This window comes from Aythya ferina (assembly GCF_964211825.1).
Source record: "Aythya ferina genome assembly, chromosome: 7".
Lineage (NCBI taxonomy): Eukaryota > Metazoa > Chordata > Aves > Anseriformes > Anatidae > Aythya > Aythya ferina.
The window spans coordinates 27498794-27737078 of record NC_140302.1 but is presented as its reverse complement, the minus strand read 5'-3'; the positions used below and the strand labels follow the sequence as shown (position 1 = coordinate 27737078).

The 238285-nt window shown below is 43.1% G+C and overlaps 5 protein-coding genes and 4 long non-coding RNA genes across 17 annotated transcripts; 2 read left to right on the top strand and 7 right to left on the bottom strand.

Annotated features, from left to right (window-relative positions):
* Positions 1 to 736: 736 nt before the first annotated feature.
* Positions 737 to 74712, bottom strand: LOC311439651 (uncharacterized protein). Of its 3 annotated transcripts, XM_084525582.1 has the most exons (6): positions 74666 to 74712; positions 54451 to 54517; positions 53160 to 53263; positions 45302 to 45418; positions 41818 to 41863; positions 35886 to 37114 (listed from the first exon to the last, which is right to left on the bottom strand). In XM_084525582.1, the coding sequence occupies exons 1-6, from the start codon at positions 74685 to 74687 to the stop codon at positions 36988 to 36990; spliced, it is 483 nt and encodes a 160-aa protein (XP_084381708.1). In that variant the 5' UTR covers positions 74688 to 74712; the 3' UTR covers positions 35886 to 36987. The 3 variants fall into 3 exon arrangements, 2 of the variants coding, with proteins under 2 accessions (XP_084381708.1, XP_084381707.1); XM_084525581.1 differs by lacking the exons at positions 35886 to 37114; positions 41818 to 41863 and adding an exon at positions 44597 to 44832; XR_014694880.1 differs by lacking the exons at positions 35886 to 37114; positions 41818 to 41863; positions 45302 to 45418; ... (1 more) ...; positions 54451 to 54517; positions 74666 to 74712 and adding exons at positions 737 to 2148; positions 6681 to 6792; positions 7905 to 8075.
* A 2389-nt stretch (positions 74713 to 77101) lies between these two features.
* Positions 77102 to 121468, bottom strand: LOC311439652. The gene is made up of 17 exons (XR_014694881.1): positions 121342 to 121468; positions 106774 to 106888; positions 106362 to 106460; positions 105035 to 105104; positions 104328 to 104418; positions 103044 to 103137; positions 102856 to 102948; positions 98964 to 99171; positions 97076 to 97182; positions 91683 to 91837; positions 89712 to 90743; positions 89527 to 89604; positions 82423 to 82473; positions 80680 to 80922; positions 79249 to 79419; positions 78826 to 78883; positions 77102 to 77480 (listed from the first exon to the last, which is right to left on the bottom strand). It is a non-coding gene; the product is annotated as an uncharacterized lncRNA (long non-coding RNA).
* Positions 115007 to 118910, bottom strand: LOC311439653. Of its 2 annotated transcripts, XR_014694882.1 has the most exons (4): positions 118651 to 118910; positions 118436 to 118538; positions 116386 to 116543; positions 115007 to 115128 (listed from the first exon to the last, which is right to left on the bottom strand). It is a non-coding gene; the product is annotated as an uncharacterized lncRNA (long non-coding RNA). The 2 variants fall into 2 exon arrangements; XR_014694883.1 differs by lacking the exons at positions 115007 to 115128; positions 116386 to 116543 and adding an exon at positions 117483 to 118359.
* Positions 121469 to 121509: 41 nt separating the features above from the next.
* Positions 121510 to 123015, top strand: LOC311439654. The gene is made up of 2 exons (XR_014694884.1): positions 121510 to 121753; positions 122516 to 123015. It is a non-coding gene; the product is annotated as an uncharacterized lncRNA (long non-coding RNA).
* A 10622-nt stretch (positions 123016 to 133637) lies between these two features.
* Positions 133638 to 139130, bottom strand: ADRA2A (adrenoceptor alpha 2A). Of its 2 annotated transcripts, XR_014695267.1 has the most exons (3): positions 138643 to 139130; positions 135429 to 136906; positions 133638 to 135323 (listed from the first exon to the last, which is right to left on the bottom strand). XR_014695267.1 is itself a non-coding variant. In XM_084526802.1 (2 exons), the coding sequence occupies exons 1-2, from the start codon at positions 138679 to 138681 to the stop codon at positions 135602 to 135604; spliced, it is 1344 nt and encodes a 447-aa protein (XP_084382928.1). In that variant the 5' UTR covers positions 138682 to 139130; the 3' UTR covers positions 133638 to 135601. The 2 variants fall into 2 exon arrangements, 1 of the variants encoding a protein (XP_084382928.1); XM_084526802.1 differs by having other exon boundaries at positions 133638 to 136906.
* Positions 139131 to 148491: 9361 nt separating this feature from the next.
* On the bottom strand, positions 148492 to 210144 carry SHOC2 (SHOC2 leucine rich repeat scaffold protein). 2 transcript variants are annotated; one of them, XM_084525950.1, is made up of 9 exons: positions 210004 to 210144; positions 185358 to 186296; positions 172283 to 172420; positions 160729 to 160859; positions 157139 to 157327; positions 155743 to 155865; positions 153796 to 153933; positions 153192 to 153309; positions 148492 to 152008 (listed from the first exon to the last, which is right to left on the bottom strand). In XM_084525950.1, exons 2-9 carry the CDS (start codon positions 186058 to 186060, stop codon positions 151800 to 151802), a joined length of 1749 nt encoding a protein of 582 aa, XP_084382076.1. In that variant the 5' UTR covers positions 186061 to 186296; positions 210004 to 210144; the 3' UTR covers positions 148492 to 151799. The 2 variants fall into 2 exon arrangements, with proteins under 2 accessions (XP_084382076.1, XP_084382077.1); XM_084525951.1 differs by lacking the exon at positions 210004 to 210144 and adding an exon at positions 207330 to 207441.
* Positions 210145 to 216188: 6044 nt separating this feature from the next.
* On the bottom strand, positions 216189 to 218812 carry LOC311439807. The gene is made up of 3 exons (XR_014695017.1): positions 218580 to 218812; positions 217147 to 218451; positions 216189 to 216812 (listed from the first exon to the last, which is right to left on the bottom strand). It is a non-coding gene; the product is annotated as an uncharacterized lncRNA (long non-coding RNA).
* A 716-nt stretch (positions 218813 to 219528) lies between these two features.
* BBIP1 (BBSome interacting protein 1) lies at positions 219529 to 222048 on the top strand. Of its 2 annotated transcripts, XR_014695016.1 has the most exons (4): positions 219529 to 219669; positions 219749 to 219929; positions 221569 to 221686; positions 221814 to 222048. XR_014695016.1 is itself a non-coding variant. In XM_084525955.1 (3 exons), exons 1-2 carry the CDS (start codon positions 219624 to 219626, stop codon positions 219904 to 219906), a joined length of 204 nt encoding a protein of 67 aa, XP_084382081.1. In that variant the 5' UTR covers positions 219529 to 219623; the 3' UTR covers positions 219907 to 219929; positions 221814 to 222048. The 2 variants fall into 2 exon arrangements, 1 of the variants encoding a protein (XP_084382081.1); XM_084525955.1 differs by lacking the exon at positions 221569 to 221686.
* Positions 220135 to 236770, bottom strand: PDCD4 (programmed cell death 4). 3 transcript variants are annotated; one of them, XM_084525952.1, is made up of 13 exons: positions 236502 to 236770; positions 234349 to 234454; positions 232986 to 233082; positions 229511 to 229810; positions 228840 to 228934; positions 227224 to 227337; positions 226767 to 226988; positions 226387 to 226484; positions 225062 to 225176; positions 224173 to 224280; positions 223036 to 223146; positions 222173 to 222312; positions 220135 to 220902 (listed from the first exon to the last, which is right to left on the bottom strand). In XM_084525952.1, exons 3-13 carry the CDS (start codon positions 233023 to 233025, stop codon positions 220842 to 220844), a joined length of 1404 nt encoding a protein of 467 aa, XP_084382078.1. In that variant the 5' UTR covers positions 233026 to 233082; positions 234349 to 234454; positions 236502 to 236770; the 3' UTR covers positions 220135 to 220841. The 3 variants fall into 3 exon arrangements, with proteins under 3 accessions (XP_084382078.1, XP_084382079.1, XP_084382080.1); XM_084525953.1 differs by lacking the exon at positions 236502 to 236770 and adding an exon at positions 234599 to 234709; XM_084525954.1 differs by lacking the exons at positions 234349 to 234454; positions 236502 to 236770 and adding an exon at positions 233389 to 233412.
* Positions 236771 to 238285: the final 1515 nt, after the last annotated feature.

Below are 238285 nucleotides of genomic sequence, written 5' to 3'. Positions count from 1 at the left end.
TCTGCATCCTCATCACCTCCCTGCTTCTGTTGGGATTCAGCTTTGATGCTCAGTATCCACCTCACCCCGTCTTCTGACAGCAGTCTAAGTAAGGTATCTAACCAAGTTCACAGTTCAGGGCTTTATGTAACACAAACCAAAGTATTCAGTTATCCTAATAATCATATTAAGACCATTATGAGTCAGAGGTCCATATCTACAACAGATGAATGCTATAAATGGAAAGTTCTTTGACAAATTGATGGATATTATTGAAAAAGAAGGAATAAACAATGAATGCTCACCAGCTTTTTAAGTCAGGGCTCATATACCACGTTGAACTTCTGTAACTATTCTTCCTGGGGCAGCTAGTATGGTTCACTTGTTTATTTTTTTATTTCATTTTATTTTATTTCCCCACCCCCCTAAATTAAAAATATTTAGTAAAATGTCTTGTGAGGGTATACGGGGGGCAGTATTAGAACTGAACACACAGTGTCAAGTATGTTTAACAGGTTTATGATACACACTTTCAAATATCATTAATCATCATTAGATTTTCTTTATTATTTAGAGATAAATGTAATTTGTAATTTGGTAATAATTTGGTAATTATTTTATTTGTAATAAAATGGAAGATAATGGTATATTTTTGCTACCTGATAGACATGGAAGGAGAAGAAGTTATTCCCTGATGAGTTTGAGAGAAGGAAGTGAGTAAGAAATGTTTCCAACATACACATACACTGATACACGTTCACCCACCAGCAATCCAACTAATCCCACAGGGTATTAAGAGAGTTTCAATTCCTGAACATTAATATATGCACTCTGATTCACAGGGTATTAAGAGCAAGCATGCAATAGATCCTCTGCCAGGCAGCTGCTTTTTTTGTGTGTTTAATATCTCACATTTTCAATGCAAATTATACAAGCAACGATATAACACATAATTCGCTAGTTCCCTTTTAACTTCTTACTGCTGGGACCTTGTCCTCTTTCCTTTGAAATCAGTGCTGGATATCCGTTTATTTCACCCACGTCATCAAGAAAGATAGACTATATTCCGGAAACCTGATGACACAGTCTTGACAAAAGCAAAGAGTGTGGCTGAAAGGAAGTCACAATTACAATATCATCAGAACTGAAGAAAAAAATCAACAGATAAGTAGTCCAGACACCTTTTTTTTTTTTTTTTTAGTAGCTTAGGAGGATGTGTTGAAGCACAACTTGTGGTGGTGATTAGGTGTGGTGGGGTTGTTTTTATTTTGGGGGGTTGCTTGTTTTGTGACAATACTATGTGAAGTGAAATTTCAAGTAACTTGATGTGTTCTAATTGACAGACCAACAAACTGATTTCTGGAACAGTCCACTGGCCTTTTTTCCTTGACCTATTAGACGATAGATTAATGCAGTCTTATTAGACTGGAGGCCACACCAGCAAAGACAGTCACTGAGCTTGGACTGTTAGGAAAGTACTAACTGGAAGCTCTTGAGCTATTTTCTGAACTAAAGGTTTACATTTTCCTGCCTGCACCTGGAAATTTGAGTTGTTCTTCTAATTACAGTTCTTATTGAGTTATTTAATAAATTAAATGCAGACATAACTAAATGCAATCTGTAGTCCATCTGTTACTTATTTAGTTACTAAATTTCCAAGTAGAGAGGTATACATGTAAGAGGCAGCTTGGAATTTGTCAGGTAAAAGGAGATGTATTAGTTTTCATCTTCAGTCACGAGCTTACAGAATCACAGAGTTAGTTAAGAAGCTAGGTAAGAAGTTTAGTTAGGTAAGAAGTTGTTACTTTACAACTGCTTGTTGACCACTCTCAATCACCTTCTAATTAACATGTTTGAAAATAGCTTTCTCTAATCATTTTTGCCTGTCACATTTCCAGAGGTACCTGTCACCTTTCCAGCCTGTAGTTCCTTGCATCTTCCTTCCTTTCCTTCTTTATAAGAGTGACTTTTGCTTTCTTCCAGTCCTCACGAACCTCCGCTGATTACCGTGATCTCTTAATGATAATGAAGGGTGTCTTCACAATGACTTTAGTCAGATCCTTCCATGCAATCATGTCAGAATAAATCAAGAGCAACTCTGCTGAAAGTTGTGAGCAATTGTGCGTGTGGGGGGGGTGGGGAATCCGTCCCAAATGCTGAGCACCTGAGCTGAAAAGAATTGAAGAACAAAGGACAGTTATCTTTTAAATTCTTCAAGGCAAGAAGACCCAAACATAGGCCTTCTCTCTGACGTACATAAGGCTTGTGAATGGGGGGTGCCTAATGCTCTTAATGTGACTGAAAAATGTCATCCTGAATAGTGAATTAGGAATGTTCTACCAATTTTTATTCCAAGAATTAAAATCATTTCTAAGTTTCCAACATGAACCATTTAAGAGATGAGACAAGTATATTTCATCCACTAAAACCTACCCATAGAAATAGCTTTTGTTTAAAGGCAGAAATGCTGCTTACAAACACCCTCTCACTCTCCTGCACCCCTCAAAAAATAACTTTATTTAACCAAAAAATACATAGTGATATATTTCAATAAGTACAAATCAAAACTTAGACCAACTTAGATATTGATTTTTATTCCTGACATAACTGGAACAGAGTCTAAGGGAGGGAAATTTCATGGCCATTCTGAGTGCTGTATATACTGATTCTGATTTCCCTGACCCACAGAATGCCTCCAGATACTTTGGTATTTGCAGTTACCATGGTATGTCCTGTATCCTCCTTCCGTTAGTAAATAGATCAAACTTCACATTTGCCCAGAGTTGTGTTGTAAGAGGTGGTCACTAACTGTAAAACCCAATCTCAGTTGGGATAATCACAACCTGGGTTTAGATTTTACATTACAGGTTGAACTCTAGTTCTAACTCAACTTTTTTCTCAGTGACAGGAGTTATCTGCAGTGAGGCCAAAACTATCTTTGCCAAGAAATTGAGTTGTTTATGAACAGATGTCCTGTGTTGGCAGGAGCACCCAAACTAGGGTGGTCACTTGAGACTATGTGATACGCTTTTCTTAAGAAGCGAAGTGGTGTTGCTGTTTTAAAGTTTGTCATCCTAGGCAAATTCTATATTAGGTGATGAATACTATGTGCATTCAACCCCTTAAAACAGCAAAAAAAGTCTGTTCCTCTTTCTCCCAAGTGCTGCTCTTCTAACATGTCCATGGGTTGTTGAGTAGTGTCCTTTCTGTACCAGAGAACCAACTGTTCCTTGTACTTCAGTGCAGTAGCTCCCAAGTAAAGATTAGTCTCTTTAGTCTTTAAATGCATGGCTTTAACATAAATAGTGTCTATAATCCACACCTTGCAGATGGGAATGTTATCTCTTTATAGATGGCTCTCAGGGCATCTATAGCAGATGTTTTGGTGGCTACAGGCAGTTTGTTGACTAGTTAAATTCTATAACAAAACACTTCTATAAAAATATTAACCTTTGGGGAACATTTTCAAACTTATTTTGCAACATAAGGTGAACACTTAAAATACCATGGCTTTTGTTGATTGATGTGATACTAAGTACTGTAAGAAATGCACAGAAAATCATTGTGCATTGTATTTTGGTTATATTGGAATTTTCCTCAATAAATATAATAGAAATTCCCTGGCTGCTGTTTAGGGGAACTAGGAAAAATATGAGATACATGTGTCCAATTTCTGGCTATCAAGCCAAGTGCAAAAGCCGAATATTTGAACTGTGTGGGTCTCAAACTGGAAACAGGGCTGTGCTGGCATGGGAAACACTGATTAATTGAAATCCCTGACGACAGGATGAAATGAAGCAGCAAGTACTACTGAAGCTGACATTGCTTCCTGGGACCAATCTGTACATCCAACCTCTGCAGCTTCTTGGAGCATGGCGAGTTGATGCTCTGAGACTCTCCATTTCTCGTCTCTAAGTGTTCAGCTCTTCTTGGCCAAGCAAAGATTGTGTTATGGAGCTCATAGCTGCAGGACATTGAGTCATCTGTGCTTGGCATATGTCTATTGTAAGGCAGGAGACTGTTTGCTTTTACCTTTACAAGACGGTCAATGAGGAGTATCACCCAGCACATATGTTCCACTGTATCCTGTGCTGTGACCTCTCCGAGGCATCGTTCTCTTTTATGGCAGAGAGCTGTGACCCTTGCAGGGATGGCACATAGTGCGTGCTGGCAGCACAAACTGAATAGCATTCGCAGCCAATCCATCCTCATTTACAGGTTGATTTTTCATATTTAATAGCCTACTCAGATGAGCTGCACAGGGCTGTGTATGAGAGAGGCTAGAAGCTGCTGTGTGCCTGCCAACCAGCTTCCAGCTGGAAAGAGACCTGAGTAATTCCACAAACTACATGAAATGAGTTTAGAATATATTTCCTGCTGCTGTGCCTCTGAAAAGGCAAATAGTTGTTTCATTACTCAGGAGCATTGAATGCCATTCAAGGGGTGTGGAATGGCATGCATATTCAGTTAAAATTGCATGGGGCAGTGAAAAAAAATTATGCAGATGTGCATAAAATCCACATACACTCCTACAGGCAATTCAGTTGCAGCAAATTAACCAAATAAGCTGTTTCTTAACAGTAACTTACTGTGCTGGCTGATCTTTCAGGCTTTTTATCAACAAATACTGTCAATTTCTGAAGTCCCAAAAGCATAAGATCTATGAGATCTGGGCTAATGGGCTCATTCACATTCCTTTCCTCTTCTCAGATTTGTACTGCTCAAAGAAAATGCCAAATGTTGGTAGGCCAGAAGCTGAATTTAAAGTGGAGCCTAGAAACCTGGTGTAAATACCTCCATTGGCATTTGCAATCTCTTCATACAGCTCCATTTTCCATTATGATTTCAAAGCCATTTAATGAAATGCAGAAGCTTTTCTCCCAGTAGCTGAGGTGCTCTATGTTTCAACTGTCAAAGGCCTGTGACACTGTCCCACCTAAAACCTTCAATCAGAAGCAGGAACTAGAACGTTGTCAAATTAATGGCTGTGATGAGTTCATCACTGGAACAAAATCAAGGTCAATTTATTGACCCTAGGTTTTTATTCTCGTTGTCTCAGGTGAGCAACACTACAGCTGACACAGCAAAGGTCTTCCCATATACCAGCTTTCCTTCCATCACGTTAGAAACCTTAGTAGCTTTTTTTCCACATTTTACAAGCATTCACAATCATAAATTAAAAGAAAAAAAAATACAGTGCTCATTGCACAAAGCTTCTTTCCTTTCTTGTCACTTTTCTGTAAAGATCTGAACACTCAATAAAAAAGAATGTCTGTCATAAACATCATAAAATAGCCCATTCTGTAATCTGTATAAACTCCACTTTTGGGACACTTTTAAACATCTCAAATACAAGATTCTAAATTTAAGGTCATCAGTAAAGGCAAAATACAAAATGGTCTTAATGTACTTCTATGTAGAGTAGCTTTTTGGAAAATTTTCCTGTCAAACATAAGTTGAAGGTGACACTGTAGGAGGTTCCTACAGAACACAGGCATGGTGATGAAAGAGTTTCTTCTGACCCTTTATATTGTAAGGATTCCTTACAATATAAATTTGTATATATGTAAAAATCATAAATCACCATAACAGATCACTGTCACTAGCTACTGAATGGACCTTTCTCCCATCTTTGGATACCACTGTTTCTGTGAAGTCTTCATGTCCCACAGTCTTTATGTTACGGGGTTACTAAACAAGTTGTTCGTTTAGATAATCCAGTGCTCTGGGAATCTCTACCCAGCTCCCCTAGCAAGTGATTTTCTGAATACTCTTTATGCCCCTTTATCCCAGCTGAATAATGCAGTCTGTATAAAGCTTTTTTCTTGCAATACCATTGCTAGACTGAGCACTAAAAATACCTTATATAATCACAACAGGGTTCATACGATAATGTAAGCAAGAACAATAGGGATGATCTCTGTTTTGAATTGCATGAAATCATTTGGCATCTAAACCGCTCAGTTTTGAACTATGTGAAAATATAATTTGACTTTATTTTTTCAACAAAGCATGCTGCACACAAGAACCATCTCTGCTATGAATTAAGGAAAAAACTTGCTTACATTTCAATAAACATCACAAAGATCCCACTACAAAAGTTTTCACTTAAGTGCTGCCTTGTAATACTAGGTCATCCATCCCACCACGAAGTTCAAAATGTATTCTTATAATTGTGTGCATATATTTTCACTTATGAAGACTGCTGCTGCAGAAAGCCCTCTAATGTTGAAAATTTCTCATGCTGAGCTGAAACCACAGAACTTTGTTTCCTCTGTTTTGTGGGAAGCCATGTCATACAATGGCCTTTCATATTGTCATCCAGGCAGAACCCTTTCCATGACAATGAGATAACAATGCCCTTGAAGCTTTTCTTGTTTGTCTAAGTGAAACATTGAATATTTAAGAAAATGTCAGACGTATCCACAGCTTGCGGAAAGGAACAACAAAGGAGTGTTTATCATTTATTACAGTAGGACACAATTGTGATGCCAGGACTTTGTTGTTGTAGATGCTCGTAAAACACTGACAGAGGAAGTTTGGAGGGATAGAGCTGTTAGTGACCTAACAGGCAGCACTGGGGGTGCTAACCCAGAGACAGGAAAACAGTAGAAGGGAAGCTAAAGAGAAGCTTTAAAAGGTGCATAAGCTATGTAAAATGCAAAGGGGAGTTCAAAGTTTTGTGGGGTGCAGTACTCCACCTGAAATCTGTGCTGCATGTTTATCACACAAGGGAACTGCATTAATGTTGTAGCTCATCTGATGGGTCAGAACCAGGCACAGCCGGATCTTCGTACAGAGGTGACAGAAATACTAAATGGAAAAAAAAAAAAAAAAAATAGGGTCTCAGTGAAGAATGAACTCCAGTGAAGAAAGCATCTTAGGAAACTCTGTTTTGCTTTATAGCATTGCATGAGCAGAAAAGCAAGTTAAATTTATTGCATATATTATCTGTGTGTAATGACTCATTCTCTTCTGGAGGAATGCAATCAGACTTGCAATGCACTTAAACATTACACTAAAAATATCTCTTTACCATCTAAGCTCTGTCATACAGAAATATTTCTTGAAACTTTTTTTAAAACAATGACACATATTCCTACTCAGTTCATCAGATCAATAGGCTCTGACTGCTTCTAAAGCTAAACAGCTGCATAGTGGCCTTAATGATTAAGCCTTAAAATATTAGGTGGCCACATGTTCTTGCTAATTTGATTTAAATATTGTTTTGTGCATCACACTGAACTTGATGCTTCCAGCTAACTACAGAAGAGCAGCATGAGGAGGAAGGAAAGTAAATGGGGAGGGAAGTATGTATTGGTAAATGTCTGTATGGTAGACTCTATAACCAAAGGCTGCCTGATTTGGTAATATGCTGGGCTGCACTTTGTGTCTTTGTGAATCTCAGCCTGACCGTCTTTCCACAGTTACACTGGATTGAAACAGTCTATTGATTTTAAAGAAAGACAGTTGTCTCAAAGGTCGAAGCATAGCCCAAGGAAAGGTAAGAAAGAGGTTCCAACCACCAGCATATTCCTTACTTTAAATGATTAAGGTCACAAAGGTGATCATTTGTGAGACACAAATTGGTAAGAAGCCAGACCCTCTTAAATCTACTGCTTGTGGCACTGTTTTAAACTGTGACAGATACTGATTTGATAAGGACTTGTCCTTTGAAAACCTTTTCCGTTCTGCTGTGTTTTCTTGTTTGTTTGTTTTTGTCAAAGAAATGCCAAGTTAATCAAAATGTAAACCTTTTCCAAAGCCTATGTAGTTCATCTGTCTGAATGTTAACTGACCTTTAGCATTTTCTTTTAACCAGCTTGGCACGCTTATTTCAAGAAAGTCTACATAGCCAAAGTCTGTGTCTGCTCCTTTATGGGGATTGCTTTGGGTCAGATCAGTCAAGGAACCCAGAGTCTCACCTCTGAGCCTGACAGCCGTAAATTCTCAAGAGATCTGAAGGCTCCCAGGCTACAGGAGGTTTCTTCCTTGGTGGTAGAGCCCCATATTCAGTTCAGGCAACCTGAACAATGCTCTCCAGGAGTTAGTTATGGTCAATAAGGAAGAAGAAGGCTTAAAGCCTTGAGAGTGAAATGGCCTAGATGTTTTGGGATTGCCTTTAAAGAAAAAAAAAAAAATGATTAGAAAGCATGATTAAAAAATATATATAATGTTTTAATGATCTTTCATGACTATTTGTGAGGATCAGAATTTTCAATTTACATTCCTACATTACTTTTCCCTTCAAAATTCAAAATAATGGACTTGCTGTACACAAGTTATGATTAACCAGGCACTGGAATAGGATCCCCAGGGAAGTGGTCATAGTACAAAGCCTGTGAGAGTTCAAGAAGCATCAGCCAATGTTCTTAGACATAAGGTTTGATTTCTGGGTGGTTCTATGTGGAGCCAGGTGTTTGACTTCATGTTCCTTATGGGTTCCTTCCAAACTGGGATATTCTATGATTCTATGGATCCTTTCAGGGAATTAAAACCATTATTGTTTGAACAATGCTGGGAGAAGGCTGTGTGCTCAGACTCTATTTCAAAAAAACACAAAATTCTGTTCATGGTGTTTTGCAAACAGGAAGTACAGGATATGTTTATAATTTTGATGTGTTTTAATTTTAAAATCATCATTACACTATAGAAGAAGCCAAAGGGCTGATATGAACCCCTTTATGCAACCATATTTGGTCATATCATGTTTATATGCATATTATATGTGGATATCAAAAACTTATTTTTAGATGACAAGTGAGACTTAGGTAGTTTAAAAATAGCTAGGGGTAAGGACTATACTGTCTTTTTAAAAGACAAAGTACAGCTGTTGCATGAGCAAACATAAACAAGTCTCTCCCTCAGAAAAACTGAGTTCTATAAATATGTAAGCAAGGTCATAAAAACAAACATACGGCAAAGAAAAATTATTCTGATTTAAGTATATGTGTCAGCAAACTCACTGCTTATTCTGTATTCAGATTGGTACCATAAGAAAAGAAAGACATTTGGCAGCAATGCTAGACAGTTGCAGTTCTGCAAATTTTAAGAATTTCTCCTCTGCTTTGCAGAAATGAAGTGCGAAAGCAGACATACAGAAAAGCACTGTAACAAGGGCAGGTCCTGAAGCCAGGCAGCCACTAGCAGCAGAGTTGATCAGCACTGAAAGATCTAGTAGAGAATGGATGGTTTGGTTTGGGTCCTCTAATGAATGAACAGATGGTGACATGAACCAAATGTTGTTTTCTGTGGAAAGGTTTTCATTTTAGCAAATATACTTGCATTAGTTAAAGAATCTATATTTAGAAAGGTGGTGGCCCCAAAAAAAATAACATATCTGGAGGTTTCTAGGGTATTAAGATATCTGAATGGCCTACGTTTTCTATAAAAGTTACATGTGATTTGGTAATCAGATAGTAGGGTACCTTCCACTCAGTTTGTTACTATATGTTTTGACTAACTGAATGAAAGTCACTTTGATGGGCAAAACTGTTGTTTCAAGAGAGAAGCCCTATGACTTTTAAATTACTTGCAATTACAATTTCATGCCATTGTGATGTAAATGCATGGGAGGTCATGCTGACTAATGGGAGATGGCACCTGAGTCACGGAGTCATGAACTAATAAGCAAGTAATTATATGGGTTGTTATTAGCTCTTTTGGGGTATGAAAAGGGCTAAAAAGAGGACAGGATGCTTTTTAGAGCCATTCCACAAGAGATCATCTTCATATTCTTTATTTCTGAAATCCCAGAGTTTTGAGTGAGAGAGAAATCATTCCTTGTTGAAAATATTTTTTTGATTTTAGCACTAAGGTTAGTTAGCTTACTGGAGGAGGGGGGATTGCTAGGGAAACACAGCTCTATAGTAATTTAATGTGAGGCTTTTTAGAAGAACACAAGATATTTTACTGAAACCAGAACATTCATTAGAAATTTAGCTAATCTATTATAAAGAATGAAGGAAATGGTGATCAGAAAAGCAGTATAGAAAGGAACTTAAGAGTAGTGGGATTTTAAATAGAAATTATAGGATTTATAGGTTTCTGACATAAGGTTATCACTACAAAATCTAATTGCTAAGACACCTCCATCTAACCAAAAGGAATCCATTCCCAAGCAAACTATAAACCCCACAGCCAGCTGAAGTTTGATGCCCAAAGAACTTATTTCTCTGAAACATTGGCTGCTGCAGCGCTAGCCTCTAGCTTAAAATCCAAAGATGTCACGGCACACATTGCTAATCCACATCTTTTCTTGTCTCAAAACCAAAAATACTGGGTTTTTAGCCTGTGAGAGGCTCTTTTGAAAATATAAGTAAACCATTTTTCACTTCCAGACTGCAGAGTTTCATGTAGCCCATGAAGCTGTCAGTGACCAAAACAGTTACTTCTGACAGATGCCCATTCATAACCACCTTTATTGTACCTCTTGACTACAAAAAGTTATTGTGAGGCTCACTGACAGATTTAGTGAGAAACTCTAGGCCAAGCCCAACTGAGGAGAGAAACCCACAGACTTGAGTTTTTTGGATCAAACAAAAGACAAATGCTTATTTACACTTGCCTACATGAAAGAGAGAGAGAGAGAAATGAACTTCAAGTCTAACAAGCTGATATTTTTCATAAACTATTCAACTCAGTGTGGATATGAAAGAGTTTTCAATACTAAGTGATTCTTTTGGTATTAAGAGTGCCTCAGTGCCTTTTCTCCTGGGAATACTGCATTTTTAATAAATAGCCTTTTCTGGAAGCAAGATGAGTAGTACCATTTGTAATTCCGAGCAAATAGTAGTTTTAATTAAGAGCACAATCCCCCCATGCCTTAATTTGATAGTCCACAACACTGGTTTCACTGCATTTGTCATGTTCATTATTAATCTGCAAAATGAGCACTCACAAGACAAATGAGAGGAAAATACTCATAGGGTACATGTAATTAGCACACAACTTATTATGAATTGTGATGATCTCCTTGATAATTAATCAGGCTTACAGTTGATGTTTGGAGACAGTCCAGCCATGAGATATTTCAACAAATAAGACCAAATTCCTCTGGGAACATACAAAGACATACTGACAAATGGGTAGGCAAAAACTGCAGGTCTAAAAGAAACATTGTCTAATATTCGTTAACTTGGGCTTTAGCCTCAACTAATCAAAGCTCTAATTGTTTTATCTCAGGCTTCTGCAGAGAGGACAGCCTTGTGCCTCTTGGCAGCTGAGGCACTTGAAGGACTCAGTGGGGCAGCTCTCCTACTGCATTGATTTGTCTTCAGGCGAAAATGCAATAGACCACCTGCAGAGGGACAGAGTGCAGTTACCTGTGAAGGGATGCTAGAGCTGTGCAATAGTAAGGACTTGGATCTTAACTCCATAGCACAAAGTAGGAGCAGGACCCAGAGCCCAGTTTGTAGGGATACAGCCATGCTACAGAAAGAGGTCCCAGAGAACCAGGCTGCCAAGAGGCCTGGTATCACCTGTCTGTAAATAGGAAGAAGGGGTTGAAAGCAAAGTTCAGTATTAACATGTCCCCATCCATCTTAGCCTGGACTATTTTGCAAGCCCTTGATTTCTCCCAAGTAGAAGTGCTTACCTTTCTTGGGTTGTTTTTGGTCTTTGTTTTTGTTACTTTAATTTGTTTTTCCTCTCTCTCTCTCAATTAAAATGCAGCTGAAGAAGTGTTAAGTAGACTTCTCAGCAACAAGCTGGAGCCACCAGCCAAGATAAAGGGGCTGAGACCAGTGTGGATGCAGCCCCACGAGTACCCTGCTACCAGAGTGCCCTTGGTGGGGTGCACGCCTCTTGGAGCTAAACCATTATGAGGAGAGAACTCCAGTCACCTTCAGTCACCTCCAGCCTCTTGCAACATCTGGTCTGGGCATCAGAACAATGTAAGACTGGTCTGAAGGGTATTTCAGCTCATAATTATTTTTCTGGTATTCAATGCATGTTGTGCCTTCCCACTGGCATCCACAGAGGAGGGAATTTGGCCATACATGGTTTGATGTCGGTGTGTTCCTTTATTTGGCCTCTGCATGCAATCACTTAACACCACAATTGTCGTCAGCTCCAACGGTAACACAAGACCCAGGCCATTAAAGAGCAGTTAAGTGATGTCAGTCTGTGCCTTTGCTGGGATTAAGAGTAACTGGAACTGACTTTAATTTATTTGTTTTATCTTCCCTCCTACCACACTCTTAAGCACCTGCCTCATAAAATCCCTGCATAAATGATTAAACACATAAGGCCCTCAAAGCTGTAAGAATGCTGCAAGATGACAAAGAAGAGAGTGACAGTAACTGTTCGTGTGTCATCAAACAATCCTCCATCCAGGGCACACAGATACGGATGAAAAAGCCTACCATCTGTCACTAACAAATACCCAAACATTATCCAGTGGTGCAGCAAAGCTCTCTGTGTCTCCGTTTTGTGATATTCATCAGCTATTCCCACTCCATTTATTATGTACAATACATTTCGAGTGTGTAGGTTGCAATGCAATGCTGAGCCCGTAGAAGCCAGCCAACCTTTGCCTTATCTCTCACAAAATAGATTAACATTTCTCTGTATTATGGCTTATTTACCATAATTGCTTTATACATGTGTGGCCAACATTGAATTGCTTTTCTCAGGCTTCCCTTTAGAAAAGTAGACTTCTGATGACTTGTTTCTCCCACTTTGCAAAGTCATTAAGACAAAATGTCCTCTTCAGTATTTCACTGGTAAATTTGCAATCTGTCTCTATTACCACACCAGTGCTGCTAAAGACATGCTACAATTTATATTCAACCTGCATGAAAAAAATGAATGTGAGGTATTACAGGTTGTTGCATTCATGAAGTTTTTATACCTGGAGAGAGAACAATGCTCGGATTTGATTAAAATTGTATTTTCTGGCCTTGCCACATCAAACTGTTAAGCACTTTAGACATGTCCAAAGCACATTAACCTGCTAAAGCTTGGCACAGCTGCACCAAGCTGCTTCTGCTGAAATGATGCTAATGTTTAGTTTGCACAGCACATACCATAAGTGACTGTGGCAGGACACCTCTGCTTGCTTGAGGAGATTTTCATTTTACCACTGTAGGAAAGAAGTGGGGAGGACCTTTGGACTTGACTCTAGACTGGAGGTCATGTCTCTACGTCTGGCTGCTGCAAAAGCGCCTGATGGAGCTGTTGGACAGCCAGTAAATGAATTCAATAAAGCATAAGCCAGCTTACCAAACAAATTATTGTCAGAGCTGTTCATGTGCTTAATGTACTTGTAGTGGAGTGATTTCTTTTCAGTTCTACTGGGTACAAACAGCCTTTCAGGGCAGCAGAGGTTTGGCAGCAAGCACAGTCTGTGAATTATAATGCTCCGGTACTGAGAGTAGGACATTGGTCCATGCAAAGCAGCCAGGGGCAGCCAGGAGGAGGGAGCCCTGATGGTCTAGTTGTCTAGAAATGCAGGTCCAGCTCTCTGCCCTTCCACACAGTGCCTCTTGCTTCTTACCTGGGAAAGTCATGCAGCTGTCTGTGTTTCAGGCTCTTACAGAGGACATCCACTGAGAGAGCGTGGGTCTCACTGAGACCCTGGAGTGAGGCCCAACTGTTCTCACATTTGTGATGCTCCACCTTAGCAAATGCTGCCTCTGCAATGTGCTTGCTGAATAGCTGAGGCTAGCAGGCACCTCCGGAAATCATGTACTCCAGCCCCAGTCAGAGCAGCGTCAGCTACAGCAGGCTGCTCAGGACTCTGTCCTGTCAGTCCTTGAGTGTCTCCAAAGATAGAGACTTCATGTGTCTCCAGACAACCCACTCCAGTGTTAAACAGGAACCCTGCTAGAAAGAACCGGTATTAACAGAAGTGCCTGAGATGAACTGTGAGACAGGCCTGGGCTTCTGCCCCCTGGGTTTTCTTCTCCAAGGCTGGTATACTATCAGGCTAATGGGAGTAGTATATTTTATATTTTGGTCACTCCTCCTATGAAAGGAAAAAGAAAGAAAGAGAGAGAGAGAGAAACTGTTGGTTTTAGTGAAGATTGCAGAAAGATGAAAGTTAGATTTGGTAAATAGATTTTTTAGAAATGAGTAAATGATTTATTTTTCCTTAAAACTGATTACTAATATTTATTCCATCCAGTTTTGGTTGGAAATAATTATTTCAGCATTTTGATTTTTTCTTTGTCATTTTTCTCAACTCGTAAGAGCAGAATGCATAGTTGAAATAGAAATACTGTCCTCTGCACAATTTGTAAATTCAAAAAATTTAGCTAGTTATGAAAGGCCAAACATAAGGTGCAATTAGTGGTTCTGTTTGAAAAATACAAAGGCTCTGAAAAGCCACAGATCAACAGAAGGACTAGAAAACATGCAGGGGCAAAATGGGGAGGAAAAAAAAAAAAAAAAAGTCACAGGAAAAGCAATTTGGTTAATTTCTTGGTGATTTCTTTGTAATATTTTGAAAAGGCTGAGCAATTCTTCCTTTGGAAAATGAAAAATTATGTCCACAGTGTCTGTCTCCCTGCAAAATCCTTAAGATAAACTCATGCACACATTTTCATTGAGCACCAGCAGTAGGCAATGGTGTTTTTCTTCCACATACTGTCTGTGGGAAAAGGTGAGAAAAGTCATCTCGGTTCCTGGGACAGCAAAGGAGGCAAACAGGGCCTTTGAATCCCATGGAATATGTAATGATTATATCTGAGAGGTGATTATGCAGCAAGCAAGGTAGAGAGTGTCAACTGAATCACTGAAGTAATGGCAAAATAAATAAATAAAGGTAAAAGGTTACACAGACAGAACAGGACTTATTTCCTCCTTGAATGTGAAGGAACAGGCAGTAAAGTTAATTAACTGCTTCTGAGATGGATGGGCTCCACAGTGTAGTCTCCCAGCCATCAGGGAAGTCACCCTGCTCAGCGTTTGTTCAACTAATTGCAATTAGCAAACAAGTGATCTTTCTCATCAATTGATTAGGCTTCCTTAGTGTCACGGTAGTGATGGCTACCTGACTTTCCCTGTGTTTTTTTCCCATGCTTTGTTAATAGTTGCCTCATTATCAATAATCACTGAGCTATACTCCCATCCCTTCGGTCAGCAAAGGAGCCTCCTTGGGCTTTGCCACACTCCAGGCAACAATTAGCAGGTATGAAGTTGCTGTCCAACCTGGAAGTGATGATGAGTGAGATTATCTTGCCTCAGAGGCTGTCGTGGTTTAACCCGACCGGCAGCTAAACACCACGCAGCCGTTCGCTCACCCTCCCCCCTCCCTCTCTGGGACGGGGGAGAGAAATGGAAAGTGAAGCCCGTGAGTTGAGATAAAGACAGTTTAATAAGACAAAAAAAAAAAATAACAAAATAATAATAACAATAATAATAATGATGATACAATGGTGATAATACGAAAGTAATAATAGTATGTACAAACAAGTGATGCACAATGCAATTGCTCACCACCCGCTGACCGATGCCCAGCCTAACCCCGAGCAGTCCGGCCCCCTCCCCCCGGCTAGCCACCCCTATATATTGTTTAGCATGACGTCAGATGGTATGGAATACCCCTTTGGCTAGTTTGGGTCACCTGTCCTGGGTCTGTCCCCTCCCAGCTCTTACTGCACCCCCCAGCCTGCCCGTTGGCAGGACAGAGCAAAGGCTGAGATGTCCTTGGCTTAGTATAAGCACTGCTCTGCAACAATTAAAGCATCGGGGTGTTATCAGCACTCTTCTCATTCTAAGCCAAAACACAGCATTCCACCAGCTACTAGGAAGAAAATTAATTCTGTGCTAACTGAAACCAGGACAGAGGCCTTCGTAGGAATGCCTGGATCATTTACACTGAGAGACTGTGAACCCCATATATTGACTGAGGATATTTTCTATTAACTACTAGAAATAGTGGAGAAGACACAGTAGAAGAAAGCCAAAAATTATGCTGCTGCTCTGAAGAGTTTAAGAGCTCATCTGTCAGTGCCATGCCAGATCTCCAGCTCCTCTGTGTCAGTGCTGTTCCATGGACTTAGCCTGCACACTCTCACCTCAGTGAAGCATTTGACACCATGACAGCTTGTATTCTCTCTTCTGAGCACATTTTTGTCCATTAAAACTGATAACGGATTATAGATTGAGCTCAAAATTCCTTCTCAGCATTAACAGCTCCCTTAATTACAAGCTGATAATCCAAAATCAGATCCCACCACTAACATCAAGTATTATACTGAACAAACTGTCCTTTCTAGGGAGAACTGAGGAGGATCTATTTCCAAACATTGCTCTTTATGACTGTAAGTAAACATGTGAAGACAGCTTTGATGAAGGGCTTTATCATATACCCTAAAACAGTTTGTCACATCAACTGTAAATACAAGGATATTGTATTTTATGGTACCAGGAGCTTTATACTTAAAAAGGTAAAAAGTTGTCTGACTGTAGATGCTCTAAAACCTTCTGTAAAACTTAGTCTCTGAATTTTGTTGTGAAGCAGATTTCATCCTTACTGAAGTGGCTGTTTTTAGTCAAATTCCAAGAAAATGTAAGGTCTGAGTCAGAAATCAAAAGAGATTTTTTTTTTCTCATTTGTTACATGCAATCACCACATTCATCGGCTTTATATTATTGTCATACACAAAGTCATCATGTCTCATCTGTCTATATTTACTCATTTATCACGTACTTAAAATCATAAGTATGATTTTTACTGTTATTTCAGGAGCCTACGCTCTCTGGCACAAGTTCCCCAAATTCTCATGATTGCCAGCTGATGTCTGGCGATCTCAGTACAAGACAGCAGGTAAGTGTAAAACAAAACACTGTCACGCCCTATACAACTATCTGTGTATTCCACTGCACACTTTAAACATCAGTTCTTAGCACAGAAATTAGGTAATCCCTTTCCACTTCAACAAAGATCTATAGTGAATTCTATGGACTGTCAAATTTGTTTCACTACAACACTTTTCATTTAAGAAAAAAATGCCTTTGCTCATTTCAAGTCTCAAAGCAGATTATCTTCACTCAATGTGGAAAGCAGTAATGATGGACTAGGAGAGAAATCAGGACTGGGTTCTGTATTTCAGAACAAATGTTCTCTCTTTATTCCTGTCCTGCTCCTCAGCCAGTCCATTCACCACGCTGCTATCGAATGTGTCTCAGCCCAGAGACTCTCATTTACTGTAGCAAATGAGGCAATAAATCTAACATGTCATAACCCAAAGCCAAGCAAAAAACAGAGGCCTGAATCTTCCACCAGAGTAAATCTGCACAGCTGGAGTATATCTTCTATTCAGTTTTCATTAATATCAGCTGAGGATATGACCAAAGTAGTATAGATCCTATCACTAAAGCTGTATTGTGGAATTTTTATATGGGTTATATTCATGTGTGTTGGTAGGTTAGAAGAGCTGGTCATAATGCATATCAAAACTTGGACCTCTTCATAATGACACCCTCTTTTCTTCTTCCTGTAAACACCACATGGGATCTTGTGTGCCTCTCCTATTAACATGTCTCCTGTCCTTGTAAACATCTAAGAATAAATTCCAGAGAGTTCACAAGGCTCCGAGGACCTACTGCTTCAGCCTGGACCAGAGTTCAGTTATTTGGTGGGGGGAGACTGCATATGAATGAAAATGTGTCTTGGGAAGTAATTTTTTTGCTTTGAGTAAGCAGGGAAATAAAATTTTCTAGATAAAAGCAGATCTACCTGCCATATCCCTTCCCAATGTCATGTTCCCAATCATCTGGGACTGGTGTCCCAGGCCATCTGCTTCCTTCTGCTAGCTTCTCCACCTGAAGGTAGGAGAAACACAGCACAAGCCATCACAGCAGAATAAATGACTGCACAGACTCTTTATGTCTGCTTATAATCAAACTCTAATTGCAACAGCCAAGGGAATGAGAAAAATATTGAAGTAAATAGGTCAGGGAGAAAGTAATTTCTTCTGAAGATTTCCTACTCTGTTTGAGTAAAGCCTAAATCATGATGATCCTGTCATTCTTCATGCAATTTAGCTTCTGGAAGTTCTTTACATCCTGGAGCTACAATGTCAGCACATCCACATATGTTCACGTTTTCTCTGCAAAACTTTGCTGCAGTTGCTGCTTGCCTTCATGCCGGCTACCATACGCAATCAGGCTGCATTGAGGATGAAAGGTATTTTTAAAAAGGGAGAACCTAAAAATCCATTGAAAGTCTCTACTAATCTCCTCTACACTTGTGTTACAGCTGTGCAATAATTTCCTGGACTCATTATTATGGAAGCATTTTGTGGCCATATTATGCAGTCCAGCAGTTACCAACACTGTGTCTTCATTCACTTGTAAATGATACATCATCTCCATTTCCACATGCATAAGAAAATGATTCTATTAATACGATTACACTTCTGACGTTTCCTAACTAAGGCAGCCTGTCACAGCATCTGCAAATCCCAGAGAAATGTGCTGTTTCCCTTCATTTTCACACATGTAATCTGCTTTAACTCCATTGTTTGTGTTCTAACTTCCAGAGAGTGGTGTTGCATGGAGGAGGAATGTGGGTGAGATGAAAAGTTGAGGACTGTAACAGCACCTGTACCCTATCAGATCAAGAGTCACTCCAGTCAGAGTCCTGTAGGTGTGGTAGGTAGCAGAAACCTAGGGAGGAAGCAGACAAGAAATGTGTAGGGACATCTTTCCAATAGTATATTTTTTCAGTTTCCTATGTAGACTTGGAGACTTTCTGTTTTGGAAGATTCATTTGTTCTGTCATGTTTAATAGTTGTAGTTAAAACTTTCTTCCACCAAACCTGTTCAATTTACATCAAGACTGTCTCTCCTTTTGCCTTGCCTTCAGCCTGGAGTAAAAGTAGCTTTTTTCTCCAGCTGAAGAGATCAAGTCTATTTAATATCTCTGTATACAGAAACCATTTGATATCTGTGATCATCCTTCTCTTTTTCTTTGTACTGTTCCATATATCCTCTTTCAGGATTTTATTGAAATATTTTCTTTTCAATTTATCTTGGCTTTTACTAATTATCTTTAAAAAGTAAAAATAGTATTTTAAAACATTTTTAATATCAAAATATCCCATTACATAATGGGAAATAAGTGGCACATTCACCGCACTTGAAGGATACATATAAGATAGTATTAGAAATTCATTGATATCTCCTGGCACAACAATGAGAAACCTTTCTATCTGCCATTCAGTTTAACCAATATTTACACAAATGAAAGTCAAATAGAGAGGAAAAAGAAAATAAGAGGAGGAAACATCTACACTTTCTTTCTTCTTTTTTTTTTTTTTTTTCTGAACAGTTCCAATCCTAACCTATCTTCTGTTCCCATATAAGAATCCCTTACCACTGTAGAGAATGGCGAAGGTTATTATTAACTAGGAAAATGTGCAATGCTCTAGAAAGTTTCTTGGAAAGGGACCTATTCCCAAGTTCCTTTCTGTCTTTTAAACTTTTACTTTTTTTACTTTTGGAACAGCGCATTGTGATGTCCTTGAAATGACAAATCTATCAGGCATTGGAAACTATTTAGAAACCATCTTTACTAGCTATGTAAACAGAAAGTTGATTCCTTTTGCTCAAAGCTATGTAATGAGGAAGTGGGCAAGGAAAGCAAGAGCATTTCACAGGACTACAGCAGAAGTCTCAAGACTCATGAACGCTGGAGTGTTACACAGTGCTACATAAGGTCTTTTTACATTGTCCTGTGCCTTGGGATGCTGCAGGCACTGAGGGGATGCAGTGTCACTCTCCTTTACACATAGTGTTGGTCTGAGGCAACCACTTCATTTTCCTGATTTGTCTGCAATAAGAGAAGGGCAAAAATGTTTTAGGTGACGGCAAGGTGAATTTCAATACTGCTTTGTTTCAGAACTGCTTGCTTGCTTGTCCTTTATACTCCCCTGCTCTGTTGATATTTTTTCCTCAGTCATAGCATGAATATCTCATTTTGACTGCTTATTCCCTGAAGCTAAAATTCAAACCCAGGCTTCTTGCCCTTGTTCACCTCCCAGCCTTCCTGGCATTTCTCTCTTTTTGCACAAATCTGTACCAACAATAGCTGCTCCATCCTCATATTCCTTCATGTCTACCTCAATACCTCTCACTCAATCTCTCCACCACTGAATGTCAATAATGACATTCTTTTGGCATTCCTCTTCTTTTACATTCTTTCTGCTGCTTCTGTCCCTCAAGAACTCACTAGTCTCTTCTCCTTTCCTACCCACTGCTGTTACATTTTATATATATTTATATATAAATTATATTTTTTGCGGTCTGTCAGTTACACCAGTTTCAATGAATTGTTTGTTTGCTATACCAAGAAACACTATTTTCTTCCCTGTGCCCTATATGAAACCTGTAATTACCACAGAGAACTGACAGTCAGCAATTCCTGAAAACCCCACAAACCATAAAGTAGGAAGATTTAAACAGTCAATAATAGCCAGAGTTTTTAAAATATGTATTGAATTATTCATTATGAAGATGGAGTCATGAGGACTGGGGGTGGCAAAAGCCAAATAGTTGAGGATAAAGACAGAGACTGATTTATTAGGCTGTGAATGAGGTAATGAATGCCATATTTGACTTTCTTTCTCCACCAGCAATCATGCACCAGCTCTATATAACGTGCCTAACACTGATATGCACTCTGTTCATTCCTGCCTTCATGTTCTGCCGTGACACTGGTGGGCCACACACAAAAACAGGGCTGGAGATATTTTTTTTAGTTATTATTTTTGTGGCTGAAAGTAGTAAAGTAGTATTTGAAACTTCCTTGTGTAAAGACATGCTGCTTAGGATGGATCATGTTGCCCAAAATCCTACTAAATTCTGGTTTGTAAGCTTAATTCTTGATTAGAAGAAAGAGAGAAATACAAACACTTGCATGATGTGCAATAGTAATCCTGATAAAGGAAGTCTGGATGAGGAACTAGTCCAAAGATCATTTTATCTAATGGGCTCCAGAGCAAGCCATCAAATGGGCATTGTGGTTACATTCATTCCTCTTCTTGCAGCATAATTTCTTATGGTATGGAATCACTGTGACTCTCAGTCTGGGACTGTCCTCCGTGCAGTCTTGAGGGACTTGGACCTCTAGAGACCTTAAATACAGGCAGCATGACTCCCCAGAGCTTGCCACACAAAAAACACTCTCTTAAATCTTCAGGGACTTTTTCCCTTAGAGAAGACAGCAGTTGATAAAATCAACACTAATACTACATTGCTCCACTTTGTTCTTAAAAGAGAAGTCCTAATGAATTGTAGTGTGAAGCCATCTTCATTTTATCATGTCTTAATATCTGTTAGGAAGTTGTAAAGATTAAACTTTTTTATGTAGAAAAAAGAGTTAATAATTTATAGGAATGTAATAGAGACCATTCCACCCGGCATATTAAATAAGACAAGAAGAGGCATTCTAACCATCTCAGTATTATTCTTTCTTTACTACTCTGTAAGTGAAGAACGATGCCTACAGATAGTGGCACAGGGACATTTCCGAACCCGTATCTAGAAATTTCTATATATGAATATGAGATAGATATAAGAATACATACTGCAAACATCTGTATTGACTGCTGCCTCCTCTATAAATTGGCAACAGAGCTCTGAGGGGTGCTGGACAGCCCCAGAGATGACTGCAGAGCAGCCTAGGAGTTAAATGGGTTGTTCAAGGTGATTTTTCAGAGATTACCTTCTCCTTTTCACTCCCACACCATGCAGCCAAACAATGAAGTTGCTCCAAGACACTCAATGCCAAGAAAGAGACACTGTTTTATCTGAAGCAAAAATATATATATAGCTCTCCTCTTGCAACACTCTCCCTAGTTTCAGGCACAGCTGCTAATAATAAACTCAGCAAAGCAAGTATTGGGGTTTGAAAGAAAAATGGCAAGAAAGGGAATGAAAGGAATGGAGCCTTTGATGGTTACTTGTCCCCAGAGTGATTTACATTTGTTTTCTGTGCTGGGAACAAGCAGAAAAGTCCAGTAAAGTCACAAAATACATTGCAACCCCTGTGTCAAGTTTCTGTGGAGATTAAAGTGAGCATTGTTGTTTTTTCAACTTCCTAGACCTAGAAAGATGTTTTCATCAGTGTCTTTTTTTTTCTGAGGCTGGATTTTTTTGGTTTTGGTTTCCTAGATGACCTTTAATTTCTAACCATTTCCCTGAATAACAGTTATAATTACTGTAGGATCCTGGTTTCCCATTTCACAGGTGGTACATAACAAAGCTGGACACATGGAGATCAGCACATTGACCAGCACACTGATTACTCTTGAGACTTTAATCTCAGAAACTCTCAACAGCCTTTGTTAATATACAGTCACTGTGTGACCCCCACAGCTCTCAGTCTCTGTAGCAAATCCACAGCCTACAGACAAAGAAGTACACATCCATTAAATAAAGCATAGTTACCAGCTTTCACACTTAAAACATGACTGCAAGGGCCTCATTTCTTTTAAAGAGATTTTAAAAGAGAGAGGAATCTATGTCTTTTAGGAATAAAAACTAATTTGGCTAAAAGGGAACAAAGAACAAACTTTCCCTTGGGCAAGGTACCCTGTAATATGTCAGCCTCTTGCAGTTTGCCTGCTTCCAGACCAGTCGCAGGGAAAGACTGCTCCTGCTGCTCCAGCTGCTCCTGCTCTCCTGACTTCCAGAGGATCACACATTGGTAATAGGTCTTGATCTCATGGTGGAGGGAAAGGAAAGCATGCAAATACTGACAGCAGTGCAGGGAGCACATAAACTCTCTGGCTTTTGCTGCTGGGCTTCTTGAGGAGAACTGGGGTGAGAAGGACCCCCCTGCCCCTTGTGTTCTCTAGGAACTACTTTCTGACACACTCTGGGACACTGGGGGCTTTCCACATTTGAATGCAGGGCGGTTTTTCCTCCCTGTCTGTCTGTTCAAAGCCTGTCATGGCAGCTGAAACAGAAAGCTTCAGCTTCTCCCCCTTGGCTCCCTGAGAGTAACCCTGGGGAGGCTGCCGCATCCTCCTTGCCTCAACCCTGGGCTCCACCACAGCTCTCTAGAGGGGCTCTCGTAGCCCAAGTTCACGACTACCTTGTTCACCAGAAGGTGAATGCTGTCATTCTGTTCCCTCTCCCTCTTCACTCTGGTCCAGCCTGCTCATCTTTCAGGATGTTGCATTATAAAAGCAAATACCTGGAAGCTCAGCATGAAACACATCACCTTTCTGGTATACGTGATCACTAGCACAAGCCCCGAGCTGGCTGTTGAAATAGAGATTTTCTCAGACAGATCTCCCAGTCTGTTTCATGTTTTGTTTTTTTTTCTAAAGAACAATAGCCTCATGCATTAGGTTTTAATTGTTCCCCAAAACAACACCATTGTTTCCTGCTCCAGACTTTTTCTTTCTGTGCTCATTTTTTTCTCCTCCCTACAGTTGCAAATGATACCCACTGAGCTCAACAGAGAGAAGCATAATGGATTACTGTTCAGCTTCATTCTAGAGATAAGCAAAGAGCACAGAATATGCCAAAAGGAACAACCTTGAATTGGCCACATTACCTAAGAGTCATTTTTAGGAAAGTCTGTCACTCAGGGTCAAGCTGAGTTCACACGCTGCAATTCGCAGAACTGGTGTCATTAAAGGAAAGAATTCCTGCTCTGCCTGTGCTGCAGAGTGAGCAAGCCGATTGCCATCCTGGCGAGGCTCCCAAGGGACAGGCTTCAAGCAACCACTTTGGGTAGTTTATTAGACTTTTACTCTGAAATAAAATGACAGAGTGATAAAGAATGTACAGTTATCTCTTGCTGCTGCTGTATCATTGGAAGTGTTTCTTTGCCTGTACCTTACACAGAATAAAATGTTGTTTCAGAAACCTCTTGTAACTGATGTAGGATACCAACATTGAAATTTGATTTGTTTAAAGAAAAAAGAAATCCCAGTGTGTGACCTCCAGAAATACTACATAAAGATTTCTCTTCTCGATTTTCATAGTTTCAATATGACTCTAAGTTCCAGGGTGATCAATTGTAATGCAGAAACCTCTCTATGTGATTACGTTAGCTCCACCAAGCAAAATTGCAATTTAGGAGGTCACAGACAAAAGTATAGGGAATGAAATTTAAAAATATTTTCCTATTAGAATTCATACTTTTTAAATCTAGGAAAGTTTTGTGTATGTGCTTTGTGTGTGTGTGTGTGTGTTGTTTTGTTGTGTTTTTTTTTTTTTATAGCATTGAGTCGTGATTTTGTTAAAGTTCAAATTCAGGAGAAAATTCAGGTTAGATCTTCGAAGATGCGTGACAAGATAGAAAACAGCTGTTCACTGAAGCTCAGTTTTCTGCCAAAATTCTGCCTTATGACAAATGCGTCGTCTTTCAAAATCATTAACCTGTCTTATATAAAAATATTCTATAACACTTCCTTATAGGCTCAGACACCAACTTCAGTGTTTTTTTGGGGGGGAGAACATTTAGGAACTGCAAGGAAGCCATGACATAAGGCAATCAAGATCCAGATTCTAAAAGCTAGAAAAATATAAAACAAAAATTGTTTTCAAGACCGGAAAGCTTCTGAAATAATAGAGGACATGCAGGAGAAAAAAATATATATAATAATAATAAAAAAAAAAAAGCTCTAGGAGCAAAAAGGCAAAGGACTAGAAAACAAAGGCTCCTTTGGCCTCCCCTGTTCACCCTTCCTGTTCTTCTGGAGAGCTGTTGCTTGAGCGGAGACAAGGGACAGATCTGGATCCAGCTGAGTAGAGGCTGGCTGTGCCAGAAATCCCAGCTAAATTCCTCTCCCAGCCCCATGCCGAGTCAGCAGCAAGACCCTGCCATACATCCTCTTCCCCCCCCCAAAAAAAACAGCTTCATAATGGGATATGAACATATTACTCCAGTTAACTGTTACAATGCAAAGATCTTTAGGATATTCTAGTGAAGGTCCCATCTCCCTTCTATGCATTCAGGACTGACACTTCTTCCTTTCTATGAAGTTATTTATCAGAAAAGTAGACTCTTAGTTTTAAAAAGGTTTAAACCTTAAAACTACCTTAAACCTTTTTTTTTTTTTTTTTTTTTTTTTTTTTTTTGAAATGGGCCTGCCACTGATCTGCTGAAGGCAGTAAATCAACTAAGCCACAGACTCAGTCATGTGCTTGACTCTGAATTGTGGTGGGATTTGATCTTCTCAGTCCATATGAAGACATTAAACAACACCCACTAGAAAACCCATCATTTGCAACCTGGAACGGGTCCTGGAAAAAATATTCCTCCTCATACTTGGAAGTGATTCCTCCCATCCAGCACATGCTTTGAGGCACATCTGAGGTATGATGTATGTTTTCCATGCTATCAGTCCTGTCCCTGAAAGGAAGCTTCTGTGGAACAGGTGTCCCAAAGGAAACTGAGACAAGAGACAATGACCCTAAACTTGCATTCTTCTCTGTCTTGGTAAAAGGCAATGTTAGAGCACAGTCTTGCTCAGAACTAATCTTGTAAACATGGACAGCCTTTGAGCAGCTTTGCAAATGACTTGGCTAGCTTGAGCAAGTCTATTGCTAATGTCAAGAGGAGCCCAGCCACACACTTGTTCATGCTACACCTCAAGGCACGTGACTTCATGAACTGCTTCTGCCAGATGAAATATCAGTGTCTGCTCTGAATCAGACACTCTCCTGTACATCACTGCCAACAGTGGATTGCTCATTTCATCTTCCTCTGATTTCCCCACTACTGATAGCAATAGATCGCAGAAAATTAGGTGTGATTTAGACAGTGAGCCTAGAAATAGTAGGTCTTCAGCCATCTCAGCTACCGAGTTGTTTGGAACAGCTTGAGCTGTAAATAAGTGTTCAATGCTTTTGCATTTTTTATGATATGTTGATGCAGTTTTTCTGTGTCCTTGCTAATTTGCCAATGAAACATGGCACGTAGAATTCATGTATTGTGCTGGGGACAAACTGTTTAGAAGACACTGTCAGAAAACTACAAATTAAAATGCTTCCCAGTGGAAAAAGCATAAGAATTTGAAGCAAAACTACTCTATATAATCTGTGGTCCTGAGGGATTCTTCTGATAAAATAGGCTTGATTTTAGCTGTGTCAAAGCCATTTAAAGGGAAAGTGTTTATTATTTTATAATGTCATGATTAAGAGCAATTTGTATATTTCAAAAGGAAACTTGACTCTCTATACGTTCAGATTGTTAGTTTGGGTTTTCAACAACAGAATAGCAAATTGGTCATTGCTTTTGGTATAATACCATCTGTCAGTATATGCATACACATCTAAAACAGCTTGTGTATTTCACCCTTCATATGTTCTTCAGAGCTGTGCATTTTCATTCTAAGGACTTCAAAGGATTGGGTAAAAGCTACCTCATTTGTAATGCCCAAGGAAGGATGCAACAGGCATATGAGTAGTAGTTGACCCACCTAGGTCTGCTCTGGCTCATCTTTATATTTCCTTCTGCTTTTGTACCTCATCCAAAGGATTATTTTATGTCACAGTAAATGTAATTCTTGCTGTGGGAATGTATGGTCAATGAGAACTCTTCCTCTTTCCCCACCCCAGTGATGTCTTTGGTGAATGAAGTTTACTTGTAGATGTAATATAAAAATAATATTTTTGGTGATTTTTTTTCCCAATGTAATGTAACATAATTCTGCTTTCAATCAACTGCTGTTGGTTCTTTTGGGATATTTCCCAGAAACCCTATGCCAAGTCCCAAAAATGTCTCAAGGCAGGAGTTAATATTCTCCCATTTGTTTGACAAACAACAGTCAGAAGTTGTTGAACAAACCTTCCAAAGTAGTTTACCAAACCAAGAGAACTGAAAACAACTCATTCCCAAGAGGATTTTGATTTTGGCTTTAAAAATGTAACAAGAGATTTTTGTTTTCAGTTTTTCCAGGGCAAGGATATTCAGTCCAAAAAAATAGATAAGAAACTGAAACACAACTAATGTCCTTAAGAAGTCAATAGTCACATCAAAATGTATGGCTAACTCAGCTCTTGATTAACACCACATGAAACTCATGGCTCCGTAACTAAGAGCTCTGGGCAAAAGCAGAAAACTTTCTAGAGGTGTTGCCAGCTGTTTTGTAAATGCCAGAAAAAGTGTACTTTTCCCAGATGAGGCAGCAGCATGTCTGCTAGTCACAGAAGTGCTTACAATTCAGAAGTGTCTATTTATGTTGCGCTGTGACTAATTGCATTATACATACCTTGCAGGGACCAGGCAGCAGCTCCACACCCTGTCATCTCTCTTGTAAATCACAGTGCTCAAAACTGAAAAACCCTTTTCTTACTGTTTCTTTCTTTAAATGAAGTTATTATTTTTTTTTTTTAAGTAAGAATAAATACTTTTTTTGAGTAAGAACAAAATACAAAGTGAGAGAGAATTGAAGTGAAGATCTATAGGTCTGGAGCCACAGGCTCAGACAGTTTAGAGCAAAATTAAGCTGCTGGATATAGAGGATAAAATTTCAGTTTGCAATGGGCAAAAGAATCTGGTTCACTGAGGTCACCCAAAGTGTCCTTGTGCTAATGGCCATGAAAGTCCTCACTCAAAGCTGAGGTTAGGGATGGCTGTTCCAGGACTCTCTTCCCTTCTCCCCATTGCCAAGCAGCTTGTCTGAGGCTTGAGCCAGCCTACCTTTACAAAATACTACAATTTTGGAAAAGGTCCAGGAAGACAATGAGAAAAACTGCTGAAGAGGATAAAAGTAGGTTTTACTTTTTTCTCAGGCTGTTATTTACGTTAGCCATTCATAGCACTATGTCAGTGCTATGGAAATACACAGGATTTCATGTGTGAATGCCTTTTCTGGGCTCTGTTCTGGAAGCCTCTTATTTCCTGAAAATAGTCCAATGGACCTCTTTTTGTTTCGCGTAGTAAGGATGATGCCCAGGCCACACTTTCAACTAAATTCACCTATCCTGAGTGCTGTGCTCCTGGAGCCCTCATGGCAGGGAAAGCCAGGGCTGTTCCACTGTGATAGGAAGGCAAAGAGTCCAAGCAGGGACCCTCCATGGGTGCCAGCACTCCTCAGAGCCACACAGAGCCCAGGTGAGTCCATGAGCTTGTTTCCCTGAAGGAAAACTAGAGCAGTTCAGCTACAGAAGTGAGCCATGTAAGCACGCTTCCCAGAGCCACCAGCAGCAGAAGTCCATGACTATTTCAGCTGATTCACAGCCTGATGCCTCTGACCCCAGCCTACTAGCATTGTGAATGCTCTCAGTAACACACAAAAAAAATTTCAGAGTATGGGGAGAGACCACTGTGTTATTTCTTATACCGAAAGCCAACAGCTAGCTTTGGCATAAAGAAAAACTGGTTGCTTCCTCCCAGATGTCCTACCTCATTTTTTTCGGTGTTTATGGTCTTTTTCTTTCCCCCCCATGGGTAAAAAGGACCTTGTTTCTTTGCACTTAGCATTAATGATTCATGTCTCCAAGGGCTGAACTGGAAAATTTCCTAGATTATACACCTGCCTGTTCTAGGAGGACTAAATGTACCAGCAGTGGGTGGACTTACTCAGACTCCTATTAAGCAACATCTGTGGGCGGTTTTTAGTCCAGCTGTTAGCACGTGACTTATTCTGCAGTTAGATCAGCCATGCCAATGGAAAGAGTGGGCTTCAAACCTCCTACCGAAGGGACAGATTACAGTAATTGCTGCCACCATGAAATATCTTGCAAATGACAATGGATAGGCTCAGGGCCCCACATGCCAGCTAAATAAATGAGATCTTGCTACTCAGAGGCTGGCAGGTCAAATGCTGCAAGGAGTTTTAGGGCAGGCATTCATGGCCTGGAAACACCTACCAAGATATTGAACACAATCACAAAACACAGCTGGCAGAGCTGCCACACCAAGTCGGGCTACACACACACACTCCTCTCTAAATGGTAATAAAAATAAACTGGCTTAATGTGACCAAGAATTAATTAAATGAAAAATTTTGAAAGTTTGCACTTATGAGGCAAGACAGAGGAATGAACAACAACAAAAATCAGTGAGAGCAAACTCACCAAGACCTAAAATTTGATTATGTTTTAACAAATAGATGTTGTTTCTAATTAATCAATTAATCTAATTATAGTGCACGCAAATTATGTAACTATTTATCAATCAATTAATCTTTAATTAACTTGTTTTTAATTACTCCCATTTTAATTAATCGATCTGTACTGTGCTTGCCTATCTCAGCAGTGTATTCCATGACCCAGGAGATCCCTTCTTATCTCCCTCCTCCAATCTCATTTTCCCTGCCCTGCTTTCCATTAACTTCACATTAACTGATCTTCTTTCCCTCTGCCTTCCCAGCTCCTCCTCCCAGCGTGCAGCAGCCAAGGACAACACATCGCAAGCAGCAGGAGAGCCCTTAGAAAGCATGGCCATTAGGCAGCCCGCTCTTTCTTCAAGCCCGGAAGGATGCCAGGCACATTTGCTTTGTCAGCTTCTCTGTTGGAAAAGCAAAAAGCCTTCTCTGGGTCTGTGGCAGCAAGGTTGAAGGAGCCAGGCAGCCTGCTGAGCTGAGGCCAGGGGTGCACAGCTCCTGGGCACAGAGCAGCTCCAGCCTCAGCACAGCCTCAGCACAGCAGGCAAAGGACTCGTGCCAAGCCATACCCCTTCTTCTGTTTTGTTTTGTGTTTGTTTTTTGTTGTTGTTTTTTGTTTTTTTTTTTAGGGGAGGTCTGCCACTGTGATGTGCAAGGTGGAGGCAGTGCTGGAAGGATCCCATGTTTCCCTGCAAGGTGGGGAGATGATGGACTGAGCTGATGGACCTAGTGTGTGGCTGCTCAGGGTCAGCATCAGAGTAGGAGCAGAAATGCTTCTCAAAAATGCACTCAGAAATGCTAAGTCTCCATCTCAGGCCCCTTACAGAAGCAAACAGAGTGGCACAGCCCAAGTAAAAATCTCTTCTCACCTCTTAGCTCTGTTAGCTCCTCCAGCAGAAGGCCCTCTGCTTCTCACACTGCTCAGCATTGACACCAGGCTTCCTGCTTTCCTGCTGCTCATCTGCTCGTTAGGCAAAGTACTTACCTGCAGCTCAGGAGGCAGGTGCAGGTTTGGGAATGGTTCTTTGTCATGCTCACTGATTTTTGCTTTTTCAAAACAAAGTACTGCACTTGTCCATGAAATGGATCTGATCGGATGTTGCCTTCGCTCCCCAGACTCCTGGCTGGCTTTTGAGTGCTCACAGAGGGCAACAGGCACTAGAAAAGGCCGTAAGGATGTTTGCAATTTCTGTGTTTCTGATGCTTTGTTAACAGCCATCTCAATAAACATAACGACACCCACACTTTGAACACACAAGTGTACTCTGAAGAGCTTTCCCTTCATCATTTCTGCTCTAATACTGTTTTAATCCTTTCTACCCCTATGGAGTTGCCAGACTTGCAAGTCCCTTTAAAAAAAAAAAAAAATGTAATGATATCACAGTTTAAACATCTACTTAAAGCTAACAGAAGGGTGATATGTATAAACAACTCATTTACTGAAAAGACCAGCATAAAAATCTGACAAGCAAGGAAAAGCAATTGAAAAGATTAATTTGCCAAGAAGCAAGTCTGAAGATAAGTCCTTGAGATGCAGCATCTTGTCTTCAAGGATGTCTCAAAAAGTGATATGGCTCCAGGAACTTTTTTCAAATTACACAGATTTTGTATTATCTGTGTTACTTTTTCAATCAATACTCATACTTTTGTATTCAGTTGCAGACTCTGCAATGTAGGGACAGTCAGAAGCACCGAACTGAATTAGTATTTCAAGTGCAGTTGTTAAAGTCTAGTGCAACTCTAAATGGATACAGTTACCTAGAATGAGTGGCTGAATTTCATTTGAAAAAACTTCACATTAAAAAAAAAAGTATTTTGTTTGGTGAATATTTTGGAGTAGCTAGTCCCAAAATGTCAAAAGGAAACTTTTCAGAGGTAAACTTTTCACAGTGCTAAAGCCAGTGGCACAGAGAGTAGTGTCAGTAATGATGCCAAGTGGGCAGGAGCCCTGGACATGGCTAATGCAGGCATATGACTAACTCCACATGTCTAATGTACCATGGCACATAACCCATGAATTCACCCGCCTTGTCTGTAGGACATTTTTGCACAGCATACAACAGAAGGAACAATGATGAACAGAACCTAACTACAAGGTTTTTCAGCTGAAAAATATGATGGGTTGAACAAACAGTGACATTCCACTGCCAACCAGTTTCATATAGATTGAGAAATTCCTGATGGAAACTGAACATGTAATAACACAGTCTTATAGTTTCTAAGTCTTACCGTTATAGTCATTTTTTGTGATAATAATCACTCCTTCCAGAAGCACTAAAGGAAATTAAGTACTGCAGCAAATGAACCATATAAAATTATTATACCACCACCAGTGATAGCAGAAAGCATTTAAAACAGTTTTAAATGGTTTATTGTATGGGTGTAATGACACATGGGGCAGTTGTTCCAATCTGAGCACTCCACTGTGGCAGTATTATTTATTATTATTTAAAGATTTGGGGAGCATCTCTTGCCACAGCAGTTAGGTGCTTATTTATTCATTAAAGTTGGTAAATTACATGAATGCAGAAATACTAACCCACAATGCTTGCAATTATGAATACTGTAATTTCATCAAATTGGGTAGAAAATCATAAAAATGCAATAAGCAGACAAAACCCAGACCTCACCATCTTATCCACTGCTTAAAATCCTGATAGTTTCAATGGCACGGAACTTCAGCGATTCCAGTTCACTGGAAGCTGTACTCAGCCTTCCATGCCAGCTCAGATAACAACCTTGGAGATGCACAAATAGGGACTGCAGTGTACTTAAATAACAAGGGATACAGTCAAAGAGGCTTTTTCTTACCACATGAAGGTGACTTCCACATGCAGGGACCTCCACTGAGTTTAACAAGGTTACAGGCAGGAAAGCAGGTGTCTTCCCATTTGAAGCTCATTATATAACATGATCTTCACTTTATAAGAGCCGGATTAACTCATAGGGTACCCTTAACTTCTGATATTTCCAGCGCCAAAGGCCTTGGCAAGGATGTTGGGGCCCTTTAGAGAGCACTTTGAGCCACTTTATCCACTCACAAGAAATTCAGATTTAAGACACAAGGGAGTTAAGCACAGAGTTGCTGGGGCACTTCTATGAGGCAAAGGCTCCTTTGAGAACATCATAAAGGATAAGCTATATTCAAAGTTTTTACCCATGGAGAAACAATTGAGTACCTCCAGGACCAGCCCAGAAGGCCATGCCGAAGACGAGTGATGAATTTGGCCTCAAGCCACACAACCACTCTCGCATGACAGGCTGTGCAGAGATGTTATCTCCTCCTCTCCTTTTGAACTGGTTCCACTCAGAAGAAAAGCTTTTAAAGATTCATTAAGCTATAAAGTGAATAGAAGAGACAAGCTAGAGATCAGGAAACTCACCTGGGATTGAAAAATCCTCAGTAGCACACCGTGTTTTAAGGTCTTTGGAAAGCAAAGTGTTTAACAGAAGTCCTTAAGCAACTCAGTCCAAGGCTATCCAGGGTCTGTGGGTGTACAAAAGGTTTATTAATGCAAAAGCTGTCAAAATGTGATGATGAAAATGAACACCAACTAAATAATTCAACACATATATTTTCCTGCTAATTAAAGATTATAATCAAAAGTGGTAATGATTTTTGCAATCATGAGTTAAGTGTGTGGAAGGAAAAAGAACCCGCAAAGGGATTTTATTAGAATCAGTTCTGGGTTGTTGAAACAAGCCTGAAAGAACCAGCATATAAACAAGTGTTAATTAATCAAGCATGCTGATAGCTCAGTATCTGCATTTTCATAAACTTCCAGGCAACTCTGTCATTCCCTGTGCAAAACCTCCATCATACACTGTGTCTCCCCTGTAAACATTGTCTCATTTGATGAAAATTTCCTAAGATGAGTAAGGATCTGTTCCTAAATCAAATGTTCAAGGCAAGTGATTTTTTTTTCCACAGAAATCCAGTTTAACAACAAGATAAATAAAAGATTTCTTTGATTGTCTAGATTGGGTGTCTAGCTAGAAAAGCAAAGCACTTCTGTTTTGGTTTTTAGACATAACATCACCATGCAAAACAGCTTTGTAAGGGAAGGATAGGTTCAGAGAAAGCCTGAAAAGAAAGGGCAGGTTTCTCCCTATCTTTGGCAGGTTTTATGCAGGGTAATTGCTGCACAGTGGCCATGAAGAAAACAAAAGAGTAGATAATAATATCAATCATTCAGCCCTTGAGTTCTTCCTAGGCTATAACATGGCAACATGCAATTACCCAGAGTGCAATTACACAATTTGTGCTTGGAGTATAATCCTGAACGGTGGTTTCAGCTACCAGTGTTTGCTAACAACTTCTTGCACCTTCATACCTGAGGGAGTAAGTCTGTATGTCCCTATACTGTTGTGACAGCCTCCATACTCAACAGCAAAGTTTCACAAACACACTCAGACCCACAGCTCAATTAATCTGTTCTTGGGAAACCTTTTCCTACTATCCAATCTATTTCTGAAAATCTAACAGCTTGTACTTCATGTCACTGATTCTATTTAGAAAAACACTTTCTAATGAATTTGAAAACCACTTCTTAGTCCACATGAGTGCTATGAGCAGTTCTGAGGTCATGCTGTTTATTCATTCTTGGCTGGATTATGGGTTTTTTCTAGATGAAGGTCCAAGGTGACAATACTAAGACCTTGTAAACAGAGAAGAAAAATGCCACACAAATTAAAACAAAAACTAAACTAGCTAGCCAGCTTGTTCTGAGTCATTACTACTGTTTGCTATTATTCTGTGTACCATTATTTTTTCTAATGTTCACAGGTAGAGATGTTTTAAAGAATTTTTAAGGTCAGCATGTAAATGATTAATAGCTTCTGAAGAATTTATATATGATGTTTTTTTTTTCTGTTTATGTAAAAGCTTAATGAAAGTTAATCCTAAAATATCCTAAAATCTCATCAGACAGAATACAGGAAAAATAACAAAGGTCTTTGTTAGGCTTGTGTTTGCTCAAGAAGAGAAAAAATATTTTACACCAAGGAAATGACAATTTAGTTTTCCGTGAAAGCATTTCCTTCTTAGCTATTCAAGATGAACTGTAATTGAAATGCTAAGAAAGATGGAAGAAGAAAGAATTTAAATGGGCAGAATCAAAATAACACTGAGCTACAGGAAGAATATTTTAGTGACTGTTTTAAGCTTACTCATCAATTAGTTTCTAGATCCAGAATATATCAAATATGAGATTTTCTCATTAAAAATCTGCAAAGCAGCATGCGTGACATCAAAGTCAGATAGTTTTCAGGTGTTTGAATATCTTGAGTCCTAGTAGCTAAAAATGGGCCTTATCTGTATGCAATAGGGACTGACTCCTCTATTGCAAGAAGCTGGTGTATTCATTTCCACCCGTGCAAAATGAATGCAAATCACTGCTGATCTGAGAGAGCAGATTTTCAGAATGTTTTAGAAGACAAACTAGTCTGGAAAGGATCTCAAGATGTCACCTGGTCCTTCTTACTACCCCAAGGCAAGATCAACTCTACATGAATTATTTCTTGCTGACATTTGTCCCACTTAAAAAATGTTCTTAATAATATTGCAGTGATGGAGTCAGCCAGCAGTAATGGCAAAAGAATTGGGAAAGGTTACCAATTTTCACGATAACTTAATGGATTTGAAACATTAATAATTTTCTTGTCTTTTCTCCCTTTTTCACAGTCTTCACATATAATGCTTTGTCAATGTGTTAACAACCTATTATCTTGAAGAAAAAGATGCACCTGGAGAACTGCTAGAGGATGTTAACTGTGTTTTCATTGCATGGTTGCACTGTCTTGCAGTGATGAAGCAGTCCCACAGTTACAACACTGAAAACCTACCTGATCTATTTTCTGGTTACTCATGATGCCTCTTGGTGAAATTAAAAGCACAGCATGGTGGTTGACAGGCCACTACCTCCCAAGGCACAGTCACTCCTGAAATCATCTTCAACTCAAGGTAGAGACAGGGGAACCAAAATCACCCACAAAGGTTTGAGCTATAAGAACCTGCAATAACGACAGCTGCAAATTCTACAAAAGACATTAACACCAATTCCTCCCTGCAAAGCCTGTGCTGACCCAGTAGTCCTTGCACACATTGGCAGTCCCAATGACATCGATTAGGGTATAGTATCAGTGCCTCAACAAAATAGCTTTTAAGGTATTCTGTCAGCAAGGGAGTGTTGTTAACCCTTCTCTCATACCACAGGGTATACAGCAAGTATTTTCTTTCCTGTGGTTAACTGAGGCATCAAACGTGAACTTTCCACTGTCAGGTTATTTTATCTCAACCAAGGATCGGTATTTACAAATAAAAATTATTCACCATCAACTACTGAGAATGGAAGACTGGAAAAATAAATAAATTGGCTCAGAGGCTGATTGCACTGGTTTAGCTGGTATTTATATAGACTTCTTCACAAAGGTCTACAGTGATGTTTGCTTCTTGTGAGGTTTCATGGGTCCCTAAAGCTTCACGTGTGGATAACAAAGCACATGTTAAGGACAGAAATAATAATTCATGGTAGAGTGAAACACAGCCCAGTTCCAAGTCACTGTTCTAGTTAGCACATGCTATAAAATGGTAAAGCAGGATGCAGTGTGAAATCAGCCATAAGGGTCAAAACTGTATGCTGTAAATGAAGCTAGTATGAGTACTGCTCACCTCAACTCAGACTAGAAACCCATTGTTCAGGGACAATGTTGGGTAAGCAAGGACGTGTTCAAACCCACAATGGAGAGATGTAGTTAGACACCCCCCATAAATTTTAATAATACCATAGTGGTGGGTGCACTGATGTGTGCACAGATATAGTTATGCTGCTATTTATCACCACCTTGGTAAATTTACTTAAAGTGGTTTTGGATATTTTGAATTGTTATTTTTTTCCTGAGAAACCGCTTTTAGGATCTTATAAAATGCACAGTTCCTTGACTGAATAGCAAATGTTGTTCCACTTCAATTCAGAGAAGCAATTTACTACCTGCTCTGTTGTTATCGTTAGAGAACTGTCCATTAGTGCCTGGGACATACTCTTCTTGAAGTTGGTAATATTTTTTGCTTTCTCAAAAGCAAGGTGCTAATCAAATTCCCTTTTCAAAGGCTCTCCTTGTATGACCCTTTTCCACCCTCTTTGTCCTCCCAGCACTCCACAGATCTTTTAACCAGGGTAATCCACTTCCTTCAGGCAAGAGCTATCATATCTAAACCACAATTTCAGCCTTTTTTTTTTTACCACTGTTTTTACAGAAGAAAGTCTAGGGCAGGTATTTCAGAATGGCATAGCAGAAAAGGTGAGCAAAGCTGGGAGGACTGCTGCTTGCAATCAGGGAGTAATGTTGGCGGAGAGGAGAGAGTGCCACCTCCCTGATTTTTCTACATGTTAACTCAGGTCTGCTCCTCCTCAGGCATCTGGGACAAGCAGACTGTGGTGGGACCTTCAGAAAGATGCCTCATTCCCTGCTCTGGAAGCAGGCAGCCATAGTGATGCACAGACAGGCACGGAGCTCGCTTTCACTGCCTGAAAGGAATTTCTCTAAAATGCTTTTGCTCTAATGAATAATGTTTTACTTAAGGTAGTTGTCCAGTCTTTAATTACCTCTTTCATTACTTCCTAGGGAACTAACTGCAAGCCAAATCACATTCATTGAATTTAAATTGCTTGGATCAGAGAGGTTTTTTCTCTGGGCTGTTTTGAGGTCTGGTACTTGCAGTGGAAGGTATCCTGTAAGCACAGAACGGGCGCACTTCCCAGAAAGCATATCTTCTGATTAGCACAGCTCTTTTCCAATTGATCATTACATGAGGAAAACAGTATTGAATGCAGAATTACTTGAAACTTACCGTGTGAGAGCAAGGTCTTCTTCACTGAATGCATTCCACATTTTGTAACTAGATGTTCTCTTTTCCTTCTGTGAAATCTGGATCTTCACTTTCTCATCAACTGTAGTCTCTACTCTAAATTGCTGTCATTTCAAATCACATCAATGTGAATATTTCCCCCCTTCTGAATGTCAAGTGCTTGAGCAGTGTTTGGATCTTGGCTTCGAATTCAGTGATTCCAAAAAATAGAGCGAGATCAGGGTTCAAACCTAGAGAGAGAAGCCTGGAAAGTAGTTCAGTCTCATGGTATTGAAATGCTGAAACAGAGAGAGTATAGAAATGTAGCAGGCTCTCAACTCTCCCACCCCTCCACGTGCCTAAGTATTGCATCTTGTGTCAAAAGAAAACTATAAGCTCTCTGGCACAAGGACTGTTTTTAAATTACTTATTTGTACAGTAATTAGCATGATTGGCCCTTGATGGGACACCACAACAATCCATCTGTCTTTTCACTATGAAAGCTCTGTGTAACAACACTGATGCACTCCAGTCTTAGGTACTGCACAAAGGGAGACCATGGCTCAGGAAAGAGGGACAATTTCTAATTTCCATCATTCCCTTTATTTTGCTCCAATTTCCCTATACACAAGTCAAGTGTGACCAGTTTCTCTTGCCTGGCTGAACAGAACAGTTCAGTCTGACCCCAGAGTTGAAAACAATTAGGCAGCACACTCTGCAAACACAGCATTGCTGATAGAAATGCATGTTTCCTCAGAAGGCCTCTGTTACTACCCACTGCCACAGGCAGTGCTTAACCAGCCAAAAACCTCAGTGGGGAGACGGTATAGCATTTCCAATTGCTTTGCACAGGTATAACTCTCCAGTACTTGATGGGCACATTTACACCAGTAATAGACACACATACACATGAGCAAACATTTCTCAGGGTTACTTCCACTTTAGCAAGATGAAGACAGGTTTATCATAGGCTTACCCTCTCGATTCTAACTATATTAGGTGTATTCTTAAATATCTTTATACCTCTGCTTTGGAGACTAGGTTTAGTGCTAATTCTGTCCTTACGTGCCATGCCAACCATAAACCACTGCTTCGGTTCCAGGTTTCCCTTCAGCTCTAAGATGGGAGAAATAGTGTCTCAGCTCAGTGAAATTTCAGTTCTGCCAGGGGCAGGGAGAATGACACACTGAAGCTGTTTAATGCACAGGTAGTGAAAAAAAAAAAAAAGGTGCCTGAAGGGAATAACTTGTCCCCCAGGGATGTGACCACAGTATGGGGCAGAGGAGGCAGCAGGAGGTACCAACTCCTCCTTCAAAATAGAAAGCAAAGCTATGTCTCCTGGGACCTGTGAATACATCCCTGATGATCTTACAACAAAAACAGGTAAAAAATAAATAAGTAAAAGTGCTGGTGTCTTGAAAGGTTCTCAGGCAGCAGCCCCTGCTGCTTAGCCTCATGTTATGCCATTAATATGGAAAGCTTGCAACATACCCTGTGGCACTCCGCTAGCAGAAGGCAGCCTCTCAGCGGCGGCCTCGTGCAGCCGAGGATGAGCTCTGTGATTTTGGTGAGCTAACAAACATCACCAGCCCAGCAGGAGTCCTTTTTGAAGGAAGGGAGAGCAGCAGGGACTCCAGGCTGCAGCGAGCCTAACATCAGAAAGCACAAGTCATCAGCTGCTGGCATGCGATCTGTCTGTCGGTGGGCTGAGATGCCGGCAATTTGGGTTTCTGTATTTCACAGCCAGCGAAACAGCAGTGAGCTCTGGAGCAGAGCTGATTCTCCTTGCTTGAGGTGCACAGGTCACCTTTGGTTTGATTTAATTTTTTGAGGTGTCCTGCTCACAAGCAAAATTTGGGTCCTAAATCCAGTTTAACTCTCAGCTGCACCCAGTTGTTGCTGATTTCAGGACTGCATTTCTGACTGCTGGCCAAAAAAAAATAAAAATTTAGGAGGTTGTCTTGCAGAACGATAACACTGCCTCCGATCAGTGGTAAATCATTACAAGAAGCTGATATGACCCTGGTTCATTGGGACTGAAATAGTATGTTGAACATTTCAGTAATCTGCTTGCTTGGATTAACAAAAGAAAGTGAGAATGGGGAGGCTGGAAGTCAACAGCTAAAATCTTTCTTAGCTGTATGGATCCAGACCCACAATTGTTTAGGAATTTAACATCAATGAAAACTCTGTGATATAAGCATGGATCTATAGGGTCATGTTAGCGTGTTTGACATGGATTCTTACACCTTCCCATGTGCAAAGTTAAAGACATGATAGGGCAATGAAATGTGCCACAGTGGTGTAAAATTATAGTAAAGAAGATGAGCCCTGAGGCAACATCCCCTCTGAAAAACTGCTTATTTAAAGTGGAGCCATAACAAAGGACTTCCCTCATTTTCTCTGTAGAAAGCACAGATCAGATATTATTTTAAAAGGACTTCTGGCTGAATTAGAGTTTATTTTTAAAATTGTGTTCTGAGGTGTCTTTATTTCCTGAAGTCTGAGATTACCTCTGTTTCAAACACCGCTGCCATGCTTTCTCAAGCAGAGACAGCTCTCAGAACTCAAGGTCTGGTTCCCCAAAGTATAATGTGGTTGGTTTCCCTGAATGCAAGCCAAGACAGAAATCTAAACCACCACTGAGAGAAGAAACTGCTTTAGTGGAATTAGAAGTATTAGAAGATCCTTTTCTGACTATCAAGAAATATGATGGGGGAAACAAGGACTGAGGGGAAAATAAAAAATCATGAAGTTTCCTCGTGTACAATGCCACCAGAAGAAAGATGTCCAACTTCTGGCTCTGTGACCCAAGGAAGCATTTACCTGTCTTTATGTGATCTGCACACACAGACACACACATGAACATACACATATTCTGCTTTCTGTCTCTTCATCATCTGAACCCCAGACTCCACCTCAGATAATTTAACTGAATAAATATCTCATCACCCATTCTGCAGCCAGGAAAGGCCTGTCCCAATTCCCAGGGGAACTGAGATGATGAATGAAATGAAAGACGACACTAATCTGGGCTAGGTTGTTCTCAAGAAGTTGGGGTGGGAGAGAAGACTGGTGGACAGATTTAGAACCTCATCAACTCCTTCTTCAGAAATGTACTCCCTCTGAGCAACTTACAGGGATAAAAGCACCCTCAGAAGTTGCTTTTTAAGTCACTTAAAGGAAGAAGCTGCAAGGGAAAAGCGAGACTGAAAGTTCTGTATTATTCTGAAGGAATACTGGTTAGTTTTGATGAAAGCAAATTCATTAATGCCTTTTATTTTGGAGGACTGCTAATCTCTTTTAAAGTTTAACTGTACTCTGTGAACAAGGATCTTTTCACCTGCCAACCAAACACAGAAGTTTAATTGCATTCATCTACTACAAATGAGGCTTCAGGGCTAAAAGCAGAAGAAACTATTAGCCATGGTGAAAACTGGAGAATAAATATAGCATAGACTGTCACGTAAAACTGCAGGCTTAAGAACTGAGCTGATCTATCAGATGAAAAATCCGGAGAGTAAAAATCATATGAAATTTACAGATTGGCAAGTGCTTATAACCATTAATTGACATTAACCAGACAAACACGTATGCTCCAGAGAAAGGTGGGAGTGCAAATATATCCCCTTTAAGCTTCTCTCCACTGACTTCCTCTAAGCCTACACAGATCCTTGTACCAGACCAAGGTCCTGAATCATGACAGAGCAGGAAGCCTTAACTTTTTTTCGAATCATGCCCAAGAGCCAGCACTTAATTTCTCACCTTACAAGACTCAAAAGTGTCACCATGTTCTCTTCCTGGTCTTGCCCTTTGTAGGAAACAAGAACTCAGAAAGACCTAGGAATATTATGTAACTGAATGATCATTGTGTATTATTTACCTTCTGGTAGCAGCCAGACATGTATCTGTTTCAGCTCTCTTCTGGCAGGGCACAGGATTTGCAAGCTGGAGTCTGTGGACTTAGTCCCCTGTGTTGATGGCTCTTATAGCAAGCCATGGGCACCTAGCTGTGAGACATTATTGTTCTATGTTCCAAAATTATTAAGAAACTGTAGGATCTACCAAACAAAAGAGATGTTGTTTGCTGAACCATAACAACTCAGGCTGTTTAACTTCCATCCTGAACTCTTCTTGGAGGTTTTCCAGCAGCTCTTTATATCACAGTTGCTCAAAATGTTTGCATAGGAAAAAAAAAAAAAAAAAGAAAAAAAAAAGAATACTGGAGCACAAAACACATAGTTTTTGCTTACAATACAAAATATATATGTTTTGTAAGCAAGAAGAGTTTCCTCATGATGTTTAAATGATAAAATTAGAAGAAGGAGCAGATGCTGCAAATTTAGACACTAAGACATTCTGAATTCACCCTGCTTCATACACTCAGGTCTCTGTGACAAGAGTGAAGGTTTTCTTCTGCAACACCCTGATCCAAAAAACAAGGAAGGCAGAGGTTGCTGTAGCATTTACCATAGTTCAAGGGTTAGTAGATTGGCTGTTGCATGGCAGATTGCCCCATCCTTTCAAGTGGAGATTTTCACACAGTCCTTTCTCTCTACCTGCATTGTCCCTGTCAGTCTTGACCAGTAGCTGCTGAATTAGTTACCTTTAAGCAATTACCTTTAACTTTGAGCAATTCCTCTTAAAACAGTTCCTCTTGTTTTAAGAGGAATTGCTCAAACATTGCCCTTATTCTACCCTCCAGCTGTGCTTCTTGGTGCTGTGGTAACTTGGTCCTCCTGACTCTTATAGTCAGTTTTGCATAGAACACACTTCTCATGTTGGTAAACAAGGTTTTTCACAGGTCTGAAAAAAGTTAGACATTCAAAATCCTTATCGCCCATGTCTGCTTTCTTGAACTGTGTCTTGGATATTTAGTCATATACCTTGCACACGTATGCATTGATACCTTTACAGTCTCTATCCAATTATGATCAATTATTTCCTGATTCTGCTGCATGAACCTACCATGCAATACAACAAACATGCTGTGTGGCAGAAGCAGCTCTCTCTGCTGGAGGAAAGGAATGATGCAAAAAACAGAGAAGGATATTACCAAACATGATGTTTAATTTGCAAACACTTTCAGCCTATTCATACAGTACAGTATGGACACCTGATTATTGTTGCAGAGAACATGAAGCTAGATTTTCAGTGGACTTGGCTTATCTGGTTCACCCAGAACCCAGTGGTCTGTGCAGGCTAACATTGCTTTGTTGGGTTTGGAATCTGGCCTTCACACTACAAAATCCACCAAAATTCATTGGCAACTCTGTCTATACAAGGAATGCAGAGCAACAGACCCTGTCCCTGGTTCTAGATCCTCTGGGATGACTTTGGAAACATAGTTGTTGACGTCTGTGGGAGAAGGTTCATGTCTTCTGACCTTACCAAGTTTCCTATGCTCCTCATTCTCGCCTCCCTTAAAAGCTGCTTATGAGATTTTACTCAAACTTTCCAAATAATTTTGCTCTTGGATATAACCAAGCCTGGGAAATTTTCATAATGCTAAGTTTGGGAACATTTAATGTGTGTGAAAAAAAAAAAAAAAAAAAAAAAAAAACGCACCATCACCACCACCAAAACCCAAGAAGGTATAATGCAAGCTCTTACAACATTTAACTCTAGTGGTTTCTATTGGTTATAATATCAAAATAACACAAACAAGGAAATATTGAAAGGAGATACTTGCAGGTATGAAACAGGATTGCAGGTACGAAACAGGAACTTAACAAGGATGTTGTCCGCACTGTTTTTTGTGTAGCAAGGAGCATAGACTTGTTAGACTGTGAGGAATCATTGTGACAGGAAGTGAGGCACAGATAGATGTACAGAAAATGGCTATCTGAAACAGGAGCAACTGAAATCAGCAGCATGAGAGTTTTCTTCCAGTGCAGTACAACCTGAAGGCAGCTGTTATCATGCTGGGTAACTTAATACCATTGGTTAGACACAAGGCAAAATTAAGGCCCTACATTTGATCTCCAAATGCTAAGATGTTCAGGTTCTTAGGGATCAACACAAGGAGTAATACAAATAGCCTTGGAGAGAACAGGCAGTGTTTTATCTCCACATGGGGAAACTCGATGGTTATTTGAAGAATCTTTTTTTTTTTTTTCAGTTTTGTTTTGCTTTTCTTTTGGGAGAAGGACTTAATCCTGCTGCAGCATTTATTTAATATAACTCTTTTTAAGGTGGATTCTTGCAGTTTGCAGGTTTGCTTGAGATTTAAGATGTTAAAGAAAACAGTGTAGTCCTTTATTCTCTTTGTCAGCATGAGGGAAAAAAAATCATTAGTTTTAGAGTTCTAAATGAGAAGATATATCAAGGAGAAAATAGGCCCTGAGTCTAAAGAAAAAGAATGCTTACATTATTGAAAGAACTGTGGGAAAGACATTCCTCATACACAAATATTTCAAGGCATTATAAACTGATCTTTAACAGTTCATCTGAGATGAATCCAGGTTCTCAGATTCCAACCCAAGGTGACTTGGATTTCTTAGTTAATTACACTTAAAAATATTTTTTTTAATATTCTCTTAATCTAACAAGAATGGGAAAAAATAGAAATGTGAAATTATAAATTATTTTGACCCAGAGGTCTTCAATCCTATTCTTACAAAAAAATCTAATAAATCCTTTTCCCCAAAAGTGGTGGAATGTACCATGAAGAGAATGCCAGTAGCACCAGGAAGAGTATTTTTTAATAAATAAATGACTTTTCTGTCATGAGTTTTTTATTGCCAACTCAGACTTTCTTTTCCACCAGTACCGAATGGAGTGAAAGAAGCTGAAGTTGTTATTCTGACCCTGCAAGCCCTCTTTCCCAAGGTCCCCATGGTGCCTGTAGAGGAGCTTGCATGATGAATGCAGACCGTGGCAAAGCCAAGTGGACAAGAAATCAGGAGCCCCTGCCTGGGCTCTCCTGCTCCCCAGCCAAGGCAGCTGCAGTGGGGCTGGGTGTGTACAAATAAGTACAAGTACAAATTCTTCCACTCACATAGGCAATGAAGGCAGTGTGATCCCATTCACAAACTGTCAGTGTAGGGCCTGAGGTCTGCTCCATCCATCCACTCAAAGCTTCTAACCTTCACCTCTCAAAATAACTAGCATAATACTTTGGTGTGTTGCAGCAATGTGTCTAACCTCTAAAGGTTAGAAAGGGCCTGTTCATCACCTCAAAATTTGTGAGATTGCTTCAGTCTAATCTTAGCCTGCATAATTCTCCCCAGGATGAAAGATTTAGGGTGGGATTTCCTGGCCAGAGATTCTACACCACCTGAATTTTGACTGCTAGAGTTCTTATTGCTTCAGTCCTGTACTTCTTTGTCATTGCCAAAATCAAGAACTAGGTGACAGGGAAAGAAGACAAAGTGTCTGAAGAAGGTATTCTCAAATCTCACTCTGCAAACAGCTCTTCATCAGTTTCTAGATCATATCCGCAAACAGTCCTCATAGGATTCAGAACTAAACCTTAACTTAAGGCCCAAGTTAAGACTACACAGTGAGACCCAAGTCTTGCACTGAACCTACGCAAAAGGCTAGAGCAATTCAGAGCTTTATCTGCTAGTGAAAAGCAGAAAAACATGAAAGTAAAATAATGTCGGATTGCTTCCTGTTTCCAGCACAATTTAGAGCAGTTAAATGAACAGACAACTTTTCCCGTGGAAGAAGCCAACTAAAAAAATTAATCGTGAGTCTCTATAGAGCACATTCCCAGAGGGAGCTGCAAACCAGCAGCTATTGGCCTTTGGTTTGGACCCAGAAGGAATGGTGATTTTGACAGGGTTATAGCTGGATTCAATTAAAATGTTTTCTTCGATATTATCCTTCCATTTGCCACATACCAAGAGGTGCACTGAATCCCACTAGCCCTGGATCTTTTTTGGACACTTTTGCTCAGATGTAGGCAGGGCCAGGCAGTAGAAATGCAAGGGAATTTTTTTATGATTTTTGGCAGTATATTGCAACAAACAAGCCCAGCTGATTAAGAGAGAGAGAGAAAGTCATATCTCCCAATATTTTCTCTTTTATTTCAATGGATAGCATCAGTTTTGAATTGTGAACATTATTATTGTAAGAATTTGGGATATTTGCTGAAAATAATTGAAATTCAAGAACACAGTTGCTTAAAGGTTTTTTGAGTTCTTTTTTTATCTTTTTTTTTTTTTTTTTTTCCTTAAAAGCTTTCAAAGAACTTTGCTTTTGAAATGCCTTAAAACAAATTTCATTTTCTTCTCGTACCAGACATATGAAAAAAATCTTCCAGGATATAATAGCTACTTTACTTGATCCTTCCTTAATGTTTAATCATATTTTTTATTTTATTGATTAAAATAAAAAGGGTTTTTAAATACATATATACATCTCAATAGTCATGTAGGTGTGCTTTATTTTCATGGAGGTAGAACATAAAAACAAATACACTTTAACAAACCAAAATTTATTTTACCTGCTATTTTGTATGTGACAGCAACAAGTAGCAGATCCTTGGTGAAACAGCATAAGGATTTTTTTCTCTGTGATTCTGTCTCTGGCAACTCATCCCCAGAGTTTGGGTCACATCTCCCTGTAGAAATATACACAAAGAGATGGATGAGTCTTCATTTTTTGCTGTTTCCATCCACTGGGAAAGTTTTAATTAATTTAAATTCTCAGAAGGATTCAGAGAACTGAAAGGAATGCAACATCTTTGGAGGGCTTTTCTCAGAGGCAGGGCTTAGTTACTTCATCATGCCAGGATCTGCTTACTATCTCTTTGATAAGGTATTATTAAGTATGTCAGAGACATTATTTGTAAGGTACACATATTATAGGTAGTTTGTTTATAGATAGCAGTCTCTTACCTCCTATCCTGCATGTTCTGCATACTCGCAGATTTCCTCCCCCTTGAGCCTTCATCCTAGGGATCATTCAAATTCATTTTTTCAGAAGGAAGCCCTGGTTGTATATATAACATTTTAGCCATAGGCATGGATTGTGTTTATTACAACTTCTGTGATTCCATCATCTTTTCTCTAGAAAACCACTACGTCCTCTGTCAAGTAGAGGGTTTTTGCCCCAGCCTCATGAAGACTGTGATACTATTGTTTCTTTTTATATTTAACATAAAACATTTTTTAAAAGAAAATGTAGATGTGCTTTGTTTACAAGTAAAATCGATTTTCTTTTAAACATAAAGAACAAATTGAGGTGCAAAAGAGAAATTTTTAAAATACTGTTGAAGAAACAGGGCCAAAAAAATGGAAATCAGTCATTTTTAAATATATATATTATACATAAAAATTCAAAGACAAACTTTATTAAACAAAGAATTAATTCAAAATAGAGAACTGTTTGATCTTAAGGTGAAAATTAATATAGTAAGGATTACTGTGATATTCCTTCAATATGCAAGAGGCATAGTTTGAGCCAATCCATATTTATGGATGGACTAATTAAGGCACTGAAAGAAAATGTCTGACATAAAATAGAAAATAAGGAAATAAGTCAAGGAAAGTGCCTAAGAAAAAGACGTTGAATAATTAACTGGCCTGAGATTAACCCAAAATCCTTCTTATTTTGTCAGCTTTACTATTATTATTTTTAGCACTTCCCATTCAAATTGTGTTAAACTCATGTACAAAGTCTTCTGATGGGAAGTGCTACTCTTCTGTTTTAGGATGAGATGAACAAATCCATGGAGGTGTCATTGTTGAGAGGCTAGATGACTAGCTCAGAGCCTAGTATCAGAATACATCCAGTTTCCTATGCCTCCATAAATCCTGATGGGATTGTAGGTCTTCACTACTTTGTGAGCTGTCTGGAATACCAGTGGCCCAATTACATATACAAACACTGCACATTTAGGAAATAGGCATGGTAACTGCAAGCAAAGTAGCCATCTGGGCAACTCTGAATGCTTTGCAAGTGTGATAATGTTATTTGTCTGGGTAAGTGCAATGAGGAAATGCAGGTGTACTCTATGTTCATGACGTATATACACACAGCACTAGGGACACTATTTCGTTACTTTGGTTATTACATTTGAGAACAGCTGTTGAACAAAGTGCATGACATAAGGCTAGATATACAGAGAGACGTAAGCACCCAGGTCTTCCAAGACATGTCTGAGATGCTGCCTAGCCCAAGATTTCTTGTTCCCATGCATGCAAAGTTTGCATAAAAGAAGTTCTGCCACTTCTCTAAATACTGGTGCAGGTCACGTGAGCTGCTGAACAGGATCAACTAAACCAACAAATTCCTGTCCTGGCAACCTTCAGGGCCTAGGGAGTTACCTGAGAGCAGGACTCCTAGTTAGGACACCTCACCCAAGCTCTTCCATTCCTTACCACTCTCAGCAGGAGATAGGCACAAACCCTGTAATTACAGCAGGCAGGGCAAGACGTTGAAACCGAGCCTGGGTGACTTTGCATTCCTGGACATGGGTAGAGAATAGGAAGAGCTCTCCTCTGGTCACTGTGTTTCACCTGAGATGAGAAGAGGACAAGTTCAGACAATGCTCTTCAAGAAGCTACATATGCTGAGTAAGCTATAGCTCCTTCTTAGCCACACAGACACCTGAGCTACTGGGAAGTAACATTGACTCCACACATATCTGCTCAGTGTCTCTACCAGTATATGGTAGCTTCTCAAAAAGTGTTTTGATTTGTAACTCTCATTATTTTTTTTAATGCATGTTATAGACAATTATGTGCCTAATTCAGGAAACTAGAAGCACAAGAATAACACTAAACAAAAATCATGGAGCTCTACCTACAGATCCTTCACTGATTTCCCACCTGAAATGTTCTGGAGGCACCAGAAATAATCTGCCTGAGCTAGCTTTGGGGCAGGAAATTCTGGATTTCATCCAGATCCTGTCCCTAATCACAGCACATCCCTGTACTGATCCTGAGCTCACTGCTGGAACAAAGCAATGCGCTTAAGGTCCGCAGCCTGGAATTGTGAAGCCAAAATCTGTTCAGAGAGAGGTCGAGTAGTGGCCTCAGACAGAATCACAGTATTTTGAGATCTTTAATTCCTCCCCCATAAAACAGCAGTGTGCAACAGTACACAAGTTCTCCATGTTAATTTGCTCTTTGAAAAATGGACTTGATGAGAAAATCAAGTGTTCCTTCAGTGGAATTACGTTTGAAAATGGAAGCACAGCAAGGCAATTTGCCTCAGTAACTAATTTCTCATGTCCGTAGCTTAGAAGCATCAATACTTTAGCAGCCACTGGGTAAGATAATTGGAAATAAGGGTGAGTCTTTCACAGAAAGCTGATATGAAGGCTGACTCAGACTGGATTTCCACTCTGTGGGTTCATTTCCAATGTCAAACTGAAAAGGGACTGGAGGAAGTCTTCTCTACCCATGAATCAGAAGTCATTATTGTGACCAACCTGAGAGAGAAAAAAAAAATCTACTCAAAAAGTAAGAAGAGGGAGGGGACTGTGTTTAATCTGAGGAAAAGTTGCTTAAAATTTGTTTAAAAAAGAAAAGTCTAAACTGACTTTTCAACCATTAGAAGTTCATTAGTGTTGCCAAAGTAGTCAGAAATCTTAAGGGTGCTGTGTCTTAATTTGGTTATGCCTACACACTTCGGGCAAGCTATGTTATCTCTCCGTGACTTGCTCTGTTATCATTTATTACACAACAAGTGGAAAACATTACACAAGCCGGCTATGTGCAAAGCAGTGTGAGTCCAACAGTGTTGTTTTTCAGAGCACATATGAACTCATCCCTCAGATCTTAGCATGTGGAAGTTTAAATCCTTGTACTTTCAGAGGAATTTCACAGAGGGAGGCTGAGAGAGCTTGCAAACTGCAGAAGACTATTTGCATTTCTTTTCCTTTCTTAAAGCATAGAGAATCCCCTAACAGAATAAGTCATTAATATTAAATGGAGGTAATCAGCAACATAACTGCTAGGAAAACTGCATAGTCAGTTCATTAGTTAACACATTCAAAGTCCTATAAAACTGAAACACAATGCTTTTACAATTCTGTCTTTCCCATAGAGCAGAGCAGAAGTGTAAACACCAGGCTAGGTAGCTGTTACTCTATTGCAACCCTGAATACTCCTAGGACAAGAGAATTTTGCTCCCTAGTTGCATCTATTTTCCTTCAGGCTGTGGTTGTGACAATGTCAACATGTCTCCTGCATAGAGGCGGATGTGGAAGCTGGCTCCAGTGTGACCCTGTTCTCCAAAGATCAAGGCTGTGTTGCTGGCTGTTTCAGTGGGCACTTGCAGTAGCCTCAGCAAGGAGTAATGGGAACCATCAGTACCGTTCCCTCTGTTCTCCCTTTCTACAATTCATTAATCACCTCTATACTACACTGTGATTTGCAGATCTGCAGCTTGGCCCAGGGGACTCTCGTCTTACTGCTTTGTAAATTAATGAAATTTTGTACATTGAGAGTTTGCATCTTCTGGACCACTGAGTTCTGTGATATGCAAACGTAGATTTACCAGGAGAGAGGAGGCACGTTGAGGTCAGAGTCCTCCACACTAGCTCTCCTTCAGGCAGCTTGTGCTTCAAGTCACATCACAAGGAAGGGGCTGTACTAATGAACAATGTTCCCTATCAATAATGAAATTGGCCCCCCACCCCTGTACAGCTATTCTCATACATATAGACTCAGAACAAATCACCGTTCAAATACAAGTGATATAAAATTGAGTAAATTATGGCTGAAGAACAGGTTGCACTAAAAAATAATTTCTGCTCCTTTTTTCCTTTTTTTTTTTTTTTTCATGAGCATTATCTGCATGAATATCTCTAGGTATGTCTTCAAAGTAAATATTATTTAATGATTTCTCATTTATTTGTGCAGTACTATCTTTTATATCTTCAATGAAATCTTGGTGTGTTTTTCCCTTAATTATATCATGTTCAAGAAAGATCCAAGAGCATGTAAGAGAACTTACTTAATACTCATAGCTTTGACTCCAGCAATTTCTCAATCTGTCTGTCTCCATCTGAGTATTTACAATACTTTAATCAGCTCATGCATTTTTGGATCATGTGTTTTTCTAAATTTAAAACCACTTCAAGAATAAAGGAAACAGAAGTCACATTCTTTTAACTCTTTCTTGTTCCTGTAATCCCTGTGATTTTGCGAGCTATCACATAAGCAATCTTTGATGAAGCTGAGGTAGGAGAAAGAAGCCAAAATGCTTAACCAAGCATAATGCTTTGATAGGGAATGTTACCAGCAACAAGCAGAGCAGATACTCTTTGCAGAGAAATGTAACATCATTGGTGGTGACAGGGCTCTGGTTTGGTGGGGGTGAGAGCAGACCCTGCTGTAAAAAACTATTTTTTCCCCAAAAACAGTAAGATATCCTTCTGGTGTCCAAAGGCTGGATCCTCTGGTCTAATTGAGCATGTAATCCATGTGCATTGCAGCACTATATTAACCCAACAGGGTCACAACATGGACCAGATTCCACGTGAGAGCTAAAGAGATGATGAAGGGAAAACAGCATTATCCAGATTCAAACCAGTACTCAATAGCATACTCTTGTACATGCTATTCAAGCCTTGAAAAAGCAGCATTCAACCTTCTATTTTGCAAGGAAATTCTTAACAAAACCACACTTTTTGCTGAAAGTTTACACTGGGTGCATCATTGTTGCATCTTGATAGAACAGCTCTCATTAAGTGGAAGCATAAAGGGACAGATGCCCTAATAATAGCTTGTTTTGAAGTGCAAAATGGGCTTAAGTACTCAGCATGTCATCTTCTAATCAGGAATGAAGGTTTTAATGCAAGGCTTCCTGACAATCTCAATTTTGTAGTGCTTATATAAATGAATATGTAGATATGTGTAGGTTCTTTATTTATTTTTTTTTATTTTACTGCGTAGGTAAAGGAATGCATTTCCTGGTAATACAAAATACGATCTGACTACAAATGCAGCCAGGGCTATCTGGTCCAGTGAAAAAAACTGTTAGGTGATCACATCAGAAAGCTCCCCCAGTTACAGAAGTACATAGCACTCTTGGAATGATTTGTCCCACTAGAAGGACAGCTGAGGATCTGTTGCCTTGAATACTGCATACAATAATCTGTGCATATAGCAAGTCAGCACTCTGATTGCTTGAACCCTAAAGTAGCCTACATTAAGCTTGAACTCTTAGGAAGAGTTCATGTAAAGGCCCTTAGAGTTTAGGTTTCCATCGAGCTTGTCTCCCCCAGAGACAGAAGGGTTGGAAGGACTCATAGGCCTAGGAGATGGTCTTAGTTTCTCTCACCTTTGAACATGTCCACTCCAACTGCCTCACCATTCTGACATCTCTGTTTATTCACTACAATCTTTATAACTGCCACCAATGTCCTTTCCAGAGATCTATCAGGTTTAGCTGACTAATCTTCTGGAATTCCTCTAAGGATGGAGGAACACGCCGTACGGTCAGCCTGCTAAAGTAACTCCAGGAAAATCAATGGCAGCTCCACAATGTTCTTCCTGGTAAATGATTAGTCAGGGGGAGAAGTCTGGCTGCAGGGTCTTTGATCCATGAACATATCTGTAGTAATTGGGGTCATGGTACTTCCTGTAGTTAGTGCATTTTGAAAGGCCAAAGTCAGTAACCCCTGAGTAATTGGGACTGTTACTGAGCAAATGGCATGCTCTGAAGCAATCACTTTATGTTAATTACCTGGGGAGGCATCTAGAGGTGAAAGTTTGTAGCAACAAAACAGAGCTAGAAATAAAACTTGGGATAAACCATTGCAAATTCAGTCCAAAATCCTGTCTTTGGTCTGCTTATGGTTCACCATAATCTGGGCTCTGGAATGGGACCCTGAAGAAATTACTTCTGTCATCTCAAACTACCAACCAAACCCCTGTCATGGTGCTCCTAGACATGTATAGTGAAGTCCAGAAGGACAGCTTCTGGTCAGTGCCTCTACTGCTTCAAAAGAGCAGATGCTGGAGCAACTAGGATAAGGCATGCAGTACTAGTGGTTTACCTTCATCGTGCTGCTGGGGATATGCTACATGCCAGAGCAGGGAAATAATCCAGGCTTTAAAAACCAACACTCCAAAAGAACAACTGAATGTCCAAGTACATAGTATTATAAAGAAAATATGCATGTACTTTCATTTAGAAATTTAGTCAAACATACCAGGCCAGCACTGCAATATCAGTATGAACCAGCATACATTCCCATCCCCAGATCCTGTTTTCCTAAATTTTTGTAGAGTGAGAGATGACATGGTGCCAGAGCTACTTTGACAGCTGATAAAAAAAAAAAAAAATCTGGAATCACCTTTTTCAAGGCTTGATTATTCACTACAGCGAGGAGAAATTACAGCAGCCAAAGATTGTTTTATTCTCGTAAGTCCTATTCATAGTGAAGATGATACTGCATGGAAATTTAACATGTATAATAATAGGCACATACTCTCTCAAAGGGTTCCAATGCACTTTGGAAATAGCATAATATTGGCTCAGATATGGGCCAAGCCATGCCCCTTCTGCATCTGCACAATAGTCACAATGCCTTTATGGCACTATTCAGATATACCTCCATCTGAAAACTATTTGAAGCACTGGCAGTGCTACAAGGCAGTGCTTTGTACAGAGAACTGTTGTTCTGGAGCCTCATGCATTTTGGCCCTGCAGCACATTCTGTTGTGCTGTAGAAGGTGAGTGTACAATTTGACAAGCCATTCCCATCTCTCACCACATGAAAATCAACCATCGCTCTGTGGGTAGCTAATTTACAGAGATCATATCAGGCATGTGATATAAGTTACACAAGATTTCTTGTTTGAGGGCTCGAGTGGAGCTTTTTTCCTTCATCTTATATATTTCTCAGTTCACTGGAAACTATCAGGCAGATGCTAGAAGAAAGATCACTGCATGATGTGCAGTGAAAGGATAATGGAATATTATATATTTAAATACACAGAAACATAAGCACATGAACTAGGAGTAGTTTGCAGACAAATTTCTCTGTACAACATGGATTGTGAATATTTTGTTGGCTGGCAATAAATTATTGATTCATTATACTTTGAAAGAGTCTTTCTTACATTCATTGGTTGTCCTCTTTTGACTGAGACTGAACACTGCGTTCATCCTTCCCAGCAAATACAGAGCTAAGGATAAAAGCAGGGTGGACCATCCCAGCTCTGTCCTTGCACTGCCCTTTCCATGTCAGTGTGCTTTACAGTGTTTGCAGCAAAGCTGTGCTCTACTTTGGTCTTTGCCTCAACAAACACACGCTTTAGTGGGGTTGGTTCAGAGCAGACCAGATGTGCTTCTCCTCTTTCCCCTGCTCTTGGCTGAGAGACTGACCTGCTGACACTCACCTGAGAAGGAGTCAGCTACAGATTCCCCATGCTGCAAATGGGCTCGTCTTCCATTTCCACCTCCTTGGGCTTTGGCATCAGAGTTGAGAGAGCAAAGGTGATATCTGCTTTTACACATAAAAGGAATGGTTAGAGTAAGATCACTTTTTCCCCACTTTTCCTTACAAGAAATTGTTTGAAGGTAGTAAAATTATGTCTGAATACTTAATATTCAGATGAGGTTTAGTCCTTTTTCAACAACCTTGAATAAATGATAGAGAACATGATAACACCGTAGTGGCAGTTTATGCTAATGATCAAAGCAGTCTATCATTGGGGAATAAATGTTCTACCTAAGGAAAAAAAAATTGTTAAGCCCTAAAGAAATTTATTACCTAGAAGGAAAATTCACTTAAAATTGTCCCACTTAGTCTGTTAAAAAGAAAGAAGGCAGTTCATATCATATCATTGACTTTCTTCTACTTTTGCAGTACATTTGGCTGAAACAGCTCAAGTGAAAACTAGGAATCAACATTAGTGTATCTCAGTGTATCTCACTGTTTTCTATAGTGAGCTTTACGCCTTTTTTTTTTTTTCTCTCATAACCCATGTTTTGTGAAGGAGAAAGTTCTGCTACAGAAAAGAACAGAAAAATATATATCTACATATACATGTTATGTATTCTATACATTTATAATGTATGATGTATATATACATATATATATTTAGAAATGAAATATCTGAGATACCTGGTGCCAATCCCTAATCAAGTGCAAAAAAAATATTCAGTTTTGGATTTTAGGCCTTATTGATAGGGACTGAACTAGACCCAATTAATTTTATACAAACTGCAGAATAATCTGCAGATGATAAATACTTAAAGCTCTTTGATTTGAGTATGGTTGTAGGCAGAAATATTTTTAATTAGCAAGTGGATTGTTGGATAGATGGATGGATGAATAACATCATGCAAAAAGCTTCTGAAACTCCGCCTAAACAAACAAACAAATAAAAAGATAAGCAGATTTTTCTCTTGTTATGATAGCTTTCTAATCCGTGTTCAATGCAGCAGAAATACAAAGTAAAATCCATACATTCAGACCTTATTCTTTTGTTCTTGGTACACAGAACACATCTAACTACCCATAGCAAAATGCTATGCTACTGAGATATTGAGTGAATTAAGGACAAAGTGAATTTATACATAGTGCAATTGTACAGAATTTCCACAGCACAGAAGACACAATGCATGGTTCTTTACCACTTTTCCTAGTCTAACCAAGAAGCTGTCATTGTCATAATTTGTACTTACCTGGTACCTTCCAGTTGATTTTTATTGTTCTTATTGTTCCTGATGTTGATATAACTACTTGGTGTTTCTGTTGGAAGAAAATATGGAAAGAGAGGAGCTGATACCCAAGAGAACAAGATAAATTACTGGGAATAAATTATGCAGTTTAATGTATCAAAGTCTATTGGAAATAATAGAAAGAACATTTATCAGAAGGTCTGGAGAACACATGATCCTTGATTGTCAGCCTCTATTCATTTAAAGAAGATTTATCATTCTCAGGGACATTAATGCATTTTATGGGCACTTGACTAGCTAGTCATTTATCATCATACACATTTTAGATCCTAAATAGACCAGATATTTAAAAAGTAATAATTAAAAACTTTTAAATTATATACTTACACATATTGATTCATAGGGCACTCGGGGACATGCCATAGTTTGTTGGTTTAATAGGATTGCTTACCTACCTGATTAGAGTTAATCACCTCTCTGAAAATCAACTGTACCTTTCAATTTTATTATATAAAAGCAAGCCGGATCCAAAGACTAATTGAAGTCACTTGTTCCTTTTCACCAAGTTTAATTGACTCTCTGGTGCCTTTAGTACAGCAAGTGGTAGTACCACCCATCTCACAGACTGTGTAGTAGTCCTAGAAAATGAGCAGAAAAGGCTGAGAAGGTTGGATGATTATCGTACACAGAGAGGACAAATGACCCAGGGACTGTCCAGCTTGGAAAAGAAATGAGAATATACCTAGAGCTGCATCAGACTGTACAGGCGCTGTTGTTAAACTGCTTCCTAAGAATCCTTCCCCTGCTCTCATCAGAGACATGACATGGAGCTGGATGGACCTCACTGACCCTTGCTTGCATGTCTGTAACCAGCCTTCCTGCAGAAATCCACAGGTCTCCTTCTGTACTGACCCAGGCATTACACAAGAAGCTTTCTTTTTGGCAGCACGCTTCTCAATTGTTTTGTTTTGTAATAAATTTTTAAGAGCAACGGGAAGATGTCTTTTTTTTTTTTTTTTTTTTTTTTTTTTTTATGTATTTCCAGTATTATTTCTCTACCTTTATACACTTCTTCAAAATACCAGGAGTATTCCTCTGAAAGTCTGCCATCATTCTGTCATCATCTTCCCTGATGCTCAACCTTAGCAAACAGAAAAGAAATTAATACAAATTATAATCATTGCTAAAGACAAACAAGAAAACTGTTCAGTGTTACACATGGATAAAAAGTCACTACTCTGATTAGTTTGCAGTGCAGAGGAGAAGGAAAAACTAGCAAAAATACAGCAAAGGGACTCAGAAATGAACAAAACACAGCACATAATGATGTTTAGGCGCCAAGATCCTTGCAGAAGGGATCTTTCTGGGCAGAAAGAATTGGTGCACTCTTGCATTTTGTGTAGAGATGCCTGCAAAAAGTCAATCCATCTGTTCTTTTTCATTCTTACTGATAATATGAGGAGAAAAATACAGGCTTCATCAGAGTCCATCTCTTTTGGAAGATGCAGTAAGGAATCTGTGCACCCAACCAGCATTAAACCTGACATAAACTTTAAGCTTTCTACAAGCAGTTTTTTCATGTCAAAGCCAATTCTGGGTCAAGCAGCTTATAAATCTCCAAGGTTCATCTGAAATTCTGGATTTTGCATGCCTGTGCTCATCAAGCCAATGCAAATTAGAAGCACTTTATGCTATCTTTAAAAGCTGCTTCCCAGAAAACTTCTGATTGCCTGCTTGCCAAACTGCACCTGACAGAGTTGCATTCCTGAGCAATAAGGCAACACTGGGATAGGAATTCCTTACCTTTTGAGTATTTTCTAAAAATTTAATGTAAATGAAGTGATTTCCCTGAACCCATCATGCTCCTGTATCCTCCATCATGATCCTGTATGAAGGAGCATGGAAAATCAGTGAATTTCCATTTTGTACAAGTATTATTTTTGTGTGTAATTGCTCTGCTTGATTGTAATTGCTACACACACACAATTTAGTAGCCTTACTGGCACTACAAAGTGCCATCTTTTGGATTGCTTTTTGATTAATTACATGTTTTTTGCTGAAGTCTAAAGCTAGTTAGAGATCTAAGGAAACACATCTTTTTGTCATAGAATGTGCCAAATTAAATTTCTTTCATGGGAACACATTGATTTCAGTAAAACTGAACATCAGAAATGGAAATTGAGCATGGAGCATCTTGTACAATAATAAACCAAGTGATGCAAAATATAAATTTAAATGCAATATTGGAAAAGATGACATCTGAAGTAATAGATTTTCAGAAATACTGTACTTGATGAAATTTTGAAATCTGATAGTCTGCTGTGATTCAAGACACAACAGAAGCTGGAATTTTGGGGCTTCTCATGAAGTAGACATTAATTCTTTTTCTACTTCTCTTTTGCATAGTTTATCAAGTCTCAGTGTCATTAAAGTTCTTGCATTCAGTGCCATCTTCACATTGCTTGGGGCTGAAGGATAAGCAGATCCACTGCAGATAAAATGGTGGTACTCTGGAGTGAACCACATAAATGCACTGGACTCTGAAAAATCATTTAGCTTCAAGTCAGACTTGAAGGAAATGGCTTACATTTTGTAAACTATCTCTCCAGTATCTTCCCCGTATCTCCGTATCCTTCCTTTGGTCCATTTTGAGATTTAGATCCATGCTTAATAAGTATTTAAGCATGAGTTTTACTTTACCCACAAGTAATAGTGTGAACATCTAGTCATGGGCTAAAAGGGATACATATTATTTACCTAATTAAATCAGAAGGCCTTCACTAACTGCCTGTTTTCCAGTGTATTTATAAATTTCCCAGAAAATCCAAGTCTCCATCTCAACAGGAAGGAAGAAAGAACTACAGGTGATACACTGCAGTTTGCTTACAGGATCTCTGCACTAGGATTTTTTTAACCCCATAACACTCCTTTATGAAGATGAAAATGCAGATACAATTTTGTGTTTTCTTTAGGTTTTGTACTTTTCTTTTAGAGTCTGTATTTTACACTAACCTTGGGTTAAACAGGAATCGTTTCTGCCTAACCAAAGTCCTCACTGTGACAGCTTTGCTGCCTAAGTTTTGTTCCTATTCTCTCTGTGCTAAGCTGCTGACATCTACAGGGAAGGAAAAGGCTCAGATTTGCAAAAAACAACTATTTGAAATTCTTTACATTCTCTTTCTCACAACCCTATTACACTGCAGTCAATTTATACCCAGCCTTTACTATATTTTTGTTCCAAATAAATGTAATTTTCAGGGAATAAACCCAACTGACAAATATGGAAAATGAAACACTCTGTCCAAAGGACAAGGTTAATGGTGTTATGAGCATCATATATTTTCATTAATTAATAATGTGCCACCAGCCATAACGGGCTAATCACCCCAGGTCTGGGTGAACCTTAGGAGCTTGACCGTTCTTGACTTCCCTGCAAAGACCGACCAACGATGCTTTTTCCATTTCTATTGGATCCTTCTGCCATCTCGACAGATTTTTATCCACAGTAACCAGAAAACCAGTGCAAACCTCATTGCAAAATCACTCATGAAACAGGCAGTGGTGTCTAATGATCTTCTAGTCATTGAACTCTCAAGATTTTTGCCACTAAAAACACCATAAGAGAGCACTCAGTATTTTCCATGACCCAGTGAAACTGCTACATGACTGCACTGGAATTGAATTCACACGATACAGTACTGGGAGCGTTCATCACTTGTTTCTATACTCTTGAGCCAACCATGTCCTATATCTGATCGCTCTAAATATTTGGCAGTTCTTCCTCACAGTATGCTTAACAAAAAGGCCACAATGGTGCTAATCATCCTGCTGTGACTCTTGTTTGGCTACATAGCAGTTTTGCTTCCAGCTCAAGAAAAAGGAAATTAAAAAAGTAATGAAAAAAAAAAAAGTACTTAATGAGAAACAAAAATGTAAGCAGCACTACTCCAACTCATAAGAAAGTTATGGTTTTTTTTACTGGAATGATATCTTTTGCCTGCTTTTATCTACACACACTAGGATTCTAGGATTTTTTTATTTTTTTTCTCAGCAAGATTAGCGCTATACTTTCTGCTTCTTTAACCTCATTAATAACATTTTAAATAACATCTTTAACTTCATTAATAACCTCATTAATAACATGCCCTATTTTATACTGAACTATATACAACCTGACAGCTTCTTCCCACAGAAATCAGTCCTTCATGCATTAGGAGAAGCAGGAGCTGGCTTTCAGTATGTGTAGCAGTCTGTGTCACAGCTGTATTTCCATTTCACTTATTTCTTTCACTTAAAGTTAAGTACAAATGGAAAAATCCCCCATTTTCTGGCTGTAACTAATGCGCTGCTGTTGCATTTTTGCATTGCTAAAAGTGTTTACTGCGTACTGCCCCAAGTGCAATAAAATATTGTAGAACCTGAACTTTTAGTACAAACACATCCAGAACAAATACGCAGAGTTGGGAAAGGCCAGTTAGCAGCTCTCATCTGTCCCCTAGGCACTGGGGAATTTCCTAGGAGCAACGTCCTTCACTGCCAGCAAAATTAAGAGGGGCAGTACCCTGTTACAGCTAAACCAACCTAATGGCTTATCTTCTGAGCCATAAGCTGTGCTCGTTGTGCTTCCTGCTCACCACTCTGGCTCTGGTGTACATTTCACCTTGTGGCAAGTCAGTTTGGGCACAAAGCCGGCGTACAGCTACTGAGAAGAAGCAATCCAGACGTTAGGTGATATAATGCAGACTTTTAAAACTATATCTGACATTCTGTGGACCTAGGTAGTCTTCAACAGAGTTTGAATATCAGATATTAATATACAGCCTTTTCTTTTGAGATGAATGACAATTGTTAAAAGTGACATAAAGTGTTCTTGCAATGTCCTTCCTCCACAGAGCACAGCAGCTCCCGTTTCTGTTTGGTTCTTCACCTGAGGTGTGGAGTTTAGAGAGAAAGAAATCTGAGAACTCAAATGAGGTACCAAGGTTTCTCTGCAAACACATTCTTCCTCGTACCAATGACATTACAGCATGCAAACAGCACTAGGAAATACAGGACCATCAGCTGTCACAGTACACGGCCGACATTACCTCACAAATATGTTTGCTGTATTTGCTAAGAGTCATGTCCTAGAAGGATCTGAATTTCCCTGTTTTAAATGAGGAAAGCCAGCAGGAAGTGACAGGTGAGACTGAAGCAGCCTTGACTCTTTTTGTAGGACTGAGAGATTTCAGCCATCTGGGATCTAATTGTCCACCCACCCAGACAGAGGGGCATTATAGTTTTTTTTATTAACACCTCTGTTGTTAATTTTGCAACCTTTCAGGTAATCAGGAGAGACCCTGTAACTATTTACATCATAAAATCGGTGGGAAAGCTGAGCACAGAATGGAGGGGGAGAAACTTTTCTTTCTGGCCTTTGTGGTGCAATCTCCAGAGGTTCTTGGCCTCTCCATGCAAACAGCCACCCCTGAGCTGCGAGGCTGTGGATCCGATTCCAATCCATATTGCTTACAAGGAGATGGACCCTGAGCAGTTGCTGATATATGCTCCTGAAGCCATCTACTGGGAAGATTTTGGTACAATTAAACCCACTGCAAGACAGGGAGCGCACTCAGAGACCTCTCAGCATCCTTTCAGTTCACCAGTCCTGACTGGTCTTTTGTACTTGAGGGCAATGCTGCCCAAAAATCAGTTTAAGATGCCCCTCAAAACCCTTCTGCCAAAGTAACAGAGAGACAGTTCAGCAGCAGACAAGAAAAGCCAAAGGCTGTAGATGTGGTATTGCTCCTGGGGAAGTGCTTGTGGCACTGCAGAAAACAAAAAATTATTTTCTTTAGTCAGGTAAGGATATGTAAGGAAAAAATCGTACCCCTATCCTGAGGGTATCTGTGAAGGGGAAATACCTAGCAGGTTCAGCCAGCTTCAGTCTGTAGACTGATCAGACTTCATACCTGGAATATTTTACCCCTTTAGGTAAGGGAGGAAATCATCTTCCTTCCCCTAGCCCTGTTCATGCTCTCCATTTTCTTTCAGACCTCTCACTAAGAAACACAAACCTTGCACATCAACAGCATATATCCCTTGGTAGATCTTACAATCACAACTCAGCAAACACCTTTTCCACTCTTTTCCACTTAAATGTATGATATTCTTTGTGCTTTATAAATTTATGTATCTTCCGATGTGCATGACTGTTATCATAAAGGTTTATTTCATCTATCGCACAAGAAGAATTTAAGAGACCAACAGTGAAGGAGCCTGCTAAGAAAACAAATGAAATGGGAAGAATCAAGGCTTTCCTGTGCCGGTAGAGCCCTGGTCCCCAGGACATGACTTAAGATCCTTGTTAAGTCCCTTAGCCTTGCATGTCCCCTTCCTATGCTATCAGTATCTTTCCAGATCAACCTACTCTGCATAGCAAAATATGAATCTTTCATCTAATATTCCTGGGGAAAAAATATTCTATGCCCTCTCTACCAAACCTGCTCAATAATTTACACACAACAGCCCCAGTTTCAAAGCAGGATCTTACATACTGTTCAGCCGCCAGAAACAGGTATTATATATTGAGTTTATTTTGGCTGCAGTTTTTGTCTGCTTTTGTGTATTCAAAGTAATAATCCTTGGCCAAGCCATTTCATCAAATATCTTAAGGATCTGACCCTTCTTTTACTGAATGGTGGCAGAACTCCCACTAACACCATGAAAACAGGATCAAGCTCTTAATCTTTTATGCAAAGTAGGAATGCATTTTTTCAACTCCTGAACCACAAACGCCACCCATGTCACTGCATTTTTCAGTTAAACACCTGTTTGTTGTTTAGTATTTTCCCAATGTTGGGTTTTCTATAGCTTGTATTTAACTCTTTAAGAAAGAAAAAATTAAACAAGAGGGAGAGGAGAGCAGAGGAGAGGATACAGGGAAAAAAAAAAAAAAAAAAAAAAAAAAAACACTTATTTTTACAAAGAAATTTGGAGGGCAGCATGAGAAGTTTCACAGAAAAGAAAGCAGGACAGCATCACATTAAAGGGAAAAATGTGCCAGATCTTCTCTAAAGTAAATTGGTGGAAGTGCAATTGACTTCAGTGAAGTTATTACACTTTACCTCAGTTTTGGCCCATCTACTAACTGTTCATCTTACCAATAGCAATGGGATTTGAACATATTATGTTTAAATGATGTTGTTTACACAAATATTGGCTGGATTTTGAAATCTAATAACAATTTAATTCATACCTACCCTATCCAAACTGTCAACAATTCAGTATAAATACTAAACTCTGTCTGGAATAAGGAAAGAAGCTGAAAAAAATTACATCTTTTTTAAAAGTCTCTTGGAAAGGCATATGCAAATTTGTCTTACAAGAAAATAGAAATTTAGTTTGGATTGTGAACTCAGTTATAAATCTGGAGTAATATCAGTAAAATTATTTTAGATTTTCAGATCAAAGTCTTTCTCTGGACTTTCCAATGTATTAAAAACAAAACCTTTTTTTTTTTTTATTTTAATCTACATTTATGAAAACTCGGGAAATTGGGACTGAAAGGAGCTGATCATTCATTTTAAAAGTAGTACATTTTATTATAGCTGATGTTCAAATTACTCACCAAATAGTATTTTATTTCCTTTGACAAATTTTGTTCTGAATGTTTAGTTTAACTAATCAAGCATCAATTGACATTTCCTGGCAAAGGATAGAAACCGTCATAGCATATAAGCAACCCATCCCAGCTGCCTTGGAGTGGTATCTGCTCGATAGCATATGGGCCCATCCTGTGGCAGTTACAGCCTTCTCACATCTATGGCTACAGAGACAGTCAGAAATACCCAAAGAAACAGAATTTGCCAGTTCGGTAACTTTAAAAAGTTGTCTGAGGACACTTGGAAGAGCAGCAAAATCAAAGAGGAAAATACCCAACAGATGGCTGTGGCTGGTGGTGTACTGGGAGTGCCCAGATATGGCACACCCCACCTCCATATCACATCATGCTGGAGCAGGAGCTCCATCCCCTTCAACAGCAAAGTTATCAGGTTTCATTCCTGTCCCCTGTGAAATGGGCTTTCCTATCTCCATCCCACTTCACAGCCTGGCTCTGATTTTCAGCGAGGATAACTGCCCACAGATCTTGCCCACAGTGCTGTCAGCACTGTGCAGAGGGTGATATAAGGCCTATGTGTTGTTATCATGCAGGAAGTACTCCACAAGCAGTACATCAGCACCATGAGTGCTGATAATGTTTTACCTGGGAAACTCAATCTGTGCAATTTCTCTCCAGCTGTCAGAGGTTTATTTTATCCACCGGAGAAATATATGACCCTAGGTATTTCAGGTACATCTGTGAAAACTCACATCAAAAGCCACTATCTCTGTGCAATCGTTCCTGGGTTCTGTGAAGTCTCAGGAATGGGACACAAGGTCACAGTCTGCTCCTGTCGTACCACCATCCACCTCACCTCTTCAGAGGACCTTTTCCCACAGCATTGTTGAAGCCATCATATCCACCTATTTTCTTGGCATTAAGGAAAAAAAGAAGTCACTCCCTGGGAGCTGTTCTTTCTTCTCCCTTTCACTGTATTTCATGGATAGGTCATGACTATTCTGTGGCCAGCTGCTGGGCTTTTAATCAAGCACCTGGCTCTTCTTAAATTGAAATCATAAAAATAGTTCTTGGACATCTCTTCTGTCTCTTACTAATTGATTCTTTATGTCTATGAATGCTCTTTCGAGGCTTTTTGTATCCAGACAGAAGGGAGCTCCCCTGGGCAGGCTGTGGATGCACAGTGAAACCTGGGGCATATTCGTGTGATGTCCGGTCACTGATGTTACTGCTGTGTCAACTCATTTCTGAAAAGAAAGTGAGAAAAAATACCAACCCAGTCCTAAAACATAGCTGTAGCCATTCTTTACATGGCAGCTTAGGTCAGTACTTGTCCCTTTTTTGTGTAAATTGACAGCATTTAGTGTCTGACTCTGTGAAGACAACAGGATATTCCCTGAAGTCACCTGTATTCCCTGAGAATAAAATTAGCAGGGAGGGTGAACAAGGCCTGCAGTGTGCTTTGAAAAAGGAAAGCACAGCTTTGTTTTCATTTGTGCTGATACAATAATTCATCCAACATCAGTAAACACCTCCTGCCCTTGTTTGTACAAAAATAGAGAAGAGCCATCCTGTGTAGGATTTGCACCTGCTCAGCTGCAGAGACGTCAGGTTGGGTGGCTCTCAGTCCAAACAGGCTTCTCTGCTCCCCTCCTCTCAGAGTGTTCCTAAAATGTCACAGGAGCCTGTATCCTCCTGGTGACAGCAGCATACCCTCCGAGAACAAAGACACCAGAGGCATGTGGCTGCCCTTGAATGGACAGCAGGGTTTGTTTCTTTCCTTGTTTGTCTTGTGGAAGCTGTTTCCAAAGTCTTGGATTTAATGCAGAGATCCAATGCCCTTAGGGCATTTACTTACTTACTGGAAAGGAAAGCTTATGTGTATTTTGGGAAAATGTGTTTTGATTTAGTTTGCTTGTTGTTTCTCTTTTAGGGTCTATTTTTTCCAAGTGTTAGAAAAATAAAATGTTGCATTTCAAAAGGTCCTACAACTGTACCAAACATGATCCAGATGCTAGAGTAAAGAAAACATCCACAGCATTAAGCATCCAGCTACGGTTCGCTCAGCCACAACTGCCTCAGCAGCCTTCTGAGCAGTTTCCTTTGTCCTGTGCTATAGGAAAATAAAATGCCTGTGGGAAATGATTTGCTGATAAGGTAATAGCAATTCTTCTTCCCAAAATATGCTTGGCAACACAGAAAGCTATTCTGACCACTGTACTCAGGTTGCTCCTGGCAGTTTAAAAAAAAAAAAAGTTGGGAGCGGGAACCTTTAAGAAGGTGGCACAGCAAACAGCGCCCACCCCAAACAGAAAGCAGCTGTGATGATGAAGTTATGGGTCATTACCCTTAGGAGCTGCCTGGCATGCTTCTGAGGGCCCTGCCCCAATGTCCCTCTGCTTAGTGATTAAAGAGAGCCAAGTAGGAGGTCATAACTTCAATCACCCTTAAACACAACCACAAGAAACTCGTGGCAAGCAGAGAGCTTGGGAATGAGGGAGACCGAGCTATGTCCCTGTAGAGGGCTGTTGTGTACTCTTCATCCATCTAGCGACATCCTAGAGTTATTTAATTTCATCCCACACTTCTGGAAAGCTGGAGCTTTGATAGCATCTACCCTGATTATTTTACAGAGACGGATAGATGAAAAGAGAAGTTCACTGTGTGCAACCTTCCCTGCCTGGCTCTGTAGCTCCCTGCCTCCAGCTGCAAGCTCAGCAACACGAAGTCCTCAAGCACAGCTAAGCGCTGCGCTGCAGCTGTGCCCAGCAACAGAGGAAAACACTTCCACTAACTTTTCCTGTCAGTCTCAGCACTTACGCTGCTGTTGCTCCCCTCCCCAGGAGAGCAGAACTCCCACTCAACCTACAGGAGCCACCTGCTTTCCCCTCAGCAAGCTGCCCATCTTCTGTAATGCATCTCCTTTATGGAGCAGGTTTGGTCCCTCAGCCCTTGCTCACCCAGGTTCAGTTTGCATTGTTAGGATAATGAGCTACATTTTAGAAGGATCTTCCCTCCAGATGGATCCAAAGCATTTTGTAAATTGTTACTTAATTAAGCAAGTCAAACTCAGCAGGGAAAGCTCTCCTTAACACTGTATAGCAAATCCCCTTTGGATGTTGGCAAGCAGATGTTCCCAACTTAGAGTGGGAAGGTGATATCTGAGTGTATCATAAGTACCAAGTCAGAAAATTTATGATTTCATCTAAACAAGGAGCACTTTAAAAGGGAGGACAGCTCTTTTCCCCCACTGCTCCTATGGAGCGGTTGCTCTCACTGAATCTCACTGAGCTGCTGGAGATGAATGTCTAGGTTCTTGCCTCCATGTATCTGCCACCACATGAGATCAGCCTTGCACACCACAGCAGTATGTCACTTATGAAATGCTGCTGAGACAGAAAAGTCAGTGGGGAGTAAGTTAAAATACATTAGTGAAATGATTTTCTTGATTTCCAATTTTTGATGCTCTTTGTGGTCTGTCTTTTCCCCATAGGTTGAAGACTCCTTCTTAAAGGTCCCCACCTCTAGACTTTGAGAAGGGGATAGCAGCCAAAACCCCTGAATCCTACATAAGATTTTGAGACTGAAGAATAAAATTATCAGGAGAAGAAAAAAGATATTTGCAGAGGTTAAACATTCTTGCCCCATTGGCTTTGGTCATGGCATGCAAGTTATGCAAATGCAGGATGTGTCCTCAGGTTATTTTCTGACTAATTCTTTGATTTTGCTGTTGGTGAATAAGGCCCAAGCTTACCAAATGCTGTTCCCTAATACAATTCCATGAACAAAGCCTGCCAGGATGCATGCCCTCATTCAGGCAAGTTTAGGAATCCACCAGATGGAAAAACATAGGCCAAAATGTCCATCTACTTCTTGCATGGTCACATCTACCAATCCCTATGGCACAATCACGTGGATATGTTAGCCAGGAAGAATGAATCAAGGTCATTCAGGTAATACCACACAGCAGAGGAGCAGCAAGAGTACTGCAAGGCAAAGCACAGACATCAGCTACCCATATAATGCTGAGGATGCCTTCATCCAAACTGTCCCTGACCCAAAAGCTGACAGCATGGAGACAGTCCAGGAGAAATAGAAGGATTTAACTGGTTTCGTAACCTTGCCACCAAAGTCCAGCCCTGGAGAAAACCAAACACGTTTTACCTGTGCCATGAGGTCAAGGACGAGTGGAAGTAGCTGCAATTTCCCTGTCTAGGAGGAGTTACAACACTGACAGTGCCGAACTGAACCAAGGATCCTTTCATGCCAGGATAGGGGTTAACTTATGATGTTCGTATCTTATTGTGTTTAACCTCGTGTTTCCAGGCACAATAAAAAGATATTTCTAAATAGGTAACTTCAGTGTGGAAATTTCCATTTTAAACTAGCATCCTTCCAAAAAAAAAGAAAAAATCTTTGCAAAATAGACAGCTGCCCAAAGGCTATCTTATTTGCATAACGAGTGTTCCCATCAAACAGAAAAATTAAAGCCCTCTGAGTTCAAATTTAACATTAGCAACATTCTTGAAAACTGCCCCAGGGTGCAGAAATACGCATAAGTGTTTTTACTCTGGTGCCAGAAGTGATTGTACCTTCAGGAAATGCTTTTTAAACCAGTTTCCGACTCTCACTCAAACTACTTAAATACCTTCTTACAGTTCCCATGCTGGGTTTTGTTACAGATTCCATCACAAATGCTGAGTCCCCAAAATTTCACAAACTACGTCCTTGGAAAAGCATAGGAAATCATACGGGGATAAGGGACACTCATTTCCAATAGGATCTGCTGCAAACCATAGACCCCAAACCCATACCCGATGGCTTTCTAAAGTTGCCTCTTTCATTCATATAATAGTAGCACTGTATATCAGATTCCTGGGATGCTTGAAAAATGGTTAGAATTTTTTTTTGTCTTCTTAAGTTTCTCGCTTTTGTACTGCTAAGCTTTGTATAAATGTAAGGTAAGAAAACTATTCTTCGTGTTTCATTATTGAGAATGCAGCCACCACTGTGAAGCCACAATAAGACTTTCTTCAGGCAACAGCCTACTAGATAAATGTAAGACTATTATTTCTACATACTTCCCATTCTTAAAGAATATTTTCAAATGGTCTTATAATCACCAACTTTTAGAACAAGGTTTTACAATATGAAAGAAAACAATGTGAAAATGTGACTCCTGTCTTATTTCCCTGCAGTATTGTTATTTTTTTCAATACAGAAGTGAATAATAATAATAATAAAGCTCTTATTCCTGCAAGGATGAAAAAGAAAAAGAAAACTAATAAAAAATAGTGGTTTGACTTGCAATTTACTCAGGATATTCTAAATATAAAGTATAGCCAGCATGAAGAGAAAACATTTTCTCGTGAACCTTGTTGATGAAAAACACATGGTCCTCTTCTTAAATTACATCCTTCACTGAAATGGTTCACAGAAATCTGGTCAGCTACAACAAAATCTAACCTGAATAGGGTCTTTTGCTAAAAACATGGATTCTTATCTTCCCACAAAATATCTGCTGAAGTAGGAAACAGTATCTTTTCCTCCCCGGGGAGAAAAAAAAAAAAAAAAAAAGTGTTTGTTTTTTTGTTTGTTTTTACAAACTATAAGTATGGATCAAATGTTGTTGTTTTCTAGTGGTTCTCCATTCTCTCATTAGTAAAGTATACTTATTTATTTAACAGTAAGGGTGACCTGGGATAAGAACAATTAACAAAGAGAATTGGTGGTCTATCTCTTGATGTCTTTTGGTTAAGCCAGTAGATCTAGAAGCTCTGTTTTGATGAAGACATGAGCTCCTGGTCTTCAGACAGATGTAATCAGAAGAAATTCTGTGGCTGATGTTATGAAGATATTAAAGCTCCATTTTGATCTTAAAATATGCCCTTGATGCCTACACTGTTGTGTTACCTCAGGACTTGTACCAAGCTCAAGCTCTAAACCTTTGGTTCGCTTGATGGCTCTAGTCTGAACCTGATGGTCACACAAACAGATGAAAGGGAGTACACAGTACAGAGGATTCATGGTGAAGATCACAGTTTAAGAAACCCAGAGGCTAGGAAAAGATTTGCCTGCACTTTATAATCAGCTCAACTAAATAAACAGATCTGCTCCAAACAGACTGTATTACTAATTGCTATTCCTTAACCCCCAGAGTTAACATTTCTATCACGTGGCTGAGGAGTAAACTTACTGTCCTGTGGTCTAGGTGGCCTGTCACATCCCATGAGGAACAGCTGGGAAATGGGAGCAGCTGAAGATCGGCAACTATTTCATGTTTATTTCCACAAGATGATTATATAATTATGTGCAGTGAAGGGACATGGAAAACAACCACAGCATGAGCATGCAGAATTTGTGGATAGGCAAAATGATTGCATTTACTAGGTATATTATTAGTGACACCTAATTTACTCTGTCAGAGTGGCACTAGGAGGGACTAATTAAAACAAAACCTTGTGCTCAGGAAAAGCATCAGGGACAGACTTTACCAATCTGCACAGAGCTCATGCCTGTCAGTGTGAAGTGTTTCTGCAGTGGTACATTTTACCTTCTTTAAAGCAGAGTCTTTTCCTCTAAGACAACTCTTAATTTCAAAAGACCAGATCACGATCACTGGCACTCACTAATTGCCCAGACTTGCTTCCTTGAACAAGTTTAAGATTTTGAGTTTTGAGCCTCTAATCACAATTTTTAATTTTTTTTTTCTGCTTTTCATGGTCCTGGAAATCTGTTTCACAAATCTGATAACAAACTAACAAACTAAAAATAGCAGGCAGGATGAGGAGAAGGAGTGGAAAGAGAGATACTGTGGTATTCCCAGCCATGACTGATTGTGGACCAACTAACTGCCTGCTTCTTGAATGAAATTAACTCACCACCCACACCCCACACTCCCCCAAAATAGGCATTTTGCAGGGCATTAAATTCATTCAGTGTAGGGCTGGTGCAAAGGGAGAAAGGATGTTCTCAGTATTTTCCAGTATGAATGTCCTTTTGTGGACATTCTTCAAAGTGTTTCTCTCGTTCTTATCCACACAACCCTACACCGCATAGCCTCTCTCTTGGTAATGATGGAGACAGCAGCCAGCACTGACCACATCTCCTGACTTCCCTTTGCTGAGAACTGGATGAAAACCCTGTAGCCACCTCATAGGAACAGTCTTGTATGCAAGGAAGAGAATACAAGAAATTCCTCAAGCTGAGTAAATTTAAAAGGACTTAAGCATAAATTAATATTTTTTTCATGTACTTTTGAGTCCTGCCCAAATTTTCATTTTTAGCACGTGTATTCACATGTTCTGGCAGGACAAAAGCAGTTGTATTGACCAGATCAGACAGGTCACATTGATGGGCACATAATGGAGAAAAGAATGCCTGCTGCACATCAGGCAAGGAGAGTTCTGCATTGCTGAGGCTGTCATATGCCAAGCACTGGATATTTCAGCAAATTAGTTGCTTCCTCACCACAGGCTTTTATTTTGAGGATGCACCGAAAGAGCCTGGTTTAAAATTCACTGAAGTTACAGAACTTCAATACCTCTCATTTCAGTGGGAGTTCATTTAGTGACTGGGCTTCTGTCCACAAATGCATTTCCGACCATTATCATGCTTGTCTTCACAGTTTCTGGCTGGAGCCAGGTACTGCAGGATGGCTGTTTAGTGTTCACAGTAATATGCAGAGAATAAGAATTTGCAGTTATTCGTTCTCAGGGGCTAAAATTACCTCAGTTTCTCTATCACTGGTTTGGCTGTGGAACCTACAAGACCTCAGGGAAGAGAAATTGTCTCTGCTTTATGCTCCTGAAGTTCAGGCAGGCTGCAAACCCAGGAGACAGTACACAAAGCTGCATCCCCAAGTCCACTACTTTGCTATATCTATCACACATCTCTCAATTTGTGATATTCAGTGATCACTGCCAGCATGGGCTTTGGCCACAGAGCAGTGCAGCGGTGCTGAAAGCTCCATATGAGAAGAGCAGCTGGGTTAGGCCCTGGCAGGGATAGCTCTGTCCTTTCCTGTGGGCAGACCACCTGGATGGCAGAAAATAGGCCATGTGTGGTGGTTCACGTTAGGGCAGCAACAAAGACTTTTAGAATTTTCACATAAATGTTTTCAGAATCGAAGTATGAAAGAAGTTACAATGAGACAGCTCGGAGCTTAAAGCAGCTGGTCAGCCCACTGCTGGCCTTTTCCTCAGCTCACCTGCAAAATATTTTTCAAAGTACATCCCCTTCAAATGATTCCTGCAGGCCCATGTATTCCTTTAGAAAGACAAAAGTTGTCTCCCCTGCTGTTTCATTCACACAGCAGTTCGGAATAATACTATTCCTTGGACAGTTAGAGGATCACATTCCTCCACCTTGTTCTGTGTGAGAGCTGCACCTAGCAATCTCTCTGGTCAGTTCAATCTGTTGCTTAGACTGCATCAGCCTTGGGTGGTATTGGTAAGGTTGCTCTAATGAGACTATCTTCCTCTCTCAGAAAGGCAATTCAGTGAAACCAGACAGCTCTCATAGTACAACCACTCATCTATTCGCCAGCCACACTGGCTCTGTAAGACCTGCCCATGCTTTCCCAATGCAGTTCATTCAGTGAAGCTTGTACCCAAACCCAAATGATTCACCATATTTCTGGCTCAAGGAACTTCCAAAGGGTGGGAGAAACTTAGTTTTAAAGCTGGAACAGAACAGGCTAAGATGAACATACATACATTCAATTTTGTCACTGCTCCTGGCATCCTGAGGCTTTTTGATTCCCTGGATCTCTCATTTTTGACATGACATGCAGTCAATATCTGAAAATGTGGGAAATGTCATCAGCAGATAGCAAAGTCCCTGGAGGTCAGTACAAGAGGTGGGTATACAACATGCGCATCCAGGTAACAAGCCTTCACTTTCAGCCTGATGGGGCAGTGGCTGTTTTCAGAGCAACACAGTTTTTATTCAACTTGAGATGGTTTTCACAGAAGCAGGAGGTGAGCTGTCTTAGAATAATTGTCAGAAGCTGCTGTACAATTGCACCACACCACCCTCAGTCAGATAAATTACTTTTGGGGGAAGAGGTTCATAACAATCCCAGACATGCCTAATGGTTCCACCACAAGTCTCTGGGCAAAGCCTAGGACCATAAATAAAATGAAATCATTACATAAAATTATTTGTGCTACTACAAGGCTTGAGATCCCCAGCTGAAATGAGACCCTACTTTCTAGCAGGTGCTGTGCAAAGTCAGCCAGGGCTAGCTCCTGCCTGAATTATTTGTCATCTCAGCAGAAAGGAGGAGAGTAGAGGGCAGAGAGGGCACTTGGTCCTTCTCTTGCCACAGGCTTGGGGCAGGAGGAGATTTGGGGCCAGCTGAGGCCAGCACACAGGGCAGCACAGAGCAGAGGTTTTACAATACCACATGAAGCAGGTAATTTGCTGAGCCTTATTTTTGTCATTGTCATTATTAAATACATTACCAGAGCCTCCTCAAGCAGAGCAAAGCAAGATAATCTCCTCAAGCTATGCTTCAAGAGGCATATTATACCCCCCACCAAACTTATTGATTTAAGTGAAATATGCATGCGATCTTTACTCTATGGTTTTCAAGGCTCATGAATGCTATTGTAATTGTTTTCATAACACAGATCAATAAGTACAGTCAAAACAGGCCTTGCCTGCCTCAGGGGACAGACATTAAGAATGACTGGGTAACAGCTATTTCAAGAGATCGTTCTGCACAACAAAAAAAGGGAGTTTGCTTTAAGCTCTCACCTTCCTGGGAAAAAATCTTATTTGTAACTCAGTCCTTGAACTGGTTTTGAATCAGAAGATGGCAAGAACTTTCACTTGTAATTAGGGAATTGTGTTAACCTGGCTTTAAAAAAAATGTTCTAAATCTGAAAGCATTTGAAAATTATTCATAAGAAAACCATCCATATTTAAAAACATCCTACCCCCTCGCTGGTGGTGAGTTTCATGTATCACTTGGATGCAGAGCTCTGCCCAATATTCCACAAAGCTCCTCGTGCAGGTAAAACTTGTATCCACTTCACTGCTGAACCATTTGCAGCACAAAAGATACCAAATATCAATAAAATAAATGAAAAATCCTCCCTTCTTGCTACATTGGAGAACTCTCTGAGTGTGTTTGTTGCTTGCTCCAAGATGAAATATACCTTGTTATTTATGCAGCAAACTAGCATACTTCTGAAGACATAAATAAAAATATCAAGGTGGAACACTAAGGAGTTTATTAGCTTAGTTTTTAAGACCTCTTTACATTTAACAACCTAAAGCATACACAAGGCAATTTGTAATCAGCACTTTTCAAGCTCTGAATAATCCCTTCCTTAAGCAAGCTCTCCTGCTTCCTTGAAAACATCTTTCATGTCTTCAATCCTTCTGCGAGGAAAGCCACATTCATTAAAACAATTTCTTAGCTGTGCTTTTCTCTCTTCCCCTCATTCCTTAATGTCTCCCATTCTTGACTGAGTTAATTAATTTGAAAGACATTTGGAGCTGCAGAGCCTCCTGGCAGGGCAAGGCTCAGCCCTGGGAGAACATTTCAGGCAGATGGGATCCAGCAGGGTAAAGGACCAGTGTGACACAGGGAGGTGACCACTAGCAGACCTTTTAGTGGGAGCCTGAGATGCCTGTTACTCTTTTCCAGTTGCACTTTCTGCTCTGATCAGAGATCTCCTCCCTCTCCAGGCACCTCCTCTCTCACCCAGGCTGCACTCCCCATCTCTGTCTAACGCAACATCTCTCACCTTCTCCCATCCCCTCGTGCTCTGCTGATCATTGTGGTACTTGAGTACCTTCTCCCTTACCACAAGTCTTTCCTTCTCTCTTTTCCTTAGTTTTACTGGCTTTCTATCCTTCCAACATAACGTTGAAAAATATTTCCGCTGCTAACTAACATTTATGAGATGGTGCCATGCTTATTGTAGCCTTGCACACACATCTGATAGTTTAGGTTAATACATTCTCTTTCCCACGCTGCTGAGGGGCTGCAATACATCATTCCAAAGCAAACTAATAGTATGCAGTGCACCTAAAGATATCTCATAGCATAGTTTTTTGCAATGACCATGCAAGTGAGACACCTTCTGGTAAGGGTAACATGGAACACAGAGAGAGTTTACAAATAACACTTCTTTTACGTAATCCTTGAAAACATACCCAAGACAAAGCTGACTGAGATCACAGAAACAAAATTAACGTTCAGGCATGAATCCTAAACATCTGTGCCATCTTTTCAGATCTACCTTTCCTCTGAAAATCATAATGTAGGCAATTCAAATTATTTCCCTGTCCATTTAAATGACAAGTCTCTCTTTTTCTGAATGTTCCTTAAGTTTATCTCAAATTCAAAAGGTAAAGAATATGTGTCTGAAATACCCACCTGATAGCTTTCAGGATAGCTACAACACCATCTGGCATGACAAGATGTTCTGTGACCTCTTCTGTAAGCTTTGCATTTGCTCTTTCTTGGTGTTGTTTCCATTAATCTCAAATAAATAATATTAGACTGAGAGCATATGGTGAATCTAAGAACCTAATACAGACAGCCAATTCAATTACTGTCAGTAGAAGGGGTGGCTTTGCAAGAAGACAATGAGAGAGGTAATCAGTAAACAGATGAGATATTAACTGTAGCTACTGTGGGCCAGACTAAGGATCTGTCTCTTACCAAAAGGCACAAACAGAGCTAAACCAGGGAATGCTCTGGGCAGCACTTTGTTTGCCTTGGCACAACAATGCAACACCAAAAGGTCATGCTGTAACACATAGCTACTTTGATTGTTTTTCAAAGCTGTAAGCTTGCCAGCCTTTTATGAGCACACATTCTGAAGACAGGGAAGAAAGAGACCCTGGAGTTTTGTTCAGCAAAAGAGACCCCAGAATTTGGTCAGGCAGTATTTCCTGAATTTGCCATGAGTAAAAATATTTTCATGAATTAACTTAGATTTTGAAGGAATTATCTTTAAAATAAAATAAAATAATTCCAATCCAAATATTTTGGTAGAGTGCTAATGCAAAAGCTCAGGTTAAGTGTCAACAGTATAAACTAAAAGGACTGCTAAAACAGATCCTCATTCTTACATTTCTATGCCAACACAGATCAAATAGAATCATGCTGTCAGCAGCGTGTAAAAAAAAAAAAAAAGTATTAAAAATCCAGTCCTAAGCAGCCAAAATACAGAATACATTATTCAAATAGAAGCTGACACATACATAGCATCACAATCAGAATCATTTTAATTCATTTGACGAGATCTTGAATTATTAGAAAAACTTGTTCAGGAGATAGGAAGTTCCAAAACACATACCAGCCTCCTAACCTCTCATAAACTCCTCCTAACTTCGTGCACATATTACACAGACTGGAAGAGTCTCTTCAACAGACTACAAACAGGAAAAGAACAGATTCTGACACACAGCTCACGTTTATGGACGTGACTGAAACGAGACCTCCCTTGCACTGTAGTTGGATGACTGAGTCATATGATCCCTATTTGTATTCTCAGGGTCTTGGAGACCACTGGACCTGAATGCAGGAAAGAATTTTATCCTTCTTCAGATTAATTGGAATTTTGTGCAGACAAAAGGAAGAACAACACTTACCTTTTTCTGCAGCACAGGACATTTTTCATAAGTATTTTCTACCCATTTTTTTCCCCCGCAGTAGTTTTAAAGCATTCTTAGCTTTGATATCATCTTTTTTCTTTGCTGGTGGTATCTGCTTGGAGATTACTGCCTAGATAATAGAATACTACACAAAACCATCAGCAAGCAAATTAAAATGATCTAATACTCCTTTCTGGCTTTATGCTTTTTGAAACCATTAAAAAAAAAAAAAAAAGGAGAGAGAGACAGAAGCATACCTGTACCATTGTAAAGAAAAATCCTCTGATCTTTAAGCTGGTTGTGATTCCTGGAGACTTATACAATGGTTGATGAATGTCAGGAGAAGATAGCATTGCATGCCTGGGGACTTCGCTGGAGCAAGACTCGCTGGAACTTCACTACAAAAAGCCCTGGTGTCTAAGGTGGCTTCCCTTAAAGGGAATAATGCAGTCCCTTAAAGGGATAATGCAGTGAGGGGGGTTATTTGCAGCCTTAAACTTAGGCAGATACTCCGGTGTTCTGCAGGAACAGGGGAAAAGCTTAGAGCACTACAGAAGGGATTAAAGATAACTCCTGCTTTATAAAAGAAAAAGGTGGCTGGTAAAACCTTCTCTGCTTTTCCTCTTCTGCACTAACAATTTTTCCTTTTGTAGCAAAGATCGTGAAGGTCAGAATACAAAATGTTGGGTGGAACAGGCTGTTGTGGGTCTCATGTTGCCCAGAGAAAGGGTGCCTGAACTTTTAGTCTTCAGAGATTTGGCAGGTCAGCCAAAGGGTGATTTTTTTTTCCCTTTCCTTTTAGAAAAAAAAAAAAAAAAAAAAAAAAAAAGTGTTTTTTTTCCACAGGAAAAATATGAACAAGATTTTTGTAAGAAAACCAATTCTTTATAGATTTCTTTTGGGTGAAGCAATAAGTTACTGAAGCTTGGGTTTCTGGCAAGAAGCCAAAATATTTTCTGGGAAATCAACCAATTAATAACAGGTAACACCATGGGAACAGCTCCAGTGCAAATCCCTCCTCCTGGTGTGCGGGTCTTTGGAAGATGGGCAGAGCACATTCCCCACTCCCACAAACGAGAGGAATTTGGATCGCTTCATTCCTGCCATTCTTGCCCTCTAAATACACTCACAGGCTGAAAACTTCACGGGAAAAGAGAAAACTGAAATGAAAGCTAAGCCAATAATTTTTTACCCTCCTTGGTGCTGTGAAAATAAGACTGCTCTTCTGGCTGGTCTGCAGCCCAGTAGACAACACAAGAGGGCTCTGTGGCTGCACTCAGGCAGCCCCACCACACACCAGCCCTCTCAGCCATGGATTTCTCCTGACCTCTCCTGACCTGGTCCTTCTGAACCAGCCACCACTGCTGGCTGCTTGCTGGTGGCACCCCTCCTCCCTGAAATCTCCCATCCCCAGCTGCCTCCACCTCTCCATGAGGCTTGGTTTGGGACCCAGGATGCCCCCTCACAGCATTAGCTGGAAAAATGAGTTGGTATGGGACAGTAAAACAGGCAGCAGACCTGCCCAGGGGATGATATGCTTCACAGACAGAGAAACATGCCATATATTAAGTGTTTGCCCTGGTTTTCAAGTTGTTTGCATTTTTCTAAAGAACCTCAGAGCAGACAAAGATTTCATTTTAGCTCCTCCTCTCCTGAGACCATTAAAGCTTTGGCTGCGGGCAGAGCCCACTACATGGCTGGCATCTGCAGTTCATGACCAGGAACAGTCCCTCCTGGGCCTGATCCTTGTCCCCATTCCCACCACTGCCCCCACCCTGTCACACCCTGGGGTTTCTCCCCCGTGCTGCAACCACTACTCTTGCTGCATGAGCCACAGCCCGAGCAGGAAGAGGGCAGGGCCTTCATCTTCATGCTTCTGCCACTATAGCTCAGCTGATTTTTCTGAGATCTTTCTGGACACCTTGGTTCTCAGGGATTTTTGCCTTTTTGCTATAATCATTCATGCCCTGCCCTGGCCAAGGAGGGACGCTGCATCTGGGATCTGGGAATATCCCTGAAAGGGGCTGGACAAGCAACTCAGCATATCTGCCATGTAGGACTGAACATTGGTGAGGGCCTTGTCTCATTTTTTGTGCTCCTGGCCAGTCTACTGTCCTTCCTGTAACCAGTTTTGGGGTTTCAAGAGTATACAAAGAGAGAAAATACCACACTGGGTTCATCCATCCCATCTGACTCCTTCAGGGCCTTCAGGAGATCTTGCCATACCTAGAGGTTCGGGTTAATTTCTGGCAGAGGTAACCTGGCTGGAAGGTCAGACAGCAGCAGGGAGGCTGCAGGGCACTTCCAGCGAAGATGTGCACTGAATTCTGCATGGGAAAAAAAAAAATTGCCCATTTCTCTCTGCCCAGCCTGGGACAGCACAGTGGTGAGTTTGCTCATTTCCACATTGACCGCTGGTGTATTGCACTTGAAGTGATTTTATTTCTAGGAAAGAAAAGAAAAGAAAAAAAAAGTAGTCCAGGGAAAATCTCGTCTCAGTGGGGTTTGTTCCAGTGAGAATGATCTTCCCCCCTCACTGAGGAGCTCTGACGTTCACCAAGGGACGTACACAGCCCCAGGTACGTCAGGCAGCTGCTGACAGCGTCACAGTTCTGTTGTTGATGGTTTTTTCCCTGTACCTTCGAAAGTGTCACAGACACCCAATAGTTTTGATGTGAATCCTCTCCTCAGAAAACCTGCTGCACAGCCATGTCTCTTGCCTTGCTAATCGGTCTCGCACATATAAAGCATTTTTTCAAAACTCTTTCCTTTACTGACTGCTCTTTTCTTTGGTGCCAAATAAAATACCAACCTGAAAAAAAATAATAATAAATAAAAAATATAAATAAAACACCCCAAGTAAAAGCCAAAAGTCCCTGGACCACCTCCTTGGAGTTCAGGTTAGAGAGCATCATTGCATTAACTGTCATAGTCTGTCAAAATCTCTTGGCCTGCCCCAGTGTAAGACTTTTAACCGTCCCATGTTGATAACTGAGCAACCCAAGCAGCATACAACAGCACCTTGACTCAGACCATGCATGTACATCTGGCCAGTCACACAAGAGCAGCATGAGCCTGCAGCAAGGAGAGTTAAAGCCCTAACATCCTCAAAGGACAGACAGACTGTAACCACAGGGCAGGGCATGCCTCTGTAAATACACTTCAACTTATGCACTGCACGTCTGGCAAGAGGGTCACTGGAACCTGCTGCACTGCTAGGATGTGTTCATCCTTCTTGCAGTCTACAGCATCCACTAAAACTGCCCAGCAGGTCCCTGAGGGTTGAGGTCAAGGGGTATGTTTGCCCTCTGCCAGAAGGTGACCAGTGCAGAGACTGGTGCAGCTGGAGGAAACAAAGGTCTGGCCCCTCTGCAGACACATTCCCAGTCAGCCAAGTCTCCAGGTGGCAGATCAGAGAAGCCAGCTGCACTGATGTAAATTAGACCTGTTTTCTCCCTCTTGCACACAAATAAGAGCTACAGATGACAGAAGACATGCTGGACGCTATTTATGAGGAGCAGCTTAACACCGATGAGTTATGGAGCAAATGGAAACCAAGGCTCAGACTGAGACCCCAAATAAGTGAGGCAGGGGGGCAGTCAGTGATTTCTGCATACATCTCGGTGCACGGTGATGAGAAAAATGCTGAGGCCAGCTCAGGGCTATCAGGAGCAGAGGCAGCATTGAACTGTCTGGAAACAGCCTGCTGTAGGACAGCAAGGGGAGATATGGGACTGCAATGGGATACAGGGAGGGACTGGGGAGCCTCCTATGGCTAACCTGCCAAGAAAAAGGCAAACATTTTGTCCTTGTCTAAGCTCCAGCCCAACCAAGATTCTCACAAATATTTCCAGACTGCAGGAGCACAAGCAATATCCTTAAACCTGAGGGAAAGAGCCTGGGGGATGGAGTAGGTTTGCTCAAAGCCCAGTGGGCAGAGCAAAAGGAGATTGTCCTTGTGAACATAGCCGAGTGCGCAGCCATTGCTGCCCCTGGGCCCAGCTGGTGTCCTTAGGCATGGAGGCGTTTGGACAGCAAAAGCCTGCAAGAAGCAGCAGGTCCTTGCACATGCATGGAGAACAGCAGTGGAGCTCCCTTTCCAGAGCAACAGCAGATAGGAAATCCCTGTCCCAAGGAACTGAGACCCCACAACCTACCCTCCCCACAGGCATGGCCCCCACAGTTCCCGACGCCACGTCCATGACAGAGCTCTGCCTGCAAGAGACAATTCCATTTCAGTGCAACAGATTCAAACTCTAATTGAGTTTTGCCTTTTAAACCAGGGCAGAAGCAGCTCTGCCAGCCTGCAGCCATGAGAGCTATTTTTGAAGAGAATTGTGAAACTGGCCAGGAAGTCAAATATGACATTTTTAAACCGTTTTTAAGTCTGTGTGTGTATGCGTGTGTGCATGCACGTGTGTGCATTGCCTTCTGCAGGCAAGAAACAATTACTCCCTGTGCACAGTAGGAGCCTTGGTTACTTTAAATGTGCAGCTGCTGAGACGGCTTCTTTGTGGCTGTTGAAAAACAAAGAAAAAAATCTTCAGCGTATGTGCGTTTCCCTGCTTTACATGACTCACCGCAATGGAAAAAACCTTTTGCTTCTTTTCTTTTCGCCCCGTCTCGTCCCAGACACCATCTATCTTCATGCCAGTCCACAGCTGCTTACATGGCGCTGCTCGCTCCTTTATGTTCTTTAATTCAAGTACATAGTCCAGAGGTTATTTGGAATATAGCTTATTCCCCTCTCTCTGTGTAGCACAAAGAAAGACTCCTTTAGCATGAAGACATCAGATTAGGACTCAGATCTGGCTTTTATAGTCAGTACCAATTCACATTTCTGGCATGACTCAGTTATTCCCTTCTATTTGGGCAAAAGTGCAATAAAACTTTGTCTTTCATCCTGTTCTCTCTCCAAAGTCCAAGATGTTTTCTCTTCAGCAGTATTTAGTACAATGAGCCCCCATTACACTTCCACCACAAATTACATCGTAAACCTGTATTTTCTATCATTTTCTTATATTTTATTCTAAGTACTCTATACTTTTACAGAGCTAAGTGAACTCCTTGGTAGATACTTTGATCTCTATTTTAACAGGCCTTTGCAGTTAAATCAGTGTAAGGAATAAAAGTCAATACACGCATACTGAGGTAGTTTCAATTTCATTGATTTTTTTCAGTAAGGAAATAGTCATAAGAGTATTTTGCTGTTTTTCACCTTCTTATAGATAGAATGACCGGCATGTTTTGAAGATTCAAATACTTTAATGAATACTTTTTATATAAAAGCTTCCATTTTGGTGAAGAAAAATTAATGTGCATCCAATCATAATTTTGTGTTGCAAACAAATATTCTTAGCTACTGTAGCGTCTTGCTTTGAATTTCTCTCAAAACAGTATTCAGGATTTGTCTTCCTAATGGCTTTGACAGTGCTTGATATTATGTGATATATTTCTGGGCCTGCCATCCTGTCAGTTTCTCAGCTACCTCAAGGAGAGAGGACTCCATGGCTGAGCCTCTGTTTTCATGAAGCACAGCATAAAAAACGGGCTCCTTGAGGTATCTGAGATGTGAAATTGGCCCATGTTTTATGCCAAATGCAGCTGATAGCTTTGCTAAAAATTGGATTGTTTTTAGAAGAGAAAGCAAAACGGGCAAAAGTCAATGGGAATACTCTTTTTGGCATCCCTGGGCCTTGGAGCAGTTCTTTGAAGACTGACTTTTCAAGAGGAGAGTTGTAATGTTGAACTAGGCCTTGAAATTACTTCCTTGGTCTAAACTCTTAAATATTTTACAGTCATGTTAAAGAGGAAGACTGTCTGCCACACTTAGCCCTTCAAAGCCAGTTTTCTGAAGAGATGTGAAAGAGCAGAGAACAGCTTATATTGATGTAGACTTATTTGGAGATCTGGAAAAAAAAATGATGCATGTTTCTGGATCTGGCCAACATTGCTCAGAGCTCAAACATATCACAGGTTATCAAAGATTACCAAACCCGTGTGTGTGTTACCTGGGCCAAAGTAAATGTCCACACTCATAGCTGATGGCACCAACAAGATGCAACATGATTTGCTGACATCCCAGGGAGAACTCAGCCAAAGGCCATCAGCATGATTGGGTGCTGAAGCACATGCTGCATGCAGAGATGCTGAAAGCACTGGGGAAGTTCAAACTGGGGGGTGAGAAAGCTAAAGAGGTGTTTGTTGTCTTCCACTGCCTGAAAGGAGATTATGGAAAAGGAGCCAAGCTCCTCCTGTAGGAACATAATGAAAGGATGCGGAACAGCAATCACAAAGACATGAGAAAAAAAAAATCATCACCAGGAGAGAGGTTTAACATGGAAATAAGGAACCAGTGAGTCTGTGGACTGTCCACCCTCAGCCCAAGCCCTGAGCAACTTGACCTGCATTTGGTGTTGATCCTGTTTTGGGTAGGAGGATGGACTGAATGACCTCCCCAGGTCCCTTCCATACTGAGCCATTCCTTGCATCTGTGGTTCACCAGGATTCAGCATACCTTGCATTACTTCAGTCTAAGACTGTATCCAGATGCTGAGGTTTAGAGATGCACGGGAACTCAGTGAGCTCAGAAAAGGGACTGAAAACTATGGTTGAAGATTCTTTCAGCTGGCACTGAAGTTTCAGCAACATTCTTGAATTAACTGTATAGCTAATTATCTCCATTGCTCTTACTAACAGTATTTGAACATTCTCAGATTATGAGCACTTTTAAACAAGCAGAAAATTTCAGAGTCTGTAGCTGACTTGACAGTTTCTCTGTTAGTAAAGCTATGCTTCCTAAATATGAAGGACTCTTTTCACAGAAGTATAGTCTGGATACATTGGTGTATTTTACTCTTGGGAGGTATTATTAACAGATGTGTATATTAGTTAAGGATATATTTTGAGACAAAATGCTAATTTTTCATAGTAGTTCGTTATATCACATGAAGCAACAAATGCTAGATAACGATGGATTTATTTCAGAAAAGTGAATATTAAAAGTGTATATATATGATATTACAAATGTATCTGCTTGAAAAGCCTCTCTTAGATATAAAGCACTCTTCCTTTGCATCTGCTTTGCCTCTGCTGCTGTTTTGTCAATAATTTATCTAGAATTAATTATTGAGATACTATTTTTTTTAAATTTAAGTAAAATCTTGACAGCACAAAGCATGGAATCATAAATTCGGTGTTGAACTGTTCAAGCAAAGACTAAGAAAAGAATTCTTATTAGCATACAAATAGATGAGATAATGTTAAAGGGAATATGCTGCTCAGGAAGCATTTTTACAAATGTTATTTTTTAAGTGTTCTGCAGGATGGAAGTCCCCTCTTAACAGTAGCATTTAAAAAATGTCATTAAGGTCTTAATCCTCTAATGTGCCACGTGTGGGTGGCTGCTGTCCATATGCTGACTGAGGTCAGGGAAGAGGTGGACTTCGTGAGGGATGGGAGTATCTCAGCTGAGCATCACACTGGTTTACAGGTTTACAGATCCTGTCTGCCTCAAACCCCAGAGACCACAGAGAAGGTTTTCAGAAAAGTGCAACATGAGGAATTCAGAAAAATGAATGGGAAGAAACATCTGAAGAGCATTACTTTCACCAACAAACTCCGATTTCTCAGGGTTCTGTATCACTGGTTAGCAAAGGTAGGGTCAGAGGTCTCAAGTAACTAACAAGCATTTTTTATATTAATGTATGTTGAATTTATGATGATACTAATACATATTTAAAGAACTTACCTACCTTTAGCTGAACTGAAGAAATTCAAAGCTACTGTGCTTCCAGCATCTTGCACTGCAAAATAAAAAGGTTTGTCTTAAACAACCTTTGCTGGAAATGGTCTGTGCAGGATGCTGTCTCCTCTCACATGGGAGATGATAATTTCATTGCTTGCAACTATCTGATCATAAATTTAAGGAAATCCTAGTGGACTTCAAAAGAAAGCTTGCATTGCACTTTTGTGCCAAGGCAGTGGGTAAAACCTGAAGAATGAAAATCCTCATTAAAACATTAATTAAAATGAAAGTGCTGCAAATTCCACCTGATACCCTACATCCTTGGCTCAGTCTAATCAAGCGTGGACAGTATCTAAGTCTCAGGAAACTAGAGATGGCTGAGGGTGAACGTCATGTTGGCAATAACAAAAAAGAGCTATTCACTTTGCAGACTATTAGTTGGTTTTTTTGTTTGTTTGTTTTGGTCTTTTCTCCACATACAAACAAAATGCTTGAAGTCAACCAATGAAATCATTGTAATGGAGTTCAGCAAGCTTTGTTTCAAACACAGAAACTTTACATTATAGCTAGGGCTCTCAGCATCAAACTGTACAAATAAATAAATAAAAGTATACTTGAAGGACCTAAGTGCTGTATAATCTTTGAAGAAGCATATTTTTGTCACTACATTATAAAGAATGAGTACTGGAAGACAAATAGCTGCACCAGTACAAGTCATTATTAGTTAAATTATCAGAATCCAGCTGACACCAAACTCAAGTCAAGCAAATAATGTAAGCTTCCTAGAGAATACATGTACATCTGCATATAGGGTTCATTCTAGCAGTCACTAGAGTAATTGGCTCATGGATATCCTGATGTCTGTTAGTTACCTCTTTTCCCAAAGAGCAGACAGACATTTGCAACTGGGATGCTCTATGCTTAAATTCTGGTTGGCAGATTAAAAGAAAATTGAGATGAATGGAAGGTTCAGCAAAATAAGTATTACATGTCACTGGCCTGCACATCTACCATTGCTCTACATCAGTGATTTAGTGGGTAAAGCCCACAAGAACTCAGGAATCCTTGATCCTAGCTCTAGTTTTAGCATTAACATCTTTGTTAGAGTTATCAGGCACTGTAATCTAGACGTATAAGTACTGACATTTGAAATTGTTGTTTCTGTTTTACCTGTCAATGTTACTTTACAGTTGATATCAATATAAGAAATGAAACCTGGTGTAGATAGACTGAGCTACTTGAAGAATTACAAAGAGAAGCTGGGAATGTGTTGGGAACCTGAGAGAGAAGTTATTTCTGTGTTTCTGGATAATGTGAGAACATTCAAAGTCACCTCTCTTCATATACAGATACATCATATTCACTCCTGCTCCAATTTCCACCTTCCTGTTGAAAGATTTCTTGAACTTGACTACTCCAAGAAATATGGGAAAAAAATCTGAAAATTATGTCTTGAAGTTAATCATCTATGCTTTCTCTTTTTGTCAATGGAGAGACATCCTTACTACTTCTCCCCATGGCAGTCTGGAGGCAAGCTGGCAACATGATGTTAAAAACCTCAATTTTTCACACATTTTCACCCATATCAAAGGTGGCACAAGCTATGCATTATACAGATTTGGGGTCTTTAATGAAGGAGGCCCCCAACTATATATCCCTGATGTGCTGCAAAACAACAGTGCAACACGATGTCCACCAAAATAACCTGAAACTAGTGTTGGACTGTAAAGCAGTAAATAGGAGAAAGCAACAATGGAAGCAGAAGAAAAAAATATATATATAAAGAAAAATAAAGAAAAAGAAGGAAAAAAAAAAAAAGGAAAGGAATGGAAAAAGAGAAAAGGAACTCAGCAGAAGAACTTCTGAGTCTGAGTCATTCTTTTAATAAAACTTTCTGTAAAGTTCAAAAACGCAACTGCATTTTTATCTCTGAGCCTGAAAAGATGAAAGGAGCAAGGAGCAGAAAGGTTGTAACTTTCATGTTTATACACAAATACTCCGAAAGAACCTGCCTCTGCCTCACACCTTCATTCAGTACTTAGAAGTGCAAACACAAATTAAGCAGACTCTTTGAAGTCCTCAGCTATGCAGAAGCCCTGGAAGAACAAGGAGTTCTGAGCTGAGGCAGAGGAAGAAAGGTACATACAATGTTGGAGAAGGACTGTGAGAAGGAAGGAGACACAGGCAGAAGAGACGTGTGTTTTAGTCCTCTGAGTTTTCTTTGTACCAGGAGCCACGTTGAATGCATGAGGGAATTCAGCATGGAAGGACAAGAGAGTCCCTGTCCTGGCTTGGCAGCACTTCACAGGCCTCTCTGACAGACACCATTTGCACCATGCTCGGATCAAATCCACCTGGTAAGAGCCCACTTCCCAGGGCTGAAGACTGTGGGAGGATGCAGCAGGCAGGTAAATGGCAAGAAGAGGAGCTTCTGCTCATCGTTATCAATGCTGCTGTGCATAGGAGGAAATCTAGCTGCAATCTAAATGCCAGCAGCATCAGTTGCTCAGCTGGAGGTACCAAACAACCTCAAGAGCAGCCCGTGCTGGGCAAGGTGCCAGAGGCTTAGCAATCCTCCCACAAACCCACACCTTCAGCAGCTGGGCCCCATGGTGTCCCAAAAGAGTCCTCTGAACAACAAAGCTCAGAATGTATGGGATTCAATGCACACGCTCCATTCCCCAACTGTTTCCATGGGCCACTGTCCATCCCATCCTTACTTCAGCCCCTCTGGCCATGCTGCTCTGTCTTCTTGAATTAGATGGTTTGACATCAGCAATACTACACCACTGCTGCAGTCCTGCACAGTCTAGACAGATTTCAACAAGAGTCCTACTGAGCTTTCAATGAGAGTCAATACAAGAGAACTAGAGGACAAGAAGTTAACCTCTGATCAGTGGAGAAATGCCACAAATACCCAATTTGATAGAAGAGAATGTCAAATTCCAGTAGTGCTACTGATGCAAGAATCAAAACACTATATCCCAGATGGAAAGCTAAAGCAGAATCCTTCAGAAAGTGAGTTCTTGTACTTGTTTTTGGAGCCTGAGGGTTCCTTGTTTTGTGTACAGAAAGGCAATATTGAGTTTGGCAGCACAGTGTACACCCTGCAGGGCTCTGAGTCTCTTGCTGCTGCCCCTAGTTTGCTTCTTCCATAAACTCCTCTTAGGAATGAAAGGTTTTTATTAAAAAAAATAAAACAAAATAAAAATCCACTTAATGCATTTTCTCACATATGTCCAAGAGCAAAAAGAAAATGCTTAACCTCTGACCTCAAGGCTAAATTACAGCATGGTAAGTGATGAGAAGCCACTGCTTATTGTTTGCTTTAAGAACAGCAATAATGTCACCATTTTAGATGACCTGCTGGGTTTAGCACTGAAGTGGTTTTTCTTGGTGGAATCAAATAGCTAGGGTTTTTCCCCTCAGGTTCCCCTGCAAATGCAAGTCTGCAGATTCCTGCTGATGTCCCAGATGTTACTATTAAAATATATGGTTGTATATACATATATATTTTATATTTTAATATATATATACATGCATATATAATCTATATTTATATAAGAATATATCTATGACTGTGTGTGTACAAACATATGGAAGAAAACTTGGATTGTGTTTTTCTACCCAAAAGCAATTATTTGTGCTTAAGTTGGCTGTCTTCTATTGGTACCCATCTCTGGAGTACATGGACAATTTAACACCATGTTTATCCAGTTCCTTAGGTCCCAGAAGGAGTCTTTCTTTGCGTTTCTTTGTTTTCCTTTTTGAGGCCTATTGTGAAAAATTCATTGCTTTACTGCTAATAAATCAATGAGCTTCAGACAGGAATACTATGCCCAATGACAAGTTAAATACCCTTGCAGTCAACAACTCTGTGGAAGACTTCAATCTCTAAAATGAAAGCCCTCTACCATTTTGCACATGATGACAGATTCTGCAAACAGATCTCATGAAAAGTTTTTCCTCCACTCAGTGGTGAGCTTTTGGTCATTATAACTGTCTCTAGGTCAAAATTAGGCAGAAGAGAAAACTTTCCTAAGCTTGGCATGGGAAATGTTGTGTCCCAAGTTACTGAGAAATATTAATGAATGTACTAATGGATAGAATAAGGAGCTTTAATGACTTATATCCAGTTGGCTGGAGCCTCACAATCTATGAAGGACTGAAGGAAGGTTCCCAGAGGGTCTCATGATGTGCTGATTCTCAAATAAATCCTTGGATGTGTTTCCTGGGAGTGCTCACAGACTTAGCAGTTTCAGGCACCAGTTCAAGAAAATTGTCTTATTCACTATTTGCCATTGCCAGATATTCAGAAGTTTTCAGCACCCAGCAGCTAGAAAAAGGGAACTCCCAAATCCTAACAAATTTGCAGCATACCTAACTGTAAACACAGGTTTTAAATCCTTGGATATTTTTTTTTTAAGTGCTTGAGTGTTTAACCATCTTCTAAACTGGGTTACCCAGTTGTAATCTGGTATAATTATACCACATAATCAAGCGTAATCTAGATTCTTTCTATTCCATCTAGGAAGAGATGATAGGTTGATTTGGGAACAACAAGGAGTTTTATCACACAAACTGCATTTTATGTCTGCACAAAGTCCATTTCAGTTTTAGTCTCTTTGTAGATGCCAAAGAAGATAAGCGACTGCTTTTATTTGCTATTGACTTCTTTAATTTTATTGCCCTCTGGCAATAAATGCATCTGCTTAACCACCACAGAAAAGAAAGTTGCCAGAAGTTTTCCAAAGCCCTAAAGACATAGACAACCCCAAAAGAGATCAAGTCCAGTAGACACAGGAAGGCCCTAAGGAAACACTTGTGTTACCATTACAAGATGATTCCAGCCATTGCTGGTTTCTTACACATAACGCTGTATGAAGACTCAAAGTTTCAAACTAAATGAGTCATCGTATTGCCGTAGATCTGCCATCGCATTGTTACATCGGTGTGCCACCAAATACAGTTTAATTATTTTTACTCATAATATTCTGCCAGAAAATGCAAGATGTATCACACCAAGTCTCCTAGGTTCTTAATACTGGATAAATGCTATGCTGGGGAAGTGTGGTCCTCTGAGGCAGCCTGCACAGTAGAGCAGCAGCGAACAGCAGAAAGCCCACTTCTCTCCCCACTACCTGCTCCAAGCAAATGGCTCCAGGGAAATGATGTGCTTATGTCCCTGCTGAGCCACTATTGACCCCAGCATTGTTGCAGGCAACTCTGCTGCTAGACCAATGAACACGCATCACCAGGAGCCTGCAGACTTTCCAACTCCAAGGAAATGGAGGAAATACCTCACTGTGGGGCCTGATGTGGCCACCACCTTAGGACAATATCATCATGATGTGAGAATACCTCCGAAAGCACATCTCTATAATTTTCCCATGTACTGGATGTGAAAATACACTGAGTATTAAGAGTTCTAAAAACCTTAGATGTTCATTAGCTCCTTTTTCCTCTCCATTCATGACTCAATGATCTTCTCTTGTTGGCTGGCTACTGCAAGCCACTGTGAGATCCAGATGGCTCAGCACAGTGGCTGAATATTTAAATGCCCATTGTGCATGAAGTCCATACCCCAATGCACACAGAAAAGCTGCACAAAGGTTGCAAAGTAAAGCCTTCTCATACTTATGCAAAGGTGGGTTTTTTTTTGTTTGTTTTGCAAAACCAGAACAGGGTCTAAAATATTCAACAGCTTGCCTCTTTAAATTAGGTCAGACCTGATCCCCTCTCGGGTTGTCTATCTCACTGGCTGTCTGTTATTAACATTTTTTAACTTGCCATATGTCTTGACAATTCCTGTTCATACATAGTATTAAATACAATGCACTCAATCAGGGAATAGATGTGATTAGTTATTTGGACCTCTCTGCAACACACTACAGCACTCGCAATGTGGCCACCTACCCATCAGGCAAATAGGGACAGCATCGCTCCTACCCTTGTCCTATCAGGCACAACAGTTATGATTTAAATCAGTTTGAACACATCATAAGCTTCACAAAAAAAAAAAAAAAAAAAAAAAAAGTCAATACTCAAAGGTAGAAAGACAGGTAGTCCCAAATGTGTTCTTGCAGTGAGTGGCAAAAAACAAATTACGCAGATGAAAGGAAACCAAGATAATCTTCATGTGGCTTAAAGGATCATAAGTCTGGCACCAACTGCTAGAGAACAATGCAATCAATGGCACCATTGGGCTATCCAAATGGAGAAAATATTTTCATAATGCTGCATAATGATAAAAGGCTGGCCAATAGTTGGATTTGCCATCACTTGTGGTTTCTTGTAATGAAGAACATAAGGAATATAACATTTTCAGCAGCAGCTTTCCAGGTTCTGGCAGATAACTGAGCTAATTATGAGAAAGGTCTGAAAGAACAAATCAGGCCCTTCCCAGCACGACAAAGTTTTTCTCAGTCAGGAGTTCTTTTGTCACGAAGTAGGAGAAACGAGGAAATTTTGCTACCTCATGTCCTTCTGCTGTCTAGTCCCTTTATGTCTCTAGCCTTAGTCTGCAGTTGTAGTAGAGGGTCAAGCCAACTCTCAGTTCCACTCTACAGCCTTCCTAAAGTAAAAGGCATCATTCACTATGAGAAAACTTCAGCATGCAGCCACTATTGCAGGTTTGCTGCAATTTCAGCACCTGGCTTGCTCGCCCATTTCTGGAGAACAGAGTTTTGCAGCCTCTGGGAGAGTCACCAGAAAGCTCGACCCCAGCACTTCCCTTATTTCTGCTTCTTACCCTCAGGGAGACCAGATGAGCTCCCCAGGCTTCACTCTGGTTTGTCTTTAAGCCCTTGGCTCCTTTGAAATCCACCCATGCTGGAAAAGGAGTTCTTAGCTCAATTTTCAATCAACAGTTGAAATCTCTCTGTGTTTTTCCCCATACCCTGAAGGATCTGATACTATTTACCTAGAAAGAACCAACTCTAATGGCTTGTACTGAGGTGAGAATATCTCTGAATTATTCTCTCTTGCCTAAGATGAGATATTAAATATTTTCCTTTTTCTCCCTGGGGGCAGTAGACTAAAGGATGAAGAAACAGCGACATGTGCAATGAAAATAAAATAATTAAATAAATGAACAGCAGAATGTACTTACCTTCATGAGGTGGAATCAGGTGTTTTTTTCAGTTTTGCACAGTACAGATTCAAAGGATCTTCAACTACGACTGAGCTCCTACATGGACAGATTATATAAATAAGAACAATTGCGGAAAGGCTGTAGCTGCTCACTGACCAACCCACCTCCCTGTCCACAGTTTAAGGACCGAGGATATGACTCACCATGCTAAGGCTGTGCTCCACTTCATTTCAGTGTTTTGTAGTGGTTTTTCCTCTACCTGGACTTAGTTTCTAATGTTACGTACATGTCTCCAGTGGAGACCGCTCTCCTGTTTTATGATTTTTTTTTTTTGTGATATCTCCATGGTTGTGATATTTTACCAGGAAGAATGTAGACAATACAGAAAAGTTTGGATTAAATCACCTTATAAGTAGCATTGCTACACCATCAAAGCACTCTAAAGCGACTTTTGCCCATATCAGAAAGCTAACACAGCTCTAAGCCTCCGGCATATCAGCTTAAAAGCATTTCCTGTGGTCTCCTCATTTCTTTTGAGAATATCCTGTAAGTGATGCACAACCAAGGAACAAATACAATTTCTCAGAGTGCTTAGTTTTCACTTTGGCACAATCTGTAGTTGTTGTGTTCCAAAAACCTCATGGGAATTGAATTATCCCAAGTCCTACAATCCTGGGCCCCTTCATCTGATTTAGCTGAAATTGGCTAATATACTCAGAAGACACACACACACACACACACGAACACAAACACACAATGTAACTGTATAAGCTATACTGAACCAAACAGCTGTGAGTTTTTAAATTTAATCATGCAAATTGATATTTACATTACCATGAATTCCCAGTGCTAGTTGTGATAGTTTTCTGCAAGTCTCCTGCAGAGATATATTTTTTTTTCTTTTTCTTATTTGGACTGCCCTATGATTTCCTAGGATTCCTTTCTGTTACTAAGATCTAAGACTAAGGAAGTCTGTTGTAGAAAAACAGCAACTTAGTGCTTCCTGAGTGGTACTTAACGCTTGTCACAGCCTTACCACCTGTGAAATGACCTGACACCCTGACTGACATGAAGGATGGGTAAGTATATCCTTTGGATCAAGGCATACTACAGGCTAAATGTGTTTATTCTAATTCTTAATGCTGTTTATTATTAGAGTTTATTAGTGAATGATCTTCAATCCTCTGAATCCTTGCCAAAGTGTCAACTCTCACTGAAAGGGCCCTGCATTATTCCTGTAGGAACAATCAGGAAACATAGAGTATGACTTCAAAAGGGTAAAACAACACACACACAAAATGGAATAACTTTCTGATAACTTCTGATGAGTCTGGAAAATGTTTGGGGTTGTTTGAAAAACCTCTGCCTATAACAGCAAGTTCAACCTTTCCCAGTCTGTCTTCTCCCATACTTCTCCTAGATTTGGTTAGTGTCTGGATATTACAAAATATAATGTTTGCACCACCATTGGTTTATCTTATACCTGCTGCAGGCATCTGAGTCTTTTTTTTTTCTTTTTCCTTTTTTTTTTTTTTTTTTTGTTAAGAATTGGCTGATTTAAACTTGTTTATTACTTATTCAATTAGGTGAATTCCATCACAGAAATAGAAAACAAATTGAATCTTGTATTTAATACTTCATCAATTGTAAGAAATAGACAAGAATTCTAAGACAGAGAAAACTCAATTTCATTAAGCAAAACTTCCCAGATTCCTTGCCCACTAAGCATTTTTTTCCTAGAGGAAAACAGAAAAACTTTTATTTGATCTCCCCTAATTGCACAGAATTGATGTGGATTACCGTAAAGTCTGGTCACTAGTGGAACTGGACTTCTGACAGTTCCGATTTTAACCCCAATAACACATACCTGGTGGGTCCCTTTGGATTCCACATAAACACTACTTTCAGTCTTCACGGACTGATGTCAAGATAAAGGCCTTATATTGACTTTTAACAGTTCTGAAGGCTCAGGGGACATGTGGGATTTTAAATGATAGATGTTTTTGTTAAGAAGGATGTCATCATCATTCATTTCACCAGCCTCAGGAAAAATGACAAATTTCATAGAAACCCAACATGACGATAGTTTAATGGTCTAGTAGGATGTGTACTAAGAGAAAGTGAAAACACAAGGATTATTTAAACATGGACTGATGAAAATGACCTTGACTTACTTGGGAAGAGTCAGTACAGCTGCATCCTGATGCCAAATGTAAATTACGGCAAGGCAAGATATGCAGTAAATGATTTGGTTTGGCTTCTCTGGAACCAGATGGTGAAAGTAAAGCAGAGCAGAGACTTCAGACAGTAAGGAGGCCCTGATCCATCTCTGGAACAAAAACAAAGGCATATTTTTTCTTTCCCAAAACTTTTTTTTTTTTTTTTTTTTTTTTTACTCTCAACAGCTTTGGATACACAGAGATTAATAGCTAGCTTCATGTTGTTCACTTCCTACTATTTAATTTCAGTGGTACACTTATAGCATTTGTAATTAACTGGCTATTCCAAAAGTAACTGCAAATGTTTATCAGAGGAAGTTCATATGCATTTACTTGTTTAACAAGTTTTGGTTTGGTTTGGCTTTGCTTTATTTCTTTTGCAGTAGAAGTCCATGGGATTTGGCTTGTTGGTTAAGAGACATGGGGAATTTTGTGCAGGTGATTGGAGCTATTAAAATAAACAATTTGCATCTTTAACATCTAAGGGACAGACAGAACCAATCTGAAAAAAATATCTCATCAAAGAAATAGAAGGAAAACATTTAAAATCCAGCTCAGTTTCCCTCCACTATTATATCTGTGTCACAGACTTAATATAGCACCCACACTTGCCTAAACAGTGAAACAAAAAAGTCTGAATTTGTAGGAAGATTAAGAGATGCATAAAGGGATACCCCAGGGAAAGAGGAGCTAATGCTCTTTTATGCTAAATTCCACAAAATGCCCAGCTTTACAGCTTCATTCATTTTTCATCAGCAGGAGGGTATAACTGAAGTAGATCCATAGATTTCAAAAGCACTATGACTGTCAAATCAAATCTCTCCATAGCTCCATCCACATCACAACTTCATCAGCATAGCTTAAAGCGTGGCTGAATTTTCTTTTTTGCTATTATTTTTTTTTAAAGGAGAGTCTTAGAGTCTTTAATCTTGGAAGATTCATAGTGACATTAGTATCTCCAGTGATTGGGTGAGTTCTATTACCAGGCAAAATACATGCTGACTCCACAAGTGAAGAAGAATAAGATGCGAATAAAAAGCTTCTTAAAACTGAGATTTGTTTGTGATTTGTGTATGGACATGAACTGCTTGGATTCTGTCCATCACTTCCCCAATGTCTTTCATGGTGTTCTTCAGCATGGTACAAGTATAAGGCTTAGGTTAGAGTTCCTATCCTGGGTGAATCTATTCTTACTAGTACTCAACTTCATCATTAAATGAAAACATCCTGGGGATTTCATAGGGAATGGCAGCTGCGATACAGAATGAAACAGAGTGATAGACATATGTAAAATGTCGCCATAAACCTGCACAGGGTGATCAATCTACAGGGTGACTGAGCTCTATGTGGATATAGATCAGCTTTACCTGTGGTCTGTTCGGGTTTCCTTACCTGGCAGGAGATATCACCAATGAGCCATACGTTCCTATCAGATCAAGGCTAAACAAGATTAAATCTTCCAGAGAGAAGGATGTGGGCCAGGAGAAGTCCATCCACTTACTGGCCTCTCTCATCAGTTAAAAGCACAGAGAATTGAGAGCTGCATTTAAATGACCTGACCTGTAAAAGAGCTCCCTCAAGAGCAGAGGTTCCCCACTGCCATTCCCACAGTGTCTTACCTAACAAGTCCTTTCCCCACCACAAACACAATTAAATGTTCCCTGCTTTTCTCTTATTTAATTGTTTATGAAAGAGTGAACTGGAAAGCAGGAAGAGCAGTGAGTGCAGAATCAAATTCAAAGCATTTTCAACATAATAAGGGCACCAAGAATGTGAGCCTTTTTAGGAAGGAGGAAAGCAGGAGGAGATAATTTAGGAGAATCTGAACATCCTAAGAAACCCTAGTGGAAGAAAAAGAAAATTAGGACATTCACCAAGGAACATGTTCAGATATCAGGGAACAAAAAAATTTCTTGGGGTCTAATGTCAGAGAAGGCTTCTGAGAGATCTCTGAATCAGACAGGAGACGTAATCATCATTTGAGAGACAAGTGCTCTAAAGAGCCTTGAATAGAAGAGATTTAGATACTGACAGGAGATGCACACAAAAATCCTACCAACAACAACAGCTCCAAGTCAGGAATATTTCCTAATCAAAATGTTCAGAATGATGCCATAAGCAAAGACTTATGGGGGAACAGAATGATAGACAGCACAGAGCCAAAGATAAATGATGAGTCTCTAACCACCTAATTGCAGCTGAATATCCGAGTGCAGCAAATCACACCAAATATAGTGAATATAATCAAATGTACTTCCTGGGCATTGATGTGCAGGAAAAATCTCTCTCCAGTGCTCCTACATGCCCAGTTCCCAGATGAATACAAGTCAAATGCCCATTTCACACTACTCAGTCACTCCAGACCCAGTCGAAGATGCAGCCTGTGTGAGGGTAATTATTCACAGAATAACAAAGTCTGTTCACCTAAAATGATCCTACACTGAAGGATACTTGTGGTCTTGCCTGATCCCTGGCAGAGGCCCATGTCCTCAGTGTGAGGCAGAAGGGGAAGCTGCAATGCAGGCCTTTTTAACCAAAGCTTTTCCTGCCCTGCATCCTGCCTCTGCACTGTTTCCTCCAGCAGTGTTATCACTACCATGAATCCACCTGTCCACTTGTGCCACCAATCCCTCCCCCGCCTCCCAAAAAGAAAAAAAAAAAAAAAAAAAAGAAAAGAAAGAAAAAAAAAAAAGAATAAGAATGGTCCTGTAAATAACCTGACCTCTGTAAATATTGTCCCTTATGCAGGAGTGAATGGCTTTCCTCTGGGGAGGGACAGGAGCTAGCAAAGCTCACACATTCTCATCACTAAGACACACACAGTGAAGCAAATTAAACCTGACATGGGCTCTAGTAAATCCAACCTGAAGTTCTTAGCTCAGGGTACCCAGCTGGGCAACTGATAGACCCAGAGCTGATCTTCAGCAAAATTTGGCTTCCTAGGGATCTGGTAGCTCACCTGGAGAAGCGGAAGGGCAGAAGAGATGCTGTGCAAAGTGCACATGTAATTTCCATTGCCTTGGGTCAGTACCGAAGTTTTAAGCACATGCTCCTAATCCAGAGAAAGGTCTGAGGCTACGTGGGTGCAAATACCTACCACAGGTTGAAGGAAGACTGTCTCAAATGCTCTCAGGTGCTGAAAGACATTTTAGTTACAGTACCTGTTTGCTGTTTTCTAGGGACCTAAGAAGGAAGCAAGAACAGATGTACTGGTGGATGTTTCTTTTAGTGCAAATATTCTTGCTTGCATTTTCCTCATCTTTAAAGCGTTTTAGAGACAGGAAATGATTAGATTCAGCCCAGAGTTATTCTATCTGGATTGGGTAGGCTCCTTAAGTGCTTCAACATAGTTTGTATTAGACGCAGATCTTCAGCTAAGACTCCTCATACCCTGGATGATCCAGAGAATATTATATTCCAGTTCACACTGCATATCTAAAGATACTGCTGACAGTAATCTGTGCTCTGCCCCATGTATGGCTACAAGGTAACTCTGATTTTTGAAGTCCTTAATTATTATAGCTCCTCTCTTATGAAAAACAAGAACCATTGAATTCCTCCAGGTTCCTCCCAGTTTCCCCTTGGCAGTATTTTAGACCACCCTCAAAAAAGTTACTGCAAGACTAATATATACAGATGCAAGGATTTTATTTGCTACTGCACAATTTTATGAGTGTGTACCACAGAGCCTAACTTCATGGCAAGAAGATTTATGGTGTAATTACCTTAGTATATTATTGTACAATTTGCAACTAATGGAAAAGAAATTTACTGGCTACACTTCAGCTGTCAGAAAGTCTGTCTGCAGAATGTTATGAGAGTGGAAGAAATAAGTGCTTCTCTCCATGAGTGGGAATGGTAAATGACAGGCATTGCTTAACCTGATCAAACATTTTAAACTTGATCAGCTACCCATATCATAATAAGTAAAGTTTGCTGCAAAGGAAATTAATTGTGCCTCATAAAAGAAATAGAAACATTTGATCTTAAGAGGCAAATAAAAAACTGGCCAGTACACCCACTCCCAGGAGAGTTAAGCCTAGTCAATCATCTTTTTAGACAAGTGTAAGAATTAAGAATTCCACATCCTCTTTTAATTGTTTTAATTGGCAGTTTTTCCCAGTGGACTTTCATGTTTCACTTGGCCTTCTTTTTTTTTTTTTTTTTCCAAGTTGAAAAAAATGCATCTGATTAATAATCCTGTAATTGTATTTCCAGTTCAATTATTAATGTCTAACATCCAGTACTTAAGAAGAGCAAAAGCAGAGAGCTGTCTTCACTTTTGACATAAGACCTTTTGATGGAGAAAACTTCATTCATATCAAATGTTTTGCAACTACATTTCTCAGCAACTTGCCAGATCAGTTCAAGTTAGATGTCTGGTAGTAAACATCCCTTTCATTAGAAGCATAGAAATTAGAAGCATGAAATTGAATGGAGGAGGATGGAAGAGTTCAGTAACAGTTTTCAGAGGCGCTAACACTCTAACAACTTAATTTAATAGGAAACCAAACTCAAGCTCCTTGGAAATCAAATGAAAGTTTCCCATTGCAGTGGAGATGCATAAACTGCTACAATCTGACAGACATCTAAGTGAATTTAACCTATATCAAAGCACCCTGGATGTGATTTTTTTATTTTTTGTTTTGTTTTATCCTTATATTTGGAAGGGACAAAGGGACTGAAGAAAAAGGTACAACTCTGGCTGTGTCAGTTCCTTTCATCAGTTTCTACCCATAGCTCACCGAGTTTGGGCAATCATAGTTAATAGCTCTGAAATCTTACCACACTATTGCTATATAAATGGTAATAAAATACAACTGCATCATAAAGCTCCCCCTCACACTAATAAAATTAGATCTATAAAAAATAAAAATACAGAATCACCTTTGTTACATATTGAAAATGCTATTAAACGAAGGCAGACTTGGAATGACGATATGTCAGGCTCCCCCCCCCCCCCAATCATGCACTAGTGGCATGCCTCAGTATCCTAAACTTCACTCTTCTTGCTCCATTTAAAGTACATAAGAGTGTATTAGACTAATATAGAGATGAGGCAAAACATGGAGCCCTGTATCCCTATCCGTATCAGTAGGAGCCAGTGGCAAATTTTTCAGTCCCATGCATCTCAGAAGAATTATTCATGTCACTTTAGATAATCAGTTATCATCTCATTATATGTTCAGCAAATAGGAGCTGAAAACTCTAAAGTACTGCCATGTTTTGAATTCAAGTGTAATGATGACTATCTGCTCCTTGATAAAATCCTCACCTTACACAATAGAAAGATTTGTATTGCCTTCAGTAAGTTTTCAATAAAGACCCTTCAAAAAGCAGCTGTTTACCTTGACTTCTTTTTGCTTTCCTACCAGTCTCCAAGCTTCTGATCTCTTCACACACACAGACTATCAAGCAGCAATCTTTTACACACACCCTGATATGATGGACACACCTGCATGGGAACACAAACAGTCCAGAAAGTCATTGAATTATTCAGCCACAAAATTCCTAAGCAAAATAAATTGTTATTAGATTATGATGATAATAGTAATAATACCCATAATAACAACATGACTTTTGATTGTCTCTAGGCTCAGATGTACTCCCTTAGTGTATCTTGTAGGCATATTTCGGTGGGATGTGCACAGGTAACTGCACTTCTACAACTTCTTGTCTCCTCCCACTGTAAGTGAATTCAATTTCATAGCATTTTTCTGGAGAGGGATCCTAACTAATACAGAAGAAACCAAGGCACTAAGAAGTTACCTTACCCTGTGAGCTGAGACATGCCGGGCACTGAAGCATATTTTAGCATACCCAGCAGATTGCAGGCATGTGGGAGCCTGTGACCCAAGGCAGTCCAAAGTTGTGTAAAACACAGCCTGTTCTCTCATGCTTGGTCCTACTCCTCTGCAGCCAGGCAACTCCGGGGTGCCCAGAACATCAGTGTCCGAGGTCACATCTGCCAGCATGCACATCTTTCATCACCACCCTGACAGAAACAAAAATAAATCATTTAACCTCTTCCTTGTCTGATTTTCCTCTGTGTAAAAAGGCAACGGCAGCAGTGTCTCTTCGAAAATAATGAAAAATCTTCCACTCAAATATTTATGCAGAAAAAGAAATGTCTTTTGTGGCAAAAATGGAAAATATTTTAGAGAGAAGGAGCTCTTCCTCTGTAAGCTTATTGATGATGATGATGGCAATTTTATATAACACTTATTTTATCTATCAAGGCACCAAAACATTACATAAGCCTAGTGGCTGAGGCCAAATTATTATAATTTGAAAAGCCAAATTATTTCCTAACTAATTAACATTTTAACAGTTACTTAAGGAAGACATTTATGGATCTGTTATAAATCCCCATGGCTCTATAAACTTAACTGTCACAAACAGTCCTTTCTTGGAAAGGACTGGATTATTAATGTGGGCACAGAGATAAAACCATACATTTCAGCTGTTAGACTTTTATGTGCTGCTTTTCTCTGAGTTAGTCTGCACATAAGTACTTGGGTTGGGTTTCAGGGAGGGAGTGGATCTTTTTCACGCTCCACTGAGCTGGAGGCAAAGAAATCATAAACAAGTTAGATCTCCCAAAGGGTTAATTTGATTTTAACTGCATATTGCTGTGAGGCAACCCTTCACATGAGCAGTCTTCTCTGCTTCCTATGAATTTAAATATGGCTCTTCAAAACAAAGTGTGTTTGGTGGTGAGTAGATCTAAATAAGCTTGCCCTGTTGAAAATATAACATTAGCCTATTCCCGAGCATGACACTAAGCAGCACTGTGCTGAGACAGGGAATATCTATGTATGGAATATTGACCTGAATGCCAAATATCCGAGCCTCCTACTTTAACAAGCTGTACCCAAAATTAGCGCTATTATAATAATTATGTCAAGTAAACCAAAGCTGACTTTGAAGGTCTGATTACAAAATGAAAGCACAGAACATGACTGATGAAGTTTGCTGCTGCGCAGAAGCTCGTTCTGTGTTAAGCCCTTGTTACCCTTTTCTTTCAATATGGCTTATGGCATATCTCAAATGCCAAAAAAAAATCTGTGCTTCTTCCACAACACAGAGCACTCTAGCTAGGAGAGGTCATCACAGACTGTAGAAATGGGGAGGCAAGTGAGAGGGCAGCTCTGCCCCATTTGCTTTTCATGCCGATGTGGTTTCTGACACAGATTTCAGGAAGACATTGAGGTCTCCCCATTTGCCCACACCTACCTTATTGTATTATTTATAGGGCTCCACATCTACTCAGTGAGCACAGAGCACTTTATTTGCTGCCTCTTGGGCTACCCGGAGCTGAATGACTCAGAGAGGGCATTTTCTTCCTCAGGACAGGAAATAACTTCCTTGTCTCCTTGAGTTCCTTCACGCAGACTGCTTGGGAAGTCAGTGCAGCCCTCGTACAAACTCCATGAGATGAAACCTGGAAAGATGAAGAGTTAATGTAACTCTTGACCAGAATGGCTCTCTCTCTTTTGGCTATCTATAACCCAGGAGACAATGCTGTGCTCCTTGGGGGCTTTATTCTGCCCCATCCCTGATCCATGCTGACTTACTAGGAAAGGAATAAATCTGACTCACATTCAGAAAGCGTTGCCCCTTTGAAGATCTCCTTTCTCACTGTATCCAACAGAAAGGCAGCCCCGTTTCCACCAATCGGCATTGACAATAACCTTTCACACGAACACTTCCAGATGCAACAGACCACCTGGAAAACTTTTTTGCTTACCATTATATAAACTAAGTCATGATCCAGATTATTGGTGTTGTGAAGGCCATGTCTTCACAGTAAACACTTTGTCCAGAAAAGACCCTAGTTCTCTTTCTTACTTATGGCTTGTGTCCCTCAATGTCTATGATGTACTACAGACTCCCATCTGCAGTACTCTCCTACTTCCTCTGCTCACTTCTACTGCTTCCTCTGATCACTCTTATGTCTCTAACATCTTACTTTAGAAGAGGATGACCACTTATTTACATCCCTAAAAGGATGATCATCAGCTTTCAGTCCTTCTCCTGCACTTCTCCAGGACCTCTCTGTGGCACAGCACCAATCATTTAGACCAGTGGCCCCCAGGCTATTTTAGTACGCGTAACTGAAGCTGAGGAATCACAGAATCACACACAGAATCACAGAATTTTCTAGGTTGGAAGAGACCTCAAGGTCATCGAGTCCAACCTCCAACCTAACGCTAACAGCCCTCTAACGCTAACAACCCCCCATATCCCTAAGCTCTACATCTAAATGTCTTTTAAAGACTTCCAGGGATGGTGACTCCACCACTTCCCTGGGCAGCCTGTTCCAGTGCCTCACAACCCTTTCAGTGAAGAAGTTCTTCCTAACATCTAACCTAAAACTCCCCTGGCTCAACTTAAGCCCTCCAAGAAGTCTGTCCTCCCCCCCACCAGCAGATGTGAAGCAGCATTATGTACCAGCCCGCTCCCCTCAGAATTGTGTTGGTGGGACTGGTTTAATTCAAGACAAAAAAAAAGAAGGGGGTGGGGTGGGGTGCCAGAGACAGACCATGTACTTTCTCATCCTACATGCACTTGTACTTTCATTTCACATCCATTATTTAATCAAGTGACTCCAGGGCAGCATATATATGCTATCCAGGAAATTCAGTTTCCCCATTAGATGGCTGTAGTTTACAAACAAAGGCTGTCAACTAAAAATTATCACTTTAATCCCCTTTTTATTTATTTCTTTCTTTTCCAGATTGCACTAAAGTCCCTTCTGTTGCCTTTCTATTTTATCTGCCCAGAGTGAGTCTGGTTCATTGCAGACAGCCTTCCTCCATCATCTCGCTCATGTTAGGCAGACGCCAATACGTAGCAAAGGAAATTCTCTCTCTGGACAAATGCAAACCAGATCTGACTGGCTGTCTTCCATGAAGTCCCCCATGCATATTTCTTTATTACCAGCTTGATAATGGGAAGATGACCTATGTCTCAGTGCATTGGGAATTTGCCAGTAGCTGCAGGGACAGCACCTCAGTAGTCTGAAATAGAAGATTAAAACCGTCCCAGACTTTTGTTACTTCCAATGCAAGAACCCATGAGGCCAGACTCCTCACCAAATTATATCTGTTACACTTTTGTTTGATGAGTATTCTCCTGGTCTTCCACTTGCTCTCAGCTGAGCATCTCCCATGTTGTCAGAGACCTGCCTGGCAAAGCGATCCATTGATTCCTACTCTCTGTTGAACTCACGCTGATCCATATGCCACACTAAACCAAAAGGTTTGTATTATTTGAAAGGAAATCCTGAAGCCATCCTTTTACACTTCCTTGGGGCTCGTGTAAACATCCAGAAACATTAATTTGGCTTATTTTTTTTAACGGAATAACAAAACCATACTAAAAATGTGTGCGCACATTTCTGTTCAGAATCAATACACATTTCATGCATTGAACGTGTAATATTGTTTTGGAAATGGTAGAAGTGAAATCAAATCCAGATCTGTGTAGCTCTAAATTTAACTGAATTTGCATTTGCAGTTCTTTGTTTCTGCTATAGATCAGGCTCTTGATTCCCCTTCAGCTATTTTGCTGCTATCCAAGAGAAATAGAGGCTGCATTATTGTCTGCATTACCTGTACTCAAGAGAATGTGATGCACTGAAATGTAAGTGAAAGTAAGGCAGGAGGAACTCTTGTCTGATACTTCATCCCTTCTCTTTTGTACATGAATTGCTTCCTTTGCAAGTCTGGATACTGCCCACTGCAGTGTTACCAGGATCCTTGCAGATTTTGCATACTTAATTGACTGAGACCAGATTTAAACTGGGAAAAAAAAAAATGTTAGCAGTATGCCATTTTTCCCTAGTCCACACTCAGAGAAGCTGTATACCAGAGCCAAAACTGACAATGAATTCCTCAAAATGTCATGGTCACTGGGTGTCTGACAGCCCTTTTGCAGGAGATGGCTAAGCCCTGGGGAGTGCTTGTACCCTCATTACATGCTCTCTGTCAACAACCCCCAACCAGCATCAAAGACAAGCTGCACTCTTCTAGCTCCAAATGGTTGTTTAGTTGGCTGTGCTCCATAAAACAGGTGTGGTCTTCCACCTACTGTATTCGGTGAGTAAAGTGATCCCCATTGATAAGCTGCAGTTCAGAAGAGCTTTGGGAAAGGAAGGTGCTATAGAGATATGGCTATATTTCCCAAATATTTAGGAAGACTTCATGATCTGCCACTTTATCTCATGTTTCTGAGTCACTCCCTTTCCTAAATCTCTTAACAACCATACAGAAGAGCTTTGTGATACCTCATGTGACAGAAGAAGCAATAGGAAGGGCTCAATTGCATTTAAATATTTTGCATCCCTGGTTGTTTTGATTTGTTTGTTGTAATTTTTTTTTTTAACCACTGGCTTTCCCTCTCCTTTTCACAATGTTAAAAGCATTCAATATTAACAGCACTGATTGCCATCTTAGATCATTCTGGGTTCATTGACCATTTCATTCCCATACACACAACCTGGCTCTTTTTCTATAGCAAAACCACTATCAGACACTATCCCATCTTCCCACAAGCATCCCCAAAACTCTCATCTCTCCATACCCAAGGAGAAATGTCATCTCTTCATGAAGTGACTTCTATTACTTATTCTTGACATGGTAAAAAGTGCCTTTGAGTCATCATTTGTTGCACGTCACCTCTTCCCACATCCCACCACATCATTCCTTCCAGTTATTTGAAAAGTCTGTCCCAGGAAAAAGGATCACAGAGCTGCCAGAGAGGCATGAAATTGGTTTACCAGGGAAAACGATGGCTCCATGACAACTTAGCTGAAGGTCTGCTCTGGTATGTTTGCACAGCACTCTGCACATGACCTATTTTAACACTAAACTCTAATGTGATCAAAAGAACAAATAACAGGAATCAAAATGTTCATTTGTTCATTGGTGTTGATCCATAAGTCTTCCAGCCTGGTAATATAACTATTATTACAGGAAATCCTTTTTCTTTCTATTGATTTCAAACAGCATACATGTGGTAAAGGTATCAACAATATTGATGATAGTATTGCTATGAAACATAAAGCAGGCCTTTGACATATTACACACTCACCAGAAAGCAGGAATGATAATTTGTCCAATACCTTTTTCTCCAGCCTAGGTCAGTTCACATTGCTCTCTCTGATTTCTTCATTACCTTCTCATGAAGCATCCCAACTGAAACTGAACTGCAGCTCCTCCAAGAAGAAAAAAATATAAAAAATAATAAGAAAAAGAAGGAACCTCTGGCTTTGTTCCTGTACCCACTCTACTTAATTCTACTATTACTTACCTACCCAAGACAGCTCCAAAAGAAGATGCTCCTGCACGTTTCCATGCCAATAGTCACTATAAGCCAAAGCCCTGTCTGCACTGAGTGGCCACCACTGGATGCCTCAGAAAAAGTTACAAAATTGCCATTAATTGTGTAATAATTCCCCTTACGGGAAGTCTGTTCCTAGTTGAAGGATGTTAATAGTCAGCTTAAGAATTCACGTACATTGCTAATGGAAGCACGGACAAGAACATCCACACTGTTTAGGAAGCAGCAGGCAATATGATGAAGAAGGAATTAAAGAGATGCTTAAAAAGCTTCTTGGATCACAGACACATTTTCTTGTTTTTAAGCATTTGTTCAGTTCCTCTCAATAATTCATGCCAAGGTGATCAGGGTCTTCAGAATATGCACAGCCAGAAGGCAGAAGAGCTGTAGCATGTACCATCTGAGCAGCATGATGCAAGTACATGTAACTGGGGCACTTATGTCCCCCATAAAATATGTTTTTCTCTTCCTGAAGACATAGTCTTCTTCTGAAGAGTGATTTTTGCATTGCCAGCACAGGCTTACCCAGATCCTTCACTTGGGAAAGTGCTCAGCCAGAGTGGGGCCAACTGCCCAGGGGTCCAGGCAGTCCTACTGTGCTCAGGCAAGGCAGAGGACAGCCAGGTAGGCTGTTTCTGGTGGTCCCTTCTCAAACCAGCAATATCTGATGAGATGGAACCAAGTTATATTTTTTAGCATGGGGTGCAGGTTTGTCAGCAAGCCCTCAAGGTATCTTAGATTAGCCTGGAGTCCTCTCCAACTGCCCTATGAAAAGTACAAAACAAAGCTGCTGCATACTGTCCTCTGGGCTGTCAGCTGTGAAACAACAAAGAAAAAAAGCACAGACAAAGTGGGCTGGACAAACAGCCCGTCTAAAACACTAGGCTGTCACCAACAACTGCAGTGATGCTTCCCCAGCACGCATTGACAGCCTCCAGCAGTTTGTGTCCTGCATGCACACAGACTTGTAGCCCAATGGCACCTTACAGCAGGGAGCCCAACAGCAAACATACCCTGAATTTCATGACCTTTGCTTAAGGTGATGGTAAGTAACTGAGCTAAGACTTCCAAGGGAAATTTGAAAGGCTCAAATTACACACAAACTACAAAATGAGTAATATGCACTTATGTATCTTAAAAGGACTGCCAATGGCCAATTTGGTGCACTTTAGAACCCTATTAATAGCTGGACTCCACAGGCAGATGAATAAAACACACTTCCCTGGAGAAATACAACAGCAAGAGAGGACTGACCAGGGATGAATCCTGCCCGTCTACGTTGCTCAGTAACGTGTGACTACTCCGTAAACATTGCTGCTGCTTCACCAGCTCCTTCTGGTTTTATCTGTGGCACAAAATGTTAAGCATATTGACCAGGTGATACGTTTATTTTATTAGTACATGTCCTTGAACTAACACTGTATTTCATGGGTACCTGCCAGGTTAGTGACTGAAGGAACACTGCATCAGGGAGCGAGGAGCCAGGAGAGGGAGGAAGGGAGGTTTCAGTGAGATAAGAAGGTGCAAACATTGTATGCAAACAACGGGGACAGAAGTGGTTCACCTTGAAGAGAACATGTTTGGACACATTTGACTCTTCAAAACCAATCTTGAAGTACCAGGCTGAAGCCAGGCTCTGTTTCAAAATCTTCCTGTTTGTTGTTGTTGTTTTCCTAATAGTGGTGCCACCTGCTTTAACATGTGAGGCTGTTACTGTTCAGTGAGGCAGTTTGGGATAAAACCTGAGCTATCTCCCCACAGTTTACCTCTAGCTCATAGTGGGCAGGTGAACAAACCTGGGGAATTTCTGCCTGTGAGCTGTCACTGATGGCACTAAGCCAGGCTGACTCTTTCAGACTGGTGGGTTGACCCTGGCGTGCCCTGGTGGCTTTCAGCATTTTGCAGCCATTTCCTAACGCATCCCTGCTGGAAGGGTGTGCAGGCTGCATATGCTGCCTTACCTGGATTTGTTGCTTCCAGAGAGAAAACAAGCCTTAGACTGATCTGGGCTTAAATGTGTACCTAGAGAAGCTTAGAGACAAAAGTTCAAGGGTTAATTTAAGTTCTCAACTACCAAATTGAAAGCTGCAAAAGAGAAACAGGTAACTTGAAAAGCCTGTGCCTGCAATGACCTCTCTGTCCTGTGGTCCTACTTTGGGAGTCTCAGAAATATTTCTCAGCTGCTGAGCAGTGAGGGTACCTCAGCATCCTCCTGCTGCTCACTGGCCTTCAGGCTCAACCCCACAGCTAAGGACCAGATGGGTCCAACCCCACTTCAAACACCTGTAAGGCTCCCTTAGAGTCAGCACTTTCTTCATCCTGCCTCTGCTCTTTCACACCTGACTTCTCCTTGATCTTTCTCCCTTGGGAACACAACCCCATAAGGCAATGGTGACTGCAATTCCCCTAGTCCTCCCTTCCCTTAGAGTGTGTTGCAAATGTAAGAGTAGCAAGGGAAACCTTGTGTGATCCCAGGGACATCTCCGAACTTATAGCAAATGCCTTTTATTAAAAAAATAAATAAAAAAAAAAACTTCTTAAACTTTTCTTAAACTTCTTTTCAGATACGTATTTCAGAGGTCACTACACCACATTGTAACTGTAAATTGTGCTCTCTGCCTGCACACTGCACAGAGAAGGCTAGCAGCCAGAGATTTTCCCCATCCATTTTCCTATTCCTCTTCTCAGCTGCCCCCAGCTAGCTTCCTCACTCACCTTCACCCCCATCTTTCATCAGCCTGAAAGCTTTGCATCACGTTTCTCCAGCAGAAATTAAAACTGAACTTGGAAATTAGCACACAGCAGCCATGCATACCTGTGACTCCTCAGCATCAATATCTCCTGAGCTTTTCTCTGGTTTCTCCCTTTTTTCGCCTCCTCTTCATCCTCCACACTATTTTCTTTTCTTTCCACTGTCTCTAGCCTTAGAAGATCCCCTCTTTTTGTTTTTCTTTACAAGGAATTTGCCCTCCTCCTCCCAATTCTTTTGGCCGTTCCCCATCTTCCACATGCTAGTCAAGAAACTCCTGACAGCTGCGCCTCCCATCTTGTGCTTTGCTGTCATCATCACTTTGTGTGCAGGCATGTACACGTGCGAGAGAGAAATCCAGACAAGTGACTTGAATCTTACACTAATTGGAGGCAGAGCAAAAGGCTCCATCCCCACTTGCAGCAGCTGCTCCCCCAAGGACAGGTGGCCATAGTACAGCAGCAGAGAGCAGGTTCACAGCCCAAGAGCACCTGGGAGAGCCCCAAGCTGTGCTGTGACACACACACACACACACTCACCCCTGGATTTAGCGATGCCGCACAGCTGCGCTTCTCCCTGCATGGTTCTGCCGTTGATCTGTGCCGGTTTCTCACTTTTATGGCAGACGGCTGTGCTCCCTGGGCAGGATTTAATCGACAAATGTTAAATTTTTTCCACTTTTGCCCTTATTCGCTCTCCAGACTCAACAGATCTTTTTCCCCTACACACACAGGCTGGTGTTACAGCCCATCTCCCTCTTGCCCAAAGACCTGCATCAGCAGCTGTACAGCTGGTGCCGGTGCTTTGCCAGGGTCAGAAGCTCTCCCACGTTGACCAGAAATTTTATCTGACAGTGATCTTGGGCAAGCAAGAGTCATCACCAACATAAATCACTGATTTTTAATAAAAAATAACTACTGAGTCCTACAGATGCTATCCATAATCCATTACCTCCGAAACATCCCTCTCCTTTATGACTCAGCATCTGGTAGCCAGCTGAATCCAAACTCCTATAGCATCACATTAAAGCTTTATCCAGCATGATTTCTTCACGTATTTCCTAGAACTGAACAAAACCACAAGAGCAGTTGAGTAAAAAATGCAATAATTCACAGTATCATAGCAACAATGATAAAATATGTGCTTCCTGCTTATTCATTTTGATTAAGAAAATTATTCACAAGACATCAGATGTTTGGAAAGAAATCTATCTTGTGGTTTGTTAATCAGAGGAACAATATACTCAAGACTGCTGAGGGAAGTAGCTTTCAAGGCTGCAAGGCACTGCCAATTGTTTTCTACAGGAAGCTGATAAGACCCTACACATACTTGTTGGCCCGACATTTGACACTACCTATCAGTTAATGTTCCCATCCAGAAAGGTGCTTAAGTATACACTTAGTTTTAAGCATGCAAACATTAAATCCAAGATGAGTACTTATGCCCTTCAAGTTGAGTGCATTTGTAATACTTTTAATATTTTTAATTGCTTTGTGGAAACCCAGCTTAGATAAGTAACAATGTGCCTACAGGCTTAGCAGCTGAAGGAGGCTCAGCGTCTCTCCTTTCACCACCACCTCTTTGTTCTTCATCCCACTCAGTCCATCCCTGGGACCACTGATGTTCCCTCCTTCCTTAGGATCCTGCATTCCCACCATTCGCTTTTCAGCACTTTCTAAGGTCCTACCTTCCCACTCTGTGGTCTCCCCATAGCACTGTGTCCTTGGGCTCGCTCCCACACATGAACACCATACCTCAGATTTTTTGCTGAGAAGTTTTACACTGAGTCCTTCTTTTTTCCCTACTCTCACATATTACACTGATATTTTGACTGTATCATAAGTGCATACATATGATGTCCTCAAGCACTATGATGTCTCAGTTGTGGAAAGGCTGCATTTCAGCTGTCTGAGCATAGCTTATCAGTTCGGTGTTACTCTGGGGTTCCTGGTAAAGTCATCCCATAAATGTTAACTGTTAATAATTTAATATAAATTATTCTTTGTTTGCACACAAGTAAACAAATGTAACACACATGAGATGTTCCTTCTGCACTAGCTGTTCATTTTAGTAGAACAACCAGCACAAAGTATTAAAGACAAGTATGGCTCTGTCCTACCACGTGGCTGGATCAGCATGAGGAAAATGTATATTTTAGGTATGCTGTTTGCATTGCAAAACAAGACAGTTAAGGACAGGATGCAGTCATAGAGGCATGGTGAGCAGATCAAATCTTTCTTTTTCATCACTCAGGAGACTGAATAACTTAAGTTCTTCTTCCATCTTCTGGGAGATCCACTGGAACAGAGTATCATCAGAAGGACACGTGTTTTATAAATAAGCAATGGCAGACAAAAAGCAATTGAATTAGATCCCCAAAGCTTTACTAAGATAGATGATCCTTGAAAGTACAGCTAGGATATTAAATGTAGCGAGAGTATAATTCTTAATTTCTAGGCATCTGTGAGAAGAGTTACCATCCTTCGGGGAGTATTGTAGTGACTGTAGCTGGTAGATCTCTAAATGAGACTATATTTCCTTTTGATATTGCATCATTAAGATAACTGATTCCTATACCCAGCCAAATGTTTCATATAACTCTTTTCTCCCTTTTCTTAATGTGTGCAATTGTGAAAGAGCAGCACTGGAGGGATTTAGTGGTTGTATCTCTTTATGAGTCTGAACTGTGACATGGAGGACTCGCTGAGTTTATTGATTTTAATTTCTTATATTCGGGATTTATCTTCTCAAATTTTATTTAATGGTTGAGAATACTTACAGTGTTGATATAGGAGGTTGGCTACCCAAGGGCAAATTTCAGATCCTCGTTTCTTCACCTGTGCATTTGTTTGTTTGCTTCTGGATACCAGCTGCCAGACTTTGATCCAGGCTTTGATCAAGAGTGGCCAAGGGGCGTACTCTGAGACAGCATTCCTCTCTGTCAGCCTCAATAGCCAGAGCTGAGAGTAGCAGGGCACTTAAGTGGATTTCTATGCCTATCAGAGTGAGAGATCAGGCATTCCTTTTGAAGATCCTTTGCTACTGCAATCTAGATTCTGATTCCTGATTTGGTCTGAAGACCCTAAGCCACAAGGCACACAGCAGGGTCTCCTAGAGGGTGGAGGAGTTTGAGAGACTAGGATCGTTATCTGGGTGGCTGGGTATTTTCTTTGCTTTTTCCCAGGAAGACAACTAGAAGAGCTGCGAATGCAAAGGGTGAAAAAGTGTGGTGAGAAAATCCACTTTTCAGGCTGTTACATAAATACCAGCATCCCTCTTTTCAGTAGTGAAAAAAATCTTATAGAGTTGTCAGACTAAACCAGACTCAGCATTTCTTGGGCTACTTCAGTGTAGTAGGGAGAGCTCAGCCAGGTTGATTCCCTTCCTGGAGCATTTAAGGACTAAGCTAATAAAGTACTTTATGGCAGTGAGTTCCTGTGGCACCACAGGGAAGATGAAGAGCTATGAAACAATAGATGGGGAGTATCTGTCATCCTTGGAAGAGGTGTTTTCTCCTGCGGATCCAGCACTGAACTTTGGTGCCAGGAGGAGTAATCTGCCAATGATTTGTTGTTTCACCTTTCCCACTTAACTGCTCTGTTTCCCATGGCACTGTTTTTATCTTCTTCAACTTCCTTAACACCTATAAGGCAAGTATTTGTGCCCTATTTTGTCTCCGCATTCCAGCATGCAGAGCTCCAGCCACAAGCTGGACGTTGCCATAAGCTTATGTATTGCTGCCAGGGAGAATTAATCACCATAGGTTGCCAGGGGTAATGAATGCTCATCGTGACTTTCACACTTGACTGTCTTGGTTCGGAAATACAGGGATTGATGTAAACTTCTCTTTAAGGAGTAGTGCTCTCCTTCTGCCCTTCCTTGTTTCTTTTTGTCCTTCCATCCTCTCTTTCTTTCTCTTCTTTCTTCCAGTACTGACAAGCCTGGCAGTTTGTTACAGCTTTCTCCTTCTTCTATTTTGAGACAGAATCAACAGCAGCCAGCTGAAGGGCAGGGCTATGTCTGGTGCCCATTTCCAGTTCCCCCACCCACAGGCAGGACCAGTATGCATTCATGCCCATTATGGGTGCTACAGTGGGCTCATTCATGGACTCATTTCTTTCTGCTGTGAGATTCCCTTGCCCGAGCACCCTGTTTTCCTTGGCGCAGGGCGTAAGACAAGAAGGAATCTTTACATGGAAATCTCTCCAGCTATGGGAAACATTTCCCCTTACACATGTCCTCACAAGAGATCTACGACATCCGTAATTGCAGACAGCACTTGGAATGTGGTGACGTCGCCACATTTCATGACCAAACACAGTCTTTGCCATTGCCCAAGGGTAGAGTAGACTCTAACAGCATTAACCTATGGTCCCTTATCTACTGCTTTCGTCACTCTGTCCATTTGTATCTATTTGGAGAAAAGTTGTGTTGTCTGATACCAAGTTGCCTTGCAAACTAGTTTTGTTGTACGGGTGGCATCTCTGCCCTTCTCCTTTCCACTTATACTTCAGGCAGCAGTGACTCAGTTTTCTGCTCTGGGGTTCTCACCTTGCTAACTCTTCCAGTCTTGGAGACTTTCCTAAAATCCACAGATGCCCATTGCAAGCTAATCTATAAGATGCTCAGTGCTTCAGCTTTGCTTTCTTCCAGGGACCATTTACATGAAGACAAGCCACCATTTCATCTCAAGACACAATAATGCACATGGAGACAGTTCCACAACATTGCCTTCCAGCCCAGATGTCACACCTAACTGAGAACCATGTCACATTAATCTTATTGTCAAAGGTGCCAGAATGTTCTCTTTGTACAGTAGCTTTGGATTAACCCTGCTGTTAACGAATACTGAAAACAACAACAGTGTATTTTAATTAAACAAAGCACAAGCAGTTCTCACTTAAAGTGGGAGGGGAAATGATAAGGGTGATTTCATCCCTCCATGTCTGATGCAGACTATGACAGATGGAGGAAGCATGGGGAATACTAATGAAACAGAAAAGGAAGAGACCAGTGCCTTCACTGCAGGGAACACTTGACCTCTCAGTTTTGTCCTTCACCCCAGGTAGCTCCCAGGCAGGTTAACACTGCTCATTTGCTTTTGCAGCCATGATCTCAAACAGCTCTTCCCACAAACGGGTTGTGAGCTGTCTCTTGTCCAGCTCAGCACTTCTCACACACACAGATTTCCTTGGGCAAAACTGTTTTTGGTCTGCCTGTCTCCCAAAACAGTACTCCTATTTCCATATCAGGCTGGGCATATTCATTGCCATTGGCCCTAACTACCACACCTGTATGCCCACAGTGAATAGCACCTGCTGATTAAACACAGGTGCAAAGTATCCTTTAGCTCTGAGGCTACAAAAAAATGCAATTACAAAACAAGAGCCTTTTTTTTTTTTTCCTTACTCTGTCGATTAATCCAGGCTGTTTCATTTGGTTTCTTCTCAAAAGTGTAACTCAGCTTGAGTTTTGGATGAACATAGGCTGCACTCACCAGATTAAGATTCATCTCTGCTGATCTGCTTCTAGAGGGGGTAAATTAGCCCTTTAGTAGCCCCATGGTAGCTTAGCTAAACTGCTTACTGTGCTGACTAAATTCATTTACAGTTAGTTTGATAGCTCTCCATTACATCATGCAATATAGATATAACTCAAGACAATGGAGCATCATTAGCCTTTAATAATTGCACTTGAATCAGATCATAGGTGGGTTCATGGGCTGAGATCCAAGAGAACCAATTTTTTCCAAGCATCTCCGCAGAGAAGCGGATCAGGCAGCTGAATATGGGGAAAGGGACATAACTCTGGGAGGGTTCTCAGAGGGCCTTCAGGCAGAAAGAAGGAAGAAGTTTGGTAGCAGAGAAGGTAACAGCTGAGGGATGAACAAAGAGAAGAAAACCACTGTCAGGAACATTTCCACCATGCAGAAGTCAGGCATCCTTCTAGTGTCAAGCCCCTGTCCCTTTCACCATGCTCTCAAGACACACTTGAGGGAAGGAGCTATAGATGTGCACCAAGACAGACATTTAACATTAACAGGGGTTAAATCCTGCAACAAATCCAGGGTAGCCCAGAGGATGGAGCAGAGCAGGGCCTTACAGGGAAGGCTTTTCCCTGCACAGACCAGCAGTCATGCGGCAGGTGTATTTAAAACACTGTGCAACAACAAATAATTGCTTAAAGAAAATAAACCAGCTCTGGGAGATACAAATCTAAGCAAAAACAAATAACCCATTGGTGCCCAACCTGACACACAGTCAGTCCCCTGCTGTCAATGCACATAAAAACAATTCCTTTATTTGTCCATGGTTTTGCCCCCCCCCAACACTTAGAGCTGTTCATTTCATGCACTTTCCAAGCAGCTGCAGCCCAGCCCCGCATGGTGCTGGGAAGGAAATGTTCAGTCCTGCATCCGTCTGCAGTGATAAAATACTCTCTCTAGACAGAGGAGGCAAAAGGCATGAGCTTCATTTTGCAAGTACCTACACTTGTCAAAAGGAGATCCGGGACAGAATGGGTCAGGAGATGAGATAAAACCGAATTTGAGAATTAGTCCCCACTAATGAGTTAAAAGGAGGTTTCCTACTCACCTATGGAAATAAAACCAGGAATGAAATCAACTCATGAATTCAGCTTAAAACAAAACACTTTTTTTTTTTCCTGATGTAGTAAATTTTCTGCCAGGTTAGTGAGTTAAATCAGCATAAAAAGGGCCCTACAGGCAGCAGAAGTTGCACAGATAACTGGTAAGTGCTTAACAGTTGGATTGGAGAGGATGGAGGATTAGTGAGCAGTAGTCAACAAGGAGATGATTTTCCCTCGTCTTATAGCACCCTCAGCCTGTAAATCTGGTGAGACTGGGACAATACTTCAGCACTTCTTGATCTGAACCTACAGATATAGAAAACAGAATTTATAACACACCCAGAATAAAATATAATCTATGATCTATAAAGTACAGTATCTACATATTGGAGTATAATATATATAACCAATATATTATATTGATTATATGTGAGTGTGAAAAGTGGTCAAAGGTATCTACAGGAGCACCTGGTTTCTATAGGACTCCCTGTGGACTGCACGTGGCTTCTCCCACGAGCAACCTGTGTAACACCAACCCCTGGTGGGTTGCCTTCTAGCTGAAGCACAAACTAAGACCATTTGCTGCTGCTTTGGTTAGAGCCAAGTCTGCTGGACACGGAGCCTCTCCAGCCTTCAGAGCACTCCGTGAGGACTCCTGTCCTCGCTGGGACACTCAGCACCTGGCTGAGCCTGGTGTGTGCAGGAGATGTGCTGGCAGAGCCCTCTGGAAGCACTCTCCCATACACCTCAAAGTTGCATGGGGAAGAAAAGTCTGGCTCTTCTACACCTGCTCTGCATGCTCAGGGCAGTGCTGGGCTGGCCCGTGGTGAATGACACGGCCACATGGCTGGTCACATCTGAAACCCAGCCAGCAGCTTCTGCAGCACCATTAGCCCTGCTAATTAGCGAGTGAGTCACAGCCTTGGCTGTGGCTTTCCCCTCTTACAGAGAACCTTAGCATGGACATTTCACACTTGCTGATGGCATGCTTTGAGATTTTCTCCCTTTCTCAATTTTTTCTTTTAACTAAACAGCGAACCATATGGTGCAGCGTTGTCTGATTAGCTAACAGCTTCCTCATGCCTGTGGGAATTACTGTATCCAAAGAAAGCTTTTAGAGCAGGTATTCGTACCACCTTTACCTGATCAATTCCTGCCTTCAGGATTTTATTTCTTCCAGATTACAAGGATCACTTTACATTAAATCCACTCTATCTTCTGGGTACACAACAGTAAGGGAAGCATGGGCTGTGCTGTGTTCTCTTTAACTTTTATTATAGATTAAAAGAAGATTGATAATAATGACTCTGCTTAAAATGCTGTGGTGCAGCAAGAGGACTTTCAGTTCCCTTAAGATAACATACTTACGGCTACTGCTGTTGTCTCCTGCATTTGCTGTTTTTCTTGTATTTTTTCCTTTCCGTAATATTTCTTTCTGAAGAACTCTGCTGGGTACCAACCCTGAGCCTGCAGACTGACGTCTGCAGACCAGCTCTCCCCCACTGGCTACTCAGAAAATGTCCCCTCAGAAGGGCACTGCCGACGGGTGCAGTTCCTAGAAAGAGGGCAAGCTGCTTCCTCTGGGTCCAGGACTGGGTCCCGACCCTGCCAGCAGAGCCAGGCTTGGGCAGAGATACACAGGCTATTCCACACAGGCAGGGACATTCAAACCAAGCCCTCTGACAGGTAAAAAATGATAACGAACAAGGAATGAAAAATCCTCTCTCAAATATAGTAAAGAATATTTGTGCATAATCTTATATCATACTGAAATAATACAATATATAGTCTTACACTTCATGATATGTAGGATATTTCAATTGGCTTTCAGTGTCCAGAAATAAAACTTCAACAGAAGTAGAACAATTTTCCAGTACTTTTCTATGAGTCACACTCTTGCCCTTACAATATCCCTCACACCTACTGTCCTAGGACACAACCAAAAAGGATGGTGACTTTACTCTGAGCCTGCTTCTCAATACTTTCTCATACTGAAATTTGTAAGCTTCTGTTCAACTTTAAAACACTAATAAAAATTCAAAAGTCTCATAAGCACAGCCATTATTGCTTGGCTGCTTGCCATTTTAGACAGAAAGTTGCTCAGGAGGGAAGACTTAAGCATTGCAATCACGCTAGTAGGAGATATTTGTCCAAGGTGTACACCTCCCTAAGTCAGGAATAAATCTAATCTTTAGGAAGAACTTGACAGTCCTAGCAGCCACTGGCTGGGAGCTCCCAAGGACTTATTGCTGACCTAATTCTTCTCCTGTTTGTATCAGTGGCATTTCTAGAATACCATGCTCCTCACAGATTGGAAAATGGAAAATTCCTGGCTTGGATTCATTTCAGAAGCTGTTCAAATATCTGATGTCAGAAAACATTCAAATTCTCATGAAAAGCAAAAAAATATTTTTAACTGATGTAAAAAAAAAAAAAAAAGTGATATATATTTATCTAAATATATATTTATATTTATTTTTAAATGGAAAAGTCCTGGAGATATAGTAGCTTCCAAGCCAGTTACTGCTAATAAAGTGAATGTTGTTGACTGCAGAGTATCCAGGATATGTTATTTTATTTGTTGATATTAAAGAAAAAAAAATCCAACAAATTGGGAGTATGGTGCAGAGAGAAACTTCCTGGGTCATAAAGTCCAGACTTCTAGTATCCCAGGCACCACATAATTGACTCCTTTTCATCTGAGTTATCTCCGGTCTTCTAGATGGATGCCAAAAAAATATAAAACAGGAGAAGGAAAGAGAAAATAAAAAATTACATGTTTTTTTTTCTGTATCATAAACAAAACCACATTAGCAGTAGGAGCAGCTGTAAACATAGCAATCTGCAAGGCTCCAGCAGATAAGGCAAAGACTAAAGTGTCATGAAGGATCTGATTAATTTTTAAATAAATGCGTTGTAGTCTTATTACACCTATATTACAGGAGCAGCTGAAGGTCCCTGGGAGAGAGGCACTGAAGGAGAGGGCTGCAGGCTGGGGACTGTTTGATGCCTCATTCCTGCCGTGCTTGAGGTTTTCTTCCACTCCTGCCTAATAGGATGCAAACATCCCTCACTCACAGAGCAGTGATCTTGGGTTCAGCCCATGGTGACAATAATCTAGATTATTTGTAATGAAGCCAGAGTTACAGTAACACAAATGGTAACACAGCTGTGTCCTGCAGGTTACCGTGTCTGGCAGAAGAGGTACAGAGCTAATAACTTACTAGTTTTATAAAGTGGTTTAACATCTATTTTACATCCATTTAACATCTATCAGCACCCATTGTCTCCTTCTTGGCATCAGTGCCATGTTTCCTTTCAGTCTTCTTGTGACAATCAGCATTTAACTGGTCTATGTGAACTGAGATCTGTAGGGTCAGCTCTACTTGGGCAGAGATGGCACTTAAAGTCTGGTCTCTCTTGATAATGAGCTGTTGGGTTTGGGAAGAAGAGTCCTGTATCCTACAGCAGAAGGTTCAAAGCTCCAAAACCAATAAAGTTTCCTAACTAGAGAAGGTGATAGGTGGTGGGTCTTACAATAGACTCTTCTGTCCATTTTCCAACAGCTTGGGATATTCCTGGAGGAGTATCTCAAGACTGGTTGTCTTGACTCTCCATATATACCAAATGAACCCCAAATAGGTGATGAGGTATTTATAAACTTCTGAAATATGGACCTTAAATATGTCATGGGCTGATGTTCACCACTAATAGCCAGATCATACTGTTATTCAAAAGCCTCAAGAAGAATCTCTCAAAAGATGGCCTCTGGATTTTTCTGTGAGCACACTGCTCAATAGCAATGAAAAACAGGTCCAGCAAAGCACAGAAGCAAGCAGCTAGCCACAAGCAGGTGATCAGTCCCACCCAAGCTCAAGACCTCCCCTCCTCACCAACAGCTGCAGTCACCAGTGTCTTGAATAACGGCCTTAATTTCCTAAAGAGACCTGCTAATGATAGTACCAGCCTCCGCACCTGATAATAGGGATTTGTCTTGGATTTTTTTTTTGACATGTTTAGAAGGAAAGGATGAAAAGGCTGATGAGGATATTCATAACCTTGATCTCTTCACCGGGGGAAGGAGAAGTTCACATAAAGCTTTCTGCCTTACAAAGCCTTTCCAGACCTATTCTCTGGACAAAAGAAAAAAAAATGTTTTAATATGCAGTATTCTTAAACAAGCATTTGCCTGAAAGAGACTGAGCTTTGGAAACCATTGTTTAATTGTAGCCTAATAGATAAAACATTGCTTTGGGCTTTATGAAAACTAGAGACTAGTGTCTCTGACACTATATATATATATATGGACTATTTTGGCAAGTAGAGTCATCGTCACTTTTTCTAATCCAAATATTCTGAAGCAGGCACATAAACAGATTACAGTAGAAAAACAGGGAAAGTCTCCAATCTCTCTGTTCTTTAACCTGAGCTTAGCTGCATCCTCCACACTGTTTGTGCACTGCTTGGGGCTCTTGATGAGAGTTCATTTCCAGAAGTTGTTCCTGTTCAGCTGGTGGGTCCATGTAGGGGCTGGCATTGTCTCCTTTCCAGCCCACAGGGAAGATGAGAATCAGCCCCGTTGTCTTTTACAGGAAGGGAAGGGAAAGGAGAAGCAGTAGCAAACCGTATGAGGCAGAGGGAATTGATTGCAACCAGCCAGATATAATTACATTGTGGAGGACATTTAATATTTCATCTTGATCTTTGCTGTATCAGGAGAGTAAAGAAAATCACAATATGAGGGAGAGAGAGGCTGCAACTGCTCTTGATTTGAATTGTAAATTCCCACAAGCAAAACCATGAGTTACTTTCAGACAATCTGCACTGAATATATCTGACCCAGATTGCAGGGAGAACCAGAGAGCTACTCCACCTGCTTGGAGACAACAGTGGCACTAAGCCATCATGGCAGGTCCCCAGCACAGCAGGTATTTAATCCAATCACACTAATGAATTTCTCTCCTCCCTTCACCCCTGGGTAGCTACAGACATGCTGGCACAGGGTTCTTTGGTTAACCACTGCAAGAAGGAAAGAGCTTTACATCCCACAATCCTAAATGGCTCTGTCCTCAAAGCCAGACCTTTAAAAAAAACACAGCATACATTTTGGTAATGACTGGTGTAATTAGTGTACACACACATACACACGTGTGAAGAGACAGTTAATGTTGAAAACCAGCTTTACAGTGTTGAAAGGAAATGGTGGTCCAGAGGCTCTGGGCCAAGGTCAAACAGAAAGACAAGAGGTGGACTAGAAACAAGGATGCCTGATATACATATATACACACACATGGAATGACCATCCCACGCAAATCCTCCAAGAAAACATACTAAATCCCAGTAGATCCACTCAAACTCCACTGTTTGCTACTCCTGGTGTCTGCTGCCCCCCCAAAACAAGCTACACATTTGTTGTGGTGGGAGAAAGCCCAGCAGCATCAGCTACCAGGCACCTCAAGAGTGGAAGGGAGGACGAGGCATTGCTGAGCATCCCTGTAACCGAAATATCCTCTTATGACTCTGACTGGCCCGATGTGTCTCTGGCAGTTCTGACACCCACCACTGAAATGCAGCACCCTGAGGTGGATCAGGGCCAGCTCAACCCAGAACTCACAGCAGGGAGAGAAAAGTTGCCCCAACAGCTCCGTGTGTTTGTCCTCCCGCAGCCTCAAGCTGCCAAACACATCTCGGTTTGCCATGATCACTTCCACACTCACTCAGACAACTGTGATCCAGCTCCACATATTAATTATCATAAAAGAGGAGGAAGATCCGCTCATTGCTCCAGATGATTAATCAGCTAGTCAGGCATAACACCACCCATGCTATTGTAATTGCAGTCAAATAATAACGCTACAACACGCTGCAATCATAAGCATCAAACACTGGAGGAGTCTGGTGATACAAGAAACTTGGTCTCTTCACAGTCCACACAAGATGATCTACGATCTGGAACAAGTTGTAAAAAACCTCTCATGAGGTGCAGCCTGCTCACCCGAGGTGAGGGAGGGAAGCAGACCCTTACCTCTGTTCAGAGGACAGACAGGGAGAGGAGGGATGGACTCAGTGCTCAGCACATCCGTGACCTCCTCTTGCAATCAACCACTGCATTGGGCTGCAGCAACAACCTGGGGAGAAAGATTTCTTGGCTGATGGCTCTCTTAAAATAAACCTCACTACCACTTTTATCTACTGCTCTGAAACCAGAGCAGATAAGAAAGAGAATTTAACAGAATTTACCTTCTTTGCAGCTCCTCCTGGCCAGTTGAACCTGTACCCCAAAGCTTAGGCAACTCTTTCCAGTTCCCTGGCCAGTAATTCTCCATACACTAGCCCTGGTTTCTCACTGAACTTGTCACTTAGCTTACCTCAGTGCAAGGTCTCTGCTAAACTTGCTGTTAGCCTTACTCAGAACTCAGACCAAGCACTGCAGAGCTGAGCCTTTACTCCCCAGTCCTACTCCCCAGCAGCCACAATGTGCTTTTCTCCTCATTCTTCATTTCATACAGGAGCAATTTTCTCCTCCAACTTTCTAAACTAGCAACTTCTGTCAAGGGCTTGGAGGACTGGAGCCTGAAGCTGGGCTACAGCAAGGAGCAATTTTCACTAGCTATAAATTCACAATTAACCAAATACATATTTATGGTGGAAGACAGGTGAGAATGCTCCCAGGCTGGGGGCTGATAGTGCTGCCCCCAAGGCCTTACACACAGGTAGGCAGAGGCACTGTCTGCCCAACAGCCCTCGCAGCCCCAAAGCTGCTTTAAAACACCCCGTGCAGTTGCAAAAAGATCTTAATCCCGCTCTAAGTTTGAGCTAAGCCTTTGAGACCAACCTCACCGCTCAAGACAGGCTATACAAAGACTACATAGCTCTTAGCCTCATAGCACTGAATCCCACATCCTAGCACTGAAGCCGAAAATGAAGTAGCCAGAGCCCAGAAGAAAGGGTATAACGTAGGAGCAGCATGAGAACTTACAGTCATTATACCAGCTGTAAAAAAAAGTGTTTTGCTGGGGGGTTGTTTTTTTTCCCCAGTGCCCATTTTGCCCAGCGCTGGTGGTGTTCACTTGTGGAGCAGCTCTTTTGGCAGCCTGCGGGAAGCTGATCGGTCTTCTCAGTGGGGCAGTTTTAGTTCAGAAGGGATAATTTAAGACAAAGGCTATCAACCTGTTGTCCATCTTAGGAAAAGTGGCTAAGCCCGCTCGGGGGCTGCCTTCCAGTGGAATGAGCAGCTGCTTGACACAGGGATCTTTTCTCAGCTAAGTAATGAGCTGTATTGATTTCCCTCAAAAAGAAAATTGGACTTTTACAAACAACGCAACAAGCTGCTTGAGTCAGGATGTTGCTGAAGTGATCTTGTGACCACCGCAGGCTCTTTGTTTGTCGTGAAAGAGAAGGAAAAAAAAAAAAAAAAGAAAAAAGTCAACCATTTATTCTGTAAGGGCAGGCTTCACCAATAAAAAAAAAAAAAAAAAAAAAAAAAACCAACCCTCTCCCTTCTGATATATTGGGCTAGTACCAGACCAACATGCCCTGCAGGGACAGCGAACATTCATCCATTTGGAAAACAGCTCCAGGAACAACCTCTGTACTTGTTCTTGTGTGCCGAGGCCCTAAGTCTGCAGCAAGAGCCCACATCTCTCTCTTCATGCTCTCTCCGTGGGGATAATATGAATGGTCTCACCGCTGGCCAGATGCCTCTCTGTTGAGGAGCTCTGAGATACATCCTCCAGGCTACCTGGTAGCTCATCCCTGTCAGCCTAGGCAAAACAACTCCAAGGGCAGAGCCCCTGGAAATGTTTCTCTCAGTCCCACATGTTTCAGAGCAGCTGAGGAAGGATGCAGGTCCTTTGCAGCCCCACCCTGCTCTGCAAGCAAGGGGAGCCTGCAGGAGCCAGGATTAACACCTTGTTTGGCAAGGATGGGTCAACAGCAAGTTTTCACCCTCTAGACAAAAGGGATCACTGCAGAACATCTGAAAGAAGAAATCTAACCATGCTGTGACTGACTGCTGCTCTCACATGCTCAGGCTGTCCCCAGAAACCCAACCCCAGTAGGGTTTGTGCTGTGCCCCAGCCTCCTGGGGCTGCCACCTCCCCATGGCAGCAGCGTCAGTGCCACATCCAAATCCCAGCTACGCACTTGAAATCCCCCTGGGAGCCCCACCAGCACCATGGCAGGCAGGACAGTGGTGGGGGTGTTCCCTTGATGTGCCACTCCCAAGGCTTTGCTGTGCCCCAAAAGGCTGCAGGACACCCACGCTACCTCCAGCTCTGGCAAAGCAAGAGCACCCCAGACCTTGCACTCAGCTGGGACAGGGAAATACCTCAGGGTCGGACTGTCAAGTGCCACAGCACCCAATTGCTCTCGGCAGCTTGATTCAGAGATCAAAAGATCCCTGTCTGTATTCCAAATGAGATCCCTGGACTCTGCAATTAAGCACTTTCGGACACTAATTTCTCTGATCAGATACAGGCACCCATAGAAGCATACCAGGCTAACGCTCTAGCCAGCGTTTGCAGAATTAGGAAGCTGAAGGGAATAGCAGTGAGCTCAGCAGGGACAAGAAGTGTTAATTTTGTGTTGGTAAATGGGAATTACAAGAAATGGAAAATAAATAAAAATGCAAATTCAAAGTAATAAAAAAGCACAATTAAAGGAAACAGCCAGCATACTTTCCTGTATCAGAAAGAATGCAATTATAATCACAGAATAGGCTTTTCTAATATTTTTCATATCAGTAATTTTTGTGTTTTATTTAGTGCATTATAAAATTTGGAGAAATATTACAATCTCTCCAGTAAGTCAATGTTTCATTAATTAAAGATATGAGGGGAAGAGAGAGATTTATGAAAACTCCAGCCCACAAAACAAGATTATGATTTCCTTTCTAACTGGAAAGATAGCACCAAGAAGCACTGAACTCACCAGCAACAGGAACCATCAGCAAAATGCTCACACCAAACACATGGACACAGCATAAGCAGCTAAACCCAACCTGGGTTTAAAGGAAATAGATTTGGTGATGAGTGTAAGGATGAGGGGCACCTGGGCACCCGGGGTTACCCAGCTGACCCCAGTACTTCAGCCTGTGATGAAGCAGCACTGACTGAGAGCAGGTGCATCCTGCTCTCTTTAATTTGGGGCTGGGATGCAAAATCAGCAGTGGCTGTGTGAAGGCCAGCATCGTTGTGATGTGCTCAGCTCCAGCAGTCTGCACGACCCGGCTCAGACACGGTGTGTTTTGCCCAGGAACCAGCAGTAATTTGCTGTGGTCACCCCCTTAATGGCTGAGCAGCACTTGGGAAGGGAAGGGCTGAGAGGTGATCACCAGCTCAGGGTAAGGCATAACAATCCCAGTTTCCAAAGCCCCTCTTCCTTTTAATATCGACTGTGATGGTTTAATGATGAATGTTCACACAACATCCGACCTCCTTCCTAAAAATGAAATAGAAAAAAAAAAAAAGAAAAATTAAAAGAAGAAACATCTCTCCTTTCACCTTCCTCTCATTCCTTTAATAATTTTGCAAAATTAAGCCAAATGTGCTGATTATTTTCCACGTGCGTTAATCATAGCCCAATCACGTTAGTGAAGGAAAATGCAGAGCCTGCTGTTTCCTCTCAGCACCCTCCTCTCACCCTGCACTCAGAATAGTCTCAGCCTGGAGGGCATCCTGCCGGTGCAATTAGCAGTGTGAAATGGGGAAGGGGAGGAGATGGGAAGGTGGAGGAAAAAGAACTTTTCTTAAAACTTAGGCACGGCTTTGGGCTTAGCAGAGCAAGCAAGCAAAACCCTAAGAACATCCTGTAGCTGAGACCTTTTTTCTCGGCTCATAAGTCCAAGCAGGTGCGTGAGCAACTGCTGTCATCTTCTGCACTCTTACTGTAGTCCCTGTCCAGAGCTGCACGCCAAACTTGCATATCCAAACACTAGGTGTGTGAGAAACACACCTGCCAAGCTTTGCTCTTTTTCAGATGTTGTTGTGCTTATTTAAATAGTCTGTAAAGGTTTAATATATTATAAAAAGCTGCAAATGATCAGCCTCTCGTGGTAAATTGGGATGGAGCCCACCAGGAAAGCAGGCTATTCCCTCCTTGACAGGGTTTCTCCCTGCCAGCTTGGCAGCTCTGCAGAACCAGCATCCCCCAGCAAGCTGGCCAGAAGGTTCCTTCACCACCAGCCAAGAGAAAGTGACTGCTCCAAGTGATTCAACTCACTTCGTGCCAGCGTCTGAGGCTGAACCCCTCCAGCCCTGGACTGACTGGTCACGTCACTAAAGAGGTTCCTTGTGGGAAGCCGTGAGAGAGCATCACCAGCTTGGACTGGATGCTGGAGACAAAGTGAAATTGCACGTGTCTCATTTAGTGCTCTGTCACATTTCAGGCTTGATTTGGCCATCACCACAGGGAGGCAGCTTGTGCTTCCAAGCAAAGAATGAAGCACAAACCTTGAGCCTACAAACTCCTCCAAAGTGCGGCCCTGCAAACTCTCCTCCCCAGCAGCTGCTGCATCAACCAGGAATGGTTCTGCCAAGAAGATTAAAAAAAAAAAAAAAATCAAAAGAAAACAGATATGAAGTGGCGATAACCTGGCAGGAAGGATTTGGTGACAAGGTTGGGAAGCAAGCAGTTAGTGCAGGGTTATTTCCAGATGCACTGTGGTTCTGCCATACATTAAAAAACTGTGACGTGCATAAAGATGAGCAAATGTTTGCCTCCAAAGTCAGCTGCTTTATGCATAGATACAGCCACTGTAGATAAACCCACTCTCAGGAGTGGGTTTCCAGTCCTTGCCTTTGCAGAACAGGGCTAGACAGTGGGGATCCAGAAGAGGGGAAACCTAGAGCTCAAATAAAAAGCCATCAAAGGCTCCTGATGCACCTGAGCATCCAGAAACACACACACATTTCACATGCCAGGGCAAAAAGGTTAAGATGTCAGTGAATGCCTGAGAAAAAACGTGGACACAACTTCTGTGTTCTTCCTAGGCAAATGCAAAAGTCTCTCCTCGTGCTGATGATGTCTGAGAAAGACAAAAACAGGGCCTCCCAGGTGCTTTTGATGAAGGATGTTCCTCTTCCTCCAGCCTGGAAATCCAGATTCTCATAAGAATCAGGCCAGCATTAGGTAAGCAACATGGCCTGAAAGCTCAGGCTTGCAATTGTTTTGTTCTCTGGGAATACAGAGACACACAGCAATCTGCTGTGACAGCAGGTGGTTTGAAGAGTATTTACTGAAAGATGGATTTTCCTCCCCACCATGCCCCAAGCAACACAGTTGGGCAAAACAAAGTGATCACAAAAATTACACATAGTGACAGAAGCAAAACATGTCACCAGAAAAATGCCTTCTGGTGCTGTTTTGTTGTTTTTGTGCGGGGCATCCCAGCTGGGTTCTGAGAAGCTCCCAGCACTCCCTTTGGTTATTTATCTGTTTTAAACAGCTTGAAGAAATATCACAGCTTTCTTCCTATGATAGTGATGTGGCATGTTTCTGAAAGGACTCTTCAGAAATGAGGATTTCTCTTGATGTCCAGCTCACAGGATATGGCATGTTCCAGCTCACGGTGTCTATTTAAGTCCCGTGAAGGTTAATATGTTCCTGGGCGAGTCAGATAGGAGACCACACTGCCAGTCAATGGCACAGGGGGTGCTCTGAGCTGCCAAGGCGAAGAGCTTGCCTTGCTCACCCCCCTCAACCCAAGGGACTCGATGGACTTGACCGCCTGGCCCTCCCCATGCCACCTTACCTCTCCCTTGCTCTTTTGCCATCATACCAAAGGATTTGTGAAGTGGTCTAACGAAGGTGAGACCCCTACAAAGCCCCTCGGGACGTGCAGCTGACACCCGCTGACCTCCTCTTAGATCACGCATTGCTGACTGCTGACGCAATCCGGACCTCTTGGTCCACCCGTGACATCGCCCACACTTCCACACAGCCAGAGGCAGATGAACTGAATCTCACCAGGCAGGTCCGAGACAGATTTTCCCCTGTGGAGCTGTACTGTGCGGCAGACAAGTCCTTTGGGGAAGCCCCCGGTGCCACATGATGTGCGAACTCTTCAGGCCGGTGGCCTCAGCACCCTCTTGTCGCTGTGCTCTGGTGGTAAAGGCAGCAGGCAGGACTTACCCTGATACACACCGAGAAGATGAGGTGAAACCATCAGACCGGGGTGGAAAAGCATGCAATCTGTATATTTCAAATAAAATACATGCTCATCAGCTCCAAAGGAAAAAAAAAAAAAAATCCCCTGTAAGATCTTAGGAGGAGGCCCAGAGGACTTTGTGATCACTGCTTGGAAAGGGCAAAGCTGGAGCAGAGATTAATATTATATTAGTGAGAGGTTTAGATGGAAAACACTCCAAGACTCCTTGCATGCTGTCTGAGTTACTACCAAGGAGTACCCTGCAGGTTTTCAATCATTCTCAGGGCTCTGGCACCAGCATCTCTGTTTACAACCTGGATTCGCTCTGAACACAGCGTTCGCAGAAGCTGTTGGAGCTGCTGGCTTAAGAAAGAAACTGCTTGGGAAGCTGAGGCAAAGAAACGTGAAAAGGAGGGAAAAGCCACCTTGTTGCTTCTGGGAGGCTCAGAAACTGCACACCAGAGAGGGGAGGATGGCGAAAAATTAGCTTAAGGGGTTGAACAGAAAGATGGCTCTGATCTGGCCTCTCTTGCAAGGATCCTTCCTTCTTCTCCTTCTGTGATGTCACTCCTGCTTTAACAAATAATACTAATAATTTAAAAAATATTAACAGCATGCAGCTCCTTTCCTTAGAAACCCTTGCACTCTCCCAAGATGGCTGCCAGCAATTCAGCTGATGAACCTGCAGTTCAGCTGCCCCTGGGCGAACCCTGCCCACGTGCATTTCTCTCCGAAGCTGACAGCTTTGGGTTGTGCCCACCCATGCCCCTGGGTGCCTGCCTGCAAGCACATCCCCTGCCACGGCGAGAGGTTGCCTTCCCGTCTCCTCTGAAGTGGCAGGCTGTGTTAGGCTGCTCGGAATCACATTTGGTTCTCATTTTCTAGCAGACATCCAAGATAATATTTTTAGAAGAAGCTATACTGGTATTTGCAAAAAATAGCCTTCTTTGCTTTTATCCCAAATGGGGTCTTTTCCAAGTTTCTTTTCCTACTTTAGTCATATTTTTAAAGCTGTTTGCATTAGACAATCCGATCCTGGAAGAGCATTAATCAGACTCTCCGTGGGCTCCAGTTGCATGTGTGTCAGATGGCAAAAATACAATCAGCTCAGCCGTAACCTAATTTTCTTAAAGAGTGGATGAAGCCCCAAGCTGAGGGCCATATAAGGCTGATGGCGAGATCAGCCAGCGGCCGCGTGGTGCCACGGACAGCCCTGCACCAAGACGAGCCCCTTCCCAAGGCCTTCCCACCACAGCGGGTACCTGTCCCTTGAAGCACAGCTTCATGTAGCCCGTGGGATGGGAAGGGGAGCCACCAGCAGGACTCTGGTATCTGGCAGCAATCTGCCTGGGGAGCCGTTTTCTCTGCTTGGCTACAAAGACAGGTTTGGTGTGTTGTTGTTTTTTTCTTTTTTTGTTTTTGTTTTTTTTTAAGAAGATTCCTGGGAAAAGGGCCTGGGTTAAGGAGGTGCTGCAGCAGCATCCGGTGGCAAGGCGAGCTGGGGGGGCTTGTGTCTGCCCTGAGCCTTGGCCAGCCTCCATCCACAGGAAGAGGAGAGCAGAAGGCAGGGAGCCACGGGGCTGGGCTCCTTCCCCATGCGTCTGCAGGTGCCCACACATGTCCTGCAGTGTGGGGAGGCCCATGGGTCCATCACTGCTCTGGCCATGCTGCAAGCTCTGGAGATGCCCCTGCCCCAGGCAAGGACCATTTCCGTGGGCCCCATGTCGGGGCTCCCTTCCTCATCATGGCAGATGCAGATGTGGATCCTGCTAGGATGTTGGGCATGGTTTTAAAGTAAGCCTAGTGTACCCAAACCCAGGAACATAACTAAATTCTGCTGTAGGATGGGCGAGTGGGAAAAGAAGGGAGCAACTCCTTCCATAGAGGGCCAAACACCAGCACTGAAAGCCTGGGCAGCAAAGGGAACATACCCCAGCCCACCCCCTTCCAGCACCCCGGGCTGTCTGCTCGGGGGCACCAGCTCTCCTGGGCACAGGACAAGCTCCTCTGAGGTCCCCAGTGAGGGAGGTGGCAGAGAGCCCCTGTGCCCGTGTCAAGGCCAGAAGCAGAGGAGCCAGGAGAGCAGAGCTTATGTCCCTGGGGCTCAGGATCTGCATCTCAGACCTAGATCGGTTTTATGCCACCAAAATTCCCTCCACATGGATATAGGCTCAAAAAAAACTCAGGCTGAGGAGGAGTTTGGGAATAATCTAATCCAGCCTCTTGCCCCAGCAGACCAGCTCTAAATCTTTGCCATCTGACCTTCTGCGAAATGGGGCCCAGCATGGGAGCTGGGCTTGAAGATCAGAGACTTCAACAGGGCTTTAACAATTTATTCCTGCTGGGGATGGGTCCCAGCCATTCAAAGTCCCCTGAAGAGCTCAGACAGCTCCCACAAGCTAAGCATATCCCATTCTGGCTATTCCTTGTGTGCCCTTTTCGCACCAACCTGTGTGGATCACCCGCTATGGCACGTAAAGGGACATTTCCATCTGAGGGGAGACAAATGAGACCTCACAGACCTGCTCCTGCCCCCATGTCAGCCATGTGGAGGTGACACGACCCTGAGCATGGTGCCAAGCACGGTCAGACACTACCCAGCAAAAGAGGGAGCAGACCTGGGAAAGGTGCCCTTAGGACAAAAACCCTATATATCCCCCTCCTGCTCTCCGTGCCTGGAGAGAGGCCCCGGCTGCCCAAGCCTGCTAACCCAACGTGCTTTAAGTCACTTGAAAAATTCTAAATAATTTAACTAAGTAAGTAGCCTTGTGCGAACAAGTGAAACCCTATCTGCTGCTGCAGGAGCAGAGTGGATTTGTCACTCTAGGTTATAAAGCAATGCCAGGCTCTTACAGATAAAGCAGCGCGCTGCAGTATTTATAAGATATCCGAACGTGGTTTATAAATGTGACACGAATTCCTCTCTCTTCTATAGGGAACCATTCTGAACTGCCAGCACACAGGCAAGCAGCACCATCAGCTCCTAAGGGACCTTTGGTTTGCCCAAACCACGAGCCCTTTTCTCAGTCTCTGCTCACTGGCAGGTGCATTTTGGCACAGGAGACTGCTTCTGGTTAATACCTACCCCCAAGGCCCAGCAGCTGATTTCTGACAGCTCCATGCAGAGGCCTGGGCAGGGTGAAGGTAGGGATCACAGTCCTAGTACCTCCAGAGGTGATAAACCACCTACAAAACGAGGCACGCCCTGACCAAAGGACAGCTGTGCAGAGCCACGGAGGGAGAGGCAAAGCTCACGTTCATCAAGAAAAATAGTCAATAAATAATCCAACCAGAACCAGCTGAGCAGCATGGAAGGTGCTGGGGCAGGCTTCAAGGGGCCCATGCCTAATTTACAAGACCATATTTGCAGTTCACAATGAATTTCTGGATATTCTGGTTTATCACTGGCCTGTTCAAAGAGTGCTGCAAGCAAAAATCGAGGGCTGAGAGCTCAGTTTTGCTGTGGTTTTTCTTCCTCTGGTCTGACAAAGAGGGAAATGCCAAGCGCATTAAGTTTTATTATGTTTTCTTCCCCAATTAAGCTACAACCACCCACACAGGAGGACCTTTCCTGGGGACCTGCTGGCTGGCAGCGATGCCACCAAGAGCAGCGCAGCCGTTCAAGTGACCACGTTGCAGTTCTGCTCTGAGATCACCAGCAGCCACAGGGGAAAAAAATGCCCAGTGCACGTCCCAGGATTTCTTAAGGTATGGAGAAAGCCCTTCCCCATGAAGCCTCCTTGCTGGCTCAAGACAGATACAGCAGGAGAGCAGAGTGACAAGCAGCGCTTTGGGGCTCAGCAGGCCCAGAAGGACTGCCACATTCCCATGCAGGCTGGTAGAAAGAGGGGCCCAGAATAATTTAATCCCCATCTGCAGATGATGCTCCCATGCAGCTTGGGTCTTTGAACACTCTGGTGTTCAGAAAATGTTTGTTGCATTACAGCCCACACAAACATCCACTGGGGCTGCTATCTGGGGGAAAGAGGGAGCTAAATATTTAATTCCAGTCTCTTTCATCAAATATTTAATCTATTTAATATTAATTAAATCTTGGTCTGTATAAACAACGGCTAAAAATTCACCTCTTCCTCCAAACATCTGATAATGTGAACATGACAGTTTATGCCATCCCAACTGGGATGGCAATTAATAAGGGTTTTTTCCATCCTTACAGTCCCAGTTGTCATAATCGCAATGTCAGGTTGCTGGCCTCAGGTTTACCCCAACCATTACCCCCCCAGACACACACTCCCAGACAATGCTGCATCCCCAGCCACAGGAATCCGTGAATCTAAGGTGATGGGAACAGGCCAGGAATGGGCATTTCTGGGGACAATGAGCGAGGGCTAAAATAGGAACAGATCATTTCCACCACAAAGGACTGGAGTCAATTAACACCGGGCCGTGAAGGCAGCTGCCACCGTTGCATCTGCAACAAGCACCTTACTTTATGGCAGGAAACCCTGCTTGGACCAAGCCCCACTCCGACCAGTCACACCAGCCAGAACTCATTTTCTAATTAGCCCCAGTAGAGCCAGCAGCGATGAAGGATTGCCCTGCACACAGCACTGCTTACCTTGCTTTCCTCAGTGCACGGCCGGTTTAGCAGGGCAGCACTGAGCACTTCTGTTCCTCTCTGCTGAGCTGTTTTAAAGGCATCTCACCCAGACGATGAGCGGCGGTGATGAAAGCAATTATGCTGCTCTTCAAAATGTATTGGAAGCATCTTCATCATCCTGAGGCAGCAGTGCCAAAGCCCTGATGGTACTAAATTCTTCAGTGTGAGCAAGTCAAGTTATTCAGTTTATACTGGTTATTTTAGCTCTTCTGGCCCCACAAAATCTGGGGCTTAAAAGCCAGTCTTTGAAAATAATAAGTGCAGGATTGCTTTTTAGTAACTTCTCCGAAAGTTAAGCTTTTGTGCTTAGGTTGCTGGTCAAACCCACAACCAAGGGGATCAGAAGCACCTGCTTCCCCCTGTTATCTGCAGTAGGCTCCTACCCCCCAGCACCTCTGCATTTAGGGTGTGAGGAAGCCCCAAAGCCCAGCAGCTTGATGGCTGAGGGGGAAGTACTGGGAGAGCGAGCAGCACCCCGCTCAAGCAGGACCCTGCATGGCCATGCCTGTACCAGCAGCAAGCTCCTTCTGGCAAACCCAGCTCCAAGAGCCATCCCAGGTCACATATCTGCTTCACACAGAGGTGCCCCATAACTCCTGTGGGATAACCATGAAGTGAGGGGCATGGATCAGCATCACTGCGGCCGACCCTGCATGCCTGGGTCTGGAACAGGAGTCATTTGTCTACATTTTCCTGATGGCAAAAGTCATCCCGGTGATAAAAGGCCAGAATTCAGCATTTCACTCTTTGAAGACATTTGGTCGATGCAGCAAAGCAGAAGGTTGGCTGCAGTGTTTTCAATATTGATCTGTACATTTATTTTATTTTTTTACTCAGGGAGTTTTTCAGTGGCACTTTAAGGTTGCAAGCTTCACACAAATGCTTTGCAGCAGCTCCAAGCATGCAGCTGAAGGCAAAGCAGCCTCCAGCTGGCATTACTTTGTCAGAAATGTCCAGTGGTGGCTTTCTTTTTTCTGTGGAGACCAATTGAAAAACAAATAGGAAAAAGGCCATAAAGTCACAGCCCAGCAAAGCACAAGTGTTTTGACCAGCAAAGGAGCAATCAATTTTCTCGTGTAGAATTTGATTTAAAATAAATGTTTCTCATCTCTGGGAGTAAACCCAACAGCAAGCAGGTCACACAGCTCTGGAGGACTGCAGGGCTACTCCTGCAAATGCAATGCCCCGGCTGGGCCTGAACTGATACAGGCCAAATGCTGCAAGAATGGCACACAGGGAAGCGGGGATGTTTAGATCAGCTCACCTCAACTCCTGGTGAACCTCATTTACCCCATAACTCTTGCATTCAACTCAAAACACATTTTTGAAAGCCATCCAGACCTCCTGACACGGAGCATTGCTGAAGGGAAACACATGTTAGTGGAATTTCTCTGTTCACAGAGGGCACCACTGGCCCCACGAAGTCCCTGAAGATCCATCGATCCCCAAGGCTCCCGGGAAGGGTCCTTGCTCTTCCATGTTCCCTAAAATCTGCTGCTGGACACTGTCAGAGCCATGGCAGGAGAGCAGAACCTCAGATCCATCCCAGCATGGAAGGTGCCTCCTAACCTGGTCAATATGGAGCTGACCACCACACTGACAGACTAAACCAGAGCCAGCTTAAGCAGTTTGAAGCCAGTTAAAGCCAGCAAGTTTATGCCTTTACTGGTAGACATCTATGCCTCTGCTCAAGTGAAGGAGGTGCCTTCTTGCTCTGTTTTTTGTTTTTTCCTCACATTGCTCTGTTGGATTTTGCATGCTGTGACCCACCTCACCTCCCTGTATGTCTGGTCGTGAGATGTTGGCATCACACATTGGTGGTCTCCTGGGGGAAATCAGCACTCATGTGAGATGGCTCAAATGCCAAGAAAGTCCCCTAAGAAGGAAGGAATATTGAACGACCAGCTGAAACACCAGCATCTCATTTCAACACCTCCCACCATCCCCTAGCCCACGGCAGCAGGTCTCCTCCTCTGCTTGAGACAAACCTCATGCTCAGGTCAAGGCAGTTCAGAAAAGCCAGGAATGGCACAAGGTAGGAGAAAAACCAAAAACTGGCTCTGTATCACCAGGGCACTGCACAGCAGAAGTAAAGTGCCTGGGCCCAGCTCCCTCCTCATGCAGAGAAGCCCAAAGCCATGGCTCTGCTGGGGCTTGCTGGGCTACGTGGCCATCCACCCCCTATGTGGGCCCACGCAGGGCACTCTCCCTGGGACTGGCCAGGCTCAGGAGCCACGGTACAACCCAAGGAAACATGATTTAAGGCACTCCCCCACAGCTGTAATTTCACCTTGTCTTCCAGGGGCTCAGACTACAGCCCTCGCAGTTCACAGAGGGGTCAGGATCTGCTCGTGGAGCATTTGTGAGCTGATCGATGCTCTCTGCTGACCCTGCTCTCTCATCACTCCATTTCTACCACCGCAAGGAAGGCACAGCGGCGGCAGCTACGGGTACCTGGCACATCACAGAGGCGTTACCACAGACCAGCTGCACAGCGAGGTCCACAGCAGAAGCAGTGCCACAGCTCCAGGCGGAGCTGTCTGCCAGGGCACTGGCTGTAATCAAGGAGCAATCTCTGCAGTCTTTGAACTTTTCCAGCAGTGAAAGAGCAGGGAATATTCAGAAATAAAGTAACATGAAGAGCCTCAGCTGAGGAGAGCCTCCAGGCTGCCCAACAACCAGGCCGGCCACCAAACCCAAGAGGAACATCATGGGGCACCAAGCCCTGGGGGCTTGGGTGGGGGGACACCCACAGCATGGCACGGCTGAGGGACATGGGGTGAAACCCAGAGGGGCTCCCCCAGGTCTGTGAGCAAAGTGCCTGGGGCCAAGCCCATCCCTCCTTGGACAACCCTGAAAAAGGCTCCTCGGCGTGACCAGTTCCTCGTGTCCCAGGGAATGGGGGCAAAACCCCATGGGAATAAATGTGAATGCCAGCAGGATGAGGGGTCAGGGACAAACCCTGGGCTGGCTCTCTTCAGGCTCTGCAAGGACAACCCTGCTGCTCCTGCAGATCGCCCATGGGGACATCTGGGGACACTTGCCATGCCAGGCTTCCTCCTCGTGGCCGCACATCCATGTCCCTGAGCTGGCACCTTCCCCGCCCCCGCACGGTTAACATTCCAGCCCTGACATAAAAGGTTATTAAAAAACAACCACAGCTCATTACATCCCATAATGTGGCATTTGCATGGGAATGAGCCGGAGCGCTGAGGCTGCTTTCTCCAAACTGAGGGAGGAATGTGGGAGAGGGAGAACGAAGGGCTGGGCACTGGGACCGGGCCTGGGCTGCAGAGCCGCAGCCCCAAAGCAAAATGTGGGGCAGGCATGGAAATTTACCTCAACATTTACCACCACACAGGGAGAAGAGCGTTGGTTTCACCCCATAACCAGCACAACACAGCCCAAAAGGCTCCTGCGTCTTGGACGTTCCCCCCCTCAGCAGGCAGAAAGGGCCCAGGATAGAGCTGAAACCAAAATGACCAACAGCTCAGGGAAATGAAACACAAAAATGAGTCAGAAGGTGGCAAAGGCAGCAGCACAGTGGAAATTCAAACACTGGCCACAGGGACGGGCAGGCAGCTCCGTGCCAGATGCAGGGAGTCACTGTCCCTGCCTAACATAGTCCCTGGGGTATTTTATTGGGTTGGGCTGAACTGTGAGGACACGGGGTATTGGGAGGGACACAACCCCAAAAGCACATTGCTTTGATCTTTGATGAAAAAATGTGAATAATCAGCCACATCTCAGTTGTGCACAGCTTCACTGACAGCCCGTCAAAAACCCAGCCCCCACCCCCAAACCCACCAAAATTTGCTTTTGTCTGCGCTAGAGACTCGGCCGCGAGGACAGCAGAGAGCCACAGGGATGAGGAAGGCACCAACCCCTACATCTCCCCTGGGTCTACTTTGGAAAACCCCCCAAGGCCACCAGAGGGGACAGCAGGACACCCTGCCTCCCTCCATCAAGCCCTCCTGGCCTGCAAAGGCCACCACGCTGGGCAGGTGGGCACTCCTGCATATAGGAACAAGCACTGCCTTCCACCCCAAGCACTTCTAATCCCATCTGTAACCTAATTATCACAAAAAATTTCAGCAAAAGAGCTTCAGAAACTGCACCAGCCTGGCTTTCCCAGCGAGGGGCAGGAACGGGGCCAGGCTGCATTTCCAAGGAGCAAATCACACCTAACCTCTTTCCTTTAAGAAGCACGTGAACGCTCTTACCGTGGCATGAAAGGGGGGGGAAAGAACAAGAAACATCAAGGACTCGTTTGTTATTCTGCCCTTGCACAATGAAGTGAGCCATTGTTCCCTACCTGGGGTAAAAACGCCTTTCAGAAACCTCCAGTGCTTTTTCCAACGCGCTCTTGAAAAAAAATGTCAAGACCAAAGCTGCCGGAGAATCGGTGAACGGCTGGAAAAAATTACAGCTAACAGATTATTCAGAGGGTTTTCACACTTGATCTGTAAACGCTCTTTTATTTAATAAAAATAATCATCCATTATAGCAACTTCTGCTTGTGTTTTCTGTTGGTTTGTTTTACAGTAAAGCACAGTTTGTTTATTTGCTTTCCTCACGTCTTGAGGATTCAACTCTGAAAATGCAAGTGAATGTAAACATTGCTCTCCAGGTCCCAGGATGCAGCCGGGCACCCTCAGAGTTAATTACAAAGCCAAAGAGAGAGCAAAATCAACAAAACACTTCCAAAAGTAAAAAGGTATTGTTTTAAAGTCTCTTCCTTGCACCACAAAATTCCAGAGAAGGCAAATTCATCCGATACAAGAGACTTAAACTTGGCTTTCTCAAACAATTTCTATGATTTGTCAGCACTTGATAAAGCTATTTTCATAACATTTAAACTCTTGCCAACACATTTACTGTGATATATCAAGATTTTTTTTTCCTTCAATATTCTCCATAAATTTCTTCATGGCACAAAGATGTTACATTTGTTCTGTTCATTTTGTTTTTTATTATTTTGTAGCAGAAAAAGCTGAAAGACATTTCAGGAAAGGAGTGTAAAAGCAGTAATAACTCTCTCCTGCTCCAATCTCACAATATTTACACATTTCTTTAAATAAAAAAAAAAATAGTAATACATTATAAAATACAGGGGAAAGTGTCTGTAAGCTTCCAATTTCAGGGTTTTGCCCTGTGTAAGACGGAAAGAGGGATGCTTCGGTATTTCCTACGAAAGGTGAGTCTGACAGATTAAAAACTTAACTCTCCTCCGTTAATTCAGAAAGTTGGAACCACCTCTGCAAACAAACCCCCTCTGCTTCTGCAGGAAACCCAGCAGGATTTAAAACATCCAAAAAAAAAATCAATACAAACAAGATAGCGTGATCTACAGAGCCCTGATATTTGCTATGAAATGTTATCTATTTACAGTTGGAGGTGGGGGAAGTATGTTAGTGCTGAACACGTTTCGTCACTGCACTGTGGTATAATATCAGGCGAGATTAACTCGCCGGGAGCTTGGCTGGGTCCCAAGCCTCGCACGGTGTGAGAAGGAGCCCACTGCACAGTGTGAGAAGGAGCCCACCTCGCAGCCCCCCCAGGACAGCACGGCAAAGCCACCACTCCTCGGCTCTGCTCTAGCTCGTAACAGCTGGGAAGTTCCCAGCTGAGCCGTATCATAGCACGGGCAACACAAAAATTAAATACAATCAGGTATGACTCCAAAAGAAAAAATAATAATAATAAAAAAAAGCCGGTCTGGCAAGATGTGTGATACTAAGCTCTGTAGTCAAAAAAAAAAAAAAAAAACAAACACAGGACGGACATTGGAAATTTTGGTAACGTTGTCAGGCTGATGGGCAGGGGAAATGGCTCTAATTTTTCAGTGGTTTTGAGTTTTTGGGGGGTGGAAAGAGAGGGACTTTTAAGGTATCAAAGATAATTAAAGCATTCACAGTTTCAAAGCTGCTTGCCTTACAAAAATTAAGACATTCAGATTCAGGGATACAATACTGTATTTTACACGGGGGGGGAATATTAATTACATATACAATACAACAAAATAAAAAAGCCGACACCTCTGAGGTGGCATACTCCCTCTTTGTTGTTCATCTCACGGAGCTGCACGGAGCTTGTCTTTAAAGAGTCAAACTGAGCAGTCATGAAAATATCCACTGAGAGACTCTGGCAAAAGAAAAAAAAAAAAAAAAAACTAGCAAAGTAAACCAAGCAAGTCAAAAGCCATCCTCCCCTGGAAAGCCAAATGCCACGGCTCAGACTTCCACTTGCCTGCTGCTCCTTGCTGCTGCTGCCTGGCGTGTCGATAGGCTCGTCTCGGGTTTTGAGGGTTTCCTGCTCACAGGCTGAAGGAAACCATCCCATGCAAGCACAGCCCAAGGGAGCCATGCGTTACTCTCCTACAAAGTCTTGAACGATTAGTCCTGCCCAAACCAGGGGGTCCTTCAAACAATCCTTTTCCTCTCTATCCTACAGAGGATCCTTTTGAAGGCCCGCCTGAAGTCGTGGTTGAAAATTGTATAGATGACGGGGTTCAAGGAGCTATTGCAGTAACCGAACCAGAAGAAGAACTTGAAGAGGGTGTCGGGCACGGAGCAGCTCGTGCAGACGGCAGTCAGTGTGTAGGTAAAGAAGAAGGGGAACCAGCAGATGACAAAGACACCGATCACCACCGCCAGCACAAAGGTGAAGCGCTTCTCCCGGTTCTGCCTGCCCCTCCACCGGGACCCTTTGGTGGTCCTCTCCTCCTCCACCTTCCTGGGCAAACTGTCCCCAGGCTTAATCTGGCTCAGCTTAGTCTTGGCCTTTCCCCTCGACGGTCTCTCTGACTTCTTGGACTGGTTGTTGTCCTGGTGCTCGGAGGAGGAGGTCTCCTCCATGTCGATGCCGTTGACCTCTCCCTCCTGCCCGTCGCCTCCTCCGGCTGCTTTCTCCCCGTTGAGCTGGGCTGTGGCCGGCAGGTCCTCCTTGTCGGCCAAGCCGTTCTGCTTCTTCTCGGGGCGCTCTGCCCGCTTGTTCGGCGGCACCCTGGTGCGCCTCTTGGCTATCTGATAGATGCGCACGTAGACCAGGATCATGATGAGGCAGGGGGCAAAGAAGGAGCCGATGCTAGAGGAGATGATGTACCACTTCTCGTTGTTGATCTTGCACAGCGCGACCCCCTGGTCTGCCTGCTGCCCGCTCTTCTTCTCGATGGAGATGAGCGGCGGGAAGGAGATGACGGCCGAGATGACCCAGACGATGAAGATGATGCACTTGATGCGGCGCGGGGTGCGCTTCAGGTTGTACTCGATGGCTTGCGTGATGGACCAGTAGCGGTCCAGGCTGATGGCGCACAAATGCACGATGGAGGAGGTGCAGAAGAGCACGTCCAAGGCCAGGTAGATCTCGCACCACACCTTGCCGAAGTACCAGTACCCCATCACCTCGTTCGCCAGGGAGAAGGGGATGACCAGTGTGGCCACCAGGATGTCGGCCGAGGCTAAGGACACCAGGAAGAGGTTCTGGGGCGCCTTGAGCGCCCGGCTGGTGAAGACGGCGATGATGACCAGGACGTTCCCGAAGACGGTGAAGAGCATGAGCAAGCCCGCCAGGCTGATGAGGGTGACGGTGGCGTGCAGGGGGTACACCGTGCCCCATCCCGGCCCGACCCCGCTGTCGTTGAAGCTCCCGTTGGCCGCGGGAGGCGGGTAGCCCTCCTCCTCCCCCAGCTGCCGCTGGTACTCCATGGAGGAGAAGAAGTGGCCCCTCTCCGTGAACGGGCGCTCCCGGTTAAACATCAACCCCGGCTGCGCGGCCGCCCTCGCCCTTCGCCCCCCAGCCCCAACCCAAAAGGGGGGCTCCGGGGAAGGGGGGGGGGGGGGGGGGCTCCGCGCTCCTTAGGGCGCCGCGCCCGGGGCCGGGGCTGCTCGGGGGGCGCCGTGGGGGCGCGGGGGGCCGCGGCTCATCCCGGGCGCTGCCGGCGGAGGGGAAGCGAAGCGAAGCGAAGCGAAGCGGAGCGGGGGCCGGGGCTGCAGCCGGCGGCGGCTGCCGTGCTTCGCCCGCCTGCCGGCCCCTTTATAGCCCCGGATCAGGCCGGGGCTGCCGCGTCAGCCCCACGTGGGGAGGGAGCTGCCCCCGGTGCGCGCACACGGACACGGACACGCCGCGCACACGCCTGCTCCGCCTCCCCCCCCCTCAGCCCCCCGTGCTCATCCCCATCCCCACCCACCGCCCCCCGACCCTATTGTCACCCCCCTCTCCATCCCCAAATCCTCCCCCCCCCCTCCGCATCTCTGCCCCCCACACACTCCCCGCAGCCCACCCCACGGGGGTCGCGCCCCGCTGCGGAGCCGCAGCCCCTCCCCGTGGGGTGAGGACACGGGAGGGGAGGGGACACATGGGGGGGCTGCTCCTGCCACCCCCTTTCCCCCCACGGGGCTTCGTGCGCCCCCACGGGGGGTGGGGGGGGCAGCAGCGGACCCGTCCCGCGTGGGATCCCCGCGGGGAGCCCCGGGGGGGCACCGCCGCCGCCCCTCCGTGCGCCCCCCGTGCCGTGGGGATGCTCCGGGTGGGGTGGGATGGGGGGGACCGGAGGGGACCAGGGGGGGACCAAGGGGGGCCGGGTGGTTGCGGGCAGCGCGGGGGGGCAGTGGCACCTGCTGGCCGCGGCGCCTCACTGCACGCTCCGGCCCCCGGGGCCGCGGCACCCACGGGAGCTCTCGGACCACGGCCGAGCCCCAAAAGCCTCACCCCGGGGCTCGTCCTCCTGCCCCTTTCCTTCCCAGCTCCCCGCTGTTTCTCCCCAGCCCCATTAAAAGGAGGATGGGAGGGGGGCTGTGGTGCCCACGCCTGCCCCATGGGGTGCCCAGGGGGTGTTTTTGGCCAGCTGCAGCAGCAAAAATGTCCAAAAACGGGATGTTTTCGATGGGAAAGCAGAGGTGACGTACCTGGTGGCCCCAAGGATGCCAGCTCCCCGCACACAGCTCGCTCACCCCTACAGCACACGGGCTGCAGCCCTGACCCTCACGGGCTCCTCGCTCTCATTTTCAGCCGGCTCTAATGATGCTTACGCCGTGCTCCAGAGCCAGGCAGCTGGTAATTAATCGGCGCGCCAGGCGCTCGGGCCAATGAACGGATTTTCTCCGCGAGATGGAGGAAGCCCTGTCAGCTTCAGCCCCGCGCCCTGCCAGTGTTATAAGCCAGGCCCAGGAGTGGTGATGCCCAGCAGACAGAGCAGGGTAGGAGATGGATGGGGTCTGGGAGCGCAGAGCCTGTGGGGCTGGCACAGGATGGAGAGGTGGGGGAGTGTGGGACCCACAGTGCAGCACGCCTGGGAAGGTGGCAAGCCGTGGGGAGTGACTTAAAACCTGGACATTGAACCCAAAGTGATGTGCATGGACCTTTCCGTGCACGTTGGAGGAGTCTCCATTGGAGTGGCCGTGAGCTGTAACCACTGACTCCACAGCAAGGGGCAGGTGGAGGCACACAAGGTGCAGGGACTCACCTGGGTACGTGGCAAGGTGATGCTGGGCGCTGGGGCCATCTTCTGCTTTCTGCTGGCTGCCGGGAGCTGCGTGCTCTGCAGGACATGGGGCTCTGCCTCTGGCACCGGGGCTTGGTCTCCCTTGGGTGCGGGATCAGCAGGGGCTTCAAATCACCCCAGCAGAAGCCTGGGGACAGCTGGGAGCATGCTGTGCTCATCTCCAAGAGGAAACCTGGCACATCAGCACACTTTCCTTGCATCACCACCACAGCCATGTGTGTGACATCTTGGTGACAATATTGACACCTCTGGAGCCCCGGCAGCACCCAGCAGTGCCTGCAAAGCATCTCAGCAACATTACATCTCCCTCTTACCTCCTCTGCAGGCCATCCTGTAGCTCTGCAAGGCAGGTAGGTGGGAATGTCAGGGCTGGTGAGCACCCCCACGATGCCCCACAGCAGCCTGCAGCACACCCGTTCCTACAGGATGCCGTCTTATGAGCTCATCCCGCACTTTATGATAATTTGTAATAAAGCCTCAGCTCTCAGAGTCCTGGGATTTGCAAAGAACTGTGAATTTGTAGCCTGTGGAAGACTAGAGAAAAGCTTCAGGGGAAAGAAAAACAAATAGTAAATAAAATTTTTATATCAATCCCCCAGCGTTTGCATCCAGATGCTCAGTTTCTGAACGCGAGCTGCTAACAACGCTGGTGTGAGCGGCGAGGTCTCTGCAGCTCAAACCCCACCAAGAGCCTGATGAGAGGGCCCAGCACACAGCTCGTCCTCCTGCCGTGCTGACAGCACCACGCACCGATCAGGGGATGGGAATAGGGATGGAGTCAGGATGGATTCAGACCGGTGGGGGAGCAGGGGAAAGGGGCAAGCAGTAGGCACGGTGCAGGAACGTGCGGGCTGGGGAAGGGAGCTGCAGGTGCTCTGCAGCAGAGGTGAGCAGCTGCCTCCGTCGGCCGTGTACGGGGAGGTCTGGGCTTGGCTCGCTCGCCCTGATCTCCGTATTTGCATACACATGGCAGGAAGCCCTGGTTGTGGCTGTGGGTTTTGATTGTGCTGCTGGCTTTGCCTGAATTATTCAAAACAGGGTGTTGTGCAGGGAGCTTTGCTTTAGTAACCAGGCTCTGCCGGGGGTAACGCACTGAGAGCCCATGGCCTGGGATGCTCCGTGGGCTAACGACCAAATAGCCCCTCCTAACACCTTCCAGGGGGACAGCTTTCCCCCAGGCCAAGCAAACTGCACCCAAGCCACACCAAAAAAATAGAAAAAAAAAATGTCAGGGAAGAGGCAAAGATCTTCAGCAGGCAAACCTGGCATGGTTGGGTAGATCACAGTGCCACTGCCCTGTAATCCCAATGTCAGCAAACGCACCATCCATTTCCAGGGAGGCAGTGCAAGTGCTGTGATTCATCTTCTTCTTCTTAAAATAATAATAATAATAATAAATACTTTAAAAAATCATCAGAACTGTGTCTGGTCTGGCCGCCCACCCGTCTGTCCCCACCAGCTGCTCTGGGAACCCAAGCACTTGGCCCTGCACGTGCGTTCAAACCCACAGACCTCCCTTTCCCCATCCACTGTACTGCAGCTGTAGATTCTGCTCTTTTCCTCGACCTGACAGCGATGCCTTCCTCAGAAGCTGTGTTTTTCAACAGAGTTTGCCTGGACTCAGCTGCTGGATGTACTTTCCCGAGTTATTTGAATAAACCATCGTGGAAGGGATGGCAGCGACGGCGTCCTGCGCTCGCACCTAATCCTCCGTCAAGCAGAGGGATGCTGCCGTGGTGTCGGGTGTAGGGCAGGGAGGAGAGGAGCACGCTGAATATTACTGATCGTAGCAGATCTTCCCTGCCCCGTGCCTGGCCCAAACCAGCGCGAGACAGATCCTTGGTGACCACCTGCTCCTTCAGCATTTTTATCACAGGCAGCTTTAAAGCCCTGCTCGCGTTTCCTCATCAGCTGCACCGGGGTTGCCCGCCCTGTTTGGCAGGATCATAGCTGCCAGGTTTGATTGCACAGCCCTAAATCAACAGCCAGGAGAAGCCTTTCCGTGCTAGGGCACACAGCGCGGGGTGAGGGCTCACAGCCTCCCACCCTGTCTGCCAATGGGATGCATCAGCCAAAATGGGCACAGAGGGGATGAAGCACAAAGCCAACAGACCACAAGCAGCTCCTGTAAGACCCCATAACTGGAAACTTTCCCAGTCAGCACCAGCCCACGGCCAAGGGCCTGGCTGCAACAGGGCACCCGGGCCAGAGTTGCCTTTCCGAGGGCCGGCAGGCCCGGGCAGGCGGAGAGGTGCCGTGAGCACGGCGAGGTGCCGCTGCCTTCCCTTCTGACCTCCCCTGAGCAAAAGCAACCCAGGTTCTTGCAGCTCAGCAAGTTACCTTTCATCAGCAGAGCCGGCCCGTGTTTAAAGCAAAATTAAGGCTGCCTGGCTTTAAAGTGTTTAATTTCACAACCGGGAGAGGCTAACGTCCAATTAGTCAGCTGGGAAGCCGTAACTCCTCAGTTCAAGCCGCACACCCCGGGGCCCAACCGCGTCCCTGCCCCTTTCCCTCCCTGTTCTTCACCATCGCCGTCTGAGGCCCTGACAGCGACGCTGCCTGGGGGCCAGGGCTGCAGTCAGCACAATTCCCTCCTTCAGAGCACCCCAGTGAGCCGTGTCCTCACGTGCCACCCCAAAAAGCTGCCAGCAAAGCCAGACGCTGGGCACGGGGAGGTCTCGGAGGTGGCTTTCCACACACAGCAGCACCAGGCAGGCTTGCTCCGCGTTTAACCCAGCTGGGCCTGCCTGAATGAAGCCGGAGTTGGAGATCAAAGGGCTCGGCGTGGCAGCAGCAGTGCTCGGAGGCTGAGCTGTGTAAAGCATCCTGGGGATAATTGCCTGAAATTGCCGGGTTCCCAGAAAGCAGAGCCCGCTGGCGCGATTCCACCAGGAGGGAGGCCGCTGGGGAGCACGGCGAGGCTCTAGGTGCTCTCACTGACTACTTACTTCACCATCTAGTGGCAAAAGCAAATAACGCGGAGAAATCATCCAGAAGCAGCAGCTGGATCTGTGAGGAGAGCTGTCTGAGTGCCAGCTTCCCCCTGGTGTCCCCACAGGTGCCTGGGAGCACGTCCCAGCAGCAGGACACGGGACACGTCCCGGCTGCCCTCCCTGGGCTCCCACCCTCCCACAGCAGCAAGGACAGCCAGGGAGGAGCATGCCAGAGGGCAGCACCCAAAACTGCTCCAGTCTCCCCATCCTAAACCATCACAGTGGCTGACATTTAGGCTGGCCACTACCTCAGGACCCTCTGTCCTGCCGCTGTGCCCCCAAAGCCCCCCCCTTGTCCCCAGCAGCAGCCCTGATCTCCACACGGAGCTCACCCGCCTGCTGCCAGCAAGGCCGTGGGCAATCCTCCCATCGAGGCAAGCTCACGCTGCCGGCAGCCACCCCTGCCCCAACACCTTCTTTCCCCTCTGGAGTGTCGGGAGCCAGGCAGAGGCACCCGACGGCCACGTGAGGGAGGTGAGGCCGCTTTTCTCCAGAGCCGGGGCTCCCGTCCTGGCGCTGGTTTGCAGATGCCACCTGTACGTGCCACAGAGGGAAATCCATCATCGTGACTGCGGCCGTCCCCTCGTCTACAACACAATTAACCCTGTATGGATTATAAGCTACAATATATATATATAATTTTATTTCTTTTCCCGAGAGGCTCAAATTCAGTTTAAACACCACCTTCCGATTTATTAGCTGATTCAGCACTACCGCCTGCTTTTCAGCAACGCACAATAGCTCTCCCCAGGAACCATTTATCCTATCTGGGAATACCACCCCGAGGGCGGTGCTGTGTGAGCAGCACAAGGCACTTGGAGGAGGCAGGCTGACCCACTGGATGCAGAGAGCAGCAGCACAATGCATCCCCTTGTGCTTTCTCAATTCCGGTTTTCCTTTTCCCTTGAAACACCACAGGTAGCAAGGGAAATTTTCTCCGGACTGAACTCACAAGCTCTGAAGCACCACATAAAACCAAGCACATAACGGCAAACACAACCCTCTGCTGCTGCACACAAACTCTCTTCCCTTTTTCACAAGAAGTAATCTCCATCCCCGCACAGGGCAGAACCAGCAAATCCCCCCGCCAGGGCTCTGCCTCGGCACCGGGACGGAGCCTGCAGCAGGTCGGTGCTCCCGGCAGCACCGGTGCCATCGCCACCGTCACCTCTGCCCCTCGGGGAGCAAGTGATGGGCACCGCAGCCGGGAAGAGGGAAAGGAGCCATCTCCTCTGACAGCCCCGCTGTTCGACCCATCCTTAAATGAAGGGCAGGATGGACAGGGAAGGCAGCCGTGGTGGGAAACGCCTGAGCTCCCCCACGGATGGGAAGCGTTGAACCCTCCCTGAACTCTGCTTTCCACTCGTAGAGCCCGAGCAATTTGCTGGCTCACAGCCGCGGAGAAGTGGAAATTGCCAGGCGGCACCCAAGCGTTACCGGAGGCGCAGTCCCAAATGCAATCAGGTGCACTGACAGGAAAGCAGCGTAACCGAAATCAGGACTCAGCAACACCCTTTCATTTCAGCCAGGCTGGAAATCACCCCCAAATCCCCAGAAAGCACGTCATGGATTTCATCTGGCTTTAACCAACAGCCCTGCGAAACTGTTCGGGGACACACTGGCCACAGGGCAGCCAGTGTGGGGCTCTCCACCCAGCCAGGATCCAGGCTCGGGGCAGCTCAGGAGGGCTCCTAGGCCTTGGGTATCAGGCCAACCAAGTCCTCTGGAGCTGAAAACCACCACTGCTCCCCCACCACAACCCACTCTTCATTGTCCTTAAGCGGATCCAGAGACAGCAGTGGCAACGTGCAGTTACGGTAGCTTTAACACATATCTTAAGAAAATCTCTTCATTTATTTACATTTCTGGGGAACTAAGTGTCTGTACAAAATGAAAATATCATTTTCTCATTAATATTTCACAAACGATTTAATTGTGGGAGGGTGTGGGTTTTCCCCAGCAGAAGCGATGAGCATTACCAAGTGTTACACATATTTCAGAGCCCTTTCAGGGCCGCTCTGTGTCACTTCAGGAACTAAGACATTCATCCTTGCTCCTGACAGGTTTGGAGCAAAGATCAGCCACAGGATTACTTAATCAAAATTCATTCCTCTCCAAGCCTCGGCACACACCCCAGGCCAAGCCATTCATCCAGCGAGCGCTCAGACATCAAAACCTTCACAGGGAGCTTCAGGTTCGCTCCGGGACACCGCGTAACAACCCAGCTGCACTCCATAAATCACGTGTACAAGGAGCTCGCAGAAAAGTAAACCAACGCACGGCTGAGCCAGATGCAGCAAATCCATCTTTTATTGTCCTCCCTCCCAGCCACCTGTTCCCCAATCCTGTTTTCCTCCTGGTATCTCCATTCAGCAACAGCTTGAGAACAGGGGGTTGTGATGGTGCAAAGCAAGTTCAGCCAAGGATCGGGATGCACCAGCAGGTGTCAGGACCAGAAACTGCTGAGTACCCGCTTTTTTTTTCACCTTCTCTCTCTCCCAGCCCTTCTCCACTTACTTCCACTCAGCACAGCCTGGAAAGCACTGGGCCAAGACAGCAGGCTTGCTGCAACAAGTGCGAAATTTGGAGGAGGAGAGATGGGAGGTGAGAGTACAAGAGAAGACAAGACCACAAGTGACACCGAAAAAGCTGGTAAGGAAAAAGGAAGCTCTGCTGGAAAAGCCCCCAGTTTTCATGGATGATTCTGCTGCTCTCATCCAATGCAGGTGTTTTAAGAATTTCTTGAGGGGAAAAAAAAAAAAAATGCACTTCTATTAAAACTATCCAGACAACACTTGGCAATCCCTTGAGGCCCCACAACTGTAACAACACGGGACAAAAAGCAGCGACGAGCTCAAGTGAAGCAACTACTAGGCTACAGCAAATTAAGGATTCGTCATGAGTTTTAACAAAGAAATACTTTACCAGCAGGAAAAAAGAAAAAAAGAGAGAGATGGTGTTGTGGAAAGAGCTTTTAAAAGGGAACAATTTTTTTCTTTCCCTTTTAAAAGGGAACAAGTGTGCAATTTTGCAGATAGCATCTCACTCAGAGCAGTGGGGTAGATTGATCTCTAAAGACTCTTAAAAGGTTTTGCAGTGGAAAAATAGTTGCAAGGCACAGTCAGACAATTAAGCGTGCAGCCCAGGCTGCCAGCTGCTCACTCGAATGCTCCAGATGGCTCCTCCTCTAAAACATCATCATTTGATCTTGGTAATCAAATTATCTCCCCCTCTTACAAGCCTAAGTGAGACAGGGCTTGGATGAAGAGCTGATGTATTTTATTTGACTGATGGCTTGCAAAACCAAAACAAATTAGCTTTCAAGGCACTCTGTCTCTTCTAATTGTATCCAGGCTAACCATCTCCAGCTCTTTAACACCTTTTTCTCTGGCATAGGCTGCTCTCGCCACCACCTCCAACCCAAAGCACTCACTGTAATCTATCCAGCTGCCTCGGGTCCAGGTTTCATACGGTGTTTGCACCCCAAACACCCCAACGTGCATGGTGTGAGTGCGGCCCTGCCTCTGGGCAACAGCGTTGGGAGACTCGGGATCCTGAAGCACTTGAGGCTGGGTTAACTGCACCAAAACACATCCCATTTGTCTCGCCAGGTACCCAAAACCCCACCTGTATGTTTTCCAGGCCTTAATACAGACATTAGGACACAGGGTGCTGGGAACAGACACGCTCTTCACTTCGCGCTCAGGTGCAGCCCTCTTCCAAGGCCAGGCTCATCTGGGGATGTTCGTTTAAAGCATCTGAACAGAAAGCGCTCGTGGCTGGCAGGGGCCCCTTGGGAAAATCAAACCCAACCAGGGCAGCGTTGAGCTGCAACTAAAAAATAAGGAAGAGTAACACTAGAAAATTCCCAATATTTTCAGAAAGTGTTACGCTCAGGCTGTTAAAAAAGGCCAGCTGAAATATTCAGAAGTCCTATCTGCTAAAGCCACGCACTCCTGCCAGCACGTTTGAAATTCTGGCATTATTTAAATCAGCACACCCATGTGAAGTTTAACATCAGTTTTGTCTCTCAAATCTAGCTGCAAGAGACAATGAAAATTGGTGTTACGGCTAATCAGAGGAAACAGTTATTGCAGCAGGTGGCTTGCCTCCGAAATCTAAATCCCAATCTGATCCGTTCCTAGTAAAATTATTCTGCACTGAAATTTAGCACTAAACTTTATCCCCCACTCAGCTTCAGTTTTTCATGACAGCTGTACCTTTATTTCACAAACTAGAAGGCAAAGAACAAAATAGCCTGCTGAAGGCCACGGATTAGGGGAAAAAATGTCAGAGCAGGGCTAGAAAACTACAGAGAAAGGCAACAAGAATTACCCCAGAATGGGAGAAGTTTTGTTTGAAGGTAAAAAAGGCAGAGCTCTATGACTTGAGGAAAAAAACCCTCCTCTTTATGAAAAACCCTCAAGAATAGTAAAAAGCAGATGAACAGGAAAGAGACTCTTGATAAATATCTCAGAATCGAAGAACTGGGAGTCACCAAATGAAATAAGGTGGTGTGGTTTGAAACAAACAGAAGGAAGTCCTTTTTCACCCAGCACATAATCATATTGCAGAATTATTAGACACAGGATGTTGCAGAGGCCAGAAATACAAATAGATTTAGGAGGAAAAAAAAAAAAAAAAAAAAAGAAAGAAAGAAAGGAAAAAAGAGCACTTCTGTGAATTTACCAAATCTATCAAGGGCTACTCAATGCCGTGATGCCGACGCTGCTTTGAGCCCTTCAGACTCAGCTGCTGAGCCCCGGGGCAGGGTGCCAGAGGAGCTGCAGTCCCTGCTGCTGTCCTTACACGTCTGCTGCTCAGCACCACGAGATGGGGAAGGTTGGTATGTGGCCAGCACTGTGGCATGGCACAGCTGCTCTCATGGTACAGCTGCAAATCCCTTAGGGTCGCTGCATTCAGGTCACCAGGCCACCAAACGAACCTACAGGGATGTCCGCAGCTCAAAGACAGACCACAGGGCAGTTTGATCGCATCCATGCTCCCGCAGCAAGTGCTTCAGTGCCCTCCTCGACACCGTATCTGAACTGCTATGGCCTCTAGATTAGGATTCCAAAGGATATCAGCGTGTGTTTGTTTGTGGGACACGCTGCAAGCCATGACCTTCTCGAAACAGCACCTATCCTAGGGAGCTTCACAGAGCTAAAGGACAGCACTTCGGAGCTGCCAGGTCAGCTTGGAAATACTGCCTTATACATCAGAAGTTTAAATGCAGATGGCTTCCTTGCAGGCAGAACAATTCTGGACCTACTTCAAGTTTCTTGTTGTTGCTGAAATGCATTTTGCTCTAAAATCTAAGACATTTTCCCTTTCAAAGTTTTTTTTGTTGTTGTTTTACTTTATGCCTTACTGTACTACAAGAAAAGGAAAGCAAAATATTTTACCAACATTTGCTTTATAAAGGTGTGCAATTTACACATCTCTTTTGAGTAAAGTAGTTACTGTCAAGCAACTCTGAAGTTTCCTGTAATTGCTATACATGAAAAATCTGTATCTTACTTGAAAAAAAACATCTTTTCAGGAGTGACAAGTATATAACAAGAAGGCAGTTCTTGATAATTTGGGGTTCTGCAAAAGTATGACTTACATCCAGCTCGTGTTAGACTATAAATACTAGAAAACTTTCAAAAGACTCAGTGGCAGCTCATTTACAAATATACTATTTATAACGAATGCATTGATACAGAATGACTCTTATAAAAAAGCAAGGCAATCTTTTATATAGACATAACAATCAACATTACAATAATTCAGATTAAAAGTACATTTTTGTAGACTGTTTACACTCTTGTTTAGCTTGTAACCACAAAATTAGTGTGGTCTGGTATTTTTCCACAGCAAAAGTCCTGTGCAGTCCTGGTTAAGACCTAAACATCAGAATAATAAACATAATTTTCTGATCTTTGCCAGCATAAAAACAAAATCCACTTGCAGATACTATCGTTTGTTTGTAATTGTCCTTACTGTGCCTTGAAGTTCGTGTTGGGCAAATTATTGCCAACTGCAGATCTAATTAGAAGCTATTCTGGCGTGCTAATTTGATACAACTGAGGTGTGATACTGACTACATGAAGATTCTTTGTTGTATCCAGATATGAAGACTCCCCAGCTAAGAGTTTGCACTGATTCAGAAATTAAAAAAAAAAAAAAAAAAAAACTCTGATAAAGTTTTCTAATTTTTAAATATAAAGTACTTTTCCAACTTCCGAGATTGGAGATACTTGGATTTCAGGTGACACAATGGGTTTAAGTGCTAACCAGCCAGCCAGTCTGAGTACTACTTTACTAAATCATGTACAAACACGACCTTCAAGAAGTCTGAACATGCACTCACACAACATCAGCAAAAGATGGACAAAACTGCAGAGAAAACCTAAAATCCAGAAGAGGCACTGAAGCAAATATTCTACAGCACAAACCTCTTTCTAAAAAGTGGGCGTGAATTTAGAAATGTCCAATAACATCTGACAAACTACAAAGTGCCAATCACATAACTTTGTGACCCCACCTTTACATGCAGCACTTCCACTGCATTTTTACTAGACAAATTTGTTTAGGAAGTTCAATATGGGACAGCCAGAGACATAACTTTAATACTTTTATATTAGTTATACTAAAACAAAGTATTTTTGCAGAGAATGATTACCAACTTTCTGTTTTGCAAATTTAAATGCAATATGTGACCAAAATGAGTCACGATGGCATTTAAACCTTCTTTTTGTAATTTAACAAATCCCTAATCTGCTTTAGACCTTATCAAAGTTCCATAATACTGTATAGTCTATAGTACAGTAACTCAGCTTCTGTGAAGTCAAGGCGTGATTCAGGACAGTGTCTTTACAGACCATATGTATATGCACTTTTTTTTTTTTTTATGTACATAGGCAGACACACAAAATTGACATTTTGTCCATGGGCAAGCAATAAAGGTCATGATTTTCACCCAGAATAAAGATTGTCACACTTCTCAATAACCCTTGTAAATTATTTTGAAGATAACAGTAGAGCAAGGAAGATTTAGAATATTTAATATGAGTATCTGGGAATCGCCCATTTCCCATCCTTATTTGAAAGGAGCCCTAAAGAGTTCATTTCACCACCTTGTCTATGCTTTCATACACATATAGATACACATATACATGTATGTACGGATACATACACTTGTCAGGATGAAGTTATTTCCATTCAGACTTTAATTGATGAGGCCCAACAAAATACTTAGACGTGTATGAACCAGCATGTGTCCAACTGAATGTCATCAGGCATTAAGTACAGTTTAGAAACTGCACCAGTTAACAGTCCAGCATCCTGACAAATGCAGAAGTTTTATGTCAGGATAGAAGACTGCTTTGAATGGTCAAAACTGCTGGATTTATATGGATCTGTGAATAGATCTGGATATAAATCCCCGTATGTGCATATAGATATCTATATGCACATACTCCCAAGCCATGCTACACATTTAATACCTAAAATTTAGGCTAGTTTTAAGAACTTCAATTATTTCTGACTTAATTTCTCTTGTACCAGAACTTCTCTCACACTGCTTTTATTCAAATCTCTCTTGAGACGCTGAAAAAATAAGCACTCACCTCAGAATGTATAAAATTAAACTTCTAAAACAGGGTTCAGGATTATCTGGCACTGCAACAACCATACTAGTACAAAGATAGTTTGAAAAAATATCCTGTTTTTAATATAGTAATGAATTAAAACATAGCTTTATTTATTCCTATAAGTGTAATGAAAAGAATACTTTGTTTGTAAGCGAGTGTAACGAGCACTATTTTGGTAGCCAACTTCTCCACAAGAACTTATGTGAGAGAGGGTCAGCTCCAATCATACAGTCATTAACCGTGTACCTTAACAAGGTGAATAATCAACATATTTACAAACTAAACAAATTAAATCCCGTCAGCTCTTATAAAAAATGGGATTGAGAAGCAGACAGGGAATGAGACCAAGATGCTTTAAAACACAAGGGGTCGCCACTTTTGTTTTAAGGAACCCTATTACTCAAACCAGTTTCCCCTAGTGACCTGAGGGCACAAATACGGGTTTAGCAGTATATCCAGAAGTTAGATTACAGTCTTGAAAATATGCACTTCAGCATCTTCATATTTTAACACCTTAATGCTGAGAAAGATTAACTTCAGGCAGAACCATAAGAAAACAGCCTTTTATAAACTAAAGTCTAAACTGAAAAGCTACAGTAGATGTAAAAAAAAAAAAAAAAAAAAAAAAAAAGGGGGGGGGGTCAGAGAGAGAACGTGTGAGAAAGAAAAAAAAATTACTTAGTAAAATCCAGTGACATCTACAATAGTTTTACAGCATGTTTAAGCCCTCTAAGGTTTTATATCTCCACCTGCCTTCCATTTAAAACTTACTCCTTGTTAATGAAAAGATGTAAGACAAAACAGAATGCAATGCCAAAAAAAAAAAAAAAAAAATAGATCAAGGCAATATACATAAGTAAGCATGCCTGAAAGCCAGAAATAATATTCCCCAAGCTTCTGCATGTGAAATAGATTTCTCATGGCATCAGCTGATTTTATTTTGTTCAAAAGATACAGTCCTCTAAGCCACGCTACCCCAGCAGCAACTCCAATGATTACAGACTGGACAGCTCTTCAGTAAACGTGGAATGCAACCGCCTCAAGCTCCTGCCCTCCTGGAAAGGGACAACTGGCCCTGCAAGTGCAGCAATAGTGTGTATTTCCCTGAAGCATCTTCTGCCTTTTGAGCAACCAAGAAAGTCGTGATCAAACTGAATGTCCACTACTTACAGTGTTTCTCTTGAGCTATCAACATCTATGCACAAATGAAAAAGGTGCCTCTTTTTTAATAGATCAGTTTAATACTGAAACAGATAGGATGAAGTTAAAAAAGAATAATCAAGATACTGAACTGAATATTTTGAAGCAAGTGCCCCAGCTGTGGGGAAAAGTGCATTTAGTTCAGCAGCAAAACAGCACAGTGTGAAGATATTGTGCTTGGACACAGAAGTTCCGTAATGGAAGGAGGTACAAGGCAAGTCAAGATATAAAACCATAGTACATTGTTAACCAACCTTAAAACTTACATATATTGCAGTGTTTAAAAGTAAGACACATTCATTTATTGTACAAGGACTAGAAGGAATCCTTAAAATTGCCTGTTGTAGTTTATGACTCAACATTGTAATAAAAATGTACATATATATTATTTCCTTGCCACTTAACTGTTCTGTCAGACCTCATGGAATCGTTACTTCACAACATGAAAACCGCTCTTCACTGAGGATACTCCATGATTTTACCAATCTGAAAAGGTTTACTTGTGCTAGAAAAGACCAACTGCAAAAGGCTCAGTTCAGATATGTTATGCCTGCAACTGATAACTCAGGGAAGCAAGACTTAGAATTCAAGCTTTTTTTTTTCTTCCTTTTCGTTTTGACTGCATCCTTTTCACCTGCCAGTTGTTCTGATGAGAATATGTCTTTAGTATACAAACCAGTTGATAAAAATTCATCAGCAGAGGCATATAAATTCTAGATATGATTGATTAAAACAGAGCAAATCAAAATAAAACAAAATCCAGTGATTTACTCTGACTGTAAACAATATAAAAACACCATTTGCTTCAAATCTCAAAATAAGTTAAAAGAAAATCCCAACCTCAGGACACATGACCCTTTCAGGCTTTGACACAAAAAAAAGAGGGAGTAAAACAGAAGAGTTCATTATATAAAGGTTACATGTTTCTCTTAACTGAAAGTAAATCTAAGCAAAACTATTTTTGTCCCTTAAATTTGAGTTCATTGGCAATTGCTTTAAATGAAATGGCATTTCCAGATTACTCAGACATCCATCCATCAAATTCAGCAAAGAAAACTTAGACAAGCATTTTTACAGAATAAAAAAAATCTAAATGGCTATGATTCCTCTATTAGCAGAAACACATAATGCAGTCTTAAATTCGCCTTTTTATATTATTTATATATTTATATATATATAATATAATATAAACCACATATATTATATTATATTATATATACATATGCAGACAATTACAACATTAATGCAGTTTGTATTTTGTACAGTGTATTGGACAATCCGATTAGCATCAGACCATGGCACGGTATGGTCCCTGCATTTTTAGGAACTGAATGATGAAGGAGGGTCCTCCTGCAACAATCTGAGGTGGAAGGTGGCTGAGCGGGCAGTTCTCAATACTCATTATTGACAGTTTGCTGCAAAGAGCCAGCTCAAAGGGAAGGCTGTGCAGATTGGGGTTGTCATTCAAATACAGTTCTTCCAGATTCTCCAGTGTACCTGGTTAAAATAAAATAATACAAAGAGGGATGGTTTGGTTCATGCAGTTTTTAAACTTTTAGACAGGAGCTCTAAGCCCAATTGGAAACTCTTCACAATATAAAATCAGTCAGTTACTCATCCGAACTCCTAAACTGCAAGTTTTCTTTTCACCATTATCTAAACCAGAGCCACATCTACATTAGCTTTTTCCATGAAAATAGCAATTACAACATCTCCCTCAGAGAGCAACTGAGAATACACAGAATAAAAGAACTGATGGAGATTTTACCTTAACTCTTCAGCTTAGCAATTTGAAATTGTAGTCAATACCGAATAACTCAAATTAGAAGGGCCTAGAATCTACTCATGCCACATGGCATCTATCATCTCTAATAAAATATCTATACCCCACCTTTTACATAATTACAACATATTTGTTACAGACCTGAAGCTGTAACTGTAGTGTGACACAGAAATATATATATTTGAAATACACTCCAAACACACAAGTCCTCCTTACGACACGCCCCACTTTCCCATCTTTCATACCATACACACCTATAATCTAACAAACTATTTCATCTCCCTTGAGAGAAAGCAGCTGGGGAAGGATGTCTCAAGTGAACAGAAAGAATAACTCTACTCCTCCCCTACTTTCTGTAGATTTCCTTGCTTTTCTTATCTACTTAAGGTCAAATACAGCATGATGCTTTACAAAAAGAAGTGTGTACAGAGGAACTATCAGCAGAAACATTTGCTTCAGCTGTCTATGCCTTACACAAGGTTTTAGTCTACACCATGGAATTAGAATAGGACTTGTGTATTTTCTAACACTGACCTCTTTCCAAGAAAAAGAATAGTTTTATGAGGTGATCAATAGCATGCAGCTTGTGGAAGAATTTGAGGATAAATTGCATCTCACCATTCCAAGCTAGTGTGCATTTGGCAGCTCTCTGCAAAACAACTCAAAAAAGCTAGACCATTCATTTCACTACAGCTTGCTGAAGCGAGATAAGTATCATACACTTATAGTGCTTTTTCAGTGGCACATCGTTCACATCAGGTTGTGTATATCTGGAAGTTTCGCATGAATTTTGTAGCTCTACTTGTGAGCACAGTAGATGCCTATCTTCTGTGTCAGTAACTGCTTTTGCTCAGCCACACTGCATAAAACAATCAAAAAAAAAAAAATAGGTCTTACCAATTTCCTCAGGAAGGTGTGTGAGAAGATTCTCTCCAAGCCCAAGGTGCGTTAGATTGGTAAGGTGACCAATACCTCTTGGAAGGGTGGTCAACTGATTATTAGTCAGAACCAATTTCTAAGGAAAAAACATTTTTAAAAGTTAACTTGTGCCTTAAAATAACAGCAAAAAACAAGATACATGGCTGATAACGTGGTGGGTTCTGTCTCGAGCATTTGAAAATTTCTACATCCCAACATTTCAGAACTCTACGAGGCATCGCTAAACATAAAAACCTAACAGTCCATAATATTAAAACACACACCTTCCATCCTAAACATAAAAGTTTTCATGAAAATGACTGAAACCACAGAAGTTATTCCCATCGTAGTATCGTACTCACGGTGCAACACAGTAAAACTCTAAAACTTGTTTGTTCGAAATCAGCTAATGAATCTGGGGAAGAACTAGTGGGGACAGACTGGGGAGGAAGTTGTGAAAGATTCTTAACTTTTGGTTCTATATCCATCCAGAATAGTTTGCTTCACCAAACTAGCTGTAATTAAAACAGTATGGTGTAAATAAAGGACATAAGATGTTTATCTCTGCCAATTATTGTTTCACCTGCAGATCCTTGAGGTAAGCTATTTCATTTGGCAAGGATTCCAGTTTGTTTTCCTCTAGATCCAACTCTCGGAGTTTCCTTAGATTTCCGATTCCATGGGGAAGCTTTTTTAGGAGATTGTTTGACAATATAAGAACCTTCAAAAAAAAAAAAAAAGAATTTCAGCAATGCAATAAGTAAACAAGGATTCAGGCTATATAATAATATAACAAGACAAGATTGTTTAAATTCTTAAGTAATGAAGTCCAAGATTAGTGTACAGACAAATTATTCCTTTTCTCCCTATGCCCTTTTGAGTAGGAGTAGCAGCAAGTGAACGTACAGATCGGAGCACCTAAGCAGAGCACTGTGTAGATATCCGTTGGCTTTCTAAAATGGACTCCTAGCACACACTCACCCCTACTAGAATATTATCTTCTCACGTTTCTCCTTCTTTCTAAAATGGATTATAAATATCCTACATTCAGCAAACGTAGCCTCATTTGCAATGTCAACTAACAGAGTTATTCATCGAGCCACAAGTTATACTAGTAAATCATTTAGCTTCAGACAAACCTAACAGTCCTTAGAAACAACCAAGCCTCATAATAACACAGCGAGCAGTAAGGTAATCACTGATTAAACAATGCTATTATCTAGTTATTTAACACAGCAGGTCAAAACAAAAGCGTGAAAGAGCAGAGGCTCATCCCTGCCAGGCTGGACAGTTTCAAATGCCAAGGTTCAACAATCTCACTCTCACTAGCTTCGTGGAGCCTGGAAACACTGAAGGCAGGAACAGAGTAGAGAACAAGGATAAAATCAAAGTGAAAATGAAAATGAATAAAAGCCAAAAATTTAGCATTGGCACAAGCAGTGTTACAATGGCCTTCCTTTACGTGTTAAGATACACAACGGTAGGAATAATAACGCTCTAATCGCATATCTAGAAACAAAGGCAGGAACAGAAAATATTACCTACATGCAAGGCAGCTGACTTAGCACTGCTGTGGGAACCTTCACTTTTGTGTAAACACTGCCCAAATAGCTCTTTGTATTTGATTCTTTAATTACAGAGAAAGATAGCACTAATGGTTTTGTGGACTGCACAGCTCCCGAGCTTCTGCAGCTAGCAGACCACCCACAAATCCAGCTGTCAGAGATTACCAACTTCCCAGTCCAATCAGCCTGAGCCTTAACTTAAAGAAAACTGGGCTACTAAAGCACTATTGCTCTGCCACATCAACTTTACCTCAGACTAAACAGATGATTAATTATTCAGAGCAGTAGCCACACCGAAAACTTGCAATTTCAAATATACTATTTGAAAAAGTACTTTAGCAGACTTTATCCATTGGCTCACAGAGGCTGTGAAGTCCCCTAATAAGATGTCAGAGCTGCCCCAACAAGCACCTCTATTCTTATGTCCCTCCGAGACTATTAAGTTTGACTGTCTCTGCTGAGGGTACCTTGAGAAACAGGTCTAGGGGACAAGACAGGTGTAGTTCATGATTTCCACGTAAGAGCTCTTACCCCTTCAGGGTTGAGGAGAATTCCCACCTGGCTGTTTACAAGGTTCACAGGGCTATGTTCAAGCCACTTTTGACTGAAGACCATTTCAATATGTTTTTCTGACCCCCTCTGTTTCCATGCTGGTGTCTCCAAGAACTATACTAAGTTCAGAGCCATTTAATTTCCAGCAATAACTTTCTGTTGAAAAGTTTTCTTTCTATATAGTTAAAAATATGTATGCAATAACCCTTTGTGCACATTCATCCACAGTCTAAAGCACAACATTCAAAAAGCTGGTCACAACAACCAAAAACAGATCAAATAAACCTATTTAAATGCCATACTTACATGTATTCACTTGGCCTTATTTGACCCAAAATAACATTACTTATACCTGTAGTAGAAAACGCTTATTTGCAGGGATTCAAGTAGCTGTTCAGTTATGTTCTTCTCACCTCAAGAGAAACAAGCCCAGACACATCCTCAGGGATTTTTGTGAGCTGGTTAGTTGCTAAGTTCAGTTCTACCATACTAGTCCAAGTTCCAAAGTCCAGCGGGAGAGAGGTCAGCTGATTGTCCTGTGATTTAACATATCAAACATTTAGGGTCTGCATTTGCAAGATGTCAGCAAGGCTCCTGAGAGATTAGACAAATGGCTTATAAAATACTTCACAACAAAATAGGAGATAATTAAATCAGAAGAATAAGAAGGTGACAACTACCCCCCCCCCTTTTTAATAAAAAAACTGCCCTCCAACGTCCCAGTAGTTAAAACATTTTTCCTTTTCATTGCTGTATACAACGGAGAGAAAAAAGGACAGAGAACTCACCATAACTTACAAAGTTGCTATCAGCAATGCTGAAATACTAAAAATATATGGAGCCTGATAAAAAAAAATCCAACACCACCTCTTCCAACCATTTAACAACAACAAAAAAAAAGTGAGGTCATTACAAAACTACAAAAGCAAAGATATTACTCAAGGCTCTGACTACGTGACTGAGCAAGCTGGGACACAGGGAATAGCCAGCAGAGCTTCATAGCTCAGTCTGAAATCAACAGATACATGTCGTTTAGGGGAGGTGGGGAATAAAAAAAAAAAAAACAAACGAATGAAACAATGGAAATATACGTTAATGGCCCAGAGTAAAATCATCTGAAATTAATCTAAACATCCTACTACTCAAAATGCTCCTATGATTTAGATCAGACACCGTATATTCAAAAAACAGAGTCAAAGTCCTGGTAAACATGCAAAGTTACAGATGCGTACGTGCTGCAAAAACTAGTAATAATGCAACTGAAAATACATGTGTGCCAACAGTTTTCTAAGATAGTTGCTGAGCTTAATTACTGCTGAAACTTTTTTTTTTTAATAATTTGTTACAAGAACATAAACCCATTTATTGAAAAATATTATCTCTTTTCCCTGTTTCTCTTTGCTCTGTTCTCTACATGTTCATAGCACAGATTTAAAGGTCCTTTTTTCCTGCATGCTCCAAACTTAGGTTTTAAAAGAACATATTTTAAAAACGTTACATAATTTTGTTTTAAATAAGTTGCAATACACACTCACATCTTATTAGATGATTATTTGAAAACTTTGCAGCCACTTCATTACTGTTCAGACTCCAGCAAATGTGACAAAAGATTAACTACCGAAATACAGCCGCCTCAATAACATTTTGACAGTCCATTTTTAAACTAATCCAGAATGGTTTCAATGTCTAACAGCAGCAGTGCCCACTTGAGCACGATAAATTCATCCCTTAAATCGTTAGGCTTGCCAGAATTCAGGGAACAGTGCTCCTCATTGATTTTACAAACAGCAGCATGTTTCTGTGCCTCACCTTCATGTTCAGCTTACTTAATACTTTAGCTCTAGAGAAAATTCCAAAGGGGATTTTATTGATGCGGTTGTGCTCCATGTTGAGAGAGTAGATTGTGGAGAACTGGGACGGGCCACCCACAGGATAGGACTGGAAGCAGTTCCTGGCCAGCGTTAAACTAGTCAGTTTGACAAGGCTGGATAAAAGACCCTGCAGAGAGAAGAAAACCACCCGGGAACTTAGGACAGATTTATTTGAATACAGCTCTATTCCTTCAAGGGTCTACTTGGAAATGCTCCCCCCCAAAGCTTATCCCCCAAATACACGTTGCAACACACAGATCAGGGTTAGATTTGATAAAACTTCCATCAGCAGCAATCTCCCATCACAGCCATCACCCTTTACCTTATTTCCCCCGTTTTCCTTATACACTGATATATACATAAAAACAAAGACACCACCTTTGAAAGCACAAGTTTAGTAGGTTTTCCTTGGAAAGGAATTTTGTAATCACACCTTGCTACCTCTTGGGCAGCTCTGAAGCCCACAGGCAGTGGCCGCAGCCAGCAGCATGCCCCCATCAGATGTCCTGGCTCTGGGGGATGCACAGCCCATGGCACTGAGCCTCTCATCTCTTAGCTCTGACCTTTGCTCACAACTCAGACAGGGGCCCGAAGAGGTACCAACAGCACACGCTGCTCTTCAAATGTGTATCGGATACCTCCTTTGGAAATTGCTTTGAAAAATCCCTTTTTTTTTTTTTTCCTCCTATTTCCAAAATGCTCCTAAATAATTATTACTCCACCTTTCTTTTCATCCCACTTCAAAAAAGAAAAGCAAAAGGCCTGGAGGTAGCAATGGTTGCCCGTTGAGTGCACAGCCCCACTGTACCCCTCCTCAGTTAAACTGACTCCGAAACCTCAGCAGCGCGGACAGCAGGGTTTACCCATTAGTTATGCGCCAAGCACGTTGCTGGTACCACGGGGATGAATAATGAGAGCTAAATTCCTGCTGAAAGTGTCACCTTTGCTTATTACCATGCCAACTTGAATTCAGCCCTATTTGCTTAAGCGTTGCAGGAACTGGAGATTTGTGCGTGGCATTACGTACCATAAATAATGCAACATCTGCAATCAGGAAAGAGCCGTAACAAGATAATGATTCCGACCGTACCTCTAGTGTCAGTGCTTCTGGATTGCACTTACACTGCTACACGCACTGTAAAAACTTTAAGAAGATGGTTTTGCTGCTTTCACCAGGAAAGCTTTGGTCAGTTTTCTCTTCTAAACTCTTTATTAACATTGCTGTAAGTAAAGCGGGATTAAATAGGGAATAGTCTACAAGTCATGGCTAAAACTTTTAAGCACCGAAATACAATTCTGGGGGCATCACAGTAAGCATCAATAAAGCAGGTTTCCCCTAAAGACAAAATAATGGATCTATAAATCAGTATTAGTCATTAAAACCTAATCATTTACTAACACAACCTCTGATTGGGAAATACTGTTTCTAGCTATACTTTACTTAACTGATATTCTTTGTCCTAGGGTTAGGCAGTCCCTGAGCTCTGTTACAGAAACACTTTATGGCTTCAAATGGATCTTGGCATTTCCTAAAGCCAATTTTTCAACTCTGCATCTATACAAAAAATATTAAAAATGTTAGCTAATACACTCTAATAGCCTAGAGTAATTAAACACATTTGAAGGGAAGCAAGAGAGCTTTGGCAGCACAAAAAGAACAATGCTCTTATGTCTGTGAAAACTGTGGCAGTGCTGCCTTCTCCCAGCCCATCCTTTTAAGATAAAATATTTATTAGGCGTTGTGTCAGCAGCCTCAGCTATGTTTTGAAATTCCAAAGTTTCTTCAGCAAATACAGTTCTTTGTATTATAGCAAGGAACGCTTTATTTTAAGCTGATTACAGGATAAATTATACACTTCTGCAAGGTAGCTGCTTAGGTGTTAACAAATTATTGGCAAATACGTGAAGAAGTCAGTGTGGTCTCAAATAGTTTTGCATGAGGACTGAACATATTTGAAAAACAAGCAATCATCTTCACATTATCTTTTTGTAATTACACTGTAGTTGCTTTTATAATATGTCAGGGTGGGAAGAGCTAGCTTAGTCCTCATTTTAAAAGCAGCCTGGTGGCTTTCACTCAGTGGCATTTCCTTAAATGATAGCTTTATCCAAACATTTATTAAATTCTGGGTCTTCAGTCTATCATTGCTGAGTTTAAAAATTTATCTGACAGAAAAAGGTCGTGACATTTTGTTACTACGAATACTTTGCCTAATTCCAAATTTAACTGTAAATGTATTTATTTTTTTCTTGTATGTATAGTTTTTATATACCTCTTTGATGCTAGTGATTTATAGAAATCTCTCTCTCTTTTCAGCTTAGGAAAGCAGTCTGGACCACCATTAAAACAGAAGAGAATATAAACTCTATGCTTTGTCTCACAGCTTTAATCTCCAAACAGTTCTAAATCAATGGAAGAAACATCCAAAATAAGAATAAATCATATCAGATTTTTTTTTATGTTGTCCAAGCAATTCTGCCCAGGCACTAATGCTTCCATTCAAACACTTCCTCTAAATGTTTACTAGCACCAAATGCATGCAGTCGAGCATCTTACAATCTGCTGCCCTGATAAATCAGTCTCAAGAAATTACAAAAATGAAAAAAAAATCAGGATGAGACGTATAACCCAGCAGTATAAATAGTTTCAAAGTATGCAGACACCAAAACTGTATTGAAAAAACGGTCTGTAACCACCTACCACACCTATCCAGGACCGTGAAACTGAAGGTTAATGAGGCGAGTTTCAGGGAATTTCTGAGAAAGAGTACAGACAAATATAAAGATGCACTGGGGACTAGGACTTGTGTCTCCACCTCAGCGTTAACAAAGCACTCCATTCAGGAAATGTGTTGCCTGAAGAGACTGAAAAGGTGACTCCAGAACTTCTAACAATGAACTTTTTCTTTGCTCCCGCACTAAGCGTGAAGCAAGAGACCAGGGTAAAACAACCAAGTGCAATGACTATGAAAAGCATGAAAACTGATTCTCCTCCCTTGTCTGTGATGCTTGCAGAGTTGCTGGAAACTGAAACATGATGGAAATTTTTATTTTTTTGTGACTTACGAAAGGTGCATCAATGAGTTGCTGGATGCTACCCCATCAGTGCCAACAGCATATGGTTCTCCATGTTAAAATGAGAATGCTAAAGCCAAGTAAGTAGCTGCAAGCACACTTTATTCACTCTCTTAAAGGTCATTCTTGCCTCAATTAGGGATAGTTATCCTTTTTTTCTTTTTTTCTACTTCCACTTCTTCCACAAAACATCTCTTATACAGCTCAAATGATGGGAACCACACGTACTACTCCTACTTCTGACAGAAGCTGCGTGACGTAGGCATATCTAACTGCTATAGAAGAACTTGTACAGAATTGCAATATTTCACACTACACATGTAGATTAAAACAAAGGGTATTCCTCAGAGTCGCGAGACAAAATGAAGTTATTTGACATGTTCCAAATCCTCTACAAAACAAAGACGCCTTACAACACATTCCCTCCCAAACCCACTCCCCTGTAACTCTCACCTCTGGTAAAGTAGAAATGTTGTTGTTCTCCAGATTCAGCTCATCAAGTTCACTGCATTTTGCTAAAGACTTCGGAATTGCTGACAGCCTATTGTACCTCAGGCCAAGACGACTTAGACTAGACAGATTTCCTAGAGGGAGGAAACAGTTATTAACACATCATTATATTAACACCAAGGAACAGAAAACAGTTTGACTTCTGATTCTTCTGTAGTCTCATACTTCACACTTCAAACTTTTCATAGGGTGAAAAGGAGTTGTCATCCCCAAACAGGACATTCATAGCTTACCGTGCTTTCCAATGCTGACACCAACAATGCAGGAGAAGTAATGGTACATGCCTTGTGTTATTCTTAACTTGTACATGATACTGTAAGCAAGGAAAAGGAAAGCCTGCATCCTACTGGAGAAGTGTCCTATCCTGATCTTTCTACCAAAGAACTCTGTTGTTTTCAATATCCCCAAAACAACTTTTGTTTTTCAAAAAAAAAAGAATTTACACATAGCGTCACTGAATGCCATGACTCATATTACCAGAACTTGGGCATACTTCACACGGCTTCGGTTTTGGCAAAACAATTTCCTCTACAGGGGGTGAGGGGGGTGGGGGAAAACCACACAACACCAAGGCTCTACTATCCTCCAAAAGCAACACAGTCCTTAAGAAGTGATGACGGAAAAAAAAAAATCTTTCAAGTTTTTCAAATGATACCGAGGGAAAAGTCCGGGAGAAGTCTGCAAAAATCTGGACAATAGTGCTTTAAAAATATTTCTGAATATTGCCAGGCTGACAGTCCCTGCTGATCTGTATTTCTGTCCAGAGAAAAAGCCTTGAGAAGCTTGCATCTTGAAAATTTCCTATGTGAAGATCCCTTTAGCTCTCACCTTTGACAGCTAACAAGCTCTCGGGGTCAAAATCAAGTGCTTAAGAATGTCTTTGACCTACACAGTCCTGGGGCATTCGGTACTCTCCTGCAAGTACTAAGGCGCAAAACTTCTCTATAAAATCATCTGGCAAATAGTATGAAGAACGGTGCAAAGCCTTCTGTCTCATCCATGTGTTTAGAAAGCACGTTTGTGCATGTGTATGTTCATAAGCTTCTGCTACTGAAACAAATTCACACACTTAGTCCTTGCAGAACGTTCACTATTTTATACTATTTTACATTTTTACAACCACTTGTGCGACAACTTACGTATTCTGCATATTGAAGTACCAGAAAGATACATGATAAAAGGAAGAGAAGATTCAATACTAGCAAGAATAACCAAAATTTTTTTAAAAATACAAATAAAAAATGAAGGGAGCCTTATATGTATAGTCCGACCAATTCCTCATTAACTGAAGGATATATTAATGTCTATACATATGAACTTCTACAAAGGTGATGGGAACACAGCAAATGAAGAAGCAAATTAGTGTATGAAATGCACTAGACAGACAAAAAGTCTGAGCAAAGGAAATGGCAAAATACCTCTTTCTTGAAGTACTCCGGACTGGTGAAAACATACAGTAAGAATTGGCCCTAAATCACGGAGTGGTTAGACTGGTAGTGTACCTAATAAAAACTGAGAACTGGAAATGCTGAATGATTCACTGCAGTTACTAAAAAAGAGATTCGTAAGAACAGTGAGAGGCAAAAAAGTCCAAAAAAGCCTCCCATAGAAAAAAATTTCCAGGTCTTACAAAGCAAGAAAGAAAAGATGACAAATTTTCGGTGTGTATCTAGTGCCTAGCTAACGAGCTTAGCAACAAATTCCACTTGGTATTGTCAAAAACTAAACAGAAGTTTAAACAACAGGTAGCCACCTGGAGCTGCTTAACTAACATCATCTCCCACCGGGATTTTTATTTATAAGTGCTTTCTTTCTGAGCAAGTCTACAGTTTACTTTGACGGAAGCAGCAAGATAAGTCTTCCTTTAACCAAAAAAGGCATTTGAAACCTGGGGCTATCGATATTGCTCTCTGATGCACAAGTCGTCATCATTTTGGTTTTAAATCCTACAGTACATATCCACACTAAGCAGAATACTTAAGACCTGCTTTCAACCTACAATCCACTAGCACCAAGATGCGCATTCATGAGCAAAGCAGCTATTTCATGCCATTTTCAGCAAGATCTGTCCATACAGGACACTGGCCTGGCTCCACAAGACGCACATCCTATCGCAAAGCACCACGATCATCAGGATTCACTGCTCTACGACGAACGAAGCACACCCTGACTGTGTTTCTCTGAATTGCTATTTAACACTTCACTTACAAAACAAGCGATCAGCTTTACACAACATAAAGATGCCAATTTATTTTTTTTTGCTACTTAAACCTTGAGCTGGACGCTGATCTGGATTTTTCAGGCACTCTGAAGGAGAACAAAGAGGGCCCGGCTCGAGCAGCCAGCGTGATGCCAACTGTTGCTTAGCAATACGACATCACTGTGCCGAGTCCAGATTGCGAGCACAGGTTGGATGGCTGTGGCTCCATTCCTACCAGCAACGTGGCATTTGAGAAAAACAACACAAGGCAGCCGTTGCAGAGTCAAATTGTGCCTTAATTTTCCAAGGGAGAACGATACCCATGGGCTGTCTTCATAGCGTTGTCAGAAAGGAGGCAATAAGTAGCAGCTCTCAATACAATTTTTATCATAAATAGCATTTCTCAACAAACTTGTTTTCTCTTCTCCAGAAATCTTTCTCCTCCACGGGAAAGGCATACCACAGGAAAAAAAGAATACGCATCCTACGTGTCCTTCCTTTTCGTGACTGTTTCACACAGCACAGCAATAATACAGTCGGTTCTTCCTGGGAATGGCAACACAAGCAGCGAGATTTCAGCTGCAGCTTCATCTCCAGTGCCCCTCCTGCTCCTGGAAAGGCTGTGCTGCACCCGCCGACCCAGTCAGCACAGGCCACCGACTGATTTCAAGCCAGTTTTTTATGGCCAACTCATCGCCATGTAGTTTCATGTCAACAAGGCTCAGGTATCTTTTCATCCCCTTCAGCGTTCACATCACACTTCACTGTGAACATACCACAGTGAACAGCCCCGATCAGCTTTTATTTCGGTAAGATTTGGCTTGTCCAGCACAGCCTCCTCTTCATAAAACAGGATGCTCCCTATAGCTCTTTCCTCTGCTCAAGATGTCAAAACTCCTCCCTGTGATTTTTATTTTTTTTTTCCCCAAATGGGAAGCCTGCATTCTTCAAAACGAGAGTCAGATTTATTAATGTATTGATTTACGTGTGTATGTGCCCTCAGGAAGTTTTACCTCCAGACTTTTGCTTCTGTTGCCCGGAGCCGCAGCGACACCAGCAGCTATCAGAGGCGGGCCTGGAGGAGGCATGGCCGAGGGCTGCAGGCCCCGCCGCACGGCCTGCTGCCATCTTCCTCACCCCGCTCCCCAGTACCTCACCGGCCTCTTCTCCAGTGCTCCCCTACCTCTTCTCCAGTTTAGCTACTGGTTTGTGATGTGGCACCGCATTCAGCCCTCAGCTTGGACGCTGTCAGACCGAATCTACCGCGCCAGAAGTGAGGCGCGGATGGTAGCAGCCGATCGCCATCAGCTGGGGCAGCCAGACAATCAGGAGCATCTGCGGCTGTGCTTTTGTCACCAAAACCATACCTCTGCGGTTCCTCTCCAGCAGCCCCTTGCAGGCAGTGACTCAGAAGACGCAGTGCTGGATGCTCACGAAGGCAACAGTTTGATAACCACAACTGAAAAGCAGCTACTGGCAGAAAAAGCAACAACTAGAAACCCTTCCAAGAGTTTTTCTTAGGAAGCCCATTCCAAAAAAAAGAGCTTGTAAACTCAATCACCCCGTTCAGAGGTAATTCTCCCTGTCATACTAAAGCCAGCCTAAGCCCTGAACTCACGCCAGGCACAAGGAAGTCACTGCACAATTGTCTTAGCTCAACTATTTGCATGAACAGTCACTGTTAAGAGTCACTTTTCACACAGCCACCTTTGTAGCAATTGCTTCAGATGTATTTGATTACAGGCAAGAGGTACTGACACCCAGCCCAGTGTGACACCCATCCCACAGCGCTCAGTCCTGAAGCGCCCTGAGCACACAACTCCCGGTCACCTCACTGAGGAGAACAGGGGTCTCTAAATTTACACAGAAATTAATTCAAAGCCCCTTGGAAGCACATAAATCCGAAACTGTTAAATTAAATCCTACTACTACAAATAAGACTCTAGTTTAAATTAAAATCTTTATTAAAGGTACCTCACAAATGTTAAAGGAAAAAACTCAGTGCAAGCTAATCCCCAAAAGAAGGGAAGACTGAAATAAAGTGGAAAACAACACTCACCTAAACATGCCTTCTAGAAAGACCACCTGAAGCAGTTCTCTAATTAGGAGCAACATCTCGTCCTTGAGTATTTCAAAATCAACAGAAACGGGACCTAAAGCATTAAATAGTATACAGAAATCCAAATTCCTATTTCAAAGTCTTACCAGCACCATCTAAAGGGGGTGACAAATGCTCTTTTTTCTGAGATTCATCACATCTTTCTCTCCCTTCCTCAGTTAAAATAATCCTTCAAATTCCCTACCCCTAGATGAAGGGTCATTACTTCGTGCAAAATATTACTGTATCATTACTAAAACATGGAGCAATTAGTCTGATTTATGCAACTTAGTTCATCAAGCTACTTTGCCACTTGCTTTTTCCTAAAAATACCAGAAACTTACTGATCAACTTAAAATCTGTTTGCTAGAGAAAATCCTATTGCAGATAGCACTGACACACAAATTTAACTAAAAGAGCTGCACACATCAAAAACCCTTCCCTTAAAGATTGTGATAATAAGTATACATGAACTTCGGCATGGAACAGATAATCACAAGACTGAACTACAAACTTGGCTCACGAGTGTTTTTGATGATCTAACTTTGATAAATATTCTTAGATTTCGATTTGACTAAACTCTGCATGCCTTAAGTAGCAACCTAAGAACTTATTTTACATTACACCGTATGATTTCATACAGCTCAGCTCACTTAAATCACTGAGGAATTTTCTTCCACAGGAGATAAATTATTTCACCCACAAAAGGGACCAGATGTCATTGATTAGCCTTAAAACACCGCATATCCTTCATGCTGTATAAAATAACAAAGATGACAGTATGGAAGAAAAAGCCACAAGAGGTTCAGTGAGTATGTTAAAAAATAATTACAAAACCCAAAGAAGGTAGGAACAAGGGCCTTAAGAGTTGAAAACTTTAAAGGAGAGACTAGGCAAGCTAGAGGTGGCCAACTATGGATAGAAATAAAACACTGTTCGAGCATTTCAGTAGTGCTTTATTTCATAGCCTAAAATAGCCATAAGGCAAGCTAGAAGATGCCTATAGCACACTTTGTGCTTAGTATGCATTACTTTTTCCAGATGTCAGCCATACTCCATGACAACTGTTGAACAGTTTCACAGATTTTTTAGGTGAAAGGAGCTGTTGACATGTTGACACCATTGTCATTGACAACCTAACCTCTTGTCAGAAAGGCAAACATTTCCCCTGATAGGTGGGGAGCAAAATGAAAGGTGTTAGATAAACCATTTTGATCTTCAGTTGCACTCCACAAGCACAACATGCCTACAGACATCCAGCACGGCTAGAGTGAGAAGCCACTGGCAAGGCAAGACATCATGAACTTGATCTCAGCAAGCATGCTGCAGTGGAAAGCAGAACAAAATCCTCAGAACAAATTCAAGACCAAAATCATTGCAGAATACATGTGTGAAAGATGGAAGATACTGGCAAAAACTAAGTGGCAGAGGCTAAAGTACCTGACATGTACTATGCACAACACCTGTATAAGGCAAGAGAGCACGAACAAGAGCGACATGTTTCTGAAACTGTCTTTAAGCCATGAAAACTCAACTTCCTTTAACATGTGTTCATCAAAATGCACTTAGCTAAGAGACCTGCTTGCCTTGATTCCTTTGAATCACTCTTCCTTCCTGCCTGCTTCTTACATATAAGATGATGGGCTTTTTCTTCCTACGGTATACAAATCACTCTGAAAATGCTGAGCTGCAGTTCTAACGCATCTCTCCATACCGGTCTCTGCATCTCATTACCGTGTGCTGGTATGCACGCTCGCTAAAATAAACAGTCCCCATCCTGGTCTCACCAGGAAGAATATCCAACCAAAATACAAAATAAGAAGTGTTTTCATAAATACAGGTCAAATCAATAAACTCAGAACTAATAAGCCAATAGAAGCAAGCCTTATTTTTACAGCAGAGTACATGTGTATCGAATTATATACCAGGCTTGCACTGAAGATTATTTACTGAAACAAAAACAGGAATTATAATCAGCTGAAAATTATATGAAAATGATACAAAAACACTTGACTGCAACAGTCAAAAGCAACAGTTGGGACTTGCTTTCAATTATCAGTGAAGTTGTTGTATGAAATATGAATTGAGAAAAATGTAACACAAAGCAACTGAAATTTATTTTACTATTTTTTTCTTTGGCAATCTTACTTTCCTTTTCAAGTGAGCATTAAAAACATTTATATAGGCATTAATTTTACAAAAAGGTTAACCATCAAGAACAATGTACACCTAACTCACAAGTATCTTCTCTCCAGAAAAAAAAAGCCCAACAGCCAACGCCAAGAGAAGCAGCTAAGGAAAGGGAAAGCACACCCTGAAACTTCCCCTGGAGCCCGGGGAAGATTCAACAACGTGTGGCTCACAAACTTCCTGGAGTTAGCAGCAACTGATGCAGTTTTCTTCTTCAGAACTGTCACGCTGCCCTGGGAGCCCGCGAGCTTTCAGCATCCCCAACAAGCTGTGCAAACACTGACACCTAAGCGTTACCTACCCGTTACAGTAAGGGCAAGCTGCTTTTAATCCTTTGGGGGCTGGCGACTCACAGCTTTGCTCCGTACCCTCCAGTTCAGCCCCCAGGAGGCAGTGAGCAGGCATTTCCCACTTCCCACCTCCATGCCATGCAAGATTTTGGGACAGTTTCACTGCTTTGTATTTACTAACTCCAGAAGCGAAGACAACGAGAAGCTTCATCCCCTTTATGAGAACACCCTGAAAACCAACAATGGTTTGTAATAACCTGAAAACTGAAAGAGAAGAGTGGGAGCCACTGCTTTCGAGGAGGTAGAGAAAAGGCAAGCTTATTGTGATTGCCAAATACGAACAGAATCTAATTTAAATGCTCCATTAACAGCACAGTCCAAGAACAATAAGCACTGACCAGATCGCTCTCTCCTTTTGAGACTGGAAATGGGCTTCACCCTGAAAGCATTGCACGTTCATAGGCCCCGCCTGACCAAAGCACTACGTGTACGTGCTTCAATGTTCAGGACATGAAGATTGCCATCCAAACTGGTGCCCACCTTCTGCTCCACCAGGAGGGCAAGAAATCAGCTCGTGGTTCCCGAGCAGCAGCCCTGCCATCAAGGGCTGGCGGTGCTCGCCTGCTTCTCATTAAGAGCAGAAGTTTCAGACTGAGACTTCTCCAGCTTTTGCTAAGCCTGCTGTACTTAAAGAAAATAAATAAAGAAATAGATTTAAAGTAGTTTCACTTGTGTAGGAAAATATGAGGAATTGTGTAGGAAATTATGAGGAATTCTGGGGACCTAAAGGTGTCGGCAGCACGTCGTACGACCCGAGCTGCGTGAGCCACAGCTCCGTCCCCAGGTTTTATCAACCACGTGCACAAAAGCAGAGCAGCGCTCCGAAGGTAACGCAGCTCGAAGCATGGTTTGTAGCTCGATGTCAACAACAGCAGCAAAGCTTCTCCCCAGAGCATTTGCTTTCGTGAATGTTGTGATTTCAGCTCTGAGCTCTTCTGTCGTAGCGAAGGGCACGAATTCTAGGCTTTGAATATGCCTCTCCTTCTCCTAACCGTATTTCAGGAACGGTGCCATGTCAGACACTGGAAAGTGTATCCAGTGACAGAATTTTTTGTGCTTTTAAAGCATCATTTTGGATCATTTACAACTGACTATTCTTTTTCGTATTAAAATGTCTGTTGCCTTAAATGTCTATGAACATGCCACATTTGACTATAATCAAGCTGCACACGTAAACACACAGAAGTGGAAAATTACAAAACAGCTGAAGAATCTGGTTCTTTAACAGCAGAAATTCAACAGAAACAAAATTACATTCTCAAACAAGCATTTCTGAGCTTTTAAACAAGAAATTGCAAACATTTATAGGGAATGCTATAATAGAGTCTCCAAAAAGAGCGAACACACAGCGCAGTATGTGCAGCACATTTTCCAAGCTAGTTTAAGCCAGTGGTCACCTAACAGAAACACTTTCTTCCAGCCCAAATTTGCTATCTCAAACGTCCAATTATTAATTTTGATAATTCACCTCCTTGTATATATGCTTTGGATAATCCCTCTTCTTAGTGCACCAGGTACTAATACGGAGATAAATGCCTGAAAATAAAATCAGATCTTAATTTCTCTGCCACACCCCCCCAGAAAACACCCAGGGCAGGGGGGCAATCTGCAATTAAAGCACTGGAGAAGCTAAGATCCCACTACAATTTTCATTCTAGGACTTGAAACTCTTGGAATGTGCTAAGCTGTTCCACAAAGCTCATTTTTCTTCCAGGAAGTGACCTAATATACAAAGTACTTTACAATTTTCAATCAACAGAGATACAGATATGAATGTATTAAGCCAATATCTGCAAAGCAAGACATGAGGTCACTTCCTGACAACTAATATCTAAAATTGACATTTGCTACTGCAAGAAGGCGTGCTGCTTATAAAGTGTTAGCTGAAAAGAACTTTGTATTTTTACAGAGTGGATATATTGGCTCTGCTACCTCTGTAATCACTGCTGATGCATAATCCCCTCCCGGCCACTCCCCTGCGTGTCACCCTTCAGCGTCCCTGCCTTCCAACGCCGCCTCGGTTCAGGAGGTACTGCTAGCTAGAAAAACAGCTTTTTATGATGATTAACTTTTTATTTTTTTACTGGCATGTCCAGGAATCTTTCTGTGGTAAAACCAAAACTTGGTTAGATAGAGCAGCAGTAAACGTAAGCATTTCCCAAGTTTGTTTTTCACCTTCTTTTCTGTTGGGGGTGTCTGGTTAAGGGGGGAAGGAGAAGTAGAAAATGAAAGGGACTGCTGGTTTTTCAAAGCAGCTTGACAGAAACATCCCTCACGAGCAAAACCAGGCCTCCATCAAAGGGGTATCAGTGGGGGAGGAGGGGACAGATCTGGCAGTAATGGAAAGTCTCTTCCACAACAGGAGGCTCGTAGCGTATTAAATATTTATAACGAGCAAATGTGTTTGGTCTTTTCTGTACCAAGCGTGTGACCCCCACGCTGCTTCGAGTAAGTTAGGGGAACACTGACAGTGTTTTATATACCAAATATGCCAAAACCCGGCAGAGGAAAGGCGCTGCAAGACATGCCAGCTATGAGCAGCACCAGGCAGGTATCGGCGGGCGAGGGAAGAAGCAGGAACTGGCGAGAGCGGCCAAGAGGCTGGGCAGGGCGTCCTGCAGCCCAGCCCCTGAGTCTCGGGGCCAGGAGACGTCCTCGGTGTTTTTCTCAGTACTCAAATTCTCTCGCTGAACAATCCTAACCGCAAAGTAAGCTGTAATCTAAAAATCAAGCCACAACTTGCTTTAATGTTGAACCAAAACTGTGATGACTAAGAAACAAAGCCAATGCTGCTGAACTGGCTGCGACTGCCTTTTCTGTAACATGCATAAATGTAGGTTGATCATTATCATTTAAGTTGGAGCTCAACTTTTTTGCCTGAACTTTCCAGTTCTGGCCATTTGTGAGCTACACAAATACTGATTTGTGATGTTCAGTTTTCACTTAAATACAGTGCTCAGCTACTGGACACGTTCATCAGTACAAACAAGAGGGATTTTCCAGTGGCGCAAAAGCCTAACCAGCGCGAAGTTAAAGGCAGGAGAGTGCGCTGTAATTATTCATCTGTCTTTGGTGGTTTGCTGAGCTACACAGCACTGATGTTCAGCTCCGATAAGCAGTGTAAAGAGACATCTGTGTGCATTTAAAAATAAATGACTTCAAAACACTATAAAAACAATGCAATGGGAAAACAAAACAAAGAAAACACGCAGAAATCCAGTTTGACCAGGTAGAAGCTCAATGCAAGCAACCTACGTTTACAGTAACTTCCTAGAGAAATAGAAGAGTCCAAACTCTTGATTGCACAGTCAGCAATCTCCTACCTATCACGAACGGCTTAACAGCTTAAGTAACTCGGTGCCTCTCACACCCAAGGACCTCTCCTTGTACAGCAAGGAAGCTCAGTGACTGCCAACCACCAGACAACTCGGTACATCTCTGGCACCATCCAGCACAATGGAAGCCACCAACTTGCCTGAAGACTTTTTTTTCCCATAATTAACAGGTTATCCAGAGAACTCTCTTCCTAAATATGAAATTTACAGTACATGTAAATTTTATTTAAAACAGTTTGCAGTAAGATTTACAAAACAGCTATAGAAATAAAGGCTGTGCTTACAAACTCTGTAAGTTAGATGCAAATTCCAGATGGAAAAAGATCTCCAGAGTTTAAAAATATCATCAAACCAGGAAGGAAATTTAGCTAGAGTGGATGGTTCATCAATGTAATCTCCGCTCAGGTCAAACTTTCTAATCAAAAAAGCCACAGCAACTACACACAACAATTTACTGCTAAAAGAAAAGCTGGAGTGTTTTTAAGTGGTTCTTCACTCTTCTGCTCATTCACTTCACTACGCATTAAAGAACATTAAACATTGGCTAAGTGATAATGTATATTCTTTTGAGTATGTTGTGGTGACAAAGAAGGGCTTAAAATCATGATGGCCTTGATTTTTTGTCTTTTTAAAATCACAGCATGCATCTTTTTCTGCCATCTGTTTAAGACAGATTAAATTAGAGAATCTCCTACATGAGATTCTGGAACTGACCAAAAAGCCTCCCAACCTCAGTCACAAACCCTCTGTATTTTATTGCATTACAGCATAATTGCTTTGTTGACTTGAGAAGTTCTTTTAAAAGAAATCTTTTTTAATTTTCTACCCAGAAGCATAAAGCAAACAGAATTCATTGAAAACATTTACCTTTTTGGTTTTATTTTCTTCTAGCCAAAGGTGTTAGTTAAAACTATCCGTCAAAGTATTTATCTTCAGCTAATACTCTTTTGGCTTTTTGTTCCTTTACGTACTTAATTTCATTACAGAATGGACAAAAAAGCTGCAAATACTTCATCATGCTCACAGACCACCTTAAATCAGGGTTAAAAGTGAGGGGTTTTTTTCTGTATAAAATTCTCCTTCTTCTGTGCAATGCTGCACAGACTCCGTGCCACAGCTAAATTTAATAACATAATTCCAAAAACTAGAAACTACATTTAAAGTAAGAGGCACACGTTGCTTCTAATCCCAATGGTGAAGTTGCCTTGAGCAGAACAGCAGTCATTCTACAGCTGCCAACCAAGCACTTAGTCTTAAATTCCCACCTCTTACTGAACATTTTGAAATAGCGATTTATTTTCTCTTCCCCAGCCTCCTTACATACCTATGGTTTCTGGCAGGTCCAAAAGCTCATTGTGCTGCAAGTCAAGGTTGGTGATCTGTGTGCAACTTCCAATCTCTTCTGGAAGGTGTTCAAGCTGATTGTGCGCTACATCCAGCGTTATGAGGTTACACAGCTCACCTAGAAGCACACAAGAGAACCAAAACATGAAGTTATTTAATGTACAGGTCTGGAGAGATTTTTCTTGATGATCTAAAATATATATATAATATATTACTACCATAAAATTACGAATATAAACTAAGGCCTTAGAGCATCATAAATTTATCAGTAAAATCTAAAATCTGATTGACAATTTTTTAAAAAACTTGGATAAAGCTTTTTATAGATTCTCTAAAGAAATCTTATTTATCGATTTTCTTCTAGCACTTCAAGCTGTGGAATATGAGGAGCACAAAATCCATTCCTCACACTTGTTTCGTGCTGCCCAGAAGTTTAAAATCTGATGGAGTAAGTGGATTGTATTGAATTATGAGAAACCAAATCTGCTTTTATAGCATAAATTATGTTCAGACAGAAAATGAATGCGTAAGAGACATCAAAATTATTTGGCTGACACCCTACAAAACTCATCCAAAGTCCTGAATGCTATTTTTAATCATTTCAGTCATCAAGAAAAGGCAACATATCATAAGATGACTGTAGAAACTATTTATACAGATTATGATATAATATATATATGTAAACACTGGTATAGCCAATAAAAGTTTGAAATAAAAGACTTATCTGTTAAGCCTTAAAAGGGATAAAAGGATTGTACTTGCTTAGAGCTAAGAGCAGCTTTACTGCTGCTCTGTTTCACTCCTGACTCGTACGTACCAACTGAAGAGCACAACGAGGCACAGCTCTCTCTGTACAGCAGTTCCACCTCTTTGAACAGCAAACACTGCATTCTGAGCAATAGCTCATTGCGTTTGTTGGAGAAAGTGTGTGTGCATGGACAAACACAGGTACCAGGTACATGTGCTCGTATTTTTTGGATCTAATGGAGGTGAAATTAATGCAAATGATTTCAACAGCTTCAACTCTATCCAGTAAAGGTCACTGTATTCGTGTATCAGAGCATCACTGAGTGAGTAACAAATTTGGAAAAGAAGCAAATTCCTTTTGAGGGGTGACTGTCTATTTTTAAGCTTCAGTATTGTATCTTTGACGTGATCCTTTAGGGATTTTCCCACAGGCCTGGCCTGGGCAAGTTCTGATGCGTAGACTGTCTACATATTACATCATCAGGGGATCAGAAATCGCAATTTATTAAACTGTAATACATTAATGAATTCAAGACTCTGTATCTGAGCTGCAGGTAGCACAAACTTTTATTAAGGATCAGAAAACAGTTGTGAAAATCCAGCCAACAAAAAAGTTTACGAAAAGTGACCCAATTTTCTGCATGTATTGACCCAAATTGGGATGTTTTTCCCTGAAAATAGGCACATGAAAATGTAATGCTTAAGCACCACCTCCATGACTGTGTGCGCTCGCCTCTCAAGTCAGCATTCAAGTGTATTTCAGGCAACCACAGAGTCAATATCCAATCATGTTTCATCAACCACACGATTCAATGCCATTAATAGGCAGAAGAAAGCAAACTTACGGAGAAGGCTGAGCAAGAGTTGATGTTCTGTGATAGAAGCATCTGCTTGATAGTCATGAAAACAAGTTGGCAAAGTGTAGAAGGCAGTAGAAAGAGAAAAAGCTAGAGGAAGACTTTATTCTCCCTTCAAACAAACCAAAAAGAACCCCGTATTATCTTTAATCAGAAAACCCAAGAATTTTGATCGCACTTTCGGTCAGCATTTTGCACCTCCCGACTGCTGAAGTTCAGCCCTGACAATCTTGTTTGCATTTGTTTTCCCTGCACACCTAAACCAACGATGTCAAACTCAATGTGGCACACATTTCATTTCATCACGTTGATTTCTCATTTACTTGACTCTTCCCACTCTACATCTGCTGGAGTTGAGGTGAGAGTTGGATTTCTGCAGTACCATTTGCTGCGTTTCCCTTTTGCACCTGCTGAAAACTTTGACAACAGCAAGATACGTGCTGCCACAAACATCTCAGAGCTAATTCTGGGAAGAAGGAAAAAAAAAAAAAGAGAAGCTCAGGTTTATGTAGCCAGTCAAGCTAAAGTTAAAGCCCTATCCTGAGGTGCAGTGACTTCAGGAAAACAATTTCAAGTGATACTATTCGGTATCTACTAGTCAGCTTTTAGTTCACATTGCTCTGTAAGGAATCTTGCTCTTGGATGTAATAATACTTGTGGTCTGACAGCAGCTCACCAAAACGTCCTTCCTAGCCTAAAGGCAGAAGGAGAGGGGAGGGGAAGTGAAATTCTTTCAATACTTTAACGTGGATTGCTGAGACACAACACCAAGACCCTGCAAGTCACCAGAAAACACGCAAGGTACATTTATCCTGCTGTTCTCCAGGACAAAGAAAAAAACCTTCCATCAGATATGCTTCTCATAACAAAGGGAAAAACGTTTGGGTAACACGGTGGGGGCTCACCACCAGGCACAAAGAGGAAGCCCAGTGGGGCTGTGATGCTTCCCATGGGATGTGAGGAGGAGAACTGGGGGACTGCAAGCCTTACCACGAGATCTTCAGGGAGGGAAAACAGAGGAATCAGTGTGGTTTGGGACGAATAAGCACAGGAAGAGAGGAATCAGGAATCCAAGGGGTCCAGTACTTTATAAAGCAATGCTGGCCAGGCCCTGTGTCAGATGAGGCCAACCTTGCTCATCAGGCTCAGCTTCTAACACCTCCTGGGCACGGGGCCCGCAGCCTGCGTGTGCCGAGGGGCAAGCGCCAGCACAGCCCGGCCTCTGCATGCGAAAGCAGGGGCTGTCAAAAATCAAAAAGTCTTCCTAATGGAAAAATTTGCACAGGTACAAGAAGAAAAATGGCTAACGAGCGAGGAACTCACGGTGTTGTTCATACTGAAGACCACCCCAGCTAGAAATGTGCTGCTCACAGCTGGAGATAAGCCTCACCCGGGCAGCAGGATCACTTCACCAAGGAAGGTCAGACACCAGGGACCACTGGAGAAGGGCAGGGAGTACTTTAGGGAAAAGCTAATGACAGGAAAAATGAAGGGAGCCGTTTCACCACAAGTAATGGCCAAAATTTTCATCTAAAGGTAGTGAGGAAAGAATTCTCTACAGACTGCTCGCAACGGCACTGCAGAGATGGGCAACCTCAGCACAACCAGAAAACAAACCAGGAAAGTCTGTGGGGTTGGAGGTGGATTTATTTATTTATTTATTTAAAACACTACTGCTCTGCAAGCTACACATAAAAGGCTATTGAAACCCAAAGTCTGCCAAGACAGCAGGCAGAAATTGCATGTACTAGCAGGCTTGGTAATAAGAAATTTTGAAGTAGAAGTAACGTCCATATGAAACACATAAAACAGCTTCTCCATAAACAGAAGGCTTAATCATGTAGTGTTTTTTTTTATATCTTATAATTCAGAAGTGTCTACAAAACAAAAATTTCAGACAATTCACATGTACTTTTCAGAGAGAATAGTTCTTGAAGATGCCCAACTACTTTCTAGTTAAAAACACGGCTAAAAATACAGCAAAGTACGCTGCTCAAAAAAAAAAAAAAAAAAAAAAAAAAAAAAAAAAAAGAGAGAGGAACAATCGCCTGACTGCTGTTGAGAGGTACACAGAGAGCAAATGGTATGGTATGGTATGCTATGACAGAGCTAAATGTGCGTGCTGGAAAAAAACAGGGTTATGAGGAGCCCGGTGCCTTCCACACACTGCGGCAGAATTGCAACCCCATTACACGGCCAGCCTGGAAAGCCTGTCATGACAGGAGGGCCAAGCTACGTGCCCTGACTTACGTAACTGAAAATTCCTCTTGGCCATTTAAAAACAGCACACAGCTACATTAAAACAATAGAAGAGGCTTCCCAAATTCACAGTAGCGTAGGGAGATAGCGCAGGTCGGTATCAAAAGGGCTGTGGTGTCTCCCACCACAAATTCCCTCGGTGGGCGACTCTCTTGGATGGCAAGGAGAATTGGCACTATAACCTGTCTTCCTCCGGATTAACTCGATGCCTGCCCATGCTTAAGCAGATTGAAAATTGTGAAATCCTTCACAAGATGATAAATCCTGGGCCAGATGACACAGCAGGAGGATCAAGACTCCTACAGAAAGCGCGAGGAAGAGGAGAATGCAAACAGAAGTGGAACCCGACTCCAGTGCGTCAGCGCTCTGGTTGTGATCTAATTTGTTAAGAACAATTATCCAAAATCAGCAACGCTGTGAACAAACTTCAAGTATTTCCCATAATCATAATATTCATCTCTCATTAGGTTCCCTGATTGGGGGGGGAAGCAACCCTTTTTTTTTTTTTTCCTCCTTTTTTTTTAGTCTGTCTATAAAGCTGTTTGAGGTACGAGTTCTGATTTTAGTTTAAAAAAATTAACTAACTGCAATTTCAGAACCTTATCCCTGGACACAAGGGTTGGGTACATCATTGTAACAGACAGGATGATTTTTTTGCTGTCTATCACTAACTGCTTAAGAGTTTAAAATAAGGGCTGTTTTGAATTATTACTGACAAAATACAGCCTATACAGAAGAGCTACGGAGTAGAAAGAAAGAAATCTTAATATGGTTCCAAATTAGTTATGATCAAAAATTACAATATTCATATAAATAACTAAGCAGAGTGCAATATTTAAAAGTTGCAGGGTGTAAAGCAGAAGCTGGCTATGGGAACCGCTCAAACATGCAGAAGCTAAGCTCACCGAAAAGCCTAAAAATCAAGCCTAAAACAAGCTTCAACAAGACAACAGCAAAAACACTTTTTGTTACTTTCAGTTATAAACAGTGAAGGAATACAAATAAAAACGTGTTCAAACAACCTTTTAAACATATGACATAGGCAGAGGAACCAGCCTCAGCGAGGGCTGCAGACAGGGATGGAGACGGGCACGTAGCAAAGCAGTGGGAAGCTCGCGGAGCTGGGGGAGGACAAGCGCAGCCCCGCAGCAGCCTCGGAGGGTTGGGGTCCTGGAGGGGATGAGTTTGGGGTCAGATCTTGGCCCCTGTGCATTTTGAGGAAGGAACAGCAGCGTGCACAAATAATAAAGGCTAGCCACACACCGTTGCATTAGCAAGGGCAGGGTGATTGTGCCCCTCTATTCAGCGTTTATGAAGTATTAGAGCAGTTAAAATTATTGCAGCATTGATATTAAAAAAAATGCTGGATTTCTAACAAGTTGTCAGCATTCCCTGCAATACCATCAGGACATCCTCCCAGTAAGCTCCGCAAGCAGATCACGGAGGCAGGACTGCTCAACTGTTATCGTAAAGCCAGTATAAAAACAACGCAACCAGGACAAATTTGCCAAATAGCTGACGAGACAAAACTGAGTCCCCTCATGAGCTCCCAGGGGAATCAGAAGCCAGGCACCGAAGCTGAAGGTGGCCAAAAGCAAGTTCTTCACCCTGCCTGCAGCTCAAGGAAGTGGCCAGAACTGCATCAACTAAGGAGTCATGTTGTGACTTCCAGGGAACAGCACATGTGTATGGACACCTGCATTTATTACACTTTGGTTCCCAGCCCTGGGCTTTAACCACGTTAGACACTGCATTCACAGATAGCAGCGTGACAGCTGAGCCCAGGAACACAGCTTTCAAACTGCTGAAACTGAAAAAGGGGTTCTTACACACAAACAGTGTTTCTCCGTATCGCCAGGTCTGCTAAGAAAAGGGAAATGAAATTCAGAGCGCCGCTGAGAAGCTTTGCAAGCGAGCAGTCACCGAGTCAGGAGGCGAATATATTCAGCATGGAGCAGGCACCAAGTAACGCAGCTGCACGCATCTGCTTTGCTGTCTGTGCCACTGAAAACCAAACAGGTGCAAGTGTTATGAAAAAAGTTTCAAAGTAGTGAAGAAACCACAAATGATCTAAATATTGGGTAGATGGGGGAAGGGAAGAACAGACGAGAGTCTCAGAGACATTCCAAGTCTGGTGTAGGCAGATTCCCTGAATTACAAGCTAAAAATATTTCCCTTGCAGAACAGCCCTGACCAGATTCTCCACAGAATAAGAGTTGCATTCACAGACAGAAAACACAATATTTGGAGTCTTAAGAAACTTGCAGAAACTAAGCAGATGCAATTTCAACTGTGTTGACGATATTATTTTTATTTGATCTGTGTGCTGAAAAGAAAAAAGTCAAAAACTTGTGTAACACGCAACATTGCCTTGGTAAAGAAAATATTATCAACTTGATTGTGCAAAACAATTCCTTCAGCACAACGTGAAAGAACGCAGGAAAACGCTAGATAGAAGAAATGCAAAAAGCTTCAGTAGCAGACTGCAAATCGAAGCACTTGCTTGGCCTCAACCCAGAAGAGTTCCTCTGGTTTTCCTCCTCCTCGTGCTCCCCGTCTGACTCACCGTAGCGTTTGCATTCTTCCATTCTCATCTTCAACTTTTTGATCTCGGAGGAATGGACAATTTTACCAGATATGGTGATGAAGCCAGAGTCCACCTTGCGCATTCATTCCCACGTTATCCTCAGAGATTGTTTTGGCAAAGCTGCCGCATGGAGCCCTTCCCATTAACATTTTTGTCCGTGGATGCCACCAGAGACTCAACAGCCAAGCGAGCAGGTCAGTTCTGCATTCACACTTGCAATGTGCACGCATTCAGCGAGTGCACAACAACGAGCTTTCCATCGAGGGCTGAGCAGCAGCAGCAGCCTCCTGATTGAAACTAAATTATTCATGGCCATAAGGACAAGCGTAGAGTGAAACCCTGCCGAAGAACTTCAAGTCTAAATGACTGAGCAACAAAACGACCGATTAAATTCCCCTAAACACCTTCAAGCAATGCAGATGGGAGACCAAGAGAAAAATGTATCTAGCTTTGTGTATTAAATGATGGGCTTCAAGCAACCCATCTGTGTTCAGAAGCAAAACTTGGGGGAACGACATCCAAATTGGGAATGGCACAGAGATCAGGATGACTGCTGACCATCTCAGAACATGGGAACTGCAGCTCGTTAAATGAAGCCATCAAAAGCTGCACTCAAAGCAAACCTGTGGACCTTGCCAAGGATGAGCAGAGTTTATACAACTTTAAGGGAAAAAAAGTGGTCAAGCCCTTAGAAGAGGAGTCTACTGAGAAATCTTAAATAGAAAGGCTGTGCCAGACTCAGGAAATCCCCAATATGAAAATAGCTGGGATCTGGGAAAGGAGTCAGGTTCAGCCTTGTATACATCTGCATAAAGGCAGGACAAGTGCATTTGTCTAGGGCCACAGTCAGGAGCAGGATATTGGGCAAGATGCACTTACAAGAAAAAATAGGTACACAGAGCAACGAAGAGCAGCTTTGCCATCATGAAATTTGCATACATAAATCCTCACCATTATTCCAATGAATAAATAAATAAAATGATGCTTTAGGATGGTGGGGCTAAGCTGGTGCTACGGGGACACCCATGTCCCACAGGATTTTGTAGAACATGAGATGGAAGGTGGGCAAGAAAAAGGAAGAAAGACTGAAATTATAAAGTGACGCATTTTCAATGGCTCTGTAGAGGGTAACTTATCTTTCCTCAATTTGCAATGCATTTCATGTGCTTTTATACAACATTAGCAATGCTACCTGTGAGATTTCACAAGTGAGCTGCAGCGAGCCACGCTGATTTAACAGCTCAGCGCTGCGAGAAGCAGCGGTCCTGCTCTCCCTGCTGCAGTCCGTGCTGTCCCACTGCTCCTCTTACTCCAGGTCCTGTTTTATCTGAAATTTTGTTGAACTCAACTAACATAATAGAAAACAAAAGTAGCAAAATCATATCCTGTCAGTTCAGTGAGAAAAATCAGCTCATCAAGGAACAACTCAGATGCACGAGGCAGAAGGACTGAGCTGCTGGGAAGACGGGAGGGGTTACTGCCCTTTTCAGCATCATGAAGTTGGTGCACATCAGCACAGCCATTTCATGAAAACTCTCCCTAATTCAGCCACTCCTGAACAGATCTTTTAGCTAAACATTCAAGAAAGAATTGATTAAAAACACCCTCTGAATATGTTTTTGGTTAAATGTATTTTTATGGATTTTTAGATGTTATTCAAACAGATCTATTTATATTTGAAAATAAAACAACACATTTCAGGATTTCAGCTTACTATGCAGCCTATCAAAATCATTTCAGTTGCATCAAAAATGTAGAAACAATATTTATGTTGCTGGAAAAGTTAGGAGAAGTCCAATAAAAGACTGGCAGCAATGACTTGCTACCTACTTAGCGCCTGAATTTGCTGAGTTACTAAAAATCTTTTTCCAAAGTACAGAGAATATTCTCCCCATTTTGTTTTTGTTTACTCGGTGAGTTCAGTAAGCTGTTATTTAAAGTTAGGAGATCTGAATATTGGAAAGACTCAAAAGCTTACTGTCATCATCCTACCTGCCCATAACAAAGCAACTGGAGGCACGGGACCACGATGTACTGCATTCTGGGGGGAAAAAGAGACCAGAAATACACACATCTGTTTACTAACTACGGATAATAACACTTCCTCTTTCTTGTAAAAACTTTAAATGCAAAGCAACTCTTCCCCCACTGCAGTCACCTCATCCAGGTTTGTGTTGTTTAGCTACTTAAGACGCTTTAAAGCCCGAAGCAGAACCGAACAGGTATCAGAGCGCTTCCTGGGCGCAGGAAGCTTCATCTCCTCTGGAGTCTCTTCAAGGCAATACATGCAGCAACAGCTCAGCTGTTTTACAGCATTTTTCTCTTAAAATCTGACCAACGACAGGTTTTGCCAACAACATTCTGTCCGATATTTTACCTTCGCTCAGTCTCTTCAGAAATGTTTCAGTTTCAGGTTCCCCGACAGGCATCTATTGCTAATATTAGCACTTGCACAGCCAGCAGTGGATGGTCGAGGTAGGCAGTTCTACAAACTTACTTTGAAATCGCATAGCCAGTAGCCCAGCTTTGACAAGTCATCGATCAAACAAGGAATGTTGCCACAGGACTGAAAACCAATTCCAAATTTAAGGAAGGAGAAAAACCAAAGGGAGATTCTGAAAGGGCATCTGAACATTACACAGAGCACCAGATTTAGCAAGAGATGTTAACAAAAGGCATGAAACTGGACACAGCTTTCTACAAAAGTACGGCAGGTCCTCTTATTCTGTCCAGTCCTCCAAGACTCTGGCGAGATGCCTGATGTAGCAGCGTGTAGAAAATAACCTGGAAACTCGGGTAGCAACTGGTAGAAGTCAAGATGCATCCGCCTTGTGACCACTCTTACTGTGTCTTCAGTAAAGGCTAGTCAGAAAGCAAGGGGCTTCTCCCTACATCCCGCACATCCCAACTAACCAAGCATGCTCTCCATTCAAAACGAGAGAAATCGAGAAAATGGGTAGCGGGGTGACAGAAGGGATGGAGATGTTCCGCAAGACTTGAAACTGAAATCTGAGTAACTGCTGGGAGAAGATACGACTGCTGTCTGCAAATACAACGGGGGAGCAAATACTAGCAACAGAGGGAAAGTGCTGCATCTAAACCCAGGAGCACAGAAAGCAGCTGGTGACAGACTTACTGGCTGTTGGCAGAAAGGGCTCAACCATCAGAGCATTAAGGCTCCAGACCCTACTTTCAATTTCTTTCATTGAGAGCAGGAGAACAAATTGTATTTAATAAGGCTGGAGACTAAAGATTCCTAGAAAAGTAATTAAATGGGGTGGCTGCTTGCAAAGATCGGGTGATCCTTTCATTAAAAGCAGCAAGCCCCAGAAGCTGGAAAGCCTTTTATACTACACAGGACTGATATCATGTGGCCAGCGGTAACAACAGCCACCAGAACTCTTTAGCATGGGGTCGGACTTCACAGTCAGCTCCAGCTCTGTGTAGGGACTTCTTGCTATGGGACAGCAGCAACATCCCACGCCTCAGGCCTGGGGTTTGCATTTTTTTTTGTGCAGGACAACGTTTTTAGTTAGCATGTCTACCAGCAAACGTAACCCAAGGATTCTTCGCATGCTTGCATACCAGGGTAGCTACACGAGCAGGCTGCAGCCAAGCGCTGCCAGACTCTTCCTTGCTGGACAAGTCAGCAGGTTACATAATCTGTGAATTTTTAGACCTACACATAAGCACACTAGCTCACCATCAGATATGTGAGCCCTGGGCCTCAGAACAATGGGGTATTTTTAAAAAGAATTTGAAATGTTCCGCGTGATATTGCTTTATAAAAGATAATGGCCTCATTTTACTTCCTGCTTTGCAGCACCAAAAATTTCTGCGTTATTTACAAGTCGATAATACAAGAATGTTTACCATTAAGTTCAGCTTTGCATGTAGTATTTGGGAACTCCATTACAAATGCACCAATTAAGATCATCGGGGCTTCAAAAAATGCTAGTCTTTCTAAGCGTGCATGCAAAATGTAGAGAACTAACAAGTATTTACAGAAACAGAGAAATTCCACTGGAAAGTAAGAGATACATTTCTTAGCAGTTTCATTTCTCAGCTGTGTCCAACTCAAACATTTCATCTTTGTACCAAAACAAAGAGACGTGAAAGTCAGCGCATAGAAATCAATTACAGAAGTGAAACTGCCTTGTCTGTTTTCACTACTTGAGGAAAAAAGATTTTCAAATAGCTGTTGTGTGTGTTTTGACAGTTATAATTTTGTGTTTCTTAAATTTCAAAATCCTTTAAACTAATTTTTCCAATGATTCAATTACAGGCAACCTAGTCAGAGAGATGGGCTTTGGATTAAGTCTGCAGTTAAACGTGGTGATAGCCCTTCAAAATTCTTCATTGGAGTGAGTCTTCTTGCACTTGTGCTTCTAAAATGCCTTCCACGGTGAGGTGCTGACCCACGAAAGGCATATAACCATTACCACAATGCAAACACGGGCACAACAAACTTCTGGATACACAGAGAGAAGTAAAGTAGTTCGTGTTCTCAAGCTGGAGCTTGATAAAGAACCCAGAACTCTGCCAGGACACTATCAAGACAAAAAAAAAAAAAAAAAAAGCAAATAAAAGAAGTAACTAATTTTCTCCATGCAACTGTTACACATGATCTCTTTCAAGTCTACTTTGAGCACCTGTACGTAGAGAAACCATGGATTTTAGTGGAAACCTAACTATGAGATTGCACAAACAAAACAGCAAGAAACCAAGCAGCTCCACCAGCAGCAATATCTGCAGTATCAAACACACCTACTAAAGGTTTGGAAAGGGCAACACCAAACACTGGAATGCAACATCGCAAGAAAGCCTTTTCTTCACAGACTACAATTAATTTAAATTTATGCAGAACTATCCCCAGATGAACTTCAGAGGCTGACTCTTTGCTGGGTTGTATTTAATAACAGCCACAAAACAGGCACAGGTAAAGTACTGACAAAGGCATAACATAACCCAGGCAACTGAATCGGTCACAATTTCTTTGACGTCTGCAGCAGCACGCAGCACACTGCAGTATGGCTCCTGGATTTGAGAAAGACCCGGGCTGTTAGGTTGAAACCAAAGTGTCAAATAATAGATCCAAATTATTATTCCTCAGCTCTCCCAGGGGAAATTCCCAGGACTGCTAAGATGTTAGCTGCCAACTGAAAAATCATTTTATCAGAAAATGTACCGTATTCGCTGTTCCATTTCTGCCCAGCAAAAATGAGTTTCTGTGGCTCTAGCACAATCCACTCCAACAGCACCTGCGGGGAGCCAAAGACTGATACCACCAGCAGACAGCTTCACCACATTTCTTCACTCCCTGAAGAAGCCGTCTGCACATCAGCACGTAAGAAGTGCCCAGCAGTTCTTGCTATCCAGCACACGTTACCTTACGCAGAAGGAGGCAAACACTGCTGGCTTAGAAGAGATCAGTTTGGGATCCAAATGAGCATTTCCCAAACTCTGCAAAATTAGGGAACATCGGGACAACTTCAGTAGTGCTTAACTGAGCCCATGCACAAGTGTAGTGACAGGGAGAAGTGCCACAGCCATTTATGAACACAGGGCGTAGGAATGCTTACTCGGTGTTACAAGGAGTAAGGGTCTGCTACAAGATTTTCCCCACACTTTCAGGAACTGTTTCAACTCTCTCCAATGCATGAAGAAGTTTCTGTTCCCCCTCCACCTAACAGCACTAAACTGTGCTTGTGTTTTATAAACTGAAGCTACCTAGAGAAAAAGCTTATGATACACTCCCTTTTATGAAACACATACGTTACTGAAGCACTGCTTGAGATCAGTCTGAGGAAGAGATGTTTTCCACGAATCTCAACCTACTGGGAACAACTCAGGAGCTACTGATACACAGCCAATCCACCGCTCTTTTTGTAATAAACTATTCCAAATCAATAAGCCATTTTTGTATCATTTCACGTAACCATCTTTCAAACTTTTGCAACAACGCTTGGAAAAACAAATATTCCTCATTAAAAAGTCATAACAATCATCAACCGTGCACACAACATTTGGTCACTTTATACTGAGATTCCACGTATTAATATATTCATGACCGAGAAAAGGTAGAGGCTCTCACGAATCATTAACCTGCATTATCAGCTGTTAGGGCATCCAGCAGCTTGCTCATGGTAATAGCATGTAGCTACCTTGTCTACCTTCTACTGCTGTGGTCATACCTCTCCCTAACATGCCCATGATGTGTTTGTAACTTGCAACAGATCGTAAATGATTTATAAAGAAATCCGAAAATAAGACGTGCCCCTGTATCTTTTCTTTTTCTTTTAAACCATCTGGGCTCCAAAGACACAATATGTGAAAGCACAAGGCAAAGATGAAAACAAGATATAGCTGGTTTTAAGATGGATTAAGAAGAAAAAAGGGTGTTGTTTTGTTTAAAAATATACATCTAGGGTATTGGTTACTCTCTGTATAAGCTAAGACTGCTACAATATGACCAAGACCATAATTGTATGCACATTTTAGAAGTGGCAGAGCACCCCAACAAGTGGCAGCTTATGTATACAGAACTGAATTGCAAAAATTAACTCAAGCATTGAATTAAGCCCTTAATCAGTGCCATCGCTTACCAATTTCAGCAGGTAGTTGCTTGATTTTGTTCTCTCGTATGCTAAGCATGGTGAGCTTTGACAAGTTTTTGATATCCTTTTCCACAGTAGTTATACGATTAAAGCGTAGGTAAAGAGTGGCGAGAGAGCTCAGCCTGTACACCACCGCCGGGATCTCTCGCAGCTTGTTGTGCCGCAGGTCAAGCATGCGCAGCTTCTTCAAGTTATCCAGAGAGTCGGGCAGGCTGGTGAGTGAGTTTTCACTCAGGGCCAGTGTCATCAGGTTCACCAGACAGCCCACCTCTGCTGGTAGAGACTGCAGTTTGTTACTGTATAAATAAAGTTCTGTTAACTGCGTTAACTCTTTGACAGCGGATGGAAGCATGTGTATAGACCTCTTGGACAAGTCCAAGCGCATCGAATTCTCTTCCCGGCATTTATTTAGCTCTTTGATCACTTCAGCGTTGCTGGATTTTTTGCGGGTACCTGTGGCTGGGTTAGGTCTTTTTATCGTATTGTCCACTGAAAAAGCTACCCCAGGCTGCGTGCTACTGGAGTCCTTCTTTCCGTCTTTGGCATCTTTCCCTTTGGTCTTAGGCTCCTTCTCTTTGCTGTCTTTCCCAAATCCTCCGGAGGCTTTGGCCTCCTTCTCCCTTTCTTTTGACGACGGGACTTTTGGATCCTTCTCTTTACAGTCCTTTTCTTTTCCCAGGTTACTACTCATGGTGACTCAATGTTCAGCAAGCACCACATGAAATCCGTTTCTGAAGTCAACAAGAACGACTCACTGCTGAGGCTACGAGGATCCTTACAACACGCACGTGCTGAACCAAGGGAGGAGCTTCGGAGGTGCGATACCCATTTGCTACATATTGGTTCTGAAGGCACTCTGTCCTAATCCTGGTCTCAGGAGATTCAGCTGTTAGGGATTAGAAGGTCAAGCACTCCGTATTAGTATTTCTGTAACACAGGAGAGAAAAGAAGCCAAAGTTAGTGTAAATACAAAACCTCCCTTCCAGTTAAACCGTGAATGTTTCTACTTCCAGCCAGCACTCACTCGCTCAGGTTAATGATTTGTCCTTCTCTTCAAACGCCAACAAAAAACCCGGTGTTACCACAAAATACTACACCTGCTGCTCAGAAGATCCACTGTAGTAGAAGAGCTATGGTAATTAGCACACACGAGGAAAGCAAAGTACAGCCCTTAAGAACAACACTGCCTTCAGTGCTCCATTGCAGTCACGAGCTGCCACCTGATGTCACAGCTAGACCTGGTCACCAACACGAATATTCCCTCCACTCACTGTGAGATCTCCCTCCCGACCCGTCCTGGACCACAGGAACAGCACGCTGTCACCAGGCTCATGCACCTCGAGGACACGAATGGAAAGATTTTGAACTATCTGAAGAAGTTCATTAGAGAATAAGCCAATTGAGAAGTCAGCTGAAAGCTCTGAAGGAATGTAGCACATTACGCTTCCAGACAAGCAAAATTAGGAAGGAGTTTTTCATAAACGTAGGATATAACGTCTCTGAAAAACATCTTGACTTCCCCCCCAAGTGAATACAATGCAGCCTAATAATGAAACAAGTGTCTGAAACCTACAGAGCCCCTTTTACACCTTCACAAAATCATCACGCAGGAACCCTCTCCTTCATGGCATTCCACCTTCTGCACCAGTTCATACAGCTGCTAATCAAAAGCCATTAAGTAATATTTTGCATGCTTGAACCATCATCAAGAACTAGAACTACAAGAAACTTGTAGCAGAGCTTCAGCAGCTATTTTTAATTGCACGGTTACACTGCGTTTGCTTACTTTCAAGTATAAACATGCGTTCAAAGAACACACTAGCAGGCTTTGCTCACTGTGCTCATTCACATAAAAACAAACCCAATAAAAAACAATCTATTTGGGGACATGGTAAGGAGGGCAAGACATTTCACCTCTGCAGCAAACCTGGCTGTTTACTAGCACAGCTCACAACCAAGTAAAGGACTTGGGCAGCTTGAGATCAGCAGCTTTTAATTTTGACGTTTGCACCACCGGAGATTTCCAAAGCAGCACAAGCTAGTTCCTTATTGCAGGATGAAGATTTTACGCCCAGCTTTTACACCATCCATTAACCTGCCCTAATCTCCAGCTTACCAGCCTCGCCACATTCTGTTTTAGGACCTGCTCTCGGTACCGTGTCATCTACACGCTTGCAAACCTCCCGCAGTAGGAAATGCAATGACTCCACATGCAAAAACGCAGCTGACTAAAGGGTAAGAGCCTCAAGTGTCTGTCAGCTGGTTTTCAGCACTAAAGGTGGCCAGCAGAGCCCAGTACTAACACTGCCAGGTTCTAAGCCCTGGTAATACTGAGATTTTTATCACATAGCCAGACCCTAAAGTGCCCCCTCACCCCCTACAAAAAAAAGGCTGCTGCTCTTACAAGATTTCAATTTAGTCAAATTTAAGCCTTGACAAGAGGGACTCGGTTAATGCCTTATAGGCACTGCAGAAGCAGGTTTTGAAGGAGACTCTGAGAGGAAAGCCAGTGGGAGACTAGTGCTGGTGAAAGGAGCTCAGGAGGGCAAATGCTCCAAGCAAGCTGCATGCATCTCACTGTCTTCACCAGCGATGACTTGCAGTCTGAAAAAACGAAGCGGGTGGGAGGCGCTCCCCGTTACAGCATGCCAGTTTAGCATTTCATTTGACTCCGAGGGACAAAAAAATACATTTTTGCCTATACAAAAGGATAAAAATTGAAAAATGAGGATTAAAATCAGATCAATACAGAAGTGTCGCTACCAGGTATTTCAACCTTTCCTCAAAGTTCAGGATGTTAGAGGCAGTCAGCTTGCAAGCAAGCAGCAGGCAGAGGTAGGTGTCTAATGCACCGAAACAAGAGCAGAGCTCAGGAGGGCAGCAGGCCTTCAAAACACACACCTTGTCCACCATGACAACAGGCTGGCGATTAAATGCACTGCACCTGTCTCTTCTCCCTGTCCTGGGGATTTTAATTACTGCCCGAGACCACAAAACACACTTAAAATAGTCTGGGAAGGTTTAGACTCTGTTTCTAAACCTAGTCCATGCAGTGACTGCAGCGGTGCTTCTAGGAAGGAAAGCAGAAAGCCTCCGGTGAGGAATTCTGCAGTCCGGCTGTCCCAAAGCTTGACCCAGCAACCCTGCTCCATGCAGCCAGCACGCACATGGTGAGATGCTCGGCCTCACCTAAGCACCTCGACAGAAATGTCACTGCTGCTGCAGATCGCCCCGGCTAACAGGGTTACTCACAGATACAGCCCAGCAGACACCCAAACTTCTGAGGGACACGAGCATCACTGCGCATAGCACAGAGGAAGCCGAATATTTCTCAAAAGGTTATTCACATTTTTCAAGCCCTTTTCATTAAAGGACAAGAGTCACCATCAATTCTACGCTAGAGCCCAACAAGCACTCATTGTATTTCAAAAGGAGAGCTTCTTTTAGAGATATTTTTAGCAAAAGGAAATTCAGTGAAATTAGCCAGTTCTGCCAACTACTTCCATTTTCCAACGCTGTTCAAGCTGACTTCCTGGCAATATTAATTGACATAAAGACATTTAACTGTGTGCTGGACATCTTGGAAAATGGAGCAAGGCTCCTGCTTGGTGCAGCATATGAAGGAAAATACAATTTTTGGAGAAGGTAAGGAATATAACCCCTTGCCTGTTTCAAATATATATATATATAAAAATACGTGTAAACAGTTATAAATAACCAGCATCAGAATTTTCATTTGCTCTTCCTTACGTCTGGCAAGCAGGTCAATACACCTGGGCTGTTCTGACAAAGCTTCAGAAACAATTTCAGCCCAAGCTGTACCATCTTCCTTAGCCGCCTGGCAGGGTACCACATCCACCTCATGCACATTGGGAACCTCAGTGAAGTACACAAGGCATTGGAAAGAGATTTCAGCTTCTTTGAGGACCAGAACCCAAACCATCCGTGCAATAAGAGCTTTATAAAATAACACAGTAACGCAAGAACAGCAATGTTTGTAATTCCAGGAATACTACTACACTAATGACCTGAGACTTGGCAAATGAATACTAGTGCTTGCAGGTCATTATCTAATAAAATACGGTGCTGAGATACAGCACTCACAGCACATCGCCTTACAGAAGGGCCACTGTGCAGCGCCCCTTGAACACTGCTGCTCCCCGTTACGTGTTTCAGCAAACAAAACAGGTGCTTCAAATCACAGGTGCATCACGTACCCAGAATAATAAAAAATTAAGGCATTATAGTCACTAAAGCCTAATACATTACGCCCAAATCAAATACGTTTTTAGTTATTTTATAATGTAGCTGCGTTTAAACTGAAACTTCCTCATTATATGTATAGTTTTATCTTAGGGGATAGGGATGATTTTTCTCCTTACTCCAGTTGTACTAGACTTGACCCAGAGGCACACAGCACGGCTCGGGCTTTCCAACCCAAATCACGGGTGAGGATCACTGAGCATGAACCACGTCACAGAAATAAGGAATCAGCTCACACTGACACTCCAGAGTGAGCAAACAGTGATTCCCCTACACAGCAATGATAATAATAATATAAAACTAAGTGTTTTGAGGCAGCAACTCGGATCGAGGAAACTCTTGTCAGACCCGAGTGACTTTCAGCAGCAAGGCAGAGCTCAAATGCTGTCTAGGAATGGCAGCAACACCTGCGCGCACACAAACAAGTCTGAGAAAGTTACTTCTTAAAAGTGCTTGCCTTTTACTCAAGATAGTGGGGAATATCTCAAAAACACCAGCACACGAATGAGCAATGGCTGAAACTTCAAGTTCAGCCAGAGACCTTCCCTTCTCAACACCACACATGCAAAAAGCGCCGGTCACTACTTTCATTTCTAAACCCCAAAAGCCGAAGCCGAGCAGCCGCTTGCAAACGAAGCAACTTCTCTCCTACGATTTCCTAGCTTCAGCCATCTGACCCGCAGCGTTGAGCTGTGTGAGCGCAGCTGAGCTCCTGCTGCCGGCAGCAGAGCGCTGACTCAGCCGGCGGGCGGTCGCGTTGCTCCTTCGAGCACAACCCTCACCCTGAGGCTGGCCGACAGCAGGGACCGGCTAGCCATCACGTAGCCAGAGATCACAGAGGTAGCCAGGATCCAGCTGACAAAAGGAAGGCTCCCGGGACACGCCGGCCAGGCACTTGGTGTTTTCCTTCTTTGGGCAGAAATCTCCCTTCGGCTCCGAGCGGCAGTGTAAGGCTGCCACGGGGTCCATGCCAACTGGATGGCTCTGTTGGGAAGGCAGGCCACTAAATTCATCTCGGTCCCCTAGATGAGCGGCCAGCAGATGGTAGCTTGCAGCCTGCCCGCCCGTCTCGCCTGATTTCAGTGCATCTGCCCGTGGCCCCGCTCCCCCCTAATCCCCTCCCGCACACAGGGGGCAGCCTGCGTGCTGCGGGGCTGGGTAAGCGAGCGGGCACAGAGCCTGACAGCCCGCTAAGCCCTTTCGGATATCTTCATCTGCCAGAGGACCACAGCCAGGACCACGCTGCCTGCTAGCTGCAGAAAGGCTGAGCACGACCTGATCTGGCGTCCCAACACAGCCGGGAGGTGCAGGGAGTGACTACAGGGCAGGGCCAGCAACCGGGCCATTTTTTGAAGGCTTGCTCATGTTTTAGCTGTGGTTTCTTCAATCTGGAGACAAATTTGTAGCTATAAGCATATAATTACAGATCCATGTGCATTTACAGCTTGCGCCACTATGAGCAAGTCAGCTTCACGAGGCATTTGGACGCTGAGCACCTTGAACTTCAGGAACCAGGCACGACCTCCGGGACATCCCTTTCCAGATGCCTACACTGCACTCGATTCTGCAGCAGAGACACAGGCACACAGGTGTCACCGTCCCCTACAAAGCTTTTGAATCCATCTTTCATCCCCTGCTCTCTGCGGGTTCTGCATTGTGATGCCATGTCACACACCAAAGTCCAGATCCACCACGACGCACGGTCACATGCCAGCAGGCAGAGGCACCTACACCCTAAGTTTCTGGGTAGTAAAAATAATCTTTTGTGCCCTGCCTTTGAGCACATCTAGCAAATACAAACAAGTGTATAGTGCTGTGATTCATGCTGTATGCTCCAACATTATCTTTATGAAGCATTTGCTCTTTTTCTCCTTTACAGAAAGGAAACCAAGCCCAGCTCTTGGCCAAGTTACACCACTTGATGTGTCTCTAGAAACAGAGCGAGTACAAAGAATCCTGCTAAGTCCCCGAGGCAGCCTATTTCCAGCTGTGACGAGGGAGTTTCTGCATGTGTGGTCCCCCAACACGCACCTCTCGGGCTGCATCTCTCTGCTTCCACAGGAACTCGTGGTATCGGCCGGCAGCCCGACCCCATCCCTCCTAACACGTGAAATTTGAAAATCCTAACCTGCTCAGCAAAGCAAGTTTCCTCGCCTTCATATAGGTCCTGGTAACTAGAAATGCCTAAAAACGGGTTATCCAGAACGGACATGGCTCTAGGGAAATCCAAGAAAAAAACGGAATGAATGAAATTCAAGAAGTATTTTTTCTTTTATCCGTCATCTCCTCCGAGCAACAGAAGCAACATCTCAGCACAAAGCAACCAAGCAGGAGACAAAACAAGAAGGACGGGTGGGAGAGAAAATAAACACACAAAGCAACAATGGAGTAAGAGGTGCTCTCCTCTTTTTGCTTACAGATAGAGGGACAAGTCGCACGCTAAATCCCAGCCACAAACATTTCTCTCGGTAGCATCCTACCCAAGTCTCTACCAGCAGCACAATTGCCCAAAGACAAAGCAAAATTATCGGTTATCGTAGCACTTCTCCTCATTTCGGCTCTGAATGCGATCCAGAAAGTTTGCTCATCTTCTTCACCAGGCTTTTATGTAATAATTATGACCATTTTGCAGAGTTCAGTGCTGGATGACTCTCAGTGCCTGCGTTTTCTGACCATAATTAGTGACTGCAAGTCACAAGATCCCTTTGCAGAGGGTTACCCTGCTAGGAAAACAGCCTATCTGAAAAGCAACTTAAAAGGCACTTTTAACATAATTCTGAAGATGAAAAGGAACGGTGCCTGCTGGCACACAGAGCACCAAGAGCCAAAGCCACAGTGCCTACATATGGCAGCTCCTCGCTGCGTGGAGCCTGGCCCCTGGTAACGTTTTCCCTAGCTCAGATTATTTGCAGTTCTTGATCTTCAATTAAGAGAAAAGAGACGAGTCTGGGTTGGTTTCCTTGAGCACCTAGTTTAAATATAACTAAAGGACAGAAATGGACATATGCAGGAAGATTTACTTTCCAACCAACGTCCGTGAGTCTGGAAGATACACAATGTCTGGTGAAGACCAAAAAAACACGTATTTACCCACAAGCTTCCAATTATAAATCGCCTCAGTTTTCAAAGTCGTTAGCATATCTCGCAGCTAAGCTGCTCTCAGAAAATAAATCTCTTTGAAAAGATTGGCATTCTTCATACGAAGAGATAACGACCACAATCGGAATCAGATTTGCTCCTATTTAAGCGTACATTTCCCCTTCATTGCTACTAAATTAAATAAAATTTCTTTGAAAACTGCACAAGGATGAGCTGCAGTTGTTTCCTCCAGGAGGACGTTTTTCGAGAAGTTTACGTTATGTATTTAATACGGGGAAGCAAAACTTCACAAATTCAGAATACGCTGAATGAAGAATAAGGAAGGTACAAAAGCCTGCACGTCTTCCCCCGTTACTGCTTAACCAGGGATTTTTACAGTACTGGGTTTTGTTTGTTTTTGTTATCTGACCACCTCAGACACACACGTCGTACCTGGTCAAAGCAAACTGGCTCAGGCCAAGTGAGCATACAGAAAGGGAGGGCAAAGCAGCTGCTGCGCCTCAGAAAGCAATTTCTACCTCTGCTCTCGTTTTCCAGCACACATTTGCCTGCGCGTGCCGTGACGGAGCACTTCTGCCTTCCAAGCATCCTCATTCAGACGCAGGACCAGGAATTGCCAGCGAGAGCTGCCGCGTTCCCTGGGTGCTCTCCAGCCAAGTTCTCGTTAGCATCTGCTGTGTGCATCTCCAACACCGAGCGCGTTGTGCCCGCAAAACTCCCCCTGCCTTGGGGTGCTGCAGCAGCCCCATCCTGCCCTTCCTTACCTGGCTGCACGCGGTCGAGCAGCTTCCCCGTCCCAAAGACCAGCCCGGCGTCCTGCAGTGCTGCGTGAAATGGTGCCTGGCCTCGGCTGGGGAGAGGGAGGCAGCCTGGAAACACCTTGGGGAACCTCGTAAATTAGCAGCGCCACACAAACGCGGGCTCATTACACACCGCGATAAGGTGCCGCGGAATAAAATTGCTCCCAAGGCTTTCTCAAAGCTTTCAGATGTTTTCCCCCAAGAGCGAAACAGAATTAAAGCTACACGGCATAAAGCAGTCAAATATTATTTAAGCAAATCCATGTGCATTTCAGGTGATTGAGGGAGCGCTGCGTGTAGCCAGGCACAGCCAGCGCGCTGTGGTGAAGGCTCTGGTAACCACATTGAACCATTTTAGACTTCACTCCTCAAAACTGAAGTTTACTCTTGGAGGGGAAGGTGTCTGTTTGTTGTTTTTTCCCATTTGTTGTTGGTAGTGGTTTTTTTGTTTGTTTTCTTTTTTTCTTTTTTTGAGGGCCAAGAAGATAGGGAAAAGGTAAGACAAGTTATTTAGTCCAGGTGTTTATGACAAAGCAGTTAATAGCACACTGCTTTGTTCGTGTTGCACATAATCCTACCGTGCTTTCATGACAGCCACCACGTACTCTTGCTTTACACCAGTGACCTGCAGCCTGTGAAGAAGCTGCCTTGCGCCGTGCCGGATTTTGTCACATTCACTTCTGGCCACTTTGAAACCTCTCATAAGAAAACTGCGAGGAATTCCTCTGGCAACACAGGCCTGAATATTTCATGCACCCCGAGCCTGTTTCACCTCCTCACCTCCTACACGCCGACTTCTTTTGATATACGGCATTCCCACAGAGCAAGTCGAACGCACCGTGGCCGAACAGGCCCTTCCTACCCGGCTGAGAAACCTTCTCCTGGGCTCCCCGCGGGGTCACGGCGGCCGTGCCGAGGGGCAGAGAGCTGACACACAGCCAGCCTGGAGCACGAGCACATCAAGAAGCACAGAGCAGGAGCGGGGACAGGAGGCTGAAGAGCCCCGGTGGCGGCAGTGCTCAGGGGCTCCGTGTAGAGCCCAGATATAAAACAGAGGCAGTAATCCTCGCACAGGTGGCATTCCTGCTCCTTCATGGTAAGTGAAGAGGCCCTAAAGAAGGCATGACAAGAGTAGGGTTAAGAAGCTGCTTCCACGAGCTGTTTCAAGAACAGGGGATGTATTTTTAACAATCTCAACACACAAGTTAGAGTACGAACCGCCTGTATGCCAGCTACTCCATAGAAGCAGCCTGCATACATACATTTCACTGATAAATGCTAATTAAATGCTAATTAACTTAGTCTGTCAGTCAGTCAAAGAGTGGTAGCTTAGGTCACTCCACACTGATTTTATATATCTTTTTTTTTTCTTCTTTACACAATCTTATTTGAAAAGGACACTCTTGCAGTGTAATTCTTTCAAACGTTAGCTAGCAGCTTACAGGAGTGTAACAAAAGTCTGACAGCCCAAATCACCAGTCTTTACAGATATAAAAATAAAATAAAAAAGCAGTTTTGCAAGACTTAGATTCTAACATTTTTATTTTTTTTTTGTCCTGATGGTCAAGACATCCAGCAGCTAATGAGCTGAACACTATTCTGCTCCTAAGTAGGAGCCCGATTAAAAGATGTCACACGCTAACAATTCTGGAAAACACACGACAAATTGGGTATCTTCACAGGAACAAGATGTTTTCCTTCACAGGGAATGAGAAAAAAAAAGACGAAAGAAAAGAAAACCACTGTGATCCCTTCCAAGCAGATTCTTCAAAATCTGTTCAGATGAGGCATCTTTTTTTTTTTTTTTTTTTTTTTTTTTTAAAGAAAAAAGGTCTTCAGTGACATTTTTACTAGAAATAGTGAACAACATGATTTCTGCTTGCCAAAAATCAACGGTATGATACGGTCTTCAGCATGCTTGAAAGGTTTGTATATTGTAAAAGCAGAAAGTAGCAGCAACGATAACCTGAGAAAAGTCATGGAAAAAAAATTCAGACGTGAACTGAATTAAACACCAGCACACAAATCCCATGCCATAAGAAGCCTTTTACCTTCTGATAAATTAAATAAGATAATGGAAATTTTAAAAAACTGATGAAAAAGCAGACCAGCTTAGAGCTACAAGGAAGGTCCTACCACTACCCCAGCAAAATAAAGCAGCCCAAACGTGTCCTGTGCGCCCATTTCTAATGAATGACAGCCTTGCAGCTTATTGTCCCTCGTTTCAGACAGAAAACAGATGTCATTCACACGTGTAAGTCAGCAAGGAACCACCCGAGCTGTCTGTGAACATTCAGGAGTTATAAAACAAATGACTAAGAAACATGCCACCTTTACAGCAAGCAGCTCAGGCACGCCAGTGCCTCCCCAGACGGTGACAGCAGCCTGCAGATACTCACCTCGCGCAGTACCTGGCCACATGGGAGGGACTGCAGGGCTGCACCAGGCACTGCGAGCTGGGAAGGGTAACCCAAGGGTAACCCAAGAAGTACTGGATATACGCAGAAAGCACTCAGAAAGGTAGAGAGACTCACAAACCTGCTGGAAGGACCGAACGAGTTTTATTATGACAACATGCTCCAGAACAACGTGTACAAAATCAGGATGCCACGTTTGTAAATGAACACCCTGAGGACGCAAGGAGAGGGCCTGAAGAAGTGCAAAAGAGCTCCTACACAGAGAGACAAAGCAGCTAAAACACTGGACACCTGAACCTCTAAATATAAAAACAAGTTTTCGGTGAAGCTGATTAACTAACATTAACAAATACTCACTATTTGTTCCTTTTTCACTGGACCATTCTCTAAAACAGTGGGAACAGAGGGAAAAAAAGCACAGAAAGACACTTCCAAGGAAAACAAAAAGGACCAGAGCGAGAGGGAGGGCAGGTACAGGCAGAGGAGAAGCCGCCAGCATTTACCCCAAGCCAGAGCTGGAGGCCTGGGCACGGTGTGGCTGCCCGTAGGGACAGCGAGCAGCGAGGGGTGGCACAGAGCCAGAGGAGCCATGGCACAAAGGGTGGCAGAGGGCAGGGAAGGCAGGGGAGCCAGTCCCTGCCGGGGCAGACAGCCACTGCCCCCTGCCCAGCACGCACTGCCTGGCTGCAAAGCTCCAGGACCCGGTGTGGGGCTGCCCCGTGCCGTCCCAAACCTTTCTCCATCCCTCCCTTTGCCGCAAGGAAAGAGCCAGACAGACTACAGCGAGCCTTTGTTCCTCTGCAGGCTGGAGGATTAGCATGTGTCTGATGAATCCTCCTCCTCGCTGGCAGCCTCCAGCTCCTGTGACTCTTGGACACGAGGTGGTGCGAGCGGGGGCAGCTCCGCTCCCCCACGGCTCCTCCTTTCTCTCTCCCCTTCTTCCATTCTCTGGCAGCCTCCCTTCACGCGGAAGGTGGAAGAGAAGCTGCCATCTAAGAGCTGAACATTGCCCGTGTCACACAAATTCTACCACCCCAAAGCCTTCTGTAATTCTTACATGGCCCACAAGTAACATAACTGCTCTGGCAGTTCTCAGTATCGGCTCGGTACTGAAGTGCAGGTAAGTCCTCTAAGTGTGTTTTCCTTTTCTTTAAATGAAGAGATCCCTAAAATCAGCTTATACTAAAATCAGTGTCCGATGAGGTTCAAACCCCAAAACATTTCAAAGAGGGAAGCTTCAGCTGTAGGGATCCTCTCTAGGGCTCAACGTGACCTGTGGCTGGGAGGACCAAAAGTCAGAAGCAGGACTGGGAGTTTTAATCCCATCCTCAATTATTTGCCACATCTGGGGCTGTCTGTAACTCCTCAACTCTTCACATCAGCTCTGGGGAATCTGCTGCAGCTCTCTCTTCTCTCAGAGCCAGCCTCTTAACAGAGCACATAACGTTACCACTAAATCCAGGCCAGCCGATCCCCCCCACAGCCAGGCTCACTCCTGCAGGCAGCATTCAGCGTACTTAATCCCATACAATATTATCTCTTTCCGACTGCTAGCATTTATTAATAAAACTTGGATTTTAATTCAAGAGCTCTTAAATTAAATCTCTCCCCCAGAAGAACGTGGTATCTTCACGAGGTGCTTTAGTGGGATGACTGCTTCGCTTTTACTTACAGCCACAGCTTAACCCTGCAGGAGCCCACCAGAAAACTTCCCACACGCCCTTCCATTCTTTGGCCATTGTACTACTGTGTCCAGCAAACTGGATGCAGCTCCAAAGTGGTATTTTTGTATAAGAGACAAAAAAAGCTCAGTGCTTGAAGACTTGTTGCCCCAACAGCCCTGCCACCTCTCCTTGCAAAAAGAGGAGTCCCTGATGCTCCTCTCCGGCCAGTTCCGTGGATGGCTACGAAGCTCTGCTGCCCTGCATGCCAGGACGTGATGTTGATGCTCGCATACCGAGCACGTGAAGCTGCTAAGAGAGACAAAAGCTTGGATGTCACACACAAACTAAATCTCTAAATACGCAACAGAACTTACCGCCTTCCAGCACAGAGCAGATGACATTTTTCTGTGTGAATCAGATCAAGACAGAGATCCCGTAAAATAACCTCAGCAGAAACAAAACAAAAAACCTACGTGTTTTAAAACTGAACTTAAAAGGTTAGGGGGGCTGTTTGAGAAAAAAACTCTTACAGATTTCATGTGACCACACCTCAGACGTTGGGTGTCTGCACACACCACCACGAACGTGAGGTTTTCAATACCTGGGAGTGAGCAGAAAAGCAAGACGACGTCTGCTTCACCTGCCACACTGCATAAGGTCAGCAAAAAGAGAAACGAGTATCTAAGCACCGATTCATTACAGTTTGATCTCTCTCTGAATTCAGCTTTAACTGTCACAAACCATTTTAAATACTGTCACAATCCAGAGTACTGTAAAACTGGAGCCCTTACAGGCCCCTATGGCAAGAAACAACTCTTTGTGTTTCCCCTCTGGGATCAGAAGTAATTGCAAACAGTAATTATATTTGATCACTATTTTTGGGACCTCAAATTCCTGTACTTACAAGCAGCTCCCAAATGCAGGTGCAGAACTGAAGAGCAACTCAATCAGCAGTGAAATAAGGTTATTTACCGTAGTGCTAAAGTAAACTGAGAGTGTAAAGTTTTCGTATTTCAGACAAGGCACAGTGTTTTTATTTTGATATTTTCAAGAATATCAAAAACTTGCACATATCCCTACACTTAAAAAAAAAAAAAAAAAAAAAAGGGAGAAAAAAAGCAAGCACAAACCCAGCAGAGGACAATCAAATCTTTCCACTAAAGAAATTTAGAGAAACTATGGTAGGAAGCGCAGCTGTTCACCACAATTAACTCAAAAAAATAAAGTTGCAAACTTGTAAGAAAATACGATCACTCTTGGTTAAGTGTTTTTTTCAGCCATTAAAATCTGTACTTTAACTGAAATTTAACAACTAATAATCTAGTAACTAAGAGGTCCTCTTCAGAAAACTAGAACACAAACAAGAAGCAGGAGGCACAGCCAGAACCCACCATCTCCCCAGCACCTCCTGGGGTTCCCTTCCACTTCTTCAGCCACTGAACCACCAGAATGCTGCTTGGCTTAAGGGACGTGTCCAGCCCTGCGCCCCTAAATATGAAGGGAATATTTCAGACATTTCTAGAGAGCAAGACAGTTGCAATGAGCATGCTTAACTCTTGAAGTCTTATTTTAAATAAATAAATAAATAATTTTAAAAAGACATAAAAGAACAAATCTGAATGGAGCCAAAAAAAACACCATCTGTTCGAGCTAGATATTCTTTCTTGCCTCTATTAATGTCAGGAGCTCTCGTTTCATCACTTATTATTTCTAGGTATTTTTTTTTTCCCAATATTAAAAGACTTGCATAAAAGGCACATTACTCCTTCAAGAATCACTACATGTCATTGGAGGAAAAAAAAAAAAAAAAAAAAAAATCAGGGAGCAATCCACAAGTGAATTTGGCAAGCTTCACAAACCACCGCATTGCAAAATAATCCTTTTCTTCTCCCTTCCTTTTTGTTTTATAGCTTGCATATAATGGTAGCATTACGCCAGCGTCAGCATACGAGAACACCTCATACTGAAGAGCAAACCTCCCAGGCAAATGGAAAGCTTGATTCAAAAGAATCAAATGCCTTGCACCGGAGAATTAGTCTGCCCTACGATCACGTGTTTAAGTGCACGTATGAAAAAAAAAAAACTCATTTCAATTTGTCACTTTTCAAGGTTGGGTATTTTATTTCCATTAGCCAGTAAGCACTAGGCAGGGCGAGAAGCTGTGTGTTACCAATCAGAGCCAAACGCTGCTCTCAGATACAAAGTGTCCCTGGTCACATCAGAAGAAAAAGGATCGTCCATCCTGTCCCCCTCGATCCACTGGTAATAGAACTGATGGTGCTTACATAGTGCTTACAGCTTTGACAGCAAGGAAAATCAGAATTCAAATGAATCCTAAATGCTAGAGCTGTGGAACTACCACCTTTATAATGGATCAATGTATACCTCGTATTAAAAGTGGTCAAAGCCTGGGCAAAAAGGAGCGTTTCCAGCACCAACCACGCTCTGTCCCTGTGCTCCCAGTGTCTGAACAGCAGCACGGCTTGCAGGGAACGAGCAGATCACACACCTGCTGTGCATATGGACGAACCATCAAAGAACAACTGCAAGAATGTAAACTTGTTAACAAGTTCCTTAGTCTCTCATCTCGTTCATAAAACACTTTCTACGACGCTGACTTTAATTTAAAAATCAGAACCGAAGCAGATAGCCCAGGCTGTCACCCACCTCGCCCCCCGCTGCCTGAAGTTGCTCTGACAGCAAGCTGGCTCCCAACAGGCAGGCAGAGGGCCGGGCGCTCACTTTACACTCTGCCGTACACACTCTCCCTACTTCTGTTTTAAGACTTTATACATCTAGCTAGGCTCCCAACCAGGAACTTGATGGTTGAAGGCTCCTGCCCACCAGTTACTTGCAGAAAGCCTGGGCACACACACACACACACACTGGGTCAATACGAAGAGGGGCAGTGTAACACGTTGCTCTGGGATGAGGGAATACAGACAAGCAGCTACAAGGAGTAGCTTCTGTGCTCCAAATTTACACCTCCTTACCTTGCCTTAACTCATTCAGGTGTCACAAAAGAAGATACTCATTTACAACGAAGATTACAGAAACTTTTCTTGGAGCATTTCTTATTTGCTGCAACTCTGTGTGCCTTGTTTCCACTGTTAATTGAGGGGCTTCAAAGATGAAGAGACCAAAAGTGAAATTGTACAAAACGTGACAGGAAAAGGTCGGAGATGTAGCGGTAAAGGACACTGCTGATCACCACGGGACACAGCTGATCAGCTTCTGTTACAGATTTCTGAAACCCTCCCATGAAGGCAGCCAACAGGCTGGCCCAAAACCAGGAGTCACTTACAAACGTACCACAGCCGCCTCGGGACCCTTTTGGGCACCATGCTCGCTTGCCGCACCACATGCCCAGAGATGTGGCACATCACTCCATGGCTCCAAGTACTGACAACCATTTCACAGCAGCAGCCGTTTGGCACCCACTGCTTTGCCCTGGCAGCAGCAGAGAGCAGGCTGTAACCCACCTCAGTCCTGGCTCAGGGTGAGCCGGGCAGGCTCCCACCAGCTCACAGCATCCAGTCTCTGTTCCTGCTTCTCATGAGCTTCCCTGTAACTTCTGCGCCTTGGCTCCTCCATTCCAGTGCAAAAGGGGCAGTATGCTTATCACAGGAAAAGGTCAGAAGGTTAATTCAAAGCGATGAAGGCCTACAAGGTATTTTTGGTACCCTAACAGCAAGTTTGGTTTCATTTTTGTGTGCACTTTTGAAGCAGAACGCTGCATCAAAAGCCAACGCGCATCTTGAGATATGCAAGAAGTTGTTACAGAAAAGAAAAACTGGTTCCCTATTCTCATCTCTTTCTCTTTTATTTTTACACAACCCGATTTTGAGCAAATCATTTCGGTTTTCGTTGCCACAGGAGGGCAGGAGCATGTAACACTACTACACCAGTTTCTTAGAGAGAGCAGAACAAGCAGCGGGAGCTGGAACGCAGCGAGAGCCAAGGCAGAGACCCGGAGCGTGATGGAAACTCAGTCATACCAGCGGAGTTAACTGCCTGGTAATGAAGGCGTATGCATCCCATCTGCTTGCTACAGAAGAGCTGGAAGGGGTTCAAAACCGGGCCAAGGCAGACATACCGGCAAATACACGCTGCAAACACGTGATCCCCGCTCAGAAGTTCACCCCGTTGCTTCGGACAGGGGTGAGAGCGCAGGCAGGTCCGCGGTGGGACGCGAAGCGTGGCCTCACCACGCACCGACTGCCTCTGCCCGTGGAGAACAGGCAGCGTCCCAGGGTAATTTGTTAATTCATTAATTCTGATTGCAGGAGAAAGTTCTGGCCTGCACCCAGCAGCTAATTGGTTCAATAACCAGAATCTTGGTTTAGGAGGAGAAGAAAACATAATGCCGCAGTGACAGCATGCAAGTGAAACCTTGCTGTCTGGGTGGGTTCGGCTTCGGGCTCCGAGAGAGCTGGAGCACAAAAACATCTCTCAAAGATGGTGTGCGGCTGACACGCAAGGGACAACTACCAACACTTCTCTGAAGACTTCCAACAAGTAAGAGGGATGACAAATCACTATTGTAAAGATGTTCCTAACGGTGCCCCTAAAGCACAGAAAATATATTTACTGATGACGTAGTGAAATAAAAAACCCAGGTTGTTGCATCTATTTGGCGATTTACAACTCACGCTGATAATACTTCAACTTTTGTTTCCTTCCTAACCAGGCCTGCCACACACAATATGCTATCAAGAAAGCTGCCAAACAATTGTTTGAACGTTCACAAAAAGCCGAATCTGCAGCCCGCCATGCACAGAACAAATACGATCGCCTGAAATCTGCCTTGCCCTGCACACTGAACAGGAGTTCAAAGGAATTAGAGGGACTTGCCAGAACAAAATTTGCCGCCCAACCACAAGTTCCCATGTACCTTAATTCACATTACTTAATAACAGAAGTTTCCCTTCTAGTGAAAGCAGATAATCTAAAACCTGAAATTCACTGAAACTCGTGTGCCTGCTTGTACTATACGATTGCCTTTAATAAGAAATACTTCAGGTTTTGCAAATACCATACAATATGCATGGGCATTAAATTTTAAATTTTATTAGAAAAGTAATTGCCACAGATCGAGTACATTAACGAGCACATTTGAACTAAGGCTTCATTTAACCCATTCATCCCTTCAATAAGAAAACTGTAAATCACTCCAACCTGCATACTTTATCGGATTTTTCTTGGCTTTGAAGCCTTTGACTGTATAATAATTGGTACAATCAATCCACAAGAAACAGCAAAACCAAAGCTCGTGTACTCCGAGCGTAATGTCACGACCAAGAGCAGGATGGGTTTCCATTACCAGTCCTTCCCATTCCACTTCCACCAGCGTTTTGCAGGACTCCAGCGATGGATTCCCTGGCAGCCCCTGACTTCCTCCTTCAGGAGGTCACTTTTTCGCACTACGTTTTGTATGAAGAGCTATTTTAGACTGCCGTGTAATTGTGTGTACATATCTGGCCACCTGCTGCCTCCAGGAGCCGTACAGTTTGCTAGTGAAGTCCTTTTCTCTCTGCTGCCCTCCGCGCCTCCACGCAACTGAACGCTTCCAAGCAGAAGTGAGCGTGCAGGGCAACGCGAAGGATCCCCTCGGCGTGGTTATCCCTCACAGCTAAAAGCAATGCGTGCTTCTGCTTTTCTGCAGCGGCTGTCTCGAGGCGGGGGGAAGGGAATACAGAAGCCCTGTCCGAAAAGCACAGAACCACCAGCAGGATTTCACCCAACAAGGAGAATAAGGGTTGCTCTCCAAGAGCTGACCCGGGTTTTTCCTTGTTGAGTTGTGGGGAGAAAGGGAGGGATTATAGGCTGGGTTTTGTGTGTTTTGTTGTTGGTATTGGTGGGGTTTTGTTTACTTGTTTTTAAATGAGGATGAAAATAAACTCCAGTATTTTGCTGGATTAGCTATAACATGAAAGTAAAATAAAGCCAAAGCTTAGTTACAGACCTGAACCCTGCTACAGCACAACGCTCCTAACTCAGTACCTGCAGGTGCACAGTGTGGCACTTTGGGCAATTATTTACAAATTTACTAAGACTTTCACTGCACTGCTACACAAGCTTTAAGTTACAGTGACATTCTGACTGCCTTCTTTCATTCCAAATATAGATATGTGTGTATATATATATATATGCAACGGTTAATTTTTTTTTGACACATGAAAACATTCTCCCAGGACAATGATAAATAAACACGATTAATGCAATGTATTACGAAACAGATTATAACCTCACTTTCAGCATTAAAAAAATACAGCAGAGGAGAAATCTCACTATACACATGACCGGACAGTCCACAAGCTACAATTTCCCAGGTTGCCATCACGGCCGGTCACAGGAGAGAAGCCTCAGGCGGAGCAGAAGAGAGCAGCCCCCGTCTGTGACATTTAGGTGACCGGGACACAGACAAGAGGAAGGAAAAGAGCAAAGCCTGAGTCTCCACGATCACTGCTGCACCTTGTCTGCGAGTAAATACTGGGCCCTGGTCCTTTTTGGCTGCCAGTCAGGCAATTCTTCCTGGAAGTAATAGATGTGTTTATTTTTCCTTCCCAGTCAACACGAGACGACAGACCAACAGAGAGCTCTGACCATTTCAACTGTCAGGAGCCACCTCTTCAGCTTCTTGATTTAATACCGATTCCTATTAGGATGGAAACAATGAGAGCACAGATCGAAATACCACAGCAAACCCTGAAGTTTTGCCAATATTCTCCGGAGCACCAAACCGACACAATCTGCAACATCAAATGGTAACAAAAACACAAGCCCATGGACAGTGCAAGCATTCTGCATCTGAAGGTGTCAGGGTTTGGGGAGTTTTATTCTTTTATATTACTTAACCTTGTGTTTCTGCCTTCACGGAATACTTCCTCTGAACTTCTGTTAGACAAAACACCAGCTTTTGACGCTGCAAGTGTTAAAAAGCTGGGCTGCAGTACTAACTGCACTGCTTGCAGCACAACACACAATGCCCAAGTCAGTGACTGTGCAAGTTCCAGGCAAGTTTAGGGGTTCTCGCAGGCGCAGCGCTTGCTGTTTCAGCAAGCTGCCCCGTCACAACTTCATTTCCAACAACAGGCTCCTTCCCCACAGCGTGTACCTAACCAACTACCGCTGCTTTAACACGTGCAAAGAAGCAAGAGAGCGACAACCTACTGACACCAGATCCAAATTAAAAAGAGAAAGACCCCAGCCCCGTTTGATTTCAACATCTGTCTTGCAAACTAAACCAAGTCAGACAGAGCGAGCACTAAGCCCACAGCTGACAAGCCACCAAATACAAGGAGTAATGCAACACATCACCCTCCCCTAAACCTGACACACAACGCGTTAATACCAAGGCTTGCATCCACATGCAGTGGATTCAAGCCCTTCACGATTAAAAAAAGAGTTGCCAGGCACCTCCTAATGGCTGCGAGTCAGGTGAGTGTCCCTGCTCCCTGCCCTGGCTACCAACTCTGTAAAGCACACTTCGGACAGGTAGGCGATGGCAACGTGCCACCAGTTCCCAAAAACAGCTGCTGGTTTCAGTCATGTCGCTGTGTCGACACTTTCAAAGGAAATTTAGGGTGGTTTTGGTAAAGTTAGTCATAAGTCACTGAACGTTTCAGCACCAAAACAATGGTGGCACAATATTTTGCATTCCTCATGAATAAAACATTCCCACAGACATCTATAGGCACTCTGGAAATAGAATAAATGCAAGACCAAGTCTCCAGCAAACATGTTTTGCAACCCCAAATATAGTCAGTTTAGAAATAGTCAGTGAAAAACTGCTTAACTGCTTGAGGTCGTGGGGTTTTGGTGGGGTTTGTTGTTGTCGTTTCCCTCCCTCTGAGCGCCTGCATCGACCTGTGGGCTGAAGGAGTGGGAGACCAGAACGTGGGCAGGGTAAAACTGCACCTCAGCATCACAGAGGGGTTTCAGAACCCCCCCAAAGCAATCCCAGCCCGGATCCAGGCCACAGAGCGAGCCCGTTTCAAAGCGTGGCAGCCACAGCAGCGCGAGGGAGAACTGAGATGCGCTGCAATATTTATGCAGCCATTATAATGCAAATGCACAAGGTACCAGAAAAGCTGTCTGCCTTGGTGCCCAGCCCCTCCGGTCCCCGCACAATGCCAGCAGAAAGAACAATCAGGATGCAAGCGTAACAAAAAGCCTCCGGCCACAGGGCAGGCGGATCCAGGAGCTGTGGCATCACCAGGGCTCCATGGAAATACCCTCTGGTGGGTCACCTCGGACCTCCTGCTCCTCCACAGGTAGGAAAGCAGGGGGAGATGAGCATGGCAAAGGTAGGAGCCAGCCACAGCCCCCTGCCTGGGCAGGCAGGGCCTGTGGGCCACGCCAAAGGGCTGGACAAGCAAACAGGCACAGACCTTCCTGGGGCACGGCAGTTTTTGTAAGGAAAAGGGAGGCAGGTGTGCAAATTCGGATCTGGTGGCTGTAAATCCACTCAGAACGCAGGCCGTCCTGCCACAGGGAAGCCAAAAAGCACAGTCAAGGCCGCCCTGTGCCTCTCCACGTGTTCACCTCCAGCAAAGCATCACTACAGGCTGCGCAGGCACGGCAGGGTGTTTTAAGAAGTTGTGCGACCACACACAGCAGGGTTCATCTCCGCCCGTTCCCAGCCTCTTCCCATGTTCTCACGCTGATCGGCACGGCCACGGCGCTAGCTGGGGACGGGCTGCACGCCCGCATCTCCCTCCTAGATCGGGCACTTCAGCTGCAGCCACCTTCAACCAGGCTAAAAGCAACTGCCCGGCATTGAATTGCTTTCAACCAGAAATCAACACTGCGTAATTGCAAGGCATATCCATTACCTAGGGGGTCGGCGATGGAAAAATCCTCGGTAATTAAAACCCGCTTTGTGCCAGCGATCGTCGCTTCGCTATCCCCCAACTGCCTTCCCTGAGCAAGGCTCGGTGTCGGAGAACACCCAGATTTAATAGCACGCTATTTGCATTTCACAACACAGCCAAGCCCAAGCAATGCAGGGGAAAAAAAAAAAAAAAAAAAAAGGCAAATTAAGGTCAATGGGTAATATCGCAAACATTACCCTCTTTTTATACAACCTGTTACATTTTATCCCGGGAGATTTTGTAACACACCAGGACTACTGTATGAAACAGACTAGAAGATGTCTCAGCCAGTACAATTTTAATGTAAACAAGGGCTCTTTTTATCTCTACAATCTAGCTACAACTGGCTGTTTAATCTTTGCTACGGTGTCCTCCCCAGCCCTCTCTCTCACACACACAAACCCACCAGAAAAAAAGACAGAAATACCTCCTCCAAGAGGCAGAGTTGCCTGCAATGAAAATAAGTAGAAGGTATCACAGCCACAGAGGAAAGCAGGCAGCGCTTTGCTTAGAAGAGCATCCACAGAGCTGTCCCACAAAAGAAAATAAAAAAAAAAAAAAAAAAAAAAAAAACAAGAGCAAGCCAGGAGCCTCGAATGATTTTGGGTGGGAAAGGCAGAGGGCCAGGCAGGGTGGATGCAGGCTGCCAAGGCTCCGGCCCCGCTCTGCTCACCCAGGAGCGGGTCCAGGCCCTAGAAGCGGGGTCTGTGTGGGGCTGGAGGGAGGCAGAGCAGGCAGAGCTGGCTTTCAGGCACACGCACGGACACGCAAGTTTTCGTCTTTCCTCAGACAGGAAGGAAAACCCGCTGGAAGAGAGACACGGCTCATTTTTAGCACCTACCCAAATTCTCTCCGCGGCGGTACTACATCTGAGATCTCTCAGTGCAGTTTCGTCTCCTTATCACCTGCCCAAATCATCCCGAAAGGGAGCTGGGTTCTTTGCACGGCTTCCTCAGCCTGATCAAGAAGAGATCACATTTGATCTTCTCAGCCAGAGCGAACAGGAGATACTTTTATGGCCCGGACTCGATGAATATGCATGAGCGTTACGCAGGCACACAAACACACGCCTGCACCTCTTCCACGGGCGTTGCACACCGGCAAGGAGCAGCTGGCCCGAGCAGGATGGCCACACTGCTCCAGCAGCGACACGCGTTTCTAGAAAGCCACAGCCAAGCAGCGAGAAATCCCAGGGTTTCCTAAAAGGCACACACACACACAGCAATCCCCGGAGAAATTCACCCCTGCACAAAAGCTAAGAGAGCACGGAGACTGACAGAGAAAATACCCATCCTGGGAAGGAATCCCGGCCGCGGAAGGCAATTCCTGGAGGAGCACACACCCGTCGGGGCGATCGGTGTCACCACAACAAAGGAACGCCCCTCCCAGCACCTCCTGCCTCACTCACCGACATCTCGGCTGGCACGGGGAAGGGAAAACTCCACCGGGAGCAGCAGCCACAGACCCTACCCTCGCCGTCACCCCTGGGAGAAAAAATCCTGGGGGGGGTGTTTAACATCTCTAGAGAGCAGGAGAGAGGGACGCGAGCATCCTCGCTGAGGATGCCTCGGTATTCCTCAAAGGAAGGCTGCGGAAGCGCGGAGAGCTTTGTCTGGAATCATCTCTCCGCAGTACGAGATGGCACAGAAAATGAGTTTTGCCCGATGGACGTGTTTTGCCTTGCCACACGTACAGAAATCCTGATGGCTCACAAATATTAGCCTAAATTAAAAGGAATCCAGCTTCAAATTATGAAAATAGCCCGTCATTTTGCTCGCCCAGAACAAAGAATAATTACACAGAAAACCAAGACAGTCAAGCCCAAATCATTCAAAAGGAATTAAGAGGATAAGGGTGTTACTAAAATTAAAACGTATGCACAACAGAGTATTAATAAATTCATAGGATACAGTAAATCTTTCCCAAAACCAAGCTAGGATTATATCAAGATCACCATACAGCATATGCCTGAAATATGGCTGTAAATAAGTGTGACTTAATTTGACCACCACCTACTTTAAGCCCTTGATTTTATAAATAGAAGCTCCCAATAACGCCTAGTGAGATGCATAAGAAAAACAGTTTAGAAGGTAAAAAGGGAAAATAAAAAGTAGAAAGCCGAACGCACAAACAAGGAGACAGCAGAAAATTAAAGCCTTGAATCTAATTACCAAAACCAGTTTCATTTGTATTTCAGCAGTCGCAGAAATCTCTGCTGCAGCCACAGCACACCCAGCTACAACTCCTCAGCTTTACTATTCTGCCTCAGAAGCGTCTTTGTGCCTGCACGTGTGCAGGAGCGCACGAAACGCTGGCTCCCCCAGCCCCATCTCGGATGCATCCGTCACAAATCGCTGTCGATGCTTCAGTGTTAATTCGGCTTTGGGATTGTTTTGTCCCACACCTGCTCCCCATGAAGCCCGTGGGGCTGAGCCGCCCCACGCCTCCACGCACCCTCAGTGCCACCGAACCTCTCCTTGGCGCTGGCAGGCAGCACAGGGAGCCGCTCACCTTACCTGAGGTTACCAGCGCCTCGCAAGCACCTCGCAGGGACAGACAGACACCCAGAGCTGGGCAAAGCCAGGCTCCAGAGCCATGGGGACGAGCGGGCAGCTGTCACCCGGCTCCCTCAGGGCCACCTCTGTTTTTGGGGCACCGCGGGATGGCTATGCCTGCTGCAAGGGCCCTGCCTGCCCTCACCCCGCTGGGTGCGGGGGGCTCCGGCCGGGCTCCCCCATGCTGACGGGGTCACCGCGCTCCCCCCGGCTCCTCCTCGGGGCGAGGTGAGGCGGCGAGGCTGGGCTTCCTCCTCTCTTTATTTATTTATCCCCCCCTTCTTCCTTCGGGCACCGCCACCCCGACGCGGCACGGAGGAGCTCAGCACCCCAACGCGGCGCCCCCACGGCGCCTGAACCCCTCCAAAACCCCCTCATATCCCCCCCAAGAAAACATCACATCCCCCAAATACCCCCTCATATCTCCCCAAATCCCCCTATACCCCTCCAAACCCCCCCATATCCCCACAAAATCCCCTCACACCCCCCAATACCCCCTCATATCCCCCGGAATCCCCTCATACCCCCCCAAAACCCCCTCATATTCTTCCAAAACCCGCTGATATTCTTCCAAACCCCCCCATACCCCCCAAAACCCCTCACACACCCCCAAAACCCCCACACACACCCCCAAAAACCCTTCACATCCCCCTAAACCCACCCATATCCCTTAAAAACCCCCTCACATCCCCTCAAGCCCCCCCCATACCCCTCCAAAACCCCCTCACATCCCCCCAAATCCCCCCCATATCCCCTCACGGGGCCGCCCCCCCCACCCCCGCCACAGCCCCGGGCGCCCCGTGAGGAGCCGTTGGTGGCCGTTGGGGACCGTTGGGGACCGTTGGGGACGGGGGCCGGGACCGTTGCGGGGCCCTCCCCGCCTTTGTGCCCGCGGCCTCCCCGGGGCCCGGCCCGCTGTCAGCCGCCACCCGCCCCACCGCCGCCGCCCCGGTGCCGTACCGTGCGGCTCCGCCATCCTCCCGCGGCGCTCTCCGCAACGCTCCCCCCCTCCCTTCCTCGCCTCACAACACCGGCCCCGGCGGCCCCGCTCCGTGCGCCCCGAGCCGTCACGGGACTCCCCGCCCACGGCCCTCCCGCCCGCCGCACCACGGGGGCGGGCGCGGCGCGGCGAGGCCCCGGCCGATGGCTTCCAGGTCACGGCGCCGCCGCCATCTTGGCGCCGGGCGGAAGCGGCCCCCGTTGCCCCTGGAGACGGCGCCGGCTCCTCAAAAAAAAAAAAAAAAAAAAAAAAAAAAAGCCCAAAAGCAACGGGTGTTTGGGCACAGCCCTGCAAGATGTTGTTTTGGAATCTGCACATGTGAAATAGTTAATGTGGTGCCCTCCTGCTGGAGGCTGAGCTCCAGACCCAGCCTCCAGCAGTGCTGCTTCTTCTCCCAAAGCCTTCCCAGACACAGACCCGATGTAAAACACAGACACCACAGTCAGGATCCCTACAAATATTAGCGAAGGTTTCCCTCATATTCAGAGGACTCCTCTTATTGGCCAGTACGTTGAACCTGGTGGTATGGTGGCTGAGCACTTCTCCTTAAGAGAGCTCCACAGGCAGCAACTCAGTAGTTTTGTGGTCTCCGTTTCCCTAAAAACCTGTACAACCATGAGAGGATCTTGAATTACTGCAACAAAATTAACGAGCATTTCATAACCTGCATGTGTGGACGATCTGAATGAAGGTTTCGCAGGCAAATTCATTTGGGCATTGCCTCACTGAAAAGCTTGGCTTTGCAGCCCTAATAATGGTCCTTCCACACACGTAATACTCCCTGTCTTCCCCAAAGGACAGCTGTCATTACAGGATCACACAGCATCACACATCCCTGGGTCATCAGCAGTGCTGGTACCTTGAGGTGCCCGACACAGACCTCTGCCCCTTTCCCTCACAGAGGCGGAGGGCAGCAGACTGTTATCCTCCACCTAGACCAGCACTGGAGAGGGATGAGTCCTGGAATTTGGACTATTCACTGGGTACATATGACCATTCCTAAGGCTATTTAGTATTTACACAGTTGTTCCAAGCATGTTTCTACAAAGCAGTGTGATTTATTGCGAGCTAGATCTTACACAATGAACCAAAATAAAGCAATTAATTAGTTAAGCTTGCTTAAGCTGACCACGAGATCAATACAGCAACTTCAGAATCATCTTTGCCTGAATTCAGACACCTCTGATATAACAGCCCTGCTTGCCTTTTCTTAATTTAGTAGCTGCCAGACTAATGAATTGACCCTTTCTCTTTTGTTCATGTGGCCTTTTTACTACCTCCTCCCAACTGTAATTTTTTCTCTATCTCACTACAAGAAATCTCTCTCTCCTCCCCAAGGCAGGCAGCTGCTGCTGCCTCATCCCAGGGCACTAAATTCTAGCTGTTTCTGGGGCAAACCAACAAGAGGCAAATTCTTGGCCAGCCACGCCACAGCAAAGGCCAGCCTCAGGGAAGCTCTGCCCCATTGCCAGGGTGTCCCAGCAAGCACATCCCCTGTACCCCTATCCCCAAGCTTTCCCTTCTGCCCAGCTCACAGCTCTCCCTGGTGCTCCGCTCCCTCCCCTCTGCCTGTCCCCGATCAAGGCTTTCAGACTCGATCACCTGCCCCTCCTTTCTTAGCCTCCAATGCTGCCTCCAGCTTCAGTTCCCCATGCCTTGCTCAGTCTCTTTTGGCCAGTTCTTCATCCGACTTCCTATCCCCCCTGACTTTGGTTGTACTGACAAACTGAAATCTGCCATGGCTTCGGTCCCTCCCCTGCTGTCAGTTCCTCACACAGCCAGTCTCAGCATGAAACTCCTCTAATTCCCAGTTTCGCTTTCTTTGTGAATCTCAGCCTCCTTCCATCACACCAAAGCTCCAAATTCCCAGTCTTAGGCTTTGCCTTCCTCCCTTCTACACCTCAGCCTACCCAGGCCTTCCTGCCTTGCCCTATTCATTTCCCTTCTCTTGAGCCATCGGTTTACCAGAGGCTTGGCTTCGATCTCTTACCCAAGGCTTGCAACATGTCCCGCTGCTCTGTGGGAGAGAAGCATGCTTTGAAGGCTGATGGCATGATGAAGACCGTTTCATTTTGTGAGCGTCACACTGATCACAGAAATAGCATATGACTTCAGCGCTGCTTTTCTGTCTTCACCTTGAACGTAATCTTGGCTCTACTGCCTTTATCACGGGTATACAGAGAGTGGGGAGGCTGGAAGAGTTGGCACAGCTGAGGAGCTGAAGGGGAGAGAAGAATGGTGCGAGGCACAGGAGCTGTGCCTGGGGAATGGACGTGGACACCCAGAGCCATTGGCAATGTCCAGCAGCCAGCGCTGTGACAGAGCAGCCAACAACAAGATCCGTCGCATCTGAGAGAGACACTGCCCCTCCAGAGCAAAAGCTTCTGCTGTTGCAATACAAAGAAGGATACAAAGAAGGGGAACCTCAAAATGTGGTTCTCAGTTAAGGGCTGCAGTACTGTAAGACGTTGCTATTTTTAACGCCTGTTCCTTTTCTGCGTTCAGTCAGGTCTGCTTACTTGAGGGACAAAAAGTTATTTTTGCTTTTTTGCCTCCCGTTGGCTCTACAGAGCAAACACGCACATGGGAAGAGGATGGAGTTTGGTTACAGTGCCTGTGTTCTCAAAACCGAGCAGCAGCATGACTCAAGAGTTGTGAAACTGTCATGTAAAACACGGCTCTGGGCCTGCCAGCCTTACCTTTGAACTCGTTAGGAACCTATCTGGTAGCAAGGTTTCAGATGCGCTTCCCAGGTCCTACAAGGGCTTCTCCAGGAGGAAAGGCAGGACACACCAACCCTGAAATGGCACATCCAGAATGCCAGGCATGAGAGGAGTTTCCCATATTTACCAGTATGCACACCGACTTTTTCAAGTCTGTGCTGTGTCCTAACTGCCCCAGGCTGGCAGGTCTTCGGTTTATTTAGTGCAAGGGGAAACTGCAAATCCAGCCGGCTATCAAGCAAGCTAATCTTCACTTACACAAACGGAGAGTCAACCAGTTCAAACAATTTATCTTTCAAAGTCAACACTACAAACAAGAGAAACAAGCGAGAGCTTTTTCATTCACAACAGACTATAAACTGTATTTTTGTAGTGTAGATTTTGAGGCAGGATAGTATCAGCTGCTAGAAACTCCTACTTTTCTCTAGTGAAAGACACGGCAAATTAAAGGCTTCGGTTGTCTGTACTTTGAAAAGGGAGAGAGGCTGGAATGAAAACTCGCTTAAACTGAAACAGATGCTGATTATTCCAGCTCCAGTCAGGCTATCCATAAAGAAACCAACATTTCTTGACTTCATTTGATTCTTCTGCTACTTGCAGATCCATTTCTGACATCCCAGGAGATGCCACAAGGACAAAGCAGGATCCAATAGGACATGCGGTGCTGTAGTGGACAAGGCTGTGGGTCTGCAGCACCTGAATTGTGGTGGGCACCCTGCCTACCACTAACCCCCAGCATAAGTCCCAAAACTAGGGGGCAGGAGGGGGTGGGCATTCACAAATCTACTTGAAAACTACAGAGGTTAAGCTCCATTCGTAGTCGAAATGATAAGCCTGTGTTCAGGCACTCTGAATCATGTTCTGAAGAAATCACTTTTTCCATTGACCTCATAGGGACCCTGGGGAGTTGAGCTTTCCAAGGGAAAAGCCACTTCCTCCCCGGGAAAGTGCGTTCAAGCCTGATGTGGCCCTGGGCTCCCCAGCTCCTCACCCGCCACGCTTTGCCGTTGAGCTCCGATGCCGCGCGAGCACCGCAGGTCTGCGTGCCTGCAGGTGGTACACGGCATCTCCTGCCCCTGTACCTGTTCCACTTGGCTCCCGCGTCAGACTTCTAAAACTGGCTGGCACCAATACCCTGGCTGAGCTTTCGTTTGCACTGCGTGTCATTTCTTGCCTTCAAAGGTCCGTGAAGATTAGCACCAGGCTGACGGGTAGGGCACGGAATGCAGGAACACGAGTGCGAAAGCCCGAGTTTTCCCCTGCTGAACTTCATAAAAGGCCAAGTCCTGCCTCTGCTCCACACAAAAGAGGGAGCAGACTTCACTTCCCCATTGTCTTCGGTGATCGTCCAGTCCCCCAGAGGCACAACGGTGTGGCAGCACAGCCTGTGCTTCAAAGGGAGAGCCTGGAGCCAAGCAGCTCTGTACCCTTATCGTTTTCAGCTGATAAAGGTGTGAAGCCGAGGGAAAGAAGCTCTCGCAGAAGCCAAGAAAGGGGAAAGGTCTCAGGGAGTGGTGGCCCTGGGAAGGTCGAACATTTTATTACATGTTTTTCTTCAGAAGTAATCTTAAGAAAAACAACTCGGCTGTGTCCTAAAAGTGACTGGGAGTGGCAGCATATCCATGCTGAGCTGTGTAAAAAGCCAGCTGCCCCATGCCCAGGCAAGTATCACTGCCAGCAGGTTAACCAAGGCCAGAGGCAGCAGCAGTTTTGCTTGGGATTGCATCGTGTCACGGCTGCAGGCTCTGCTGTCTGAAATGTGGAAGAAGATGAAGATCAGCAAGTACCCCAAAAAACAACAACAAAACAAAACAAAAAAACTACAACAACCTCTTCCCTCAAAAAAACAAACAAAACCAACCTTAATTCACGGTCTCTCAAAGAGAAAGATTTTCTTTAAAAGGTATTTGGGAAGGGAAAATTGAGTTGGAATAAAATATGTGCCTGTTGGTCTTAATAGCTTCAGCTCTGCTATCTATTTTCTCTCCCTCTTCCAGACTGTCAGCAGGGACTGAGTGTTCTTCTGGAGCCAGGGATGGATTTCCTGAATGGTGACAAATAGCAGTAAAGCCTGAAGTCAATTCCACAGTGAAATCATTATATAAATTGCTCTTTCCTGCAGGAAAGAGATGGATGAAAAATAAAACAAATCAGAAAATAGTATGAAATGAGTAATCTTACGGTTATGGGAAGCCAAAAGCACAGCCCCAGAAACGACGCTGGCTCTGCCAGGCAGCTAGGCATTGTACGGAGCACACCTGTGAATGAAAATTTCGGCTGAGGATTTATGAAAAAAAGAAAAGTCCTGAAAGCAAGATTTATTCAAGCACACGGTGATCTTCCAAAAGGACATCATGAAACTCCCTTTGCCTAGAGACAGGAAAACTAGTCTAGGGAGAATGCCAGCAACCCTAATATTTACCGTTGGTGCAGTAACACAGAGTTGCTTGATCCCAATTGTGTGTGCTGGGTGCTGTACAAAAAGGTTGCTCTGGTTCAGAGACAGAAGACTGAGAATAGGACCAGAAAAATGGCATGCGCTTATTTGTCGCAGACACGGGGAGCATGAGGAAAGGAAAGCAGTCAACATGCTGCCAAGTTTTTTTATAGACCATACGGACAAGGAGATATCTCTGCGAGATGATTTCTTTTTTCAACACACACATTAATAACGGGTTTGTTGCAGGCTTGGAGGAAGCAGAGAGGTGTTTGAAACTGTCAGAAGAGGGCAGTGAGACTGGTCAACACAGGCTGATCCAAGGACAGAGCTGATATCCTGATAACAAGCTAAAACCCATCAGTAGGAATGGGCTAGGGAAAGAAGGCTCTTGGAGATGAAGGCGTTTGGCGTAGAAGAATAAAGAGAGCTAGTAGCCAGAAAAGGAAGAGGTGGCACAGACAAAGTGACAGGCTAAGAACAATCCTGCATTGTGAGGACAAGGGCTTGGTTATTCGCGGGTTTTCTTTCCCCTTCTTGTTTCTCAAGGGGCAGAGCGGAGTTTGAAAGGAGAACAATACAATCATCTGACTGTGTTAAGAGATTTATGGCCTGAGTTTACCATGTGTTAAAATATTGATTCTGTCTCTAACATATGCTTTAGACATTTACATTATTTTTTTTCTGCATAGAAGGCTGGCTTCTACGTACAAAAGCTGGGACTTCAAAGTAGGATCCAGTGATGCTGGGTAAATACAAAGTGACGTAAGCGAAGCGCAAGTCTCGGATTTTTTCCACTCAATTAAATAAAGATAGCAAGAGAGACACTAAGCAGTGTGTGGCAGTGAGAAGCTGGAATAATTAAACAATAATATGACAGACGGTGCATTTACGGGCAATTACAGCATGCCTCTGCTGGCACTTGAAGGCACAAGGCCAAAGACTTAAGCGATTCAAACCACACAAGTAGAGCGGTAACCTCCTGGAAGTGCCAGCCTGGGCCTGGCAGCCCAGAGCGGGGCTTTTACGGAGCAGTGAGGCAGGCAAAAGGCTCCGCTTTTACCGGGCGTTATGGCTAGAGAGAGAACAGAAAGAGCAGCTGGCCAAAAAGCTGTTTCTGTGTCCCTTGGATAACTTGTGTGTGCCCAGCAGTGGAAGACAAACCTGCACGCTGAGCGAGGACGTCTCCTTCGTGGTGGACTCGGGAACAGCACCACGTCACACAGCAGAGTTAAAGCCGTTACATTCAGCAAAGTGAACCAAAAGAAATCACTCGTCTGTCAGCTGCCTTCCAAAAACAAGGACTGGGTTAAACATCATGCTCTGGAGGCATTTGTGGTTCCCCCAGGGAGTCACCGAGGCTTTCTGCTCCCGGGACAGCAGCACCACCCTCCCCCTGCTGCCTGGACGGTGGGCTCTGCACCCTCTGGTACCACTCAGCACCTTAGGGGGACAACGGCATGAAATCTACACACCTGTACCTTCATAAGCACTTGTATGAATTATTCAACACGCGTTAGCCAGGCTGATGCACTGCATTTCTGACCCCATCAGCACATGCAGAGGTGAGACAAGCTCTAAATGTTTGGAAAAGAAGAGAGGGATCTGCCTGGAAAGCAAACACAGACAGGTGTTGTTAAAAGCGTCTTAAACTGTCAACAAAGCACTTACTTAAACTTAGCACTGAGAGATGGGCAATTCTCATGAAAGCAGGGATATTTTTAAACCCGCTGTGTCTGGAGTTACATGGCTATACGGGACTCTCAACCGGAGTTTTGTTTTTAAAGGACTCAATTCCAGACTTTCTTGTTGTATGAAAAAAAATGGAAAACATGAACTTGAAAGGCTCAAAAAACAGAATACAAATAAAAAGCATTTAAAATGTATAAAGACAAAAAACAAGCCTCGTAAACAAATGGAACCGGCCATATTGCTTCACCTACATGTTTTGGGTTCTTTTCTTCTCCTTGGTAAGAGAAGATATTTCTCAAGACTTAAAATAAGTGTTGTTTTGTATCTGCAGGGCTTTCAGCAAGCGGCTGCCACGTTATGAAACTCTCCGGATTCCAGCAATGCACATCTCTGCTGCCTGCTGTACTCAGAATATCTGGGAAGAGGAGGAAGAAAACAAGCTTATCATTTATAAAATTATTGCTGGTTTTGTGGTTGTGAGGCTTTCTGCAGCGTACAAGAATAACTTGTTTGCGACATCAGTACAACGAGGATGGAACCTAGTGCGTTGTCCTTGTCTGGGGTGGTGCTCTCACACTGGCAACAAAGGCCTTTTCCAACCAACCTGAGTGATTCTACGATTTTATGATCTCAAGGCCGAGTCTCAGCACTTTAAAAAGCCACACGCAGTGAGGGCACAACTTGAGATGTGGGTATCACCACACAGCACTGCTCCGAGTTCCCCAGGCACCTGGGTGCCACCTCTAACTGTGCTTCCCTTTGCAAAATAAGACCGGGTAATTGAAAAACTCATGTCTTGTGTTGTTCTTCCAAGAGGAGTAGAACTAGGTCCTACGTGCCATGCTTTCCCCTCCTGCTGACTGTGGTTGTCACTGCTCTAGTGAACGAACGCTGGCCTGACTCAAAGCTAAGCCCATCACTGCTTGTAAAGCACCTTGAAAAGGGCAACACCAAGCTCCAGACAATGCCCATGCCTCTCTCCTCTCTCTCATCCAGTCCTTACAGTCCTGAAGATGGCAACTGTGTTTTTTCCCCAATGGAAAGAGGTGTCTTAAAAGCAGACTTACCGGAGACTGCTGACAGCAATCCCCACAGCCACTCCACTCTCAGTGCTATCAGCTTATAGACAGGCTGCCAAGCTGGCATTTGACTAGCTAAGAGAATGGATTTAGCATGAAGCCAGATTCCACTTCTCAGTCACTAAAACACTCAAGTAACAACCCGAGTTGGCCATTGTTTCCTGCCACCAAGCAAACAAACCTCGCTGGCAGGAAAACTGTCTTGGGAAAGTGATTCCTTACGTGACCGAGGGGGGCTCTGGTTGTTACCAATGCCAACCCTCACATAATGCTGGACTCCAGGTGGTCATCGGCTCTGTCAAAACAACCATCTTGCAATTTAATTCCAATGGCTGGCTTTTCAGTTCATCTTCTGTTGCTCCGCAGGCCGTATTTGTCACCGCAGGAGTAACTGTTGGCTTCACAGTGCAAGACTTTCACTCGTAACTGGCTGTCTTTTCCACTCGTTTCTAGCCAGCTGAGATGCTAGGAGGGTCACTTTGGAAAATAATAAATAAATAAATAACCAAAATAAATAACTAATTACATACATAAACACGCAAAGCCCATCAACACAAAAACAAAACCCAAACCTACCAAGTTACTAATTCGCAAACTGCACGTACCGTGTCAAACGTCCTGGTCTACAGACATCCACAACCTTCATAAATCTGTCTCCAGTCCCTTGCCCTTTCCTCTCCCAATCAATGGGGAACGCTAATTGGCACACCCCGACTAGCACAGCAGACAAAGGAGGCGGCCATTCCCACCGAAACCAGCGGGAAGGCTCCTGCGCACTTCAAAGGGCCGCGAAGGATGTCCCGAGCGAGCGCGTCCATTTCAATGCCTCAGCGATGCCAATCTTTTGACCTGCGAGTGGAATAAAGTGAATCAGAGCACGGACTGGGCTGCTGGGCCCTGCTGGCCCACGCCGGCGGTGTTGTCTTTGGCCGGCTCCACAAAGGCAGGAAGCGAGGCGGCCGCAGGGCCCCACACGTAGCGAGGGAGCCGTGGGGTGGCAGCGGGCTACCTGAGGGGCCAGCAGCTGCCCACCGCAGGTTGCCAAGGAGGAAACACCCCTAGCAGAGTATGAGTAGGGGCTCTGTGTGACTGTCGGGGAGGTGGTGGTAGGGAAGCTGGAGTTAAATGCGGACTCCAGAGGGGCTGGGACCCTGTGGCTGGCAGCTCTGTGGGTCAGGAAGCTTGGGGCTGGCCACACTGAGACAGAGCAGAGAGCACAGGGGGCAGAAAGCTGTTTGGCACTCATTTTGGTTCTGATTCGTGACTTAGTGGGTTCATCTGTGCTTTTCCCCACAGCCCCTGGAGGAGGAGGCTGAAGGGTGCTCCCAGCATTTCAGTGCAATTAAACACATGGTTGCCGAGGCCGGGTCAGCAGGGTGCAGGCTTTCACCACACAGCCCGGGGCGGGCAGGGCGCGGAGCCCATCCCATAACACTAAGAGGGCCCGGGCGGGGCGGGGCGACCCGCACACACCCCGGGCGGCCAGGTCAACCTCGCGGGACTACCCCTGGGCCTCGCTGCTGGTATGCCTGCCCGCACCGTAAGGACTACATTTCCCAGCATGCCCCGAGGGAGACGCCCCCGCATGCAGAGCGCTGCGCCGTGCGGTGCACGCCGGGACTTGTAGTTCTCCTGGCGGCAGCGGCGCCATGCCGGAGGGGAAGGCTGCGTTCCGCGAGGTGCTGCCCAAGCAAGGTAGGGGCGGGCGGGTACGGCCCGGCTCGGCTCGGCCCCAGCGCGCTGCCCGCTCACCCCCTGCCTGTCCCCTCCCCAGGGCAGCTCTCGGCCGAGGACGTCCCCGCCATGGTGCTGTGCAAGCCCAAGGTTCTGCCCCTCAAGTCGGTGGCGCTGGAGAAGCTGGAGGAGCTGCAGCGGGCGGCGGCCGAGGCGGCCGGGAGGGCCTCGGGGGGGGCGCCGGGCTCGCAGCGCTAGCGCCGGGAGCCGCCCGGCCACAGGTAGGAGGAGGGGATAGGGGCTGGGGGGCGCGTTAAAAGTGTTCCAACAACACTTTTTAAAATTGTTACCCGTAATTTAAGTGCTTAGTCACTGCTCTCTCACATCTTCTAACTCGTAGTGTGATAGATGTACGCCTCACCCGTCAGAGATGGGAGCAGTTCAGTTGTAAAACATCATTTTGAAAATGAAGACAGAAAGCAGAGCTTCACAAAAAAATATTTTTTAATATGTTTTTACCAGAACGTTTCGCTTTTCCAGTTACATAGAAAAAACATTTCGACTGGTTTGGTAGGTGGTAGCTGGAACATCTAAAACCGACCTGCGTTTTGCCCCAGAACAGGTGAATTTGTCCCATGACCCAACAACTCCGTTTCCATGGGCTCTTTACAACAAAGAAATAGCTATTTTTTTTTTTCTCCCAAAGCACAGTATTTCTTCAGCAGCAATGAAAATGGGATCACAGCAGCTTAACTTGACCCTTCTATAAAGCTTTGTACAAGCCAGTGATTTCATGACGAAGACACTGTCCTTGAAAGAAAGAGCGGCAGTCAAACATTGATGCAAACACGGAATGATTAGGTCACAACGTATGGCACTTATAAAAAGGTAGCTTATTTGAAGGCACCACCACAGCGGAGTGGCCAGTTGTTCTACTGTATGCCAAAAAAAAAAAAAAAAAAAAAAGAAGTTCTTTCTGAAATTTATAAAACTATTTAAAAAAAAATGATTTGTACCCCAAAGATGTGTTTTTAAAAAAATATGAACTGTGCTAAGCAACTCTTAGAATTCTGGTATACAATATATGTGCGTACATATATACACACACACCAACAAGCACGCGTGTCTGTATATATATAGATATCTATCTCTTGTCCCTTTAAACTTCAGGCTTCGGGAGTCAGTTCCCACATTCAGTAGCTTTCGAGTTTAAGCCGGCCTCCATCTCCTTCGCTCACAAAACGCTTCCTGCCCCTGTAAGAGAGCACAAAGTATATTTTCAGGAAGTTTACAGTGGAGTAATTTCTTTTTCTCATCTATCACCGTGAAGAATCTTCTTTTGATCTTGGGAGTCAAATACGAGGTGTAAAAGACTCGGCAAGATAATGCTGACAATCACCCTTCAACTGCTGAAAATTCACCTGCATCTCACATCTTGGTTCATTTCTAGGAAGCTTTTCAAAATCTGTATTGTCAAGTTCTTTCTGCTTTGCTTACCTTTTTCTATTTATTTTTGTAATTCATACTTGAAGAAGATGCTGCCTAAAATTGGCATTTTTCTACCCCAAATTGAAGTACATAAGCCAAAAATGCCTCTCAATATATTCGTGAGAATTGAAGTATAATCAAGCGTTTGCTGCAGCGATGACTTTCAACCCTCCTACTCCCCAAGCCCACAAAACAGTTGGTATCGGAATACAGACTAACTCAATATTAAGCCTGAAGTCCACACGTGGAGGCTGCTTTCAATGAAGTCACTAAACCTTCCAAACCTGATTTTTTGCAAGCTGTCAAGATGCTTTAAGAAGCCTAAGGAAACACCCAGACTGGAAAAGATCTAACAAGCAATATTCCCAATGCGCAAAATTGTGAGTAATGGTTTTAACATCAAATTTAAATTTTTACACACATTTCCCACAGGAAATGAAACTGACCAGTAAGGAGAGAAAAGAATACTGATGACCTGCAGTTCAAACAAACACTAACAAAACAAAAAGCACCTTACAAAGCCCACGATGGGCAGATACTAAAGGATCAGGTACGTGGGGCTTACACCGCATAAATATCCCAGTTCCTTCTGAACAAAAAAGGAGAATCGGTTGTCTAATCCTAGAACTCTGATAATGTATATTTAAGCTGTTTTTCAAGCTTTGTTTTTCTTCCAGCTTTGCCTGCATGGATCGTTGTGACATCTGACTCTTGCATCTCAGTGATGCGCTGATCTCTGCCCAGGAAATCGGCAAAGCTGAGAGGAGAGGCAGGCCTTTGTCCTCTGCAGAGCAGACAGGCATGGTGCCGGGGATTCAGCAGAGGCCCTGCTTTGCTCAAGTATTTCTCCCAGCCTCCATGCAAAAGGTTTTGTATTAGTGCAGCTTTTTAATAAACGGTTTCCCAGTCCAACCCTCTTCTGTTTTTCCATCTTTCATAGTTTTGGGTTCCAATCTCTAACACTCGGGTCACGAAGATCCTGCTTTCTGTTACCTACAGTGGGGATAAAAAGCAGTATCTCTATTAAAACACCTACCTTGAAGGACAGAGGTCTCTCAGTGGTTTGGAGATGATTCCAGCCTGAAAGCATTCCTCTACAAACCGCTCCAGCACAGAATAGGAGTGTGGCACATCCAGGTTAATGTCGGGGATTTCACAGTAAACTCGTTCGTAGCCCTGTAGTGTAAGAACACAAATAATAATCTGGTTATTCAATGATTGTATTATTTTAAAACGCCCTTTTGCACTCAGAGGATGATTTTTTATGTAATTTCACGTATACTTCAGACAGTTTCAACAAACTGAAAGCAGAGCACCTGCAAATTAGTGGCAAAGCAAGGTGTAATACCAACCAATAGCACAGTATTATGTAACTACCCATCTATATAAATACACTAGCTGAATTTTTAAGCTTCTTAAGTCATACATTCTGTGCTATCTGGGTTTCTGTGATAGCCAGGCTGCTTTTGCACGGGTAGTAACAGAAGGAAGAAAACACACTTCTCGATTATGAAGTATACTGGATAAGAAAAATAATTTTAAAGACACGTAGCTATATCACAGCATACTATGATTGCTTTTTTATCATTTAATTGCATAAAATCAGTTGAAAATCTTTCAGTGAAGATTCAGATATTCCGTACCCCACAGCTGAAGAGAAAACCACTGCTCAGAACCCCTTTGTACTCCCTCCAATACACGAGAAATGTGTGTGAGGAAAATGACATTGTCTGTATGAGATAATGGCATTATCTGTATGGGATACAGAGTGACCATGGAGAGAAGGGAGGAAAAAAAGCAGAAGAGTCAGCAATGGGCTATAAATACTTATTAAAAGTGGGTAAAAACTAAGCAAGTTTTTAAAGACCTTTTCCAGTATTCTGTAAGTGCCACACTTACTCTTTTCATTTGGTCCACAGTGATGACAGAAGATCTCCAGAGAGATTTCAACAAATCCAGCATCATTTTAAAGGTCTTTTCTCCAGTTGACTCCAAAACCATCACAATTGCCTAAAACAAATCATGTAAGCATTTTAACTGAAAAGAAAATAGTGGTTCAAGTACACATGTAAGCACATGAAGTACAAAACGCAATGAACGCATTACTGTGGACTTGTCTCCCCAGAAAATGCAATCGTATACAATTCCATGATACTATTATTTGAAAAGAAAGACTGATGAAAAGTTATTTGCATAAAGATAAAAGGTATGAGAAAAAAAAAAAAAAAAAAAAAAAAACAGAAAGGAGTAGACAGTGCAGAATATTTCCTGGTTTGAGAGGTATATGACTACCCATCTGGTTGCTGCAGCACAGATGAATTTTTCTATCTATGATTTTTGCATCCAGGACTTTAGAGGAAAATTTACAACTTTACCGGTCTCCACAAACCCCATCAACCAAGAGGTATCTGTTTTCCTATCCTAAGAGGATTTTCTAAAAGGAGTCAATTTATTGAAGAGTAAATGTTGCAGTTTGTGGGTGTTTGGCCTTACTGGTGAACAACCATCTCCCAGTTCTGAACAGTCACCTTCCACATAAAACAAAGATCCTTCTCTCATATAGTCTGGTTCTAAAACATCTCAAAGCTTTTTACAGATGTACTAGAAGGAATAATTCCACCCTAAAGAGAAAACTTCATAACTTAACAGAAATAGGGAACACCCATTAGAATACACAGATGTCTAAAATCTGTTGTAGTACGCAATTAAAGCAAGTCAACACCAATACAAGCTATGACTATTTGCTGCTATTCTTCAGCAGAAAATAAGCTGACCTCAGAGATCTGTAATAATCTGAACACAACAAAAAAAAAAAATTAACTCTGGATATTCCCAGAGGGACCAGCAACTTCTTGCACAACATACGCACAGTGAACACATAAACCATTAGCTTTACATGAAATAATTTAGTTATTTAAATAACATCAGAACTTGCAACCTCAGCTTCAAATTCCAGTTACGTTATATGCATGCCCACATCAAAACAAAATCTGTTGGTTTTACTGGCAGTCCTCAAAGGGACTGATTTCTCCTTACTTCATACACAAGTTCATGGTGAAAATGGGGTACTTCCAGTTCCTGAAGGCAACGTTCAGCTTCCAGTACATCTCCGGAAAGCAAATACTCTTTCAGCAGCATATCAATCTATTGAATTTTAAAACAAAACAAAAACTAATTAGATACAAGATTTAAAAGCTGTCAACTGTTTTGATGATGATCTGTTTTTTTCATGCTGCATAATCAACCTGGCACCAAGTTAGTTCCTGAAACTTGCAGCTAGTGTTTTTATAAACGTAATTAAATTGAGACCTGAAACACAATGTAAGCCAAATACCTGCCCATAATGTAAGACAAATATGCAAGCACATTGTTTTGTAAGATATCTACATAAACTTATCTTCTCCCCGAGCTCCTGTCATCTGCTACACTCACAAACTAGGAATTACAAGGTGACTGCTTCCTTTAAACCTCCTTGCTTCATAGCAGGGACCATCAAGCTTCCCTGTTTCTGCCTCCTCCCTCTTTTTTGAGTTATTACAGTGCTTTTAATCACTGATGCCAAAAAGATAGTTTAGTTTAGCCAGTTTCATGTTGGCTCCTCTATTACTTCATCATTTTGTACTGTGAACTCCTAAAAGCTAAGTGCTTAAAATTTTGGTTAAAGTAAGAATAGGTGTAATCTTGCAATAAAGAATATTACCTAGTATGTTCCCCCCACTGACCACTACGGACATCCATTTCCATCCACAAATGGATCTATATCAGTTTTTAAAACCTACTTTGTATAAAAAGATATAAAATAAAAGACAACACTCGAGACATCATTTTGCTATGGGATGTATGCATCTCTTTGCTCCATCCCAAACAACGTAAGCTTAGACAAACAGTAAACTCTGGGGAGAAGAGTTTTGTAGACATGAGTTACCTCTTTAACAAGGTGTTTCACAGACTGCTGGCCGCCTCCTGACCCCCACACGTTGTCTATACGCTTTCCGCCCTTTGTCACACTCAGCAACACAGTGGCTCGGTCCAGAGCCGCTCTAGAAAAAGAAATTCAGATTTTAGTAAAGTTTCATAATAAATCTCTAAAAGACATCTGTAGCATCTACACCCTCACCCCCACTGTTCTTCTCTGACCAAAGTGATCCTATCTCTGGAAAAAGGTCAGGTTTAATAACTCCACTGGGCCTCCCAGATCAAGAAGCCAGCAAGAGAACCCTTCCTGTGCTCTCCTTCTACCACCCGTACACTTTTGGTTATGTTTTGCTCTGAACAGGGAACAATCCTACAATGGTAGTGTTTGTGTGTCATCAATGCAGAACCTGAAAGAGTCTCATAGGAAAGAATTTAATAGTTTCTTTTGTAGGGAGGAACTGTATCTGGGCTCCTCCAAAAATGCAGGCTAGCATGTGTATCTCAGAACAAGAGGCTTGAGTTGCTTCCATGCTGAAAAGTGGCTTTTGCACTGAAATGTTTTCTGTCTAAAGAATTGTGAAACCTTTGGAATTTAAGCCAAGACAGCATTTCAGAAGGCAAATATGTAGTTGCAAAAATGTTGTGAACTAGGGATGTTTGTTGTTTCATTGAGAAGAAAAACAGTGAAAAAAAGACAGCTCCAGTTAAGCACCATTAGAAGTTGTATGAGTTTAGCATCTCAGTATCGAGCCTGAAACATACTTATGGGGAAAAAATTAAAAATGCATGGCTAGTTACTGAAATGCTCCTCTTTGCTCAGAGATTGCTCCTTCAGACTACTCACCCTGGAACTGAAAACAATTCTATTTATTGATAAATGAAACATCAGAAAGGAAGTCTAGGAAAACACTACACAAACTTAAAATCTTTGTGAGGCAAAACACTTGATCACTTGCGTACTTCACAACATATTTACAGCAGCTGTCTTAATGCTATTAGTCCTTAGTCACATTAAAGCTTTTTTCTCTGTAGAAGACACAACCCTCTATAGTCACGTCTAGTTTCAGCTCAGGTTATCCCCCCCAAAACAAAAGCCAGACAAACCTGACAAGATGAACTCCAGTGTATCGAATATAGTTTTAAGGCACTTTCAGTACTTCTCCTCTGGCATCCGCAATTCTGGGTTTTGTTGTTGCAGATGTGGGTTTTTGATAGTTTGAAATTAGAAAAGCAATTACAGAACCACATGGTTTATCCTGAAGCCCCGTATTCATGATTTCCTTCTCAGGCATGTGGAATAGAAAAAAACGTTGCTATAGAAAGCAAGAAACTTACCGAGCTTGGATGCAATCCACAGTGCCTTTGTAGCCATCTATGTAAGTACTGCTTAAAATCCCATCTCCAACAGCTCTAGCTATAAACTGGCCAACCAACTATAAATAAATAAAAAAAAAAAAAGCATTTTATATAAACCTTGAATTTCAAAACAGCTTAAGTAGAAAGTTACAACGTATTTGGTTTTCAGATTTTATTTAAATGAGACAGCTCAAAGTAGAAAACACAGCCTGGGAAACTGGATAGGGGATTACAGATACCAAGACAATCTATAACTGTTTTTCAAAACGCAGTGCCTTGTTTCAATTTGCTTGATCAATTTTAGCTGTAATTTAGAAGGAAAAGGTTTTGACTTCTACCACAAAAATTTGCAGATATACCTGGGGTGCCCTGGGAGAATCCAACACCAATTCAGGTAGATCTTTAAGCAGTTTGTCAAATGATTTTTCCACGTCAGTTTTGCTTACTACTGTCCCACAAAGGTCGGAGATAAGCTTAGATGTCATTTCCCTGTGACTAGCCTTCCCCTCCAGCGCCAAGGAAACAGCCAGCACTGGCACGCTGTATTTCATTTCACCGAGGTTTAGATCCTTCAGCATCTCCTGAATAAGATTTGAAAAACAAAACAGATTAACATTTCATCATTTCAATATTAAATATATATTATAAACAAATACGTATACACACGTACACGTACGCTTCTGCTTATGTAATGAATATAACTGCTTAGCTATTTTTACTGCACATTTCTTGCCAACACTCATTTACAGCTGGCAGTTGGATTCCCTTGTGCACTACAGGTTTGCCCCCTGAAGTAAATAAAGGCATGTGACATACCGAAACCTCGTTAGTATCTCCGTGTTCAAAATATTCCTGTATGATTGGTGTTAGAGTTTTTTCAAATGCTCTTTCATCCAGAGGTAGAACTACTGTTTCGTAGACACAGTTCTCCTATTTCAAAAGAAACAAAAGCATAAACCCTTTTGTAAACAGTAGTCACTTCTTAAATCTTCAGCAGCATTAATAGCATCAAAAAACACCTTCTACATCCCTAATGCTTTTATATTTTAGTATTCTACCAGAAAACACCAGATTATGTCTCTACAGTTTAACTGTGGATGATGCTGGCTAAATGTCACGTTTCTTATATTTTGAATTTACTGTTCAATGACAGAAAATAGTTCAAACTCTGTCACTGGATTTCTGCTGACACTATACAAACACAGAGATCAAGTACCTATGTACTCAAGGGAGGGTGACAGAAACTCCTGTTAAAGCCCAGCTGAGTTATCTGTGCTGCAACAGAAGATTTAACTTATAGCAGCCTTCCCTGCAATGGTACTTCTGTCCCTGACAGCACGACAAGCCTGCCTGTTTTCCCTCTTCCCTGGAGGGACTTTGTGATCAGACAGGTGATAGCATGACAGAGAAAGGCATTTTCAGAACATTTGTGAGTGAAGACATTCCCTAAAGAGAAAAAGGAATCACACAGCAGCTGCCTCCTGTATAACCTGGTCCTGAAGAGTTCTCCACTATAATTCAGTTCCTCAAAGACTTCAGAAGTAATACTCAGAGCAATACTAGAGATCAAAGCAATATTTAAAAGAAAAAAAAAGAAGCTTCCAACTAATATCTATCAGAAGGAAGCTTTCCACAGTCAAGAATTCCAGCAGAAGACCAAAAGCCTATTTTTCCTATCACAATAGACTATGTTTACGAAAAGCTAAGCATGCAGGTATTCCTTGGAATATTAATTCTTCATAAAGCTTCATTTTATGAAATCATCAGGTTCGTTTTCAATAGCCATGTCTGCTGATGTCAGTGTTGAATTGCAGGAAAAAATGATTCTGAAAGCAGGTCCTGGCATACCGAGATAGCATCACCTCAGCAGCTATGGTTACAAGCAGCAACCTCTGCTCAAAGGATTCCTCCATCACTCGGGGGATGTTCTCCCCAATAATATGGCTGTAGGGCACAATCTTCCACAACAAATACCAAGCAGATACAAGAAATGGCTATGTTGGGAATATAAGGAAGAGAAATATAAGGAAGAGAGCAATCCCTAACAGATACTGTCATGGACTAAACTCCCAAATTAAAAATCTGTGTGGTATTTTTAACTTGGTGCTTGCTTGCAATTTAGAGCAGCATTGCAACATTCACCTTCATTGGAACAAGCAATGAAAGAACACACCTGGGAAAACCACACTGCCTAGTCAGACACAGAGGGAAAGTTTAGGTCTAAGATCTATAGTGTTACACTGCCACACTCCTACATCACACCCCTTTAGCTAGCCAACAATCCATTACTGAACATAAAAATGAGCATTTAGTACAGATAGTCCAACACCCGCATAACTTGTGAGGTTAAACTTTCATTAATATAAGCATCACGGCAATTTTAAGTAATAACGGAAATCAAAACAAGCATTGTGCAAGGAAATTTGCCCTACCTGGTCATCATCATAATTAGGATCCTTAATATCTACTTCTTCCACATCATACACTTGACCTGGTGTTCCCCAAACTCCTTTACCACCTGCTCCACCTGGCGAAATAGAGGGCAGCAAGCAAGGACAGTCAGCTTACATGCAATAATTTCAGTTCATCCCAACATTCTTTGACTCAGTATGTGCTTGTGACCACCTCCTGACTCTAGCCATATTTGCTGAAAAGGGCAGAAGTGTCTCTCTGACACGTTCCCACTTCAGCAACCAGTCTTTTCATTACTTTCCAGTAAGACACTAGAAGAATGGAACTATGTAAGAATTGCTGAAGTTTGAAACAACCATACTTTCGAATATAGCCATGCTTTCAGTTCGCATTAGTAACACTCCTGTGAACCGCCTCAACCCCAAATAGTTCAAATTCATATTCAATTTACTATTAAAAGATTACTTCAATTTACTATTAAAAGATACCTAACTCAAAGACACAAGTTACTTAATGATACTCAAAAATTTTTGATATAAAGATTCCACCTAGCTTTTTTTAGTTGGTAGGTGGCAATAGGAGCAAATGCCTGCATAGACTGTGGGCTACAAGTATGGTTCTCAGTGACAACAAAATCTCTGTTCTTGACAGAATCATCATCACAGTAATCTTTTCACCAAGCTACACCAACCTTTCTTTGGCAGACCCCTTCCCTTTCCGGACCGGGACCGCCTATCCAGGAGTTTCCCCTTTGGGCTCGTTGGAATGACAACTCCAGTCTTCTGTGTCTCTCCATTCTCGCTGACAGAGTCTCCTCGCCCAGAATCTCTGGAAGAGTTTTTCCTCAACCGTCTCTTGGCTTTAGCGTTTATTTTGGCTTCAGTAATCGAAGTTGCAGGAATCCAATTTCCATTGATTTCAGTCTTTCGTTCGTCAGACCCACCATTTTCTTCATCACCGGAAAATGGAGCATCACTGAGGTTCTCAAGTTCTTAAAAAGGAGGCAAAGTGGAAATTTTGTTACTGTTTTAAAGTATTTTATGTTAAAATACCAAAATGCTGCATTTAAAATGGATTACAGCATTTAACAGCACTCATATTCAACAGGCAAACGGTGGTGTTTAATTTAAATATGTCCATACATCACAGCAATAAGGCGTTCCTTATCCCCCTCCACATACCATCCACAATCTAAACAGAGCATATGTCAAGAGGCAGACAGCAAATGAATAAACCATTTATAAACAGGTAAACCGCAAAGAACTCCACCCGTGTTAAACAATCTATCAGAATTCCTCAGCACAGAAGGTCTAGGTGCCCTGTTATCACCCCACCCACTCATCGCTTGACTTGGAAACAAACAGAACTGCCAATGCAGTAAATTTTGTAAGAACTCAGCAACATTAACAGAATAATCACCGAAGTGAAATTAATTTCCTACATCATCAAGCAACATTCCTCTCATTCAAGGAATTTCAAACAAAGCTCACTATCTGGAAAAATCAATGATTTACACTTAAAATACAAGAATGAGATCACTAATTTCTGTTTTTAAAGGTATGAAAAAAGTGCAGTTTAATACAAAATCTGGAAAGGTTGGTAACAAAAACTCAGAATAAAGTATTTTGAAACAATGTGATCTCTCTTCTTTAGGGATTGTTCCTTACTGTGGGGTAGTTCAAGACTTTTTCTAAAAATTACCATGTTTTTTTCCCCGCTACAATCACATGTAATAGGTAACAAGCCCTGTTTCCTTCTAAAACACCCTCTGCACAATGAAAAAAGCCCTCTCACAACTTAACAATCCAAAAATATTTCAGAGCATTGAGAGGTGCAATAATTTCACTGATTTTCACAATTTTCTTAAGTTAGATACAAATTTTAAATGTGCATTAAAGTCTTGTATTTCAGAGAATTAGACTCTCCCCCACATGAACTCTATGGTTCAGCAGAATGTTTTATTTAGTGCAAAAGTCCCTGTAAATTCTTCTTCCCCCTCTTCTTCCTTCTTCTTTTTTTTTTTTTTTTTCCTGCAGTTGGTAGAGTCTCACAGCCACAGCCTATGGCCCCAACCCCAGGATGTACACTGATGAGGTGCACAGAAGAAGCTGCTTTTCCAGCTGTGCCAAACCTGCTTTACAGAAAAGTTTGCAGCCCTAAACCCAGAACATGAAGAGTATTTTAAACTTCTATTTGAACGTAGCCAAATATATTACTTTACCATTCCAATACATTCTAATTAAAAGCGTTCATTTGGCAACAGTTCTCAGAACAGGATTTTTTTTTTCCAATTCAAAACAAGCTCATGAAAATGTTTTGAAAGCAAAGTGCACTAATAAAATATTTCCAACCTCAAAGTATTTACTCATATCAAAGAGGACACTGCACTGCAAAATGAAGAAATCCTGATGCAACTGCCTCCTTCATGATCAAAGAAGCAACATTTAGATATTAGTGCTCACAGATGTGAATGCTATAGCTGAACAATAATGCAGTCATTCCCATATAAGCTTCATCTTTCCACTCATTACTCCCACAAAAGCATTCCCTTTACGCTTGCAGCAAGCTAAAAAAAGAAAAGCATCCATTACGTACAGAAAAGAATTCCCACAACAAGCACTCTCAGCTTTATAATATTTTAATACCACAATGAAAGATTTGCATAAAGCTAGCAGAGGGCAAAAAAGCAAAACTGAACAGGTTTCCTTCCTTCTCTTCCCCAGGGAGCCCTCGCCAGCAGAACCAGCTCATCTCAGATAACTGAATTAAGATTCTGCACCATGCTGAGTCTCCCATGAATTTCTCCAGTTCAGACCTGCAACCAGGCTACACAGGATCTACACTCTTCGATGACCACTTACTTCTCTCCATTTTCAAAGAAAATGGTCAACATTTAATTAACACGAGTCAATCACGACTTTGACTACTAAGAAAAAAGGGGGAGACAACAGTGTAGCCTCTACACAGTCCCAATCTCAGGTTCAAATCTAAATTTAATCATCCACAGGAAACGTCCAACCCGTAAGACTCAGGATTTCATACTGCATTACTGATTTCTTACTACATTTTTTTTATTTTTATGTAACACCATGTAAGTGCCACCTGTAGCCTCTTACTCCACAATACCGTGACCTACTGGCCCTTCACTGTTAGTCACCTAATTAGGTTGAAAAAAAAAATAAAAATAGATTAAACTAGCTTTGAATAATTTTATAAATCTCTTTCATTAGAAGTACACAAAAAATGACGTTAAAATGAGACATTGGAAAGATCTACATCACATATACAAGCAGGAACAGCATCCTATACACTTTAAGGCTTTGCTTACCACATATTAAAAAGTTATCCAAATTGATCTAATTAACCTGCTATTAAGCCTAGCAGGCATAGTTGAAAGCTGTGCTTTTATGGGCACTACTATTAGACAAAAAGAACGTTCAGCAAATACTTACCTACCTACAAGTTTCATTTGACCAAATTAGATCAATTTAGATATCTCACAGCCTCCCATCCATTTTCCAAACGTCATTCTAAAATGCTGAGAAGCAATGCATCTTCTGCAGCAAACTACTTCAAGCTTAAAGTAAGAGTTCATATGGAGAATGCTGCCACTTCAACTGCATCGCATACCATCCATATGTAGTTTTTTGTTTTTTTTTTTGTTTGTTTTTTAGAAAAAAGAATTACAAAACCTACAGAAACTAATTGACATAAGAAGGTTGGTGCAGATCATCACAATCTCTGAAAGGCACATAAAAACAACATGAAATTACATTAATTTGACCAAGCATGATAAAATGTGCTTGTGATATGGACCAAGCTGTCAATTTCAAGGCAGTTTCACACCTGCCTTTACACCTGCACTACTGAAAAATCACATGACAGAGTTGAAAGTCACTATTTACTAACTTATGGGAGAAATGTTATATTCATTATTATTTTCAGAGCAGCTTCAAAATAAACATCAAGCAGGATATTGTAATATATACTTGAAAGAAATAACCTTTAAAAAAAAAAAAAAAACTTCAACACATATTCTCTAAATATGTGAAGTTTTTTTCTTAAAGCAGCAGTGTTAAAAATTAACAGGCAGTACGATTTACAACAGAGAACACTTGAGGTCAGCTAAGCAAATATAAGTAAAAGGTACTGAATCTATTACTTACCTGTTGTGTTAACATAAACGTGCTCCTTTTCTATTTCCATAGTTGCTTAACAGAACTGACTGTGAAATGTAAAGTCTCAACGCTTTCCCTTCAGGGCCTAAATGGAAAAGGAGAAGCCCAGGTGAAGAAAAGCACTAGACTAAATCCGAAAGGAGTACAGAGCTATGAAGGCTTCACTCACAAAATATGTTTAAGTTATACTTAACTACCAGTAGCCACTGAAAAACTCCTGAGAAGGTAGAAGATGTAACATGAGACAGCACCACCCTTAAACACATCTATCAAAGCCTTTATGTCTCAGCAGTTGTTAGTTCTGCTGCTTATATAGGAGGAACCAGGATAAAAACCGTTATGTTAAGGGTACAAGCCCCCTGTATGCAGCTTTTTTAAGTTGATAAGTCACCTCTATCAACCTAGGACCGTCCACCTCTGCAGAGCAGTTATCTACAAAAGCATGCGATATCAATGTAATAATTGCATCCACAAGAGAAATGTTCTTCAGGTTGAACTATACTGATAAAATGGTACTTGTTTATCAAGTTCAGACAAATCCTTAAAAAACAAGATATTTTTGTTCCTCCCCTCAAGGACACAGTGGTTATATTTTAACGTATGTGTTTATGTACAACTGTCAAACTTTCACATGTCTCTGTGCCAATCAGCACGGGGTAAGTTTGAACATTTCACTTTTTTTTGTTGCTCTCTTTTCCTAGCAGCTGCTATTCCACAAACCACCACAGGTCACTGTGAAAGAGCCCATCCCTCCCGAGCTCATCCATCTTCCCTTTATGTACACAAAATTAAAGCAGCCTCACAACTCCCCGTGCACTTTTTTTTTTTTTTTACCTGCGAGATCCTCACAGATCACTTTGTAGCGCTGTGACTATTACCAGTACGTGCCTGTCCCATCAGAATACCGTGGCTCTTCTTTCTCATCCATTTCTGCCCTGAAAGCAGCTTACCGTTGAGTGGCAAGATTGTGACACCAAACGGCATCGCTCCCTTCCGCTTTTCTCCTTTCCTGGTTTTCCCCTTTTATGCCCACTTTCCTGCCACAGACCTACCAACTGCACACGATTCATCACAGCGCGCTGACAGGAAAGGAACTGAAGGGTTAGGGCACGGTACCAAACTGCCACCACCTTGTCATTTCCTAACACCCATCCCAACAGTTAATTTAATGCAACACGCGATCCTCCTCATCCCCACACCATTTTTAACCCCTGAACATATCCAAATATCCAGCGTTGGAAGGGACACGTCGAGCCCAACCCCCTGGCACCACACGGGTCTACCCACAGCTTCAGAGCAGGGAATTTTGCTTCACATTTGCTCAATTCAGACACGTTTGCTTGGCGTTTACCTCACACAGTCATCCAGCAGCTCCTCCTCAGGGCTGGCCGTGCGGTGGGTCTATGCCAGCAGCGCTGCACCCCTCCCAGCGGGACGTCCCATCAGCCGCTGCACCTCTTTGAAAAAGCAGACAAAACCCCCAATTTCAGCACCAATTAAGAGAAAAACGTAGTTTATAACAGAACTTTAGGTTTCGGGTAGGATAATAGACGTCAATCAGAGCCCTGGCTGCAGCTCCCCACAGCAGGGCTGCCCCGCACCTCACGGGAGCCCCTCGGGGCCCGCCGGGCCGGGCGCCTCCCCTCAGCCCTCAGCCGGGAGCGGTACCGTTAGGGGCGGGGCGGGGCCGGGCTCGGCTCGGTTCGGCTCGGTTCGGCTCCGTTCGGCTCCGCTCGGCCGAGCCCCGCCCCCCGGCCCCGCTTGTTTGGGTTTTCTTCCCCCCAGCGACACGGCTGCGAGCGGCGCCGCTGATTGGCTGGCTCCCGCCCGCCGCCTCGGCCAATCAGCGGACTGGGGTGGGGAGGTGAGGTGGGGGGGGGGGCTCGGCCCGCTGGGCAGAGAAGGGAGAGGAGGGGGGCGAGACCATGAGGGGCGGGGGGAGCGGGACGGAACCATTCGGGTGGGGAGGGGGCCGCTGCTGGGCTGTGTGGCCTGTACCTGCACCCCTACAGTCCTACACCCTGCACACCTACAGTCCTACACCCTCACTCAGCCCCAAACCTCCACCTTCCTGCCTCGTGCAGGTTTTACATGGAGGCAGCCTCACAACCCGTTTCCCCATGTCCCCACACCGCCCCGCTGAGGGGTTTGTGCCCTGTAGGTTTTTCACTCCCCACAGAGAATCCCCCTCAGTTCGTCCCCTACCAGCTGGGTTTCACGCTGTTTTTTACATAAATGCCCCATGAGCTGAGTTTTATGGGGCTGTTAGGTATTATTCCAGTGGATTTTTGCTCCAAATTGGCGTGGTTTTGAGGGAGTTAAAAGCCAGGCTTCCCTTGTGTAAGAGGCTCCGAGTGCATTTGCTGGCCCGGCTCCACATGAATCATCAGAAGTAGGGTTAAGAATCAAAACAACAGTGATCTGGGAAACGAGCATGCGGCGTGATTGCCGTGTTTCTAGTGATAAATGATAAATGCTGCTCCCGTCGGGCAAATGACAGGAAGAAAATCTTTCTTGTTCCTGAAGACTCCAGGTTCCAGGCATTTTTTTTCCAGGCATTTTCAAGTCGGGACAGTTTCACATGCTCACACAAGGCTTTTTTTTCATAAGCAACCCAGAAGCAACCTCAAACTATGTTGTTCCCCCCATCAATCAAAAAATAATTTCTAGTTTGCTCTTTCACCCTAACCGAGTAGTACATACCACTACAGCCCAGAAATCTGGAAAATAATTTCTATCCACTAGCAAAGATCAGGGAATTCGGCTTTCCCTGCAGCAAGACAGGAGAGGAGCTTGGAAGAGGAGAAAGGAGGTGGCAGAAAAAGCATTTTGAAATAGTGACAAGAGAAGATGCCACAAAACACATGGCAATTGCTACTACCTGGTGTAAAGCACCGCAGAAAATTTAGGGGAGGATTTTTCTGGTTAAATTTTGGACTGGGTCACTTCCACGAGGCCCAAAAGCAGGGTGATTAAATCAAGAGAAGATGAACGCTCCTGAACTAACCAGCACACTGCCAGACAAGAAAACAGAGTAGGTTTCCTTTCTTCTGCTGCACGTCTCTATTAGCACCCCGGTTATCAAACACTGAAAATCTCGTCTATGTTTGACTGTCCATACTTTCAGATTTCTAAGACACTGTGACATGAAAAAGGACTGATGTGCATGCAAGATTATTCGTATTTTCCCACAGTTATCTACCAGCCTACTAAAAGATATCACCATTTTGCCTTCCCAGCCTCAAAACCTTAATATTGAACAGACAGAGCCAATCACACACAAATCTCTGAGCTGCAGAGGGCTGCTTGCTCCCTCCCTGCCTCCATCCCCCAGCTGTAATAGTAGCCAACATACCTCCCAAATCCCCCTCGAAACAAGAGGGCAGAAAACCATGCATCACTCAGACCAAACCCAGGTTTTCTTAGGAAAAAAAAAAAAAAGAAAACAAGAAAAAAGCCCTTCTGAGCATCTGTGGGCAACCCGCAGCTGCCACGCGAGGTTACCTGTGCCAGGAGCTCTGCCACGCTGTGCCACACCGTGTCACACCGTGTCACACCGTGTCACACCGTGCCACGCCACGCCGCGTGGGGAGCCGCTGGGAGCCCCTGCTGCCCTCCACCTGGAGCAGAGTGCTGCAAGAGAGGCGAGCGGGTCACTTCCCAGCTCTCTTCCTCCCTTAGCGCCTGCTGGGTTGTTTTCAAACTCTCCCCTCCCTTTCTCGCTCGCTGGCCAAGCCCTCCCATGACACCCAGGGGAGGAAACCATTGGCTGGAGTTCCCCAAAACGCGTGGAGCAGCCCTTCCCCAGCCTGGGTCCAGAGCACACGCACCCTCGTGGGCGTGCTGCCGGCCTTTGCTTTTCATCCCACTGTGGCTCGCGTTGGCCATCGGCCCTCCCGCACCGCAGATTGCAGCAGAAAGCGGAGAGGTTGCCTCTGGTTAAACACATCGCAGGGCATTTTCTTTGCACTCCCCACTGCGGATTTCTCAGAGTTTTACTTTCTGTTCTTAAGTGTTTTCAAAAGGCAGTGTCTGCGATCTTGAAACCTCAGCGGTTCTGTTTGATCACAATCTAGTCTGTCGCAGTGTCACTTAAAATATAGATTTCTATCCATAACACAGACAGCAAAAATGTATCTGCTAAATCAATCTGCTCTGCTCAGTTCCCTGTCTCTTGGCCTTCTGGGTTCTTTGCCTTCAATGCACTTTTATTTTGTGTCTTCTGCATGGGCTTCAAGGTGCCTTCATAAAATGAACTGCAAGCACAGCAATCCCATTCCTTACCAGTCAGTGTCAGCTCTGGGTTGAAAGGATGCTAAAGCACGCCTTCACTTATTTAATGCTCAGTATTTAGATTTGCTTTTGAACATCCTCCTGCAGCCCTGTATGTGAGCTGGGGACAGGCTGCCCTGCATCTGCAGCACCTGCTGGGGACGGGCACCTCTGGGAGGTGCAGAGGAATAGTCTCACATTTGTCTGAGGAAACTCAAGAGTCACTTGCTGAGATGTCTTTGGACAAGTGCTTTCCCAAATCATAGCTTGCCTGTCTGTATCGTGACTTGTGCACCCTGACAGTGCACAAAACCCATCCCTGTTCGTGCTTCTCAGTGCACCCTCCTGGCAGACACCCCAGGTTTGGGTTTGCATTGTAAAACTGTTTCAGGCATGTCTCCTCTGTGTTACAGTTGTCATCTGTTCATTCTTGCCTTAACAAAGACAATCATGCCTCTGAAAAGACACTTTACAGGAAAGGGCTGAACTTGTGAAATGTGCAGAAAAAGGGAGCCCTTGATTTGCCTGTAAAGACTTCCAGACAGTGAGTTCATTTAAAAGCTAACGACCAGAAACATGTAATACTGTCCTTACCTCAGCATAATTGTCCTTTTTTTACTGGTTTACTGTGGGAGAAAATCTTAGGGAGCCACTTATTACAACAAGGTGTGTTATTGTCTTGTAATTATTATTTGACAAGCTGAGGTCTTGTGATTAATAAATCACGTGCCCGCTTTCTGTGTGTGTATAATCACATGCTCCATATTTATATTGTCAGAGGGTTACAAAATATTTACCTATGTGCATAGGACTGGCAGGAACTTCTGGGCTACCACGTCCCATATCACAGGCACCATGTGATATAATCCTTCTCACAAACTTATCAAGTTCCGTCTTCAGAACAATTTAATATTTTGCATGCACGACTGCAACTGGCAGGCTGTTCCTCCCAGATTGTCGAATGGTTAGTAACAATCATCTGTTAAAAATGTCTGATGCCTCCTTTTGCTCATTTA

Bases quoted from the DNA above. Each gene is read 5' to 3' on its own strand.
- SHOC2 (XM_084525950.1), bottom strand. From the start codon at position 186,060: ATGAGTAGTAACCTGGGAAAAGAAAAGGACTGTAAAGAGAAGGATCCA. The intron at 160,860-172,282 runs GTATGTAAGGAG...TCCTCCCTCTAG, and splicing joins GGACCTGCCAGAAACCATAG to GAAATCTGTCTAGTCTAAGT. The intron at 157,328-160,728 runs GTGAGAGTTACA...TTCTCTCTGCAG, and splicing joins ACATTTCTACTTTACCAGAG to GGTCTTTTATCCAGCCTTGT.
- BBIP1 (XM_084525955.1), top strand. From the start codon at position 219,624: ATGCCGGAGGGGAAGGCTGCGTTCCGCGAGGTGCTGCCCAAGCAAG. The intron at 219,670-219,748 runs GTAGGGGCGGGC...TCCCCTCCCCAG, and splicing joins CGAGGTGCTGCCCAAGCAAG to GGCAGCTCTCGGCCGAGGAC.
- ADRA2A (XM_084526802.1), bottom strand. From the start codon at position 138,681: ATGGCCCCAGCGCCCAGCATCACCTTGCCACGTACCCAG. The intron at 136,907-138,642 runs GTGAGTCCCTGC...CCGTTCACGGAG, and splicing joins TCACCTTGCCACGTACCCAG to AGGGGCCACTTCTTCTCCTC.
- PDCD4 (XM_084525952.1), bottom strand. From the start codon at position 233,025: ATGGAAATAGAAAAGGAGCACGTTTATGTTAACACAACAG. The intron at 228,935-229,510 runs GTTGGTGTAGCT...CTATTTCGCCAG, and splicing joins AAGGGGTCTGCCAAAGAAAG to GTGGAGCAGGTGGTAAAGGA. The intron at 226,485-226,766 runs GTATATCTGCAA...ATTTATTTATAG, and splicing joins ATTCTCCCAGGGCACCCCAG to TTGGTTGGCCAGTTTATAGC.
- LOC311439651 (XM_084525581.1), bottom strand. From the start codon at position 74,687: ATGTCCTGTGCTGCAGAAAAAG. The intron at 54,518-74,665 runs GTAAGTGTTGTT...TTCTTCCAACAG, and splicing joins GTCCTGTGCTGCAGAAAAAG to AAACACCAAGTAGTTATATC. The intron at 45,419-53,159 runs GTGAGTGTCAGC...ATATTTCTACAG, and splicing joins TGTAGCTGACTCCTTCTCAG to GGAGATGTGACCCAAACTCT.